This window comes from Artemia franciscana, chromosome 20 (assembly GCF_032884065.1).
Source record: "Artemia franciscana chromosome 20, ASM3288406v1, whole genome shotgun sequence".
Taxonomy (NCBI): Eukaryota; Metazoa; Arthropoda; class Branchiopoda; order Anostraca; family Artemiidae; genus Artemia; species Artemia franciscana.
In genome coordinates this window covers 7045934-7334291 of record NC_088882.1, presented here as the reverse complement: position 1 = coordinate 7334291, position 288358 = coordinate 7045934, and the positions used below count along the sequence as shown (strand labels likewise).

At 35.0% G+C, this 288358-nt stretch overlaps 4 protein-coding genes and 1 non-coding gene across 10 annotated transcripts in view; 2 read left to right on the top strand and 3 right to left on the bottom strand.

Annotated features, from left to right (window-relative positions):
• LOC136040389 (BTB/POZ domain-containing protein 6-like) overlaps nucleotides 1-27761 on the bottom strand; it is a 396184-nt gene extending 368423 nt beyond the window's left edge. Inside the window, exon 1 of one of the 4 annotated variants that reach the window (XM_065724657.1) lies at nucleotides 27640-27761. In XM_065724657.1, the coding sequence (XP_065580729.1) occupies nucleotides 27640-27669 (30 nt within the window). In that variant the 5' untranslated portion in view covers nucleotides 27670-27761. Of the gene's footprint in view, nucleotides 1-5906; nucleotides 5968-7898; nucleotides 8089-10791; nucleotides 10844-27639 lie in introns of those variants that run through there. The other 3 variants (XM_065724660.1, XM_065724658.1, XM_065724659.1) reach the window with 3 other exon arrangements.
• Nucleotides 27762-31347: 3586 nt separating this feature from the next.
• LOC136040336 (craniofacial development protein 2-like) lies at nucleotides 31348-32214 on the top strand. The gene has a single exon (XM_065724577.1). The coding sequence runs from the start codon at nucleotides 31348-31350 to the stop codon at nucleotides 32212-32214; it is 867 nt and encodes a 288-aa protein (XP_065580649.1).
• A 27759-nt stretch (nucleotides 32215-59973) lies between these two features.
• On the bottom strand, nucleotides 59974-92792 carry LOC136040390 (synaptogyrin-like). 2 transcript variants are annotated; one of them, XM_065724662.1, is made up of 5 exons: nucleotides 92679-92792; nucleotides 82807-82910; nucleotides 79255-79492; nucleotides 73811-73953; nucleotides 59974-66225 (listed from the first exon to the last, which is right to left on the bottom strand). In XM_065724662.1, exons 2-5 carry the CDS (start codon nucleotides 82903-82905, stop codon nucleotides 65971-65973), a joined length of 735 nt encoding a protein of 244 aa, XP_065580734.1. In that variant the 5' UTR covers nucleotides 82906-82910; nucleotides 92679-92792; the 3' UTR covers nucleotides 59974-65970. The 2 variants fall into 2 exon arrangements, with proteins under 2 accessions (XP_065580734.1, XP_065580735.1); XM_065724663.1 differs by having other exon boundaries at nucleotides 92635-92693.
• A 6874-nt stretch (nucleotides 92793-99666) lies between these two features.
• On the bottom strand, nucleotides 99667-221168 carry LOC136040220 (uncharacterized). Of its 2 annotated transcripts, XM_065724417.1 has the most exons (5): nucleotides 220894-221168; nucleotides 163762-164021; nucleotides 158691-159052; nucleotides 107632-107729; nucleotides 99667-100968 (listed from the first exon to the last, which is right to left on the bottom strand). In XM_065724417.1, exons 4-5 carry the CDS (start codon nucleotides 107724-107726, stop codon nucleotides 99957-99959), a joined length of 1107 nt encoding a protein of 368 aa, XP_065580489.1. In that variant the 5' UTR covers nucleotides 107727-107729; nucleotides 158691-159052; nucleotides 163762-164021; nucleotides 220894-221168; the 3' UTR covers nucleotides 99667-99956. The 2 variants fall into 2 exon arrangements, with proteins under 2 accessions (XP_065580489.1, XP_065580490.1); XM_065724418.1 differs by lacking the exons at nucleotides 158691-159052; nucleotides 163762-164021.
• On the top strand, nucleotides 144235-144341 carry LOC136040469 (U6 spliceosomal RNA). The gene has a single exon (XR_010620753.1). It is a non-coding gene; the product is annotated as a U6 spliceosomal RNA (small nuclear RNA).
• Nucleotides 221169-288358: the final 67190 nt, after the last annotated feature.

The window sequence follows — 288358 nt, the reverse complement described above, 5'->3', positions numbered from 1 at the left end:
GGCATTTGAAAATAAAAACAAGGAAGCTTGGAAGAAGAGAATGCCCCACTATTGGCTGCCTGCCAATAGATTTTGACCATTAATCAGAAAATAAAAGTTCTAATTTGTGACTGAGGGACCCCTTTCGAGTTCTCAACAAACATTTTTCTACATGATTTGGTCGGAGCAACAAAAAAACTCGAATTTTTCATAGTAATGAATGGTAAGTAAATAACGATCCTGGTCAATGACAAAAGTATAAGAGCTTAACTACTGATAATAATTAAATCAAAGAATCAGGTTTTTTATGGTGATACTACATATGTATTTGTTTATTAGTAATTAGTGCAGCTTTTAGTACACAAGAAACTTCGCATAATTATAGAAAACACAAGGAAAACAACTTAATAAGGGGCAATTTCGGTAAAAATATACCGTCAACTTTTGCTTGCATTGCAAGAGTACCCACTGATATATGAAGCCACATGTTTCCCCTGAAGGGAATGCTGGGAACTTCTGTGCTTTCCCCCTGAAAGGACACGTTTCTTGTGTTTTATTATCATTTTTTTTCCAGATTGCATTTATCTAGTTGTCACTTTGAAAAAGATTTAATTTTTTACAGCTATGAAGTATAAAGGTGTCAAATATATTGGTCTTTGGTATTCAAACTTAATTTAAAAATACTGAATTACAAATTTTTACCTGATTTTCTTAATCTTAGTATTAATATTTATTTGAACAAACTACTTTTGCTATGCTTTACTTTCTAAAAACACTGAATCTAAAGGCATTAAATATTTTTGGTGTTTGATAAACAAGTTCACAACTGTCAATTTTGTTAAATAATATCCGTCCAACGCCTCGGCATTTCTCAACAGAACTGAATGCTGGGAGTTTATATCTTAGATTACGTAATTAGGCTGTTGTTTTTTTGTGTATTTTTTGTAATTACTTACTTTTTCATTTTTATATACTTTTACTTTAATTGCCATACTTTTTCCATTGCCTTTATAAAAATTTGTCTCTAAGTATCATGAAATAAAAAAAAAATTAATTTTTTTTTTTAACTGAAAATAAGGAGCAACAGTAAAACTTAAAAAGACCAGAAAGTATTACGTATTTGGTGGGGGTTTGCCCCCTTCTCAAAACTTTGCTCTTCACGCTACAGTTTTTCGGCACTTTTAAAAAAAAGTTACCGATTCTTCTAATTAAAAGATCCTTGTGTTTCAGGAGTCATTTTAAAAGAATTTTGACAAAATTTGAACTTTAGTCTAGACAGCGAGGTGTTGAGGAGGGTGCAATCACCTCATATACGCAATAATTTATGTTCGTTTTAATTTTAATGTTGCTCCTTACTTTCAGTTGAACAAATTCGTTTTTTGGTTAACTCTATGATCGTTCTTTAAATAACGCCAGGATACCTGGCTCCACCTCCATGAAAAAATCCCTCTCACCATAGAAATATCCTCTGGATAATTCAATTCTGCCGATAATGTACCCCGGAAAATTGCCCTTAACATTTCCACGCGTAAAACTGAATGGGTAAAGAGAAAGCAAGATATGAAATTTCGTATAGGAATTCTAGCAAATTTGCCCAGTGTAAAATTTCCCCTGAAAAATATACCCTCTCGCCCAACAAAATATATGCATACTTCCCAATAAAAAATAAAACAGTGGGGAAATTTTATAACTTAAAATCGTTCTCCCGGGGCTTTAGGGGGTCATCTTTATGCCCAGAAACATTGTACCCCTGGCCATGGAGCCTTTCGAGGGGGAATAAGTGTATTGTGATTCAATTTTGAATTATATTTAGTATTGTCTTGTATTTGATAATAGACTTCTCTCTCTCTCTCTCTCTCTCTCTCTCTCTCTCTCTCTCTCTCTCTCTCTCTCTCTCTTTTTCTCTCTCTCTCTCTCTCTCTCTCTCTCTCTCTCTCTCTCTCTCTCTCTCTCTCTCTCTCTCTCTCTCTCTCTCTCTCTCTCTCTCTCTCTCTCTCTCTCTCTCTCTCTCATAGTTGGGCCTTTCAACAATGCTGAAAAAAAGCTATGTCAAAATGTTGACCGGATGATTTTTGAAAAACAAGTAGCGTGGGAGGGGTTCTAGTTGCCCTCCGATTTCATAGTCACTTAAAAAGGGCACTAGAACTAAGAATGAACAATTTCCTGATGTTCTAGGTCCACTGGATCGATACCATCACCCATGGGAAAAAACCCAGATAAACATGCATTCGTGATCTTTCTTCTGGCAAAAATTACAAAATTCCAAATTTCTACCGATATGAGCTTGAAACCTCTACAGTAGGATTCTTTGATGCGCTGAATCTGACGATGCGTTTTTCACTAAAATTGTATGACTTCTAAGGGGTGTTTCCCCCCTTTTTCAAAAATCAGGCAAATTTTATCAGGATCGCAGCTTTTGATGGGTAAGACTAAACTTAATGAAACTTTTGTATTTGGAATCAGCATAATAAGCCAATTCTTTTGATACATCTATTGGTATCAAAATTTCGTCTTTTAGATCTTCGGTTACTATTGAGCCGGGTCGCTACTTACTTACAGTTTGTTACAAAGAATTGTTTGATTATCCATTGCAATACAAATAGAGGCCATTGAAACATTCAAAGTTTTTCTGTGCTATTCAAAAAACTTTACAGTTTCATGAAATGTAATTAAACAAATAGAAAAGGTTTTTCAACGAAAGTAAGGAACAAGTTCAAAACTTAAAATAAACATAAATTGATCTGTAAGTAAATGGGACTGTCCCTTCCTCAACACTTCGTTCATTAAACAAAAGCTGTTTGGTGTTTAAAAAGTCTTTTTTTCCATTTTTTTTTTAATTTGGAAAAAAAATTCACAGTAAAGAGTAGGAAGCTAAGGAGCAGACAACCCCCTTCATACAAAGAATATTCTGTTCAAATAGTTTCCAAGTCTATTCCTTGCTTTTAGTTGAAAAGCTCTTATTTTTTAAATATTTTTTTTATTGTTTTCCAAATCATACCCAGGCCTAACCAAGATATAATTTGAGGTACCAGTCCCTTAAATCCCCGATTAATTGCTTTTAAAATATATAAATCAATAATTGTACGTTGATTAGTACCATGCTACGTTTAAACTTGCAATTTCAATTTTGGATAAAATTTGAATATACTTAAAAAATTGGCGATGAATAGTAATTTTGGTGAAAAGTCCTGTTAAACTTACTGCTAAAGAATTTCGGTTGGAAGAAGAGGAGTATTATTGTTTGCATGGATGGAAATTTGTTTGTATGGGTGGAGTTTTGATCTTCTGCATAACTAAAGCCATCAAAACCTCCATAATAGGATTTTCTTATCGATACATACATTACGTACATTCGTTTAAATAGGCTGAAGTACTTCATACAAATAGAGAAAGAAAAATATTGCCATTTAAAATTACCGAAAACTAAGTTTCTAGCAGTATTTGCCACCCAAAAAATTTACTGGCGGGGCTGATGATGACCTGCCTTGCCCTTTTCTCCTCTGTGCTTTTAGATATGGGAATGTAAAATTTTAGCCATATAGAGAAACATTTCTATTAATTCCTACTCCCCTTAACTCTTTCAACATTTACCTGAAGCATCAGGAAGAGTAAGCAGTTTGTCCATTAAAATGTACTTTTGTAGGAATCTACCCTGCCCCCACCTAAACAATGACTCAGCCCCCTTCATCATAGCTGATACGGAATTACAGATCACCAAACATAGCCTAATTTCATTATAAACAAAGCGAATCAACTTGGTTGAATCCAGTAGTGCCACCGTGTGGAATTACTTCTTTTGCAACCTGAAAACCTAAAATATAGTTATTGATACTTCTAAATCAATTAGCTTCTCAGAATTTTAAATTGATAGCAAATTCGTCCTCTTCACGGTAAAGCCCTAGTGCCCTAGCCTTTTCGTTCTGCCCTAAACCACCTAAACGGTCACCCAACCACCACTGCTATTTTGGTATCTACCCCCCCCCTGGAAAATTTTCTGCCAGCACCCTTGCGGCACAATGAATATAGCCAAAATAAATCTAAAGCTATCCCCTATTAAAATACAGAGAATATTCCCAGTAAACAGAGGTAGAAAAAAATGTAAATAAAAATGATTAAAAGTAAAGAGATCCATCCAAGCTTCAAGGTCAATCAACACATTTTTGGTTCTATTAATTTTCCACCCCCCTTTGTCTAATATTCTTGCTTGGTCCATTCTTCTAGAACTGCAATCCAAAAACGGGGAAACCCCTTAACCTAAAATCTTTCATCTAAATACTATAGCGCTGTGGTTTCTTATTTCAACATATTTAATGGTTGACAAGACTAAAAATGTTGTTTTGAAATATGAATCCACCTAGGACTATTAAATCAAGAAGGGGTGCCAAACATAGAATTTTGTGTTCTGAGAAATTTATAATTAGGTAAGATGACCGCTTCTGGGATTCTTGGAAAAGATTGTACGCACTTCCTCTTGGAAAGCGATAAAAAAAGGTCTTGTTTAGGTCTAAAATAATGTGCTTGGCTAACCAAATCAGCTGCCAGGTGTAGAACAGCCTACCCTTTCTAGTTAATGCCACTAAAATAACCTACCATGGAAAAAATACACAAAAATACGCATACATAAAGAGAATAAGAGGGATTCTTTGCTAATACAGATTACTTAAAATAATCACCGGGAATATTTAAGAATTTGAAACAAAAAGACACAGTTAATACTTTCACAGCACAAAGGTTGGCCTAATCCTTCGGGAAAATGTTCGGGGAGTATTTATTGTTGCTTTTTTCTAATTTGTATAAAAAAAATTTCAAATAAAAGAGATAATTGCCCCTCCCCCCAATTGGCACTCCTGCTTAGGATATATGACATTTATGACTAAGGTTACATCATCCAGGATTTTTTAGGGGGTGACAAAGTTGTTTATCAGGGGGGGGTATACAAAAAAAAATTTAAAAAACTCATTTAAGATTTGTTTATGCTCCTTTTTGTTACGTTTTTACGAGTTGGACAAACGTATGTATGTTATATATTGTATATTCAAAAAATATTATATATGTATGTTAGATGTTATGTATGTTATTATATATGTTATATATATTATTATGTTATTATGTATGTATATATTGTACAAGATAGTGCAAAACCTTAAATTTATGTTTTCCCTTAAATTTATATTGTGGAAATATTCAGTAGTTTGATAACATATTCAACATTTTGAAAATATTTGGTGAAACAAAAAATGTTATGTTTTAAAGTATAAATTTTACCCTTAATCTATTTATTGTTGGTTTTTTTTTACCTATAAAATTTGCAAAACCACCCTAACATTATCAAATAGTTGCCAAAATATAGCCTGATTTGTCTATAGAAATTTTGAAAGAATTATTTATTAGGTATTTTATTTTTTTAAATGCCCCCTTCACCTCCTAGATTAAAAAAATATATTACTTTGGCACCTTCATAAAAAAGGAAAAATCTTGGTCCCCCTCCTCCATTTTTTTTAAATTGAAACCCTTAGAATAGCACGTCGTTTAGTATGTCCACCTGTTCCCGCGCCTGTGTGGATAAAATTGAACTTTGAAGGAAAAACTCATCAAAATTAGTCCATTCGTCCTCTCAGATTTTTTCCCGAGAAATTGGCAAAACTACCCCAACATTATCCAGTAGCTGTCAAAATATAACCTGAATTGCCTATAGAAGTTTTGAAAGAATTATTTTATTTGGTATTCTTATTTTTTATATGTTGCCTTGCCCCTCCTGGTTTTTAAATTATACATTGTTTGGTACCTTTATGAAAAAGGGGAAAACTTTGATCCCCCTCCTCTAAATTTATGAATTGACACCCCCCCCGGAATAGCATGTGTATTGGTATTTCCATCTGTTCCCATGCCTATTCGGATAAAAATTTAACTTAGAAAATAAAACTCACCAAAATTATTCCATTCATTCTCTCATATTTCTCCCCCAAAAATTGGTAAAATCACCCCAACATTATCACATTGCTTTCCAAAGACAGTCTGATTTCTGAATCTTAGAAACTTGTGTCTATTTAGAAAATGGAATAAAAAATTAGATACGGGCTCCAACCGAGACGGATATCGTAGAGGTCAATATGCTAAGCCTGAAAGGAATCTTCTAAGATAGTAATGAATCCTTGTCTTTGGTAGTTATGTTGTTATAGGTAATAGGTAGAGCGCAGGACTTCTTTCTCGTTGAGAGGGGGAAGGGCAGTAATGAAATACACGTATATGCAAGGGCATATCTGGAATTTTCGTTCGCGAGGGGTTATTTTTTTAGGGGAGGGGGATTTACAAAAAAAATCAGCGAATCAAAATTCGTCTATATGCATTTGCGTTAAGTTTCTACGAGTTGGATAAAAATGTTTTCTGAGAGGAGAGTTCAAACCCGATCAAATCCCCCCCCCCTGGATACGGCCTTGTATACAGCCAAGCCCTTATCTATCTAGATAGATGTAGGTCTGTCTTACTATATCGCCAGTATTACTATAATTATTCCGTTATTTTGTTGTTGTTTTTTTTTTTGGGAGGGGGGGGGGGCATCTCAATGTTATCACATAACCTTTCTAATACATCTGATTCTTTCGAACTAAAGTTAATTTTTAAAAAAGACTCAGGTTCCCATTAATATCTTAATTGAAAAAAAGGACAAAAAAAGAACGCGAAAATTCTCGCCACAGCTGATGTTGCCATACTAAAGCTAAAAAAATCTTTCTAAAGTGTAATACAATAGCGTCGATTGGGGGAAGGGGTAGGGGATGGCTTTGACCCCTAGAATTTTTCTCCCCTAGATTTCGAAAACACCTTTTTGGTATGTTCATCAAAAATCGTAAAAATACTCAAAATACCCCTTCCCCCCAGATATTGAAACATACATTTTGCCCCCTCCCAAACTCTTCGTGGATCTACGTCAATGTAGTAATGTATCCTTGTTTCTTGTGGTTACCTAGTAAGTCCTGTTGAGGTAAGGTCCACGTAGTACAAGTAAGTGCACCTGTACTAAAAACCGAAACTTACCAAAATTATTCAAGTCATCGTCTCAGTTTAAAAACAATAATAAAAAAAACATGGCAAAATCTCCCACCGAATTCATCAGGGGTGTAGCTCCAGCATTTTTATTGGGGGGAGAGGGGTCTACATCTGGAGAGTCAAGGCGCATGGACTTTATAATAATTTTGGCTCTCTTAATTATTGAGACGCGACTAACCCTTTCTTGCCCCCCCCCCCCCAAACGACACTACTCGTTATCACATGGCAATTCAATTCAAATACAGACTGTATCCTAGAAACTTATTTGTATTTAGTAAATAGGGGAAAAAAATAGATACGGGTTCCCGCCGTGACTGATGTTCTGGAGGTCAACATGCTAAAGCTATAAAGAATTTTTGTAGGTAATAATGCATCCTTGTTTCTGGTAGCTACGTAGTTACTACTGGTAACAGGCACGTATATACAATTTTTTCGGAGGGGAGGTTATAATAATAAAACACATTTGAATAAGAAATGCCCAAAAATTCAGTAGAACTTGGGATTCAGTAAAACTTGCGTGTGCGCCTGTCTCGTAAGTAAGGCCATATTCAGGATTTTATTCGGAGGGGGGAATTTTTCGAACTAAGTTCTACATAAAAACTTTCAAAAATGTATTAACAAATGGTTCCCATGCTTTTCTTTGGGGGGGGGGGGGGGGGGGTAGGGGAGGGGTGAAACCTGGTAACCCCCTGAATGCTGCCTTACCGGTAAGGTGATCTTGTTTCCACCAAGAAAGCATTTTTTTTTAATATGGGAGAGCAACAGAATCAATTATGTGTCCCTCAAGGCAAAAGGGTAATCGCCTCCACACCCATCTACTCGTTATTGTTGAAACACTTATCTAAATACTAACAAGCACAGAAACTAAAACTTACCAAAATTATTCCATTCATTATCTCAGTTTTTCCAAAAAAATTGAAAATCACCCCAACATTATTACATAGCAGTCCGAGAAGAGTCTGAATCTTAGAAACTCATGTCAACTCAGAAAACAGAAAAAAAAAGAAGATACAGGCTCCCACTAAGAGTAATGTCGCGGAGGTCAATATGCTAAAGCTAAAAAGAATCTTTCTAGATAGCCCATATTATTAACCATTATGAGGTTTCTAAAAAGATAAATTGTGTAGCAATATCTGATAAGGAATGTAAATTTTATCGGTCTACTGGGATAATGAACCTTTTCATGCGTGATTCTGAAATTATTGAAAAAAAAAAAGTTGATTTTAATTAGTATAAACTAAAATGGTCAATCTTGATATAGATTATTGGAATATTTTTGACTTTGAATTTAGTTCTTTTTTATTATTGTATATTCGCAGAATATTTTTATGTTTGAATTTAGTTTTTTATTCTTATGAATTATTACTGTTTATTCATGGCATATTTTGATATCAAAATAAGAAACACACATTTTCAATTAATACTTTCATTAATCAAAATCGGTACTCAACATTCATTGACAGAAATTGCTGCCTGGCACGTACACAGTTAATTTGCTTGGGGGTGGGGGCTAAATAGTTTTAGAATAATAAGTATAGAATAATAAGTGCAAGAAAATTCAGTGGAGGTTCCACTCTCGAGACCCCTCCCCTGAGTACTTCCTCCATTCCTGCGTATAGGCTTAATGCAGTTTACTCATTTTGTCGAAATCTCTATTATTTAAGAAGGCTAAATTAATTCTAATAATAAGAAACTAAATTAATTAAAAAGCTTAATATAGGCTTAATGCTGTTACTCATACAAATACTATATACATACATACTATACAAATACATACTATACATACTACACAAATACATACTATACAAAAGCGTATAGGCTTAATGCAGTTTACTCATTTTGTCGAAATCTCTATTATTTAAGAAGGCTAAATTAATTCTAATAATAAGAAACTGAATTAATTCAAAATAAGAAACACACATTTTCAATTATTACTTTCATTAATCAAAATCGGTACTCAACATTCATTGACAGAAATTGCTGCCTGGCACGTACACAGTTAATTTGCTTGGGGGTGGGGCTAAATAGTTTTTTGGATAATTTGAATAATAAGTGCAAGAAAATTCAGTGGAGGTTCCACTCTCGAGACCCCTCCCCTGAGTACTTCCTCCATTCCTGCGTATAGGCTTAATGCAGTTTACTCATTTTGTCGAAATCTCTATTATTTAAGAAGGCTAAATTAATTCTTTTTACTTTCCAATATCGATTAGGTTCAAGGGCATTCGCAGGAGAGACGAGAGAGGATTCGGGGCCCATGCTCATCAGGAATCCTAGATTTCTCCAAACCTCTGTGCACCTTTTGTTGATATTATCATTTATTTATTTTTTAGTATTGCTACCTTAAGAAAACTGTGTAAGTGCCTGACCAGTTTCTAATTTTAATTCTATCTTGCTATTTGACAAACTGTAAATAACATAAATATCAAGACGAGTTGAACTAATTGAAAAAATTAAACTTAAAATTTTATTATTTAAATTGTATTATTGTTTATATATGGAGCAAGGCCGTATCCAGGATTTTTTTTTGACGGGAGGGGGGCGGTTACAAAAGAAAAATCAACAGACGCATAAAAATGTATTTATATTCTTATTTGTTACATTTTTACGAGTCAGACATACGGCTTTCATATGCATGATTTTATCATTTAGATTTTATAAAACAATGCATATAGTGCTGTTTAATATTTCATATACTTTAGTCTAAATTACAGAACATATTCGTTAAACATTTTACAACATAAATTCCTGCATATTCAACCTTGATTCGACTCACTAATTTTTATTGTACCTCCATAGTGGTGCAGCTAAGGGAGACAAAGGGGAAGACTGTCCCCAGACGCATCCTCCGAGGGAGCGCCAAAGTGATTTTTTCGTCAATACTATGATCGTCTGGGGAGAAGGCGAAAATCAGCATCGTCCCCCGGTGCTGAAAACCCTGTCTACGACTCTGTACCCGCTGTCTCTAAGAAATCTGACCTAATGCTTTTTCTGGTATATAATATCTCCCAGTTTCGGATGTCTGATTTCAAGTTACTATTGAACCAGCATCCTAGATTGATTGGTCCATGATAATTTGTTTTAATTACTTATAAGTGTGCAGTAAACACAAAGAGTTTGCACCAATGCAAAAAAAATGTGGAGGGGGGCAAGGAATATTTTACATTCTTTTTAGTAAAGATCTAAAAAGTTATTTTCCAAAATAAAGGGGGTATTATTTCAATTTTCTCAATTAAAATTCCATGCCAAAAGTATTTTTCAAAATATAGGGGAGCAACGTAATCTGTTAGGCACCCATGGAGGCAGAGGGGTAATCCTATCCCTACATTTTTTTCCAAAATTAAGGGAGTCAAGACAGGAGGGCAGGAATTTGTTTCTATTTTTTAAATGAACTAACAGAAAAGGTATTTTTCATTATCCAGGTGGGGAGGGAGAGGATTCTTTTCATTTTTTAATGAGAATTCACAAAACGACATTTCTCAAAACTCGGGGAAGTAAAATAGCCCAGCGGGTCCCCTTGGAGGAACACGGATGACCTCCCGCTTAATTCTACTGCCCTCCTAAATTTTCAAAAAAGAAATTGTTGTTTCTTCATTCAAAAACAAAAAAATAACAAAAACCCTTGTCCCACTCAATTTTCGTAAACATGTACTGGTTCGTAACGTAAACTGGTTAACTGGTACCCCAGAACACAGACAAACAAAGAAACTAGAACGCTGAAAACGACACAAACAAAACATTTATGTAATCAGACTAATTAATGCACTTCACCTTCCACCACATTTTCACTAACTGTTAGAAATCATTAGAAATACGAGTTTACATTGAGCTGTTATGTCAAAAAAGCAGAGAGCTATAATAAAAACCGTAAAACTTTCTGATTCGTTGGTTTTATATTTGAAACCTGAGATTCAAAAAAACTAGTTAACGTGAAATCATAAAACTAAATTTTATCAGCAAGCTGGTTAGAATGTTCTTGGTCAAGACGAAATTATTATAGGAATTTAAGTTTACGATGATCTAAGTGACTTCACTTTAAAGGTTACTACAAGGCCCCTGGATTTTCTGGAACTTCGGGTCTTAGACCAATAAAAATAAAAGAGAATTATATAATTTAGGATCTTTTGCAAACATCGAATTAGGAAATCTTAATGTTTGAATTCTTCTTATGCTGTTCAAGCTTTAGTAGTGAGTTGTAAAAAGTAAGACAATTGAGGAATATCTAGAGTGCCAAAGCAACGATAATGAGAAATATTTGTCCCCCAGGCCCATATTAGGTATTATTTATGTGTGAAAACTTCTATTTTCCAAGTTGCTTTGATCGTTCACTACGAAGTTTATTAATGATTTGGAAACAACAAAATTGGGGGAATATCAAGGCAACGATAACAAGACACCCCTCTAATGAGCCAATATTAGGTATTATTTATGTGTGAAAACTATTATTTTTTTAAGATTTTTGCTTTGTTTATTTCACTATGAAGCATGTGTTAGCATGTTGAAAAGTGAAAATAAATTGAAAAAAATAATTAAATTCAACAACGCTTTTCGTCGAAAATTATAAAATTGTGGAGTGAGGCGACCCCTATTATATGCGTAATATTTTATGTTCGTTTTAAGTTTTAATGCTACTCATTACTTCCAGGTGAAAAAATTTTATAAAAGAAAAAGAAATAACTAGAAAATAGGGGAAAACACCGTCTCAAAGTAATAGTATCTTAGTGAAAATCACACCATCAGATTCAGTGTATCAGAGAACCCTACCGTGAAATTTCAAGCTCCTATCTACAAAAAAGTGGAATTTTGCCTTTTTTGCCAGAACACAAATCACTGATGCGTGTTTATTTGTTGGTTTTTGTTTTTGCTTTTATCCCCGAGGGACGATAGCATTAACCCATTGGTCATAGAATGTCGCGAGAGGGCTCATTTTAACGGAAATTAAAAGTTCTAGTGCACTTTTTAAGTGACCAAAAGAATAGGAGGGCAGCTAGGCCCCCTCCGACGCACATTTTTTCACTTAAGTTACAGGATCAGCATTTTGAGATAGCCACTCTGTTCAACTTAGTCGAAAACCTAATAATTATGTCATTGGGAACCACTTAATCCCCCACAGTCCCCAGATCTGAGGCTGCATGTTACAAACTTTAACCTTTGTTGACATATAGTAGTGGTTATTGAAGCGTATAGACTTTTTCAGGGGGACTTTTTCACGTCGGGGTAGAGGTGGGTTGCGTAAGGGGTTTACGTGGGAGGATCTTTTCACGGAGGGATTTATCATGAGGGAAGTGAATTTCCATTAAGGGGGCACAGGATTTTCTAGCATTATTTAAAAAAAACAATAAGGAAATAAATAAAAATGTTTGTTTCACCTGGAGGCAATGATTAAAATTAAAACTTAAAACGAACAAAAAATATTACGTATATAAGGGGGTTCGTCTCCTCCAAGATACCTTGCTCTTTACGCTAGAGAATTTTTAGTAATTTCAGTTACTTATTCTACGGCCTTTGGGATTCAGGGGTCATTCTTAAAGATTTGGTATAAAATTCAAGCTTTAGTATAAAGAGCGAGGTATTGACAAGGGGGCAAACCCCTCCTATACGTTACAAAAATATAAAAATATAGAAGTTCGCTACGTAAGTTAATTCGTAAGGTACATATATTTATTACTAACAAAAACGTTCGTAAAAAAAAAAATCTATTTGCATTTTTAAGTAGCCAAAAATTGGAGGGAACTAGGCCTCCTCCCCCACCCTCTTTTTTATCAAAACCGTCCGATCAAAACTATGAGAAAGCCATTTAGCAAAAAAACAATTGCAAATTGGCTTTAATTATTCATGTACTGTGAGCCAAAATCAAGACGTGAATCAATTCAAAAATTTTCAGAAATTAAATAAAAAAACAATCTTTTTTTAACTGCAGTAAGGAGCGACATTAAAACTTAAAACGACAGGAATTATTCCGTATATGAAAGCGATTGCCCCCTCCGCAACACCTTGTTCTTTACACTAAAGTTTTTTATAGAGTTTTGACAAAGAGTTAAACTTTAGCGTAAAGAGCGGGGCTCTGCGGAGGGGACAATGTCTTTCATATATTTTAATCATATAATCATCTAATTTCGGAATTATTTATGTCCATTTTAAGCTTTAATATACAATAGGACCATGGTACTAATACTATTATGAATGAAACTCGTAGGTCAGTAGTACTGGCAAATTTAGACCAAAAAAAATTAAAAATTAAAACCTTAAAAAAACCAAATTTAAACCAAATTTTAACCTTTTAAAACCAAATTTAAACCTTAAAAAAAAGAAAGTCAAACAAAAGGAATCATATTAATGAAAAAAATGAAATATTGTAAAAATTAACTGACATTTGACATAAAACTCAAAACAAACAAAAGTGCTACGAACCGAGATGAATCAAACAGTTCGTATTAACGAACTGTAGCTACGGATACAGAATCGAAAACGGATACGAACTAAGGATACGAAAATCCTAGATACGGCTCTGCTCCATATATAAACAATAATACAAATTAAATGACCCGACTCATTAGTAAACGAAACTCTAAAAAATAAGATTTTTATGCTAATGGATACATCAAAAGAATCAAATTTTTATGCTGATTTTAAATATATAAGTTTCATCAAATCTAGCCTTACCCATCAAAAGTTACGAGCCTGAGAAAATTTGCCCTATTTGGAAAATAGGGGAAGATGCTCATAGAATCTTAACGAAAATCACACCATCAGATTCAGCGTATCAGAGAACCCATCTGTAGAAGTTTCAAGTTCGTATCTACAAAAATGTGGAATTTCGTATTTTTTCGCCAGAAAACCGATCATGGGTGCGTGTTTATTGTTTTTTTTTTGTTTTTTTTCAGGGGTCCAACATAATCCATTCTGTTCAAATGATTTGAACTAACTGCACGCCTATTAGAACGTAATTACCTGACGACCCTTGGAGTAATTACGCTATTTGCTATGAATCATTGTAAACTTTGAAATTAGGTTAGATTCATAATAAAAGTCTCAATTTCTTTCAAATGCCCCATGCCCACCCCAAGATTTGACCTAAATGGCACATCTGCCCTCCCCCGGGGACTGTGGAGGATTAAGTCACCCCCAAAGACATACTTATAGGTTTCCGACTTAGTTGGACAGAATCGCCATCTAAAAATTTTGATTCGGTGACTTTGTTGAAAAATATGCAAGGGAGGGGGCCTAGGTACCTTCCAACTGTTTTGGACACTTAAAAAGGGCACTAGAAAATCCAATTTCCGTTACGACGAGCCCACTTGCAACATTCTAGAACCACTGGGTCGATACGATCACCCCTGGGAAAAAGCAAAAAAAAAAAAAAAAATAAAAAGCATACACGTAAACACGCATCCGTGATCTGTCTTCTGGCAAAAAGCACAAAAGTCCACGTTTTTGTAGATAGGAGCTTGAAACTTATATAATAGGGTTTTTTGATAAGCTGAATCTGATGGTGAGATTTTTGTTAAGATTCCATGACTTTTAGGGAGTATTTCCCTTATTTTCTAAAATAAAACAAATTTTCTCAAACCCGTAACTTTTGATGGGTGAGACTAAACTAGATGAAAATTATCAAACAGTTCGTGGTAACGAACTGTAGTAAGGAGTGACCCGGCTCAATAGTAACCGAAGCTCTAAAAAATGGAATTTTGGTATCGATAGTTATATCAAAATAATCATATTTTAATGTAGATTTCAAATATATAAGTTTCATCAAGTTTAGTCTCACCCATCAAAAGTTAAGAGCCTGAGAAAATTTGCTTTATTTTAGAAAATAGGGAGAAACACCCTATAAAAGTCTTCCAATCTTAACGAAATCACACCATCAGATTCAGCGTATCAGAGAACCCTAATGTCGAAGTTTCAAGCTCCTATCTACAAAAATGATGAATTTGACATTTTCTGCCAGAAGACAAATAACGGATGCGTGTTTTTTTTCTCAGGGATAATCGCATCAACCCAGTGGTCCTTGAATGTCGCAAGAGGGCTCATTGTAACGGAAACTAAAAGTTCTAGCGTCTGTTTTAAGTGACCAATAAAATTGGAGGGTACCTAGGCCCCTCTCACGCTCATTTCTTCTCCAAAGTCATCAGATCAAAATTCTGAGATAGCCATTTTATTCACCATAGTTGAAAAACCTAATAATTATGTCTTTGGGGACGACTTAGTCCCCCACAGTCCTTTTGGGAAGGGTTGCAAGTTACAAACTTTGACCAGTGATTACATACTGTAGTGGTTATTGGGAAGGGTACAGACGTTTTCAGGTGAATATTTTTGGTTTGGGGGGGAGGGGAGTTGAGGGGGGATGGTTACATGGGAGGATCTTTCTATGGAGGAATTTGACATGGGGGGAAGAGAATTTCAATGAAGGGGGCGCAGGATTTTCCAGCATTATTTCAATAAAACAATGAACAAATAAATATGAGAAGTTTTTTCAACTGAAAGTAAGGAGCAGCATTAAAACTTAAAACAAAACAGAAATTATTACGCGCATGAGGGGTTCACCTCCTCGTAATACCTCGCTCTTTACGCTAAAATGTTTCTAGTAATTTCAACTATTTATTCCACGGCCTTTGTGATTCAGGGGTCATTCTTAAGGAATTGGGACAAAATTTAAGCTTTAGTGTAAACAGCGAGGTATTGACGAGGGGTTGAACCCCCTCATGTATGTAATAAAAACATACGAATACAGAAGTTCATTACGTAAGTTAATTCGTAAGCTACGTATATTTTTTTACTCATGAAAACGTTCGCAAAAAATTAAAAGTTTTAGTTGCCTTTTTAAGTAATCAAAAATTGAGGGCAGCTAGGCCTCCTCCCCCGCTTCTTTTCTTCTCAAAATCTTCGAATTAAAACTAAGAGAAAACCATTTAGCCAAAAAATTAACATGCAAATTTTGTTTTAATTATTTATGTGCGGAGAGCCAAAGTCAAAACATGCATTAATTCAAAAACGTTCAGAAATTAAATAAAAAAAAGTTTTTTTTTACCTGAAAGTAAGGAGTGACATTAAAACTTAAAACGGACAGAAATTACTCCATATACGAAAGGGGCTTTTCCTCCTCAACTCCCCGCTCTTTGCGCTAAAGTTTTTTTTTACTGTTTTATAAATTAGAGCTAAGAGAAAGAGTCAAACTTTGGCGTAAAGAACGGGGCGTTGAGGAGGAAAAGCCCTTTTCATATATGAAGTAATTTCTGTCCATTTTAGGTCTTAATGTCGCTCTTTGCTTTCATTTAAACAAACTTGCTTTGTAATTTAATATATTTAAAATCAGCAATAAAATGTGATTCTTTTGATCTAACTATCGGTATCAATATTCTGTTTCTTAGAGTTCTGCTCATTACTACAGTTCGTTACCACGAGCTGTTTGATACTTTTGGTAACTCAGAAAGTAACGATCAATATTTCAATGATCTCTGTGTGAATTTTAATTGGTAATCAAACTGCTCATGGTAACGAACTGTAAGTTAAGAGCAACCCGAATAACTGAAACTCTTAAAAATGGAATTTTGACACCAATAGATAGCCAAAGGAATTGGCTTATGCTGATTCCAAGTACATAAGTTTCATTAAGTTTAGTCTTACCCATCAAATGCTACGAGCCTGAGAAAATATTCCTGATTCGTGAAAAAAGGAGGGGGGAGAACTATCTAAATGTCAAGGAATCTTAATGGAAATTACACCATCAGATTCAGCATATCAGAGAGATCAGATTCACTGTATCAAAGAACCCTAATGTAGAGGTTTGAAGCTCATATGTGTAAAAATGTTGAATTTTCTTATTTTTGCCAGAAGAAAGGTCAAGGATGCGTGTTTATTTGTTTTTTCTTTTTCCCCGGGGTTATCGTATTGACCCAGTGGGCCAAGAACGTGGGGAGAGGGCTCATTCTAACGGAAATAAAAAGTTGTAATGCGCTTTTTAAGTGTCCATAAAACTGGAGGGTAACTAGGCTCCATCCACGCCACTTTTTTCCCAAAATCGCCCGATCAAAATTTTGAGATGGCTAATTTTGTTCAGCATAGTCGAAAGGCCCAATATTTATATATTTAGAGATAAGAATGACCGCTACATCCCCTGGGGATGTTGAAACAAATACCTCTCGCTGAAAGGTTTTTAAGATATAAAATTTGCCCATTGTTTACGTATAGTATTTGTTATTGGGAAGGGTGCATGCATTTTAGATGTGGGGAGGGGAGGATGAATTTTATGATGGGAGGATTTTGCACGGGTAGACTTTTCCATGGAGAGGGAATTTTCCAGAGGGTGAACTTTTCAGGGAAAATGCTACACTAAGTGAATTTGCCAGTATTCCTAAACAAAATTTCTATTGTGTCTTTTTGTGTCTATATGTCTTGCTTTCTCTTCACCGATTTGATTTTACGCGTGGAGATGTTAAAGGTAATTGTCCAAAATATACTCTTGCCAGGATTGAATTGTCAAGAGGATATTTCTGTGGGGAGGGGAATTTTCCGTTGATGCAGGGCCAGATATACTGGCGGTATTTAAAAGAACAATCAGAAATTAGATAAAAAAAAACAAATTTTTCAACTGAAAGTAAGGAGCAACACTGAAACTTAAAACAAACAGAAACTATACGTATCTAAGGGGTGTTGCCCCCTCCTCAACACCTTGCTCTTTACACTAAAGTTTAAATTTTGTCCCAATCCTTTTAAAGATGACTCTTGAAACAAAAGGTCGTTTAATTCCAACAATAAGTAACTTTTTGAAGTGCCGAAAAGCTGTAGCGTGAAGAGCGAGGTGTTGAGGAAGGAGCAACCCCCTCATATAAGCAATACATTCTGTTCGTTTTAAGTTTTAATACCGCTCCTTACTTTCATTTGAAAAAAAACTTATGTTCTATTTAATGAAGCTTAGAGACAAACATCATTTTAAGGGCAATGGAAAAAGTATGTCAATTAAAGTAAAAGTATATACAGTTTAAAAATGTCAGTAATTACAAAAAAATACACAAACAATAGCCTACTTACAAAAACTAAAATATAAACTCCCAGCATTCAATTCTGTTGATCAATGCCGAAGCGTTGGAGGGATATATTTTAACAATATCGACAGTTTTGAACTTGTTTATCAAACACCAAAATATTTAATGCCTTTAGACTCGGTGTTTGTAAAAAGTAGCACATTATCAAAGTAGTTTGTCCAAACTAAAACATTAAAACTAAGATTAAGAAAATGAAATAAAACTTTTTAATTCAATATTTTTAATTCAATTTGAATACAAAAAAAAAACAATCTATTTTACACCTTTATACTTCATAACCGTAAAAAATAAAATCTTTTTCAAAGTGGCAACTGGATAAATACAATCACTTCTGGAAAAAAATGATAATAAAACACAAAATGTATGATTCCCAGCATTCCATCCAGGGGAAACATTTTGATTATAGTGGCTTCATATTTCAGCTCATGGGTACTTTTGCAATGCAAGCAAAAGTTGATGGCATATTTAAACCGAAATTTCCCCTTATTAAGTTGTTTTCCTTGTGTTTTCGATAATTATACGAACTTTCTTGTGTATTAATAACTGCACTCATTACTAATAAAAAGATACACATTTAGGATCACTATAAAAAGCTGATTCTTTGATTGAATGTTATCAGTAGTTAGGCTCTCATACTTTCGTTATTGACATGGATCATCATTTTCTGACCATTCATTACAATGAAGAATTTGATTTTTCTTTTTGTTATTGTAACCAAATCATAAACAAAAATGTCTGGGGAAAACAGGAAAGGGGTCACTCAGTGACAAATTAGAACTTATATTTTCCTTATTAAGGGTCACAATCTATTGGTAGGCAGCCAAAAACGGCATAACACATTTTTCCATGGTTTTCCCTATACTGCTCTCTTTTCTTTGGTTTCCTTATTATTACTTAATAGTCCAAATTTCCAGGGGGTATGTCCCCTCTGTTGACACCAATGAGTATCCCCCTCTAGCAAAGAGCGAACTTGCGAACATGCCTGGAATGTGCAATATCAACTTAGCTTTGCATTACCAAATGGTATGTTTAATTTGGTATTACCATTTGGTAATTATTGATTATAATTACCAAATTATAATTAATTATACCATTACCATTTGGTATAACCAAATGGTATGTTTTTCCATAATTCTTGTGACAAAAAAAAGCAAAAAAAGGTCCAAAATGGAGTATAAAACTATTTGAATAAAAAAATAGAATAATTACCTAACTAGAAGATCTAAAGCCAAACTGGCCAGCCATGGTAAAAACAAAGAAATGAATATAAAGATGACAGACGGGTAAATGAAAATGGCCAGTAAATGAAAACCAAGAGAACAAAAAAAAATTGAACAAAAACATATGTAAAACTAAAATAATCTAAAGTAAAATATATTACATACAATTACTTACATATACAATTTTCAGCTACAATAGTTTATTCGTGTTAGGAACTGTACGTTATACATTTTATGTAAGTCTATTTTAGTTTTATATATATGTTCCTTAGTTTTAGTTTCCAGTTTGTTAGTTATTTTTGTTTTTATTTCTACGCTGAAGACGCCTGGTCCTATACGGTGAAATATTTGTTTGATTTTTTCTCTCTCCCTTTCTTTTTTAATAACAAGGTAAGAAAAAACTCAAAAAGAAGAAAAGCCGAGGATATTTTCAGTAATTGAAAATGAAAATTCAGTGTAAAGATTTAAAGGAGTCTGCAAATAAAATGAAAAAGAGACCTTGAAAAACCAACTACTTAAATAAATAAAAAACTAAACCGTAAAATTCAGCACTGAAATAAAAGTAAGGCCCTTTCCAGGCAATGGTTATAGGATAAATAAAAAGGGTAAAAAAGGATTCCCCCTTTACCGTTTTTTGGAAATGGTCTTACTTCTATTTTAGTGCTTATTTTTACGGTTTGATTTTTATTTATTTTAGTGGCTGTTTTTTAAGGTCTTTTTTTCATTTTTGTATTTTGAGCTCTCGATCAAAATATTTACATTGTATTTTTCACTTTCACTTACTGTAAATATTTTCGTTTTTTTCTTATTTTGTCATGCTTAGCCAGTGTTGTCTCAGAAATTTCTTAAACTTAGTATAACTGGAAATAGCGCTGAAATGTGGATTATTTGGTATTGGTATGTGCTCTTATGGCATATCACCCTCAGCTTTTGAAAAAAAAACTTCCAAAAGTTCAATAAGTCAATTCTGTTAGATACCCTCTTATGTCATAAGGGTCACATACATAAATACGCCTATTAAATTTGAACGAGTCTTTGTTTACATTACATTTTCTATGTGGGTGGTATAGAGAAATTTTTGGCCAGGATATGCTTTACGCCACCTCTTGGCCGGCCTTCATTTGGTCTCCGATTAGAAAGAATTTCAACTGGAAAGGGTCAAGGTTTAGGAGTCTTTTTTATTTTTGAATCATTTCCAGGTTTTGTGTATTTCCAGGTGAGAAATTCCTAAGGATGTCTGCTATCTTTTACTAGAAAAACTAAAGGAAAGTCTAGAAGAACTGTTGCTCTTGAAAAAAAAGGTGATTGAAAGAAAAGTTATTTAGATATTTAGATTTTCAGCCTCATATATTCTGTTGTTTATAGAAAAAAATCTTGCTTAGTTATTGCAAAGAAAAAAAAATCACAAAAATATAGTGAAAAATATCTCACTAAAAATCGCTTGATCAAAGTTGTTCTATATGTTCCGCAAAAATTTTAAGTTTTTGAATGGCTTGCAGGTTTTTAAAACTTCCAGGAAATACAAGGATACCTCTCACATTTTTAATTCCAAATCTAAAAACACGAATTTATACTTGAAAAATAGTTTAAAATATGAGTAGGGTAAAATAGTAATTTCAAACCCTGAAATTGAAAAACTACTTGTTTCCTCTTAGCCACCCAAACGTGAATAAAATTTCTTAAAAGCGGATAAATTTTTTGAAGCTATAATTACGATTATTTCATTGTTTCCGTACTCTAAGAAGATTATATTTCTGACTTAATTTCACTGCGATTATAGATACCACAAGTGGAACAAATTTACTAGTTTCCTTTTAGTCCCCCAAACAGAATAGAGTTCAAAGAAAACGAGTGAGTTTTTCCAAGATGTCAGGTTTTGTTAAGAAAATAATTAATCAGCAACAATGCCCATGTAGCTAAACATTTTCTAGGATATAATTTTAAATTATTCCGTTGTTCCTCAAAAAGTTCATGGTAACGAACTGTAGTAAGGAGCAGGCTCAATAGTAATCTAAACTTTAAAAAACGAAATTTTGATGCCATTAGTTACATCAAAAGAATCGCATTTTAATGCTGACTTTAAATATTTAAGTTTCATCAAGTTTAGTCTTACCCATCAAAAGTTACGAGCCTGAGAAAATTTGCATTATTTTAGAAAATAAGAGGAAACACCCCTAAAAAGTCATAGAACCTTAATAAAAATTACATCATCAGATTCAGCGTATCAGAGTACCCTACAGAAGAAGTTTCAAGCTCCTATCTATAAAAATATGGAATTTCGTATTTTTTGCCACAAGATAGATAGATCACGGATGCGTGTTTATTTGTTTTTTTTTGCTTTTTTCCTCCAGGGGTGATCGTATTGGCCCAGTGGTCCTAGAATGTCATGAGTGGGCTCATTCTAACGGAAATTAAAAGTTCTAGTGCCCTTTAAAGTGAACAATAAATTGGAGGGCACCTAGGCTCCTCCCACGCTCGTTTTTCCCCAAAGTCATCGGATCAAAATTCTGAGATAGCCATTTTATTCAGCATAGTCAAAAAACCTAAAAACTATGTCTTTGGGGACGACATACTCCCCCACAGTCCCCGTGGGAGGGGCTGCAAGTTACAAACTTTGACCAGTGTTTACACATAGCAATGGTTATTGGGAAGCGTACACACTTTCAGGGTGATTTTTTTGGATGGGAGGGAGGAGTTGAAGGGAGGGGGATATGCGGGGGAACTTTCCATGGAGGAATTTGTCATGGGGAAAGAGAATTTCCATGAAGGGGGTGCAAGATTCTTAGCATTTTTTTTAAAGAGCAATGAAAAAATAAATATGAAAAAATTTCTTTAACGAAAAGGAGCAGCATTAAAACTTAAAACGAACAGAAATTATTACACATATGAGGGGTTCACCTCTTCCTAATACTTCGCTCTTTACGCTAAAGTAATTTCATTAATTTCAACTATTTATTCTACGGCCTTTGTAATTCAGGGGTCATTCTTAAGGAACTGGGTCAAAATTTAAGCTTTACTGTAATGGGCGAGGTATTGACGAGGGGGCGAATCCTTTCATATACGCAATAAAATTATACGAATTTAGAAGTTTGTTGCGTAAGTTAATACGTAAGTTACGTATATTTTTACTAATAAAAACGTTTGTATAATTAAAAGTTCTAGTTGCATTTTTAAGTAACCAAAAAATGGAGGGTAACTATGCCTACTCCCCCGCTCTTTTTTTCCTCAAAATCGTCCGATCAAAACTATGAGAAAGCCATTTAGCCAAAAAAATAAATTAATATGCAAATTTCGTTTTAATTATTCATATGCGGAGAAAGGGGCTGTTCCCTCCTCAACGCCCCGCTCTTTACGCTAAAGCTTTTTATTGTTTTAAAAAGTAGAGTTGAGAGAAAGAGTCAAACTTAGCGTAGAGAGCGGGACGCTGCGGAGGGAACAGCCCCTTTCATATACGGAGTAACCCCTCTTCGTTTTAAGTTTTAATATCGCTCCTTTACTTTCAGCTAAAAAAACTTTTTTTTTTATTTATCAAACACTTCGTGGTAACGAACTGTAGTAAGGAGCGACCCATTTTAATGCATTAAAATCGCATTTTAATGCTGAATTCAAATATATAAGCTCCATCAAGCCTGAGAAAATTTACCTCATTTTCGAAAATAGGGGGAAACATCCCCTAAAGGTCATACAATCTTAACGAAAATCACACCATCAGATTCAGCGCATTAGAAAACCTTAATGTAGAAGTTTCAAGCTCCTATCTATAAAAATGTGGAATTTCGTATTTTTTGCCAGAATACAGATCACGGATGCGTGTTTATTTTTTCCAGGAGTGATCGTATCGACACAGTGGTTCTAGAATCTTACGAGACGACTCATTCTAACGGAAATTAAAAGTTCTAGTGCCCTTTATAAGTGACCAAAAAAATTGGAGGGCACCTAGGCCCCCTCCCACGCCAATTATTTTCCCAAAGTCACCGGATCAAAACTCTGAGATAGCCATTTTATTCAACGTAGTCGAAAAACCTTATAACTATGTCTTTGGGGGCGACTTATTCCCCCACAGTCCCCGTGGGAGGGGCTACAAGTTACAAACTTTGACCAGTGCTTGCATATAGTAATGATTATTTGGAAGTGTAAAGACGTTTTCAGGGGGATTTTTAGGTTGGGGGGGGGGGGGGGTTGAGAAGAGGAGGATATGTTGAGGGAACTGTCCTTGGAGGAATTTGTCGTGGGGGAATAAAATTTTCATGAAGGGAGCGTAGGATTTTCTAGCATTATTAAAGAAAAAACAATGAAAAAATACATATGAAAAAGTTTTTTCAACTGAAAGTAAGGAGAAGCATTAAAACTTAAAACGATAGAAATTATTACGCATATGAGGGGCTCACCTCCTCCTAATACTTCGCTCTTCACGCTAAAGTGTTTTTAGTAATTTCAACTATTTATTCTACGGCTTTTGTGATTCAGGGGTCATTCTTAAGGAATTGGGACAAAATTTAAGCTTTAGTGTAAAGAGCGAGGTACTGGCGAGGGGGTGAACCCCCTCATATACGTAATAAAAACATGAGAATACAAAGTTTCGTTACGTAAGCTAATTTGTAAGTTACGTATGTCTTTTACTAATAAAAACATTCGTAAAAAATTAAAAGTTCTAGTTGCCTTTTTAATTAACCAAGAAATCGGAGGGTAACTAGGCCTCCTCCCCCGCTCTTATACTCAAAATCATTCGATCAAAACTCTGAGAAAGCCATTTAGTCAAAAAAGAATATGCAAATTTCGTTTTAATTATTCATCTGCGGAGAGCCAAAATCAAAACATGCATTGATTCAAAAACGTTCAGAAATTAAATAAAAAAACAAGTTTTTTAACTGAAAGTAAGGAGCGACATTAAAACTTAAAACGAATAGAAATTACTTCGTATATGAAAGGGGCTGCTTCCTCGTCAACACCCCGCTCTTTACGCTAAAGTTTTTTACTGTTTTAAAAAGTAGAGTTGAAAGAGTCAAACTTTGGCGTAAAGACCGGGGCGTTGATGAGGAAGCAGCCCCTTTCATATACGAAGTAATTTATGCTCGTTTTAAGTTTTAATGTCGCTCCTTACTTTAAGTTAAAAAAATTTTTTTTATTTAATATATACTGGGATGTTCATAATTTTGGTTTATTTTCGTTGCAATTATATTAATAAAGTGCGCTGACGTAACCTAGTTCACAAACGTAGCACAAATTAGATAAAAAAAGATGCTAGTTTTATCAAATTTCCCCAAATAGAATAAAGTTTCCCATTGACAAGTGAATTTTCCCAGGAAGTCAAAGTCAAATTTCGCTAATCAGTAAAAGTCATTTATATCGGTCATTGATCTAAAATAAAGAAAACATATCAAGCTAATATAACAATATACATATAGATATGGACTTTATTCCATCTCTAGATTAGAATATTACAAATAATGAATAGTTTGTTGCTAAAACGAAAAAAATGGGTAATTATTGCCAAAACAAAATTACGAGAGGATTATTATCAGTAAAGTGACATTCTTGAAAACTAGATGAATCAAAAAATAACAAAGGAAGAGATTTTCATTCATTTGATAGTACAAAAACCGCAAGCAATATCAAATATTTGGGGATTTTTTTTCACTGCATGGGGGGGGGTAGAGATCGGCCAGTATAAGTTAAGGACTAACGAGAAAAAAAAATCTAAATCTATTCTGAGAATTCCTGTTCATTTCTAAGCATTGAAAGTTTGCATAGCTTTGAAATTTAATTTAGCCCACTAGTCTCCCTATATGATTTATATATATTTTTCTTTTTACTATGATTTTTACATTGAACGTGAGATATTATGTTGTTTCTTGAAACTCTTAGGGAGCGTTTGGTTAAAATAAGGGGTCAGTCTTAATTTCGGAATTTGTTTAACATAGTAATTTCACTAATATCTTCAATTTTTTAATTTATAATACGACAACCAGCACTCAAATCGAAAACGTATTAACCCATAGAAACCCGTATAGAAACAAAATACAACCCATAAAACCAATATAATAAACCAGTTAAATATTTTTTTTTCTTTACCTAATCACATCTCAAGGTTCAATACTTGCATTAACCTTTGTCTAAAAGAATGGATAGATGACTATGATGGGATAGCATTCTCCTAGTAAGTGAACGTTGGGTTTAATAAGAACTTTACCTTATTTAATTTAAGCTTAAATTAAGGCTTACAATAATTAATTGATTAATTATTTTAATTAATTAATTAATCAATTAATTTAAATTAATTAAGTTAAATTAATTAATGTAAATGATTTAAGGCTGGCTGCAAGTATATCAAGAACCAGGATCGAGTCCCGAGAGAAAGTTCTTCCTTCCTCCAGTCTACTACTCATTATTATTATCATTATTATTAATTTTTTAAATCAATTCAAACAAAAGTGGGATGCCATGGCGATGACACAGGATATTGGAATCAGAGCTGTTCTGGATTTCTGATTTTTTTTTTTTTTTAAAGCAAAACTTATAAAGTTCAGAGGCGACAGAGATGAAAATACTGCAGATTTACTGCACTGGGGATGGTTGCACAGCAGACAGAGGTACTGCAAACGGTAACTACAGAGGTACTGCAAACGGTAGTAAAGCAGAAGTAGTATAGATTTTAACAGATACTGTACTACAGATTTTGACAGAGGTATTGCAATGAAGAAGCGCTGGACATAGTACAATCACACTATAGAAGTACTGCTAATGGTAATAGAGGTGCTGCAGATTGCGTTTGCTCGCCAAGAACTGCCCGTAACAGTTTTCTAGCCCACTTCTATGATTATCTTTTTGATTCAGTGCGACCCGTTTTCGATTTTAATTTATCGCTTAAGTCCATGTTTGCTAACTGCACAAATCAAGCATTATGTACCTAATTGTATATTTGAGATTTGTCATATACTTCTTAGACCCCCTAAGAGTGGCTTATCGACTCCTCAAGGGAGAGGTAGATGATAGTTTTTTTTAAAATTCCCTAATTATGAACAGCTGTAACTTCGTCAGGTCTGTTAACAGGGGCTAACTATACGAATAAAAGTTAGTTGTAATATTATAACATTTTCTATTCAGTAGGAAAAAATAGACACAAGAACAGCTATGAAAAGGCTGAATTAAAAAAATATTAAAAAAGATTGAAAACCTGTCTCATCCATTTTTGTATATTTAAAAAAAACTTACGCGGAATCCCTTTCAGAATCAATTCAAACCATCTAGAGCCTCCTTCTCCGACACTCCTCCTCATGTCGGGTATGCTGGTCTGTGCGCTAATTCTCTGGATTCCATGTACTCGTCTTCCTTCCCTACATCTGTGCATTTTTTTTCTTTTCATATTTGAAGACGAAGCATTTAAGTTATTAGTCCTTGTTAGGACTAACAAGGACTCTTTCTTTCTCTAGTCTTCCTTGACTTTCAAGAAACAGCAGGACAGATGTCAGAAAAGTTTTGCTTTACCAAGAAACTAGCTTAAGTACACATATTCCCCTAATGTTCCTGAAACAAGATCCCTGGCTCCTCTTTTGGCCAAGAACATGGAAAATGGGACTGGAAGCGAATATTAGTCCTTTTTCATAAAACGTTTAGAAGTGTACTAACTTTACAATTTCCCGAATATGCTCACATCATGACTTGATCAGGGCTACGAGCGGGAATCGGAGAGTTCGAGGTGGGGGGAGGTATTAAGCTCTTTTTATTTAGTGTACGTTCTTTTCACACTTAAATCCTGTTGTTTTGCATTCACATTTATTCATACACAGAAAATTTCATCAAAAAGGAGAAATGTTCATTCCTTTTTTATAATTAAGTTCTATAGGTTTGTCGAAATTTCTAAAAAAAAAGACAGACCAAATTATAATTGTGACTTTGTTGGATATTTTTCCTCTCAAGAAGGGGGGGGGAGAGTTCAAAATACTTAAAATTAACTACGAAATGTTCTTTTCATACTTTTCTCTTGATATTAGATTACACAGCAAAATTTTATCTAAGAAGTTATCTAAAAGGCAGTTGCGTTGATTAGGGGCAGGGGGAGGGTATATATTATCCCCTAGATATTTAATTTTATTCCTATAGATTTTGAAAAGCCTTTTTTTGGGGATATTCTCATTGAAAAATATATTTTTCATCGTTATCTTATTGAAATTTTTTTTTAAAACGACAAATGCCCCAATCTTAAATTTTGAAACTTACATTTGGACCCCCTAAAGTTTTTTAATCGACACCACTGCCAAAAAGATGTAGCTATATGACCTTGTTTTGATAATTTTTTTCAAGAAGGGACAGGGTTTAAATTATTTAAAATTAATATAAGCAATTCTTTTCTTGCCTACCTCTTGATATTTAGCTGAGTAATTCCCCATAGTATACAGATTTATTCACATCCTAGGAGGAACTGGAAGTAAAGTTTCCCTGGAACCAAGGCTCTTTTCCCCTGCGCAAAGTTCCAAGTTTTTTACTTCTTCAAACATTCGAATTTTCTCCAGGACGAACTGAATGACGGAAATCGATCGTTTTGGAATCTAAATAATCAATCTTAGGCCAGTTAATTTTTTCTGAAGGAATTGTTTCCGATTTCGACATTGTGTTCGTGCTTCTAATCTACCGCAATTGATTGAAATATTGGAAACTAAAAAAAGCAAGAAAATTCCATGTTTTTGGGCTTTGAAAGCTTATCTAATATTGTAGGCCATTATGAAAAACTAGTTATTTGAAACGAAAATTTTTGATAAGTCAAATATAAACAGGGAGTTCAAAGATATCTTTACCCCAGTGGCCTCGATTGGGAGGGGTTAAGAGGTCTTTGTCCCTTAGATTCCTTCTTCCCACGGAAATTTTTATAAACAGCCTTTTTATGGTACTTCAACCAAAAAATATCTTCTTTTTTTGTATTTTAATTGGAGAAATAGAAAAAAGATACTTTGGTCCCCTCGATCCTTCTGAATTCTTTTGATATTAATGATGACTTAACTTTTAAGTCATCGATCCTTCTAAATCTTCGTGAAGTTTTTTTTTTCATACGCGATATCTGCATATATGCAAATATTTTTTTACGGGGCTAGAATTTTGGTGTCTTATAGTGAAACATGCGAAAAAGTGTAAGGAAAATCGTAAGAAAATCTAGTTTATTGTTGTTTCGGGGTGGGGCTCAGAGAACCAGAGGCCCTTACATGTGTTTGCACCTGCTTTTAAGCAGCTTTTTAATATTTTTTTGCCTAGTATATGAGCGTTTTTCTTATGAGAGGAGGTAGAAAAGAGGCCATGTAGCTCCAAATATTCTACATAGTAATATTTTGAGTTATATCAAACTGTTCTCGTCAAAAATACAGCTCCAAATATTTTACATAGTAATATTTTGAGTTATGTCAAACTGTTCTCGTCAAAATGTTCATTTTTCTTCTTTAATGTTTCTCTTCACTTTTAAGTCCTTTTGTTTTGCCTTTTTCTTGATTCTATAATAGTCTCATTTTTACCACCTTGCGAAAGGTCGCAAAGCATTTAACTTTTTTTAATGTAAATCTTTCTCCAACACACAAGCTTAAGGCTGAAATGATATCAAAAGAATAAGTGTTGTGATGCTGGGTATGAAAAAATACCCAAAAGCGCAATTTTGATGTCCGAAATATTCAAATTACCTTAATCTTGTGCTAGGTAATTTATAACACCCATCTGCAGGATCAACTTGGAACATACGACAGCGCACAATTCATGATGTCAAAGAGAAACTGAAACTTGGTTACCCCAAGACCGTTGATAGTCATAGAAAGTACAGTAAACGCATTCAGGGGGGAGGGGGTGAGGCTTGATACCTAGTCCCTAAAATCCTAATTTTCTTGAATTTCTGAGCCATTCTTATTCAATATTTCATTTAAAATATATTTTTATTTATTACTACTCCCTCCCTGTATTTGTTTTATTATTTACCTCCCCTCAAAATCCTGCGTAGGGGTGTGGTAAGTGGCCTATGTAGGTTGTCTTCTGCATTCATTCTGTCCTCTATCTTCCTGGTCTTTACCAATTTTTGAAGTGACAAGTACAGTGAAAAATGAAACCTAATTGAGTGACTAGCCTGAGTAAAAAAGATCTCCCTATTCAGGTATGCAGTTGATAGTAGCGGGCACCAAACTAAAAAAGAAGACATAAGGGTAAAAACCATGAAGAAATAAGCTGAAAACACACGGCACGAAACAGTTTACGAATGTGTGGTTGTCCTCTGAGGGTGTAACTGTTTTTGGGAATCAACACTATGTTTGGAAATTGAAGAACAAAAAGCGTTGTCGAATTTAACTATATAGTTTTTTTTATTCGTATTTCCGCTACAGTGTGTCAACACAGTCGAAAATGTGGTTCTCCCCTAAAAGCTTGATAATTTCGAAGTAAAAAAGAAAACTTAGAAAATCTTAGTCTTCAGGTTTCATAGTTTCATAGACCTAATGTGGATCCCGGGAGCGAAAAAATTCTTTCATTTTGATGATCTTGGTACTTTATTAAAGAATGATGTTAAGCAAATCCGATTAAAAACTCATAAATTTGATTTGTGGTGCAACAGCAAAGTTTATCATGCTACATAGACATTTGTCAGCCTCAGCCTCTTTTCTATTTTTGTAACATCGAAAGTTAATTCACTTGATTTATTAGCTCCAATATATTTTAGTTTCACTTTTGTAGCCCCTCACCTAATTAATACACAGTAACTAGAATAGCAAATAACTTCTGTCCGCGTAGTAAGTCATGGCGTCACTTATCATAGTAAAAAAAAAAAAAATCGTATGATAAAACATCTTAACGGTCCCAGGGTTGTAACCGGCACATCAGCCCCTATGGTGGTCGGTTGAAGCGAGGCTGCCAGGCTGGGCAATTTCCTACCAACTTTATTCAGAAAATGTGCTTGGCTAATGCAATTTATGAAAATCAACCAAATAAGTTGGTGCAAATAAAGCTACAGTAACAAATAGCCAAAATCGTAGCAGATGGGCTTATTATTTTCGCAATTTCGTTTAATTTGGGCTTAGTTACAAGCTGGGCTATGTCCGACCAACTTCATTCAAACAATATGATGGGCTGATTTTAATGAGCCAAAATAGATAGATACGAGCGAAGCTCCAGTAAAAAATGGTAGAAAATAGATAAAGTGGGCTAATTATTTTTACAATTTAGGTTAGCAAAAACCAAGAAAACATGGGCACTCCAGGCGAAAGCCAATCTCAGTAGCCAAAACTGTTAGCCTTTTACTAGGAATTTCCCAAATCAATCTAATTGATTGGCTCTTATTATTCAACTTATCATTATTGAAACTTAATAAAAATTATGACTCAATTAAGCTAATTTACTTTGGAAATCATATGAATAATGAAACCTTAAACGGACTTAAAACGGACTTTTTATACGGACTTTTTATACGGCTTAAAAAAGGACTTTTTATACGTCTTGCAGCTCATTAAAAAATAAACCAAAAGCCGAAATCGGCATTGGTAAGCTGCATTATAAAGAAGTTCAGGAAACACCATACATAGAGAAGGAAAATCACGACCATGAGCAAAGATGGGAGACCTTCAAAACAGTGATGAGAAAGACCATCAAAAAAATACTAAGCAGAATAGGAGTAAAACGACAGCAATAGATTACCACCCCTGTTGGAGAGCGAACGAAAAAATTGAGTGGCCCTAAAGATAGTACGTTGGATAGGTGAATGGAAAGATAGTTGGAGGTGAATGGAGTTCGTCCGGAATGAGGCAGACTCTGTCTGCTGACCACGTGCCTCTGGATATGGGGTTTCTCCCCTAACTAAACACTCCGATCAGGACGGCCGCAACCTCATGTGGCGGGTGGAGCCCACCCCAGGAATTTCAGTACCTAGGTTTAACCTAGCTCTAATCAGATTCCAGGCTTAGGGTCGGTTGGGCTAGCGACCTTCCACCCGAAAATTAATTGCTACGAAAAGTGACAATATAGCCTCGGACCCGGATTCCCTTTTAAGATCTCGACCATCGCGCGTCAATGGACATGCTGACGACGTCAGAAGGACTGACAGACTAAACCTTATGGACCAAAGGGGGCTACGAATAGCCACCTGGAATGTCTTGACTTTGAATGCACCTGCGTCAAAGAACCTACTCTCTGAAGAACTTCGCAAGAACAAAGTGTCAATTGCAGGTCTTGCAGAAACACGTCTTACCGAAAGCGGAAAAGAGCGAATAGGTAACAGTGACTCATTGCTCTGGTCTGGAGGAAGCTCGGGAAGGAATGGTGTTGGCCTTGCACTAAATAGCCTTACAAGAAAGGCCTTACTTTTACATGAAGCTGTATCTGACAGATTAATGAAGGCCCGCTTTGGACCCAAGCATGGCAAGATGACTGTCATCGTATGCTATGCCCCGACCAACGATTCTGATGATGCAACTAAGGAGGATTTCTACTCTGCTTTGTTCAGATGCCTTGCAACAGTACCCCCCCATGATATACCTGTTCTCCTTGGCGACTTTAATGCGACAGTGCACGATGATATGGGTTTATGGTTTGGCACAGTTGGTCCTGTATCCCCCGACCCACTTAACGAAAATGGGCTCCGCTTACTTGAACTGTGCCGATCTCACAACCTTTACATTGCAAACACCTACTTCCAACGCAAAACTATTCATCAGTACACGTGGTATAGTAATGACGGTCGTACAAAGAAGATGATTGACTACGTCATTATTTCCAAACGCTGGAGATCATTGGTGAAGAACTGCAGAACTTACAGATCAGCAGAGCTTGGAAACGCAGACCATAGGCTTGTGTGCGCCGATCTTTGGCTTCGCCTCCATGCACAACGATCGAAAAGTAAACCCGTCGCTGCAGATATTGGGAAACTAAAGGAACCAGATACTCGCCAGAAGTACAGTATCGAGAAGTCGAATCGCTTCTAGGCCCTTGGCTCACTTAATAGCAGCGAAATTCTCCGGAAGCATTTTAAATTGCAGACCAGTGAAGCAGCACAACTAGTGCTTGGCAAGAGGAGTTATCCAAAGAAATCGTGGCTAACTAATGAAACACTGCAAGTCATAGAGCAAAGACGGAAGGCAAGACTTCTTGGGGACATGACCACATATCGGAGGCTCAATGGAGTGCGGAACAGACTCATTCACCGGGATAGAACCCAGTTTGTTTCAAGGAAAGCCGATGAAATTGAGCTAGCTGCAAAAAAGAAAGACATGGGCAGCCTATTCAAGCATCTCCAAGACCTCACTGAAAATAAAACTCCCACCTTGGGTCCCGTCCTGTCCAGGGATGGTGCACTTCTCTCCGACGAAGGTTCTTGTCTTGAGCGTTGGAAGGACCGCTTCTGTTCGCTCCTCAACAATACTGGTCCGTCTGCGCCTCCTAATGATAGTACGAGCCAACCTTGCAGTCGAAGCCCTGGAACAGACGTTCCTCCAGATAAGCCTTTCAGTCCCTCAGAAATTGAACATGCAGTAAAAAGACTCAAGAATAATAAAGCTGCTGGTATCTGTGGCTTAAACTCAGAGCTGCTAAAATATGGAGGTCCTGCAATGCTCCTGTTTTTACACACCCTGTTCTCTACAATCTGGCAAACAGAGATAATTCCCGAGGATTGGCGGAAGGGTGTCATCATCCCCTTATGGAAGAGAAAAGGCTCGAGAAGCGACTGCTCCAACTACCGGGGAATAACCCTACTGTCAGTCCCTGGCAAACTGTTTTCAATGGTTCTGCTGGATCGATGTCGGAGCATCATTCGAAAAATCCGGCGACCGGAGCAAGCTGGTTTTTATGTCGGATCGTTCAACCATCGAGCAGATTTTCACGATTCGACAAATAGTAGAGAAGACCACAGAGTTCCGACAGAAAGCATTTATTGCCTTCGTTGACTTCCGTGCTGCATTTGACTCAGTCGATCGAAAAGCTCTTTGGTGGATTCTAGAGTTGACTGGCCTACCCGAGAAATATTGCAGACTTCTCAAGGCGCTGCACCATGGGACGGAGAGCTGTGTACAATTAAATGGTCGGCGCAGCCCGTTCTTTCAAATCACGACAGGGGTGCGCCAAGGATGTGCAGTGGCCCCAGAGCTCTTCAATGTCATCATAGATTACGTTATGACAAAAACAACTTCACGTCTCAGTTTTGGGCTCCAATTCGGAGATCATACCATCACAGATGTCGATTTTGCCGATGACTTGGCCATTCTGGCGGACTCCATGGAGCAGCTGCTGGAAGTGCTCCGAATTCTGCGAGAAGAGGCTGCCAAAGTAGGACTGCATATAAACTGGAACAAAACTAAAATTATGGCCATAGACCCGTCTTCTCCTGCTGTTAACTCTCCAGTTAGCCTGGACAGCACCACTAGCATCGAGGTTGTTAAAGACTTCACCTACCTGGGCTCCGTAATTTCTTCGAATGGCTCACTTCTCCCCGAGCTGCAGGCAAGATTATCTAAAGCGTCTTCTGTCATGGGTAGACTGAATCGTCACCTCTGGCGAAAACCAAATATTAGTCGCACAACGAAACTGCGGATCTTCAACGCTCTAGTCGGCTCTGTGATGCTTTATGGAGCTGAGACATGGCAAGCATCAGCTGCAACCCTCAAGAAAATAGACGTATTTCATGCAAAGAGCCTGAGGAGGATTGAGGGCCTACGATGGTCCGACTTCGTCAGCAATGAAAAGCTTCTGCAGCTCACAAAGCAGTCTTGGTTTTCGACTCAAGCAGCCGAACGAACCTTACGATGGTTCGGGCATCTGCTTCGAATGCCACCACATCTACCCGCAAAGATGATCTATGACTTCAACCCTATCAAAGTTGGTTGGAAACGACCTCGCGGCCGACCGAAGAAACGTTGGTCCGACAGCCTGTCCGAGTTCTTGGCGATGGCAAACATCAGACAGGGCGAAGAGCAAATACTCGCCATGGACCTAAGTGGGTGGAGGAGGCAGACGTCACTCTCTACGCTGAGCAATACCCGGCAGGAGACTTAAGTCAAGTAAGTCAAGTCTAAAGATATTACAGAAGAGTTGCGCCGACGGGTCAAGCACTCTGATCGTCTAGACGACTGCGATATGTGCAAAGAGACTGCTTTCTTACTAGAGAAAGCAATATGCGCTCATGACCCCGCAAGCTCTACCAGATTCTCAAGGAGTCGACTGGTAAGAAAGCTGCGATATCCGAAGTTGTTTTGGACAGATCAGAAAAGTCATTAGCTGTTTGAAGGGAGTTTGGCCAGATGAAAAGATCACTTTTGAAAACCATCCCATCATTAGATTCTGATGGTTTACCCCTAGTGTTAAAAAAAATTGTATAAATGTCGTGCTGGCCGCCCCAACAAGAACAAAAATTCTCAAAGCGATTAAGGTCCTGAAGAATTACAAAGCCCCCAGCCGAAATTTTCTACACCAGAACTATACAGACCGTGTCCCCAGATCACTGCAAAGCAGCTCCATGGTATCCTTGAAGAAGTAGGAAGGACCAAATCTTCACCAAAGGATTTGAAGGCATCAGTTATTCTCCGGTCTATGAGAAAGCTGGTAAAACTGAGAGCAAAAAATATCTGGGAATTAGTCCAACCGGCAATACGGTAAGCATATTTGGGATTATTCTCCTTAAGCGTTTCAAGGGATCAAGGAAGAAAAGATCCCGTGAAAAAGCAATTCGACTTCGGTCCGGGTAGAGGCTGCGCTGGCGACATTTTTGCACTTCACCTCATTATCCAGCATTTTGAAAAGTATAACTTGCAGTTGATTCTGATATTTCTGGATTTATAGCCACCTTCGACTCAATCACTCGCCAAACCCTTTGGAAAACTGTAGAAAATGATATAGTGTCCTTAAAATTGTCAAACTGCTTAAAACACGGCGTGAGGGGTCAAGGAGCCGAGTTCGAGCTTATGGAAAATAGACTGATGAGTTCCTGGTTGAGTTTGGATTAAAACAGGGCTGTGTCTTGTCTCCTACGCATTTCAACTACTATATTAATTGGGTGTTTGAGAATACCCACTCTCTTTTCCAGGAGTTCAAATTTAATAAAAAATTTCTCTGGAAGACCTTGGCCACGCTGATGATGTCAGAATCCTCCCACGCACAGAGAAAGCCCAAACCATGCTGATGATGTGGGGACATGATCAGATTGCATGGGGCTGAAAGTCATAACTGAGAGGACATAGTCTATGGCAATAAGCCAAGCTGATCCTTTTTCGCTAACTATTAGCAAAATGAAGTTGGATCCGGTCGACACCTTCACATACCTTGGCTCCCAGCTTTATATTGATAGGTCTTCAGACACTGATATACAACAGTGATTGCAGAAAGCACAGACTGTCTTTGATTCCCTCTGAAAATCGTTGTGGAACCGGCACGAAATTATTGTAAGCACTAAAGTCAGAATTTATTTGACATTAATTTGAACCATCCTTCTTTACAGATGCAAAACTTGGTCGGTGCAGAAACTGTATGAAAACACATTTTGGAGCTTACCTGTGTGTGAAGTATACTCAGGATACACCTGTGTGATCACATTTCAAAAGTGGATACACAACGAATGTGCAGCATCAAGAGAAATCAAGGAACGATCAAGGAACGCCAACTGAAATGATTGGGCCATGTCTTATGGAATCCACCAGTGTACCTGCAACACCAAATCCTTCTAGCTGAGCCCCTTGGCTCATGGAAGAGACACCAAGGAGGGCAGAAGAAACCATTGGAACCTAGCTCAATCAGATCTTGAGCCTATCGGGGGGGGGGGGTTCAGAAGGCTTGGACACAGATGGAAAAACCCAATGGTTCTTGCTTGCAGTGGAGCTGGTAGCAGACTGCACCATATAGTCCGAACAAGTCTTGAAGATCCTCGATGCCAGGGAAGGTGGAAACGCCTTATTTCCACTAAAATTACGAGTAAGTAAGATTATTTTAGTTTGGTACTTCCAATGGAAAAAGTTATTTTATTTTCCAACAGGACTGGATTTGCCACTTACCTGACTCAAGTGCAATAAAATTGAAAATTTTACCCTTTTTGACCCTTTAAGTGTTTTACACAGTGGCCAATACTTATCCTCAAATACAGGGCTGCTCTTGACACCAGGCCACTATAAAGTTAAAGGCCACGGAGCCTTTAAATCTGGTACCGTCAAAATTTACTTTAAACATTTATAATATAATGTTATTCTGCTACATCATAACTTATAACCAGAGTGTTTACATAGTGGGTGTGATTTGTGGCATGGCCGTTATAAATCTTATTAGCTTTACAATTTTTTTTGCATAATTGTTTTTTTTTCGTTTGTTAAACTTTCCTCTCCTTTCTAAAAAGCTTTCTGTTTGTGTATTTGCTCTTCAGACTATAATGTCTTATGAAATTAAATAGAACCACGGTTACAGAGAAATGAATAATATTTACACACTAATGACTAGTTAAAAAATTGACTTTTTGAAAAGATTTCTCTCTGAATTTTATTGCACAGGTCCGAATCCCATTTTTTCCGCCATGTGTGGCATTCTTCGTTTCCTGTAGATAACATTCAGCAATGCCACGCCTTTTTGAATTACATGTGGGATATATCGGCCAAGCGTGGGACAAACAACATGGTGTACACAATTTTATAAGACCCCTCAGCCATTTCTCTGTCACAGCTAACCACAACAAAATTTCATTTTTATTTTTATGAGTGGTCGTAAAAAAATTACGAAATCCTTAAATATCTCTGAATGCAAACTCACTCAACTAAAATAGTCACATGTAATCTGAGAAGTTTACCTTTGTAAGCAAAAAGCTGAATGAATATAAACCTAGAAATATTCGCAAATACAGCACATTCTGAGAGTATATTACTATGAGTGAGAAAATTTTGAATTGTTCCCACCATTAAGTGTATACCTATAAAAAAGAAATCTGTACTGGGTTCAAATTATACTTCTGTTTGGTTTTGGGACTAAAGGGCTGCCCACTTTCCAAAGTTGTGTACCCTAGGCAGCGCCAGGTACGTCAAATAGAGAAAGGGGGAAAATTAATCACTCCTATGAATTCCCCCCCCCCAATCTCCTTTAAAAATTTTAAATTTGTGGTATATCCATAGAAAAATACTTTTTTTTTGTATTATTATTAAGAAAATAAAATAAAGCAAGAAAATTGCCCCGATGGATAAAAAAAAAAATACGTTTATATCTTCTAAAGTTTGTGTATTAACAGCCCTAGGTGGAACACGTCACGCATAGTGAAAGTTTGCCGTATACGGAACCAAGTGTGCCATGATTGGCGTAAAGATGCTCGGTAAGGTGAATGCGTACCACCATGTAATGTTCCAATATGTCTCAACAAGCTAAGCTCTGAAAGAAGTTGAATTTTCATTTAGCAGCCAGATTTTATGTCATCTAACAAAAAAAATTTGTTTTTGTAGCTGTTTACTCGGTTTTTTTCTGTTACAGATTAAGATGAAAGATATTCATTGCTTAAGCCGGCAATTTTTTTTTTCCATAGACAAAAGCCTCCTGTTAATATTCATAAAAGTGTAATGCTGGCAGGGCCGTATCCAAGATTTTGTTCGAGGGGGAGGGGGTTAGAGAAGTACTTTTTTTGGAGAGGGGGTTACAAAAACTTTAAAAAACGCATCATAAGTTTGTTTATATTCATTTTTGTTACGTTTTTACGGATCGGATAAATATTTCGGATCAAACCACCAAACACCCTTGGATACGGCCTTGAATGTTGGCATTCATTATACATTGGAATTCACATTCAAAAGATTTTTTGAGGAATCTAGTGAAAGGCAGGTTCTGGCTGGAGTTGAATTTTACTTTAAGCAGTGGATTTCACGTCCGCCTGACGAAATTAAGCGTTTCTGTGACCAGCTACTCGCTTAACTTCTCTTTCAGATTACAGTTTAAAAACTTGTTTCTCCGGCGGGTGAGATACTGTTAAAAACAGACAAAAGCCTCCTGTTTACACTGGCTCCTGTAACGTACCTGCCAGATTTCATATTGCAACACTGTTTTGTCAAAAGTTGTCGTTTTCTATCAAAATTTGCCATAGACAATGAATTCCCAGTTCATTCTTGCAGCAGAGAATGTCTTCTAAATAACGTACAGTTTAATCACAGATGTCCATCTAAAATTCAAAAATATCTCAGTTGATTAACCCGATCTTTAACAGGGGGGTGTCAAATGGGAGGGGATAAGGAGCCTTCATCCCACCTAGATTCTTTTGTCCCCCTAGATTATGAAAGATACTGTTTTGGGTATTCACTTTGAAAAATACCATTTTTTCTGTACTTTTCATGGGCAAGATTGAAACAAGTTACAAAATTGTACACTGAGATTCTGAGTAACAAATTTTGCCTCTCCCCTCTAAATTATTGTGAATTGACGGAACTGATTTTATACAGAATTTTTTTAATGGTGTAAATTAATAGGATATTTAAAATATAAAATAAAATGGTATTAAATAATTGAAATTTGTATTTTTAGTTTACTTGATGTGCGTAAATGAAAGAGTTGAGTGTTAGGTAGTGGTAGCAGGGAACATGATGTTGCAATTATTTTTTTTTAATCCTTCTGAATTAACATACGAATTATTATTCTTTTTTTGGGGAGAGGGGATGTTTCCTTGATTAATCCTCCTCTACATAATACCGTGGCATTTGGAAGGGATGTGGTTATGTTAAGTTTTAACTGACAATAAATGAATACAAAAAAACTGATCTAGCTCATATGAATATGTTTCATTTCATATTGAAACCAAGGATATCTTTCATGCACCAAGGACATCAAATCCAAAAAAATTTCCCCATAAAATCAAAATTTAAATTTAGAAAGAAAATTTAGGTCTAATCATCCCTGAAAATCAAAATTTTCGAGAATTTCTTTTTGGCTGTTTCGAAGTTTCCACTTTCTAAATTCGATACCCAATAGAAGAAAAAACCCACTAACTACAAACGATGGTCCTTTCCAATAAAACTGGATTCTGATTTTTTCTTATTTTTAAAACATAGATAGCTGTCCAAGTTTTTATGCCACGATTCAAAAAATCAGGTCTCATTTTCAATGTCTTTAGTACTTCATGTTATGAGCCAGAAACCAGGCTACTTTTGACTTTTTCTGGGAGGGTATGGAATCAAATGGGAAAGTAAAACTCTCCCAGACTTAGACTATGCTGATGATCATATAGACACAGAAGAACATGTAAGAAAAATGAATGCTTTTTGAAGATTTTTAGAGATCAGGGTGAAAGAATAGGTTGAAAGTTAATTTTAAGATGACTAAGGTGTTTAGAATACAAATGAATGAAGGTAAAGAGGGGATAATGGACAAGAAGATCAAGTGGACAGCTTCACTTTCTTAGAGTTACTAGAGCCAGTCCAGATATTAAAAGTAGAGTCGACCATTTCTTACCATTATTATGTGAATATACCGTTTCTTAGAATTATTATGAATATACCGTTATACAGTGAATATACAGTTTCATAGAGGTGTTAGTGGATATACATGATGCAGTCCAGATATTAAAAGAAGAGTAGTCAGGGTTCAGGGCATTTTTTCACAGTTGGAAAAAGTTTAGAAGAATAAGTCCACAAACCATGTTTGACTGCCGTATTTCAAACTATAAGCCGTACTAATTTTTTTGTTCTATCGACTTTCTATGGCTAAAATAATAGAAAGATTTAGATAGCTAGGGAACTCTTCGCGAATAGAGGGTGACGGATTGTCAAATCCTTTTTTGCCATCCATCTAGGACCAAATGAAAAGCAGTTCCTACCCCAAATCTTTAATTGAAAAAATTCCTTAAGTAAACCCTGAGAGGGATTACATTGCTACAGCTCCCTTGTACACTGTTCTTTATTATTTACTCTTTCTGTCACTCAGAAGATTATTAAAGGCTAAGACCACAATTGACCGACTTTTGCACTACGTATCTAATTTCCAATACTAAGTTGTGGAATCACGTTACATGAAGCACGACCTTTCCTGCTTAAACAATTCCTTTTACGCTAGGCTAGTGGAAAAATTCATTGGCCATCGTATCGATGTCAAAAATTGTCGTAAGCAAACTTGGTCAAAATAAAAAATTTGGAAAGGAAATGGAAATTAAGCTCTGATTAAGTATGAAAGGCATTCTGGGAAAAGTTTCTTATTTATTTCCAAAATTGCTTCGAAAAATTTCATTTTGTTACTGTTATCCAATACTTGGCTTTAATATGGCTCATCATACACTGACATAACATAAAATTTAAGTTGAGCTCAAGCCTACTTTGCACTGCCCAAGTTACGGACAAAATTTGCTCCATAATATTTACATACTGCTACTACTACTAGCAACTCACGGTAGCACCAAATCACCAAGAGACCAACACAGCTATACCTGCTCCAACTCAATCTATTCAAAGACTTTCTCTTTACACCCTTCCAGGTAGTTCCCATTTCCCTTAAATCTTTCCTCACACACATCCTCCCACCCAATTTGGGGACAACCTACTTTGAGTTTGGCCCTAGACGGTTGTCCAACAAGACCAAATATGATTTATCCTACATAACTTAGTCTAAAGTCTTAAAGACATGCTAATGTGAAACGTTCTACGGCGCAGTGTGAAAGCACCATTACCGTGCGCTGTAATTCAGTTGTAATTCAGTTTGCACCCTTCCAGGTAGTTCCCATTTCCCTTAAATCTTTCCTCACAACATCCTCCCACCCAATTTGGGGACAACATACTTTAAGTTTGGCCCTAGACGGTTGTCCAACAAGGCCAAGTGTGATTTATCCTACAGAACTTAGCCTAAAGCCTTAAAGACATGCTAATGTGAAATATTCTACGGCGCAGTGTGAAAGCACCATTACCGTGCGCTGTAATTCAGTATTGATCCAAGTTCCTGATTTTTGTTTATTGTCTCTCTCTAAGGAATTTTTCCGAACAAAAGCTTGTCTTGCCATTGATGTTGAGAAAAAGAAAATTTTATTTTTAAGTTGAATGAACTTCCTCATGAATTAGACTGAGATTTTTCAAGACAAGAAGGATTTATTAAAAAAAAATATTAAAAAAATGATTCCATACCAACTGCACATATAGATGGTAATGACGATAACAGCTGCTAAAATAGAGGACGGACCATCTAGGTGGAGGGACAAAATTTACTCACTAGACCTGAATCTACTAATGGGAGAAGAAAGAGGCAAAGCTACTGCTGATGGTCCAGTATAAAGAGAGATGTGATTCTTCGCGTACATTCCGAAAGGTTCTGCGCAATCTTGACTGCTTCTCGGAGATGATCACCGATCATGGAGGGGCACTGTGTGCGGATGTCCTTCCATCCGAACCGGGTTCTTCTATGGGGGCACTTCCACCCATGTTCAGGGGGGAGGGGTCGGAATTAAAAAGTGTGCTTGCGAGGGCTTCTTCTGGCATGCGAACTAAGTGGCCGAACCGCCTTATGGTTCTTACATCGAGCTGATGAGAGTTGGAAGTATGATCCGTTATTGTCACTAATCAGATTTGTGAGACGAAATCGTACCACTTGATCCATTCGATTTATCTTAACAAGTCTGTTTGGGCCACATCCATAGCATCAAGAAGAGAAGCAGCAGCGGTCCAAGTTTTAACACAATAGAGAAAGACTTGCGTTACGGTCAAGGTGCAGATCCACATTTTGTTTTTTGGCTGATGGGCTTTAACCATACGGAACGGCATAATCGAGCCATAATAAACGCAGTTTTTGCGATGAACGACTGGAGTTTGGCTGCAGTGGTACATATCAGTACCATATCTTATGCAAAATCGTAATCAAATAAGACTGCATCTCCGTATTTCAGTCCGAATTGGAGCCGATTCGTCGTTTGGTCCATGACAGAATCAATCACCATGTTTAAAAGTTCAAGAGCAACAACACAGCCTTGCCTTACACCAATATCTATTTCCATTACTGGGCTTCGGCGACCAGTAACCTGGACAGAGCTTTTTGAACCATTGTAGAGCGGCTTGAACAGGTGGCAGTATTTGCCAGGGAGACCCATTCATTATAGTATCAGCCAAAGTGACTCACGGTTGACAGAGTCAAAATTTGCTTTAAAAGTTAATAAAGGCACTATGCGCTGTGCGCTAGAACTCATGGGCTTTCTCAATAACCTGGCGAATAATTTATATCTCCTCGGTCATGGATCTGTTGGGCGTGAAACCTGCTTTCTGAATTTGGTGGCACTTAAGGATGAATTGGATACTTTTATCAAGCAACGTTATGGTGAATAAATTGCCAGGAATTGACGAGAGGATATTTCTCTGGGATTCGACCAATCGCTTCGTTTACCTTTACGCTTCCATAGAGGAGGGATCATCACTTCCATCCTTTCTTCAGGTATCAATTAGGTCAGCCAAAGTACGACAACCGGTCCTCCAAACTAGCAGTTTGACGTTGATCCCGCAGGTTCCTGGTGCCTTATTGTTCTTTATTTTCCGAGGGCATTTTGCATCTATTCTATTGAAGGAGGATGAGGCTCTGGTGAATTTTCATATGTTGTTTGCTGAGCAGACGCAGTTGGGTCAGGATCAACGCCGATCCTTTTGGCGTTTAGTGGATTTACGAAGTCATTGATAAAGCTGCGTGTTCTTATCTTCTAGTATTTCACCAGAGATGGATTTAAATGTACTTATCTTTGGTGGTTTTCCATCACTAAGATTTTTGACATGCTTGGAGAGACATGATGCCACCTTTTCGTGCTGCGTCTTTTAGCTCTTCAGATTTTTTTTTTATCGACAAACTGTTGTTTATTATGGTAAATAACTTTGTTTCTGATCCCGTGTAGCCGTCTGTAGGAGAGCATATCTCTAGCCAGTCGCACATTACGGCGTTGTTTAACAATTTGCAGTGCTAGTGCAATAGCCAAGTCTTCTTTGAAAAGATCTTGCAACTAAGTGGCAACCTCTAGTACACCGTTTTATATGTATACCAGAACGTGTCAGGGTCAACAAGGGTATTCAGGTATCCAAAATATTTTGAATTTCAACTTAATACTTTTGGTGAAATGTCTCAATTTTTAGTTTCTGGATGTCCAACTTTGGGTGGCGTCCTTCTCAAGGCTGGCCCTTCAGACGCAGAAGAAGTTTTCGGCAGCTAATCTATTCATAATGATCTAAACATCGGGAGGGGAATTCTGAGATAAAGCAAATGTTAGAGCTCAGTAGAAATTGTCTTTTTTGTTCACTGGAGAAACATTCGTAGGTGCTTAGGACACAATCATCGACATATTCCCATGCTTGTGCTTTAAGTGGGCAGTCAGTAGTCTATCCGATATTGGGTTGTGGGATATGAGGCATTTCTTCGTCTCCTTGTTTAGGAGCAGACCTAAACCGCTGCTTCTGCTGCCTGGTCTGATCAGGTTTGGCCTGACTTAAATAATCCTGTGACCTGTACTGGCATTTTCTTCATTGCCTGATCCAGTCAGATGTGTTTCTTTCATTCCAAGTATGTCAATTTCAACATCGCAAGCAAAAGAAGGTCTTTGGATCTCAGGTTCAGCATGGTTAAAACATTCCAGGTGGCTATTCTCGGTTCACCTTGGTCAGCAAGGTTCAAAGGGTGACCAGGGGCGTTCCAAGGTCGTAATGAGTCAAAACCAATAAGATCCATGGCTTGAGTGACATTTTTTCCGCTACAATTATTTTCAGGAGGAGGGTCATAAGCCAAACTGTTCATAAGCCTGTGTTCTGATCATGAAAGAAGGTGATATGTTGCTCAGCATACATTTTTATACGAGTAGGAGAAATACTTAAAGTTGTGCTTCAGGTTGTTTTCTTTACTGTTATTTAGGGTCAGTTGATTATACAAGAGAATTTTTTACAGGAAAGGCTTTTATCTTTTAAATATAACTTGAAAAATAATTCCGAAATCAGAAGTTCTATTTATCAACTATTTTTATGCGAGGAGCTAGGACGTAATACATCTAACAAAAAAGTTCTGAATACCCCGTGAATCAAATCAGATCGCAAAAACAAGTTTGACACACTCATAGAATTGTTGCAGATCTAAGTTCACAAAACCCGTTTTAAGATATAAATATTCAAAATCAATTGTAAAATTGAATTATAAAATTTAATAAAATTGAGCATAAAAAATCATTATGAAATTTATTATTTAAAAATGAGAAATCCAAATTAAATGGAAATACTATATAATCTAATTTGAATTACAATGGCCCGATATTTAATTCGAATTTGATCATTCAAACTGTTTTGGCACTGATGTCTACCTCAGGTTATGAAATATACGCAGATTTTAGTCCATTTTTTGTTCTTTTATGGATTTACCGAGTTGAGCTTCAAGATGTTCAAGACCAAGAACAATTAAATTCAAGCTTCTAAGACGAGATTTGAAAGATTTCGATGAAATAATTTTGAAAGAAAGCTTCTAAGTTTTGAAAGATTTTGAAAAAATAACCCTTATTTTCCCTAAAGGAGAAAATATTTTTTCTTTAACGGCTGATATTTCAAAGCAATACTCTTCTTTCAGGCCGCCCTGGCCGAGTGGGTTGGTGCGCTGGATTCGGGATCCTGTATCTGAGAGGACGTGGGTTCGAATCCCGGTGTACCCAATTCTTCAGTTTGGGACGGGGGTCAGTGGCGTGATCCTGTAAGCTTAGCCAGAGTCGACCCAGCTCTAAATGGGTACCTGGAGAAATCTTGGGAAGGTAAACAGGAAGGATGTGCGAAAGCACAGGTTGGCTGGCCCCCAACCCCCCATTGCACTTCCTGGCTGAAGGGCCAAGAAACGGAGATCAGCACCGCCGGTACGGACTGTAAAGTCTAAATGCCGCATCGTTTACTTTTCTTTTTTTTTACTCTTCTTTCAGTAGCACGAACTACAACACAAAATGAAAGCACTGATCAATTTAATATACCATACAAGAATGGAAACTTCACTTAAGCATCTTTATGAAGTTAATCAAACAAAAATATCTATCAGCGTTTGTAGTCAAACAGTTCGTGGTAACGAACTGTAGTAAGGAGCGATCCGGCTCAATAGTAACCAAAACTCTAAAAAATTGAATTTTGATATCAATAGCTACATCAAAAGAATCGCATTTTAATGCTGATTTTAAATATATAAGTTTCATCAAGTTTAGTCTTAGCCATCAAAAGTTACGAGCCTGAGAAAATTTGCCTTATTTAGGTAAATAGGGGGAAACACCCCCTAAAAGTCGTAGGATCTTAACGAAAATGACACCATCAGATTCAGCGTATCAAAGAACCCTACTGTAGAAGTTTCAAGCTCCTATCTACAAAAATGTGGAATTTTGCATTTTTTGCCAGAAGACAAATCACGGGTGCGTGTTTATTTGTTGTTTTGTTTTTTGTTTTTGTTTTTTCCCAGGGGTCATCGTATCGACCAAGTGGTCCTAGAATGTCGCAAGAGGGCTCATTCTAACGGAAATGAAAAGTTCTAGTGCCCTTTTTGAGTGACCAAAAAAATTGGAGGGCATCTAGGCCCCCTCCCACGCTTATTTTTTCCCAAAGTCAACGAATCGAAATTTTGAGATAGCCATTTTGTTTAGCATAGTCGAAAATCATAATAACTATGTTTTTGGGGATGACTTACTCCCCCACAGTCCCTGGGGGAGGGGTTGCAAGTTACAAACTTCAACCAGTGTTTACATATAATAATGGTTATTGGGAAGTGTACAGACGTTTTCAGGGGGATTTTTTTGGTTTTGGGGGTAGGGTTGAGGGAGGGGGCGATGTGGGAGGATCTTTCCTTGGAGAAATATGCCATGGGGGAAAAAAATTCAATGAAAAGGGCGCAGGACGAATCTGGTCACGTTAGAAAAAAACGTCAAATTAAGAGCTTAATATACAATGCTGGGTGTTCGGAGCCTCTCTATTATGGAGTATAATTTGAAAATAACACAACTATACGAGCGATGAAACATATATACCACAACCATAACTCAACTAACGAAAGAACTGCTAAGAGATAACACAACTATAAAGCGAAAACAGGTGAAAACTAACGGGAAAATAAACGAACTAAGAGGTGGAAGGGGCCCAGAGAAAAAATATAATCCTTTTTCAATTTTGAGCCTAACTTCCGCAAAGGAGTAATAATGTCAGAAGCCCCGAAATACCGAATTATTTTCTTTTCAAACAGTTCGTGGTAAGGAACTGTAGTAAGGGGCGACCCGGCTCAATAGTAAACGAAACTCTAAAAAACGGAATTTTGATGCTAAAAGATACATCAAAAGAATCGAATTTTTACGCTGATTCTACGTATATAAGTTTCAATTAACTGAGTCTTTGTCATCAAAAGTTACGAGCCTGAGAAAATTTGCCCTATTTTAAAAAAAAGGGGGAAACATCCCCTAAAAGTCATAGAATCTTAACGAAAATCACACTATCGCATTCGGTATATCAGAGAACTCTATAGCAAAATTTCAAGCTCCTATCTAAAAAATGTGGAATTTTGTATTTTTTGCCAGAAGACAAATCACGGGTGCGTGTTTATTTGTTTGTTTGTTTTTTTTTGTTTTGTTTTTTCCCAGGGGTCATCTTATCGACCAAGTGGTCCTAGAATGTCGCGAGAGGGCTCATTCTAACGGAAATGAAAAGTTCTAGTGGCCTTTTTAAGTGACCAAAAAATTGGAGGGCAAATAGGCCCCCTCCCATGCTCATATTTTCCAAAAGTCAACAGATTAAAATTTTAAGATAGCCATTTTGTTCAGCATAGTCAAAAACCATAAGAACTATGTCTTTGGGAATGACTTACTCCCCCACAATCCCTGAGGGAGGGGCTGCAAGTTACAAACTTTGACCAGTGTTTACATATAGTAATGGTTATTGGGAAGTGTACAGACGTTTTCATGGGGATTTTTTGGTTTGGGGGGCGGGGTTGATGGGAGAGGGCTTTGTGGGAGGATCTATCCTTTGAGGAATATGTCATGGGGGAAGAAAAATTCAATGAAAAGAGCGCAGGATTTTCTAGCATTACTATAAAAACAAGAGCTAAGAGCTCATATGGCACTTGTGACGAGGTCGGAAGAGCCGAGAGCTCATATGGTACGAGGTCGGAAGAGCCAAGAGCTCATTTGGACGAGGTCGGAAGAGCCAAGAGCCAAGAGCTCATTTGGCACTTGTGAGAAGGTCAGAACCTAAAGTTAAACTTTATAGCACAAGATCCTTCTAAATATCAAATTTCATTAAGATCTGGTCACCCTTTCGTAAGTTACAAATACCTCAATTTTCAAAATTACCTCCCCCCTCCCAATTCCACCAAAGAGAGCAGATCCGGTCCAGTTATGTCAGTCACGTATCTTAGACAGGTTTCTATTCTTCCCATCCAGTTTCATCCTGATCTCACCGCTTTAAGTATTTTCTAAGATTTCCGGTCCCCCCAACTGCCCCCCCCCCAATTACGTTTGATCCGGTTGAGATTTAAAATAAGATATCAGAGTTACGAGGTCCTTCTAAATATGAAGTTTCATGAAGATCCGATCACTCCTTCGTAAGTTAAAAATACGTTATTTTTCTTATTTTTCAGAATTACCCCCCCCCCCCCCCCCGCAATTGAGCGGATCCGTTCCAATTATGTAAATTACGTATGCAAGACTTTTGCTTATTTTTCCAACCAAGTTTCATCCCAATCCTTCCAATCTAAGGGTTTCCCATCATTTTAGGTCTCCCCACCCCAAACTTCCCCCAATGTCACCAGATCCGGTCAGGATTTAAAATAAGAGCTTTGAGCCACGATATCCTTCTAAAAATCAAATTTCATGGAGATCCAATCACCCATTCGTAAGTTAAAAATACCTCATTTTTTCTAATTTTTCAGAATTAACCCCCCCCCCCAACTACCCAAAAGAGAGCGGATCCGTTCCGTTTATGTCAATCATCTATCTAGGACTTGTGTTTATTTTTCCCACCATGTTTCATCCCGATCCCTCCACTCTAGGTGTTTTCCAAGTTTTAGGTTTCCCCCTCCCAACTCCCCGCCCCCATCACCAGATCCGGTCGGGATTTAAAATAAGAGCTCTAAGACACGATATCCTTCTCAACATCAAATTTCATTGAGATCCGATCACCCGTTCGTAAGTTGAAAATACCTCATTTTTCTAATTTTTAAGACTTACTCCCCCCTCCCAACTACCCCAAAGAGAGCAAATAAGTTCCGATTATGTCAATCATGTATCTGGGACTTGCGCTTATTTTTCCCATCAAGTTTCATCCCGATCCCTCTACTCTAAGTGTTTTCCAAGATTTTAGGTTTCCCCCCTCCAACTCCCCCCAATGTCATCAGACCCAGTCGGGATTTAAAATAAGAGCTCTGAGACACAATATCATTCCAAACATCAAATTTCATTAAGATCCAATCACCCGCTCATAAGTTAAAAATACTTCATTTTTTCTATTTTTCCGAATTAACCGGCCCCTTCTCCCCCCCCCCCTCCCAGATGGTCAAATCGGGAAAACGACTATTTCTAATTTAATCTGGTCCGGTCCCTGATACGCTTGCCAAATTTCATCGTCCTAGCTTACCTGGAAGTGCCTAAAGTAGCAAAACCGGGACTTTAGGTTTTCCCCCTCCAACTCCCCTCAATGTCATCAGATCCGGTCGGGATTAAAAATAAGAGCTCTAAGACACAATATCATTCCAAACATCAAATTTCATTAAGATCCAAATACCCGCTGATAAGTTAAAAATACTTCATTTTTTCTATTTTTTGCGAATTAACCGGGCCCCCACTCCCCCCCAGATGGTCAAATCGGGAAAACGACTATTTCTAATTTAATCTGGTCCGGTCCCTGATACGCTTGCCAAATTTCATCGTCCTAGCTTACCTGGAAGTGCCTAAAGTAGCAAAACCGGGACCTACAGACCGACAGACAGACCGACAGACAGACCGACAGACCGACAGACAGACCGACAGAATTGGCGACTGCTATATGTCACTTGGTTAATACCAAGTGCCATAAAAACAATGAAGAAATAAACATGAAAACGTTTTTTCAAATGAAAGTAAGGAATAGCATTGAAATTAAAAACGAACAGAGATTATTACGCATATGAGGGGTTCTAAAAATACTTTAGCATAAAGAGCGAGGTATTTAGGAGGAGATAAATACCTCGCTCTTTATGCTAAAATATTTTTATTGATTTCAACTATTTATTCTACGGCCTTTTTGATTCAGGGGTCATTCTTAAAGAATTGGGACAAAACTTACGATTTAGTGTAAAGAGCGAGGTATTAACGAGGGTACAAACCCCCTCGTACACATAATAAAAATATAAGAATATAAAACTTTGTTACGTAAGTTAATTCTTAAGTTACGTATATTTTTTACTAATAAAAACGTTCGTTGAATATTAAAAGTTCTAGTAGCCTTTTTAAGTAACCGAAAAATTGGAGGGCAGCTAGGCCTCCTTCCCCACCCCTTATTTCTCAAAATCGTCTGATCAAAACTAAGAGAAAGCCATTTAGCCAAAAAAAATTAATATACTAATTTCATTTCAATAATTTATGTGCGGAGAGCCAAAATCAAACATGCATTAATTCAAAAACGTTCAGAAAATAAATAAAAAAAACTAGTTTTTTAACTGAAAGTAAGGAGCGACATTAAAACTTAAAACGAACAGAAATTACTACGTATATGAAATGGGTTGTCCCCTCCGCAGTCCCACGCTCTTTACGCTAAAGTTTTTAATTGTTTTAAAAAGTAGAATTGTGGCAAAGAGTCAAACTTTAGCGTAAAGAGCGAGGGACTGCGGAGGGGACAACCCATTTCATATACGGAGTAATTTCTGTTCGTTTTAAGTTTTAATGTCGCTCCTTACTTTCAGTTAAAAAAACTAGTTTTTTTATTTATTCATTTACAAAAGAGAACATTCTTTCATAAATCATATAACAATAAAAATAAAATAATAAAACAATAAAATCATATAACAATCAGTTTTCCATTCTATCATTATTGTTTTGGCGGGGTAGGTGGAATTTACCATATAAATTGTCATTCTTAGCAGCTTTGCGTTGGTCAAATGAGCGTAATGTCTTACTGTCTCCGTGCGGTTAAGTTACGTACTGCAAAAATGCGGTACATAACGGCGGTAGATCGGCTGTGGGAATATGAAAGGCGTTAAGTGATACATCTGTCAAAAGTGAGTTTTATATCGATTCTACTAAAGTTTTGGGCGTCCGATCGATCGGTTTAATCGGGATACACATGTTCCCTTTTATCCCTGTCATGTTTTCAGTTTTTTAATTCAGTGGTTCCCAACCGGTGGTACGCGTACCCCAGGGGGTACGCGAAACCCTCGCAGGAGGTACGCGAAGGTCCCAAAATTAATTTAGTCTACATCTTTAAAACTTGTTTCTGACTCAGTTCCAACATTTCCCTCAAAATAAGATAACATAACCCATTGTACGTAATTTCAGACTCATTTTCAAAACTTTCGCTTTCAGTAACCCGCTAATTTTTCTCCATAGCCGTAAGGTCTCGATGCTAATTTTTCTCCATAGCCGTAAGGTCTCGATTTAAAGTCAGCGAGTTCAGTATCTTGTCATCTGTTGAAACACGAAGTTCGTGAATTGTGGTTGCAAACAAAGATGGATAGATTCCTGATCAGGAATAACAAGAAGCCGAATGATGGTACCCAAAACTCTGAACCTGCACCTAAGAAGAAGAAATATGACGAATCATCGGTCAAAGTGCGTCGATATTTGTCAGAATACCTAGGGCTCGGATTTAGTGCGACAAAGTCTGATCCAGTGAATGCACAGTGCGTTCTTTGTGGTCAAGTCTTGGCCAACAGTTCCATGAAACCTGCGCATATGACCCGGCATCTCAGTACTGTGCACCCTTCTCATGTCAGTAAGCCCATAGAGTTTTTCAAGCGTAAACAAGAAGCATTCGCTAGTAATTGTTTGGAAATTGCAAAAGTGGCATCAGTTTCTTCAAAGGCTCTCCGGGCTTCGTATGCTGTTTCATATTTAGTTGCGAAACAGAAAAAACCGCACACCATCGCCGAATGTCTGATATTACCAGCACTAGTGAAAGTCAGTGAAATAATGTTTGACACGAAAACTGCTACTGCCCTTCAGTCTATACCTGTGTCGAACAATACCATTTCAAGAAGGATAGAAGACATTGCAAGCGATATTGTCATGCAGGTTATTGAGCAAATAAAGTTGACGAAGATGTTTGCGTTACAGCTTGACGAAAGCACGGATGTGTCAGGTGAAGCCCAGGTGATCGTCTTTGTTCGATATCAAGATTGTTCTGACATAAGAGAAAATATTCTGTTTTGTCAAAACCTACAGTCAAGAACAACAGGAGAAGAACTATTCAAGGTGATTGACAAATTCTTCGCAGAAGGGGGCATCTTGTGGGACTGGTGTCTATCAGTTTGCAGTGATGGAGCTGCCGCCCTAACAGGGAAGAATAATGGGCTCATGGCCTGGATAAGGAAGAAAAATCCAAAGGTGAAGTGGTTGCACTGCATCATTCACAGGCAAGCTCTTGCATCGAAAAGGATGAACGCACATCTGCACGAGACCCTCAACGAGGCTGTAAAAGTGATCAACTTCATCAAAGCCCGACCACTGAACTCAAGAATGTTCAAGTTGCTGTGCCAAGAGATGGGTTCAGAACATCAACATTTACTTCTGCACACAGAAGTTCGCTGGTTGTCTCGTGGGAAGATTTTAAACAGACTTTTCGAGCTTCGACAAGAAGTTCATATGTTTCTTCTGGAGCAAAAATCTGCATTCAGTTCACTTTTTGAAAACCAGGACTGGGTCTGCAGGCTGGCCTATCTTGCGGATATTTTCGACAAACTGAATGACTTGAATCTGTCAATGCAAGGTTTCCGGACGGACGAACTCTCCCTGAATTCGAAGATGTGTGCTTTCATCAAGAAATTGGAGTTCTGGCTTAAAAAGGTTCAAAGAAACAGCGTTAGTGTCTTCCCGACCCTTGACAAGTTTGCGGACGATAGTGAAATTGATAACCTCAACACAATCTGTGATTGTATTCGGGAGCATCTGACAAAGTTGCGAGATGAACTTGTGTCATATTTCCCATCGATTATGAACCAAGATAGAACGCAGGATTGGATCCAAAATCCATTTGTTGAAGACGTGACCTCAAGCTCCGGTCTTAGTGACAAGCTTACAGAGAATCTGATCGAACTTGCCAGTGATCGCGCCTTAGAACTGAAATTCCAAAATGTAACTGTTTCCCAGTTTTGGCTGGAGGTGAAAGGAGAATACAAGGAACTAAGTGAAATCGCCATGTCTGCTTTGTTACCATTCGGATCCACTTACCTTTGTGAAGTGTCATTTTCGGCAATGTCATTGATCAAAACCAAACACAGAAACAGACTGAGTGTACAAAATGACCTTATAATTGCCGTTAGTGACATCGAGCCAAGATTTGATAATATTTTAGCAAAAAAGCAGCCTCAAGTTTCTCATTGATTTTGTACGTACATTTAAGCACCGTCATATTGGACAATAAATCTCGTGTTTTTGAAAATCTGATTTTAGTTAAGAAAAAAGTAAAACAACAATTCTCAAGAAAGGGGTACGCAAACTTTTTGGGCCTTGACTAGGGGTACGCGGACCGAAAAAGGTTGGGAACCACTGTTTTAATTCACTCAAAATACGTTATAACCACATTTCGACAAGTTTGGCAGATTTAAAAGCCTAAGCTTTGGAAAAAGTCATTTAACGCTTTTCATATTTCCAAAGCCGACATGTCACGCTAATACTTTTCAACTAATCTTATTCACTTTATTGTTTTCATTTTCTTTTGTAATAATCGAGTTTTTTGTTGTTTCTGGTTTTTTTTTTCGTCAAAAGGTCAAACATGTTAGAAGAGACACGTCGTTCCCAAGCATGGAGCTTCTGATTAGTGTCTGTCTACATTATGGGTTTGTTCCGTATATGAAAGGGGCTGCCTCAACGCCTCACTCTTTACGCTAAAGTTTTTTTTTATTGTTTTAAAAAGTAGTTGTGACAAAGAGTCAAACTTTAACGAAAGAACGAGGCGTGGAGGGAAAAACCCCTTTCATATATGGAACAATTTCTGTTCGTTTTAAATTATAATGTCGCTTCTTACTTGCAGTTAGAATTTTTTTATTTATTTAATTACCTTATGTGACGGTGCACTTCATGCGCTGTAGAACCATTTCAATTTTTTTTTTTTGAGATGACAATGACGGTTAGCTCAGCTATATTAGTCCCAAAGTTTTAATGTAACAATTTTACCTTCCTTCAAACTAAGCAAGCTCTACCAATCGTAACGATCACTTTTTCAACTATTTTCTTTGGTTCTCAAGAATTTTTGAAATTTAATAATTTTTTTCTCAAATACGTTAAATCCTCATTTCTCACTGAAGGATACAGTTGGGAAGTTCCATCTTTTACGTTGGTACTGTTCATTTTCCACATCTAGGCTGCGTAAAAAAAAAAAAAAAAAAAAAAAGACTTCTCATTCCGATAATTGGCTCTTGGCAGTCTTACTAATTACTGTTTTCCTTTTGGCAAGAACCAGACGAATATAAATTCTACGTGGCACCATTTGACGAAAGTTCAACTGACGAATATGCAATATGATCTGTCCCCGATAGCCTCTTCTGGAATTTTCAACGAATATTTTCGGTTAAGACATTAGTGTCGGTGAAAGCCATCCCAAGGATACCCCAAGTCATTTTCCACCAGGTCTCCATTTCCAAGTTGTAAGGGGGTCGCATATGAAGATATCCTAGGATATGATTTCAGTTAGTCGTCACAGTATTTGTCTAAAAAAATTAAATGGTTTTTATTATGATTACCAAGAGAAAACTAATTGGCTTACAATTAGAACATGCCTCATGCAGCGATGGTAAAGTGATTCAAGGGAACGAGGGTCTTCGGAATTGGTTGCCTCGGCTTCACAGGCGTGATACAGGAAAGATCAGACGGAGGCCTCAGACACGCTCATCTTAGATTTTATTCCGACCTCATGCCTTCTCTAAAGGAACTTCTTTGTGATTATGAATGCATCTCGTGCTTCAAACTTTCTTACTCGTGCTGCAATGTCTGTCTCTTCACAACTATGTGGGGTTAGGATAGAGCCGAGGCAGCGGAAAGAGGTGGCATTCCGAAAGATATTTTTCAGCCTTTCTGTTACTGTATATTTTAAGTTCTGCTACCATAGGTACAAGTAGGAGTGCCGAGTGGGAGGTAGCTCCCTCGGGAAAAGAATAAAACAGGAAAATGATAAACACTATTATCTAAATCCGGCTAAAAAACAAAGGTCCTGGTTGGCCTCGCCCCTGGAAAATCTACTGGGGGCACTCATTCAGGTACCATAGCACGTTTTGTATTATCGAAGCGATGCGAGCTTCCAATCCCATCTGTAATTAGAACAGTATATATTTCAATGTGATAAGGTTTCCGTGCGGTTATAGTAAGAGGTTTGGGGAAAAGTTCCCTGTCAGAAAAATGTTATTTGTATTATTTCAAAATGTCTTAAAAGTCATTTCATTAAATATTCACCTACTTGGAGTGAAAATCTCTTACTTTTTCGGATTGATATAAGATTCTCGTTTACGTGTTTATTTATGGTTTTAGAATTATATTTTCTTACTTCTATCTTTTTATTAAGCTTGTAAAAAAGGTTTATTGTTTTATTATACTGGGTGGCCCAAAAGAAGATTGACGAGTTAAAAATATCAATAACTTCTTTGTTTTTTGCAGGTTATTTATATAATTTCAAGGTATATGATGGCAAACTATAATCTGCAGGAAAGCGTTTCGCCCTTCTTGCAGGTCAACTGAAAAAAATTATTGTTGAGTTGACCCACCAATATTTTATTGGCTGAATAACGATATTTTAATGACCGAAAAGTTATTTAAATGATGGAGTATACGAAAATTCTCTTGACCTCAATTCAACAAAATAATCGTCGTTATTTTAAATGACAAAACACGTAACTTTAAAGACAGAAAACGTTGTTTTAATGACAAAAAGTGTGATTTTAACAACGGATTACAGTAAAATTCTCCTGCAAAAGATAATATATATCTGCAAGAAAATGAAAACCACCTAAGAGAAGTCATATTTCATGCTTATTTGTAAAAAATTTTATTAACTGGTAATTCTTAAAAATAAAAATGTTAAAAAAGAAAAAAACGATACAGTTATTTTAAAACTTCAGTCTTATTTTGGCCACCAAGAACTCAGCGAAACAATTCCACCGGTAATGGATCAGAATTCCACATTTCAGTTCATTGTCCTCCCCTAAGGAACCGTTCCAGAGAAAGGCCTGTCTTGCCCTTGATCTTGAGAAAAGGAAAATAAATTTTGGGGTGAATGTACTTCCTAAATGCTAATGATTTATTGATCAGTTATCTGTGCTAGAATGCTAATGACACTGGAGGTGAAATCACCAGTCAAAGACAAAGTATTTGTATGAGTTAAGTCTAGAAGTTTAATGAGAATAAAAAGGTTGTTCGTAAAAGTGGATGCATGGATGAAGTGACTAAACCACACTTCAACGGATAGAATTACATAACTAAAATTATGACTAGCTATCCCTGTTTAACAAGTCAGAATCCCGATTTAATACGTCAGAAATGATTTCCTTTTATTTTATTTAGTGAAGTATATAAGCATACATCTAGGATGGTAATTAAAGAACAGCCAAGATGGCTAGGCCACTTTTTACGAGTGAAGGATTGCATATTGCCATGATTGTACTTTTTGACCATCCATTTGACAGACGAAAGCAGGTCATCTTCAAATAGGATGGGACTTAGAGATGATAATGCGGGGAGGGGGGGGGAGGGGTTTGTCCCACCATCTATATTTTTCCCCTATATATGGATTTTGATATATATATAAAATTTAATATATAGAATAGAATTTGGTTTTGATACATATAGATTTTGAAAAATAATTTTTTCCACAGCCCCTCGCTACATTTCGGTAAATTGACACAACTGGTGGAAAGAGGTCATGAGGAAGGATTTAAAGGAAATTGAAACTTCATTGGATGTGTTAAACGGTAAAGGTTTGCATAGATTGTGGAGGAGGGACACGCGCAAGTGTGTTGACGTTAAGCAGCTTGGTGTTGCAGAGAGTTGCTAGTAGTAGTAACAGTAGTATATATATATATATATAAATAGGTCATTTTGAAGGTAGGTGAATTTAAGGACTTTTGATAACACAGTAGTTGAATTTTTATTACTCGGGAAGGACTGTGCTAGTCCTAAATTAGGATGACATTTCAATCTCACAAACAAAGGTGAGAGAGGGTTAATACACATAAACGTAACTAATAAAGACAGTGAATCTTAGGGGGACATTGATTCCCCTAGGCAGGGCTGCCAAGTGGTTTATAATTAAAACTGTCATTTCTTCAGAATTTGGTGATTTTTAAGGTTATTTGTAAAACAAGGTGATTTTTGGAATATTTTGCCCAACATTAAGTAATTTTGGTATATTCGAAAAATTGAATAGTTTTTCTTTGGTTATTCATGTGCAAGTAGGTTGAAACTTAAAAGCAGTATAAATATTCCAAAAGCTCATTTCTGTTTGACTTTTAATTGAAAAGTTCAAACTCTTTTTGTGTTAAATTCAATTATTAATTATACTGGTATCATAGTAGTAGGAACAGTAGTAGCAGTAACAGTATATTATTAGTAGTAGTAGTAGTAACAGCAGTAGCAGAAGTATTAATTACAGTAATATCGGGTACGTTTTGCCTTTTGGTCAACTGAACATCCCACTCATGATGTCCCTGAACTTTCCTCTTGATACGATAACCCCTTCCAAAAATATTGCTGACACGCCTGCATCAACCTTCCCCTCAATATTTTCTCAGATGTTTATTTCAATTTCCTCAGCCTTAGTAATACTCGCTACCGAAGCAGTAGTCTTAGTGACAGTAGCAGTAGAGGCAGAGGTAGTTGCGGTAGTAGTAGCATGCAAATATTGCCTTAACGGTCAATTGATCACCCCCCCCCCTTATCATTGCCTGAAAGTTCCAAATTAATATACTCAGTTATTCCTAGGTTACATCCTTTTGACAACCTATATAAGCATAACATGTTTTGATTTCATTCAACACTCCCTGAAAGGCTCACTCTAATTCCCTTTGTATTTTGGAAAAGTTGAAGTCAAACAGTCGTATCTTTTCTCAATAACATTTACTATAAGTAAACAACGAACAAATTGCCTAACTAACCTGAGACCTCGGGGGCGGGGTTTATATTCCTAATCGCATAATTACTGAGCCTTTCAACAATACTGAAAAAATAGATGTCTCAAAACTTGTTTGGATGTTTTTTTTTTTTTTAGAATTGTTGGGCGTGGAGGAGATTTCAAATAACTTTGATTGACTCTTAATAAGGGCACTATAATTTCCGACTTCAAATCAAATGAGTCTCATCTGAAGTTCATATGACCATTCATTCCGTAAACACCTTATATGCTCCCAGGGGTCCTTATTACCCTTTCCCCAGGGCTTTGGGGGGTTGTTTAACCCAGGAGACATTGTTATATGTTCTTTAGACTATTTTGAACAAAATGGCTATCATAATTTTCTTCATATGCGTTTGGTGAAAAGAGGGGAAGTGGGTAGTTTGACTCTTAAAAGGGAACTAGAACTTCCTACTTTCAACCAAATGAGGCACCATAAAAGTTTATACAGCATTATCTTCCATAAAAACCTTAAATTCCATGAGACATAACTTAAAGCACTTGCCCCAGGCTTTGGTGATTTATGTCAACCCCAAAAACCTCGCTAAATGATCTTTGGACTATTTTGAATAAAATGGCTATCTAAAAATTCTATTGGATACATTTCCGAAAAACACGACGTGTGGAAGCGGGTAGATAGCCTCTGATAAACTTTACTTTTTAGAAGGCGCTAGAACTTCTGATTACAAATCAAATGATCCCCCTCCGAAGTTTATACGACGATCCTTTCTATAAGAAAAACCTTATATGCTCCCAGGACATAACTAAGAACCCTTGTCCTGACGGCTATGGAGGGTTTGTCATCTTCAAAGACATAATTTCCGGACCCTTCAATTATCCTGAACAAAATTGCTATCTCAAAATTTTGATTGGATGAACTTGGGGATATGTTGCCATGGTTGCTCTCTATTCACTTTTGACTCTTAATAAGGGTACTATAACTTCCAATTTCAAACGAAATGAGCCGAATCTGAAGTTATACGATCATTCATTCCATGAAAACTTTACATACCCACAAAGCATAGCTTACAAGCCTTACCCCAGGGCTCTGGGGGGTTTGTGAACCCTGAAGGCTTTGTTATACGTTCTTCAGAGTATCTTGAATAAGATGGCTATCTAACAACTTTAATCAAATAAGTTTGGTGAAGAGTGGTAGTCGGAAGTAAGGGGGCCTAGTTGCCCTCCATCATTTTTACTCTTAAAGGGAAACTATAACTTCCAATTTTCAACCAATTGATTCTCCTCTTAAGTTTATACGGCTATCTTTTCCATAAATATGTTGATGTCCCAGGGGCATAACTTAAAACCCTTGCCACCCGGTTCTGGGGGGCTCATTTCAACCCCCAAACCCTTATTATATGCTCTTTAGACTATTTTGAATGAAATGGCTATCTAACAATTTCTATTGGATGTATTTCAAGAAAATACGACGTGTGTGGGGTAGGTAAGTGCACTCCGATAACTTTGACACTTAAAAAGGGCACTAGAACTTCCGATTACCATTCCAATGAGCCCCTTCTGAAGTTGATCCAACCACCCTTCCTATAAAAAACTATATGCCTCCAGGGAGCAACTTACATGCATTGTCCTGAGGGCTATGGGAGGGGGGGTTTGTCATCCTCAAAGGCATAATTTCTAGACCTTTTGACTACTCTGAACAAAATAGCCATCTCAAAATGTGGTTTGGATGTGTTTGGGAAAGTGATGGGCGTGAGGGAAGGGTTATTTGTCCTCCAATCACTATCAACTATTGAAAAGGGCACTAGCCCTTTCAATTCTCAATCGAATGAGGCCATTTTGAAGCTTCTATGACAACTTCTATATGAAGTGCCCTGGTCTTGCAAAAAAAGTGCCTACATCTTAAAGCTCTGCCTAAGAAAGGGCATTTTTATTGCGGTGTCTGTTTTTTTTTTATCCACGCCTTTACCTGTACTTTTTACTTATTACTCCCTTTGTTGCATCGAGGACGGTTGAGTTGAGGTCTTGACCGAAAAATTTGCATACTATTGTTCTTTTTTTCACTGACTCAAATTATCCTCTTTTTTTTTCATGAAAATTTTGTTGTTTATCAATTGACTTTATTGTTCTGCAGCTCATTTCAGATGTTGCTGCTCAAATTGATAAAATATACACAAATCCGCAATTGCTTCATCATAAAATGTAACCCACATAATGGATAACAATTAATATTTGTTTTTGTTTATTTCTGCGCTAAATAGCATGAATCTCTCCGAACTTCTGAGCATTTCTCATTGCAATTATTAATGATTCATTTTATTATCCCCCCCCCACAAAAAATGGCGTACTTGCCTATCTGAGAGGGCCAAAAAATTAGCTTCATCCTTTATGATTTTCCGGATGCATCAATACCTGCTTTAACTAAGCAAACAAGACTTAGTTTGTTATCTATCCTTTACAGCTTTATTACATTTCGTTTCACACCTGCTAATAAACAATACAGAATAAACAAGATAAAAACACCTATTTTTTATTTCACAGTACGAAACAATAAAACTGGCGACAAGCCAAAATGAAATAAATTGGGCAAACGGTAAACCAAGAACAACAAACTATAAGATATGTCTTGTGCAATAGTTTTTGGACGACAGAAAGTCCTTAGTCTTAGAAAAGAGATCTAAATATTACTTGTAGTTGGGGAGGAGGTCTGATGGACCCATAGCATAACTCGTTTATGTCTCATTTGTATACGTTGGCACAATGTATCTCGTGATACATTGGAATCACGACGTCACTTCCTTACCATGAACTTTGGACACAAGTGCCTTAGTTCTGACTATCATCGACGTCTTCTTCCCCCCTTCAAAGAAAACCCCCCAATCCTTCCTAATAAAAGACTTAATGCTCGTAGAGGTCCAAATACTCAACTTGACTTGTGTTCCCAAATGTTGACAATGAGGTACCAAAACTCTTTCGTTCCCTATTTTGTTTCGCATTTTAATAATTGATTTAACTTTGTAACTATGTTTATCCCTTAACATTTATTTGATCATTGTAATTGTTCTGACGTGCTTATGCTAGCTTGTGTGCTATTTTAGCCAATAAATCATATTCTATTCTATTTTTGTACGCTTCTTTTATTCTTCTTCTTCTTTCGTCTACTGGATATGCTCTATATAGGATAGGACCCATGCTCTACATAAGATATGGACCCAGAGCATAACTCGTTCATGTAAGCTTCTTTTATTCTTCTTCTTCTTTTGCCTACTGGATAAGCTCTACATAGGATATGGACCCATAGCATAACTCATTTATGTCTCATTTTTGTACGCTTCTTTTATTCTTCTTCTTCTTTCGCCTACTGGATAAGCTCTACATAGGATATGGACCCATAGCATGACCCATTTTTGCACGCTTCCTTTATTCTTCTTCTTCTTTCGCCTACTGAATATGCTCTACATAGTAATTACACTTAAAAAGATTGACAGCACAATAAGAGCGTTTATACATTTTTTTTTGGAGGGGGGGGGGGGTTTATAAACAAAAATTTCTACACTGTATACCCAAAAAGTTCAATTTTTGCACCATTTTGCGCTCTTCTGGTTTCTTTCATTAAATATAGATATATTTTTATCACTTATATGAGGACTAAAAGACAATACGTTTCATGTGATATCTAATGATTACTAAAAAGTTTGATATTAAATGCTTTAAATTCCGATGAGATTCATATTTATAAATAAGATATAGAACAAGTTTTTGAAAAAAAAAAATGCGAACTTCTAATTATCTTAAAAACCAAACATCACCTAAAAAACACACTGAGCTAGTGGCTTGGACCTGCTTCTTTAATAGGTTGACTAATATTAAATTTTTTATGTCATATAATACAATTCTAATATTTAATATTATATATAATTATAAATTTAATATCATATAATTTTATGTCACACATCGTTTTGAATTAACGCACCCAATCTGCAGGGACGCTAAAGACAGGGCTTCCACTGTCCCTGGATATCCTTGTAAAAAAGCTGGCATCTCCGAAATTTTCAATAAAACTAAAGCTATAGAGAATCGACAATTTTTAGTTGGCCTTAAACTCCATGTACTTACGAATGTTAAGCTTGCGGAGATTCCAGAGAAGTCAACTTTCATTTTGAGAAATCCAGAAATTTGGGAAGCACTTGCTTATTAATTTAAAGAATAAATAAAATCTTCTTGAACACCAAATTATTACAAAATCTCTATGTATTTAAGGGTCAACCAATATTTAAATAGCCAACATTTATCAGAAATTGAGAAAGAGGGACTGCCTCCCACCGACCTGAGTTACAAATTTTGGGGTGCAGGATAATATTTTCGTCCTGTAGGGGCGCAAAGGGATTAGTAATACAAGGGCTTGGTAATACGAGACTATAATTTTATGTCACATATCGTTTTGAATTATTTGGCCTTAAAAGACACCCAATCTGCAGGAACGCTAAAGACAGTGCTTACACTATTCCTGGATATCCTTGTAAAAAAGCTAGGATCTCCGAAATTTCAAATAAAAATAAAGCTATAGAAAACCAACAATTTTCATTTGTCGGTATTTATTCTGGATAAGCCAACTTTCTTTTTGAGGAATCCAGAAATTTGGGAAGCACTTGCTTAAAAGTATATTCTTCTAGCGGTTCAAGAGTTTATAATCGCAAAACATAAGCAAGTTTTATTACATATAATTTTTGGCAAATTTTTAAACTAGCGGCTTGAACCTACTTTTTTAATAGGGTGACTAATATTATAATATAATGTTTTTATGTCATATAATATAATTCTAATGTTTTAATTATAATATTTGATATTATATAGTTATAAATTTTATGTCTTATAATATAATTTTATGTCACAAATCGTTTTGAATTATTTGGCCTTAAAAGACACCCAATCTGCAGGAACACTAAAGGCAGTGCTTCTACCATTCCTGGATATCCTTGTAAAAAAGCTAGGATCTCCAAAATTTCAAATAAAAATAAAGCTATAGAAAACCGACAATTTTCATTTGTCGGTATTTTTTCTGGATAAGCCAACTTTCTTTTTGAGGAATCCAGAAATTTGGAGAGCACTTGCTTAAAAGTATATTTTCCTAGCGGTTCAAGAGTTTATATGCGCAAAACGTAAGCAAGTTTTATCACAAAGAATTTTCTTGGCAAATTTTTAAATTTGTAATATGAATAATCAAAGATAGAAAGTTTTTTGCATAGTAAATTTACTTTGACTCATTTACACCTTAAGAGTTCTGGCATAACAAATAAAGACACCTACCCCCCTAATTATCTGCTAATTCACTAAATTTTTTTCCAACGGTTCCACACATTCTAGTTGGACAATTTCGTTATACTGAAAACATTCTTTCATTGATGACTATTATAAAGGAGGGTCAGGGTAGAGGGAGGAGTTTCTCTTTGTTTTGGCAAGAAACTTAAATTTTTTTTCCAAGTCACCAACGTATGGGGAAAGTATAGCATTTTCATGTCTTGTAAGCCAAAAAATAGAGAAACCACTTAGTACATCTCCAATAGCTACTACATTGTATAACAATTTAAAACCTTTCTATCTCCTTCATGCATTCCTTTCCTTTCCTTCATGCATTTTAGACAGTTATGAGGGAGGTATAAACAAGGAGAAGGAGGCCGTTTTGTAACTTTGTTTTGGCACGAAACATTTGGTATCTTGCCTTTCTTTATACAAAAAGACAGCATTTTTCGAATTATCTAAGCCACAGGAAAAAAGAAGAACAACTGACTACAGTCACAATAATTAATACAAGGTACAATAAGACATAAAAGAGAAATACCCTTACCCCAGTGATTACCAGCTAATTGGTTATGCTTAATTTTAAACAGTTCAATCTATTCAAGTTAGAATATCTCCATATATTCTCCTTTCCTTCATGCATTTTAGACTATTATGAGGGAGGTATGGACGAGGAGAACGAGGCAGTTTTGTAACTTTTTTTGATAAGTAAAGTTTGATATCTTACTTTTTTTTACTTAAACAAGATAGTATTTTCAAATTATCTAAGCCACAGAAAAAAAGATAAACAACTATAGCGACAGTAATTTTCAAATTATCTAAGCCAGAGAAAAAAGGTAAACAACTTATTAGAGCCACAGTAATTAACACAAAGTAGAAGTTAAAGATAATAGGAAACCTACAAGATTTGGATCTTTGATGACTTACCAAGGAAGAAAGGAAATAAAAATCCCATTCAGTGTTGCAACTTCATTAATAGGTAAGGAATTTCAAAGAGAATTTGGTAATTGATATAACAAATCTGCAATTATATAGGATAATAGCTGAATTCAAGTGAATCTGCATTTCTTTTTGCTTTCAAGAATTATTTTAAAATCAAAATTCAGTCTGCTCAAAGTAGGCCTGCAATTATATAGGATAATAGCTGAATTCAAGTGAATCAGCATTTCTTTTAGCTTTCAAGAATTATTTTAAAATCAAAATTCAGTCTGCTCAAAGTAGGCCTGCAATTATAGGCCAGCAAATATACAAATCTGCAATTATATATGATAATAGCTGGATTCAAGAGAATCAGCATTTCTTTTTGCTTTTAAGAATTATTTTAAAATCAAAATTCAGTCTGCCCAAAGTAGGCCTAATTTAGTTTTAGAGGATCTTTGCAAATTATACAGGCTAGATGTCTTTAAGTTTGGTAAGTCTACGGGAGACAATTCTGTCTTCTCTATCTTCCTTTTCAGTTTGGAATACCCAGAAAGACAAGAATAGTCTTGGGTAGGGTAAAAAATGAGTCGCCAAATGCTAGATGGCGTTGGCGACATTTTTTTCGGTACTAGTGCTAGTTTCCCCTCTTACAAGTTTCCCATAGTCTCTGATAGGAACTAGAAACACATACTGTCAAACTGAATACAAAAATTACTTTAAAAATGCCACTTAACGTGAAAAGGCTGCCACTTAGATAATTACACAAATTTTGACTAGAATTTAACATATAACAGTTAAAATATTAATCAGAAAGACAATAAAAAGAATATCAGCAAAACTTAAATTACAGAAAACTGGCTTTCTCCTCTGATTGATTTGGTGGTGCAAATGTTTTTTGACTTTGACTCGGGGCGAAAGGCCCCCCAGTATAAGAACCACACGGCTACCGTAACGATGTCAAGGTCAATGTTACGATGTCAAGGTCGTGAGTGCGATGTTTGGAAAGTGTTGAATAGGGAATCGAATGGCATTGTTCTTTCTTTATTACAATGTTTAGTTCAAATAAAAAATCTTGTACCAATACAACCCTAATTTATCATTTTTAGATTGAGTGATCCCACTTATGCGAACACTAATTTGCAAATACATCCAAAGTTCAAATATGCACTTTTTGTATGAACACTTACATAGGAGTATGTACCAATGACTCAAAAATAAACCTATCTTACATGCAAAGAAATGGAGAAAGCGGGGGGGGGGGGTAATTGAAACCTGTCAACATGACAGGTTTCGCATTGACTGAAAAATAAAATTGCTTCAATTTGTCAACATTATTCATTTATTCTTCATTAAACGTGTTAAAACGCTGTACTATAAGTAGGAATTTGCTTTCTAATTTGCTTTGACTGAGTTTTCCTCATTTTATATAGATGGTAATCTTTGAACTTCCTTCAAAGTGGAATTAAGTAGACATTGATTCCATAATAATATTTTCCACGAAATATAACAATGTGTGAGTATAGTAATCAGGGAAAAACAAATGGGGGTGAGGGACCTGGCCCCCCACCTGTTCGATAATTCAGTGATTTGCGATTGCAGCCGTCCCCTTGAAATAAATAAAATATGTATGATTTTAACGATTTCCTCTAATCTTAGACCTAACAGTCTAAGACAAATTACATTTCGAATCTAAATTTTCTACTTTTTTCAAATTGTAGTTTCTTCAAATTTTAACTGTTCGAGCAGTTGAGCAACTTTGGTCTAAGGCTAAGAAATCTGTGCGTAATATTTGTTAAAAATTGTTGAAAACTTTTTACAAAATAGCGCACAATCAAAACCAAATATCTGGAATGCCACAGATGGTGCTATTGCATAAGGATAGTGTACTTATTCTTTGAATCAACCACCTGTTTAAAACTTTAATTTTAATGCCATTTCCAAACTCGATCAAAAAGGTGCTTTCAATCATCTTCCTCCTCCAAAAAAACAATTGCTAAAAAGAAACTGGGAGTTTCTTTGATGAGGACAGAGCCGGAAGGAGAAAACCGACCAAAATAAGATGCAATAAAGCAGAGGAGAAATAAGTACGGTCAATAGAAAATAAATAATTAAAGTGAAAATAAAGAATCCATAAATAAATAACAAAAATAGAGAAACTCAGATATTACTAATAAATTTTAGTAGTACCATAAAAAAAAATCCAATCTAATAATATCACACACAAAACAGCTACGCGGGACTTGGTATACAATCATAGCATGAGATCAACAAACATTCTTCAGGTTTTTGAATTTAATACGTAGCCTGCTGGTAGCTAACACCCCCTGTTGTACCGCCATTATTTGCAAACGGCGGCTGTTGATAAGACTCAGCATTGTAAGCACCAGTATATGAAGGATAGCCACCAGCATTATATGGGTTGCCATCCTGAGTTGGGGTCTGAGTCCATGGTGCAGCCCCAGGGGCTGTACCCTGGGTTTCAATTGGCGCAAAAGTGTCACCGACACCAAGTTTATAACGTTGGTAGGCAAACCAGGTACAACCAGCCTAAGAACGCAAGAAAAAAAATTTTATGAACAAACATGAAATAGGCTTAAATTATGAAAAAAAAAATTATATGCTCACTTTAATCTGTAACTAAGGATTGCTAAAGAATAGTGTAATTATTAGCATAAGAAACAAAAGCTTTTCCTAAACTAATTGGTATTTATTAGCACTAAAAGCCACTATAATCTATGGTTCATACACCATTTCACTTCAATATATACTTAAATGCACCCTTAATTTCAAAAAAAAAAGAAAAAAAGATCTCTAAATACCATTACCAAAACAACCAACCTTCCCAACTTTTTATCTTATAAAAATTTCACCCACTTAAGAAAATACTCACCCATTCCTAATTTTCAAACCAACCTGCATAAGAAAAAAGTTTTGTTCCCTCCTTAAAAAAATATATTCTCACTCACCACTATTTAGTATTGTCTGAACTTAAACTTGCCGATTCTATGATAAATTCCAAGTATTTTTTACCTAATACCGCAGCATCGCGACGCGTATTTTACACGTAATATTTTTTACGCGTCGTTTACATAATATTTTTTTTGGTAAATGTGATCGGTGTTACTCTTGATCTATTTTTGAACTAAACTCAAATTCCGTGGAAAAGGTTGCGATTCAGTATTAGAAAAAAAAATATTACTCCCTCCCAGGATTATTTACCCCCCCCCAAAAAAAAATAATTTGAAAACACCCCTCAATGACATTTTCATTGAAAAATTGCTTTCTGTAGTGTTTTTACTAAAAAACTGCCAAATTACCCCTCTAGAGGTTTGAGAAATCATGTTTTGTCACCCTCCTTACATTTTCGTGAATTAACACAACCGTTCTTTATATCATTGACAATTTTTGACATTCATTTTTTGACAATCATTGACAATCATTTTTTGAATTTCATTGACAATCATCATTGACAATTTTTGACAATCATTGACATTTTACAAAAATCTAGTTTGTCAGTGGAAAAAGCCTCTTATCTATAGTGTCACACAAAAAAAAAGAAGAGAACGTAAAGAAGGGAACCTAAAGAAGAACCTACAAAAAGAAGAAAACCTAAAGAAGGGAACCTAAAGAAGAACCTACAAAAAGAAGAGAACCTACAGAAAATGGAGCAATCAGATAAACAACAAGAGATGAATACAAAGGTGGTTAAAAAAGGCAGTTTTATTATTAAATGATGACTCAACTGACCTTATTATTAAAATATGACTCAACTGACCTTTGTTCCAAATCTTCAAGAAAAGGAAGGAGCTGAGCATCAGAAACACTAACTAAACTTACTTATCGCAATGAGGGGAAGCAATGCAAATTAATTATCACTTCCATAAGGCATAAACATCAATTGAATTAACTCCCTTCTTAGGTATTTTCCATAAACACAATAATTAATATTCCAACACAAACAAAATAACAAAAAAGGACTCCGATCTCAAATACAGTAATCACTGCACTGAGGTTGCGAAAAAATCTTCCGCTATAGCTTCTGCTTTACTTTCATCACCATTACAAAAAAACACAAAATCCTCATATCTTAACATCCTAACAAAGCTAAAACAGAAATAATAAAAATATCTGATTTTACAATAACCAAAATTCTTAACAAATTATAAAAATTGCTTGAAAGTTTCAGGTGCTTAAAAAAAATACGCACACATTTTTCTGTGCATAGGCAGGGTTTCATTTGTGCTCGTTTTAAGTTTTGATTTGAATTTTTAATTTTCTTGGAAAAACATATTCTTCAATATTTTTTTAATAATTAATAAAAAAGAGCTACTAGTAAGTTTCTTTTTTAAATACTGGTTAACCATGCGATTTTACACTTGAAATAAAAAAAACGAGTTTTTTTAACTGAAAGTAAGGAGCGACATTAAAACTTAAAACGCACAGAAATTACTTCGTATATGAAAGAGGCTGCTTCCTCATCAACGCCCCTTTCTTTACGCTAAAGTTTGACTCTTTCTCTCAATTCTTCTTTTTAAAACAGTAAAAAACTTTAGCGTAAAGAGCGGGGCGTTGATGAGGAAGTAGCCTCTTTCATATACGAAGTAATTTCTGTGCGTTTTAAGTTTTAATGTCGCTCCTTACTTTCAGTTAAAAAAACTCGTTTTTTTTATTTAATTTCTGAACGTTTTTGAATCAATGCATGTTTTGATTTTGGCTCTCCGCAGAGGAATAATCAAAACGAAATTTTCATTTTTTTTTTTTGGCAAAATTTCTTTCTCATAATTTTGATCGAATGATTTAGAGAAAAAAAGAGCGGGGGCGAAGCCTAGTTGCCCTCCGATTTTTTGGTTAATTAAAAAGGCAACTAGAACTTTTAATTTTTTACGAATCTTTTTATTGGTAAAAGATTTACGTAACTTATAAATTAGCTTACGTAAAGAACTTTTGTATTCTCATGTTTTTATTACATATATGAGGGGATTCGCCCCATCGTCAGTACCTCGCTCTTTACACTAAAGCTTAAATTTTATCCCAATTCATTAAGAATGACCCCTGAATCACAAAAGCCGTAGAATAAATAGTTGAAATTACTAAAAATACTTTAGCGTAAAGAGCTAGGTATTATAAGGAGGTGAGCCCCTCATATGGGTAATAATTTCTGTTTGTTTTAAGTTTTATTGCTGTTCCTTACTTCCAGCTGAAAAAGCTTTTTCACATTTATTTTTTAATTTTTTTTTTTTAAATAATGCTAGTAAATCCTGCTCTCCCCTCATCGAAGTTTTCTTCTCCCATGACAAATTCTCGATGGAAAGTTCCCCTAGCATATCCTCCTCTTCTCAACCCCTCCCCCCAAACCAAAAAAATCCTCCTGAAAACGCCTGTATACTTCCCAATAACTATTACTATATGTAAGCACAGGTCAAAGTTTGTAACTTGTTGCCCCTCCCACGGGGACTGTGGGGGAGTAAGTCGTCCCCAAAGACATAGTTATAAGGTTTTTCGACTACGCTGAATAAAATGGCTATCTCAGAATTTTGATCCGTTGACTTTGGGAAAATAATTAGCGTGGGAGGGGGCCTAGGTGCCCTCCAATTTTGTTGGTCACTTAAAAAGGGCACTAGAACTTTTCATTTCCGTTAGAATGAGCTCTCTTGCAACATTCTAGGACAACTGGGTCGATACGATCACCCCTGGAAAAAAAAACAACAAAAAAACAAATAAACACGCATCCGTGATCTGCCTTCTGGCAAAAAATGCAAAATTCCACATTTTTGTAGATAGGAGCTCGAAACTTCTACAATAGGGTTCACTGATACGCTGAATCTGATGGTGTGATTTTCGTTAAGATTCTATGACTTTTAGGGGGTGTTTCCCCCTATTTTCTAAAATAACGCAAATTTTCTCAGGCTCGTAACTTTTGATGGGTAAGACTAAACTTGATGAAACTTATATATTGAAAACCAGCATTAAAATGCGATTCTTTTGATATAGCTATTGGTATCAAAATTCCATTTTTTAGAGTTTTGGTTACTATTGAGCCGGGTCGCTCCTTACTACAGTTCGTTACCACGAACTGTTTGATTTCATATAAAAATTGCTTGAAAGTTTCAAGCAAAAAACTGCTTAATAATAGTGTTAAATTTAATAAAAATTAGATTAAAATTTAAAAAAATAATTTCAAATTTAATGAAAATTGCTTAATAATAGAAGTTTCAGGCACTTAAAAAAAAAAAAAAAAAAAAAAAAAAAAAAAAAAAAAAAAAAAAAAACGTTTACTTGATGGCCTCTTCCGTACTAAACACTAAAATAAAAGTTTCTTGTTCGAGACGGTTGCTTTATACACAATTTACAGGTCTTGGTGTTATTAATTTTCTCACATTTGCATTATAAATCAACTGTTGATGAGAGGTGAGACCAAGGAAAGGTAAAGAAAGCACAATCTTGCCTATACTAGTCCTACCAGTTTAAAATCAACTAGCCTAGTTAAATTACCCATATTTCCCCAAACTGGCCATGATCTACTTTGTGCTGACAGGATTTTCAACAATACAACAAAATAGAAAAATTTTCCTCAATAGTCACATGCAAAGAAATTGAACTCTAATCCTATTGCATTGCTGATATCTAATATTCAATTTTCTTCAAAATCTTCAACCTTTTTTTTTAATGAAGTAGCCAAACCCTAAACTGCAGTGGCACCATTAGTTTTTACTCCCTTCATGCTACTATCATGCTCACTATCTTTTCATGCTACATTGGTGAAGATCCAACTCTTAAAAGTTTCACAGTTTTTAGGGACCAACATTGGCATTTCTAGGCTCTCTAACACCAGGGCAAAATCTTGATTACACTCCCCTCCCTCTGTTTACCTAAAATTTTAGGGCCAAACTAATTTCTATTATTCATTAAAAAAAAATTCCTTTATTTAAATCTGACTTTCCTTACTTTATATGGGAAAAGATATGGGGAAAATGAGAATTTCGGATTCAATTTGCTTATACTTACTGCCAAATGCGCCATCTACTTTATTTAAATAAAATTTATTTGAAATTTTACGCCCTTGCAATTTCTGTGCCTGGGTCCCCCTCTGGAAACGAAACCCAAATGAGCAGCTTGAACTTGAACAGCTGTTGTATTGTTTCCTTACTTTGTGCTGATTATTAAATCGCTAATCATATACTTACAGAAATCTAAAGCCTGTCTGGCACTCTGATAGCATTATCCCAGAAATCCCTAATCCAGGATTTGGCGCAAATCCAGAAATCCTAACAAAAAGTAAAAACAGTTCTGGTTTTATTCGAAAACTAGGCAAACCAAATTTTTAGTAATAAACGAAAGTTTATTACTATATTTATTTATATTATTTTATTATTATTTATTTATTTTTATTTATTATATTATTTTATTTATTTATTATATTATTTTATTTATATTATATTATTACTATATATTTATTTAGTATAATTCGATTAGGGAAGACAGGTGCTGTGATGCTGTAAATCCCGGTAATAACCCTGGATAAGGCATATATGCCATGTGCCTTGGTAAGAACATTTATCATGATTTAAACGATCCTACATCTGGTTTTATTGAGTAGATCTCAATGATTTTTCAAGCGAAATTTAGCATACTTTTCTACTAATAATAATGTTTTTGCAAGCTAACATGAAATAATTATCAAAAGTGTCAGTAATAAATATAATATTATTACTCTATATTATCATCCAACATAGCTTTGGATATTTTTATTACCAAATATGATATTGGTAATTCTATCAACAACGATAATTCGATAACCTTATTACCAAATATAGTATTGACAATTTTATACCAAGCAATGGTTTGAAAATGGTTTAGAAATTTAAACGGTTTGAAAAACTTAGAAATAAAGTCAAAGAAAAAACGAGTCCTATTTATGAGTTCTACTCTATTATTTGTCATTTTTTTCTTCTTCTTCGTTAGTTGTTTGATGTGTGTGAAGGAGCATAGTGGATTATTTGGATACTTTTTTTTTGGTCGTTACCCTGACTTCAGGAGCAACTCAGCAAGCAATTATGTATTTATATATATACATATATATATATATATATACATATATATATATATATATATATATATATATATATATATATATATATATATATATATATATATATATATATATATATATATATATATATATATCATGAAAAGAGAAATCACCAATGCTACAGCACAAACACAAAAAAAAAAAAAAAAAAAAAAAAAAAAAAAAAAAAAAAAAAAAAAAAAAAAAAAAAAAAAAAAAAAAAAAAAAAAAAAAAAAAAAAAAAAATAAAGAGACAGAAGGAGAAAAGGAAGACTGTTTTCCTAAATTAGTGATTAATATAGACCAGCACTTGAATGAGGCCTTAACCCTACTCATCCATACAATCACATAGGTCAAACAGCATAGCCACACACAATCAACCATAAAGAATAATCCATAGAAAATTTAGTTGAATTACTTTGTCTTTCATGCATTATTTATATACATGTATGCATTTTGTTAAGTTTTATTTTTATTAATAAACTTAACTACCTTAAATAATTAGGTATAATTCAGCTAATTTTATTACTAATCATTATTTTATACAGTGTAGGCTTGTGCCAGAATGAATCTTTGATTTAGCTGAAGCAAGAACAATCCAAGGCCCACGAGAACCATCATAACTACATTTTATTATCCCTGTAAAATGTAAAAATAGAGACATACCCTTTCGTTTTGAGAAACCAGCCTACTAAATGCCTACCGTCAATAATATAATTAAGTTAAAAAGATGCCAAGTTTTTGAGTCTTCAGAGTGTTTTTTAACCTACCTGACAGTTGTCATTTTAACAATTTAACCATTTAATCATTTAAATCAATTTAATCATTTTAACCGGATAAATTATTGACTGACCAATCATGTGCCCGTTTACAAGTTTTATGTTCACTATATAACAGTGATGATATGGTTAATGGTTGTTTGAAATAGAATGGGGCATGGTCTCGGCACAAAATTGTATGAACAAGATTCTGTAGAAGACCAAGAAGCGTAAAATTATAATACTAGTAAATGAATTAAATTAATTTATTAAAATATAAACTAGGCTATATAAATTTATGTCTCCTAATACACTGAACAGAGCAATACATTTTATACCAACACATACTTGCTACCAGAAAAATTGAAATGTTTTAAGACAAATATGAAAGCAAGGGACAGTCATTAAAATTTTGTCATTTTTCAAAAAGTCAGAGACAACTTTCAATGTCATGACTACTCTGTACTTGCATTCTTAAGGTTAAAACATCAAATTTGCTTCGGTAGCAGGGAATTCTTTTTTATCTTTTGTTAACTTCGGGGGTTTTTTAGGCAGATTTTGGCAACCCTTGGGTTATGACTGATGAATATACTCTGAAATAAAACTCCTTTGATAGATTGAATTTGCAACCCTGGAATAGGCGGGAAAAAATTTCCAAGTAGAGAATAAAACTTTGTTTTTTTCCATTTCCCTACAATGTATAATCTTTGCTTTATCCAACTGAAAAATAAAAATAAGGAGAATGCAAGAATGAGAACGAGAAAAAGAAGAGCGAAAATAAAATGAAAAGGCTCAAACTCACCGAGATGAAAATAGAAAAGAGGGAGAAAACAAAATGAGAAAACGGAAAAGAAGAGCTATAGTAAAATGAAAAGTTTAAGCCCGCCCAGCTGAAAATTGAAATGAAAGAGAAAACAAAAATCAGAAAACGGAAAGAAGAGCTATAAAAAAGGAAATTTTAAGTTCAGTCAGATGAAAATGGAAAGGAAGGAGAATGCAAAATCAGAAAACCGAAAAAAAGCTATAATAAGATTATAGTTTAAGGTCACTCCGTTGAAAATAGAACAGAAGCAGAAAGCGAAAATGGGAAAACAGAAGAGAAGAGCTATACTAAAATGAAAAAGTTTAAGCTCACCCAGCTGAAAATAGAAAAGAAAGAGAAAATAAAATTAGAAAACAGAAAAGAAGAGATATACTAAAATGAAAAGGTTTAAACTCACTCAGCTGAAAATAGAACAGAAGGAGAGAGCAAAAATGAGAAAAAAGAAAAGAAGAACTATAGTAGAATGAAAAAGCTTGAACTCACCCAGCTGAAAATAGAAAAGAAAGAGAAAGCAATGGCCGCCTGAAGTCCATTAGTAATCACGCTACCCCCTTCAGGTGTCTCAGATTTAGACCACTGACTGGTCAAGTAACAAAATCCAACAAAATAAAGGAATGTCCAAAAAGCTGAAAGAATGAAATAGATATGGTAAACCACGAAGAGACAAAAAATAGTAATACAGATAGATAAATATTGTATCTTAGCCCACCCATAAAAAAAAATGGTGGAGTACAAAGAGAAAAAAAGAAAAGAAAAAAAAGGACAGCACGAAAAACACTATTTCAAGAAACAACATTCATTTGTTTCTTTTTCTATGAAAGACCTTTTCCTTTTCCTATTGTATATTTTTTTCCTGATTGTCTATTTAATTTCTGTTCGTTTTGGTTTTCATTTACTTTTTTTATATTTATTTCTTGTAATTCATTAATTTATAATAGTACTTGTTGTATGTTTTTTGCTATGATTTTTTATATAGATTTTATTTTTCGATATTTTATTTTATTTTTTTTATAGAAAATAAATATGGTAGAAAGTATAAGTCTAAAAATGGTGGAGCACAAAAAGAAAAAAAAAGAAAAAAGGCAGCACGGAAAACACTATTTCAAAAAACAACACTCATTTATTTCTTTTCCTAGGAAAGACCTTTTTCTTTTCCTATTGTATGTATTTTTTCCTATAATTGTCTATTTAATTTCTGTTCGTTTTGGCTTTCATTTAATCTTTTATAGTAATTTCTTGTAATTCATCCATTTACATAATACTTGTATGTTTTTTTTGCTATGATTTTTTTACATAGATTTTATTTTTTGATATTTTATTTTTTATTGAAAATAAATACGGTAGTAAGTATAAGTTTAAAATGGTGGAGTACAAAAAGAAAAAAAAAAGAAAAAAAGGACAGCACGACAAACACTATTTCAAGAAACAACACTCATTTGTTCCTTTTCCTAGGAAAGACCGTATCGATCCTGTACACATAGAATATCGGGAGAAGGTTAATTTTAACAGAAATCACAGTATCTACAGCCTTTTTTAGTAACAAACATATACATAAACATATACATATGTATAAACATAAGCATATACATAACAATAACCGCAGTAAACTGTCATCTTCTGCCATTTTGCCCCATAAAACATCATTTTTGGCACAAAGAGGGTCAAAATGCCATTGAATACACATTCTAAGATAGTCAATCGAATTTTCGTGGTCTAAAACCCTTTACTAAAGATCTAAGTGTATACTACTTTTTTTCTGACAGGGGTAGTGTATGATACCAAAAAATGTACTTTTTGATGCCGTTTCTGGAATAAAAAGGCTGGGAAGTATGACAAGGGTACATCGTAATTTCATTCCAAGGGTACCATCGTAATATATACATTCACAGCTCGTAGATAACGTGCAACGGTAGGAAACCCTAAAGGTCCCAAGTGCACCTTTTCTAGCATTGCTTTCGAGTTCTGCTACAACTTCACAGGGTTCTGGAATTCGATACCTCTCTAAGAGAAATGAACCTCAAAGAGCGGTATAAGAGTTGAAAACTTCTAATATTTACAAAAACAGATCTGACCTTAGTCGCTCGGTTTCTGTAAAGCCTTCCCATAGGGGCGAGGTAAAGAAAATGTGGCAAAGCCCCTGCTCTATGCAGCCTTACTAAAATTAGCCGATTGTAAGAGTACTTTAGCAGGGCAAGTTTTCTGTAACTCACTCGTAGGTTTAACACAGGGTGTCAAGGCAAAGAATTCTTACCTCAAACGTATCGAAGACCTAAATATTTAAGCGAAGAAGATGGTGCAACAGTAGCACTATCTACTGAAACAGTTGGTGGTAACGAATCCCGTTTCGTCGGGTTGAAAACCAGAAATTTGGTTTTCTGGCCATTAACTTGTAGACCAATAGCGCTATAGCCAGATACAAGCTTATCTAAATTATCCTGTAATACACTTAGAGAAAAATGCAATATAAGTAAATCTTCCGCATACTAGAATAGCTTATTCGATTCAAATTACAAAGATCAAGGTTCAACCAATCAGAAATTTGTTTTGTAACCTTAGAAGTCCAAGTATTAAACAATTTTTAAAAAAACCAAGTTTTTCCAAAACAGGTAAAGAGCGAAGTTGAAAATTAAAACGGACAAAATCATTACTTCAGAGCCTATCCAATATATATCAATAAAAATAGTACTACTTATGCTTCCCTAGGTTTCTGGGATTATAGAAAAATAGTACTTTCCCGAAAACACAGAAGCCAAGTATGAAAAAAAAAAAACAGGAATATTGATTTGGGAATCAAAAGTGAGTACATAGCCTGTCAACAGCACACTAATTTGCAAAGCTTTTCATAGTGTTAGACCAGTTTTGACATCAGTAACTCTCAGTATCCATTTAAAATTGTCTTAAAAACAAAGCAAAAGATTAAATATTTTTTTAATAACCACAGTCATTGAACAGCATACAGAAATATTGGATTGACTTATTAGATAGCACTTTGGTATTGCTAGCTATAATACAAATAGTGAGCAATATAGAATGAACTCTTGTTCCTTTTCCATTTCCTCTGAGGAGTTGATGTCCCATGAGGGTTTATTCATGGTATATGGTTGTCTTCTCTGCGCTTTGACTCCCATGCCTCAGGTGTGTTCTCTTTTTCATCTTATATGTTATTTGGCTACTGTTCTTTTTTTAGTTGGTTATACTGTATTTTTTTTTTGTATCCCCCTTGCATCTCTGGCCATGGAGCCTTTCGAGGAGGAATAAGAGCACTGTATTTCCAATTTCATTTATTGGTGGATAAAATTCTGAACCCTAACTCTGAACTCTCAAAATCCGGGTATTTCTCTTTATACAACCGTGAATTTCAAGTGAAGATAATTAGTAGATTTTTAGTTAAAAAGTTTTTTGTTTTAGTTACTATTTTCGCAATAATCTTTTACTTTTAGAGAAGTAGACAATTTATGAAACTTACATAAGCTTACGTGAGTATATGTAAGGGGTTCTTATATACCTCCAGTTAAGGGCTTTAGAACATAATTATTGCAATGGTGCCGTTTTATGCTTTGGAACTTTTTCACTTAAGAAGTGACACCAAACGTTTTGTTTTCAGTGCTATGTCGCACTTACGGATGGTAAAATTGGTAAAAAGCACGTAGATAAGAACAATACCTTTCAAACCAGCCATAAATCACCTTTAAAAGTTATGCTAGCCCACTAGCCCCAGCTTTTGCACTTGAGACATGACACCAAAAGTGCCATTTTAGGGCCATTTGGAACTTGCAGATGGCAAAATTTCTAGGAAGAGCGAAGATACGAGCAAAATATTTTATATAAGCTATTAAAAATTTGTTTACGATGCTCTGGTAGCCTGCTAGCCCAGAGAAATGGCACAAAGAGTGTCATTTTTGGTGCCATATGACACTTGCAGAGAACAGAATTCATAAAAAGCATGTGGATATGAGAAATAGCTTTTGAATGAGCCCTTAAGCATCTCTATGATGTTCTGTCAACCCGTTAGGGCTGAAAGAAAAAAAAGTGGAGACAGGTCGGTGCTACCCATGCGCAAAAAAGTAATTTTCCCTGTTGCTCAAGGAGGGGGACTGTAATTTCCATGTCTTAAGTTGGAGACCATGCTGATTCAAATTTATTCTGACATCACTTCCGAGAGGTTTCAGGTTTTTTTCAAATTCACCATAAATTTCTTTTCCCAATAAACTTTTACTTTCAAGACGAACCGAAAAATAGTTACCATTCCTGAATCAGTGTCAAATGGCAATTTTTTTCACTAGGCCGTTTTTTTCAAAACATGTTTTGAAGTTTTAGTTACTATAGGCTGTGGTTTGCTCTTTACTAGGTTGTAGCTACTACTGCAACATACCGGACTTAAAGCCGAACCTTGTCGAAATTCTCTATTAAGTTCAACTTGTGCACTGAGTTCGAAAGTCCAAGTTTCACTCTTATATTGCTATTGGAATACCAATATGATAACATAGCTACTATATGAGCATTCACACCAGCATCTAGGAGGGTCTGGACGACGGCAGACTGGATGGCAGAATCAAAGAAGCAGAAATATCAACACTATATATATATATATATATATATATATATATATATATATATATATATATATATATATATATATATATATATATATATATATATATATATATATATATATATATATATATATCTATATATACATATATATACAGACAACCCAAGTGGTTCAGCCTTGGCAAGAATATGGTTTAGAAGTCTGTGGGCAAAATCACCGCTGAGATGTTTTCAAAAGCCAAACTGCATGTGGTCTATTACACACTTCAATATAACTTCGCTGAGAACCAACCATTCCAACACTTTGCTAAACGTACTTGAGACGGTAATCGGCCTAAATTCTCCACAATCATTGCGTTTTCCCCTGTTTGGAGGACGTTTAAAACGACCCCAGTACAGAACGAGATAAGGACGGTGGCACAATCTACACACCTCTGAAAATGTTGTTGCAGATACTGATGCAAAAGCAGTGAACCCTTGCGCAGATGATTACCCCCGAAACTATTCAAGACTTGGAGGCTTGCTACCCTTCAACCAGCAAACAGCCCCCAAAACAACATTCTTAAAAACCACAAAATAATTTCGCTTTTTCAAAAGCGAATCAAGGCGTAATGTCATAAAAGATTTTCAACTTGCATTAATATTGAAAAAACAAATTCGTTTCGATCTCAAAATTTGCTTGAGAATAATTTTTGTGTTAATAGTATTATTTTTTCTCAATAAATTGTACCATCAAAAAAAAGTACTACGGACTTTTTAAGCAGTACCTACCGAGGTACAATTTTCGAAGAAAATAGTACACCAATGATAAAATAGGTACAACCCTTTCTCACTGTTACGCCATTGGTATAATCAACTACTCCCTTAATTCCATTACGCAACACATTTAGGTATCATAAAGCTTTGGTTTGAAAGTCTGACTTGTAAATTCCATGGTAAACAAGCAAATCCCTTTGATCTCACCTGTAGTTGTGTCCAGGGGGTTTGAGCGCCCAAAACCCGGTTAGGCAGATGATTTTTTTCTGCATTAATTTCAAGTAACACAAGCCTATAACAGCCCCCATCCTTCCATCCTTGTGCTGTCTATTATGCCTGCACACAAGGAGGCGAACGGGGAAAATTCTTTCTCTTGAATTGGTCTAATGCCAATGAAATCCCCTCCCTTAAAAAGAAATTTAAAATTAGGGCCTAGAATTCTTTTCAGGTTTTGACCTAAAAAAGGAGCAAATTCACCACCTGCTCATTTACTAACCCTTACCTCAAGATACTACCCGTTGCTAACTGTATAAATTCTGAGTAACTAGTTCACCACATTAAAAAATCACAAAAAAAACATTTTGTATCTAGACACGTTAATCTATAGTTAAAAAAGGTACCTGAGAATCCAAAATCAAGCATGATATATCTGCGTCTCATCTTTACTGAAGAAATCTGTTGAAAAAACCATTCACCAGCCAGAAATCCAATGGCAGCCAGAAATGCAAATACCGCAATGGTTGTGCCATAATTACAGGCATTCAAATCTTTATTAAATAAGCAGACCTCGCGATTCTGTACCTTATCAAATGCCCATCCTTTTGAAGAGATACTCCCAAATATGATTATAGCAAATAGCTGGAATAAAAAGAATTTCAGTTATCTATGTTCAGTCGAGTCTGCACAGAGAAATAAGAACAACACCTCCACCAAAATTTCTTTTTAGGATTTGGCCCTTTTGATTAGAGATAGTATCGCCAACATTTCACTAAGGCAAATTACTAAAAAAGCATTTTCACATAAATTAAAAAAAAATATATTCGGAAAAACCTTAGTCGGCTTTAGGTTTCCGACAAGCCAATCGAAAGTAAAAAGATCAAAACCATATTGTGGCAAGGGCCTGGTATATCTTTAGTGGAGTGATTAGCTAGAATCTCTCCACCAAAATATATGACACAATTTAATTTGCATTCTTTTTAGGTTCCAGGTGGAGCCTGATTTTTCTCTTTAGGCTTTCTAAGACGACCACCTCTGTCAAGACTTTTTTGTAGAGTATGTCCCTTTTGATTAGAGATAGCCTAGTGCCAAGGTTTTAGATAAGATAAGATTTATTTTCAAAAGGCTATCAAAAGCTCTGCAAGAGCCAAATTCGCTTCATCTCTGGTAAATGCAATCAAAACACCATATGTCAATAACTAAAATTAACTTAATGTGATAAATGGCAAAAAAGGAAGAGGGAGGGATAAAATGATAATTCATTATGACAAACAACTATCACAGGCGAAAAAAAAATAGACGAATTCGTATTCCAGATTAAACACTGTAAAATAAAAACAATTGAAATCAAAATGTCTACTAAATGTCAAAAATAAATATTTACATTCAAATTAAGGAATGGGCAAACAACTGGATTAAAATGGAAATAGAACTCAAATAAGCACCAAAAAAGAGCAAAACAAAGTGGTGATAAATTAAACAGTGGACACAGGTATCATGACCATACATTCAATGACTAAAGTAAGCAATGGAGGAGTTCATTTTGAATAAGTAATGCAGGAGGACATATATCAGGCATTATTAAGGTGCTCAGGAAAAAAAGAGGATAAAACTTTCGGGAACCTCTCTGCAACAGCATGGATCGAAGAGTAGGTTGGGATTACTATGGATGTTAAGCAGGGGAGTCAGGCTCTAAGGGGTTTGGGGAAAATGTCTTCAGTAAGGGGATTAGATATGGCGGACTAGGCAAGACGCAAACACACTTTTTACATTCTTTCTTTTAATGTAGTAATACCTAAGGCTTTAAGGAGGAAGGAGTGCAGGATTTTGCAGTCCTTGTAAATGATCCTGAGTTCACACTTTAGTCCCAACTCAATTTTGTCACGAAGTTCACTTAAAAGTTGCGTATGCTAGACTGGATATCCAGATTTCAGTAACGGCCTGACAAAAGATAGGTAAACACGGAGGGAATGCATCTTGGGACAATTAAATTTGTTTAACAGTTTGATTACGGATAGGGAAACATTTGCCTGTTCAACAACATTTCAAACATGCATGTCCCATTTTGGATTATTAGGAATTGTGGTACCAAGGAGTTTAACATGATTCACTAGCATTTCTGAAGGGAGGGATAGAGTCAAGAAAAACGGGAGTAGATTTCAAGAAGTTTATTCTCATTAATTTAATGTAATAGAATTTAGTTTCATATTTAGATTATTGGCTGGGCTAGTATTTCGAGGGGTCATTTTTAATATTCCTATGACTACCTCAAGGATCGACAAGTCATCCACACATTTTAATCTTTGCGGGAATTTCTTGCCAATATTGTTAATCATGACAAGAAATAAGAGTTGTCCCAATAAGGTTCCTTGAGTTATTCCACAGTAAACAGGGAGAAGACTAGAGAAAATATTTTTGTATTTTACAACTGGTCATCTATTTGAAAGATACAATATGTACTAAGAGAGGGTAAAGTTAAAAGTTATCCAGTAATAAACGAATTAGGATGTTGTGGTCGGTCAAGTCCTTTTTAGAAGTTGACCAAGACAGGGTTTATCCAAGCATTTTGTGACTCGACCTTAAATAGGATAATATGTACCAAGCGCACAAGGTAATGAGAGGTGGAAGTTTTCCTCAAATTAACAAACTGTTGGACACAAATGCATGGACAAATTTTAACTTTAAGCCACACACAAATAAAAACCTTCATAAAGTTTCGAAAAAACTTGAGTGAGTAGTGGGTTGTATTTTGAAGAAAGTCAGGTTAAGATATTACTTTAGGTCAGGTCTTATGAAACTTTGTTTCTAGCAACTTCAGAATTTACCAAATTTTGTGATTTGGTCGCGAATGTTGAGTGAAGGCTCAGTAATTTTGTCTAAAAAAACAGCAATTAAGTTATTTTGGATTCCAAAGAGGAATCCTGCTTGATTTTCTAAGCTTCAAGCTTGATTTTCTAAGCTAGTTCCTCCAAGATTTTTATCAAGACAAGTAGCTGAGAGGAGTTTTTACAAGAATTACAAAGAACCGTTTCTGAAAGAAAAAAAACATAGTAGGTTTTAACTCTTGGACAATCAAAAATAAAAAGATTAACATGATAGGATTAAACATTATAGATCAAACAATTATAGGGGTAACAGCCTGGCTGATATTTACAATTCATGATGTAATTCGATTAAACTTATAACATTATTTTTTTAGTTCTTGAGGGAGGGACATTTTCATCCTTGTCAAATGTTCATCTTTCTGAAGAAGTACTCACAAATCTAATTGGGACTATACCAAATAACTAAAATAAAAATAGTTTAGCTTTATTTACTAAATCCTGCACATTAAGATGAGGACAACTTCCACACCAATACTTTTTTTAATTATAGATAATTGATTCCCCCAAGATTTTGCCAAAGCGAATAACTAAGAAACGTTTTCATGTGGATTTCAAAGAACTGTTGACAAGACTAAAGAGATTAAAATATATAATACAGGCCATGCCCTTGTTAACATTTTATGGAGTGATAAGCTAGAAGACAATATATAAGGCAATTCAATTTGTAACACCTTTTGAGTTCTATGGGAGGGTACCTTTGATCCCATAGTTTTGAAGCGATACTCCTAAATATTAGCAAAGTGGTTATCATACTAGACTTAAAATTCTTGTCTGTGAGGACAGGGATTCAAGTCCTGGTGTTGCTGATTATTTGGTTTGGAATGGGGTTAGTGGCGTGACTTTTTAATCTTAGTCACAGTTGACCCACCTCTAAATTCTGGAAAAATCTTGGGAAGGTAAACAGGAAGTGTGTGAAAGCACAGGATGACTGGCCCCCAGCCATCATTGCACTTCCTGGCTGATGGGCCACAAAACAGAGATCAATACCATCAATAGGGGCTGTAAAAATCAATGCTGTACACCTTGTCTTTTTGTTACTCCCAAATCATAAAGGACTGAGAAAGAGCTTACCCAACATAAGATCCTAGCAATGACTTGAGGTCTTCTGACAAACTCTAATGGGTCAACACTACTTCCTGCCTTAGCAGCACCAAAGGCTCCACCATCCATATTATCTGGAATAAATAAAAAAATTATACATAAAAACTGATATAAGCAAATAAACAATAAACAAATAATTATTTGACAGCAGTAAAACTAATCATTGCTCTTGTTCACACAAATTATTCCAATTATTTAATAACTATAATTAGAGGAGCCCATTAAAAATTTTTAAAGGCTCAAATATATTATATAATTAATGAAAAAAAAAATCGTAAATCCAATCATAGTAAACAAATAAAACTCTGTTTGCACAAAATTATAGGCCAAGTTACAAACACGCATGCCATATACCAACAAACAGTAACTGCCCTGTAACAAATGTAGGCTATGCAATTTTTCAAAGATATAATCAAGATATGGAAAATCCTATTACAACTGACGTTTGTAACATTCTGTTTTTAGGTTGGCATGATAAATATGGCTATGAGACTATTGGGATGTTGCCCCTCCCCTATATGCTATTTTTGGTATGTAGCCTTGGGATATATGGGACCATTTTATGTTATTTTTAGAGTAGCAGTGCTACCTATTATTTTGTTACTATTTGCTTCTTTTAGAAAACTTTTAACTTTAGGATACAATCGGAATACTTGCTAAATTACCCCTAGTCTATGATTCTGCTTCTTTGCAAATTGTCAGAAAACCAACCATGATGGTTGGAGATAGTATATGATAAGGAATTGGGTAAGACCCCAAACACTTGGACAGTGGTTAATCTTGAACTAATCTCTTGATTAAAATTCATCTTTCCTAAATATAAATAAAAGGCTCCTGATCTCAAACAAGGTTCATATTATCCATGATCAAATGTGTAATTTATTAACAAAAATAAAAATCTTAACACAACCACATCACCTTTGAATACCAGGGCATCATATGGAGGAAAGATAATCAAATAAATCTACAAAGTAAAAAAAACATCATATATATATATATATATATATATATATATATATATATATATATATATATATATATATATATATGTATAAACTTTCACTTCAAAAGGGGTTTAAAAAAACAACACAACTACGAAATGATGTACCATCCAACCACTGACTTAATATTCAATAATTTGCTCTTTCCTTGAAATCCAACAATCAATAGTAAAAAAAAAAGAAGAAAAAAAAGTTGAGCATAATTAGTCACCCTTTTATCAATTGCACATCCTATCAAATTAGTCATTAAAATTACACCTAGAAAACAATTCTCTTTGAAGAACCATATAATTTTACTTCATCACAACTACTTTCATCCCCATTTATAATGTTTTATAATTCAGTCCCCCCTAAATCCAGAGATAAAGATAAACCTGGACACGATCCAATTATTAACATAGGTTTTACTAATCAACCTTGAACTATCCAAATGAACCTCATTAACATGAGTGAACACACCTAGAAGAGAGGCAGACTTAACTAACTTTGAAGACCACACTACCTTTCCATGACGAAAGTACAACAGTTCAAAATACGGATGAAACCTTTGAACCAACAGTGAACAGATATAAAAATTTTAACTGGATATTTCGAACACATATACAGTGTTCATCATCAGCAGTAAAACTAAAAGACATCAATAAAAACAAACAAAATTTATACCCAATAAACTAATTACATATAATTAATAAACAATATGTAATTGTTTTAACAATATGTTAAAACAATTTCAATTTCAATAATTGTTTAACAATATGTAATAGATTATTCAGGCTTTGGATAGGCTACATTTATGCACCTAATCCACCTAAGTTAATCCTAAGTAATCCACCTAATCCACCTAAGTAAAGCACAACAAGATAGCAAAAAGCCCCAAAACTAGAATTTCCCCCAATTAACTTGCAAAAACACCCCTCCTGAGGGTCCCATACAATGTATTTATTCACTACATAAATTTATTCACACATTGTAGCTACTATAATGAACTGGTTATTTTCTTAGCCTGTTAATTATCTATGCGTGTTATTGAATTTGTAATATATCAAAATTGTATTAGAAATAACTTTTAAAAGTATAAAATAATATAAGGAAACATGATAACTTAATTATTAAGCCCGATTACCCTCACACACCTCCTGAGGGTCCCATATAATGTATTTATTCACAAAGTGTAAAATAACGGAAGGAAACATGATAATCTGATTAATAAAACATTCTGTAAATTTGAACAAGGGGGTAAGTGTTGCATTTGCTAGTGAATTGATTATTATGTTTGGGAAGAGGACATAAAAATAATAAAACAAAGTGTTCACCTTATCCCTATGTCAATTATGGAATCTTGTGTATATTGATACCTTTTTTTACATGATAGTATTTACTATCCAGCACTTTTGTTAACACTAGTTAAATCCTAATAAAACCTTTGTTATACAACATAGAAATTGGATTGTTTCACCATTGATTTTTCCTAATTTTTCTCAATAAGAATGTGACTAGCTGAAATATTTTTACCAATAAACAATAATGGATAATTTAAACCAATTATAGTCAACAGTGGACCCTAATATTGGAATTACATTTATAGGTTAAGCCTAATCATACGAAATGTTGTCTAATCTTGGATAAAAGATCTTAAAGTTAGAGCAAAGAATCTAAATCACAGACTATCATCTGTCCTTATATTTATTTTTATATATATTTTGCCTGTCCTAATAAAGACTCTCCTTAGGCTATATTTCATCTTGGACAAGTTTTGTGAAGCAAAAGAATTGTATTTGGTAAAAGCCAAGAATAACAGCTGTTCAGAAGAAGACATCCTAGAACAAAAAGAAACATTTTAGATTGCTAGTTTAATACTTATTTTTATAGTCTTGTTCATATTTTGACAATCCCTAGCTCCTCTTTAATGGTCTCATACAGTACTAGACTAGATACAAAAATACCCCCCCCCCCCAAAAAAAAATGAAATTCTTGCCTTATAATTTACAGCAAGTATCAATGAATCATATTTTGTTGTTTTTTTTTCAATTTTATCTTGTTTTTTAAATCCGTTATTATTTAATTTTTCATGCATAGCCTGAGGCTATATGAGACCATTTGTGCCTCCTAAAATGTTGTAGCAGGTGTTCAGTCACTGATATCCTACAGAATAGTGAACTTGTGGCTGATCCTGAGTTGAAATTCTCATCTATCTTTTCCTCTGATTCTAGTACTGTTTTTCCCTCTTCTCCTGTTTATGATGTATTGCATGAGAAAAAATCAATTCTAGTTAATGATGCTTTGGTTCCGTAGGAGCTTACATCCCTTAAAACTAATAAATCAGCTGGTCCTAAAAGCTTTCATCCTTGTATCCTGCATGAATGTCCAGTCTTGTCTCATCTCCTTGAATCATTTGACTGCATCACTACATTACTTGTTACTGAGGTGCCTGCTGAGTATTCAAGATGAAGAAAAATCCCTGCTTTGGATCCATGATTTTCCTCACCAATGATCTCAGTATGTTCTGCTATATGATGGCTATGATCAGGGCTGGATCTAAAGCTTTGATGCTCCTAGGCCCAAGCATTTTTGCTGCTCCTATTTGCAAAATTTTTCAAGGAAGTCCCCAAAAATTTGGGGATAGTGGAAGCATTGAACAGTATACAACTGATAAACCAAAAGTAATGAAAGAGAGAAGTACTGAACTCTCAACTGCCATTCTTACAAGACATCTGACAGTTTATAAGTGACCATGGCATTCCTGTTAATGGTTTGAAATTGAAGACCCATTCATATTCATAACTCAAAATGAAGAGATTTTTCCAGACCAGCCAGAAACCAATCTAAAGCATCTTAGCATACTACTCTTAATGTGTTGAATGAACAGGCATTTTTAATTGCCAATTACTTTGTGCAAAAGTAGTATTCCAAGATAATATCCAAAGGAGGGGAAAGTACAATTGTTAAATGATAAGATTTAAGGCTTGAGGAACTGAAGCCATAATTAAATTTTTGATAATAAGCCAAAACTTTAAGTGTTTGAAAAACAACTGTTTTATGAACAAAAACAGCTGTTTTCTGTTTTCACCAAAAAACAGAACAGAAATAGAAACAGGTATTCCTGTTTTTTATTGACCTGTTCTTTTTCATTCAAGCCCTGTTTATTTTGTTCTGTTTCTTCAGAAAAACAGATCAGTGCCAATACTCTGTGGTAGCAGCAAAAATTCCCAAGTCAGAATTAGCTCCAAGACTGACAACAACACCAGGTCACTCCACACCAAATCCCCCAAAAGATAGTGAGTCAACCTGGCAATAGAAATTCAGAACATAGCAGAGGCCTTCATCAAAAACAGCAAATACATGGCATTACACCTCTACCCTCAACACAAAAAAACACAAGGAAAAGACACACAATCTTCTAATCACAGGCAGCCTCAGAATCAAGCGAGTTGAAAAATTGCAACACATTTAACAGTTGGCCATCTGATTCAATCCAGTGAGGAAACACAGCAAGTGAAAGCAATTATGACTAGGAAAGCAATCAAAACACTTGTTGGCCCAAGCACCTGGGCTTCTGCAACTTCTGAATTTCAGCTCCTAAAAAGTGCAATAGCCATCCCCATTTCATCCCAAAACGTGAAGACAAAGAGGCAGTTAGAGAAGATTTAGTAAGCCAACAGAAAGTCAGTAAAGCAAACAAAGCAAATGGAAAGAGAAAAGGAAGACAATCTCCTCTCCTTTGCATGCCACAGTGACTGACATCACAAATCTAGAAGAAAATAATGGACCTTAAAACATTGAAAATCCTGCACTGGAATATGACTTTTTCTCAAATTCAACAAAGCTTCCAGATTTAAAGAATTGATTAAGAAGTTTCACCATCCAAATGTCGGCCTCGAGCTTACACAAGACAAAAAAAAAAGAGAATATCCCATGACAAATAATTATGGCTAAATTTTTACAAAAAGGCAACAAATTTCACAGATAATCTGCACATTTATACTAATGGATTTCAAGTAGGGAATAGACTTGCTGCTACAGGAATAATCTCGCACATCATTCTTCATTCGCACATTGTTCATTCAAAAGCATTTCCCCCTGGACTCCTCAGTTTTCATGGCTGAACTGGTTGCAACAGTTGAATCTCTAAAAGTGGTCAAATATATAGCTTCCCAGTTCAGCAAAGTAACAATCTTCTTGGATTCTCAAACTGCTCTTACACTAATGGGAAATTTAACCTTGAATACAAGGGACACTGATTTGCAGGAGATAAGAGAACAGTTTGATTCTTTATCCAAAATTGACATAGCAGTAGCTTTCCAGCATATTCCTAGCCATGTAGGCATCCACTATATCAAAAAAGTGGACAGTCTTGTCACAGAGACAGCAAGGTCTATTAGCCCACAGCTTCCTCAGAAGTACTCAATCACACTTAGAGATGCAATTAGAAACCACCATCCTTATAGAAAGCCTCCTCCTGCTCTGGCTCTAATTTTCAAAGAGCCTGAAATAAACTGAGCCTACTTTAAGGCAGGACAGGTTCTCAAGGAATCCTCCTATACCTCCCATGTTAAACATTTGAGGTTGTCTGACATTCCTGAATTAGTAATTTTGGCAGTTTTCATTTTAACAGATATAAAAATCTGGTAAATATTTCAATCCAATCAAATCTTAAAGCTGACAATTTTTTTTTTTTTACAATTCTGAAATAATTATAAAACCTGTTTTGGGTTTGCACACTAGATTGCTATGCTTGACACTGTTGTTGTGGGGTATCAAAAAATAGAGCAAAAAATATTCTATTCAACAATCAGGAACTTATTTCTATAATATATACTTGCTGGCTGCAGGACCTTCAAATGCTTCAGATATTTGTGTTCCAAAATCAAAAATTCCTCCCAAAAGACTACATGCAGCTGTAATTGGAGTGCATGAGAATGCATAAATTGGACCAAGGGACTAACCACATGGATTCCCACTTGAGCAATTCAGTGAAGTATTAGTTTGTTGTAACCAGTTTAAACAGAGTCTGGAGAATAAGTAGCATGCAGACACCTAAATGCCACTTAATAAATATATATATAAAAAAATTATACTGCATAAATAATTACAATAATTGCTAAGGATAACCAACACCTAATCATAATTTTGAGTGAAAAACCCCTTAAGTTCAACCTTCTCATATTAATTTAGTTGAAGCAACAAAGAAAACTGACAAATTTGTCTTTGACCAAGCTGCCACCCCTGAAAAAGAATTGACTAGGGAGTAAAATGCTTGGACTTCAGCTACATCTTAAAATAAAAAAGTTTAGCAGTAATACTGCAACAAGAAGAATACAGATGGAACCAACATAGTGTCACAAATTGTAGACTCTGCAAATTGACAGGAGAAACTTTGCAACACCTTCTCTTCAAATGCACTGCAAGTACTCCTGGAATATATAAATTGCATACCCTATCTAAAATTTTTTAACTTAAACTAAATTTTAACCTGATTATGGATATTCCTTTACCAGCTTCCATTGATTTATAGAGACAGTTGATCTGTTCACAAATTTAAGTGTGCTTTGAGATTTTTTATAATGATAATTTTTTTTTGTATTGTGTAAACTTGTGCAGAAGAGAGAAGCAGCCAACAGGAAGAGATGTATCACTACCAACTGGCCTGTAGGCCTTACACTACTGGGAACAGGCAGCTTGAGAACATGCACATTCCACAAGTTAATCTTGTATTAAGTATTTAACTATAATTGAAGTTGTATTTTTTAATTGTTTGATGGTTGTGAGAAACAAGTGTTATTGAGTAGTTGGGAGCAAAAAGGAGCCTGTTTAGGACTCCATGTGCTCTTTTTAAAAATAAAGAGATTATTATCAATAATTAGATGAAATTTTGAGGGACAGTTTAATTTTTGAATGGTTGTTTTTTGGGGTATTTTTTTAAAGAAATAATCCTGTCAATAATCCAACAGGGTACAGTATTTCTTTTATGGTCCTAGCAAACCTATTTCCTGACATGGTCACTTTTTTTTACCCTTGATGGATAACTGATGGAAAGCCACCAAAACAAGGAAGCACAAAACTCTTTGTATATAGTAGGCACACCAGAATCAACCATGGAAAGATAACCTTTGCTGATTTCCGAAACAGTTAATGACATCTGTATCTATTGCATCTTACAGTCATGTCCCTACCCAGCTTCCACACCTACTTTATATGCACAAGGAACAAATTAGTCCATGAACCCCACATAAAACAGGGCAAGGTCTGTATTCTGGTTTGTTAGTTGATGTTTATGACCTGCTTTTTGTTTGCTCTTTTAGGCTTCAGGCCAAGTAATTATTCAAGAAACATAGAATACAGACCATGCCCTGCTGCCTGCAGGGCTCATGGACTAATTTACTTCACTCTATAGGTAATAACTTCAAAGACCACACTGCTTTTTCATGACAAAGGTATAACAGTTCAAAACAGGGATGAAACCTATAACAGTTCAAAATAGGGATGTTCACTGTCAATTTAAAGGCGTCATCCCTATTTTGAACTGTTCTACTTTCTATAGGTAATATTCACTTGTGAGAATCACTATTCAATTAAATTTGTTTCACCAAGGCCTTCCCACAGCCAAACAATCTTTTAAAACAAGTTTAATCTTAAACTGAAAAATTGTATAATTTCTATTCCATTGGAAGGCATTTCTTCAAATCAACAGAACATAATTGTAAGATTCAACTAATCCCTCTGATTTACCAGTTCACTGGCTAGTTTCAATTCAAAAGTGAAAGTGGATATTAGCATTAATTGATGTGTAAGTTTTTTTTTTAATTATCTTCCAACTTCTATACAGACTTTTGTTCTATTTTATACTTCAACTGCTATACATAAATTAACAGTGATGACTAGAAATAGTATTTAAAATATAATTTCACTCATATTGTACAACCCCAACATTTCCCTTGGCTCCAAAACCCTGCACACTTTATTCATTTTTAGTTTGTTGAAGGGGGATTTTAGAAAGCTAAAAAATGGAATGCAGTTCTAGAATTAGCATTTCTAAGTGCTATAGTATGGAAAATATTCTGCTTTGCAGCAGTCTCCATTCTAACAAATACTCAAACTAATTATTTCAAATATAAGGGGGGTTGCCCTCTCTTCAACACCTCACTCTTCACATTAATGCTATTTGTTATTTTTAAAGAAACCTTTGCATTGCAGTTGGGCTTTCCTGAAATATTCCACAGCAAAAATTCTCCATAGGATATTTATTTTAGTGGGAGCACTTCTACTAGAGGGTGAGGGGCTTAAAGTAAAAAAGAACAGATTTTGGAATAATTCTAGTTGATTGACCTCTTGCTATCTCAGAAAGGGATTAGGTTAGGAAAATTAAACTTTCAGGGATGGGTCTACAGGCTAAAGTATGTCCTGGGAAGGTGTTTTGAAGTACCTACCTCCACTCCATCTCCCTCTAGAGGGCCCTGACCTTTGATGACCTTCAACAATATGTGTGTTATAAAAGTGAAACCTTGCAAAATAGATCTTCAGCTTGAATGAAGGAGAACAAAATTGTTTTCAGCTTCACAACTTTGCTCAATCTCAATTTATGAGGTTTGAAAGATATGAAAATACATTTCCTAAATTTTGAAAAAAAAATTGATATGGCTCAGAATTCTACTCAAATAAGAGGAATTGCATTATCAGAACTAAAGGCAAAGAAAAGGCAATTGGTAACTGAAAATTAGGGTAACATGTTGTTTTGTCAAAATTTCAATAGGTATAGACCTGTCATGTGAGAAAATTTCAGAGCCCTCTAGAGGGAGATGAAGTGGAGGTGGGTAATTTAAAATACCTGCAAGGATATAATTTAGCCTGTAGATACATCCCTGAAGTTTCATTTTCCTAACCTAAACCCTTTCTGAGATAGCAAGAAGTCACTCAACTAGATTTTTACTCAAATGTTTACTGCCAGATACGTTTAGAAGAGCAGACATTTTTTACTTATTGATATTTTAATTTTAGCCTATTTGTTTCAAATAGGCTACAGGTGCATAAAGGTAATTTTTTTTTATGTATTTACTTTTGTTTTCAATACAGGTATCTGAAGGTTTAAATGTAAGTAAGCTGTTGGATCCCTATTTGAAACCAGTTGTTCTCCAGTTGACTTGTTAGATTATGTGAATAAAAGTGTGGGCTGGAAAACTGTTTTGGCATGTTGTGTGCATGTTCATTTCTGCAAATTGTGGAAAAGTACTTTCATGTAATACTACTTTAAAAGTAGGCCTAGCCTACATCAAAGTGTGTAAAAACCAGCAGGGACAGAACTTGCAGCTGATGTAGGAATCTCATCTAGATCAGTAGTTATGTGGTTTTAGGACTGATTAAAGAACAGAGCATTGTTATGATGGTTAAACTAATGGTTTAGAACCCTAAGAGTAATTTCTGTTCAAATGTTAAAAATAAAGTTTTCTAAAACTGTGCTCAACTAATCTCACTCAGGCCTAGCCATTAGGCTACCCAACTGCTATTTTAGCCTAAGCTTAAATTTAATTGAGCTTAGGCATCATCAAAGTAGCCTACTAAGAGCACTGCCAAGCTACTTTACTAGTTTCTTTTGCAAATAGCCAACCATTTTACCATACTTTTAGGCAATTAGGATAGCAAAAGAAAATGACAAAGGATAGGCTTAGGAAAACGAAACATTCATTTTCAGACACATACATTTTTTTTGCGAATTATATTTTAAAAATGAAGCCGTTTTCATAGGGAGGCTAGGTTTAGCCTAGCATAACAGGACAACCATCAAACCTATCAAGTCATAAATTACCTCCACAAAAAATTTATCCAGTCATAAGTATCTCAATAACTTACAGCTTTTTAATCTTTTATATAACCTATAAAACGATTCCTTCTAGCCCAGACTCTTATTGACAAAAACCTAAATTAGATAATAATCATTTCTTCTCAAAGAAATTTGTACTGTTGCCAAACTAGCATAGAAATATGCCAAATATGTCATCCGAGCAAATTGTTTTGTTTTGTTTTGTGAGGAAGAATTAGCGACAGTACTAAAAGGATTGAAAAAATAATAAAGCTCCAGGTGCTAATAGTGTGGTAAATAAGTTTCTTAAATATGGTGACTCCGGGGTTAAAAATAAGTTACTGAAGATTTTGAATATGATTTTCGAAAAAGGGGAAGTACCTAACGATTTAGGAAAACCTTAATCAAAATAAGAAAGATGATAAGAGTGAGTGTCGTAATTATCGAGGCATTAGTCTGGTCTCTGAAGGTAGCAAATTATGTAGTACTATGATACTTTTCAGACTTAGAGATGCTGTAGACAAAGTTTTAAGAGAAGAACAGCGCGGTTTTAGAAAAGGTAGTGGATGTGTCGACCAAATTTTTACTCTTAGGTTAATAATTGAGAAGCACCTTAGTTGTCGAACGCCTTTGGTCCTCAATTTTATAGATCATGAGCAAGCGTTCAATTCTGTTGATAGAAGAGCTTTAGCAAAGGTCTTGTCCTTATATAGTATACAAGACAAATACATTAAAGTGATTACTGCTATGCATGAGAATAATACTGCTGCAGTAAAATAAGAAATGAGGTTAGCAGCTGATTTTGTATTAAATCAGGATTTAAGCAGGGTTGTGTTCTATCCCCCTTTATATGGATCATTTTGAAGATCTTTGTCTTAAGGAGCACAGGAAAGGCAATGGGAGACCACGGAAACCAATGGAGAGGAAAGACTTTCCTGGACTTAGATTACGCTGATGATTGAAGCATCCTAGATGAAAATGTGAGCAAAATCAATCCTTTAAAGGTTTTGCGATTTCAAGGTGCTAAAATAGGTTTGAAAATTAATGTTAAGGCTAAGTCACTAAGACTAGGAGTAAGTGAAGATAAAAAGGTGACGCTGGGTAACAAAGAGATTGATCAGGTGGTCAGCTTCACATAACTTGGTAGTATTATTAGTTAAAACGGTGGAAACAGTGAAGATGTTAAAAATAGAATAGCCAAGGCTCAGGTTTTTTTTTTTTACAATTAAAGAAAGTTTACAAGGATAGGAAGATAAGTCTGTAAACTAAGATTAGAATATTAGAAGCTACAGCGATGATAGTGGTCAAATATAGCTCTGAAGCATGGGCACTCCGAAAAGCGGATGAAAATATACAAGATGTTTCCCAGAGAAACTGCCTACGGATTGTTCTGGGTACTCGGTTGACTGATCGCATTTCAGCCAGTAGGCTGTCCAAAGAGTGTGGTTCAATCCTGCTTTCTAGGGCTATAATGAAATAAAGGTTGAGATAGTTAGGACACGTTCTGCGGATGAAGGATAACAGATTGCCGAAGATTGTCCTTTTTGACCAACCATCTAGGGCTAAACGGAAAGAAGGTCGTCCTCGACTAGGGTGGGAGGATGTCATGATGAAAGATTCAAAGGAAATGAGAATTTTTTAGGAGGGTTTAAAGAGGGAGGCTTAGAATAGACTGGGATAAAGGAGGAGCATGCGCAGCTGTGTTGGCCTCAGGCGGCTTGGTGCTGTGGTAGTTGATAGTAATAGTAGTAGTAGTGGAGATGCCATGGAGCTATTATTTCAAAAAGTAGTCTTTTTGTGGAAGCCAATAATGAAGTTGAAACTTTAACTGAAAAAAAAATTACTGCTACGTAGTTTATGCTATATATATTTGCAAAACTGGGTCAAATAAGATGACTTGAGATATCTCGGTGTACTTATAGAATTCTAAACAAGTAACAACTTACTGGAAACGCTACGTCACCGTAACATAACAGAATTAAGAGGAGCAAATCCCCCAAGTAGCTTTCTCTGACTAAAAAATAATTTATAAGTCTCTCAAAACTTTTTGCCCGTCATATTTTAGGATACAAATTTCTTCTCTAAGAAAGTGAAGCAAGCTCAGTTTTAGGTCAAGCCCTAGTTTTACAAATGCAGGGAAACGGGACGAGTAATTTTATTGATTAGTTTTGTAGATTCAGGCTGCATGAACAGCAAAGTAATGATTGTTTTTCCACTCATGTTTCCATTTTATACAGTAGTTCCATCTGGGAAACTTTGTTATTTTTTAAGTTAATTTTAACTTTTTTTAGTTTTTAGATTTCCACAGTAAAACTTACAAATAAGCTTTGTCCAATTTGGGCGATGAAACTTAAGAAGTCAAAATAAATTTCCGTTAAAATAAAATTTAAGTTTGACATTGCACTTTTTTAACTTTTCACTTTGGCTTTCCTTTCCCACAAAAAAAAAAAAATACATTTCTGTCACATAAAGCCCAATGCGCATTTTACAAGTGACATGTTTGAGGAGTTGCAGATACAAAATATAAATATTTCCGAAATATCATCCATAGGAACTGAATGCTAAGGGTTGGCAAAGGGGACACTGACCCTTCCCAAATTTCGAAAACCCCTTTTCAGGGTATTTTCATAGAAAAATACCATTTCGGTTTTTTACCGAAATGCAAAATTAACCCCCTAGATTGAGAAGAATATATTCAACCCTGTACCTCTTTGAATGCTGAACGATATTAAACAAACTTTAAGTGTATAATTAATATAATTTACATTTGTTCGCATTATTGCTACTTAAAATTTTGCACATAATTTAAAATTTTGTAAGAGAGTAGTACTTTTATTATTTATTCTTCTTGGACTTCAATGTTTTGGAAAGCCCTAGAGCAAAAAAAATCATTAAAGACAACTTATTGCGATGAATGAAAGGTTAAAATAAAAATATTCTCCAAAAACTGCCATCTTTCGCCTAATCAAGAGTAGTAACTATTAATTCGATTAATGCAAATAAGAAAAGTGTCATTTTGATTTTTTTAAAGGCTGATACAAGAAGAAAGACTGTTATCTTTTTAGTATTAATTGTAATATGTTAATTCAAAAGCCAGTTTTAGGGGATTTCGATAAATAGGATGAAACCCACCAAAGCCCCTTTTAGTATTTATCTTAAGTTATTAGCTTGCAATGGTGCAGAGCCTAATTCTTGCCAATCATACCCCCTTTTCTTGTTACAAACGCTCAAATTATTTTGCTCTTTACTCCTTGACTATGGTTTAAATGGGGAAAAAAACCCTTTATGTAAATCTTCGAAAAAGGTTTAAAGAAGTGAAAAGAAGTATATGTAAAGTCTAGTGCAATATCCCACCAGAAACCTCCATAATTTTATACGTTTTGTGACTTGCTTTTTCCTGGTAGTTTAAAAGCGTAATACTAAGGACACTAAGAGCAAATTGGAATTTGGCCCATTCATTGGAGTTAAGAGCTTTGTTAATTTAAAGGACAATATTTAAAAATATGAAAGTAACAAGGACTTAAGCGAATAAACAGCCTAAAGTAATTTGGGACAATTTAACCGACATTTTGCGCCTATTTGCCCCTGTGCTTCTTCGAGACAAATGTTGGGGGATTAGACTGAAACTTTAAGAAAGCTTTTTGAATAATAAAGATAGAAGATTTCAAAAAATACTGTCTCTAAAAGTGGTATAATATCCAAAACCCAATGGGATAAGAACAAATTTGAAGAAAGATGAGAAACATAGCAAGAAAAACACAAGATATAAAAAAAGTCCTTCTGTTTGAAAGTAGACTTAACGAAACATTAAATGAACAAAAATTGTTCTTTATACAAAAGGGACTGTTGCCCTTTCATATAATCACCCGGAACTCCTGAAAATAGGTGGTTTTGATGAATTTATAAAAATGCGACCTGATGACTACCCACTGGGAAAAAAGGTGGAAGAGTTCTTATTTATACCCGTGAAATTTTAAAAGCAGCTAGACTTGATGTCCCTTTTTTAACTGAGTAGAACGAAATAATGTGGGTCATTCTAAAACCACGACGTCTCCCACGGAAATTCACTGGTATTGCTCTATGCGTGTATTATTACTCACCGGGTCAGACGAGTGAATACTGCCAAGCATACAAAGAAAAGCTGCAACTCAGTTCGGATTTTGTTTTGGGCAAATACCCATAATGCGGAATTTTCATGATAGGCGATGCCAATGAATTAAAGCTCCATCACCTGGACGCCGGAATTAGCCTGAGGCAGCTTGTCAATTTTCTTACAACCAAAGGTGGTACCTCCCTTGACCGAATTTCCGAATTGTACAACATACCTACAACCAGGGCTCCAACTGGAGGAAGTTACCACTTTTCTCTTGAACTTAACCCCACCAATTCCATTAAAATCAATTACAATACAACTGTAACTATCAGTCGACCAATCACAGATGAGGGACTTCTGACTTTTGGTCAATGGTTAAGCTGCGCGAAATGGGAAAAATTTCAAGATGCTAAAAGTATTGATGAAAAAGCTATCATTTTCCAAGAAACTTTGCTTCAAAATTAAAAGGCCTGTTTTCCTGAGAAGTCAACAAAACGTTTCTCGTCAGATCGACCATATATTACACAAGAAGTTGAGAAAATGCTAATGGAAAAGAGATGGCTTTTCCGTCATGGTAATACCCAAAAGACAACAGGTTGAAAAACAAACTAAGAAAAGTCACACAAAAACACACGAAAAAATATATAGAACGTGAAGTTAATCATCTGTTCGAGTCCAAACCAAGTCAGTGGTACAACCGAATCAAAAGGATGACAGCCAAGGTGGAAAAAGGAGTCGATTTTGGCGTTGATGAAGATTACGTCGTAACAGCCAAATCCCTTAATAAATATCTGAGTAACATTGTGCAATTATTCCGGCCTTTACTGAGAAGGGAAGTACCCACCCCTTCTCCTGAGTCTTTTGATTTTCCTTTAATATCAGAGTCCCAGGTGTTTTTTAAATTAAAAGGCTTAAAATAACAAGCATTACCCCTGTAGATATTCCCGTAGATCTCATCAAAACATTTCCAAATTATGTTAGTGGCCCCCTAACACTCCTTTTTAATCTGGTGACAAAAACAGGTGAGTATCAATCAATTTGGAAAAATGGGTTCATCGCACCAATACAAAAGATGCGCCCAATGATTGTTCGGGTGTCCGACCGATCACCATGACACCCATTTTTAGCAAAGTGTATGAGAGTTTTGTCGGAGCATGGCTGAAAGACCGTATTCAGGAGAAAATTGATCCGAGGCAGTTTGGAAATATGCCGAACACGTCCTCTCATTACTTAATTTACCACAATATTCTTGTAAAAAACACTTCTTGGACTAGGTGTACATTTATTCCTTGTGCGTTTAATTGCTAGTTTTCTTTCTGATAGATGTCAACGGACAAAACATAAGTAATTATGTATTCCTTCTCCCTGTTGAGGCTATAGCAATAGAACAGATTATGTATTCCTTGTCACTGTTGACACAGCTGGAACTTGAGTACTGTTGTTCTGTAAGACATTTCGGACTGACAAGGGAACAGTTGGACCGGGTTGAGAGGGTGCAATACCGCGCCCTCCTAGTAATCTCAAAAGCCCCAGAAGTACCGTACAAATCTCTCCTTAATCAGTTTCAGCTTCAAACCCTTCAATCCCATCATCTAAAACTCGCCCTATCCTTTGGTAATATAATCCTGTCCAGCCCTATACACCGAACTATCCTCCCGCCCTAACATCAACCGGCACGGGTAGGGCCAATCAGGGCCGTTGCAGAGCCTTTACCGAAACTCCAACCTCTGACTGTGTCACATACTCGTTATGAGCTTAGTTTTGTGCCCTCGTTTGTTGAGTTGTTTAATGCTGGGTCAACTTTTCAATCCGCATTATTGTTGTTAACCGTATATATTATAATTTTGTGCACGTTAATTTTGACTTGTCGACAATTCTTGTTGTTAATTTTATACATTATAATTTTGTGAATGTCAATTTTGACTTGTCAACGGATTTTCGTGTGTGCATGACAATAAAAACTAATAATCGGCTCTGTTCGTTGCATGTTTATTAAATAAAGTGATTTTGAATTGAATATAACTAAAACATGTAATCTTTACGTTAGGACTTAAATGTTGGCCTAATTAGTCTACCTAATATAAAAATATGTGATCCAAGTGGTCAACAACCTCCTCTCCTCCGATGTAAAACATAAAACCTTCATTTTGAGGTTAATATTAATTTTTAGTGGTTGTATAATTTTTTTCTGACTCGAACCGGATTTAATTTTTGTCGTTTTCACTGTACCTAGACAGATTATTCCCCATGATGGGGCACATGTCCCACCATTAGAGCGTGACATTACTTTGAAGCGTCACAGGCATCTGACTATATTTAGAACCTTAATTTTGAGAAAAATCAAATTGAATGACATCTCATTTAAACGGATTTAAAGAGCAAAAAAGATACATGATAAAACTGAAATGACGTTACACATTGCACAAATTTTGCACAAAGGTATTCAGGCAATATTTTTCATCTGCATAAAATATAGCTCGAGAACGACCCAAAACAAACGCAAAGCTAATGACCTTTTAAGCTCCCTTCAAGTGAACACACGTAACATTTGAATAACAAAAATTACGAGGGGAATTCGATATTACGAGGGGGGCATCGGGATTTTTGAAATGCCTAGGTAGGGCATGGCCCAAAATTGGTTGAAAACCACAGACTTAGATAGAAAAGGACACCGGACTGGAAATTACTCGTCGTGAAACATGCACTACCATTTAGTGAACAAAAGAGAAAATAAACCCAGAACATCCTGAAGGGCCAATTCCCAAAGAAGCAGTTTAAACCGTTTGGGAGAGCAAAATGCAAGCGTATGTAAAAATGAGCCAACAAGTCAATATACTACTTATAATCAATACATAATAAGGAATTTAACTTAACTAGAGATTGAAAATTCAAACACATGAGCATCTAAAAAATAGAAATAATTTATTCTTTCAACAGTTGGAGAATATAAATGAAATCTCAAGCAAAATCAGACCTGAGGGCAGATTTGGGTTAAGAAGAAGGAACCACTCCCTGTCCAAAGGGATAACCTTAAGAGCCTCATCATTTTCTGTGAACACGATGTGTTTGAGTTAATTACGTGTACAACATCTGTACACTTAAGTGTACATGCAACAATATGATCAAACACGAGTTCAAACAAGAGACATACAAACAACTTATTGGGACATTGTTCTTACTGAACACTGGTAAAAATATCAAACAAGACTTGTAAGGTGGTCTAGCACACATAAACTTAAGTTAATATCTTCATTATCCTATTCCTCTTTTCCGTTCCACTTTGAGTGAGAACAGAGTAATGACTGATGTAACTATCTGTCATGGTAGGCCAATCAGTTATGGTGTCAGTAAGCGCTACCTGAGATAAGTCCTGGTACTGAAACAAATCTCCATTTTGTATACACATATTGTGCAATACACAGGCAGTTGTCACAATACGAGCATAATTTTTGATGGTTTGTTCTTTTACAGCCTGGCGACGATGGATTACGTAAGATTGGCAACGCTGGAACCTGTTAACCAGATCCCTAAAAGACTGCTCAACAGTGAACTTTGCCTTTAAGAATTTTTTATTGTACAGTATCTTCTGTTTCATCTGCTGATGTATATGCTGCCTGCTGACTATTATCTGCTGACTATTAATTTTACAATCATCAGGATTCTTAAATGGAACTTGCAAATTTTCATATAAAGGGAACATATGGTCACCAATCAAATGGTATTCTTCGGTACCTCTAGGGAAATATATCTCGCGATTTACCAGATAGTTTTGATGCCAAATTGAGTTTTTGAAAACATATGAGCCGTTGCCACTTCCAGGAAATCCAATGTACGTGAAGCAAAAACTTTTATCTGGCAATACCATGGCTAAAAGGTCTACATTACCCTTTTCGTAATCTATCCAAGAATTTCGCCCGAGGTTTGTTTTCTTGACTTTAACAACACTAATTTGGCAGCAACCAATACATGCAATCACACCTGGAAACCCAGACTTGGCATGAAATTGAGCTGAAATTAGGGGATAAGAAGTGGGATCTGGCCATTTTATGTTTTCATGCTGAATCTTCTCCAAAATTCTGCAAACTTCGTTGATGGCGAACGTGATTCCTGACTCAGAACGTCCAAAACGTTGAGCAACTGTTCGTATGGATGATGAACTAGCCATGTAGAACAAGGTTACATACAGGACTTCATTCAATGGGATTGATAAAACAAGGTCTCCTGAATAGATAGTCTCCAGGTAGGGCCTAAAAAGAAATTTTTGTATTAGAATATATTCAGAACAGAGAAATAGCTATAAAGAGGGTGATTGATTTAAATCAACTTATTTACAAAGATTTATTACACTTAAAGTTTTCCTTTAATTAGATTATTACGTCATCAGCTTTCACCACTGATTAAAGAATTCGTTATTTTCGTTTTACTGATTTGCTACAGTGTCAAAAACTAATATTGAAAATGAAATAGTTTATTGACCAGAATTGAACTGGGACAGATCATGATGTATTTAAGAGTCACGGCAGGAAGTGTTTGGTACTAACATTGTGATAAATACAGATGAATTATCATGGCAGTTGTTCACTAGAAGTAAATCTTGATAATTTGTTTGATATTGCACATGCTGATACCTTGGAAAGAATGAAAACAGAGACAGATAAATTATTTTTAATGAAACAGAGAGAGCCAGGTCGACCGGGATTCTTGGGTGGTGTCGATAAAAGATTGGCGAAAAAAAAGAAGGAAAGATCTAGACAACGACGATTGAAAGAACATGAACGGATTGTAAGACAAAGAGAATCACTAGCTGTTGCATCTACTTCCACCACAAATAACATAGAAAGTTTAGAAGATTCAGACAATGAACAGATCTTAAATTCTGAGCTCATCTTACTCACCGCTCCTTGCCACAAACAAAGTTCAAAAAGAGGTAGAAAGAACCTCATTACGCCTAAACTAGTTGCAGCTTTAGATCATTGCCAGTTAAGCATAAGAGACTCCGTTTACATTCTTAATGCAGTGGTAGAAGCGCTTGGTCTGAACGGCAATGATTTCCAATTTAATAAATCATCGATTCAGCCAGTTCGTACTGAAACTAGAAAATCAAGGGCAGAAGCAATCAAATCTAACTTACAAAACAATGTACCCGACGCAGTCACAGTCCATTGAGATGGGAAACAATTACCCGGGTTGGATGTACGAAGCAGGGCTTCTACTTCTCATGTTTTCCCATGAGATCTCATGTGTTCGGAAGATTTCTCATGGGAAAAAAATTTGTCTCATGTTCTCATGTTTTTCTCACGTTTTTAGAGGTTTTCTCTCATTTTTGAGATATTCAGGGTTTTTTTCTCATGTTTACCTTCATTCGATATAATCTCCCGATTTCTGTTGATTTGAGCTCTGTCCAACTTGAAGTTTATGATCTTTCGCAATTTTGTGGCAAACTGCAAAATGTGTCTTTATTGCCCATAAAAGGGGAATTTCAATCCCACGAACCTTAATTAATGACTTAGTCGGCAGCTTGTCCCGTCACTCATCACTGTTGTGTTCGAAAAAAGTTTGATTTGATTCTTAGTTCATAACTTCATCTGATCTAACCAGATCAGGTTCACTGGATAATTTGTGTAGAATAAGGATGTAGTTTACCTTACGCGAAAGTTTTTTTTTTATTTTTAGGGTAAATACCAAGTTTATTGGAACTAGACAATTATACATGCTTGCACGTGTGCAACCCAAGAAGTAGGCTACTGACCTCTTCTAAGGAGTTAGGCGGCCTTTATACTTCTATTATCTGTTTCTTTACCAAAATAACATGTTTTAACTTGAAACCAGTTCTTAACCTGTTGCAAGTTCAAGAATTCTATAGTACAAATTCGAATACATTATTCTTACGGATCTTATAGACATTCGGTATTTGTCAGACTAATAGCCTAGTCTATATCAAAATAACGATTTCGAGGGCCAGTAAAATCGGCTTCACAATATAGGAGGATGGCTTTTAAGATGTAGGCCAAAGCAGGCCATACCGAATCTGTTTACAAAGGGACAAATCTGTTTTCAAAGTGCCAATATATTTAAATTTTAAGTCACTGTGTTCAAAGTGTATTATTTTACTTTTCAAAGTGTTTTAATTTGGTCTGTTTTGGGGAGACCAGAAATCTCCAAAAACGGTTAGAATGGAGGGATCGGTGCGTCAAAGACCCGATCAAACTGACTTGTAAATAAAACTTTACTCGGTCCGATAGTCGTGGGGGGAGTGGAAGAAGGGGGAATCCGGAATATTGAGCCATGCATAAATTTGGAACGGTTGACCGGGGGGTACAGCCCCCCTCATCTTTTCCGGAATTTCCCAAATTTCCGGAAACCTTGAAGTTCAAAAGCCCCTTTTTTCCGCATTATTTTGATATACTTTCGGACCGGTTCATATTCCAGATACAAGAAGAAGAATACAATGAGACCTTCCAGCCGTAAAACCCTCTTATATTCAAACTCAAAAATGGAAACGGAAGGGTTGCTTCGTACTTTCGCTTCTTCTTTCATATTATCCGATCATATCAAAGGATTTGATATAATGTGTTTGGATGTAAGCACTGAAATTGGATACTGGCCAATTACGGATATCTATATTGGCTTTAAGGCAGCTACAATTCTTCGAGAGTATGTCGAAGAAAGAAACCTCACATACGAGGACGCTAATGTCCAAATTGTTCTCAGAACAGCAAGGGAGTTCTACCAGGAGTTTATAAATCAAGTGCAGATTAGGTTTGATTTTTCAGCCCCTATATTTAAGCACTTGGTCATGCTTGAACCATGTAAGGCTGCAAACATGGAACCCCCTACGCTGCTACCGTTCTTCCACTTTTACAGCAGTCCAGACTGGGACAAGAAGAGAATAGAGAGTGGATTGAGGAACATCAGTACACTAGAAGTTTCGTTTAAGCTACTAGAAAGTCCTCTGCTTTTCGAGCGGAAAATTGTGTCAATGAAAACGCCTTGTGGATCACTGAGATTTAAGAGCCTTCAGAAGGTATCTTCTTTCACTTCCTTTTTCAAATTTTGTGGTGGAAAGGTTGTTCAGCACTCTATAAAACATCAAGACAGACAATAGAAACTCTCTGTCATCTGAATCTTTAGGCGCATGTCTGCAATCTCAGAGTGGCTTCAAGAGGGTTGGACCATCAGCGGTAGAACTTCTGAAGAATATGGGGGAATGCCTATTATGAAGCCTTAGTCCGATGATTTATTTTTGTTATCTTTGTTGGAAGTTGATATTAGCTGTGTTCCTTAGTAACGAGCGAACTAACTGATGATACTCTGTTTTTTCCTATATATGCTTTTTTTACTCGCTGGTGACTTCTTTCACCCATTTTCGGGCTCATTAGTGGCTAGTTTTTCCTCCTCGTTGTAGACTCCCCAAAACTTGTTCGGGAGTAAGGTTCTAGTAAGAAGTAAATGGGATATGGTAATTAGGTGAATCTACCTTGTAGGTACATCACCAAACCAGTTCCAAACCCCAGTGAGTAAAAACCAGACACTATTAGGAGCGCAGAATACATGCCTATTAGTTGAAAGCTGAGTTTAAATAGAAATGATTGATATAATGATCTGCTGCCAAATTTGGATTTCGTTTGAACACTGAATTCAAAATATAAACGAAAGCAAATTCTCATGCGAAATCTCATGTTTTTCAAGTTTCAATGTTCTCGTTTTTTCTCATGTTTTTTGGCTATGATAATATGTTTTTGAGAATTTTGAAATGGAAGTCCTCGTACGAAGTTCAAAAGAAGAACGCATGTCAGGTATTGTTTCGTTTCACGGTAGAAAACAGCTTCTTTTAGTGCCAAAACTAGAAAGTTTTTCTGGAAAACATCAAGCAAAAGCTATCTCAACATCTTTCTTTAACTGGAATCTCTTCGATAACGTACAAATAATGTGCTGTGACGCAACAGCTTCCAATACTGGCCGTTTCAATGGAGCTTATGCTATTTTGGAGCAAACTTTAGGAAGTGAATTGCTGCTTTTCCTTTGTCATCATCATGTTTATGAATTAGTCCTAAAAGCTGTCTTTGAAACCAAGATTAAGCAAATTGCTAGTAGCTCCGATATTCCAATGTTCAAAAAGCTAAGAGAAAATCAGAAAAACATCGATTCTAGTAACATCGAACCATCTCTTAATTTCGTAACAGGACTTGTTGCCGAGACAGATATTCAAGCTTTGTTAATATTTTGTAAGGCAGGATTAGACAAAGATTGTGTGAGAGATGACTACTGCAAATTAATCGATCTGTCCGTAACATTTTTGGGAGGAGACACATAGAAAAAACTGAAACTAAGGCCTCCTGGTGCTATGCATAAGGCACGCTGGATGGCTAGAGCAATTTATTCTTTAAAAATATGTTTCCTTCACTCACAATGCAGAATATCTGTGAAGGACAAAAAGGCTGTACAAGAAGTTTACTTGTTTATCGTGATATTGTATGTTAAACCTTGGCTCAAATCCACAGTGGCGACCAAAGCACCCAACCAAGATTTGGGATTGAAGATGTACGACTTGGGCTTGACTTGGGCTTGATTTGGGCTTGATTGGGCAAGATTTGGGTTTCAAGATGTACTGAAATATGGAAGATCTACGAAAAAGTTGACGGAATAATTTTGAAGGCTCTATAAGCAAGTTTAGCCATCATTTGCTGTATTTATGTGAATATAGTCGTTCTGTCACTGTTTGATGATGAACTTGACAGTCAAACTAAGAAGAAAATGATTGCCAACTTCAACAGGGACAGAATCTCAGATTTTAGCAACCGCAATGACCCATCAGAGGAAGAACTGACTCAAAAGTTGTTTGGTAAGTTAAATTGACCTTTGTGATATTTTTTATTTGTTATTGATTTTTTCGTTATTAATTTTTTTTTCAGATAAAACAGAGGATGACTTTGAATCGGAAAAGAGCAAACAATTTTTATCACAACTGTAGATCGACGACTGTTTTCTAAAGGATGATATATCATCATGGAACAATAGTGCTGCTTTTCTGGAAGCTAAAAGTAGAATAAGTTGTTTGAGTTGTGAATGGTACTGCTGAAAGGATGTTAAATTAATGCAAGATTTCAATGCACTTATCACGGCTAAAGAAGAACAAAACCAGTATTTTCTGCGCTGTGTGCAGGAACATAGAAGATTGTATCTCTAAAAAATACTCTAAAAAGAAGTTATCCTGACTGATTGTTATTAATTTATGCTTTCATTTAAAAATTAATGTTCATCTAATTGAATATTTGCTTTTATTCACTTATCTTATAGCATTTATGGTGGTTTTATACCAGACTGAAATACCAGGACAAAATAACGTTATTTTTTTTTTTTTACCAAACTTTGAAACTCAGTCAGCACTGGTTGCAATAATCCTAGAAAGATAAAATTTTTATTTGAGTATCTTATAGCATTAGTAAAGAATAAAGAAGGTATGTATTTTGAATTTGTAAAAAAAAAATCATCATATATTCGTCATATTAACACCCTATATATATATATATATATATATATATATATATATATATATATATATATATATATATATATATATATATATATATATATATATATATATATATAAACAAACACATGAGGCACCCTACCTAACACAGAAATAGAGCCTTTTAAAAATAAAATTTCAAAATAAACAGAGGAATACCGTAATACGGGACCCAGAGATCGAGTCATGCTGCAGGGATGCACTGCAGGGCCGACGCAGGAACCTTAGTAGTCAAGAAGCGTCGTTAATCTGATACAGAGGAAATACCTTAATTAGCACATAGATGAAGCTTTTAGATATAAGGTTATGGTGATTCTTATGTTAGACTGAAGATGCAGCCAGGTGTTTTTGGAAATATCTCCGCTAAGTCAGTCGCCAAGGTGGAGTTTTATCCCCATATTTATTCGGAATGTGCATTGATCATCTGTTGACTAATGTCAAATCTACTTGTTTTCTAGACTACACCCATATCTCCTACGCTGCTTACGCAGATGCTATATTGTTGATTAGCAGAAATAGATCAGACCTGGTCCACTCAGTTGATCTTGTTTCTCGTCTTTATTCTAATATCAGATCAACTCTGAATGTTGATGAATGTAAGTAACTGGCGTTCAATGTAAAATCACCAGCTGCAGTTTTGACACTGCAATGTGGATCTTCTAAAAATTTGGTTTGCGAATGTTATTAAGTGGCTTGGTATCCATATTTGCAGTACGCTCTCTGGACTCCGTGTAAAAGGTCATGTCAGCATTAAACAAAAGCTTCAGATAGGCTACGGAATAAAAGTCGCTAATCGTGGTCGTTACTCAGGTCGAGCAGTCGCCCGTCTTTATACTACATTTTGTGACCACTCCGTTTTATTTATGTCTGGTATTTATCCTCTGCTCAGAAGAAGCAACTAAAATCAAGTGATGTACTTTCGGTACCTAAAGTACCTCTTTTATTCGCCTCGTTCTTACCATAAGCATGCCATTGTTAGTATTGTTGCCATTGTTTTGAGTCATTCAAAAGACTAAATACGGTTTTAGCTGATGATACTCTTTTTCTGTAGGTTGTTTCCTTCCGTTAATTAGATTGTTTTGCCGTTAGTGATTGTGCATTATATTTATGTATATAGAAGTTTCTTAATGTTTCTTTTTTCCTAGTACTTTGCGTATGTTGTTTTGTAGCAGGTTAAAAATAAATTATTATTATTGCCTAAGCCAAAGGTAGGGCTTTTAAGATCTACATTTTAAAAACATATTAAATTTTAAAAAGAAATACAGAAGACACCTTACCTAATATAGACAAATCTTGTCTATATTATATTTAACTTTTTAGAAATATATTTTATAACTCTTTCAAAATATAATTAAAAAAACAAACTCAGAAGACACCTTACCTAACACAGAAGTAGAGCTTTGAAAAAGTTGAACGAGTCATCCTGAAGTTTTGATAAAAATCATCGTCATTGTAATTCTGGATAATAAGGGACATGTCCTGCGGTAAAGAAAAATTAAACAATAAAAGGAACATGTGATAAATGCTTATTCTAGTTCTTAAGTCTAAAAGTAGAGTTTGAGGAATGAAACATATGACTTAGGACGATGCAGAATACAAATCTTTTAATTAGGAAGATAGTTGTTAATGCTCCAGCTGGACAACCCATTTTGGAATTTAAGGTTAAGAAAATACAGTTAAATTTCAATAAAAAATAAGAATATGAATTAGGTTTTTTTTTGGTCATGGTCTGAGGAAATAGGCGGCAGAGCTTTTGCGTTGAAAAAAAATTAGTCAAACCAGCAGAAAGTGAAGAGGACATGGGAGAATGGTTTGGAGCCATTATCAACAATAAAAAAATAGGGCTAAAGTAGATTAACAGAGCCACAAGAAACTCATATTGGTCACTGGATTGAACAATCTTCTATTTGTGTTTCAATCTCTGAAAAAAATTAAGGCTTGAATAAAAAAATTCGTGGATGAAACCAACTTTTCAAGAAAACTTGCCTGAGACATTAGACTAACTTTTTAGCCAAAGGATTAATAATCTCTTTCACAAAACAGACAAAAATTCAAAAGACACCTCATTCACAAACAGACTGCGTAAACAATCACCAAGCTTGACACTAGGCCGGAGTCCTTATTAACCATGACCAGATTTTTGATGCCAAATAGTTCTAATGTGTAGACACTAGAAACCAGGAAAAGAGTTTCAATTTCTTGAAATAGTTAACCAGAATATCGAGGGTGTAGTGACAAAACATCGTGGTTTTCTAAGGACTAGGATCCAAAAGTAATCATGGTTGGTGTTCAGCCCTTCAGAAAAACGTGAATTCTATAAAGACGTGCATTGCTTGCTATTTGTCGAACCTGAGACGAGTAAAGGCTCACATGAGACTCACAAATTTTGAAGCCATATACTGACCTTAAAGATGCTCTCGCTGACTTCAAGCGTCGTGATGAAAGACAATATTATTTTACTGCAGTACAAAAATCTATGATATTTATTAAAACACAGGAAGGAAAAAAATTCCAATTGATGAGCAATTAAATTTGGAAGATTACGAGGAAACGATTAAAAACCGAGAAATGTTAAGACCAATTGTCCAGGCTATTCTATTTTATGGTTTTCATGAACTAGCCCTGCAGGGTCTTTATGAAAAAAGTGTTCTCTATAAAAAAAAGTGTTGAAAATGAAAGAGTATTCACAGGGTTGTTGCGATCGATAATGGATTGCGGAAATACGAAATTGTGGGTTTTTTTCGAATCATCCACTTAAAGCGCGAAATACACATCTCTTCTAAAGCGGAATGATATCGTCGGTAGTGTAGGTAATCCCATTTGGAACGCAACTTTGGAAAGAGCTAAAATTGCGAATTGTTTTTCGATACTGGCTTATGAGATGAGTGATGATTTTTCAAAGAACAGCTTGTTCTTGTAATCTATTTCTAAGACGATCATCAAACAGAAGAAAGTTTTTTTCCTTTTCGACAATGCGAATGACTTGAATAGCATAGGTCTTGCAAAATAGATTATTACACTCTGCTTAGAGTTCGGATTAAAAATGAACAAGTTAGTTAGAATTGGCTTTGATGGAGGTAGTAGCATGTCGAGTATTTAAAGCAGCAGTCCAGACACCAGAAAGTGTTAAAACACCCATCACAATACCAAGACGGCAACGTCAGTGATTCCACTCTTCAGACTCTTCTCTTTTTCACGACGACTTTGTCTTTGTCCTTTGTCTCCAGCAGCTATATGAATAGCTCGATACAAGATTCTTAACCACCGAGCTACAGCATTTCGGACGCAACAAATCTATCCAAGGTTGTGAGAGAACTACGAAAATACAAGCAATTCTGTTTCTATGAAACTAGCATCCTTGCTGAGTTAACTGCTTGGCAAGCCAAATAGAGGTCTATAGGCGAGTCTTGTCACCCTAGTAATGTTTCTGAAACTGTCAGTGCGCGCGAGAAACGATGTTTTCCAACCGTACATTCATTCTGAATTGTATTCTCCCTGTTTCCATGACATTTGCAGAGCATTCACTTATCACGCTAAAGGAAGTCAAAACATACTACCGAAACCAGATATCAAAAGGTAGGTTGAAAGGTCTTGCACACATGTCCGACAAACGTAATGTCAGAGTGGATGTTGACTACGTTTGAAAACTGGAAGAGTCTAGAAGATCCAATGTTGTGACAGAAATACAAAAATACGAGCAGTTCTGTTTCTCTGAAACTAGCATCCTTGCTGAGTTAACTGCTTGGCAAGCCAAATAGAGGTCTATAGGCGCGTCTCATCATCCTAGTAATGTTTCTGAAACTCTTGGTATGTGCGACAAACAACTTTTTCCAACCATATGTTCACTCTAAATTGTATTCTTCCTGTTACCATGACATTTGCAGAGCATTCACTTATCACGCTAAAGGAACTCAAAAGATACCACCGAAATCAGGTATCAAAAGGTAGGTCGAAAGGTCTTGCACACATGTCCGACAAATGTAATGTCAGAGCGGATGTTGACTACGTTTGAAAACCGGAAGAGTCTAGAAGATCCATGGTTGTGACAGAACTGCAAAAATACGAGCAGTTCTGTTTCTCTGAACCTAGCATCCTTGCTCAGTTAACTGCTTGGCAAGCCAAATAGAGGTCTATAGGCGAGTCTCGTCACCCTAGTAATGTTTCTGAAACTGTCAGTGCTTGCGACAAACGATGTTTTCTAACCATACATTCATTCTGAATTGTATTCTCCCTGTTACCATGCCATTTGCAGAGCATTCACTTATCACGCTAAAGGAAGTCAAAGCATATCACCGAAACCAGATATCAAAAGGTAGGTTGAAAGGTCTTGCACACATGTCCGACAAATGTAATGTCAGAGCGGATGTTGACTACGTTTGAAAACCGGAAGAGTCTAGAAGATCCAAGGTTGTGACAGAACTACAAAAATACGAGCAGTTCTGTTTCTCTGAAACTAGCATCCTTGCTGAGTTAACTGCTTGGCAAGCCAAATAGAGGTCTATAGGCGCGTCTCTCCATCCTAGTAATGTTTCTGAAACTCTTGGTATGTTCGACAAACAATTTTTTCCAAGCATACATTCACTCTGAATTGTATTCTTCCTGTTAACATGACATTTGCAGAGCATTCACTTATCACGCTAAAGGAACTCAAAAGATACCACCGAAATCAGATATTAAAAGGTAGGTTGAAAGGTGTTGAATACGTTTGAAGCGACTTCCAGAGGAAATCAAGAAGGATGAAAATATAAGTATTATTTTCAGTGCTTATGTTGTTTGGTATCTTATTCAAGGATAAACAAAGAATAGAATTCTTCAATTTGGTTAATTGAACACATTATTTTACCGTATTTTCGACATAACACCTTAAATTAGGCATCATTTTCTTAGAACACACTGCCGTTCTTTGACGAACACATAAACGGATCAAATACATAAAGATCGATTTATTTAGACAGTGAAAAAAAGGTACACAAGTCCAGATATTTCAATCACATATACAGCGACCCTCATCAGTAGAAATACTAAAATTTAGTTATTTACTGATGAGGGTCGCTGTATGTGTGACCAAAACATATGGACTTTTGTAACTGTTTTTTTTCACTGTCTAGACAAATGGATATATCCCCATTTTAACGTTTATGTGTTATTTTACCGTTTTTAGTAGCACAGTAATAAACAAGCTATAATAGTAGACTATGACAGTAATATACTTAGTTGCTGGTAAGATTCTAGTCTTCTGTCAGCTTTCAACTCATCCCCCCTCCCTGGAAAGAAATTCCAAACACGCCGCTGCTGAAACAATAAACATAAGTCTTTTTTCAATTAGCCAGGCGACATCTATTTGAATCCAGTTTATCTTTAAGCTAATGTAACTCAATCATTCAAAGTTTTATTGCAAGATATTTGACTGAGAAGGCTAAGAAAGGGTCAAAATTAAAAAGCGTAGTAGGAGATTCAAATGAGGTCCATTTCTTTGTATGTCCTATTTGGCGGTTTATATCAGAGCTTTAGCTAATGTTCACAAAATTTTGGCCCCACCCGCTAAGATCTTCTGTTTTAGCCTGCAATTTCCCCTTCTTTGTTTTTATTTCAGCAGTCAGAATCAGATCTTGCCAAGAAAGCGTCAAAAATTGAAAGAGTCTAGCAAAAGGTCCAAATGAGGCCCAATTTTTGTTTCTATGTCCTATTTAGTAGTTTGTATCAGAGCTTTAGATAAAGATCGCCGAATACTTTGTCTTTCCCGCCAAAATCTTCTGTTTTAGCCTGCAATTTTACCGTTTTATGATCAATTTGGCAGTCTGAATTACATCTTGCCAACAAAGTGTCCAAAACTGGAAGAGTCTAGAAGTAGATCCAAACAAGGCCCAATTTTTTTTTAATGTCCTATTTGGCAGTTTGTATCAGAGCTTTAGCTAATGATCGCCTAATACTTCGTCTTTCCAGCAAAAATATTCTGTTTTGTCTACAATTTTCACTTCTTTATGATCATTTTGACAGTCTGAATTACATCTTGCCAAAAAAGCGTCAAAAACTGGAAGAGTCTAGTAGTAGATCCAAAGAAGGCCCAATTTTTACTCGAATGTCCTATTTGGCAGTTTATATCAGAGCTTTAGCTAATGATCGCCAAACAATATGTCTTTTCCGCCAAATTCTTCTGTTTTAGCATGCAATTTTGCCTTTTTTATGATCATTTTGGCAGTCTGAATTAGATCTTGCCAACAAAGAGTCCAAACTGGAAGAGTCTAGTTGTAGATCCAATCGAAGCCCTATTTTTTTGAATGTCCTATATAATAATTATATATAACTAGCTGTTGGGGTGGCGCTTCGCGCCACCCCAACACCTAGTTGGTGGGGGCGCTTCGCGCCCCCCCCAAGCCCCCCCGCGCGCGTAAGTCGTTACGCGCCATAATAGTTACGCGCCATTGTAGTTGTGTCCCTATGTCCCACCTGTGAATATAGATAGATATATATATATATGGTTTTAACTACGTAAAACTTGCGAATATACAACATTCTTTGCTGTCCCATTGTCTTTGCATATAAATAGATTGTCAGGTTTACCGACTCTTGAACATGTAACATATAATGGTCCATGGGAAAACAATCTGTATTCAGATCTATACCTCATGATTCTAATGATTGCCCTTGAGCTTTGTTGATGGTGATTGCTAATCGACCATTCCCTGTCCCGGTCGTCATTTACATCCCCCTGTTTCCTCCGGTGTCCCCGTTGTAGTTGTGTCCCTGTGTCCCGGTCGTCATTTATATTCCCTGTGTCCCGGTCGTCATTTGTATCCCGGTGTCCCGGTCTGTATATACATTCGTTTTTTAGTTTTGTTTTTCTCCTTTATTTTTTTCCTTTTTTTTCTTTTTTAGCTTATTTAGATTTTTAGATTTTTTAGTTTTTTTATTAGTTTTTAGTTTTTTTTTCTTTTTAGTTTTTTTGTCCCGTTCGTCATTTATATCCCCCTGTTTCCCCCGGTGTCCCCGTTGTAGTTGTGTCCCTGTGTCCCGGTCGTCATTTATATTCCCTGTGTCCCGGTCGTCATTTGTATCCCGGTGTACCGGTCTGTATATACATTCGTTTTTTAGTTTTGTTTTTCTCCTTTATTTTTTTCCTTTTTTTTTCTTTTTTAGTTTATTTAGATTTTTAGATTTTTTAGTTTTTTTATTAGTTTTTAGTTTTTTTTTTCTTTTTAGTTTTTTTTGTAGTTTTTACCTTCTTTTTAGTTTTGTTAATTTTTTTTTTACTTATGTCCTGGTCGTCATTTATACTCCCTATGTCCCGGTGCTTTGTTGATTGCTAATCGAACATTCCTTTTGTCCTGGTCGCTTTCTCTTTGAGTGTCGTCATTTATTTTTTTCTTTTTTAGTTCTTTTAGTTTTTACCTTTTTTAGTTTTTTTTAGTTTTTTAGATGAAAATTTTTTTTAGTTTTTTCCTTTTTTTCTTTTTAGTTTTTATTGGTTTTTACCTTTATGTTAGCTTATTTTTCAGTTTTTTCCTTTTTTTTTAGTTTTTTTTTATTTTTTATTTTTTTTTAGTTTTTTACCTTTTTTTAGTTTTTTTAGTTTTTTTAGTTTTTTAGCTTTTTTACTTTTTTTATTAGTTTTTAGTTTTTTTGTAGTTTTTGCCTTTTTTTAGTTTTTTCAGTTTTTTTTTAGTTTTTTATTGGTTTTTACCTTTATTTTAGCTTATTTTTCAGTTTTTTCCTTTTTTTTAGTTTTTTTTAGTTTTTAGTTTTTTTAGTTTTTTACCTTTTTTTAGTTTTTTTAGTTTTTTAGCTTTTTTATTTTTTTTATTAGTTTTTAGTTTTTTTTGTAGTTTTTGCCTTTTTTTAGTTTTTTTAGTTTTTTAGCTTTTTTATTAGTTTTTAGTTTTTTTTGTAGTTTTTGCCTTTTTTTAGTTTGACAACTTATTTTTTATTAGTTTTTAGTTTTTTTTGTAGTTTTTGCCTTTTTTTAGTTTGACAACTTATTTTTATATATATAGATAGTTTTTTTTTTTACTTATGTCCTGGTCGTCATTTATACTCCCTGTGTCCCGGTGCTTTGTTGATTGCTAATCGAACATTCCTTTTGTCCTGGTCGCTTTCTCTTTGAGTGTCGTCATTTATTAGTTTTTTCCTTTTTTTCTTTTTAGTTTTTTATTGGTTTTTACCTTTATTTTAACTTATTTTTCAGTTTTTTCCTTTTTTTTAGTTTTTTTTTTATTTTTTATTTTTTTTAGTTTTTTACCTTTTTTTAGTTTTTTTTTAGTTTTTTTAGTTTTTTAGCTTTTTTACTTTTTTTAATTAGTTTTTAGTTTTTTTTTGTAGTTTTTGCCTTTTTTTAGTTTTTTCAGTTTTTTTTTAGTTTTTTATTGGTTTTTACCTTTATAGTTTTTTTAGTTTTTTAGCTTTTTTATTTTTTTTATTAGTTTTTAGTTTTTTTGTAGTTTTTGCCTTTTTTTAGTTTTTTCAGTTTTGACGTCACCTGATCCAGTTTTTTCAGGTGACGTCACCTGACACATCCATCCACACATCCACAGACAGACAGACAACTTATTTTTATATATATAGATTAATATATAAAATTATATGTAAAATTATATAGTATATATATATATATATATATATATATATATATATATATATATATATATATATATATATATATATATATATATATATATATATATATATATATATATATATATATATATATATATATATATATATATATATATTATATAATTGTATAATAATTATATAATTATAATTATAATTATATAATTATATTCCTTATTTAATTATTGGATATATATATTCCTATATTTTGAGTTTTTATATGATTTAGGCACCTTAAATGTATATAGTAAATCAAGGAGTTTGCCGTGAAGATATACAAAACAAAGAAAATATATATGTAGCGTATGAGGCTCGTCTGTGAATATTTTTTAAACATGTTGGTCTTTTGTGAAGATGAATGAATTTTTATGAATAAATAGATGCTGCATTGTATATCTTAAGGTGCATTAAGACTAAAGGCCTGCACATTAAACTCAGCAAACATCATTATCAGCAATGTTAATATTGTCACTGACTTGCCGAAAGGCCATATCTGACATTTCAGCGTTTCTGAGACAATATAGAAAATACATGTAGCGTACGAAGCTCGTTCCTGAACGTTTTTGAAATATGTAGTTCATTTCTGAGGATGAATGTATGTTTCTGAATAAATATATGGTACATTATATTTTTTAAGGTGTATTAAGCTTAAGTGTATGCAAATTAAACTCAGTAAACATCATTATCAGCAATTTTAATATTGTCACTGTCGTGCTGAAAGGCCATATCTGACATTTCAGCGTTTATGACACAACAATGAAAATATATGTAGCGTACGAGGCTTGTTTGTAAATGTTTTTGAAATATATAATTCATTTCTGAGGATGAATGTATGTTTCTGAATAAGCAGGTGGCACATTATATCTCTAAAAAGTGCAAATTAAACTCAGTAAATATAATTATCTGCAATACTAATATTCTCACTGTCATGCTGAAAGGCCATATCTGACACAACTGTAAGAAAAAACAGTTTGCTTAGCTGTTCTCAGGTTTAAGTTCAAAAGATCGATGTAGGCTAAGAAGATCAGCGTAGGTGGAAATATTTTGTCCTTCTGATACTCCCTTAAAGAAAAGTTTAGCAAACAGTTTTTGGGAAATACATCATATAAGACTTGTAGGAATATGAACGATTTATATTAGGCAGTGCATAACCCATTCGATTGAGTAAATAGAATACCTTGGTTAAATTAAGATTTTTATTAGTAGTGGCCGTAACTTAATAAACAATAAGAAAGCAAATAGTTCTTAAATCCCAATAGCTTAGTAGTAACTTAATAGTTGCTTGAACATTTATTAATACCAGAAATTGAGCCGAAATGTGATCTTACGTCTATTCAGTTTGGTTTTCGGAAATGTTTCAGTTACTCCAATGCATATCATGTTTTAAGCCGGCTAATGAAAGATGCCGTAAAAACGAAAATGTCTTTATACTGTCTTACTGTTGACATTTCTGGTGCTTTCAATAATATTGTGCAATCTCAGACTCTATTTTCCCTTGCGTCTTCAGGTGTGGCATCTCAGGTGTCTATTTGCCCTTGCGTCTTAATCCTAATGTACTATGTTTATTGTCTTTTTGGTATTCAAAGTCTGAAATTCAAGTTACCTGGAATGGCCAAATATCTGACCAGGTAAACATTAATAAGGGAGTTCGGCAAGAGGCCGTGTTGTCTCCTGGTATATTTAAACATGCGCTTGCATCGTGAATACATCCCCTTAAAAGTTCTATTTTTTACGGTAATAATGGTTTGTCATATGTTGCATATGCAGGCGATGTTCTACTTGTTGCCCGGCCTCGCCGTGGACTGCTTTCCAATTTTACGATATTAAGAAATTTTACTATCTAAGATTGGACTGTCAGTTAATGCGTCTAAATGCTAGTCTATTTGTTTTAACAGCCCTTATGCGGTCGCTCCACTCGTTGCTGGGACTGCCGTTCTACCATGTTCTTCTTTAGTCAGTTGGCTTGGTCTGTGTTTTGTCACAGCACATTCCAATAACTGTTCATCCCTAGTGAATCAAGTTGGGAAAAACCTACGCGTCGCTTACGGGAAAATATCCCCAAACAAAAGCCCTTGCAACCGTAACGGTTTGTGCATGATTTGTAACGCTTATTGCACCCCTGTGCTTTTGCTTTTATCAGGCATGGCTCATCTGTTTCGTAAGAAAGATCACTAGATATTGAAATTGAAGATATTGAAGATATTGAAAGATAATTGAAAAGATAATTGAAGATATTGAAAGATAACAAAGATATTTTTCTTTGTTATATTAGATTTGTTGTGCTTGCTATTGATGAGCTGCGTGTGCCTTTGTTTTGCTTTGCTTATCATTTTTTTTTCTCTCTACTCCACTGTTTATACTTTGAATGTTTGTGGATAGTATATATTATTATTATTATTATTATTATTATTATTGTTATTATTGTTCTTATTATTATAAATGCTTCCAATTAAATTCAAGACAGCTATTTTGTTCAGCACAGCTGAACAGTTTAGTAACTATATATCTAGAATTATTGAGTAGATCAACTCCTTCTCTCAGTTATGCAATTTGCTCATTATGGTTAAAAAATAAATATTGTTTTAAAATCTTTAATATAAATACACTGTGCTTATGCTGGTTACCAATAAAAAATCACTCTATTATCGCTGCTCTATCATAGCTAGTAATATTGATATTTTAAACGAGCTGATTTGATTGGAAATTAAAAGTTCTAGTGCCCTTTTTAAGAGTCAAAAGGGATTGGAGGACAATGAGGCCTCTTCTTTAGCCCTTAATTCCATCTTCCAGTTAAAAAATTTTCCCGTTGTGCTTAAAACCCCTTTTTCAAAATTCCTGTTCATAATCTTTAGTAGCTTATTCCTAACCATATTTAAGAAACTCATTTATTACACTATCAGCGCCTGGTTTTCCTCACAAAAAAAGTCTTCCTTCACATCCAAGGTATCACAAACTTTTTCATTTCATCTATGTCTTTTCCTGCAAATGTATATAGGTTAGGCACATTCTTAAAATGTTCCACCCATCTTTCTTTAACTTTTTCCTTATCACTAATTGTGACCCCATTCCTATCTTTAACTGGGACTAGTCCGGATTGACTACTCCTTTTCAATTTATCAACATGCCAGTATAATATTTCACTATTATGCCGTCTAGCTGCATCTTCCAGATCCTAACAAATTTTATCCATGGCCTCCACTTCACATCTCCTTAGTTCATATTTTAATGCTTTGTCCACTTTCTCTACATTCCTTTTGTTTTCATACGACCTATCACTCAGATAATTCTTGTACAAACCCCTTCTACTCTCTATTAAACCTAAAGCTTTTTCACTAATATTCCTATTTGCAATCTTAGCAGTCTTACATAAGACACCATCAGCAACCTCACAAAATGTTTTTCTAAAATCATTCCATCCATCTTCCACATTGTCAAATTTTAAACTCTCAAGTACAGAAATCAACTGTTCCTGGAAGTTTTTTCTCAAATTTTCATCCTTGAGTCTACCAACATGATAACTTTCCGGGAGGTAGTTAACCTTCCGAAATTTCAGCTTTAAATTAACCTTAGACACTAGTAGATGGTGATCTTTACTTTTAACGTCAATAGCAGCACTCCTATACACCCTAGTATCTTGTATTGATGCTGCTAGTCCTCGGTTTACAATAACATAATCAATAAAAATAGCGACGAAGACCACACTGCCTTTCCATAACAAACAAATACAACGTAGAAACAATAGGGAAAGTTTTTTCAAGACAATGGAAATTATTTATGTAGATATTTCGGCCCATGTCCAAGGGCCGTCTTCAGCACAATACAATACTATATATATATATAAAAGAAACTTACATCAAATTGTGAGAATTAAAACTGAATATAAAAACACTTATTAAAACAATTTTTTTTTAAAATATAGCCCTAGCATCCTTACTTCAGCGAAGTTCAACCAGGACTGGCGAAAAGAATGAAATGAAGAAATATAAACTCATTCAAACTAAAGAGAATAAAATGATTAGATGCAATTTCTTAAAGCTAATCTTGCTTGTTTAGCAGCCTGTCTCAAAGGCCTTTTCGTAGTTGGTTCAGTACTATTATAAATTGGTTTAGTAAAATATTTTGTTAGATCATTTTTAATTAAATTTGAGTATAAAGAATTTAGTGAGTATTCCCCTAAGTCCCTGTTCAAAGAAATATTTTTATTTATTTTGAGATTAATTTCAATTGATTCTCGAACCACCTGTTTTATTCCCAAATCATTACTAATAAGTGAAGAGTTTTCAAAAAGTATCATGTGGGACGGATTATTAAATATATGCCAACCTAGAGCAGAATCAAAGGAATTGTTGGAACCATTTGAAATTAAGGCCTTGTCTATGTCATTTTTATGCCATCAGAATCTAGACAAAAGGTTACAACAGCATAAAAATGACATAGACAAGGCCTTAATTTCAAATGGTTCCAACAATTCCTTTGATTCTGCTCTAGGTTGGCATATATTTAATAATCCGTCCCACATGATACTTTTTGAAAACTCTTCACTTATTAGTAATGATTTGGGAATAAAACAGGTGGTTCGAGAATCAATTGAAATTAATCTCAAAATAAATAAAAATATTTCTTTGAACAGGGACTTAGGGGAATACTCACTAAATTCTTTATACTCAAATTTAATTAAAAATGATCTAACAAAATATTTTACTAAACCAATTTATAATAGTACTGAACCAACTACGAAAAGGCCTTTGAGACAGGCTGCTAAACAAGCAAGATTAGCTTTAAGAAATTGCATCTAATCATTTTATTCTCTTTAGTTTGAATGAGTTTATATTTCTTCATTTCATTCTTTTCGCCAGTCCTGGTTGAACTTCGCTGAAGTAAGGATGCTAGAGCTATATTTAAAAAAAAAATTGTTTTAATAAGTGTTTTTATATTCAGTTTTAATTCTCACAATTTGATGTAAGTTTCTTTTATATATATATATAGTATTGTATTGTGCTGAAGACGGCCCTTGGACATAGGGCCGAAATATCTACATAAATAATTTCCATTGTCTTGAAAAAACTTTCCCTATTGTTTCTACGCTGTATTTGTTCATAATCAATAAGGTTTGCTGTCTTACCATCACGTGAATACCATGTTAACTTATGGGCCATTTTGTGACCAAACACCGTGTTGGTTATAACTAGGTTGTTATACCTACAAAACTGCAAAAGTCTATAGCCATTACTGTTTTCTTTTCCTACACCAAATTTACCTAGGCTAGGATACCATCTATCCCTATTTCCACCAACCTGGGCATTAAAATCTCCTAGCAAAAACACCATATTTCTACCTGGTACCCTTTCTATTTGCTCCTGTAACTGTAAGTAAAATTCATCTGAGTCACTAGTATCTCCACCAGTTGGTTCAACAGGGGTATATACTACTATAACTGATATTCTGAACTTTTTAGTCATAAAATGAGCAATTAGTATTCTATTTTTAATACCTTCCCAGCATAAACAAGACTTGGCAGCTTCCTTATTCATCATGAGCCCTACTCCCTGTCTATGTACCCCATCCTTCCTGCCTGAGTAAACAAATTCTATGTCACCTAATTTCATGCTTCCTAACCCTGGGATATGAGTTTCTGAAACTCCTAATAAATCTAGTTCAAACCGTTTGAATTCGTCAGTCAAAATGAAGATACGACGTTCATTTTTTAACGTCGTAGCATTCCAAGTTCCAATTTTCGTGTTCTTTAAATCTTTGAAATTATTTTGGCCGCAGGAAAAGCAATGATCCCGGATACCAGTGCAGGACGGGGACCAACATATCTTCTCAAGTCCACACCGAAGCGCTTAAGCCGGCTTAGAACCGGACAGCAAGAAGTCCTTGGGACCTCCAGTAAGTTGGAGGCTTTGTGCAATCCAGGGCCCATCTTGGTCACAACCTGGTTTTCAGCACTTGGCGATGCTCTTCAATCAACATGAGTCGAAATCCTACACAGACAGATCCAAGCCTATTACCTCTGACTCATTATATATTCATATCTGCAAATATTATGCTACTACGGGGAGGCAGCCCATTGTAGATAAATTAGCTAGGAAGAGGTTTTTCAGCCCGAAAACGCCCATCAAAACAAACCAAACCCAGAAAAATACCCAATAATCAGAGTCCCGTTTGAGTGCTGTGTTGTTTACTAGGCTATCATTTCCCCAAGGTTCGCCCCTCCTAAAGTGGGAAAAGTTGACCGCAAGTTTCCCAGTCTTGCAGGTACCCCAAAAGGGTCGAGACAGCCCTTTACAGAGGCCGTTGTCCATAAATCTGGATCTTACGCCCTGTCGCAGTTGTCCTCCTATAGAGGATCCTCCCACAATTGTGTTCTGCATTAACATGCAATTTAACCAATTACTGGGAGAATGTTTGTAGCTCATGTGACGTGTGGACACGCCAGTGGACCCTGTCGAATGTACATTTGAGGGGCCTTCTTCCTCCTCCACCTGTATTTATGTCCCCAGGGGAGGGTGCCCCAGTTTCTAATATGGACCCCCAGAGACAAGGTCCTTCTTGGTCCGTGTCTCCTATGGAGGTACTCTCCATATCTGTAGGGTATTCCCCTATGTGTTGTCCTCTACCACAATCTAGCATGATTATCTAATAATTATCGAACTAATGCAACTGATAAATAGTTGCAGTAAATTGCAACTTTACTTTAAATTTAGATTATAAAGTAAATGATAAAGATAACACATACAAGCTCTGTTGTCCTCTGCTAAAACCTAACATGCAAACTAATCATTAACTAACTAATGCAACTAATTAACAGTTGTAATAAATTGCAACTTTCCTTTTGATTTATACCCTAAAATAAAGAAAAAAGAAAATGCAGAAAAAACTCTATTGTCCTCTACCAAAACCTAGCATGTTAACTAATAATTAACTAATAAATAGCCAATTTGGCCAGATTGAAACATCTCACAAGCCACATCTTATAAAAAACACCTTAGAGAATTCAAATTAAGAAGAATACTTATTAGAAACAATGCTAGTAATACAGAAGTAGACCTAAATAGCCAGTTTGGCCTGTTTAAAACATCTCACAAGCCACACCTTGTAGAAAACACCTTAGAGAATTTAAATTAAGAAGAACACTTATTAAAAATAATGCTAATAGTACTGTTTGTGTCAGGATAAAAAATTCTTGAAAAAGTTTCTCCAACATGCAAATAGCAACCCAAACTATGGATTCTTATAGGAAAGAACTAAAAAATTATAAAATATTATTAATTATTTCCATGAAAAAGACTATGTCAATAAAAAACTAGCAGATATTAATTAAAACACGTCCCTCCCCTTAGGTCCTGGGGAAGTCTCTTTTTGTCATTAATTAAAATAAAACTTTTTCTATAAAATAAGTTTTTTGAAGAAAAGTAAAGAACACCATTAAAAACAAGAGCTAAGAGCTCATATGGCACTTGTGACGAGGTCGGAAGAGCCGAGAGCTCATATGGTACGAGGTCGGAAGAGCCAAGAGCTCATTTGGACGAGGTCGGAAGAGCCAAGAGCTCATTTGGCACTTGTGAGAAGGTCAGAACCTAAAGTTAAACTTTATAGCACAAGATCCTTCTAAATATCAAATTTCATTAAGATCTGGTCACCCTTTCGTAAGTTACAAATACCTCAATTTTCAAAATTACCTCCCCCCTCCCAATTCCACCAAAGAGAGCAGATCCGGTCCAGTTATGTCAGTCACGTATCTTAGACAGGTTTCTATTCTTCCCATCCAGTTTCATCCTGATCTCACCGCTTTAAGTATTTTCTAAGATTTCCGGTCCCCCCAACTGCCCCCCCCCCCCAATTACGTTTGATCCGGTTGAGATTTAAAATAAGATATCAGAGTTACGAGGTCCTTCTAAATATGAAGTTTCATGAAGATCCGATCACTCCTTCGTAAGTTAAAAATACGTTATTTTTCTTATTTTTCAGAATTACCCCCCCCCCCCCGCAATTGAGCGGATCCGTTCCAATTATGTAAATTACGTATGCAAGACTTTTGCTTATTTTTCCAACCAAGTTTCATCCCAATCCTTCCAATCTAAGGGTTTCCCATCATTTTAGGTCTCCCCACCCCAAACTTCCCCCAATGTCACCAGATCCGGTCAGGATTTAAAATAAGAGCTTTGAGCCACGATATCCTTCTAAAAATCAAATTTCATGGAGATCCAATCACCCATTCGTAAGTTAAAAATACCTCATTTTTTCTAATTTTTCAGAATTAACCCCCCCCCCAACTACCCAAAAGAGAGCGGATCCGTTCCGTTTATGTCAATCATCTATCTAGGACTTGTGTTTATTTTTCCCACCATGTTTCATCCCGATCCCTCCACTCTAAGTGTTTTCCAAGTTTTAGGTTTCCCCCTCCCAACTCCCCGCCCCCATCACCAGATCCGGTCGGGATTTAAAATAAGAGCTCTAAGACACGATATCCTTCTAAACATCAAATTTCATTGAGATCCGATCACCCGTTCGTAAGTTGAAAATACCTCATTTTTCTAATTTTTAAGACTTACTCCCCCCCTCCCAACTACCCCAAAGAGAGCAAATAAGTTCCGATTATGTCAATCATGTATCTGGGACTTGCGCTTATTTTTCCCATCAAGTTTCATCCCGATCCCTCTACTCTAAGTGTTTTCCAAGATTTTAGGTTTCCCCCCTCCAACTCCCCCCAATCTCATCAGACCCAGTCGGGATTTAAAATAAGAGCTCTGAGACACAATATCATTCCAAACATCAAATTTCATTAAGATCCAATCACCCGCTCATAAGTTAAAAATACTTCATTTTTTCTATTTTTCCGAATTAACCGGCCCCTTCTCCCCCCCCCCCCAGATGGTCAAATCGGGAAAAAGACTATTTCTAATTTAATCTGGTCCGGTCCCTGATACGCTTGCCAAATTTCATCGTCCTAGCTTACCTGGAAGTGCCTAAAGTAGCAAAACCGGGACTTTAGGTTTTCCCCCTCCAACTCCCCCCAATGTCATCAGATCCGGTCGGGATTAAAAATAAGAGCTCTAAGACACAATATCATTCCAAACATTAAATTTCATTAAGATCCAAATACCCGCTGATAAGTTAAAAATACTTCATTTTTTCTATTTTTTGCGAATTAACCGGGCCCCCACTCCCCCCCAGATGGTCAAATCGGGAAAACGACTATTTCTAATTTAATCTGGTCCGGTCCCTGATACGCTTGCCAAATTTCATCGTCCTAGCTTACCTGGAAGTGCCTAAAGTAGCAAAACCGGGACAGACCGACAGACAGACAGACCGACAGAATTGGCGACTGCTATATGTCACTTGGTTAATACCAAGTGCCTTAAAAATAACTAAAAATAGAAACAAATAATCTACCAAGCGTAAAGATCCCAAAAATCATCATCAATCAACACAAAACAAGCAGAAATTAAAATAAATAATCAAGTCCAATTCAAATGGGGTATAAATTAACATGAGTAGTGCTCAAAAGCCCTATGCCTTCTGAAAGCCAGAACATAATTTGCCCTTTACTGAAAAAAATTAAATATTTTCACTTTTATAAGTTTGATAAATCAAACTTATTAATATTTTATGGAATAGATATAAGCATATATGCCCATTCATTTCTATTTTTTTTCAGACGTTTGCAAATTATGTTCTGTCCTTGAAAATGTGTAGGGGTTGTAAACTCTACTCATTTCTTTTTCAGCTCGTTTTGAGTTTGACTCGGTTGTAAATTGTCATTTATTTTCGTTTAGTGATCCAGTTATTTATTGATGCTGATTTGTGGTAGTTATACGCTTGGTAGATTATTTGTTTTTATTTTTACTAATTTTTGTTTTAATGGAGTTTTTTTTACTTTTCTTTGAAAAACTTATTTTATAGAATTTTTTCTTTATTGATGACAAGAAGAGATTTCCCCAGGACCTAAGGGGAGGGAAGTTACCACCACTTTTTTTCCTTTTGGGGAGGGGATCAACTACAAAAATTATGTTTTTGGTCATCAACTTATCAAACAGTTTTCTATGTTAAACAATTTTTGCATCCAAGGAGGGAGAATATTTGGGTTATCTTTTTTAGCAGCAACAGAAACTATCAATTCTAATGCCATTTCAGATCCAAGTGGCGTGGGAGTGGGGTAATACTCCCCTTTAGTCATGTTTGTAGTTTTAATTTGTGCAAGTTTTTCCGTTATTTGTTTAAAATGTCATTATTAAGGGGCTGAACTTCTCTTCTTTGTACAGTTTAATAATCCAGAGTTTTGCTAACACTTAAACAGTTCGGTTAAACCCAGGAAACGGTTGAACCAAAAAATCGTAAAATCATAGTTACAAACTCCTTCCTTGACTAGCCCCTTCTCTACATTTTGGTCTACTGATCTGCCACTGAACTGGGCAAATATCGGATAGTACAGAGTAAAACTAAAAAGGATTTAGTTCTTTTGCTTGTATATTTTTCTTCTCGTGAGCCAACCCAAGTATTAAGTCAAAATAGCTTTTTGCACTGTTCAATTTAGTTTGTTGGCGTATCACATGTCACTCTGGAAAATTCTTCCTCATTTTTGACTCTTTCGCCTATTAATAGCTTTGAATCCCAACAACAGTTGTTAATAGAACCTTTTAAAGCTCAGATAACTCTCGAATGCAAAGTAGGGTAATAACCAATTCGTATTTTTCAGTTATATCCGTATAATTATTTCTTAAAGGCTAAATCTGCTCATTTAAGAATTTATATTTGAATAAACAAATTTAAAAAATTAATACCTATATTTATATTTTATATTTATAACAGTGCACCATCACCCAGCAAAACTATAAAAATTCAAGATAGGTTTAAATTTAGGATAATTACAGTTTTCATTTCTTTAAATTTATTTAATTTAATCTTATTTAAATTTTATCTTAATCTTAAATTTAATCTTAATTTTATTTATTTTTATTTAATTTAAAGGTTGAAGCTTCGCTAAATTCAGGGACATTTTGAAAGCGATTTTTTTTTTTTTTTTTTTTTTTACTAGTGTTGGAAAATATACGATTTCTTTGTGCTCTTTTTCCATAAGTGGTCGTTTTATTTTAGCCCAAGCAAAGGCAAAAAAACAAATACAATAAAAAACCATCATGATTTAAAATGATTTTTATAATTACCTCAAACATTTACTAAATAACGTAAGATAGTGTTGTTCTGTTTTTTAGAGAAGATTCTCTAATCTTCTTTTACTACATAAATTTTCTTTTACTACAACATGGAATTAGTAAGATATTCAATGCGGTGGTTATCGTAACTGAAGCACATCATGAAATTGTAGCGCATTATCCATCATTTGATTCTAAATATTGCTGTAGAAAAATCTTTATTTTCCCTCTAACCCTGCGGCTTCTTCTGTACCGTGTGATAACATATAATTCAGATCCTGCTTTCCTCAGGGCTTACGAGCAGCTCAGTTTTTTGACTTTGTAGCTCAATTTCAATATTGTTAGGTGCCTAAAGATAACCTGGAGTCGTCCTACCCAGATCTTTTTGGTGGCTACATTCTTCATCCCCACGTCATCTTGATTATCCATGGGATGGAATTCAAGAAACGTCACGGCTTTGCTAGCCAAGTATATTTTTATCTAAAGATCTGAAAATTTTTCTTAATATATGCATCATTTAATTAAGTTTTTTAAAATATCTTTCCAAGGATATAGGAAACCCTTATCTTTTCCTCCAACGCTACAATATAATCTGTAACCTAACATTGGATGCGACCACCATGTCAAATTTGGATGCTGCTTACTTCGGGGCTACCCAGAAGCTCGGTTTATCATCTAGGTAGCTTGATTTGAACAGTATTAGGGGTGCAAGGATTCCCTGGAGTCACCTCACTCAGATTTGTTGGATTGCTAGATTCCCCCTCCCCCATGATCTTAATAATTTATGGGATGGAATTCAAGAAACACCACGGGTCTGTTGGCCAAGTAAATGTTTTATCCAAGGATCTAAAATTTGCTTTTGCTATATGGCTAACAAAAATGAATGTGATGGCTATTAAAACTTCTTTGACATTGTTTATGAGAAAACGCCTTAACTACTTCCGTTATTTTAACTCAGGTGGCAACCATGGGTGCAAAAAACATATTAGCTGTCGTGTTAAGCTATGAAATGATGCGACAGTTTTCTAAGCAACTAAACTGGAATTCTAGAGGCTGCCTATACCATAACCAGTCTGACAGACAGTTAATACTGTAGCGAGAAAGAGTGCAATGTACGGATCTTTAACGTTATAATCACGAGCTGATTTTGATGAGACGCAGAGAGAAAAAAAGTCAATTAATTTAATACATTTTCATTACCAAATTTGGGCTGTAAGAATTATTTATATGATCAGGTTTTAAGAAGCTAATTTTAGCATTTTATGGAACGAAAGTGATTTGGATTGAACTAAATAACTTCGAAGACCACACTGCCTTTCCACGAAGAAAGTAAAACAGCTCAAAATAAGGATGGAAGCTTTTAATTGACAGTGAACAGATATAAAATTATTTAACTGGATATTTCGAACACATATACAGTGTTCATCATCAGCAGTAAAACTCTGATGATGGAGTTTTACTGCTTATGATGGACACTGTATATGTGTTCGAAATATCCAGTTAAATATCTTTATATCTGTTCACTGTCAATTAAAAGGTTTCATCCCTATTCTGAACTGTTTTACTTTGGGATTGAACTATGAAAGGAATGAAAAAGTATATAAGTTTAGACAATAAAAATGTATATCTTAAGTAAGTACGGCTATCACTTAGCAGGACTAGATACTTGTACGAATTAGTTTGAGTACTGATACTAAGAAAAAAATCAATTCACAGGTTGTTAAGACACTTATGATTTTATTTCTAGTTTTAAGACATACGGGTCCGTGAGAAAAGATTCCCATCGAGGCTTGTATTTTAGCATAATTCAAAAATATAACTGTTAAAAAGCTATGGGATTGCATAGAATGTCCATAGACATTCTATGGAGAATTGACATTTCTATTGAGAATTCTATGGACTATTGACACGACATGAGAATTCTATGACATTTCTATGGAGAATTGACATTCTATGGAGAAGACATTCTACGGAGACCTTGGAAAAACCTAAGGGTCATAGTTTTCATTGGTCTCAGATAGAGGGCTTTATTTGAAGCAGGTATTTTATCATGTTCAAAATAAAATTAACTTTATGAGAAATTCAGTACTGAGCTTAAATACTCATGATTTGATTGCTAGTTTTAGTGGTTCACGATCCCATGGCCTTGAGGAGAAGATTTTTTTCTCAAGCTGTTATTTTACTATGTTATTAAAACAATTGTTAAAAAACATAGATATAAATCCTAGGAATGCTTATGCTTTCATCTCGGGGAGATTCAAGGTTTATAGGGCTCACGAGTTCTTACAAAGAAAGGTTTCTTCGAAGGAAGTGTTTTATCATGTTAAAAAAAATATTGTCTTTCAAGATAAAACCATCGGTAGATGACGAGATCTTGGAAGCAGATTAAATAGTCTGATTAATTTATAAACGTAAATAACACGAACTTAATACAATTTTACAAAAATTAATTATACTAATTTAATCATGTAATATTAATATAAGAATACCTTTTTGAGTTGTTTTTATTTTTTTATTCCTAAATTCCCGGCACCAGGTAGAATTCAAATATTTGGTTTGCTGGTGTTTTTATATGACGTTATTTTCACTTTTGAAGTTTGAAGTTTATTTAGAGGTTATTTTCACCAACATATAATTCTAAGGATGCATTAGAATTTAGATTTATAATCAAATTTTTCTATAGTAAATATCTGATAATAAATAAAATATATTTTCATATATTATATAATATTATATTATAATAAATTATATATTATAATAAAATATATTTTCAAGCCTAGTGCTGGTGGTGTGAAGGAAGTAGCTTAGTAGGCTCTGTTAAATAAAAACACAATTATTTCCTAGAAACAATCTTGGGGAAACTGATCTTTTTACTCCAACTGGTCCTTCACTTCCCAGTTTACTTTGCTTTTAATTTTCCTGGCTTCTTTAGTTCTTATGTTTTCATTGTTTCTCAATCCTTTATTTCTTGCGCTTAATCCAGTAAATCGTTCATTTCTGCAAAATCCCTGGGGGAGGAAAAGCCCTATTGAATAATATCAAAATGCTATTGAGAAATTATACTTTTATATATTTTTATAAGATTCCGATCGTTTAAATTCATTTTAAAAAATATAAGAAGCGGCTACTAATGTCTTTTTACTTTGAACCGCTGTGTTGGTCCATTTAACATTTAACTAAAAACGTTTTAATTAAAAATTTTAAAACATTTAGGTTTAAACATACTATCCACTTTACAGTGGATTTAAAAAACTATGAAATACAATCTGCTTTCGTTTTACGCCGCTTTCTTCTCTCCTACCAAAACAAATTTGTTGTCCAAAATGGTTTAAAAAAAAGTGCATGCTAGTCAACAATTTCGTATTATTTCTATGCAGGAAATGCATACTTTACAGGCTTTGATTGAATTGCCTATATTTTGTCTTGGGGAGGGTTAAACCTCAGACCCTTAGTATTTTGTTTTTATGGCAAGGCAACGCCAATGGTCTTAAAAGAGTTTCGTATTTTTTTTTCTGCTTTTCTAGCTGTCATAGTTTAAGTACCAAGGACATCATATCCAAGCACGTTTTACCCCTTGGACCAAACTTAGATCTATTCATAGACCTAGTTCAATCAAAGATATAATTTTTTTTCAAAAATTCTGAAATATTTTAGAGTAGTGGCATATTTTCGTCAATAAAGCCAAATAAAGCAAAAAAAATAAATAAGCCAAACTATTTAGTTACATTTTAAAAGTTAAATTTTAGATTAAATATTTTCAGTTCGCAAAAATTTAAACGTTAAAATGATTTCCAAAGGCAACAGAGGAAAGTTTATGCCTCCTTAGGTCCCCTGTGGTCCCATGTGTTTTTAGCTTATTTTTTTTGGCAGATTTTCTCTTCGCGTTTCCCATTTTTCAATTTGCGCTCGCTATTACGAAAAACCACATAATTGAATATAGATGTCTTTTCATTAAAAAATGAACTCCTGATTCTTTCTACTTATTTAGATTTCTACGCCCGCGTAAGATTCCAATTACCCAGTTAAATTAATCCAATTTCATTATCACTGAACTTGATACTCTGAATCGTTTATCGTTTAATTGTTGTTATTATAATTTTTGTTATAGCTGTTATGATTATAATCTTGTAATAATTGCTATTGCTTAAATTGTCTATTAAAATCTCAGAAAGACATGCACAAGTAGAAAGTTTATTTTATATGGTTAAAATCAAATGATTTGTTATAAAACTACAATAAAGATTTAGAATTAATGTCTTTTTATTCCGGACAGCTCCTTTGATTTTCATTGTTTCAACATAATGTCTACGTATGTATTGTTTATTTCGACTTGGGTTATGGTTATGAATTATAATTTTTCGTTGCTCAATATTAAATTAAAAGTTTATTTATATATTTACAATTTCATATCTAAAGGTTGTAAGTCAAAAATATGAACTTTATTGAAGCTCATTTCTGTCACTGCAGCAATGCGACTAATTTAAGTTTACAGCCTGGTTTGGTCTTGCAAATGTTTGGAGTGGTCGTACAAGTGAACAGATAGACATACTAACGGGGTGTTCTGAGGCCCAGAACTGGTGTGCTTTCTCACTTGAATTTTTACAGTGTCAACTTCTGATTATAAAGGTTGTAAGTCAAAATTTGAACTTCATTGGAGCTCATTGCTGTCGTTGTGGCAATGCAACTAATTTAACAAGTGAATTGAAAGACATACTAACGGAGTGTTTTGAGGCCCAGAACTGGGACATTAGGACAAAAGTTTTGTGTGCTTTCTCCCTTGAATTTTTACAATGTCAACTTCAGATCTAAAGTATGTAAGTCAAAAAGTGAACTTCATTGAAGTTCATTACCGTCGTTGTGACAATGCAACTAATTTAAATTTATAGCCTGGGTTGGTTTAAAGAAACAGAAGATTCAATCTTTTGATTCCGCTTTAAGTAACCATGTTTTCGAAAATCCCAGCCACAAAATACTTTTTGAAGAATCCGCCATTATTAGCAATGATCTAGGCATAAAGCAAGTAGTTCAAGAAGCAATTGAAATCAGACTTAAGATTAATAATAATATTTCCTTAAATAGAGATTTAGGAGAATATTCACTGAATACTTTATACACAAATTTAATTAAAAATGACCTTACAAAATATTTAAAAATCAGCAGCGAAAAAAGCTAGGCTGGCATTAAAAACCTGTTTTTAAATCATTTTCTTTCATTTCATTGAATTGCCTCGTTTCATAACAATTTATTTTTCAGCCCTGGTTGAACTTCGCTGAGGTAAGGATGCTGGGACTGTTTTGAAAAATTATTTATTTTAGTTTTATAGATTTTATCCCATCGTAAGTTGTTTTTTCTTATTTGTCTTACTGAGGACGGCCCTTGGACATAGGGCCGAAATATTCATTCTAATTTGTTTCCCACTACCTTGAAAAATTCCCTGTTGTTCTTCTTGTTTTTGGTGTTTTAAGACAGTGAACCAACAAAACCTATTTGAATATTTCGGCCCTATATCTAGGGCCGTCTTCAGCAAAGAAAATAATAAACAATAAAACACTTACAATAAAAGTTTTCGGTTAAAAATCCATTTTTATTTTTTTATAAGATAGCCTACAGATCATTACTTCTTAACGAAAAGTTCAGCCAAGACTGTATGATAAAAGCTAACATTTTACAAGCTAAAAAGGTTCATTCATTGAACTAACTGTATTTATTAAAAATTGGAATAATTTCTTATTGTGATATTTGCCTTCTCTGCAGCTAATCTTGTAGTTATTTTAGGATTGGGCTTGTTTTTATTCGTTCCTGTTTTTGTTTTATTTTGAATTAGATTATCTTCTGTAATTAATTTTGTGTACATGGGTTGATTGTGTATTCACCCAAGTCTCTATTTAGGGATGTATTATTATTTATATTTCGTTTGATTTCGATTGCCTCGTGGACAGTTTGTTTGGTTCCTAGGTCATTGCTAATTAGAATTATTTCGTCAAATAGAACATAATGGTTTGGATTTTAAAAAATATGATTACTTAAAGCTGAATCGAAAGATGTGGAGTTATTTCTAGATTTTAATGCTTTTTCAATACTTTCTTTGTGTTGCTGTAATCTTGTTCCTAAATTTTGGTGGGCTCGACCAATGTAATAATTTCCACAACTACATGTTATTTGATACACCCCTATTAGACGAGTGACTGGGGTTTTATCCTTACCAGAGTTGAGAAGATTCACTATACTTAAATTACTCATGAATACAACACGTAAATTGTTTTTAAACAATTTTTTTTTAGTTTTGAAGTAATTTACGGAATATAAGGTAGGTAAATCGTGCTTGTGGGATTATTTGAAACGTTTTCTGGTGTGGAATTTCAGGCTTTAGAAGAATGCTTCTTTAATCTTTGAGCAATAACAGTGTTTATGAGAGAAATTGGGTACCCGTTGCCGAAAAGTATGTCTGTAATAAAATCTAATTCTTTTTTAATATATGTTTCTGAACAGATATTAAGTGCTCTATCCAAAAGAGATATTACCACACCTCTTTTAATCTATGGAGGATGGTTAGATTTGAAGTGAAGGTATCTATTATTATGCTTAGGTTTTCTGTAAACCGTAAAATCAAGTTTATTCACACTGCGAAAAACCACACTATCAGAATTCAGCGTATCAGAAAACCCTATTATAGAAGTTTCAAGCTCCTATCTAAAAAAAATGTGGAATTTTGTATTTTTAGCCAGAAGGCAGATCACGGATGCGTGTTTATTTGTTTGTTTGTTTATTTTTTCCCCCAGAGGTGATCGTATCGACCCAGTAGTTCTAGAATGTTGCGAGAGGGCTCATTCTAACGGAAAAGTTCTAGTGCCCTTTTCAAGTGACCAAAAGAACTGGAGGGCACCTAGGCCCCCTCCCACGCTAATTATTTTCCCAAAGTCAGCAGATAAAAATTCTGAGATAAACATTTTATTCAACGTAGTTTAAAAACCTTATTAATATGTATTCGGGGACGACTTACTCCCCCACAGTCCCCATGGGAGGGGCTACAAGTTACAAACTTTGACCATTGCTTACATATAGTAATGGGTATTGGGAAGTATACAGACGTTTTCACGGGGATTTTTTTAGGTTGGGGGAGGGGTTGAGAAGAGGGGGATATGTTGGTGGAACCATTCCATCGAGGAAGTTGTGATGGGGGAAAAAAATTTCCATGAAGGGAGTGAAGGATTTTCTAGCATTATTAAAAAAAAAACAATGAAAAAATAAATATGAAAAAGTTTTTTCAACTAGAAGTAAGGAGCAGCGTTAAAACTTAAAACGAAAAGAAATTATTACGCTTTGGAAGGGCTCACCTCCTCCTAATACCTCGCTCTTTACGCTATAGTATTTTTAGTAATTTCAACTATTTATTCTACGGCTTTTGTGATTCAGGGGTCAATCTGAATGAATTGGGACAAAATTTAAGCTTTAGTGTAAAGAGAAAGGTACTGACGAGGGGGTGAACCCCCTCATATATGTAATAAAAACATGAGAATACAAAAGTCCGGTAGGTAAGCTAATTTATAAGTTACGTATATCTTTTACTAATAAAAACATTCGTAAAAAATTAAAAGTTCTAGTTGCCTTTTTAAGTAACAAAAAAATCGGAGGGCAACTAGGCTTCCTCCCCGCTCCTTTTGTTCTCAAAATCATTCGGTCAAAACTATGAGAAAGCCATTTAGCCAAAAAAAAATAAATATGCAGATTTCGTTTTAATTATTCCTCTGCGGAGAGCCAAAATCAAAACATGCATTGATTCAAAAACGTTCAGAAATTAAATAAAAAAAAAGTTTTTTTTAAAATGAAAGCAAGGAGCAACATTAATACTTAAAACGAACAGAAATTACTCCGTATATAAAAGGGGCTTTTCCTCCTCAACACCCCGCTCTTTACGCTAAAGTTTTTTACTGTTTTAAAATGTAGAGCTAAGAGAAAGAGTCAAACTTTAGCGTAAAAAGCGGGGCGTTGAGGAGGAAAAGCCCCTTTTATATACGGAGTAATTTCTGGTCGTTTTAAGTTTTAATGTTGCTCCTTACTTTCATTTAAAAAACTTGTTTTTTATATTTAACTGCTCAAAGATTAAAGAAGCATTATTCTAAAGCCTTAAATCCCACACCAGAAAACGATTCGAATAATCCTATAAGCACGATTTACCTACCTTATATTCCGAAAATTACTTCAAAACTGAAAAAAGTTTGTTTAAAAAACAATTTACGTGTTGTATTCGCAATTTAATTTTGTAATTTAAGTATAATGAATATTCTCAATTCTGGTAAGGATAAAACCCCAGTTACTCGTCTAAGAGGGGTGTATCAAATACAATGTAGTTGTGGAAATTATTACATTGGTCGAACCCACCAAAATTTAGGAACAAGATTACAGCAACACAAAGAAAGTATTGAAAAAGCATTAAAATCTAGAAATAACTCCATATCTTTCGATTCAGCTTTAAGTAATCGTATTTTTTAAAATCCAAACCATTATGTTCTATTTGACGAAACAATTCTAATTAGCAATGACCTAGGAATCAAACAAACTGTCCGCGAGGCAATCGAAATCAAGCGAAACTTAAATAATAATAAATCCCTAAATAGAGACTTGGGTGAATACACACTCAACCCTATGTACACAAAATTAATTACAGAAAATAATCTAATTCAAAATAAAACAAAAATAGGAACGAAAAAAAACAAGCCCAATCCAAAAAGAACTGCAAGATTAGCTGCAGAGAAGGCAAATATCGCAATAATAAATTATTCCCATTTTTAATAAATACAGTTAGTTCAGTGAATGAACCTTTTTAGCTTGTAAAATGTTAGCTTTTATCACACAGTCTTGGCTTAACTTTTCGTTAAGAAGTAATGATGCCAAGGCTATCTTACAAAAAAAATAATGGATTTTTAGCCGAAAATTTTTATTGTAACTGTTTTATTGTTTATTGTTTTCTTTGCTGAAGACGGCCCTTAGATATAGGGCCGAAATAATCAAATAGGTTTTGTTGGTTCACTGTTTTGGGAAAAAAGTCCTCATTATTCTCTCTTCTGTAGTTGTCAAACAGTTCGTGGTAACGAACTGTACATAAGGAGCGACCCGGCTCAATAGTAACCAAAACTCTAAAAAATTGAATTTTGATATCAATAGCTACATCAAAAGAATCGCAGTTTAATTTTGATTTTAAATATATAAGTTTCATCAAGTTTAGTCTTACCCATCAAAAGTTACGAGCCTGAGAAAATTTGAAAATAGGAAGAAACACCCCCTAAAAGTCGTAGGATCTTAACGAAAATGACACCATCAGATTCAGCGTATCAGAGAACCCTACTGTAGAAGTTTCAAGCTCCTATCTACAAAAATGGTGAATTTTGTATTTTTGCCAGAAGACAAATCACGGGTGCGTGTTTGTTTGTTTGATTGTTTTTTGTTTTTTTTTTCAAAGGGGTCATCGTATCGACCAAGTGGTCCTAGAATGTCGCAATAGGGATCATTCTAACGGAAATGAAAAGTTCTAGTGCCCTTTTTAAGTGACCAAAAAAATTGGAGGGCATCTAGACCCCCTCCCACGCTCATATTTTTCCCAAAGTCAACGGATCAAAATTTTGAGATAGCCATTTTGTTCAGCATAGTCGAAAACCATAATAACTATGTCTTTGGGGATGACTTATTCCCCCACAATCCCTGGGGGAGGGGCTGCAAGTTACAAACTTTGACCAGTGTTTACATATAGTAATAGTTAATAGGAAGTGTACAGACGTTTTCAGGGGGATTTTATTTTTTTGGGGGTGGGGCTGAGGAGAGGGGGCTATGTCGGAGGATCTTTCCTTGGAGGAATCTATCATGGGGGAAGAAAAATTCAATGAAAAGGGCACAGGATTCTCTAGCATTACTATAAGAAAACAATGAAAAATAAACATGAAAACGTTTTTTCAAATGAAAGGAAGAAGTAGCATTGAAACTTAAAACGAACAGAGATTATTACGCATATGAGGGGTCCTAAAAATACTTTAGCATAAAGAGCGAGGTATTTAGGAGGAGATAAATCCCTTGCTCTTTATGCTAAAGTATTTTTAGTAATTTCAACTATTTATTCTACGGCCTTTCTGATTCAGGGGTCAATCTTAAAGAATTGGGACAAAACTTACGATTTAGTGTAAAGAGCGAGGTATTAACGAGGGTACAAACCCCCTCGTATACATAATAAAAATATAAGGTTATGAAAGTTTGTTACGTAAGTTAATTCTTAAGTTACGTATATTTTTTACTAATAAAAACATTCGTTAAAAATTAAAAGTTCTAGTTACCTTTTTAAGTAACCGAAAAATTGGAGGGCAACTAGGCCTCCTTCTCCACCTCTTATTTCTCAAAATCGTCTGATCGAAACTAAGAGAAAGCCATTTAGCCAAAAAAAAAGAATTAACATACAAATTTCATTTTAATAATTTATGAGCGGAGAGCCAAAACAAAACATGCATTAATTCAAAAACGTTCAGAAATTAAATAAAAAAAACTAATTTTTTTAGCTGAAAGTATGGAGCGACATTAAAACTTAAAACGAACAGAAATTACTCCATATATGAAATGGGTTGTCCCCTCCGCAATCCCTCGCTCTTTACGCTAAAGTTTGACTCTTTGCCACAATTCTACTTTTTAAATCAATTAAAAGCTTTAGCGTAAAGAGCGAGGGATTGCGGAGGGGACAACCCATTTCATATACGGAGTAATTTCTGTTCGTTTCAAGCTTTAATGTCGCACCTTACTTTCAGCTAAAAAAATTAGTTTTTTTTATTTAATTATGGAAAGGGTGTGTGGTCTTCGTCATTATTTATTTTGATATAACTATTTGTTTCAAAATTCCGTTTTGTTAGAGTTTCAGTTACTATTGAGCCGGGTCGCTCCTTACTACAGTTCGTGTTACCACGAACTGTTTGATACATTAGCCTTGTTGGAAAGGAATTATGCAATTTTAAAAGTTTATACATGGCGGAACCACTTAGCATAGAAAAATTACGTACGCAGTGTGAAAGCCCCTTTGGAGTCTTTGATTATGTGGTTGAGTTTTCCTCATACTCTGTGTGAAATGAATATTGATTGGAATTTGGAAGTGTCTGAGGGTGTGGAGAAGAATGGAGTTTTTTTAATGTGCTTTGTTTTAGCTCTACAAGCTAGGAATACAAAAAGGATTTATACAGTGTCCTTGAGTTTTAGTATCCCCCCCACCAAACAAATGTCCCTCTTGTAAAAACATAACAAAAATACACATAAACAAATATTTGATCTGTATTTTTCAAGTCTTTTTGTCAATCCCCCCCCCCTCAAAAAAATATACCCTCTCTCCGAAAGAAATTTTTGGGCACAGCATTGTACCTGAGCAAGAAATGTTCTTGACAAAGCAAAAGGGAGTACTTACATTTACAAATGTAATGCATTTGACCTGTGAGCATCGATAAAATTTTGAAGCAGGATTAAAGTTTGGAATAAATTACATTTGAAATACAGTGACTGTCAGTGATTATTGAAGTTTCGCAATAAGTGAAATAAATACGCAATAAAGAAGGCTTGGATTGTTGGATGTCGGAGTACGGTGGGAAATAAGCCAGGCAGGTCCCACGTCCCATCGGGCCACTGACCACAAAGTGATTGCCACTGCTTGCGTGGGCCTGCCCCTATTTGAGATAAGTAAATTTCAATTAATTTTAAATAACGAAAATGTCTGTTCAACAGGAAACAAATCTGGATATTTTAGAGCGTCTGAAAAATATAGAAAACCAGCTTGGGGGCCTTTCTAAGCTCGCGTCGATAGCGGAAGAACTGCAAACCATATCCTCCCAAATAAAGAATAATGAGGCATCGCAATCGAAAACCACGGAGGATATCCAGAAAATAAAATAAAAGATAGACGAATCGCAGAGGCGCGGAGAGTGGTTAGAAAAAGAAGCAAAACAGTCAAACCTGATTTTTTATAATTTTAAACCCCTAAGCCCACCTAGGGGATCACTTGCGGAGGAAATCAGTGAGGTCATTTCCGGCTGTTTGCCACAGATGGAGATCAGGAGATGGGACATAAATGACGCATTCCGCTTGAACACTAAAAAACAAGGAGAAATCCGTCCAGTTTTAGTGAAATTCACAACCAAATATTTGCGAGATTTGATTTTGCGAAACTCAGTTCGCTTCCAGAGTTGCGGTATCTCCCCAGCTCCGGATAATACACGGGCCGAGAGAATTGCTCGCAACGCTCTGAAACCACTTTTGCAGAAAGCAATCAAAGAGGACCGTGAGGTGAAATTCAGGGGCCTTCGTTTATTTGTAGACGGTGAATTGTTCACGTATGAACATGAATCAGGAAATATTAGAAATAATGGAAGAAATAAAGCAAAAGAACTAGCGCAATCTCAAATGCAAGAGTACACTGGATCAAACGCGGAAATGGAAAGCGAAGGTGGGGATCAAATGTCAGAGGTAAACTCGGATATTCGTAGCGGTAGTCTCACACACAACCAGGCTATTAGCCAGGCAGACGGTAAAAAACCCGGAATGAGCGGAGCCACGAGTAAACGAGGTTTAGAAGAGATAATCAGCCCCGAAGATCGTCACAGGCAGGATCGTCGGAACGTAACTCGTGACCCACCAAATCGAGGCCTTGGTCGAGAACCCCCACGCCGCTCACTCAGAAATAGACGAAGGAGCCCTTTCAGTTTCGAGGAATAGGAAGTAGGCCGTGTACAACAAATTCAGTTTATGACATGGAACGTCCAAGGCCTAATGAGTAAAAAACAACAGTGTCTAAATGAGTCTTTTCTGAAGTGTGATGTAACCTGTTTAATTGAGACATGGACCCCGCCCTCGGAGGATCTGTCGGTTAAAGATTGCACAGTTTTCCGTGCTGACCGGCAAATTTCCCGTAATGCACGTTTTTACGGCGGAGTCGTGGTTTTTGTGAAAAAGCAGAGTTTCGAAGTTTGTCATAGAATAAAAAGTAAATCTGAGAACATTGTTTGGTTAAACCTTAAGTGTCATGATAGATCAAAGATTGTCCTGGGTTGCATATATGTTGCTCCACAGAATAGTAGTTATATGAAAGAAGATGCGTGGACTTTGATTGAAAATGAGTTGGAATATTTACAGAGAAAATATAGTGAAGAGTTTTTTGTTTTGATGGGTGATTTTAATGCTTATACGTCAGAAGAACCAGAAATTCCCCTTGTTTCTCTTTCAGGAAATGATTTGACGGCACTGAGGATTCCAGAGAGCTACAAAATTCCAAGGAGGAGCCAAGATGTGAAAAGAAAAGTTAACCAATGGGGAAGGAGGTTGTTGGGCATTTGCAGAGAATTTGGTCTAGTCATTGGAAATGGAAGGTTTGGAAATGATGCGGGACGCGGTGAGTTTACTTGCATTTCCGGGACGAATTTTAGTGTCATTGATTATGTTTTGGTGGACAGTAGGCTCGCACCTATTTCCCTAAGCCTTGAGGTAGTGCATTTTGCTGGTTCTGACCATTTTCCATTAATTTTTTATTTTCAGTCGACAAATATTAGTAAAAATCAGCGGAATAGAGAAAAATTTAAGTATCAGACCTTTGGGACAGAAATGAGTAGCACTGGGTTGGTAAAATCAAGAATACAATGTGAGTGGGTGGAGAAAGATGTAACCCGAATAAAAGATTATTTTTGCTCGGAGCCGATGGTTCAACAGTTGAATGCCCTAGCATGTGAGATTGAGGAAAATACGGGAAATGTAAATGAAGTTTCTTCAAAATTCGCGGAGCTGATACGGAGTCCTTTACTTGAAAAAATGGAAAAAAAGGGGAAACAAAAAAGCACGTTCTTCGACAATGAATGTGAACGGAAAAAAGAAGAATTAAATCACATGCTAGAATATGTTAAAAAATCCAAAAAGGAAACTGAAAAATTGGAATTGCTCCGACAGTATAGAAGTAAAAGAAAAGAATATAAACTAATGATAAAAACGAAGAAACTAGAGCTTCGATGGCGGGAACAAAATGAACTTGCACATTTTTATAACACAAATGATCTCCGGGAATTCTGGAAAAGAGTTTCATCAAAAAAAATGACTGCTCCCAAATGTATTCCACAGGAAGACGAGTGGCCCCCCTTCTTTGAGAAACTAGAAGCAGGTACAGCATCTGGCACACAACAGCCCCCACCCGATTTCGAAAAACTGACAGAAGAAGTCGGAACCCCCTCTTGTGACCACACTGAATACCCCCTACTGGAAGAAGATTATCACCTTTGCCGCCAAATCCAGCGGGAAGAAGTAGAAGATGCCATAAAACAAACTAGAGGTGGGTCTGCGCCAGGACCAGATGGAATTCCAGCAAAGGCTTTGAATGTACTACAAGCAGTTTTATTACCTCTGCTTGTGGGGTTGTATAACTTGGTTATGAAAGAAAAAAAGTGGCCTGATCCTTGGAAGATATCTGTAGTTATCCCCCTATTTAAGAAAGGTGATGCAAGTTTGTGCGAGAATTACCGACCAATCAGCTTAGGAAACTGTCTTGGAAAAATTTTGGACAAAATCTTAAACAAAAGGTTGGAATTATGGCTGGATGAGAGGCAAATTCTGAAAGAAGAGCAAGCCGGTTTTCGTAAAGGATACTCACCATCTGATCGAATGTTTGTTCTAAATGCATTGATTAGTAAGTATTGCAAGGGAAACGGAAAGTTGTACGTGGCTTTTCTTGATTTAAGTAGAGCATTTGACAATGTTGACCGCATAATTCTGTTTAGAACGCTTTTAGGAACAGGAATTCCGTCACCCTTTTTAAGGGTTCTTCTCTCGATGTATTGTTTGACCAGAAATGTGGTAAAGATAGCAGGAAGCGGTATATCTAGAGTTTTTTTTAATGTAAAAGGTGTAAAACAGGGTAGTACCCTATCACCGAAACTTTTTGCTATTTTTATAAATGATCTTGCCGAATACCTTGAAAAAAGGTGGGCGCCAGTTGTACACCTTGGAAATAAAGTATTATCATTACTATTATTTGCCGATGATATTGCCTTGGTCGCCGGATCCAATTCAGAACTACAAACTCTGTTAGATTTAACAGCTGAATATTTAGAGGAAAAGAAACTGGAAATTAACACAAAAAAGACAGAGGTGATGATTTTTTGCCGTAGACAATCAACAGGAAATAAAGATGAGGAAAGTTTTAATTTGAATGGTGAAGCTGTGAAGGTTGTGTCTCAGGCAATATATTTAGGATTCCATCTAACATCGAACGGAAGATGGAGCAATCACATTTCGAAGATGGCAAATCGAGGAAAAGCAGCAATGGCAACGCTGTTAAGGAACAGTAATCTGACGGGAATAGGTGACTTAAAGATGCACAAAAACGTGTTCAACTCAAAAATAAGGCCAATCCTCCACTATGGAGGGGAAGTATGGGGCCTAGAAGGGGCAAACTCATTAGAAACTCTACAGCTACAATATTATAAACGAATGCTAGGTCTGCACGCCACAACTCACACACTTTTCATCAAGGGAGATTTGGGACTTTTCTCCATGAGAAAACATAGACAGATCCAATTAATTAAGTTTTGGCTGAAAATATTGCAATGTCCCTCCTCAAGACTCATCAGAGCAGCATATGATGAATTACTTACCCTGGGACAAAAATCGTCATGGCCCTTCCATGTCAAAAAACTACTGGACAGCACAGGTCTATCGTATGCATGGAATGAAGGAGAGGGTCCAATCTCAGATCAAAAAGCCTTTCTGTCAGAGATCCAGACAAGGCTGGAAGACCAAGAAATTCAGAAATGGTGGAGTGACCTTAGCCAGTCGGAAAGCTTAAGTTCTTACTATAAGGTGAAAGAAAATTATGGTGAAGGGCTATATTTTAAATTAGGGATTCCAAAAGAATCTCTGAGGTCTTGGATGCAGGTGCGAGCAAACTGTCTCCCTCTTCACAGTATTTGGAAAAATAGGTGCCACCCGGAAATGCGGTATACTTGCCCAATTTGCGGAAATCTTTATGGGCTAGACCATTTTCTTTTCAGGTGTCAGGGGCTAAAAGAGCTAAGAGGGAGCTTTCTTGGGGTGGGTGGGCGTGAGCCCCTTCTTGGAACTTTGAAGTCGACTTCAAAAATTAATATAGTAGCAGTGGCGAATTTTGTCCGGAAGGGTCTTGTTATTCGAAAGTTGATTGTTACATAATTTTGTTTGTTTGTTGTTTTATATGTATGTATACGGCCTGAAAAATGGCTTTAAATACAGTCATTCATTCATTCATTCATATACTTTGTTTTGGAACACTCTTTACGTTCCTTTGTGACACCTTACACGTCACCAGCACCAAGTTGAGAATGCATTTACATTTCTTATAGAAAAGAGAGTAAATGGTTATGCATAAGAAAATAAAGCCAATCCTTACCTCCCCCCCCCCAGTATCCCTCAAAATATGAATGAATTTGTGATAGGACCCTACTAAACTGTAATGGTCAAAAAGTTCTCTCCTTTATTACTCGTTCCAGTCTCGCTGTCTTGCCTATTTAATGGAACTGATAGGAAAATAGCCAATTTTATAGACAAATAGTCCTGCGCATCAAACCTCCTTCCTAGTGTTTTTGCTTAAGCCTGTTTCAGTCTTACCTCATTTCCTGTTCTTAGGTATACTTACCCTCAGTTTATTATTCATTATGGCGCTGACAATATTTATGGTTCATCTTAATATTTATCTATATTTAGAAACAGCATTAATCTTCACAGCGGAAAACTCAAAAATAATTTATGAAGGTACTAAAACTACCGGGAGGGCTATCTTTCTTCAATACCCAAAAACGGAGCCGTTCAGTTAAGTAATAAATAAACTTAATTTCTTTTTTCAAATGCTATTGCTTTTTTTAACAAAATGCAAAATCACTTTTTCGAACAGAACTACAATGAGGCAAACTAATTTTTGGTGAGGGTGGCCAAGCATGTTAGCAGGAATTAGTTAATGGGGTATCACGTTTAGGAGGGTTTGGGTACAAAGAGAAAACGTTAAAAATGGAATAGTTACAAATTGTCAGAAGTAAAAATTTCCACACTGCACAGCGCGAAGATCTTCTTCCCATAGGTACGCTATGCAGCAGCTATGCAGCAGCTTAGGCAGCTGCTGCAGCGAAGGCAGCGAAGGGAAAATCTAAAAAGTCACTATTATATAAAATAGTTGATGTTCTAGCATAATCTTTAAATTTATGCCGGAAAGGAAGAATCCTCTGCACATATACGAGTGAAGAAACATTTTTGGGCAAGACCCTCCTTTGACTCCTAGGAGGGTCAGGGGGGGGGATCAAACCTAGTTTGACCATACCACTTCCTGTAGAACTTGTAACCAAGCTTTAAATGGTCTTTGCGCCATGTTGTGCCTTTTTGAGGATTTAATTTGTGGTGCTTAGATAATAATGGTTACTAGAAGGTTACCTACACCAGCCCCTCCTCCCCTCCAAAAAATGGCAATACCTACAAAAGGGGAAAACGGTACTGTTTAATGTGCTTGACCTAGACAAAATAAAGTTGTAATTATATTATTTACGAGCAAAATATCACGTTAACTTGGAATCTCAAACTCTTGCGTCAAAAAAAGTATTTAGTATTCTATAGAAGAATACTTTTCCCAATATGTGCCACGCGCTTTGGCACCTAGTAGGAAAAAAATTACACATATATCCATACATGTACATTGTTTACTTTATGGGTGTCAGCTAGTCAAAGTTTTCAAATGTTGTTTTTAGCTTTATATAGCAGGACTATCAAATTCAGCGCCTGCTTTATTTTAAGACTATTTTTTTGGCGTAAATAGTAGGGAATCGATTGACTTCAAAATTTCAAATCGGGTGTTTCAAAAATCACTAAATTTTGTATTCATTACAAAATATCAAAAATATATTATAGTATTGTTAGTACTACTACTGCTGACAACTCACTGATGCACAAAGCCGCCTAAGGCAAACACAGTTACGTACGCTCCTCCTTCAATTTATTTAAAGCCTTCCTCTTTGCACCCTCCCAAGAAGTTTCCATTTCTCTAAATTTTTTCCTTGCAACATCCTCAGCCCATTCAGGGGTAACTTGCTTTACCTTTAGCCCTAGGCGGTTGCCCGACAAGGACGATTTTGGGCAATCTGTCATCCCTCCTCCGTAGAACGTGTCCTTGCCGTATCAATCTTTCTCCTTTTATAGCCCTAGAAAGAAGACTATGCGTCTTCCTTCGAGACGATATATACTAAAATTGGAAAGGAAACAAATTAGATTAGCATAGTCCACGTGCAAGGATGACCCGCAAAATTTTGAAGGGTTCCAAATTTACCCTGAAGAGACAAGGTTGGTTGGAGATGCTCCGGAGCTGTGATATGAATTGGAAGTTCCGTCACAAGTTCTTTTCTCTGTCTCTATCCCTGACAGGTAAATCCTGCTTGTGTGGCCTCACGTTGGCATCAGACGAGTCCTTTCATGAGTTTTCCTAACCAAAACTGATACGGCTAACAGCACTACGGGGCGACCTTGAGGTTTGGCGATCCTCATGGAATTTATAGCTTAGTAAGCGATACAGAATCCGCACTGGCTTCTGATTAATAAGTAATTATCTTATTACTTGTGTAATTTCTAATATTTTGTAGAAACATTCACAAATATTTTGCATTTTCGAATGTAACTTAAAATTAAATTTAACTGTTAATACTGTTTAATTTAATTTTTCTTTTTTTTTATCCTTACCCAGCAGAACCAGAAACATTCAAAACCTGCTTAACTTTAATGAATCTAAACCCGGATTTCAAGTGAAGGCCAAAGTTTGTCATTTTAAAAGAATCTTTGCCTTTTATTTCTTTATTTGAATTTTGATATGTCACTTTTGTACCTAGAACAAAAAAACATCAAAATATTCCCAAATACGCAAATTGATTCCTTCATGGGACGCCTGCTACTCTAATTCTTGAAATTTGTGTAACTTGAATTTTTTTCTTTCAAAACTGTTACAACTAGCACATAATTGAGGAATTGGTGCTTGGGGAATCTGTAGCTGGGGGTGGCTATAGCCTTGTTTTATACCCATCTTGATGCTTAATCACTATGCCACACAAATCTAAATGCTTTATAAGTAAATACAATTAGTTAAATTATGTAATATTTGACATTTGTCTGAAAGAATTAAAAAGAATTTCACTGATTTGAATTTGGAATTTCCTCTTAACAGCTTGTCCATTTCAACATTTTAAGCAGCTCCCGGTAAAGAACTGTAAGTAAAGAACGACTTTAAGGCGACTAAGTTTACGACTCTAAGTTCGTAGGCGACTCTTCCTGAATTTGATACAATAAATACACCAAAATAATTTCCTTTTTATGGTGATTCGAAACGTATAAGATTCATTAATTTTAAAATTATCCTAAGAGCCATAGAAAATTTGCTTAAATCAAGAACCAGGGCAGAAACACCCCCTTAAAAAGGGTACGATCTTGATTATAGTTGCAGCATTGAATTCAGCATTTCCAGAAACTATTGTGAAGATTTCAAGCTCTTTTTTGCAAAAACACTAATTTTTATCCCATGGATGATCAAGTCGAAATAGCGATCGTAGAGTATAGGGAGCGAACTCGTATAAACAGAAATTTATAATTCTAGTGCTTTATTGAAGAAACGAGAGAGATCAGAGTGATAAATTTAAAAAATCAAAATTTCACCCCTTACACAGCCAAATGCTATAGAGCAGGGCTTCTTAGATTTTTGTAATTCCCGACCCAATTTATGATTTCGAGTTTCTTAACGACCCAAACAAATATAAAAGAAAAATAAATTAATATTTTTTGATGATATATTTATTAGGTAACAATATACATATGCATATTAAAATATATAAATTTAGAATTCGTTTTGAAACGTATAAAAATTTAAATTGAAATTTGCACAAAATGTTATAGAAATGTTTTTATTATAGTTTCAAAAACAAAAGTGGTTTCTGACCGTCTTAAATCTCTCGAATATATCCAAGTAGTTGCGTGGCAAATATTAAATTAAAGTTTACGTTAAAAATTTAATGAGATGGATGTGCCTGTTTTTTATTGCATAACAAATCAAATCTTGGTGTAATGTTTGAAACTGCTGAACATAAGACCTCTTCAACATGTTTTATCGCTGCACGATATTGGGATTTAATGTGTGTTAAAGCTGAGAAAGTAACTTCACTTAAATATGCGGTGTTGAATGGCAGAAGTACATTTAACGCCATATCGGTGATTGTAGGAAATTAAGTTCTAGTTCCGATCCAGAATTCAGTCAAGGGCTTTTTTTGGAATTGTAGTTTTAAGTTTGAGTCACACGAAAGCTCAGCAAATTCCTCTTGAGCTTTAAGTGGCAGATGATCAATCTCACTTAAGCCAATCCAAAATGGCTTTCGAATCCAAAATATTTTTTGTAAATCAATATTTAATATAAAATATGTTCAGAACTGTATTTCTAGCGCTTTTAAGTGATCTACAGTAGTTTTTACGATGAATTTTCTCAATTACAAAATTGTCGACACTGGAAAACATTTCGAACGAATTTTTTTCCGACCCTACTTTTCCAAATGCTGATCTTTTTAATAAAACTTTCAATTTTATCGTTTGAAGTAAATATATCGCAATTTTTTCCTTGAAGAGACAAGTTAAGATCGTTTAACTTCGCAAAAATATCTGACAAATAACACAGCTTGGATAGCCAGAAGTCATTTTGAAAAAAAGCAGCAAATTCACATTTTCATTCAGTTAAAAATATATTGATCTCGTCCTTTAATAACAATAATCTTTCTAAACTTTGACCTCTTGACAACCATCTTACTTCTGCATCTAATAACAAAGTGGTGTAGTTGGAATCCGTATCCTTACATATATTTGAAAATAAGCAACTGTTAAGGGCATGGTTCTTTATAAAATTTATGACCTTAACAGCATCCTGAAGCACATCGTTCAATTCTGGTGCCATCAATAAATTAAAAAGCGCCCAAAGGATTTTTACATGCCGGGACTGTAAGGTCCCGTCGGTCGCGAAAGGGTTAAACTGACTAATTCGGAATAAAATGCACTTCGTTCACAATCATACAATGGCTGAATGAAAATAACACGAAATGTTTATATAGTTTCTTCGAAATAACACTTAGAAATTTTGTTGATAATGTTTATCAGGATTATTTCGGTTTTGAGAGATTGACAAAATTAAATATACATTTCTTACAAATTTCTATAACATCTTCTGATTCATAGTAAATTTATACAAGATATTATAATGATCGGAATAGAAATGCTGGTATAAACAGTCTTTCCGAACCAGAAGATTTTATGATATATTTATCTACGATAAAACAATATTATCTACGATATAACAATCATTTTACAACTTAAAAACATTTTTGTTAAATTGTATTTTTATCATTCGTGACCCCATAATTTTGCTACGTGACCCCAAATGAGGTCGCGCCCCATAGTTTAAGAAGCCCTGCTATAGAGTGCAAACTTGTAGATTGTCAATCCGTCTAGAATTGCTGATAAGGTATAAAGTCTACAAGTTTCAAATATAACCCGAGTACAGTGCAGGGGCGGATCGAGGATTCTCTTTAGGAGGGTGGGGGGCACATTATATGGTTGTTCGCCAAACTTGCGAACAAAGAAATACCCGCAATTTAAAGGGAGTCTCAAAAATTATGTGTCGGAGGTAGGTAATGGAAATGGTCATCAATTTAATCTAAAATATGATGAAGGTTTAAGTTCTAATAAATCTGTTGAAATTAAAATGGCATAAGAATATTGATAAAATTAAAATATAAATTATAAAAGCCCCCCCCCACCATAAAAAATATAAAAAGCTGTTCACCATCTATAAAAAAATATGATATTTAGCATTTTCTACATAATTTTTTACCTTTGCACTTCTGACCACTGTAGCGAGTGAGTTCAACTTTCTATTGTTAAAAAAAATGGTATTGTTATTGTTAAAAAATTTCTATTGTTAAAAAAAAAACTTTTTTTTAACTTCTTTTGGGGTCATGCACTCTTTGAGACAATTTGTATAGATCAAACCCTTTAAAAATGTCACCTAACTTTGTGGCATCATTTAATAACTTTGATAGTAATGAAAAGTAGGAAATGAGGATAAAGATACAACTTGTTTATTCGTAAAAAATATACCAAATATTAAATACTAGTTCTTTTAGGGGTGTAACAAGAAAACAAAACGAAGAGATAGAAATGCATAAAAGACATTTAAAACGAGAATTTCAAGTATAAGGAGTAAAGCATTAACTAATCACCGTTTCTTTTTAAAAACAGTGTTTTAATAAACAGTGTCAACTTTGACAAAGTCTCAAAAATTTACTAATCAAAATTTTACATTTCATAACAGGGTAACATATCTTTCCATTTTTTAAATTTCGATATATTTTGCTTAAATTACAGAATTCCAATTTTACAAAAAAAGTCTATTTCTCTATTTCCACTCCCGTCACATCTATTTATTATATGGTCGACGTCTACCTCGATATTTCGGTGAATGTTTATAATGGCTAGTCCTCTCAGTCTGGAGTCCTGTCAGTTTAGAGCTCTTTGTTAGTATTTCCTCTTCTGTTCCATCCTAAAATATTCCAATAAAGACCAAAATCGTCAGAAAAATATGAACTCTAATAAAGATGCAAGTAGATATGTGCTTCAAACTAAGTATATGAGTCGAAATACTCATTAAAAAAATTATGTTTTTTTATTTTTTTATTTGATAGGTATAGATAAGCGATTTAAATTCTGAGGGTTTCAAGCTGTGGAGATTTCTTATTATTTGGTTTTTTAATCTTGAGATTTTCAAATATTCAATTCAAATGTTTAAATCTCGATATATCTTTTGAGCGTAAAATTGAAATTTGACTCAGATTTAGCAATAGCTAAGAGAATTGTTCTGTAAAAAATTATATTTATATACAACTAATCGTGGAAGTATGATTGGATGGCATTTATCAAAATAAGTATAAAAATTCTCAGCGGTATATATAGCAGTTTAGACAATTTTATGGACAAATATATGCAACCCCTATACAAAAACATAACTATATTTTGTGACTGGTTGGTATCGAGAAGGTGAGAAATTCTGAAGTAATATTGTAGTTGCATTTCCGTGGTTAACTCAAGTCTTATGAATTTCCACTTTTTATTAACATTTTATTAGTAAATGTTGGAAAAAAATCGATGCCATTCCACTGATTCAAACTGAAAAGTCAGAGACCCATCTATACCAGCTAGATAAAAAAAAAGAAGAAATAAACATATAATTATTTGCCTTCTTTTATAAACAGTATATTAAAAATCTATTCTTCTTTAATCATTACTCTGACCTTTGAAGGAGTATTTCGACTCATATACTTTGTTTTAAGTATAAACTTATACGAGCCTTTATTAAAGTTCTAAGGAGTTTGGCCTTTATTTAATGTTTTAGGGTGAACAGAGGAGGTGATACGTCATATAATGCAGATCTTTAATTAGGTGAAAATAGACAGTAAAATGGCCACCATCGGCTCACTGAAATCCAAAACTTAAATTAATAATTTTTGCACTTCTCATACATTTATTTTCTATTGTACAAATCTCATAAAAAACAACAATGTTGTAAAAACCTCCCCGCTTCACAAAAAAAGCAAACCCAAAAAACCAAAACAGACAGCCGAAACAAGTATTGATCTCAATTTCTTCGCCTCAGAGCCATAGCAAGACTCGAAAACAAAATTCTGAGAGTAAAAAGAAACAAATGTTTGGCTTTTCAGCCCCGTTGTGACAGCACCATCCTGAAATATCATTTCGACAGCTTAAAGAAATTAGGGTTTTAAATTCCCCTCCTTGTTATTATGAAGATTTTCGCCTCCCAGTTCACTTTCGTGGTAATACGGACAGATTCCCTTAATATACTAAAATTTTATGAAATACTTTTTGGCGGTATGCATCATTAGTAAAATCTAACAGAGACCGCAAAAAGTAACTAAAACATTGCTTGAGACTTGTTTGCAAAAAGAAAAGTCTTAATAATTAAAACTTATTAAAACCTCAGCTATTAAAAATCAATTAAAAAAAAAAAACTTTTGTTCAAACCCAAACCAGATCAAGCGGTCCCAATCACAAATCTACTACGTCAAATACTACACAAAACTACTACGTCAGGGGGGCGCACGCCCCCGCCTCTCTGATTGGTGTACAGTGCTATAAGGCAGAAATTTCACGATAATCAATTGACCTAAAACTATTGAAAAGCTGCACGAATTTTCTCCCGGGTTCAAAGCCAGGTTTTCACATGATGCCGCATTCATCAATGTGTACAATAAATATGTATTTACAATAGTCTATGTACGCACAGTCTATGTACAATAAATAGGTATTATGGAGATCCTCTCCTTTGGAAAGAGAATTTTATATTGACACTAAGGGCAGAATATGTCCGCTCTTATTGCAGAAATGTTTTTTGTGCGAATAAAAGTTATGTTTATGTAATAGTGAGCTGTAGAACATGTTAGTCCAAGAAATTCTCCTCATCGTGTCACACTACGGATGGCACACGAGACCCTCTGGTGTCCTTAATCATTCCAAAGGCGTTTTACAGATATTTTCATAATAAAAATATGCTTTACATCCAATTATTCGTGTTTTTGCAAGCCACCAAACACTATAAACCTACCCATAAAAACACTATAAAAGCATTAAAATGTAGAGTAAAAACAGTGAAATACACACAAAATGCAAAACATACAAAAAACAAAAAAATGACGACTACACAAAAAAATCTTACATTAATTAAACACAAAAAAATGAATTATAGAGAAATAAGAAAAACAAAATTAAATGCAAACATGAAATGAAATTCACAAGGAAAAGAAAAGAAAAAAAGTCAACCAACGAAATTTAACTATAGAAAAAAATTACAAGATGATTAAGTGAAGGAAGCCCATCAAAAGCAGTACTTGAGAGCTTCCTGTGTTGCTTTTCCAACTTCAATGTCATATGAGGTGCACCATAATTACTAATTAGAACCCGGTTATGTGTCCAAGGAGGAATGAAAAGGAGAAACTTACAGTACCTGAAATAACTACTCCGAATTCTTTTTAAATAAATTTTTCTCAGGATGGGGTAAATTCCTGCCGCATAAACGTCTGATTTATTGCAGTACGTAGAGTAGAGTTTTGCCAGTACCTGTCTATTATAGTACCCTCAATTGGGAACAATTTTACTATATCCAAATTGTATTCTTTTAGAAATGTCGTAACCAAGCGCTGACGAAAATCGTAAGTGTGACAGCGGCTATTAAGTTCAAACTTTCAGGGCTTGTTCAAATGGATGTTGGAAAGTGATGGGAGGGCAACAGCTACCTTTGCCTTTGTTAGATGTCCTCTCTCAGCACTAATAAAAGTTTTGGAAAAAAATTTTTATTCGAAATTGTCAAAAAATATTATGGCTATGCCTCTGGGAAGGCCTTAACCCAATAGCCCTTGCAGCAAGAATTGTAAGTCATGCAATTTGCCCATTGCTGATATTCAGGATTTGTTATTGGGAAAGGGGGGAGGGAGAGCATTTCTAAATAGGATAAGGATATAAAGGTGAAACTTCTGAAAATATTGAGAGGTATGTTGAAATAAATGAAAAGAAATTGTGTGCGTCCAGGCCATCCAAATGCCGCAAATCCAAGCCTGTGAACGGATAAGGGAGTTAACTTGAAAATTTCAGAGCTACTGCCACTGCTACCGTGGCTTCAGCTACGGTACTTGTGACTGTGATCGTGACTACTTTCGTCTGTAAATACGAGTACGATTAATTTTGACTGTAACTTTTTTTTGGAAATATCACCTTCTCTCTCCCTTGTATATAAATTCTTGTTGCGTGTACAGCACACCTCTGCTCAAAATATTTTTTCCTAAGAATGTATCCCTTTTCTTCTATACTTGAGGAATGTATCTGTTTTGTGTATCTATTTTTGTGTACAAAGGAATGTATCCTTTGTATCTATTTTCCTTTTTTTAAGCATTTGAAGGATACGGCGTGCAAGAGGGGCAATTTTTGTTTTAAATAGAGTCACTCTCATTTCGAGCTCTGTGTATAAGAACACATAAATTTAATCTGACATTAAAATATTTTCTCAACTAGAAGGGGTACAACCCCTTTTTGTCAATTTCAAAAATTCAAATTAAATTACTGCAAATACATGAAGGTTTTTGGGATAGACCCAACCAATTACGACCTTTGATTCAAAGGAATTTTCACAAAAATAAGAAAATATTAATCTGCGCAGTACCTTTTTTGCTCAAATTACTTTGCATACCTATGACTTAAGAGCCTTATCAAATCCTGTAAATAACGTATAAATAAAAAAGCAAACAAAAAAAGGCTTTCAATCAAGGCCATTTTTGAAGGCCACAAAAAAAAAGGCTATTTTGAAGTAGAAATGCTTTGACTTCAAGTCAGGTTCAGCCAATTTGATAAAATAATAGCAGATTTTTTTTCTACTAATCATTTCCCCATCATCGTATATCTAGGAGGTCATAAGATTCGTATTTCATGTATCAAAGCATTTCTTTTAACTAAATTGGTGACATGAAAAGATTGAACGTGATTTAGTGGTACTTGATAAGCGTCTATAGCAAAAAACACTAAAAAACAAAAAATAAACTGAAAAGCAAAGCTTTGGGTGCAGCAGAAAAATTTCTACTATAAAACAAAGATAAGATTGTTAAAGTGCCAAGGACAGTAAATATAAAATCCAATTGCTTGAATTAGTTAAGTGGAAACTTACACAACCATATACATCTTTTATCTATAAAGAAAAAGACCCCCACATTCAGTTACACAGATTTTAGCGGTAGCGGGTTGTGATAGCTACCCATTTTAAGGGGTAGTGTTAGGTATTGACAGTGGCAGATGGTAGCTTTTTAGGCTTTCAGAAAGGAAATGTGGGCAAACAAAAAATAAAAAATATAACACCAAAAAGCTTAAAAAAGTTTGTTTTTCTCTGAAGGTGTAGTCGTCTATGGTCACCAACATTTTATTAATTTTTGAAGTTTTTATGGACAAATGCGTTGTCAAATTTCACGAATTAGTAAATATTATTTAACCTTGCAGTTCAACCTGGCACCACCGAAGAAAATATAGAACTCCCTTGAAAACTCCATGAACTTGAAAAATCGGTACTTTCCAACTACGAGTAGACGTATGGTGGGTCAGGGGTACAAAAAGGTTTTTTACTTTTATGCCAGGTTGTTCACTTCAAAGGATACTTTCTAATGAAACTTTTTTAAGAAAACTGAAAAAAAAACAGATCAAAATGACTTTCAGAATTGATCAGTGTCAAGGAAAAGCATCTAAAAAAGGCAGGGGGCTGACTCCCCTCTCGTCACTCTCCAGCATCTCTACCAACGTGCTATAGAACTTAGGACTTAATATTCTCAGCTGTTCCTTTGATATTGCTGACGTGCATTTTAACAATTAGCATGAAATACTGTGTTTTGGTTATGTTCGACATATACTAAGAATCTCCTGAAAGTTTCATCCTAATTTTCTGAGCCTTTTTGGGTTAGCTAGTATAGACGTAGGGTTAGCTTCGTAGGGGTACTACAGCTTTCAATTTTTAATCTAAAGAGTCTCTTCCATAGTTTCTAAGATATGCCCTTCCCTTTGAAATAGCTCTATGAATAAATAACACATTGGATCCCAGTAGATCTATACTGAGGTCAAGACAAGAGCATTGCATCTGATATACTTGATAATTCTCTTGTTGGGGCTTGAGAAGACCCTTTCTGATACCATCCACAGCAGAGACTTAGTTTTGTTGTTCTAATAATGAGCTAAGGTCATTTATATAAGTAAGAAATAGATATGGACCAAGGATTTAGCCTTGAGGTACTACATAAGTGATCTGAATTTAGTTGTCAATAACATCAGCAACGATAGATCGGCCAGCGACCTATTCCCAGCTGTTCCCAAGCAACTCTGAAGTGATTTGAGCAGAAATAAGAGAGAAATTTTTGAATCCCTTTTTAAATAGATTAAGTCCAGGTGTAAAGATTTAGTGGTGGGTTTGGTTTACAGATCTCCTTAAAGGATCTGTTCCTTCGTTTATGAAAATTCTGAATATGTTTTGGAATCAGTCCAAAAGCATCCCTATAAACTAATTCTTATGGGGGATTTCAACTTCAACCTGCTAAATGAAAATTTTGCTTCAGCTCTAGATTATTTGTCGATAATGCTTTTTTTGGGAGCTCTACCTTCAGTTTAAATACCAACCCAAGTTATACAGACACATGCGTCTCTTAATTCTAATACTTTTTCGTCACCAGATGTCTTGGATAATTTTGTGGTGGTTAGTAATATTTCTGATCACTTTCCTATCCTTTCCCGATATAAAAGTGCTGATCAGGCACAGCATACAGCATCACCATCTAATCTCCCATTTTTTCGTTTTGGTGATACTTAGCTGAGTCTACTTCTTCTCGTCTGACTGATCAGCCGAGATCAGGGATGACTGATCAGTCCAGATTAGGGATATCTTTGTTTCTGAATCAGATTTTAACCGCTCTTTTGACATTTTTTATGATTTAGTGAAAGGAGGTATCCTAGAAGTTTGCCGTCAGAGTCCAGTGCCTCATATTTCGAAAAAGGTAGCAACGCCGATTCCATGGATAACTTTAGGTCTCTATAAAAGTTGGAAAATGAAAAATTATTTGTGAAAGCTTTAAAAGACTTCATCATCTGCAGCCCATCATCAACGGTTCAAGTCCTATATGACTGTATTTAATTCTCTATGTCGGAAGGCTAAGTCACAGTTATCATAGGAAATTTTTTGATTTTAGAAAGTTGTAGGAAGATATGGTATATAATTAATTAGTTTCTTATACCTAGTCCCCCTCTATCTTCATTTCCAACAGTACTAATTTTCGATGGTAAGACTGTCTAATGAGAAGAATATGTTCAGCTACAGCTTACCTCTTATATTGCTAATATAGGGAAGACGACTGCTTCCTGTACAAGCTCTACAACTTCCCGTTGCAATTTCAGAGCCTATCTTGGACCCTTATGTTGAAATTCAATGGTCTTAAACTCTATTTCTCAGTTTGAGGTTGTTCGTAAAATTTGAGGTCAGTTTGAGGTTCATCGTCTTCAAGGCCTGACAGAACTGCTACAAGCGTTATCCTCTCCATTCTGCCAGCTGTTCTGTCACCATTGATCAAGCTTGACAATCTGTGTATTGAGATAGGAACTTCTCCTGAGTCTTCCAAGCAAGCAAAGGTTATAGAACTTTATAAAGGTGGTTGTAGGAGTGAACCTCCTAATTATAGACCAATTTTTCTCCTCTTTCTTTTCAGTAAAATGTTTGTGAAGGTTATGCTATCCAGGCTTCTAGTTTTCTCGATACAAAAGAATTTTTGTATGATTTCTTGGTTTTGATTTCGAGCAACTCACTCTACAGTGCATTCTTGCACAACTCTTTTGATTTCAGTTCATTTGGCAGTAGAATCTGGTCTTATTCCAGCAGCTTCATTTTTGGATGTTTGTAAAGCTTTCGATCCTTTGACCCATCGGATTCTCCTTTGGAAACTAAGGCACATTGGTATAAGGTCAAATGCTTTCTCTTGGTTTTAATCATATCTTTCTTGTAGGTTTATTTCAATTGATCCACTTGTTCGGAGGTCTTATCAAGTAGATTATGGGTTCCCTCAGGGATCTGTTCTTGGCCCCGTTAAATTTCTGATTCATATTAATAATCCGATTTCGGCGGTCAAAAAGGCCAGGCCTCTTGCATGCTGTAAGCTGTGTCATGCTGATGTTCGTTCGTGTTCCGATACAACTTCTAACAAAAATGGCACCACTCTTGGGACCCTTGGGAAAACAGAATATGATATCAGGTTTAACCTTGTGGCAATATCCGAGAGATTAATTTCACAGTTTGATGCGAATTAGTTGGTCTTGAATGATGGTAAGTCACATTTTCCTAATTTTTGAATTGTGGCAAAGCTTTCCCTCAGATTACACAATTTCAGGTGTACCGTGGTAGATCAAAGAATCAGATGGTCCGGTTTCTCGGTATGCTGCTTGATGATAATCAAACAGTTCGTGGGAACAAACTGTACAAAGGATCGACCTGGCTCAATAGTAACCAAAACTCTAAAAACAGAACTTTGATACCAATATATACATCAAAAGATTTGCATTTTTACGCTGATTTTAAATATATAATCCATTGAGCTAATTCTTACTCGTCAAAAGTTAAGAGCCTGAGAAAATGTGCCTTATTTTCGAAACAAGAGGGAAACATTCCCTAAATTTCGTAGAATCTTAATAAAAATTTCACCATCACATTCAGTGTATCAGAGAACCCTATTGTAGAGGTTTCAAGCTCCCATCTGCAAAAATTTGGACTTTCGATTTTTTGCCAGAAGACAGATCACGGATGCGTGTTTATTTGTTTTTCTGTTTTTGTTTTTTTTTTCTCCGGGGTGATCGTATCGACCCAGTGGTCCTAGAATGTTGCAAGAGGGCTCATTCTAATGGAAATTAAAAGTTCTAGAGCCCTTTTTAAGTGACCAAAAATTGGAGGGCAACTAGGCCCCTTCCCACGCTCATTTTTTCCCAAGTCACATGGTAAAAATTTTGAGATAGTCATTTTGTTGAGAATAGTCAAAAACTTAATAAATATGTCTTTGAGGACGACTTAATCAACAACAGTCTCCAGGGGAAGGGCTACAAGTTATGAACATTGCCTATTGTTTACATATAGTGTTGGTTATTGACGAATTATAATGAAGTTTTCAGGTGGAATTTTTTCTGGAGGGGGGGGGTCATGGGTGACGTGAGAGGTTCTTTCCTTGGAGAAATGTATTATGGGAGAAGATGGTTTCCATGTTGGGTGTGCTGAATTTTCCAGAATTATTTAAAACAACGATGAAAAAAAAATAAAGAAACAAGTTTTTTCAACTGAAAGTAAGGAGAAGCATTATAACTTGAAACAAACAGAAATTATTATATGTATGAGGGGGTTCGTCCCCTCTTTAACGCCTCACTCTTTACGCTAAAGTATGTTTTAGCGAGGGGATGAACCCCTCTGATATACGTAATATAAATAAACCCTCGAACCCTCCTCAGTACCTCGCTCTTTACGTTGAAGTATTTTTAGCAAGTTCAAAGGAGATATTTATTCTAAGTAGACCATTTAGTTAAGAACCAAATGGAAAAGTATTTTGTTTTCGTTTTTTTTTCTTTTTCTCTGAGGAGCTGGTGTACCCTGAGTGTATTTTTTCCATGGTGTATTGCTGTCTTATTTGTGCTTTGATTCCCAGGCCTCAGATATGGTCCTTTTTAAATTTTATACGTTGTTTGGCTATTATTTTCTTCTTTTTTTGTTTGGTGCCTATATTGTATTTTTTTTATCCCCATTGTATCCCTGGCCTTGGAGTCTTTCGAGGGGGAACATGAATATTGTTTTTCCAACCTGTATTTATTAGTGAATAAAACTCTGAATTCTGAACTCTGAACTCCAGAAACGACAATCGTTGTTTTCATCCATTTTTCCGCATTACATCAACAATTTAGGCCCAAATGGGGATAAATGCAACGCTCCAAATTCTACTGAGAACATTCAGTGTATACTAACAAGAAGCTACTAGTAGTAAATTTTTCCCTCAGCCTATTTAATAAAGATGCCATTTGTTCATGATGTTGATAATATTAGTGATGCTGTTTCCGTGGCTATAGAATAGCTTTTTTGGTACCACGGCAGATAATTAATGATGGTGTCCTAAAAATGGAATCAGGTCATTTGTATAGGTAAGGAATAACATAGTACCAAGGATTTAGCCTTGGGACATTCCATAAATAATTTCAATTAAGGTATCCACAGCTTCAGCAGCGATAGAAGGGTCAGTGAGGTATCCCCAGCTGTTCCCAGAAAAGGTGAGAAAAGACAAATGTCACTTTCATCCATTGCAATTAATCAGTAATATTGAACTAAATAGGGTTAAATTACTAACAAAATCCTCAAAGGCGTTTAAATCATTTTAGACTATTCAGTCTACAAGAAGGAGTGGTAAAAGTGCAACCTTTAGCAGACTATCCCATTCAATTGAAAATATATTTTCAAACGTAGACGAGAGCCTCACTCCCCCTTGATATTTAGAATAACTTGGACTATGAAATGAAAAACGAGCATAACTAAAAGAAATATATATGCAACGAGTAATGAGCACTTTTAGAAAATTAAAAGAAAAAAATTATTGTCTGCAAAGATTAACTTTTGCGCAAAAAAGACAAACAAGCTGAATTAGGCTTTGTTTTACGCAGTAATTCAGGTGGAACCTAAAATATACGAATACCGTACAAAAGAAAACTCTGATAACTATACACAAAACGTCTTCTGCTGATTTCAAATATTTAAAATCCATAAAATTCAAAGCAACCCATAAAAGTTTACTGGCATAAAAATTTTTACAAAATATTACTGAAATCTAAAAATTGCCCTAGAAAAATAATGGATCTTACAGCATTATATTCAGATTGTATGAAAACCATTGAGCAAAATGACCAGTGACTACTCTCCACTGAAACAGTAGTTCTAAATGGAAAAGCTCTGTATTAAAACTAAATATTAGATTTAAAAAATGATTACATCAAAAATACATACTTTTTATTGGAGACAGGCAACAGAGCTTTCCACCGAATCGATTGTGTTGTGACCAAATCTTTAGCCTTCAGTATTTGCTTCAAGAATCAGATGAATTAATGACACAATTTACCGAAAGCCTTTGATCAAGAATTTATGAAAGCCTTTCATTCAGTACATCGTAGAGCAACATCGGAAATTCTTTGGCTTCGGAGAATCCCAGGGAAAATTTTAAAGATTACAGTGTCATGTTTAATGGGCAGTTATGTGCACAGACGGAACGTGGACAGATAAAGTGATTTGCTGTTGGGTTTAATCTGACGCAATGGAGGCCTCATATAGTCAATTTTATTTGCCGTATTTACTATCTTCGTCTCGAGATCCTGCAAAATTCTGTTATTACGCTCAATTAAACTCACAAATATATTCCTTTGATTTTACCAACAAAATAACTCTTGAACTTATTTCACAGAAAATATATAAAAGCAAAATGGTGATATGGCTTTATAAGCGTCCCAAAGAGGGCTGAAAGTCAATGCGACCGACAGGAAGTCGATATCAAATGACAATTCATTGTTTTTGCAGCAAATCAGCAATTTTAGGAAAGTAAAATTGGGATATTAGTAAATCCAGGTACCTAAGTAGCTCACTAGCTCAAGACGGTAGTTTTGAAAGACAGATTATGTGTCAGATGGTATATGCACATATAGCATTCTCTCAATTAAATAACGTTTTTTTGCAGATTTAGCAAAGTATCCCTCTGAATCTGGTGACGTACCTGTTTTTCAGCAATGTTGACATATATTGGCATATATTGACAATATCGACCATGTTGACATATTGATACTTAACCTAAAGTCTGTCTAAGGATGTAGAGACAAAATTTCTTTAATTGAATAGCAATTACTTTCGAAGAATATTTAAGATTAGCGGGACTGAAGGTGTGCCAAATATCTAGATCAGTTCTCTCACTTAGCAATCATAAATAACCGATGAAGAGAATCAAAGAAGGTGACGGTACTGGGAACGTGTGACTCAAATGAGACAGGGAAGACTTGTATATAACGTTAGGTGCTGAAGCCCTCTAGGCCTCTGAAGAGTTTTAGATAACAAAGTACGACTGGGCATTTTTTGGAAGTTCTGCAATGACAAGTGTGTCTTAAAAAAAAACGAAATACATTATGTACATCGGATTTCTCAAAGTGCATTGTCTGGAGTACCTCGGGGATAGCATGGAAGATCAAGATGAAATTTTACTATACTTTATATTTTGCAGCTATACTTTATATTATGACTCATGGAGAGGCAAAAGAAAATTGAATACACTGTGTATAAGGTTATCGAAATAGCACATCTTCAATATCTCAGGAACAGCTAAGGGATGGAGTTGAAAAGTAGTATGGGTGTAAAATAGGGCAATATAATTTTTTGTTTGGGAGGAGGACTAAAAAAAAATTTAGTCCTTCTCTTACCAAAAGTTGTAAAAATTAGGTTTGATTGGATTTTTCGATCCCCCAAAACTTTTTTTATTACATTGCTTTATGGGGCGTAGAAGTTATCTTTAGTGTATTTGCGAAGCGAAACCAAGGAGGCTAGGTGTTGTGAGCTTTTAAAATTAGCGTAAAAGAACATCAAACTTGTTAGAGATTAGGGGATACAAAACCATGTTTTCAGTCTAAATAAACTTTTTTTCTGATCAATTATTGGAGTTTTACCTCAAATTCAAAACATCAAAATTCTTAAATTCAAAATAAAACTTCAACAAAGTAAACAACCGCCTTAAAATTTACCCAAATTCGATTTATAAATTTTGCTTAGGCGTCTAAAGGTTTTAAATGAAATAAATAAAAAAAAAAAGTTATGAAATTTTCACTTTAAAACAGCAAAACATAACTTTTTGACTTATACAAAACTATTTCTATTTTTGCAATATATTTCAATTTTTCACAATGTCATCAAGAGCACAATAAAATCAATATGCTAATCAAGGCTTAAAATAAGTACCTCAAGTGAGAGTTGAATATTGCAGCAATTACATTTATTTCCTTTAATTTTGTTTGGTAGTGAGTTTTTTCTTGTATGTCTAGGCTAAAATTCTTGTTGTGGCAAGACCAACTCTTTCTGAAGGAGCACCTGGAAACTACGCATTCATAGCATTTGCTGGAATATGTTTCTAAGAACGAAATAATATTATTGACTTGTAGGTTCAGTTGACTAACTCATTGTTCTTAAAATTCTTGGAAACGAAGAGTGGCTGGAATGATGCCAAGAGATTCTCAAAAGCATTTATCTCAAGGTATAGCAATTACATATTAGCTTGGCACGATATATTGAAGCCACCAGGTGGCTTGCGCTTGGAATCAATGCATTGATAGCATTTTCTTTGAATGTATTTTTAAGAATATAATAATAACAATGACTTGCTTCTTTAGTTGGCTAATATTTCGTTTTTTTTACTGTAGGAAATTTAGAGTTTCACATTTGATTGCTGCATTAGACAATAATATCACGTGATCAACGAAAAAAACTGCTTAGAGGCTAAAAAAGGGTCTCTGTGAAAGAAAAACGTACCACAATCTATAACTATAGTTAACAATAACGCTACCTATGAATTTAGTTAGGTAGATGGAAGATGGAAATATTCGGGAGTCACCATTAAACCTTCTTCATAATATTTAACAACTGAGGACGAAAAAAGTAACGGTAGAGGGGTGACAGACGTATTACCTAGATGCATGGGGCTGCTCACTCTTTGTGTAAAGGGGAAAAGAACAAAAGAAGTATTACCTAGATCCTCTTAGGATAGTCCCTCTCTGTGAAAGGGGTACAGGGGACGTCTTATCCAGTGAATGTAGTGTGAAACCAGGTGGCAATTGAGGAGCTACTAACTCTCTGTGGCAGGGGTATATCAGCCACCTTATCCAGACAATACACTTTACTATAAGCATTTTAGCATTATTCTCAAGAACTTTAACTCGCCTAAAATTTTAACTAAAATCCCCAAATTCAGGCACCCATAATCTATATAAGGTGCTACTTAGGATTAATGTAACATATAGTAATTTGGCAACGTAAAAGTATCAAAAACGTTTCAAAACTTTAACGCCTTTTCCCGACTTGCAAGCTATGGTGTTGCACTAGGTTCTGAAACTTTGGTCCAGAAATAATCCCAAATACAGGTCTTGTACAGCTTCTGATGGGTCATTATACAGCACTGGGAGGAATGGGGGCAGGACCAGTCCTATTAAATATCATAAATTTTTGGTTTCGATGCATTGATACTTAATAGGCTATAACAAAATTGGTAACCTAATAATAAGGTTAGTAACCTAACCCAATGCGTCCAAGCACTGTGCTTGGGTGCCTACAGCCAATAGACTAAGTTAATTCAGTACCTACAGCCATTTGGAGTTACTAGCCCCTTTTGTATGAAAAATACATCTGAGTACTACGTCAAAGTACCTACAGCCACTATTCTAACATAATATAACCACACCTACAGCCAACCTACAACCGTGCCTGGGTACACACAGCCACTAACCTAACCTAACACGGGTATCTTCAGTCAATGGGAGTTACTAGCCCTTCTTGTAGGCATAATGCGTCCATATACTCTTCCTGGATTCCTGCAGTCTATTAGAATTACTAACCTTTTTTGTAAGCATGATACGTCCGACCACTGCGCCCAGGTAGCTGCATCCAATTAGAGCTACTAACCCCTCTTATAGGCATAATACATTTTATGACAGCCCAACCCCTCTATTGTAACAACCCTATCGGTTTTGCACCTGCATATCCATCTGGGCCGATAATGAGAGTTCTGTAATAGAGGTTCATGCGAAGATAGCAGTTGTTACGCATCAAGATCAATGCATTGTTTCCAAAAATTCTTTCCACGCATTGCTCAGGACTATTCCGAAACAGATTTTTCAATGATTTAAAATAGTTGCTAAGTAGTTTCCGATGGTATAAAAAATATTTGATAGGTATAGAGTTTCAACCGGTGGTTCCTAAGCATATAGGAACGATGCGCTAGTCAATTGAATTAACAAGCCATTAATGAAACGATGTTCTTAGAAATACTTTTTAAGCAATAGGTTTCATGTTAATGAACGATGCCTTCCCTAATGAGATGGGTAGTATGGAAATTTGCAAGGGTCCCAAGTCCCCAAACTTTTTTAGCTTAAAATTCGGTCCAACTAACTTTATGTATTAAAATTGCTACTTATAACAAAAAAATTCACTTTTATATTTTTTGAAATACGAAAAAATAAGCAACATATACTACATGCTACAGAACATATGCTAGTCGTGACTTTTCTTTTAGAAAAATAATATATGTACTGAATCGTCCTTGGCAAATTTTTGATGGGATTTCAAAATTTTTCGCCTTTATTTTCATGTCTTTAAACGAAATTATATATACTTATAGAAAAAAATTAACTTGCGGTATTTTTGAAACATAAAATAAAAATAATATACATATGATAGTCGTGGTTTTTCATTTGAGAAAATCAATATTTGTAATGACATTTTGAATGTCTGAACTAGTGTTTTGGAATTTATAATTTTTTCAATTCTTTAACTTAGAAAATTTTTCATTTTTTTCATATCTTAAAATAGATTGGATTAGACTAACTGCTTTACGCAATTAGTTTAATGTAACCTATGCTGCCTATGGCATGCTACTGGTTAAAAATTGCCTGTACTGCCATCGTAACTATAGCACAATAGATGACAGCACTTAGAGTTTCGGTCAGATAAAACTGCCTATGTTGGCAGCTGTAACTATAACAAAATAGATGGTGGCACTGTTTGAATGTTTCCATGATTCTATTTGTGTGTTTTTTCAACTTACTGAAAAAATTTCTGGTTTGCGTGTTTCAGAGTGGAAAAAGTCCAATAAAAGAAATCTCATCAGGTCTTACATTCGTGGCAACATAAAAAATAATAATTAGCATGGTTATATTGGATAATATTCATTTATCTCATATTTAGAAATATCCCTTACACCTGTCTCTGAATCTTGAAAAAAGACAATTTTGTTTGTTCGATTTTCAAATTTTTTAAAAAGAAGTTTTGTCTGATTCACCTGTTTCTGACTCTGGAAAAATCTCCTTCACAAGTCTCAGGCTCCAGTGAAACTTCGTGAAAATTGATATTCAAGTGTCTCTGCTTCTTCACAAACCCCATTTGCATCTCGCTGGCTTTTAGAAAAGCCCCAAATGGATTGATTCATCCAAATTTTTATCAGCTTGTTACAAAATATTGCCAAATTATGTTTGAAAAACAACCGACGTGTATCGATAACAATGTTGAAACGTAAATATCTTCTTACTGTGGTTGTGGAATCTGCAAAGATTGTTTTCCACTATTGAGTGCGAAATAAACCCTCTAGAGTAGAGATTTACCTATGAACTAGCACTATTTTAAAAATAAAGACGGGTTAAGATTGAAGATGTTTGTTATTTAAATACATTCAGAAGGAAATTTCTTTTCGAAAAACAGAAACATTTATATAAAAATAATTCTTAAAGATTACTATCACTCATCCATAAACGGTGATCTCATGATATAGCATGCAATTTACAGTGTTATATGCCCTTTATCACAATCATGTGTATCCCTTGGCAGCCACTGCGTGTAGAGCCTAACCTCATCTTATGGATGTCGCCCTAACCTATGGATAAGTCCCTTTCAAATTCGGACATCAAAACTATTCTACATTGAGTAGTGGGATTTCGGGGTCATCGTCTGGCTGTAAAGATATTACCCTTTGCATGCAACACTATCTCCGAAAAACTGTATAGTTGTCTGACTTTTTCCTGAACAGTACTCAGTTCTTAGCCACTTTTATTTTATGATGTAATCACTTGGTCTTGAAATCTTAGTTGGTTCATGTAATGTAATATAGTACTTCAAAAGCTTCTATCTCAGTTAAACATATTGTGCTTACTTTCCAGTTACGGGTCAATTTTTATGTTCCACTGTCAATAACGAAAATCAGATTCAAGTATAACACCAAAAGATGTTTTTTTTCAAACCAATAGCTTCAGTGTCATATAGTCCCATTATTCTAGAATCTATTGGTGTAGCATTTAAGCTGAAAAACACTTCATCAAACTTTCATATCTTTGCTCAAGGTAAAAAAGACTTGTTTCGTAATAGCGAAAGTAGTATTTAATTTTTTCAAATGAAACTTGAATCAGTTTGAACTAATCAAATGTCCCTATGGAACTGCAATAACTCTCCATCAAACTTTTATATCCTCACTCAAAGACAGAGAAATCAGTTGCATAAGAGTTCATTGCTCCTCCAAGTGCCTTATGGAGTAGCCATTAAACTTTATTCAGGATATTAAACAAATAAGAAGAAAAGTGTATTGGTTCTAGGTGTCGTGTAATTTATTATGTGCTAGAGAATCATCGTTAAATATTCTTCTTGATAACAAACCTGTAGGGAAGAAAAGAGTAGTGGCTATAGATATCGTGTAATACATTGCGTGATTGGGAATTCCCTTTATAAATCATTTGTGATATTAAACCAGTATGGAAGAAAGGAGTAGTTGCAAGAGATGTTCTGTAATTTATTATTTGCTAGGCTTGATTTTGTTTCCGTATTGTTTTCAACTTTTTAAAAGAAAATTTTCGGTTTGCATGTTTCTGACAATGAAAATATCCCGCCAAAAAATCTCACCAAGTCTTCAATTCGTAATAAAATGAAATTAGTTATTTAAATTTTATGTCATGCTCATTTTCTGTTTTTGAGAAAATTCAGAAAAGAAGTTGAACTTTTTTCTCTTCTTTGGGAAAATTCAGAACTGAAGTGTTACTTTTTCTCTGTATTGAGAAATTTCAGAATGGAAGCGGAACTTGGAAGGAGCATTGAACACAGAAATAGAAGGAGCCTTTAGTTCATATTACAAACCTGTCAAATATTTCTGATATCCTCGGAGACTGCTTAGCAGCCATCTCATTTCATTGTACAATCTGTTTTGAAACAGTGCCAAGAAAGGCATTGACTTCACTCAAGGCCAGAGAAATCAGTTGCACAATAAACATGTCTGAAATCTTTGGAAACTGCTTTGTAAGTATCTTCATATATTACGCAATCCCGTTGTGCCAAGAAAGGCAACCCGTAAACAATGAATAAATCTCGATACAGAACAACTGTTTTTTTTCATATAAGCATCTGGTATATAATTCTCAATATATGTCCAGATGGCTACCCATGTGCAAAGAGGAGAGGGCCTCTTTTGAACGTATAGTACTATTTCATTGGAAACTGCTTAGCAACTGGTATTTTTCATACAGCCATCTGTAAAAACGCTCATTATCTGTCCAGATCCAGGTACAGTATCCAGGTACAAGATCCAGGTACAGTACACAGACTGATTTTGCCAACAAGAAGGGCTAGTGACTTCAGTTTACTGAAGGCATCCGGGTTTGGTTAGTGGTTGCAGGTGCCCGGGCGCAGTGCTCAGACATATTATGACCATACTACTTACGAATAATTTCTGTTGACTATCATATGCTTTATTAACCTTTAATAAGAGCCTTTATAGTAATGGTGGTTCTGGCCTCTCTTGTACCCGGGACAGAATTTTTATTAGTGCTTCCTCACCCCCTCCTGCCCAAAAATTGTCAGGTGAAATTTTAACACCTTTTACATTTAATAACAATATTTTAACTTTATTTAAATCTGACTACTCTTACTTAAATCACTGCAAATTTATTAACTATCTCGTCCATTTAGTTGCTCCTGGCCCATATTTGATTCGAGGTGCGTTATTATTGATTCAACATACTAACGACAGTTCGTTACTTATGCTTGCGAAGACCCCTTCATCTCCAGATTGCACAGGTAATTCTATCACATCAACAAGTTTCTTTGAGGAAGTTTTTCAGTGCTCAGTTATTTTTTCATTTCTTGGAGTTCATGGAACAATTGAATGAAATCTAAATTATCATAATATTTTTACCAAATTTGAAGCAATTTGCTTTGACTTAAAAAATTATGGATTCGATTTTCTTATACATACTGACAACGGCGCCCTCTGCTCTACTAAAAAAAAATGTTAAAAATTACAAAATGACTATAACAGTTAGATTGTTTATTTGAAATTTCGCGCCTCTAGTGTTTCTGCTCCTGGGGCAACTGTCCCCTCTCCCCCTTCCTAAATTCACCTCTGTCTTACAGTGACTCTAATGCAATCCCAAAATAGAATTCAATAAAAAATAACAAGTTTTTTTAACGGAAAGTAAGGAGCGACATTAAAACTTAAAACGAACAAAAATTACTTCGTATATTAAAGGGGCTACTTCCTCATCAACACCCCGCTCTTTACGCTAAAGTTTGACTCTTTCTCTTAACTCTATTTTTTAAAACAGTAAAAAACTTTAGCGTAAAGAGCGGGGTGTGGATGAGGAAGCAACCCCTTTCATATACGAAGTAATTTTTGTTCGTTTTAAATTTTAATGTCGCTCCTTACTTCCGTTAAAAAACTTGTTTTTTTTTATTTAATTTTTGAACGTTTTTGAATCAATGCATTTTTTTGATTTTGGCTCTCCGCATATGAATAACTAAAACGAAATTTGCATTTTTTTTGGCTAATTGGCTTTCTCATAGTTTTGATCGAATGATATTGAGAAAAAAGGAGCGGGGGAGGAGGCCTAGTTGCCCTCCTATTTTTTGGTTACTTAAAAAGGCTACTAGAACTTTTAATTTTTACGAATCTTTGTATTAGTAAAAGAGATACGTAACTTATAAATTAGCTTACGTAACGAACTTCTGTATTCTCATTTTTTTTATTACGTATTTGAAGGGGTTCATCCCCTCGTCAGTACCTCGCTCTTTACACTAAAGCTTAAATTTTGTCCCAATTTCTTAAGAATGACCCCTGAATCACAAAAGCCGTAGAATAAATAGTTGAAATTACTAAAAATGCTTTAGCGTAAAGAGGGAGGTATTAGGAGGAGGTGAGCCCATCATATGCGTAATAATTTCTCTTTGGTTTAAGTTTTAATGCTTCTCTTTACTTTCAGTTGAAAATTTTTTTTCATATTTATTTTTCGTTTTTTTTTAATAATGCTAGAGAATCCTGCGCTCCTTTCATGATAATTTTCTTCCCCCATGACAAATTCCTCCAAGGAAAGTTCCCCCAATATACCCCATCTTCTCACTCCCTCCCCCAACATAAAAATCCCCCAGAAAACGTCTGTACTCTTCCAAATAACCATTACTATATGTAAGCGCTGGTCAAAGTTTGTAACTTGTGGCCCCTCCCACGGGGACTGCTGGGGAGTAAGTCGTCCCCAAAGACATAGTTACAAGGTTTTTTGACTACGCTGGATAAAATGGCTATCTCAGAATTTTGATCCGGTGACGTTGGGAAAATAATTAGCTTTGGAGGGGGCCTAGATACCCTCCAATTTTTTTTGTCACTTAAAAAGGACACTAGAACTTTTCATTTCCGTTAGAATAAGGCCTCTCGCAAGATTCTAGGACCACTAGGTCGATACGATCACCCCTGGGAAAAAAAACAACAAACAAATAAACAGATCTGCCTTCTGGCAAAAAATACAAAATTCCACATTTTTCTTGATAGGAGCTTGAAACTTCTACAATAGGGTTCTCTGATACGCTGAATATGATAGTGTATTTTCATTAATATTCTATGACTTTTAGGGGTTGTTTCCCCCTGTTTTCTAAAATAAGGCAAATTTTCTCAGGCTCGTAACTTTTGATGGGTAAGATTAAACTTGATAAAACTTATATATTTAAAATCAGCATTAAAATGCGATTCTTTTAATGTAGCTATTGGTATCAAAGTGCCATTATTTAGAGTTTTGGCTACTATTGAGTCGGGTCGCTCCTTACTACAGTTCGTTAACACGAACTGTTTGAAAACAAATCGAAAGTAGTAAAGGAAGAAAAAGTATTAGCAAAGAAATGATACGAGTTAATATATTTTGAAAATAATTTCAACTTTTGCTAAAAAGCCTTTCACGCTTTATCATAGATTCAACTTACTTCCGCGTTTCTAATATTTGATAATATCATTATGATGATTGTGACAATCTTGGACAGGGGTTACAACGTTGGCCTAATATGAAAAAAAAAAAACCTTGTTCGTGCCTGAAATGTTACACTTACGTTACTTAGCATAGAGAATTGCATACACAGTGTGAAAGCCGCTTAAGATTATATAATGTATCGTATATAATTATTAAAATTCAAGAGTTTAGAAAAAGTTCCGGTTAGATTTGTGTCCTTAGGTTAATCTCAAATTTTGAGAAATAAACATATTTTCCCTAGATCAATTTTAAAAATCTCTTTTCACAGCTTGATCCAATCTCACGTTTCTTACTGTCCTATAGTATGGATGTCAACCTTTCCTTCATTTTTAAAACCGCTTTCTAAGGTTTACAATAAAGCTAAAAATGTCATTAAGGAAACTAGTCGCTCAAGAGTTATCCCATTACTTGATCTCGAATCATATTATATTGTTTCGTTTGCATGTTTTACTTGGTCTCAGCGTCATGGTGACCTCCCCCGTCCCCTAATTGTTCCGCCATCTTTCACCTCTGATCAAAATAATAATAAACTTCGCAATGTCAAAAATTATATTCAAGTTCCTTGTACTCCTTGTGTAAAGTCAGATTTTAATCCTTTAATTGCGAGTCACATTGTATGGAATAAGTTGCCCGACTCAGCTCGAGGGTGCCACTCATTCGGTTTGTTAAAAAAAAAAAAATTCTTTGGCTTCTTAGAAGTTATTTTATCTATTTTTATACGTAAATATGTGTTTTAGTCAAAATGAAGACTTGCGGGAGTTTCGGTATTTTAAGGAAACCAATAATTGATCTCGAGTCACTGTATATTCTTTCGTGTGCATGTTTTATTTTCGCTGCTTGATGGTGACCTCCCCCATCCCCTAATTATTCCGCCATCTTTCACCTCTGATCAGAATAATAATAAATTTCGCAATGCCAAAAATTGTATTCAAGTTCCTTGTACTCCTTGTGTAAGGTCAGATTTTAATCCTTTAATTGCGAGTCATATTGTATGGAATAAGTTGTCCGACTCAACTCGAAGGTGCCACTCAATCGGTTTGTTAAAAAAAAAATTTTAAAACTCTTTTGCTTCTTAGAAGTTATTATATCTATTTTTTTCATCTATTTATATTATTATTATTTCATTGGAGTCTACTTAATCTACTGATCTACTTATTTAATTTAGTCAATTCCATATATTAGTCTATTTAGTTTTTTTTCTATAGTTTGTATTTTATTTATATTTTTTTCTTCTTCTTTTCGCTCTTCTCTCTGTGAGTAAGTGATTAGCTTGCTGTTGTTTTTTCTCTCTGAGTAAGTGATTTGTTTATCTTCCCCCTTCTTTACAGGCAAAAAAGCATTTAGGGCAATAGTAAAATGTAATATTGTATGTGTATTTCATGACGAATAAATCTTACTTCAGAGTTTATTTTAATAAACAGAAATTTTTACCGAACTGAACCGAAAATTACTTTTTGCGCCAAAGCTACTTTCTTTTTTTTCAAGGTCTAACATAAAATGTAGCTATAGAAATTAATAGAATTCTTGGGCTCAGAAAAAGTACCAGTTAGCTTTGTGCCATTAGGTTAATTCTAAATTTTGAGACACGAAAATGAAGAAACTATTTCAGAGCTGATTATTATGAACGCAAATTTTGACCAAACTGAACCGAAAATTACTTTTTTGCCTTAACTACTTTCTAGTTGTTTTTTTTCCAATGATACTATAAAATTATTAGAGTTCTTTGGTTTAGAAAAAGGCCCGGTTAGATTTGCGTCATTAGGTAAATGCTGAATTTCGAGAAATGGAAATGAAGAAATTATTTCAGAGTTGATTGTAATGAACAGAAATTTTGACAAACTGAACCGAAAATTACATTTTGTGCCTTAAATACTTTCTAGTTTTTTTCCAAGGTTTAGCACATAATTAAGCTATAAAATTATCAGAATTCTTCGGTTTAATAAAATTCCCAGTTATACTTGCGTCATTAGGTTAAACTTAAATTTTGGGAAACGGAAATGAAGAAAGTCTCAGCTTTGAAATAGTAAACAGCTTTCCCACACTTTCTCCTCCTACACTTTTTATTATATATAGGTTATTTTTGTATTAATCAGAATTAGCCTCATCCTTCAATCTGATAAATTTAACGAGGTCCTTGCGCCATTGTTAAGGAAAAATTGATAACGTAAGTTCCGGTCCCAGTGACTTAAGCCTCGGGATTTTCTCGGGTCATTTTTGTTTTTTATCACTTTTACAACACAAAAGCGTAATTTATTGCTACCAATATCTACGTGCTTGGAAAACACTTAAAGTGTAATCTGATCAGTTGACGTAGGTCAGAATGACTTTTTGCCAGGCCACACCCATCATTAAAGAGATGTATCAGGTCTGGTTCAAATACTATGATTGAATTCTCGGTGTTGACTTGCTAAAATTTTTGCTTGAAAAGTAGCACATTAAAAACAATTTCAACTTGATGGTTTTTCGACAATTTTTTTAACAGTGTTCACTTTCTTTCTTTCTAACTTATTTTTTTCTTTTATTATCGTAACATATGTCCGGCTCGCACAAAAAAAAACTTTTTTTTTATTAAAGTGTCAGAATTTTGTTTTTGGAAAAGACATGGAGTGCAGAAGGCTTTGAAATAAAAGTAAAACATTTTAAAGCGTAATTCAAATTTTTGGGGGAGCCTTAATAGTAGGCTTAGTAAAGCTTCCCAGAGTATATCGATAATGAACATGCTCTAAGGCCAAAATGGCTACAAATGACAAAAAAAAGAATATTTAAGTAATTTCAAATCCTAATTATCATATACTCTATATAATCCTATGTTATCTTGAACAGAGCTCACACAAGTTTTTATAAGCCCTACTTTTGATATTTTAAACAGACAGGCAAAAAAACACAAAAAAAATCCTTTTTCTGCTAGAAACTAGTAAAAACAAAAACAAAAATCAGCTCACATTCCTCTTTATTTTAAGCAAGAGCAATTAGCCGTCTTCACACGAATATGATCAGCAGAAAAGGTATGATCAAACAGTTCGTGGTAACGAACTGTAGTAAGGAAAGACCCGGCTCAATAGTAACCAAAACTCTAAAAAATGGAATTTTGATACCAATACCTACATCAAAAGAATCGCATTTTAATGCTGATTTTCAATATATAAGTTTCATCAAGTTTAGTCTTACCCATCAAAAGTTACGAGCCTGAGAAAATTTGCGTTATTTTAGAAAATAGGGGGAAACGCCCCCTAGAAGTCATAGAATCTTAACGAAAATCACACCATCAGATTCAGTGTATCAGAGAACCCTACTGTAGAAGTTTCAAGCTCCTATCTACAAAAATGTGGAATTTTGTATTTTTTGCCAGAAGGCAGATCACGGATGCGTGTTTATTTGTTTTTTTTTTTGTTTTTTTTTTCCCAGGGGTGATCGTATCGACCCAGTTGTCCTAGAATGTTGCAAGAGGGCTCATTCTAACGGAAATGAAAAGTTCTAGTGCCCTTTTTAAGTGACCAAAAAAATTGGAGGGAACCTAGGCCCCCTCCCACGCTAATTATTTTACCAAAGTCAACGGATCAAAATTCTGAGATAGCCATTTTATTCAGCGTAGTCGAAAAACCTTATAACTATGTCTTTGGGGACGACTTACTCCCCCACAGTCCCCATGGGAGGGGCAACAAGTTACAAACTTTGACCAATGCTTACATATAGTAATGGTTACTGGGAAGTATACAGGCGTTTTCAGGAGGATTTTTTTGGTTGGGGAGGGTTGAGAAGAGGGGGATATGCTGGGGGAACTTTCCATCGATAATTTGTCATGGGGGAAGAAAATCTCCATGAAGGGAGCGCAGGATTTACTAGCATCCTTTAAAAACACAATGAAAAAATAAATATGAAAAAATCTTTCAGCTGGAAGTAAGGAACAGCATTAAAACTTGAAACAAACAGAAATTATTACCCATTTGAGGGGCTCAACTCCTCCTAATACCTCGCTCTTTACGTTAAAGTATTTTTAGTAATTTCAACTATTTATTCTACGGCTTTTGTGATTCTGGGGTCATTCTTAATGAATTGGGACAAAATTTAAGCTTTAGTGTAAAGAGCGAGGATCTGACAAGGGGGCGAACGCCCTCATATATGTAATAAAAATATGAGAATACAAAAGTTCTTTACGTAAGCTAATTTATAAGTTACGTAAATCTTTTACTAATAAAAATATTCGTAAAAAATTAAAAGTTCTAGTTGCCTTTTTAATTAACCAAAAAATCGGAGGGCAACTAGACTTCCTCCCCCGCTCTTTTTTTCTCAAAATCATTCGATCAAAATTATGAGAAAGCCATTTAGCCAAAAAAAAACAATGCAAATTTCGTTTTAATTATTCCTCTGCGGAGAGCCAAAATCAAAACATGCATTGATTCAAAAACGTTCAGAAATTAAATAAAAAAAACAAGTTTTTTTAACTGAAAGTAAGGAGCGACATTAAAACTTAAAACGAACAGAAATTACTTCGTATATGAAAGAGGCTGCTTCCTCATCAACGCCCCGCTCTTTACGCTAAAGTTTTTTACTGTTTTAAAAAGAAGAATTGAGAGACAGAGTCAAACTTTAGCGTAAAGAGCGGGGCGTTGATGAGGAAGCAGCCTCTTTCATATACGAAGTAATTTCTGTTCGTTTTAAGTTTTAATGTCGCTCCTTACTTTCAGTTAAAAAAACTTGTTTTTTTTATTTAATAACCACAAGGGAAAGATTTGTCGAAAAAATAATTATTGAATGGTTATTAATTTGCTTCTTTTTTTGTCACTTTTCTGGTTCGGTTCAGTTTACCTCAAAAGGTTTCTCTCTTTATATGCACCTTTTCTTTTTCTTTTTAAAGCGCTCAGGACAGCCTAGCCAAGGTCTTGGTCGAAATATCTACTTTTTTTTTTTTTTTGCTTTTTTCTTTATCATTGGCAGAAAATCATCCTAGTTTGTTTTTTTAGTAGTTTTTTTTCATAATTCTTTTGTGAAACCTTTTCGGTTGACAAAACAAGAGCAAATTATGAAGGATAAAACTTTTCTTCCCATTAGAAATTTGCCAGGTATTGAAGGTTTAAAATATATGTTTAAGAAAACAATTTTAACAGATTCAAAAGAGAATATGAATTATTAAATAAACAGCATTATAAAATCCATATCCTAAAAATAGCTGTCTTGTAAAACGAATCTTTGGACAGGCTAAGATTATCAAGGCAAAATCTTCAGAAAATATGGAGAGCATGATGGACTAAAAGACACTCACTATGCGTATCTCGATTGTCAAAAGTGCGTATCTGCAATGTTTCAGGAACGGATTAGAGTATTAAGTTGAAAATTCTAGGGCATGTTGTTGGAGATCTTGTACCAACTCAAGGGCATCAGGAACAGCCGTCTAAACTGAAAGTCTTATTAACAACTAAGAGTATTAAGTTTAAACTCTTAGGAATTTGAAGGAGGATGTCAAACAAGCAGAAGATACTATGTGCATCCAGGTTCAAAAAAGTGTATCTGCATCGTCTCAGAAACGGTTCAGGTTATTGAGTCAAAACTTTGAGAGAATTTTGAAGGGATACTAAACAAAATCAGAAGACCCTATGTGTATACAGGCTGTTAAGAGGACATATGTGCAATGTCTTGGGAATAACTAAGGGTCGTTTTAGATACAAATCAAAAGAAAACATTGGCTAAATTCAAAAAACTATAAGCATTCAGGTTTCCGAAATAGTGTATCTGCAATGTCTCAGGATTGGTTAGGATGTCTTGTTGTAACTGCCAGGAAGTGGTAAAGGAAATGTTGAACTAATTCAAAAGGTAATATGTGTATCTAGTTTAGCATAAGGGTCTCAAAGTCTCAGGATTGGTTAGGATATCTGGTTATAACTTCCAGGAAATAGTGAAGGAAATATTGAACTAAATCAAAAGGTAATATGTGTATCTAATTTAGCATAAGGGTATTTTCACAATATCTCGAGCCCGGTTAAAGGTATTAATTAATGGCTTAAGGAACCTAACAAAGAACTTTGGGTGAGAATTGTACAGTGACCAAGTTGACTTTAAATTTTGACTTGGGGAATTCGGATTTGGCTTAAAGATTTGGAACGACAATTTAATTCTAGGGATGTAGAAAACTATATTTGATAGTACAAACTGTGTGAATAGTGCAAGCTCTAACCATGACTTATAAGCGTTAGTTACGGCATCATCGCTTCGGCATGATGGATGTATTAACAGCGTCTTCTTCCCATTCAATTTAATTTGGAGTCTCTAGTTGTGACTACAACTTCCACCTTGCTACATCTGCGAAAGTACTTTTCTTTCGTCATTTCTTTCAATCTGTTTTTCAAGAGATTTTTTTTTGTCAAATCAGCAGGAATCACATTCTAATCATATCGTCATTTCTTTCGTCATTTCTTTCGTTCGTCATTTCAATTTAATTTGGAGTCTCTAGTTGTGACTACAACTTCCACCTTGCTACATCTGCGAAAGTACTTTTCTTTCGTCATTTCTTTCAATCTGTTTTTCAAGAGATCTTTTTTGTCAAATCAGCAGGAATCACATTCTAATCATATCGTCATTTCTTTCGTTCGTCATTTCAATTTAATTTGGAGTCTCTAGTTGTGACTACAACTTCCACCTTGCTACATCTGCGAAAGTACTTTTCTTTCGTCATTTCTTTCAATCTGTTTTTCAAGAGATTTTTTTTTTCAAATCAGCAGCAATCACACTCTAATCATATCGTTATTTCTTTCGTCATTTCTTTCGTTCGTCATTTCCTTAAATTCATTCGCCATTTCTTTCGTCATTTCTTTCAATCTGTTTTTTAATTGATTTTTTTTGTCAAATCAGCAAAAATGACATTCTATTCGTATCGTCATTTCTTTCGTTCGTCATTTCTTTCGATTCATTCGTCATTTCTTTCGATTCTTTCGTCATTTCTTTTAATCTGTTTTTCAATTGATTTTTTTTTGTCAAATCAGCAGGGATCACATTCTAATCATATTTAGTGCGTGAAAAAATAAATAAATAAGCAATAGTTTTTGGTTTAAAAAAAAACGAGAGTCATAATTTGAGAGTGAAAAAATGATAATATGTAACAGTATAGATTCAATATCTCTTTTAGGAAACGACTCAAATAAGAGTGATTTTAGTGTATTATGCCTGGAGTATCTTTGTACTCCAAGAGTATGCTCAGTGCCAGCCTAATTGACAAAATTAACTATGTATATACTCCCTGACATACTTCCAACCCCAAGAGAAAAACCAGCTATGTTGGCACGAACACATCTAACGCTGACGACTTTAAATTATTATTGCTACTTAGCTTATAACTCTTGACAGCGCAATACCATTGAAAGCCTTCACTGCTCTATATACTGCTCCTCTGCTTAAATGAGCTCACAGCTTCATGTTGGCACGTATGGCGTATGGCACGAACACATCTAACGCTGACGACTTTAAATTATTATTGCTACTCAGCTTATAACTCTTGACAGCGCAATACCATTGAAAGCCTTCACTGCTCTATATACTGCTCCTCTGCTTAAATGAGCTCAGAGCTTCATGTATGGCACGTATGGCGTATGGCACGAACACATCTAACGCTGACGACTTTAAGTTATTATTGCTATTCAGCTTATAACTCTTGACAGCGCAATACCATTGAAAGCCTTCTATCTATATATATAAAAATAAGTTGTCTGTGTGTGTGTGTGTGTGTGTGTATGAGTGTGTGTCGAGTGATGTCATGTTTGTGTGTCGACTGACGTCATGTTTGTCGACTGACGTCATTATAAGGATTGAGCTGCATGCGTCATGAAGTTGTTTGTCGACTGACGTCAGGTTTGTCAACTGATGAAATTACATACCGGGACACCGGGAAACAAATGACAACCGAGACACAGGGAATATAAATGACGACCGGGAACCTCAAACAGAAATTACAGACTGGGACACCCGGACACAAATTACGACCGGGACACAGGGAATATAAATGAGGACCGGGACATAGGGACACAACTACAACGGGGACGCCGGGGCACAGGCGGGATATATAAATGACGACCGGGACACAGGAATTGTTCGAATAGAAATTACAGACCGGGACACAAATGACGACCGGGACACCGGAACACAGAGAATATAAATGACGACCGGGACACTCAAAGAGAATTTTCAAACTGGGAAACCGGGACACAAATGACGACCGGGACACAGGGAGTATAAATGACGACCGGGACACAGGGACACATCATTAGAACAATGAGGTATAGATCTGAACACGGATTGTTTTTCCCATGGACAATTATCTGTCGCATGTTCAAGAGTGAGTAAACCTGACAATCTATTAATATGCACAGACAATTGGACAGCGAAGAATGTTATATATTCGCATGTTTTACGTAGTTAAAAGCATATATATATATCTATCTCTATTCACAGGTGGGACACAGGGATACAACTACAATGGCGCGTAACTAATATGGCACGTAACGACTTACGCGCGCGGGGGGGGGACTTGGGGTGGCGCGAAGCGCCACCCCAACAGCTGGTTCTCTATATACTGTTCCTCTGCTTAAATGAGCTCAAAGCTTCATGTATGGCACGTATGGCGTATGGCACGAACACATCTAACGCTGACGACTTTAAATTATTATTGCTACTCAGCTTATAACTCTTGACAGCGCAATACCATTGAAAGCCTTCACTGCTCTATATACTGCTCCTCTGCTTAAATGAGCTCAGAGCTTCATGTATGGCACGTATGGCGTATGGCACGAACACATCTAACGCTGACGACTTTAAGTTATTATTGCTATTCAGCTTATAACTCTTGACAGCGCAATATCATTGAAAGCCTTCACTGCTCTACATGCTTCTCCTCTGCTTAAATAAGCTTTCTAATAGGATAAGAATTCTCTTATCGTCTAAATTTGTTTAGTCCCATTTTAGATGTCCTTTTCTTTAGTGGATCTCAGATGGTTGAGCGAACAGCACTATTCTTGGTAGCCTATCATCCTTGATCTGTAATATATAACCCTACCATTTTATTTGGCAAGAATGAAAGGTAAATATGACATCTTACATCCGTTACTATCTTGGTTATGATAGTAGACAACTCTCTGTGTATTGCCAATTATGTTCCAAAAAAAAAACATCTAAAAGCTATTGTATCTTAATGTTCCTTATCTTTAGGTACCTTATTGCATGATGTATGGTTGTCAAAATTCTCCGTAAACAATTACTCCGGATTACATCTCCAGCTATCCTTGTGCCTTTTTTTCGCTGTTGCAGGTTGAGGATAGTCATACCAAACTTTCACTAAACAGCCTTACCAAAGAATAGTGACATGGTGTTTATATGTTTTTAATAATATAAAACAGACTTAGACATGCTTCAAGTCTCCCAAATTGCCTGACTCCTTGATCCAAAGGCTTGAGTGCGGACCTGAAGCAGTGTTGCCTGAATATCTTTAATTGCCTTTATGTTTTTTCTGTAGTTGATATTAAATTTGAACTATTTGACATATACCGAGTGATTACAATCGATTATAAACAAATTGAGGTTACAAAAACAGAGATCAATCGGTCACTAGCGGTATATCAATCCCATCCAGGAAAAATTATATTTTGCTTTTTGATGACACAAAATAAACCTGAGAAGGCTGTCATTTGTATTTGACTCAAATAAAATGAAATGTCAAATACATGTCAAATGTATTTGACAATGTCAAATACATGTCAAATGTATTTGACAAAATAAACCTGAGAAGGCTGTCATTTGTATTTGACTCCCAACTTCGCTCCTAAAATTGCTTGATTCTTTGAACTAAAGGCTAAGATATGAGCCTGAAGCAATATATACTGAAAATCTTCAGTTGTCCTTGTGTGTTTTTTTTCTAGCTTATGTAGAGATTTGAACCACGTGATGCGTACTTAACAATCGAGAAATAGAGATATCAGTCAGTCAATAGCAGAATATTGTACCTTCCCCACGAAAAAAAGTATTTTAGTTTTTTAATGACGCAGAACCGACAAAAGCTTAATCCCTGAGTTCAAAGGGATTTAGTACATGCATTAAGCAGCTCCATCTTCACATTTGTCTGCATTTGTCTTGACATTTCCCTGTCAACTTAAAGGAACTTAAGTCTCTAGTGGCAGGGAATAGACCAATTTTTTTTTATTATTTATACTTTACACCTCCCCCCTCCCACTTGAAAAAGTTATACCTTTTGAAGTAGCATTACCAGAAAATCTTCAGCTAATTTCATATTTTTTCTTTAGTTGATATAGCTTAAAATTATGAAATATTTCAAATAATTAATTAACATACGGATTAATAATTTTTTTTGGCAACCCTGTCAGCCGATAGCAGGATTATATTATGCATCCGTCTTAGCTTGTTTTTAGATCAATTACTTTTTTCTAAATAGCTGCTGTAGGTTTGATGCCGTGACGTGTATTGAACCAATCACAAAAAAGAGAGATTAGTGAATGGATAATTGGTCTCATAAATAACAAATACTGAATATGGTCCGCACTATTGAATCAATCAGTCTTAAGGTGTAATTAACATAGCAGCATAATAAAGCCTTGTGAGGAAGTTCCGTGATCTCTTTCCGTACTTATTGGATTAAGTAATCTGATTAGTAAAAGACTAATGCTACTTTCACACTACGTTGTAGGACCTTTAAGCTAACATAACTAAATACTTTAAAAGCTATGATAAGGGCCTGATATAAATCTTTGATGCCCCTATACCCAAGTGTTTTGGCACCCCTGGCCCAAGCAATTTGGTCGAGGAGACACAGAGATTTACAAAGAAATCCCCGAAAATTCTGGGATAGTGGAAGCCATGAATAGAAGGCAACTGATGAGTGATGAGCCAAGAGTAATGCAAGAGAGAGGTGATACCGAGCTCTCAGCTGCAATTTCTTGGAGACGTATGACTGTTTATAAGCGGCTAGGGCATTTCTGTGGTGTTCTAAAACCATTTTTCTATGAATAGGCAGCGCAGAAGTAAAGTGCACTTGGCACTTTGACAATAAATCACATCAATCCAGTTTATGTAAAAAAAAAGAAAGCGTCACTGTTTTTTTATCCCCCCAGAATTTTACACCCTAGGCCTGGCCCTAGTGAGCCTATACGTCCTGTCTTTCTTTTGTGTTTATATGGTTATTTTTTTATGGTGTATGTATATTTCTGTGTTTGTGCTGTTGCATTTGTGATTTCTTTTTCCGTTATACATATATATATATATATATATATATATATATATATATATATATATATATATATATATATATATATATATATATATATATATATATATATATATATATATATCCGAAGTTGTCCCCCAAAAAAATATATTCACAGCTGGGAGGGGTTTGGGGTGCAATTATGGTTTCTTGGGAGTGAAATTAAGTACTTCTGGTAATGATTAAGAAAAATTCTGTTTAATTACCCAATGCAATTACATATAGAGCATTATTTAAGCAATGGTCTTTTAACTTATTATTAAGGAGGTGCAAGATAGGGTTTTAACGTTCATAGATGTATTGGTTTGGAAACGGATTTCCCTTACTTTTTCTTTACATTCAAGGCTATTTTTTATTATTTTCACTATTTTATAAAACAAGTAAGAATTTCTGAAGGCCTCCAAATTACATATTTTAATGGTCTATATAAACTTCCGGCTGATGGAAAAACTGAGTGTTGAAAACACGGTAAAGAAATATATACGCAGAAGATCATCCTTCGATTATGCCCAAAGTTGGAGTATCTATATGAATAGCAATATATCAATTTGTAATATGTCATGAAGCGCTGATAGATGATGGCAAGCAAATGTATGAAAATGAATAAGGGCTTGTCCTGGGAGGTGCTCCAAATCATTACCCAGTGGAAAACAAGTAGAAATTAAATCTTCTGCTGATAATTTAGCCCTTCCGTTGTTTGTTTCTATACTACAGCGTTAAAAAAAAAAAGAAAATGAAAGACTTGAATTAAAGGGTCTATCCAGGGGTGTTAAGAGGTTTTAACCACCCTGCTGGAAATCTTTCTCCGGTCTGTAAATTGGTCAAAAAATGGAGTTAGAAAGATTATTTTACCCTAAAAATCTAAAAAATATTTCTCTGACTCATAAATTGGTCTTAAGAATGCAGTTGAAAGACATTTAACCCAAACCCATCCCTCCCGAACAACATTCTTTTGGGAGAGCCCCCAGGCTGAAATTCTTTTAGCAATCCCATCAACCTTGGACACCTCCCTGATAGAAATACAGATTAACTTGAAAGAAAATTTTCGATTATGCTATATTTAATAACAATTTTAGTTGGAATATAAAAGACTTCCACGAGTCTTTCACAGTCCTTAAAATATAGGGAAATATCAAAAGTAAGTTAATTTTAGCTTGTTTATTTTATTTACTTAATTATTTATTTCATTTGTTTTATTTATCATTTTATTTATTTAATTATAGCTAAGTTCATTTTATTTTATTTTTATGAATTTTCTGTTCAATAAACAAATTTGTGGAGCAACAAGTTTCAACTTCGTTGTTCACTTCTATCAGAAAAAACTTCTTTATCAAAATTTATTTTAGCTTGTTTTCTGTTTTCTTAAAACATACACAATAGAACTTAGAATTTTTTTTCTAACTGCAGATAAAATTTCTAGTTATTTCAGAAAGATTGTCCTTAAGTAACATTATCATTTTATGTAACATGTAAGCTTCACTTGCTTAGTACGTAGTATCAGAAGGGGGTATGGTTTTGTTTCCAACACCCGATTGGCACTAACAGATCAGACCTCCAACTCTCGTCAGGTCACCGCATGAACTCTACCGGGGTTTGTCCACATGCCAGCAGAAACATCCGCCAGCTAGGTATTCAGTTTTGACCCCTTTGCGCATGGATGGAAGTGCTCTCATGGAAGACCCCATTTCAGATAGAGGGAGTGCCTTACCCAGGACCTCTCCCAATAATTGACATTCATCTGCAAGAAGCAGTCACGCTTGCAAAAGATAGTTTCGATTGGAGACGAAGAGTTACGTGTCTCTCTACGATGGATCACCAGCAAGAGGATAAAGTCAAGTCAAAACTTAATACTGCATTATTTTCCAAAAAAAAAGTGTTTATACTTCCCAATAACGAATGCTATACGTAAACTATGTGCAAATTTCACAACTTACAGCTTTTCCCCCAAGGCCTGTGGGGGAGGGCATGTTATCCCCAAATGCATAGTTATTGGACGGATATAATCGATGGACAGAATGGACAAAGATTAAAAATTCCATTTTTGGTTTTGGTGAATATTGGTCCAAGTCACTTTTTACTTCCAGTTTTTTTATCACAAACAATTTGATAAGAGCATCTTGTGATGAAAATTTTTCTGAACCTGCTCATTTTATTTAGTTGAGTGGGAGAATAAAAAGAAAGAGGATCAATTTGACAGCTGGGTAGTTAATTTGAATTTTGTTTTTCTTTTGCTATTTAATTTTTTTATGTCTGAATATATAAGGAATCAAAGTTCGAGGGGGAGATTTATGCTGTTATCAAAGAGGTACATTTTGCATGGCGTTTATAAACATCAAAATGTGGTATTTATGCAGGCAGGGTGACTTTTGAGTATCTCTACTCCTTCTGTAAACTATTCTAAGGCGTAAGAAACTGCATAAAGACAAGTCTACATCTGTTATGATCTACGAAAGTAATAAATCTTTCTGTAATTTTGGCTTGAGTTTGATTTATTTTTTAGATTAAATGTATAATAATTAAATAGATTATTGATTAAATAAATCGATCTGTTTGGCGGAAATCTTTATTCTTTAAGATTTACAGTATTTTGTTTCATTTTGCATGCAGTTTAATTGCTCGTTTTATCTCAGTGTTTTTCCTAAAAGTATTTAAAAATAAACCTATTCCTACGAAAAAACTTCCTAAAATATATTCCTGTCACCCAACCACCACTAATATTTTGACGTTTCCCCCCTCCAAAAAATATTCTACCGGTACCCTTGATATTGAAACCAATTAATTATGATTAATTAATTATGATTACCCTTGATAAGTCAAATAATTATGAGCAGAGTTTGTCACCAATTTAAAGTGAAAAACAAAACCAATATGTTCCTTTTGATTATTTGTCCATCCGTTCTCTATTAATTTTTAATGATCATTTACTTTTAACTTAAAAAATTTACTTAAAAAAAATTAATTGAACAATAGAGTCTTTAAGGCCATGGGATTAGTTCTTTATCAGAAACAACAAATGAGACGGGATTGGGACTTCATCAAAGAGGTAAAAAACAGGGAAAGTTTACCAAACTGCAAAGACGAAAAAAACATTTGAACAATAGCTTTTCAGACAAACTTTCTTATCTATTTTAAAGAAAGATGCAGAGCCAGGTGAATAAAAAATTTCTGGAGTCTGTTCAAATATTAGTCTCTGTAAACCCCTGAAAGTTTCATTTACTTGGCTCAAATGCTTTTTTTAAGCTATAAAAAAATGCATGTCGGGAAATTTGTGTGTTTACCCTAGGCACCTACAAAGGGATTTATTTTGAATAGATTCTAATTATTTCCTCAGATTTTTTTTTCAGACTTATCTATCCATATTTAGAACTTAATTGGTTATTATATTAACAAAGCGCATTGAACAGCAAACCAAACCGACCGTTTATTTCTTGGCTGTACCCGTATGAACCTTTGCCATCTTAAACTGACAGTCTGGCCAACAAAATAGATGAATGATAAAATAGATGGAACCCGTGAAAATAAAAGATATAGGGAAGCTTGTTAAAGTCTGTTGAAATTCACTTAAGCTCAGTATTCTTTTGATGGTGACTTGTAAAGGTATAGATTTCAAAAACTTAGGGAAAGGAAGAAAAACATTACCTTGAGTGGGCATAGGATTAAAAATAATACAAAAAACCATAAGAGAAACTTGATTCCAAGTGGTGGGATTAAAGGGAGGGGGATCATATATTCAGCCCTTAAATGGTTTTCAAGTGGTTGGCATTATTGAAATTTTCATTCACTGGTATTGTCACTATATTTGGCAAAAATTGTTTTCTTACGACAGAAAAAGGCACCTAGTTGTGGCTGGACCAATTTTGTAATATAAATAAGGCATTAGAGATATCAATTTCTGGCCAAATGAGTCCTCGTGTGATTATCTATGCCCTTTGATTTTGTACGATCACATCTGGGGAAAGGAAAAGAAAAAGGGTAAGGGAAAAGAAAAGAAAAAATAAGAGGCATTAGATAAGCTTTACTAGCCGTGCTAAAATGTGATTCTCCTTGATTTTCAAAAAGGTGAAATTTGAATCACCAAGTATGGGTTTTGAATTCTTGATCAAAAGTCGAAGTTTGTGGCCCAAACCGGCACATGTCCAGTTTTTTGGTTTTCAACAATGATGATTTCAATGGTGTATTTCAATTTCGATTTTAGATATTTTAGATATAATGAATTCCAAAGTAACATCTGGAATTCAGATGAGAGGCGAGGCAAAATATCCTTGGCTCTGCAACAAGCACAAGTACAAGTAAGTATACAGAGCCATCTCAGTTTTTTTTTTTTTGGGGGGGGGGTGGTTAATATTTCCCTCTACACTAATTAAAAGCTAGCTGATGAATTTAACATTGCAACAATACTGCACATTCATCTTCAAATAATCTTGGACACCCTTAATATCTTGAGTGTGTAATTAATGTCCCGACTTTTAGCCCCTTAGGTCCTTTTAGACTACCCCAAAGATGTTAATTTTATATAAAGTCTAAGATTATTTTAAACTGTCACTATTGGGTGTGTTTACACTCCCAATAAAAACAGAGGTTTACATAGTCCCTTAGTGTCTCAAACTGTTCCATCATAAGCTGAATTTTAATCTTAGAGGGGCTTCTCATAATTAAAACTGAAATGTGAAATTGCCCTTGATTTTCCTCATCGAGCTTGCCATGTCCTTAATTCCTGGTATAGACTATTTTTCATAGATCTCCCAATTGAGTTATAGTACTGTTCACAGTTGGCATCTATCCTGTTCTGCAAGCGAAGAGTGATTATCGCAGAAAAAGGATTTACCACATAAATATGTTCAGTGTCTAATTTCTTGAATATTTCCGTAGCTTGTTGTTATTTGCAGTCCAACTGCACAAAATGGTTGTTCTACTCAACACCTATGTCATAAAGCTGAAGTTAAGCTGAATCTAGTTTTAAGATGACCTCTGTGCTTCATACCTAGTTCCAGTTCTACCGTCAGATCAGGTTTTCAACTCATTACTTTGACAAAATTAGCTGGAGTTACGCTGAATATGGTCCCAAGCTGAATCCTGCAGTATGTAACTGTCCTGCAGCAGAAACAGATTTTCCAATTAAATACCCAGGAACAACACCCAGTAGCTAGAGCATAAACTGGCTTCAGCTGAATCCTGCGCTTCTTTAGTTGGTTTCATTCCTACAACAAGAGCAGGTTTTTAATTTTAACATCGCGCAAAGATAACTGGAGTGAAGCTGCATATGGTCTACAGCTGAATACTGTAATTTGCAATTATTTGGCTATAGGAGCAGGTTTTTCAGTTCAACACCCCGGTACAAGTGAATTGGGCTGAATCTGTTTTCATACCCTACTTCGCTAGTTGTTTTCATTCCTAATATAAAGACAGTCGTCCCAATTCTTTGGCACGAATAGCTGGAGTTAAGCTGAATTCCATTTTAAACTACAAGAAAATGCTTATATAGAAACACAACTTTAGAAAAGTGGTTTTTCAATATTGATAGTTATCAAAGAATTGAACATAATATTTTCTCTCTTGTGATCCCCTTATTTTTGTCGATTTTTAATTAAGTATATCTTTAGCTCCATTCCATTCTCCTCGGGCACTACCAAAGTGTGTTTGTTTTCTTTCGCACTCTTATTCGTATGATACTTAATTTTTGTTTCTTTTGACTTTTATACTTTATTTTGTGCTCTCGTCTGCATATAAATCAGTCTTTAGTCCGAAAAACTTACTTCGACTATTTTTATGCTTTTGCTAGAGTATGTCTTTCGCATGATTATTTTTTTTTCCTATGCCACTTACATAAATTGGAAAACGCCTGCTGGGAATACTTGCGGGAAGAAGTATGTAAATATGTTATTTTTGAATTAAATGAAATTTTTCTTTTGAACTTCAAGACAGAACAGATAAGAGCCTGCCATTAAAGTTTAACATCAATGGATCTGTTTACCGTTCATCTTAAAAGAGGACGAGCTGATGAAAATGCAGAAGCACTGAATTTGATCTAAAGGCAGAAGTAGAACCCCCCTGTCTTGGTAGCAGAAATTCAAATTACTTTATAAGGTTTTATATTTTTTTTCAGTATAGCTACAGCTCCTTACCCCTGTAATGCTTAGATATACAGGGTATATCCACATGTTTAATTATTTCTTCTTTTTCATCATGTGATTTTATTGACTTTTTTTTATTTTACTCTACACTATCTAACAAATCTAATCGTTTTTGATAAAATTGATGTAGCTTAACTAGATTAACCCTATGTATGCTATAAACTTTGACAGAAAATGCAGGATAGCTAATTTTTCTCACTTACCAATTTTTCTGTTATTTATCTTCTAGGACAGGCAAACCTACTTGGCTATACTTAGGGCCGTATCCAGGATTTTCATTCGGAGGGTATTTTTTTGGAAGGTTAGAAAAAAATCTCAAAAATGTGATTTTATGCATTTTATTAAGTTTGTACGTGTTGGAAAGACAATTTGGGGGGAGGAGGGGTTCAACCACCCCAAACCCTTCTCTGAACACGGTCTTAGCTATACTTAAATTTTTTCAGAACATGTATTTTTGGCATTTCCCGTTCAATTAGTACGTTTCAGAGAAAATTGCTGGCTAACAAGTTTAGTTAGCTAAAACTGCTGTTTTCACATGTAAGTCAAAGGGTCACGGTAGAACATCTGTTTTCATGGGTAGATGACATTATTAGTTGACCAATAGACCTTAGAAGAAAGCCTGTAATGCTTCCTCCATTGTGCGGTTCAGATGTAAGTGCTTCAGACTGTAATCTTCTGTATAGATATCAAAACAAAATTCGTGCTATTCACTCCTACTCTTAAAAAGCCTTCTTCTAATATTCTATTTACCTCTGTTTGATTCGAGCAGCTCTCGTACTCAAAGTTCCAGGAGAGTAAAGGGGAGCGAAAGAGCTGGAAGACTGCTCCTACTCTCGTCGTTAGATATAAAATATTATAATGTACTCACCTTACTACTCCAGCTCTTTCGCTGGATTAGCACCAGGTCCTAATATAATCCTTCTTATAATCTATTCATTTGCAAAAAAAAGGTATGATCTATAGAATCGTAAAATATACTTTCTACTAAAATCTAGTTGAAATTACTTAATAGAAATTTGTTTTCAGAAATATAAATACTCTTAATCAAAATAAACTTGAGATACCTATTTTAACAATGTATATATACCCCAACTATATTAATAATATTTTTATGAATCCTTGCATTTAAAATGGGAATTTTTCACAAATTTTAGATCCCTAACCTGGGGTTTGGACGGTTTATCGATGGGGACATAGTTTTACTATCTTTTGGCTTTTTTAATTAAATGGCCATTTCGAAGTTTCGTTGTCACACCATTCTGACATTCTGACAACAAATAAACACGCATCCGTGACCTTCTGTCACTAAAATTAGAATATATGGGGGCGCTTCGCACCCCCCCCCCCAAGCCAAGCGAGCTGAATCTTAACTTTGTGAGACAACAAGTTAATATTTAAAATAAATAAAAGCTGTGTATATTTTCTTATATCTGTTTAATTAAGAAAACTAGCGCACTACTAAAAACACAAAGACGACTCTAAAAAACAAGAAACTTAAAAGAAGAAATTTCGCTTTTACTTTTTACTTTTTGTTATTTTTCATCCATGTTTTTTGCTTTTAATTTTTATCACTAAATAATCCTAATAATCACTAATACTAATATCCTAATAAACCTAATATCACTAATACTAAAAACTGTCTAATTGCGCATGGAAACCTTCTTCCTGAAAATCGAAGCATGGCAGAAGGGTGGGATTTTCCATGACTTTTTTTTCTTTATTTTATTAGTATTTGTTTACAGTGTTATTTTTTGTTTACATTAGCAGCAGAAATATAGGAGTAGCCTTCAGGCCTATGAAGTAGCCTTCAGGCTTTCTGAAGGCCTATAGCCTTCAGAAAACAAATGGTTCTATACTGGCCAAAATACCGATAACCTTTAGTAAACAATTATCATTCTCTTGAAAGCTCAAATAATTTAGTTTTTCAGTAAATACAGGGGGATATAGTGGGAACAAGTTAAATTCAATCTGCATAATTTTACAGCGAATGCAAATCAAGAAAATGCACCAAAATAACATGGCTAGCTCCATTTTTACTCCCTCCCTTTCCACTATGACAAGAGGCCATTCAATGAAGCTGCAACAGTAGCCCTCCAGACGTAGAGAGAGGACGAACTTTTTCCCAGTACGTGCTGTCCCAACTTGGAACAGTCTTTCCAATGAGACTGTCGCTTGTGAATCGATTAATTCTTTCAAAAATGCAGTCGATTTGGAGTGGAGTAACGCTGAATGGAAGTACCAGTGGGGCGCCACACCCTATCACACCCACTAATTGTATCACCTAATCAATTCAACAGCGAGATGTTCTACAGGAGGATGCACTCCATTTTGTCTCGCTGTAAATGCGATTTAAGGTGAGGTAATTTAAGATATAAACTATCCAAGTTCTGCCTGGGTACAAAAACAATCTAAATACCCATTTGTTTTAAAAATAAGCCATGTCCTGAATCGAAGAAAAGTGATTCAAATTTAAAAATCTAACCATCTAGATTACAAATCAATAAAATAAAACAAAATATTAGTATTTAGTTTTTACCCCATTAAAGGCGTAAGAGGGGGTTTATTATCCCTAAAGTGTATTTTGGCACTGTGTGTGCCTTCTATGCTTAAATTGATTGCTCAAATAAGCTAAGTCATATTTCCGGCCATCTGCTGTTCGTCGCTTGATTTATAAACACGAAAATTGTATTGGACTGGTACCACATGCTATAGGACTAGATGAACGCAATAAAATACTTTGAGCCAAAAGCACACCTAAATCTATTTTTGTATCTTTTTAATCACGCCCGAATTTTTGTCTGCCCCATGCTACTTTGAAACGACAGCGATTTCAATATTTACAACCCCGCTTACAATTCCCAAAGCCACCGACTTGCCATTCAGAGAAAAAGTTGAATGAAACGAAAAAACTAGTACTGTGTTTGTTATCTACCGATTTAATTGAGATTTACAAGTTATGCTCAGTATGATACTCACGAGGGATTAGTAAACCTGTATTTGAGTTGAATTGCTTGAACTGTAAGCAATTTTTTTTTCATCCAGTGTCCTGGGCACGGTTGCCATCTGAAAAAATTAGATTCTAGTGATTTTCTGGTTGATTTCGTGACAATTTTCAGTATTTTAGTGATTTATATGTTATAAAAATAGTAATATAAAAAATGACTAGAAATAGTGATAAGTTACTAGGGGTGGTGACCTTGGTAATGATTCCCTCATCTAAGATTCATTTGAAGATGTTGATTGTGTACTGAAGATGTTGAGCTTTACAATCGATTTCATTGGGATGTCCCTGCGACACATCTGCCAAATGGCATCAATTAACCTACTTGTGAGAGATTGGGCAAAGTGCATTTTTCAATGTCTTGGGAAGGGAGCAGATTTATCGTTTTCCCATTTTTTCCAAAACAAAATCCGAAAAAGGGCATCTTTACTGATAATACCCAAAACAGGTATTTTTTCAAAATCGGTTGGGCACAGGCAATTTCGTCAAAATCTTGAGGGGGGGGGGACAGATTTTGAGCTATGTTTCCTAAATTGGGTGAAACTGACATTGAAATTAGAAAAATAAGTCATTTAGTACCGTAAAGGTAAAAATATACTAAAGAAAACTGGCCTATTTCTGTGGATACTTCAATTATGCATGCTTATCTTATTTTTGACAATGCTTTTGCGAAAAACTTGATTTCATCTGGGAGAGGGGTGAATTAGAGTCTCGGGGGAAATTGAGGTCTGGGAGGGGCAGTTGCCCCCTGCTCGATGGCAAATTACATGCTAATTATCTCTCTCACCCCATTTGACGCCACTGGTTATACCAACGAATATGATTGAGTATTCACAAGAATACCCCATAAGCAAAATTCAAAAAGAAAACCCCAAAAGCAAAATTCGTTATAGCAGCTTTGATTCATTATTTATATGTTACAAAAATTAACTCTAAGGAATAGAATTTCCGTGACCATTTAAGAATCAAAATAACTTTTTTTAATGCTGACCTGGGCAGGGGGCAGCTGCCCCCAACTTTTCCAACATCTGATATCAAATTTCTTTTGTTTTAAATATTTACACTGCTTTGGTGTACCTTGCCTCTCCCCAGGTTTTGAGGCCTAAAACCGCTACTCATGCTGATTCCAAATATTTAAACTACATTAACTGTAAATTTACGTATAAGAAAGTCTGCACAATTTTGTAATAAAGGAGAATCACCCCAAAAAGGAATATGAGCTTGATTTAAATGTCAAATTCGAAATGCCTCAGAATCATTGAGTGAAAGTTCCAATTGAGTGGATTTACAAAAATACTAAATTGAGTATTTCCCTTAAGAAACATGACAAACGAAGGGGTTTTCGGACATTTATTATTTTTTTTTTTAGATTAATAGTTTAGAGCCAGTAGTCACAGAATATCCAGCAGGATTTTATTTTGATGTAAAATTTAATTTTTAGTGCCGTTCTTGTGCAACAAAAAGGTTTAATTTTTAACACTCTGTGCCACATATTATTGTGCCACATTTTGCACATATTAGATAAAACAAAAGCCTTTCTATATTAGATACCTCTTAGAATTATTTGAAAACCTCTTGAAACACCTGGCTATTGCGCCTCTGGTTGCGCTTCAATGGAGCTTTTTTCTAAATGCCCACAGTTTGGACAATTTGTAGAACAGAAATATTCAAAGGAGATGTACAACAAGAGACGTCAGAAGATTGCAAGTTTTGTATCAATTTTTTATTTGATCATTCAATGCATAGGAATAGACACAATTATGAATAACCTCCGGCTCGCTCTTGAAATTAGCAAGATATATTTTATAGAGGATGATCTCATGGTTCGACCCTGTTGATTGAACATATAATAATGTTTGGCAAGTTGGCAACCCCCAGGTGTGTCAAAATAGATTGAGCAGTCCGTCATTCTGACGCACAAAACAGCATTTGAGCTGTTATAAAAACGGTTCAATATATAATTTCTTGTTGATAGATTTCTTGAGATAAATAGTAATTTGGAAAGACGAACTAAACAAGAAGTCTTGATGAAATGATGAATTTGATGAAATTGATGAAATGATCCTGAGGGAGTGCTTCGAATGTGTCTTAGTTAAGCCAATCAGCCTTAAAGCTATAAATACCTTAAGCCATTGGGTATTTATTAGATTCAACAAACGATCTTAAAATAAAACTATTTTTTCGACAGTTTTTTTCTTAATTTTCACGTGAGGATAAAAAATGATAGGCTGGTTGAAAAGAGCCCCCGTCCTATACCTTTTTTTCCACCCGGATATCCATGTAACCCCATATGGTAACAAATCAAAATTTTTAGATGTCCATCATGTTCAAAATTTTAAGGATTGAATAAGTACACTACCGGGGTTGCCAAAACCTCAAGAACTTCAGGTGCAAGGGGCTTAACTTTTGATAATTTCACGTTGGTCACAGATACATTTTAGTAGAAAGGGAGGTCATGTTTGATCTTAGTTACCCGATCAGCTTGGAACTCTTATGGATTGATCAAAAGCCCGAAACTCCCCTGGATTCACCAGGGGGATTGTCTAGAAACAGCAGGCATACCTGAGAGAATGAAAAGGCGCACGGGTTTTCGAATACTTAAATTGTAATGTCATTGGAAGGGTTTGGGAGAATCGAACTAAAACTTTCAGAGAGTGTCAAGGGGGGTAATTGGGCTTCTGGTATTACTTTGAAAAAGCGACAGAGTTGATGCAAAAGGTACTATGTGCATCAAAGTTATCTAAATATAATATATGCAATATCATGGGAACGGCTTGACCGATGGAATTCAAGCTGTTATGTTGTGTTATTGAAGAAATAAAGAAGGGGAGTTCAATTTTCTTTTAGAATGATTTTTTTAAACATAAAAACTCATGATTATCCACCTAGCCTATCTTATTAATAAAAAACAACAACATATACACATGAACACAATACAACGAAATTGTCCTATTAAATATTATTTACCGGTTTCAGCCCTGCGAAAAAAACATCAAAACCTCCCGCCTATCAAAATCAATTAGTTGAATAAAATGTTTTCAAATTATTTTTAAACCCATATAAATGACAGACTCCCTGGTGCCAGCCGGCAGATTATTCCAAACAGAAGGCCCCAGAATATGAACCACGTATGATGATCTAACTGTTTTTCTTTTTTCATGGCTTAAAAGTTGTGAATTTCTTGTATCATAATTATGTTGCTTATAATGCTGGTGCTATGGTGCTTGTAATTATGGAAAATATTACAATATAAATATTAAGATTGAATGTAAACAGGGGGGCTGAAAGAGAGAGTTATAACCTCCCTCAGGTTTAGTTTGGTCTTGGATAAAATATTTTGCAACAATATCAAACGGTTCGTGGTAACGAACTGTAGTAAGGAGCGATCCGGCTCAATAGTAACCAATACTCTAAAAATGGAATTTTGATACCAATAGCTACATCAGAAGAATTGCATTTTAATGCTGATTTTAAATATATAAGTTTCATCAAGTTTAGTCTTGCCCATCAAAAGTTACGAGCCTGAGAAAATTTGTCTTATTTTAGAAAATAGGGGAAAACACCCCCTAAAAGTCATAGAATCTTAACGAAAATTACACCATCAGATTCAGCGTATCAGAGAACCTCATCATAGAAGTTTCAAGCTCCTATCTACAAAAATGTGGAATTTTGTATTTTTTGCCAGAAGGCGGATCACGGATGCCTGTTTATTTATTTGTTTGTTTTTTGTTTTTTTCCCTGGGGTGATCGTATCGACCCAGTGGTCCTAGAATCTTGCGAGAGGGCAAATTCTAATGGAAATGAAAAGTTCTAGTGCCCTTTTTAAGTGACCAAAAAATTGGAGGGCACCTAGGCCCTCTCCCACGCAATTGTTTTCCCAAAGTCAACGGATCAAAATTCTGAGATGGTCATTTTATTCAGCGTAGACGAAAAACCTTATAACTATGTCTCTGGGGACGACTTACTCCCCCACTGTCCCCGTGAAAAAACTTTGACTAGTCCTTACATACAGTAGTGCTTATTGGGAAGTGTACAGACGTTTTCAGGGGAATTTTTGGTTGGAGGGAGGGGTTGAAAAGAGGGGGATATATTGGGGGAACTTTCCATCGAGGAATTTGTCATGGGGGAAGAAAATTTCCATGAAAGGAGCGCAGGATTTTCTAGCATTATTAAAAAAAAAACAATGAAAAAATAAATATGAAAAGTTTTTTTCAACTGGAAGTAAGGAGCCGCATTAAAACTTAAAACGAACAGAAATTATTACGCATATGAGGGGCTCACCTCCTCCTAATACCTCTCTCTTTACGCTAAAGTATTTTTAGTGATTTCAACTATTTATTCTACGGCTTTTATTATTCAGGGGTCATTCTTAATGAATTGGGACAAAATTTAATCTTTAGTGTAAAGAGCGAGGTACTGACGAGGGGGTAAACCCCTCATATATGTAATAAAAGCATGAGATTACAAAAGTTCGTTGCGTAAGCTAATTTATAAGTTACGTTTATCTTTTACTAATAAAAACCTTCGTAAAAAAACTAAAAGTTCTAGTTGCCTTTTTAAGTAACCAAAAAGTCGCAGGGCAACTAGGCTTCCTCCACCGTTCCTTTTTTTCTTAAAATCATTCGATCAAAACTATGAGAAAGCCATTTAGCCAAAAAAAAAAAAAAAAACTTTCAAATTTCGTGTTAATTATTCCTCTGCGAAGAGCCAAAATCAAAACATGCATTGATTCAAAAACGTTCAGAAATCAAATAAAAAAAACAAGTTTTTTTTATCTGAAAGTAAGGAGCGACATTAAAACTTAAAACAAACAGAAATTACTTCGTATATGAAAGGGGCTGCTTCCTCATCAACGCCCCGTTCTTTACGCTAAAGTTTTTTACTGTTTTAAAAAGCAGAGTTGAGAGAAAGAGTCAAACTTTAGCGTAAAGAGCGGGGCGTTGATGAGGAAGCAGCCCCTTTCGTATACGAAGTAATTTCTGTTCGTTTTAGTTTTAATGTCGCTCCTTACTTTCAGCTAAAAAAACTTGTTTTTTTTATTTAATCGTACGTCAAAGGCTGTCCTTGTAAATAGAAACCGATTCTGTATAGAAAAAAATTTTGATTAGAATATATGCAGCGAAATAATTTTTTATTTCTGCTGATTATAAATGCGTTAAATTTATCAATTTTGACGTTACCAATCAAGAGCAACTGGCACGTGAAAATTTTAGAAAATGAATGTAATTTTGACGAAAATTACACAATTAAACTCAAAATATATGAGAGCCCTAAAGCCAGTACCTACAAGATATAAAATTTCTATTTCTCTAGAGTAGGTGGATTGGCCGTGCAAGTTGTTTTTCCTGGTGCGATTGTCTAGACCCAGCAGTCACAGGCTAATGTAAATTATTTATTTACAATATAAAATGCAACAAAGAGATCACACCATAAGAAAATTAACCCTTAAGCCAGCAGTATTGGGTCGAACAGGGCCAATATTTTATTCATCAAGAATATAGCTCCCATAGTCTCTGTAATCATGTCTCTCAGGGACCATAAGGGACCCAAGTCTCTGGGACCATAGTGGTGCGCAGTATATCATTCGTCCTTAAACATGGGATGGCACTTACGGCCTCAGAAAAGTGTCTTTGGCCTACATTTTTTTTAACTTTTTAAATGAATTTTATAAGGCCAATGAACATTCAGATGGTTTAGGATTTAACTCTTTGGAATATTCTCTTTATTAGAAAGATTGAATCCTTCCCTATCTGGATGAATATAGGAAGGAAAATGCATAACGGGTAGTGAGAGGTAGAAAGATTCTCTGTTTGTGCGGCGACGTTACTATGCTTTATTTTAAACTGCAAATAAGTTAAATAATATTGCTCGAAACATCATTCTGCAGGAATTCAACAATTGTTGTAAAGAGCAGGGCTTGATGAAGCAGCCGACTTTGTCATATTTCAGGTAGCCTTAGGCATGGGATTAAAAACCAGCAGAAATTAAATAAAAAACAGGTCTTTTTAAGTAAAGGAAAAGAGCAACAATTAAGTAAAGAACGAATAGGAGTCAACCCTTACATGAGAAGATGTGCTCAGTCCTCAATCAGCTATTCTTTACGCTAAAGTTTGAACATTGTCCCCAATGCTTTAAGATTGACTGCTCAAGCAAAATAGCAATTGAAGTGCGCTAAAATAAAAAGAATTTAAGCACTTACTGATTTGTATCTGTTTCAATAACTAAAATTTTCAATTCAAATGTTTCGAAAGGGAATCAGTGAATAAAGTACTTGCAATTACCCATTAAATACATTTATTGCACTCATAAGTGTTTTCAGTAGTACACTATAAAACTTCAGCGTAAAGAGAGGGGACGAAAAGAGGGCAAATCCCTCACGTATGGAACATTTTCCGTTCCTTATGAATTTTTAATGCCATTCAATTCTAGAATGTATTTTTCTTTAGTTTCTTAAAACCTTGGGGTTGAATTTTTTTCTTTCAAAAACTAAATTTTTAAATTCCTATCCTTACCTAAAGCCTTATGTCAATTTTTTTCTTGTCTTTGTTAAAATTTTCTCTAACATGCTACCGCTTTGTTTGATGAGATCATAGCTAGTTTAATTATAAATTAGTTTTGAAACGGTTAAAGTCCAACTAGCTATAATTATGTATCTAGTTAAACTGTATTTCCGTAATTTATAAGTATTTACTACGTTGTAAAAACAAAATAATTGTAAATTTATGGAGGAATTATAGATAATCAAGAGTACATGTTAAACTAACACATTCTGATTATTGTCTCCTTTTCTTATATCATAGTTTGAAGTTTAATACCCCCCGCTATTTAGAAACTAAAATTGAGCAACTATTTTAATGGAGGTTACTGAACCTTGCAACTTTAAACTTTGCCACAAAATGCAAACTTAGTCACATAATTGTTTATTTTTCCACTTATTGCCATTTTGTTTATAGTACCTTTGGCTTTTTTAAAAAATGATCTGTGTGCTTAAAAAATGGAAGGCAGTATTTTTTAAAAGGGATGACTTAAGACTCATTTCCATCAAGGCGGTTACTCTCCGGGAATTTTCTTAATATCTTTGGATTAAAGTTGTCAGTATAGAATCTTGGGATATATATATATATATATTTAATATTTATATTATTTTAATATTTATATTATATTATTTTAATATTTATATTTATATTATTTTAATATTTATATTTATATATATTTAATAAACACACACACATATACATGTATATATATATATATATATATATATATATATATATATATATATATATATATATATATATATAAATAAGTTGTCTGTGTGTGTGTGTGTCTTTCGAGTGACGTCATGTTTGTGTGTCGACTGACGTCATGTTTTCGACTAACGAAATTACAGACCGGGACACCGGCACATAGGGAATATAAATGACGACCGGGACACTCAAAAAGAAAGCGACCGGGACACAAGGAATGTTCGATTAGCAATCACCATCAACAAAGCACCGGGACACAAATGACGACCGGGACACAGGGAGTATAAATGACGACCAGGACATAAGTAAAAAAAACTAAAAAAACTAAAAAAAAAGGTAAAAACTACAAAAAAACTAAAAAGAAAAAAAAACTAAAAACTAATAAAAAAAACTAAAAAAGCTAAAAAACTAAAAAAACAAAAAAAGAAAAAAAGAGAAAAAAAGGAAAAAAATGAAAAATAAAGGAGAAAAACAAAACTAAAAAAAATAAAAATAAAAAAAATAAAAGAAAAAAGAAAAAAACTAAAAAAACTAAAAAAAACTAAAAACCAAAAAAAAAAATAAAAAGAAAAAGGGGAAAAATACAAAAATTTATTTCACCATATAACATTTCAAAAATAAATGTATATACAGACCGGGACACCGGGATACAAATGACGACCGGGACATAGGGAATATAAATGACGACCGGGACACAGGGACACAACTACAACGGGGACGCCGGGGGCACAGGGGGATATTTAAATGACGACGGGGACACAGGGAATGTTCGATTAGCAATCACCATCAACAAAGCTCAAGGGCAATCATTAGAATCATGAGGTATAACTAAAAAAAACTAAAAAAAAGTTAAAAAACTAAAAACTAAAAAAAAAAAGACCAATTCAAAAACGAATGTATATACAGACCGGGAAATCGGGACACAAATGATGACCGGGACACCGGGACACAAGGAATATAAATGACGCCCGGGACACAAAAAGAGAAATCACAGACTGGGACACCGGGACACAAATGACGACCGGGACACAGGGAATATAAATGACGACCGGGACACAGGGACACAACTACAACGGGGACGCCGGGGGGCACAGGGGGATATATAAATGACGACGGCGACACAGGGAATGGTTGATTAGCAATCACCATCAACAAAGCTCAAGGGCAATCATTAGAATCATGAGGTATAGATCTGAATACGGATTGTTTTCCCATGGACCATTACATTTTGCATGTTCAAGAGTCGGTAAACCTGACAATCTATTTATATGCACAAACAATGGGACAGCAAAGAATGTTGTATATTCGCGAGTTTTACGTAGTTAAAAACATATATATATATATATATATATATATATATATATATATATATATATATATATATATATATATATATATATATATATATATATAAATTAGTTAATTGGCTGAGTCACTCGATCTCGAATCACTATACATTCTTTCGAGGGCATATTCTACTTTTTCTCAGTTTTATGATTATCCTTCCTCTCCACTGTCTTCTTCCCCTGAAAAAAATTATTTTTATCTACGTAAGACAAATCATAATCAATTTTATTGATTAGCCAGGTAAAATATATCGTCTCCTTCAGTTTTTAGTACAAAACTATATAACTTCAGCGTAAAGAGGGGGATGGGGAGGTGGCAAACCCCTCATATACGAAATAATCTCTGTTCTTTTTTAGTCTTAATGTCACTCTTTACTTGAACTAAATAAAAACAACGAGTATTTTTAACTGAAAGTAAGGATCGACATTAAAACTTAAAACGAACAGAAATTACTTCCTATATGAAAGGGGCTGCTCCCTCCTCAACGCCCGCTCCTTATGCTAAAGTTTGACACTTTCTCTAAACTCTACTTTTTAAAACAGTAAGAAACTTTAGCGTAAAGAGCGGGGCCTTGAGGAGGGAGCAGCCCCTTTCATATACGAAGTAATTTCTGTTCGTTTCAAGTTTTAATGTCGCTCCTTACTTTCAGTTAAAAAATCTTGTTTTTTTTTTATTTAATTTCTGAACGTTTTTGAATTAATACATGTTTTAATTTTGGCTCTCCGCAGATGAATAATTAAAACGAAATTTGCATATTTTTTTTTTGGCTAAATGGCTTTCTCATAACTTTGATCGAATGATTTTGGGAAAAAAGGAGCGTGAGAGGAAGCCTAGGTGCCCCCCCCCTCCCCCCTAGTTTTTCGGTTACTTGAAAAGGCAACTAGAACTTTTAACTTTTTACAAACGTTTTTATTAGTAAAAGATATACTTAACTTACGAATTAGCTTACGTAACGAACTTTTGTATTCGTATGTCTTTATTACGTATATGAGGGTATTTACCCCCTCAGTAATATCTCGCTCTTTACAATAAAGCTTAAGTTTTGTCCCAATTCCTAAAGAATGACCCCTGAATCTCAAAGGCCGTAGAATAAATAGTTGAGATTACTAAAATACTTTAGCGTAAAGAGCTAGGTATCAGGAGGAGGTAAACCCCTTCATGGAAATTTTCTTCTCCCATTACAAATTACTCCCTGGAAAGTTCCCCCAACATATCCCCCCTTCTCAAAAACTCCCCCCAACCAAAAAAATCCTTCTGAAAGCGTTTGTACACTTCCCAATAACCATTACTATATGCAAGCACAGGTCAAAGTATGTAACTTGTAACCCCCCCCCCCCCCAAGTTGACTGTGGGGGAGTGAGTCGTCCTCAAAGATATAGTTATAAGGTTTTTCGACTATCTAGAATAAAATGGCTATCTCAGAATTTTGATCCGGTGACTTTGGGAAAATGATTAGCGTGGAAGGGGGCCTGGGTGCCCTCCAATTTTTTCGGTCACTTAAAAAGGACACTATAACTTTTCATTTACGTTAGAATGAGCCCTCTCGCAACATTCTAGGACCACTGGGTCGATACGATCACCCCTGAAAAAAACAACAAAAAAACAAACAAACAAGTATCCGTGATCTGCCTTCTGGCAAAAAAATAAAAAATTCCACATTTTTGTAGATAGGAGCTTGAAACTTCAACAGTATGGTTCTCTGATACGCTGAATCTTTTGGTGTGATTTTCGTTAAGATTTTATGACTTTTAGGGGTTGTTACCCCCTATTTTCTAAAATAAGGCAAATTTTATCAGGCTCGTAACTTTTTATGGGTAAGACTAAACTTGATTAAATTTATTTATTTAAAATCAGCATTAAAATGCAATCCTTTTGATGTAGCTATTGCTATCAAAATTCTGTTTTTTAGAGTTTAGGTTACTATTGATCCGGGTTGCTCCTTACTACAGTTCGTTACCGCGAACTGTTTGATAAGAATCTGTTTTATTTGATAAAACCTTTCAGTTTAATTATTTATTTTCAAAATAGTTCCACTAGTCTCAGGGGATATTGAGGTGGGAATGATTTTTGCATTTTTGCACATTTTAGCAGCCTGACATCCTACCTAGACCACAGACGAATTTACAAAATAATTTCTTTTCTACCAGGCGCCAAGGATAAATCCAATGCACTTCAAAACGGACATCTTCTAAGACGGATATCCCTAAGACGGACATCTTCTGGAACCGAGGCGCCAAAACTTTCTCGTCTTTTTTTGTTGGCTGCAACCGCCTGCTGGAAAGCGCTTTCATTTTCTTCTTCTACTGTGGCATAGACACGAGTTCTCTCACGAACCTCCTCCAAAACTCAAGCAGTGGTAATTTTTCTTCGGGGTGCAGGAGTATGTGCAAAAGTTGGGCATTACAGAGTGTCAAATCAACAAAACCCCCAAAATGCCGATGCCACCATTTCAATGACTTTCTATCTCTTCCATAAGTCCTTTTCTGGTCAGAAAGGTCTACGCCCCCCATATGGTCATTATAATATTTTGCTACCTGAGGGGATGTGATAACAGAGGCAGACCCATCATAATTGTTCCTCCTTACAGAGGCTGCCTCTGTACCATGGTAGTTGGAGGCAAACAGAAGAGCCTTAGAATCCATCTGCTTCTAGACACCAATAAATCCAAAATGTTTTTGGTTGAATATCTCTCTATCTAAAGTTTTGTTGGGTGCAAGGATAGGACACCATTTCGTATTTGAGCGAACAGTGCAAGACGCCAAAATACTATCTTCCCAAAGTTGTTCAAGATGGGAGACAGACGAAAAAAAGTTACTAAACATGACAATATGCTCTTTTCACTTAGACCTTCTGTCATTTGTCGAACGATTCTACCACCAAGACCAAATCCCAAATCATCTTTAAAAGCTTGAACTTTTCCTTGATAAACATCAGAATTGTAGAGATAACTGCTCATGCAGGCCAAGTACCAAAGCTTGTAACATCTTTTAATCAGCTGGTAATATTGTCGTGGGTAATATTGCTTCATTGTGGAACTTCTTTTAAAGAGAATGATGGACTCTTTAACACTCAGATAAGTTCCAGGATTCACTAACACTTCCGGCTAACATCTTTTAATCAGCTTCGTGGGTTATATTGCTTCATTGTAGAACTTCCTTTAAAGAGAATGATGGACTCTTTAACACTCAGATAAGTTCCAGGCTTCACTAACTGCTCGAAGCGGAAGTTATGCAGGCCAATCATTGGTTGCAGCTTAAAAAGTCTTTCTTTCTCACCAGCTGTGATAGTCAGGTTGTCTCTGACATGTAATTTTCTCAGAATATTTTTGAATCTGTTTCTTGACATCCTTGATGATACAAAAGAGACACCCGAGTCAGGATCAGTAGTCCAGTAATCTCCAATGCTTGGATGTTAGTGGTACCTCATTAACAGATTTGTCCCAAGGAATACCTTAAGTTCATTGTCTGTTACGGTAATATTCCTGCCCTTCTGACGCGAATAAAGATTTGACTGAAAAACCAGAAGCTGAAGAAGCTTATTAGGCAAGCAGGTGAGAAAAAATTTCATGGGAGATGGTTCAATCCCTATTTCCTCTAAATTAGTCCAAAGATTCATCAAGTTCAACTTGTCGGTGGCTTTAGATTTTTCTTTGGCTGATAAGCTGCACGAGGCGCAGTTGGTGCTGATAAAGTTAAAGGCGAAACAAGATAAGGACCTCTACCAGTTGAGATTGGAGAAATGGCTGACGAGTCTTCCCCATTGTTTGGTAATTCTGGACTGGTGAGAACATTAGCTGATACCATGTCAGTTAGTTCTGGCTCCAAGGCATTGTCCCCTGTGTAGGTTTTTCCTGTATATCCAGCTCTATTCCTTCAGACTGCTGAAACCAATCATCATTTTCATCTAAATCACATAGATCACTTCCTAATTCTTCTAATGCGTTCAGTATAGTACTTTGGACATTCGCATTTATATCGCCTGGGAAAAGAACCGGCTATAAAATAAAATCGTACCAAAAATACAAAGGGGGGGAGAAAGAGAGAGAGAATGAAGCAAGTAAATATTCTTTCTTTGTATAATCATGCCATGAAAAAGAGAGGGAAAGGCGTTATTAACAGGCGAAAAAGAAATAAGAGAGAGAGGGGGGTGAGAGTTGGCGTGTGTGATTGATGAGCAAGGTCAGATGAATCAAAAGCCATAAGCCATAGGACAATGAAATAAACTAGTAGAAAGCAATTCCAAGATTATTGCTGCTTTGGAAATTGCTGATTGTCCAGCATTTTGATAATTGCCATTTTGTTCATTTCGACCAATGGGACTTTACAGTCGCTGCCATGCAAGAGTTTTGACCACCGGTACTTTAGGGTCCCAAAACTAGAATCCATCACTGGGAACGCCCAAATGGCTTTATAAAACTTTTTTATTCCAGAATATTTCATTAAACATCAGCAATATCTTTTTCATTAGTTGCTCTGATCTTATTGCGCTATAACTTTCTACCACAAATAAAAAAAAAGACTTCTTAACTTATTTGAAAAAAAAACAGCCTAACTTCAGTGTCAGTCAAGTAGCTCCAACTGAACCCTACTTTGACTTATTATTCATCAATCGAATGGCTTAAAAAGACGAAACACGATGGAACAGGTTTTATTACTTTACTCAATTTAGTCTACTCAATTACTCAACTTACTCTACTCAATTACTCTACTCAATTACTCTACTCAATTTAGAAGCACTAAAACAGGTCTTTATATATTGGGATTCTGAGATCCCATCGATTGTGAAAGGGTTAAGTTTACCTGATTCAGCTTTTCCCGGTTTAAAAAAGTGGGGAAAAACTTTTTGACGGGATGAAAAAGATGAGTTTGAACTCATCGCGAGGATTAAAATGAAAATGAATTAAACAAATTGGGCCATCATTTGGGTACAAAGGGTGAACTTTTCTTTTTAATTTATTATCGTTCTAGCTCATTTTTTCGTTAGATACATCAGACTCACATCAAATAATAAATTGTTTACTCCGCTTTTACTAGTCTGTTTTTCTTCTGCTTCAGCATATGTTTACCAAATTCTTTGTGCCAGTTACGGATTCAAAACGATATTGAACAAAAAAATACCACATAAAAAAATAAATAATTGAACAAATTCAATATCTAACGCTAAAAAAACTAAACGAATTAATAAAAGAAATTTAAGAAAAAACTCACAGGAGTGGAACTTACACTGTAGCCGAACCTCTCTTTCAATTCAAAGTCCAAAGTTCATTGACCACGTCAACACTCTTAACAGCCACTTGTAAAGTTTTAACTTGGTACCCCAATCTGTTGCTGAGATAATGCAGAAATGGCATTTCAGAACCTTAAATCATTTTATTTGTGCCGCTAGTGAAGCATTCAGGGCCCAAGATGTGAACATTTGAAGCCCGAAAATGTATTTTTCCGCCAAGGATCTGCTGAACGGCATTTGGTGCATATGTCAGATCCATGATTGCCTGCAAACCAGAAGCCTGCATCAAACATCCAATGGAAGCTTAAAAGCTCATTCTAGCGTGAAACAGTCCCGGGAGCAAAACTGTGTGTTTTAAATTATGTTCTACGATTTAGCCTCAATGATCTTCAATACTTCCCAGTAAATTTGTTGATCGAATTTCTGAACCAGTACGGCTTTATATTTCTAACACTAGGCATGCACGAAAGGAACAGCGGTAATACAGGCTGGATCATTCATACTAAGATTGATCATCGGTACAAATGTTCCTGAAACCTTTTCAGGGTAAATCAACAATTTGTGGAAGGCAAAAATTGTTTGTAATGTTCCTTGTAAACTTTTGAGGGGGACGCAAGACAATCACGACACCTTCCGTAAAAGATTCAAATTGCGCGAAAGGTCTCGTGCGCAAAGTATTTGTAGATCCTGACATAGAATGGAAGGCTTACTGCTTGAATTCTTTAGTAAAAAATAGGAATTTCTCCCACCTTCAGTGTCTCTTTTGCGCTCACCGTTTTTGTCGTTTTAGCACCTGCAACGACTTAAGACACAGCAGTAGTTGCAACTAATAGTCTCATAGTGCGGATCGTTTTTTTTCCACCGATCGTTCTTGCGTGGTAATCTACATTGTCAGCAACGTGATGCATACAAAACTTGCCTTTCAACTCCGGTGTTTCGATGTTTCCAGGAAATGAAGGATTTCACTCAGATAAACTGGTCTCGCAGTAAGATGGACAGATTCCTATAGTGCTGGGAGAGTCAACTAGGCTGCTAAATTTTCTGAAGATAAATATTCACAGAGAGTCCTACATGAAGAAGAGGATTATTGGCCGAGAGGCTTGAATGATGCTTGGCCAATGGTAGCTATTTTCCGTTTAGTAATTTCACCAGCGAACAAATTCTCCAGGAAAGACTTCACAGTCTATAGCATGTAGTTAAAATACTCCTCGAAAACATGACGATTGTCTATCTTAACATACACATTCATATCTTGATCAATGTAGTTTATTTTTATGTTTGATTAAAAGTTTTTGTTTTTTATCTAATTTTTTTTCCTGTAGATCTCAGGGAAATAGGTGGAGAAAATATGTATTTGGGTATAGCGAAAGATTTCATTCAAAATTTGAACAAAATAAGCAATATGGAAAGACGTACCAACGTGAGAGAGAAATAAAATTGTCTAATTTGTGTTTTGAAAAGTAACTCAAACTGAGTGTTAGTATTTTCTTAACCGGGTATGGAATTTTGCCTAGTGAAGAAGACAAAGATAAGAATGATCCGAAATATGGCTTTCATAAGCCCAAATAGCCCGAAATCACACTTTAGAGTCAAATTTAAAAACAAATATACTATAAAACACAACAATCATTAATATTTTCTTTGGTGCTATTTGAACCCTTAGAATGACACCTTCTTCTTGTCCTGGACATTTTCGTCTGCCCAGATGGGAGTGCTGAGGATCTACCAACTGTCAGTTCTATAGGAGTGCCAATGAGAGCCCAATCATACTTCGCTTAATATTCATTGCAACACTGTAATTGATATCCAACAGTAGGGCTTTGCTCCAATCCAAAAATTGTAGTGATGTATATCAATCAGAGAGTTGTAATGAAGATTAAGGGCAGTATGATTGGGTTTTTATGCTCATGCCACCAAAAAGTAAGGAATACTACCAAAAAGTACCAAAAAGGAATGCTACCAAAAAGTATGGATTGCTAATGCTTGACAATTTACTTCTGGGCCAGACCGACTCCCTCCTGATGGCATTCCTTGCATCAAACTGTGCAAAAGATACTTGAATCAGGGTAAAACCTAAAAGTTGATTGGCAAAAACTGGATGACCAGGACCCAGCTCGTACCCAGACACAATTCACGCTGAAGAATGCATACCAAAAATTTCTTTCTAAATTCCAAATATGCTTTGAGCATATTTGATGACTTGAAAACTTTGTGGCATACGGATGCGCCACGATGCTGCTTGTTGAAAAAGAAGTGCAGAAAGACGTGAAGAATGTATATTACAGAGCCATGCAAGAGGATCGAGGAGGTCGCTCAGAATTATTACGTTGAAGCTGTGTCCCGACTAGCTGACTGATTTGACATTTTTAACTCTGTGGATATTGGAGATCCAAAAGTCACATCGGACAGTGACGTGCTAAAATAATGGCCATTTCCCAAGGGTTTAACCTCCCCTTACTGTAATTAATACATTAAAAAGACATTAGAGGAAATTAAAGGTTAAATAAGAGTGGCGGTTATTGACGTTTTTATGCCTGGAAGATAGTTTGATCAGTGGCTGAAAATCAATTTGTTATTGGAACGGGGTGAAGGTCCACAAAGACATCAAGTGGAGTGACAGAGTTCGATAAAATTGTTCAGATCCTATTGACATGTGACATTCCATTTGACATTTTTAACTCTGTGGATATTGAAGATCCAAAAGTCACATCAGACAGTGAAGTGCTAAAATCATGGCTATTTCCCAAGGGTTTAACCTCCCCTTACTGTAATTAAGACATTAAAATGACGTTAGAGGACATTAAAGGTTAAATAAGAATGGCGGTTATTGACATTTTTATGCCTGGACGATAGTTTGATCAGTGGCTGAAAATCAATTTGTTATTGGAACGGGGGGAAGGTCCACAAAGACATCAAGTGGAGTGGCAGAGTTCGGTAAAACTGTTCAAAGTGTTTTGTTTTTCTTTGACTTGCCGTCTATGCCCGTTCGTCTTCCGTGTTCTAACTTCTCCGTCCGTTCTGTCTCTGAATTGCGATGGTTAGGTTGTCATATTTGTTCAAATCTATTAACTTTTAGGACCAACATTGTACGGGATGTTAAAGAAAAACTCAAAATGGGTCATGGTAAAATAGTGGCTAATCATTATTAGCCATTAGCTAGGTCATTATTAGCTAGGTATTAATCTAAAAAACGATTGTATTGCTATATAGTAGCTTTTGTGACCACTCATTACTTTTCCTGTCTGGTATTTCGCCTATCCTAAAAAAAAGGATCTGGCTGAAATGTGCATATTATATTTCCGCTATTGTAAGTTTCTGCTTTATTTGCCCCGGTTTTATAAGAATAAGAAAATAATACAGTGTTTCGGGGCTTCTAGCATTAGTACTCCTTTGCGGAAGTTAGGCCAAAAATTGGAAAAGGATTATGTTTTTTTCTCTGGACTGCTCCACCCTTTACTTCATTTATTTATTCGTTAGTTTTCACTTGTTTTTGGTTTAGAGTTGTTTTATCTTTTAGAAGTTTTTCATTAGTTGAGTTATGGTTGTGTTGTATATGTTTTATCTTTCGTATAGTTGTGTTATTTTTCTTGCATTATCTTTTATTTTATCCACTTGTCTTGTATTTTAGTGGGTTAAAAACAAATTATTGTTAGTATTGTAATAAGTAATTGTTTTGATTCTTTACCATGTTCTATACAGGTGCACCTTCAGGAAGTGGGTAAAATTGCCCCCTTAAATGTGGAAAAATACCTTTATATTGACTTTTTGTTGTTTTTTTCAAGTGAAAATTACTCTTGGGATTTTCAAAAATACCTCTAGGCATCGTTGATAATAAAACAAATTATTATTAGTATTGTAATAAGTAATTGTTTTGATTCTTTACCATGTTCTATACAGGCGCACCTTCAGGAAGTGGGTAAAATTGCCCCCTTAGATGTGGAAAAATACCTTTAGATTGACTTTTTGTTTTTTCTCAGGTGAAAATTACTCTTGGGATTTTCAAAAATGCCTCTAGGCATCGTTAGCAGAGAATATAACAAAATCCTTGCTTCCTCCCTGTATTTTCTGGAATTGGTACCATTGGCTTATACCCCGATCACTGTAAATTGGTTATCGGTTATCTAATCGAAATATTTACTTTTTCTTTTTACTCTAGTTGAGCTGGTATAATTACTGTGACACCAGCGACAATTTTGAAAATGGCCTGTTTATATTTTCATGGAAAAATTTTATCCCACCCTTCACAAATTTTGATAAGCATCGCTCTTAAAAAAAATATTGAAAATTTTCAGTAAAAAAAAGAGGTACTTTTTAATTATACGGAACACACCCAAGAACCAAAGTTATGTTAATCCTAATGAAATATGCCAAAATATGATGAAAATATAATACTTTAGGTTAATAATAAAATTTCATTATAATTATATAATAATTTAATAATATAATTTTGGCTATATATTTGTACGCCAGGGGGTTAGAGGGTAAAGCAACCTAACTTGACCTAACCTTACTGCTGCCCCCTAATGTTCAAATATATAGCCCAAGTTATTCAAGTCCAATACATTCTATCATCTGTTATAATAATAATAGTCTTTATTTGTTTCCTTTATCCCACTGCAATAGTATGGGTATCGTCAAAAAAAGCACAAAAACAGAAAAGCACAAAAAACAACAACACCAAAAAACACAACAGATAAGCCATCACCTCGACTTCAGGACGTTGTTGTTGTAACACCTGACGTAGTAGGGCATGAAGGAGTTTAAAAATCTTTTTGAGCCTGTAGGCAGGCATCCTAGTAGTTCTTTCTTTCAAAGTTGCTTTCAAAGTAAACGGAGCCAGGATATCTCAGTGTGTTTCATGTCTCCTTTCATCCAGGATTGGGAGCTTGAGTTCACTCAAGCTTTGTTCATGGTTTTTGTAATTTGGTCCAAGAATTATTCTGAATTGTATCTAGTTGGTTTCTGTGTTTCTCAGTATACGAGGGGTGCCAGACACGACAGCCGTACATTATTACGGGCATGATATAAGCTTTATAGGACGAATGAAAGAGTTGCTCTGCCATCTGAAATCTTCTGATATTTGCGAAGGATTTTAGAAAACCAGCTGCTTTTGCTGTAATCTGGCTGACATGATACTCGAACGAGAAATCGTAGCTTATTGTGATGCCAAGTATTTTTACTGATTTCTTTATTTGGACAGGTACAGGTTCGTCTATGCTCTTCTTCTGCAGGAAGTTGACACGCATTACACAGCTTTCTGGAGGCCTAACTGTAGGTTCACTTGATCAGCTTGATGTTAAAACTCTGAAACCAGGGGTATGAGTTGACTGGGTGTTTATGACAGGAAGTGCAGCAGGCTTAGTGAAAGATCATCTGCAAATTTGTACTTCTGTTTGTGCTGCCTCATCAGCTAATTGATGACTATCACAAATAAGATGGGACCTAACTTACTTCCTTGGGCCACTCATCACGTGATGTCTTGGAAGTTGGGTGATTCCCCGTTTTCAAGTTGTACACACTCTTGACGACCAGAAAGGAAACTTCCGATGGTACACAAGAGAAATTGCAAGACTTCAAGGGCTTCATAGGTTAAATTCTCATGATCAAGTCGAACGTAATCTTTCATGAAATCATAAATTATTATTTCAGTAAGGGCCTTGGGATTTTCTAGGTGTTTTAGTAGATAAGGAAGTAATCTGAACAGATAATGTGTTGTGCTGTGTCCTCAACGAAAACCGAACTGCATTGTTTGCTCTTCTTCTGCTATTAGCCACTGTAAAATAAAATTTCCGAAGACTTTCGAAATGATGTGCGTCTTTAAAATTTGCCTGAGATCGAATGGTGAGGTTGGTGACTTTTTTTTGGAATTGGTGTGATAAATGTCTTTTTGAACTTATATGAGAAAATGTTTTCCAGTAGGCACTGGCTATACAAAACAGCTAATGGTGTAGCCAGTAAGGGGGAGCATGAATGAATCAGCCTTATAGGAATTTTATCAGAGTACGAAGCTTTCATAATGTCCAGGTTTTAAAGTTTTTTTGGACCTGCGGACAGTGATAATACGGATTGTCTGATTGGACCATTTTGTAGCGGTGAAGTCTTGAGGGGAGGCTGTTGGCGGCAAGCATTTGAAAAGTATGCATGAATTGTTTCTGCGGCTATATTCTCTCTTTGCTGGTCCCTCAGAGTGGATTTAGACTTCTACTGTCCCATTAGTTTCTCTACAGTTGTGTGGAACTTCTTGGTTCACTGGCTGAAAACTTAGCGAAAATTTGGCTTCCATACAGACGCCTAGCTTGCTTTAGTAGTCTGATAACTATGCTTCTCTTTCATTTAAATTTGTCAGAGTGTGGCTTTGTCTCATAAAGCAAGTCTCGCTCTGTCATTCCTGCTTTAATTGTGTAGGCAACCCATGGTTGTTCTGCACCCTAATAGGAACTCGCTTTTTAGGGCAAAATCGTTCTCTCGAATCATTTGTTCATAGAGGAGTTCGGTCATGCTTTATGCGTCTTTGTTTTCGAAAAGGTAAGTGAACTGGGTTGGTTTACTAGGTTTCATTGTTGACTTTGGACGCTCTGTAACCGTTGCATGGTTACTGGTTGAGAGTGGCTCTTCCGCCAAAGAATCTAAATTGAAATCACTAAGTGTAGTGAAGATCAAGTCAATGGTTATCCCCGTGTTTCCACTTTAACTATTTGATGTAGGGCTGTAGTTCTTTTGATCCAGTTTGACTTCAGGTCTTTGAAGTCTCCACAAAGAAACATTGCAGTATATAGATATTTAATTCTGATTGAGTCGCAACTTTGTTGGAGGTATTCCACTAGTTGTCGCCAATATGGTCCTCTTGGTGGGAAATATACCGCGGCGGATATCAATGACGACACTTGACGAGGTAGGCTTTTTGGTCGTGCCCACAGCCGCAAAACCTCGATGTCATGGTCCTTTGTCAATGTGAAATCCAGAATCCTATGAGGTACGTTTTGTTTGCAGTAGAAACCGACAAGGCCACCGTGCGTCATGAGCTCTCCCAATGCACTCCATTGTGGGGAAATATAACAGGAAAACCCGTCAATCCTAGCCAAGGTAAGAGACAGGGACTCATGTTTCGGTCATGCACATGATGTCAATGTCATGTTTCTTTAGGAAAACTTCCAAAAACTCTACCTTGTTGTTCAGACATCGAACATTTGAAAATGTTATTGTTATAAAACTGTAAGATTGGGTTGGACTTGTGTCAAAATCCGTTTTCTCTTTTCCTCTTTCCAGGTTGCGTTAACAAGGATTATTTGTCTTTGTGGCTATGAAACTGGTTTTCATAGATTGTACATTATCCTTAGTGAATTATCCTTAGCATACTTTCGTCCCCAGACCTACTTTCAGGGCCTGTATGGTTCATGTTAATTTTAAAGGTATAGTTTCGGAACCTTTAGACTATGCTAAACAAAATAACTATTCAAACTTTTGATCGAACAATTTTTGAGGAAAAAGGGAGTTGGGAGAGGGGTTAGTTGTCGTCCGATCAATTGGTTCAAATACAAGAGACACCAGAAATTTTAATTTCCGCTTCGATTTTCTTGGATATTTGGTTCGATACAATCGCCCCTGGGGGAAAAAAATTAACACACACCCGTGATTTTTCATCTAGCAAAAAATACAAAATTCAACGCTTTTAAAGATAGGGGCTTAAAACCTCTACAGTAGTGTTTTCTGATATGCCGAAACTAATGGTTCAATTTTCATTAAAATTCTTTGACTTTTAGTGGCTGTTTCCTCCCTCAGTTTTCCAATTCCAAAATCAGTTTTCAAAATCAGAAATTGTTTCCAATTTCAGGCAAATTTTTGCGGTTTCTTAGCCTTTTATTGGTCAAATTCAGTTTAATAAATCTTATATATTTGAAATCAGTTTAATAACCCGATGGTATATTGATTGATGTCAAAATTTTGTTTGTAGAGTTTCGGTTACTATTGTCCCTCTATTCTTACCGTTCTTTTCCTCAAAGTGTTTGATACGTTAGCACATAAATCCAAAAACTTAAAGAATAGGACGTTAAGAATAGGCTTATTAGGTGTCTCAATTACAAATAAGAGAATTTGGAGAATTATTGAAGTTTCAATTAGATATTAGAATTAATGATTAGGTAATAGATGCTTTCCCTTAATCCCAACCGGTTTCAATCCTCAAACTACATTTGAATTAATTTATCTAGCTATATTATGAATCCTATTGTAAAAAGAACTTAAGTCTTATTTTCTTTCAATGATTTCTTTTTTCATTTAGCAAATTATATTTAATCTACCCCTACCTTCTTATTTTTTAATGATTCCATTTCCGCTCTATTTATAGATGTAGAGGGTGTATTTATATCCACCATTCTCTCCACTTACAATGGTTTGTAACCAGAAGAAAATCTAATTTAGAACTGATAGATTATAGAAATAAAAACCCATAAATATGAAGACAAAAGTTCGACCTGGGCTAATATTGTGAAATAGGAAGTATAGAACATTTTTGTAATTTTGCAATTAACTAGGTTTGCCCATTATCTTGAGGAGTTTCAAAGGTGGTATATTTGCATAAGTGCTCATCTGGAACATAACAGGAACTGTAGTGAATCACTATTTTGCGTTTTTCTTTTATTAATTACCTTCTTGTATGATTTATTCGATTGAATCATGATGTGCTGTATTTTGAAAAATCACTAGATTTAGGAAAAAATCACTAGTTTTAAAACAGATATTGCCATAAATGACTAGCTAGAAAGCATTAGGCAACATGAAAAGCCCCTAGTAGTAGTGATATATCACTTGGGGAGGAGGGGCAACCTGTGTGTTAAAGTATTGTCATCAGATGTACATATGCTGATAAAATTCGGAAACAATTCAAAGTAGTAAATTTAATAAATTTGGAAGTAACAAATCTGACAAATTTATGCGACAAAATTATGAAATAATTAATGATGAGTAAAAATCCTTAAAAAATTATAAAATATATTAAAAAAATATAAAACATTTATTATGAAATTAAAAATCCTTAAAATAATCAGTAAATATAAGTCAGTGATTAAAAAAGTTTATTAAAATGTGTCTATTTTAGGTAAGTAAAATTAACGACAAATTCCAGTCACAGCATATTTTACAAATAAACTCTGTTTAGCCATAGTTTAGACCACCCAGATTGAAAATTCCTTTCAGAAAAAGTCAACAATGGCCAGTCATATGTGCAACAATTACTGTTGAGAGGCTTACTAAATCGAGGAAAAGACAATAAACAACAGAACTGTGGCTAAATGTAAATTGTACAAATATTAAGGAAGAGATTCCACTTCCATTTACTCGACTATAGTGGTTAAAATTCACTCAAAATTTAGGAGGGAGAGAAAGTACATTTATCAAAGTTGGGGGGGGGGCAAATTAATCTTTTTTCACTGAAATACCAACAAAGGTATGTTTTAATGAAAATAACCCCTAAAAGTTTTTTTTTTCAAAATTCAGGAGGAGGAAATCTAGTGGACATTACCCTAGGGGGAAACCTAGGGGAAATCTAGGGGGGAGCCCCTAGCTCCCCCCATTTGACATTACTACTTTTGAAAACTTCACGGGTAAAGGAGCTGATTTTCACAAACCCTAATCTTAGATGTGCATTTGTTCTCTTTACCATGCGACACCAAAAAAATTATCTTTTTCTATCAATTACCTATTCCCATTTTTCCACAATTTTATTATCTATTTTTACTTTATTCTTATAGAGACGAAGAAAAACGGCTTTCATTCCAAATTCATTTTTTTTTTTTTTTTGAGAAGACCTTCATTTCAAAAAACCCTATTGTACACCTAAACTAACAATAACCCTGAAATGTGCTACGAGACATACCATTTATTTCAGGAAACATTCCAAAAAATATATTCTTATGTACCATTATCAGCGTTTTATATATGAGGGGGGCGTTGATGAAAGGGGTTTTATCTATTTGAGCGTTTTTTTTTATTTTTCTTAAGATGGGATTAAAAATAAAATAAATAAAAGTTTTTCTCAGTATGTCTGAAGAACGTTGACATAGAACATACAGTGACCAGAAGGGCGCTCCGGAAATGTAACAGCAATCCTGGAAGTTTCATATAAATTGAAGTAACTTCTATTGTTGAAAAATATGGGTTTGTGGCAAAATAAACCTTCCCTTGAAAAAAATTCTGATTTTTTTTTTCTTTTTTTTTGATAGTTCTTTTATGTCTTTTGTTTGAAACAGCTTATCTTCTTTATATTCTAAATTTTTTGAGGCGGTAATTGTGTATCTTTCAGCAAATGAGACATCAATGTTGTAAATAATTATTTTTTAATATTTTATCGAGACAATCGAAATTTTCCTTGCTTTTTGTGGTAAAATAGGAATGTTTGTGACAATAGCTCCGTACGCTAAAAGTAATTTTTAAACGTTTTTTTACGCAAATATGACTAGGTAAAAATTTGGAATTCAGTTTTTTAGACTTTATATTTAATTATAGTCGTCACTTTCGAAAAGGGAAAAATGTCAGTTTGTTTTTATTAATATTTATTATTAAAATAATTTCTTTTATAACGCCGTCTTCCCATGGGTAAATACAATTGGCTCTAAAATATAACCGTTGGCTAGTAAGAGTTGGCTCTTAAAAACTAACCGTCGTTAATAATATTGACGAAAAATTTAAAGATAGCCAATCGATTTAAAAGTAGCAGAAAGTCCTATGTCGAGATTCCAAGTTTCAAAGCCCACTAATACCACACTGTGGCAAATATATAAAGATACACGTAATCCGTAAGCAGTAAAGGTCAATAGAGACATTTATTTTAAAAAGTCACTGAACTAAGAGTTGTCAGTCGGAAATAGGTGAATACCCTAACTTTTTTTCACCCCTTCGATCTTGAAAAACATACTTTACTATTTTCATTGAAAATAAAAGTTTTTAGTAACTTCCATTTAAAAAATTAAACAATTACCTCTCCCGCAGATTTTGATGATTCCTCAGCATCGTCGCGAATTAGCACCACTAAGGGGTGCCTGAAGCCTTTGAGGCACCACTGAGGGGTGCCTGAAGCCAAATTAGCACCACTGAGGGGTGCCTGAAGCCTTTGAGGCACCACTGAGGGGTGCCTGAAGCCAAATTAGCACCACTGAGGGGTGCCTGAAGCCTAAAGAAAGGGGTGCCTGAAGAAAAACTTTTAATGCCAAGGGTTTTTTCCATTACAAGAGCCACTATATATATACTGGAAGGATTTGTAGAAGGTAGTGTTATAAATTTATATCTAGTCTCCCTTCATTTAAGAAAATATTTTGGGACTAAACCTGTGATACGAGAGCTGCGTGGTGATTAGCTTCCCTCTTATTGCAAAAATATTGTTTTTGTGTAAAACAAAATATTTCAATCTTATATTTACAAGAGAAAAACAAAAGAGGATTCCGCCTCCCTCTACATGGAAAATCTATCCCGCCCCCCACACACAAAACTCATCAATTTAAAGTTCCTTGTGTGTAAAATCCCCCACTGGAAAATTCCCTTTGGACAGTTCCATCCTTGATGCAAACTCCCCCAGTAAATTTCTTTTGGAAGATTCCGCTTGAAAATTCTCCTCAACCAACTTTTATTCGAAAAAAAAAACTTATTTTTTTATTTTATTTCTGATAGTTTTTTAGGTTTTGCCAGAAATCCACTCTATGTTGATTTTTTCCTGAAAAAAACCCCGTCCCACAATGGAAATTTTTTCCGCAGAAAATTTCTGCATTGATAACTTCTCCTGGCAATGATCCCTCCCTGTGAAGGATTTCTTCCGAGTAATACTCCCCACCTAACAGAAAATCCATAAAGGAATTCTAATCCCAATGAAAATTTCCTCCGGACAATTCCCGCTGGGCATCTCCACATGCAAAATGAAGTCACAAAAGACAAATTAAGACAAATAAAGAGCATTTCATATCTAAATTATGGAAAATCTCCTCCCTCCCCTGAAAAATATCCCATCGATAGCTCACTCTCGGAAGCTTTCTGCCGTATTTATCCGTAGAAAATTTCTCCCGCAGAAAATACCCTCCCCTTCCAAAGAAAAATGTCCTTATACTTCCCTATAACAAATCCTGCATGTAAGAAATCGGTGAATTTCGTAACTCGCAGCCCCTTCCCCGGGCGATTGTGTGGGAACAGGTCTCCCAAAAAAAATATAATTTTTGGAATTTTCAATTATGCTGAAAAAAGTGGTTTTCTCAACATTTTAATCAGAGGACCTTTGGGAAAAAGGTCATGGAAGGAGGGTTAGCCACCAATCTTTCAGGGCATGTTAAAAAGATTACTTCGACCGTTTAATTTTCATACGAATGAGCCCTCTTCCGATCTTTTAGGACTATTGGTTCAATCTCCCGGTGAAAAATTATATATGCCACATTTTGTAGATATGTGCTTGAAATCTCTTTAGCACGGTTTTCTAATTCGTTAAATCTGATGATGAGATTTTCAGTAAGATTCCTTGACTTCTATGGGATGTTTCTTCCGTTTTTGTAAAATCAGGCAAATTTTCTCTGGCTCTTTGCTTTTGAGGGATAACACTAAACTTACCTAATCTTATGTACTTAGAATAAGCATAAAATGTCAATTCCGTTGATGTATCTTTTTTTTTTATCAAAACTGTGTTTTTTAGAGTTTTGGTTACTGATGGGCTGAGTAGCTCCTTAAATACAGTAACAAACTATTTGATTTATACAAAATGAATAGTTACCAACAAATATATCCTCGCAGCAAACTCCAAAATTGAAAAATGGTTTGTTTCGAAACACAGACAATTAATTTTTGGTATATTATTTTGTATAGTTTTATTTAGCAAATAAAAAAAAAAAAAAGTTTCTTCAACTGAAAATAATGAACAACATTAAGAGAAAGCAAACATAAATTATTGCGTATATGGGGGGGATCTCCACTCGTCAATACCTCTCTCTTTACGTAAAGTTCAAATTTGTTCCTAGTTCTTTAAGAATGACTCCTGAATAAAAGGCCCGTTTAATTGAAATAGTACTAATAGAAAACATTAGCGTAAAGAGTGAGGTAGTGACGAGAGGCCGACTCCCTTCATATACGTAATAATTTCTTTTCGTTTAAAGTTTCAATATTGCTCCTTACTTTCAGTTGAAAAAACCTGTTTTTGTATTTAGTTTCTGATCGTTTTTAAATAATTCTGGGGAATTCGGCTCCCCCTCCATGGAAAATACCCTTCCCACATTAAAAATTACTACATGGAAAGATCCTCCCACGTATGCATATGAGCTTGAAACCTCTACAGCGGGGTTCTCTGGTATGCTGAATCTGATGGAGTGATTTCTATTAGAATAACTTTATGTTTTGGGCGTGTTTCCTCCCTTTTGCAAAATTGGGCAAATTTTCTCAGGCTCATAGCTTTTGATGGGTACCATTAAATTTGATGAATTTTGCATATTTTGAATACGCATCAAAAATCGATTGTTTTGATGTGTCTATTGTTATCGAGAATGTTTTTTAGACTTTTGGTTACTTTTGAGCTGCATCACTCCTTATTATAGTTTGTTACCACAACTGTTTGATCGGGTATGAACTGTCGGCAACCAGTAGTTAATGAATGGGTTAATACCCTTAATGAGAGAATAGCCTAAAATTGCCGGGTCTTTGTTTACAACATTGCCTAGTGGCAGACTTGAAAATCGTACGATGTGGTGTGAGTAGGATTTCGCAGTTTACCCTTCCCATTGGCAATGATTTATAATAACACACTTTACTACCCTAGATTAAAACAAGCACCATTATGGTCCAGACTATATGCAGAGAAATCAATTTCTGTGTTGCTATAAATTTAAATCTTGTCTACATATCTTAAACCTGTATATCAGACTTACCACCTACCTTGTAAAAGAATCAGCAATTGTAACGTCTACAATATCTTTCCGTCGCCCCCTGTGCAATCAATTACCTTATAAGGTTTTTACCTTTATTATACATTAATAACCTTTTTCACTTTTGTTTTTCTATATTCATAGTCATATGTGTCATTGAAGAAATTAAGAGGAAATTTAAGAGACTACAACTTTGCGGGTATGGTAGATAAGACCGTATACAAATTGTGGGGCTTAGGGGGTTGACAAAATTCTGGATGTGCCTTTGATGGTAGCTAAAGTAAAATTAACAGACACGGAGCTAAGGCATGAAGACTTTCCTTTCGGAGAGGGAAAATAAAAATAATTTTTATTTGACAGTTTTAATAATAAGTGATCGAAAGTACTGAAAGATTTTGGATGTTGGGGATTCAGACTTTAAGCCCTACTTCCTTTCCGTGTCCCTGTTAGACATTCACTGGTATTTTATCTTTATTGTCAATATTTTATCTGAAACTTTTCCTTCGTTCTGGAACCATTTACTTTTTTATTATTTTTTTCGTTGACAATATGAAAAATGTCCGAGGACAGATGATAGTCTTATTGTTGACAAATATGTGTTTATTTGTGGCACAGGCATGGAAATTTTATTTCCCAACTAGTTCTGTGAATAAAAAAAAAAAGGATTTTTAATCTTTGATCCGATTTGTGATCAGAAAAGAGTGATTTTTGAGTGGTTTGCATTTTCTAAAACTGGAAACTTGAAAATATTTTGACAACCAAACAAGATGAGTGAAAACAGGTCTCACTGACTGATCTGTACGTAATCTGTACGTGATTTGTATTCATTAAGTCCTGAAACTTTGAGATATTTTGGATGTCAAAAGAAGAGAAAACGGATTTAAAAGCCAATCACAATGAGATTTTAGTAACATCGAAAATTAGCCAGTGCCATTTTTAGCTAATCATTTTTTTTTTTTTACAGAATTCTCTAATTGGCTAAAAAGCTATATTAAAATTTTTAATTAGCTCAAATAAGAGCTAGCTAACTTTTGGTATTAGTAAAATCTCATTGGGAATGGGCCTTTAATCTATCAATAAAACTAACTTGGATTAAGGAGGAACAAATTGAACTATTACGTATAAATAGCATTTCAATATGGAAAATCCATTTATTTGAAAGCGAAAAACAAAAAAAAATTCTGGATATTTCGGTAGCAAATAAAAGTTTTTGTATTTCACTGTCAGATAAAAGAATTCACCTTACTAAATTGTTTTTCATGCGTCACGGGAAGGCTATTTGGTCATCTAACAATACCAAAATTCAAGTGCTTTAAATAAGCGGTATATAGTCTTTGGAAACTTTGTAGCAGTGATAACATCTTCTATAACCAAAAGTTGTACCCTATCTAAAACACTTAAAGTACCAAGGACGTAAAATTCAAAACATTTTATCTTTTGACTCAATTTAAGTCTATTCTTGTCTGAATTGACCTTGCCTCGTTTCAAAATTACAATGTTTTCAGGGCAGTACCGCATTTCCGTCAAGATTACCATGTTAGATCGTGAATAAAAAGAGATCCCTACAAAGCCTTATATTCTCAAAAATTAAAATATTAGCAGTCTGCACCCTTTTAAGTTGTTTGGTGCCGCATGTTTTAGCCCGAAATTTGCTACCCGTGATAACATGTTCTGTAACCGAACGTTGTATTTTATCTAAAACACTTATAGTACCAAAAACATAACATTAAAAACATTTTTTCTTTCGGACCCACTTTAGGTCTATTCATGTCTGAATAGATCTAACCCCGTTTTAAAATTATAAAGTTTTCAGGACAGTACCGCATTTCCGTAAAGATTGCTATGTTGGATAGTGAAAAAAAAAATCGGATAGTGAAAGAAGTAAAAATGACAAAGGCAGACATTATGACAAGAACCTCCGCCGAGCCGTATTCAATGCTAAAAAAAAATTAATAAAAACTGTCAACTGTCTGAGATTACCCTCGTTTTCTCGGCTATTTAATTATATATACACCCCAACACCTAGTTGGTGGGGGCACTTTGCCCCCCCCCCGCGCGCGCGTAAGTCGTTACGCACCATATTAGTTACGCGCCATTGTAGTTGTGTCCCTGTGTCCCACCTGTGATATATATATATATATATATATATATATATATATATATATATATATATATATATATATATATATATATATATATATATTTATATATATATATATATATATATATATATATATATATATATATATATATATATATATATATATATATATATATATATATATATATATATATATGTGTGTGTGTTTTTTACTACCTAAAACTTGCGTATATACAACATTCTTTGCTGTTCCATTGTCTGTGCATATAAATAGATTGTCAGGTTTACCGACTCTTGAACATGCAACGTATAATTGTCCATGGGAAAAACAATCCGTATTCAGATCTACGTCATTATTCTAATGATTGCTCTTGAGCTTTGTGATGGTGATTGCTAATCGAACATTCCCTGTGTGCCCGTCGTCATTTATATATCCCCCTTTACCCTCCAGCGTCCCCGTTGTAGTTGTGTCCCTTTGTCCCGGTCGTCTTTTATATTCCCTGCGTCCCGGTCGTCACTTGTGTCCCGGTGTCCCAGTCTGGATTTCTCTTTGAGTGCCCCGGTCGTCATTTATATTCCCTGTGTCCCGGTCGTCATTTGTGTCCCGTTGTCCCGGTCTGTAATTTCTCTTCTAAAATTCCCTGTGTCCCGGTCGTCATTTATATATCCCCCGTGTGCCCCCCGGCGTCCTCGTTGTAGTTGTGTCCCTGTGTCCCGGTCGTCATTTATATTCCCTGTGTCCCGTTCGTCATTTGTGTCCCGGTGTCCCGGTCTGTAATTTCATCAGTTAACAAACATGACGTCAGTCGACAAACAACTTCATGACGACATACAGCTTAATCCTTATAATGACGTCAGTTGACAAAATGACGTCAGTCGACACACAAACATGACGTCAGTCGACAGACACACAAACAAACAACTTATTTTTATATATATAGATATATATATTCCCATATACCACGTATATGGTATATATACGTGGATTTACCCAACTTTTATCCAGTGGATTTGTACTTGGATTTACACTACTTATACCCAGATTTACCCAACTATACTTTACTTGACCTTAAACTTTAGTTTCTCCGGAACCATTTTTGGTGCGTAGGGCCTTGACGAAGCCACTCCAATTATGCCGAAGCGGTGCTTTAGCGATAACGTTTTGCCATTCAGGTGGTATTGAGGTATCAGTAGTCCTCGACTGATACCTCGATCTGATATCTCGATATCTCGATGCTGATATCTCGATCAAATGTTTGCCGCATGGTGTTCTTTGGACGACTTCGTCTTCTTCTACAGTCTGGTTTCCAATTGTAGACTGTCCGAGGAAGGTGGCCTTCCTTCATTCTGAGAACATGCTCTAAATGTGTCCGTTTCTTTTTACTTAAAATAAAAGTAATTAGAGGATGGCTATAGATTTAGATTTATAGTAGATTTTGTAGATTTTAGTATTTTTATAGATTTAGTAATTAGAGGATGGCCAGTAGAAGAGGATCCGCTACAGATTTCAGAGTTAGTGACTCTCTGTTGCTTTATACTGTTTTATACTTAGAAGCTTTAATTAAAAAAAAAAGACTTCATGTGAACGATATCACATTCAAATGTGTTTAAAACGCCCAGATTACCCAAAACGATACTAAGTTAATGACGTTTTAAGCTTCCTTCAAATGCATACACATAAAATTTTGAACAACAAAATTTAGATATCACAGGGGGAGCATCAGGGTTTTAGAAATACCTATGTGGGGCATGGTCCAAAATTGATAGGGAACCAATATGTTAGAAACTAATGACTACCATATTTAATCAATACACCCGTATTTTACGGCAGATATCGAACATTGATTTCCTTCTAGGGTGGCGAGCATTTTAAGGAGTTTTATTGCTGACTTTTAAGTTTGAGAGATATTCTTAGGATATTGCAGAATTTTCATTATAAAATTTTTGGATTAACTTCATACCTTTCTGAATTGGCTATTTCACGGCTTTCCTAAGGAAATTGTCTTCGTTGAATGTCCATGCTTTATAAATTTAAAGTGATTTGCCAAGATACACCACCCTGTCTGTGAAAAAGACAGTTTATCACTCGCACGTGCTAAAACTCTGAAAAAAAAACCTCAACATCTGTCTAGTCCATTAGGTTTCATTTTAATCACTGCCTTCAGAAAATTCCTCATTCTCCGTAACTTTTGGTTTGCTGTACATAAATATTGGCTAATCAAAGTAATTCAATACAACCGACAATTTAAAACAACGTTTTAGTTAAATAAATTATGCTCACACTATTCATTATGATATAAATGGATTGGCTAGAAATTTTGCCAATTCATTTACTTTAAAAGCTGTTTAAAAGTAATTAATTAAGTGCGCAGTATTGTGTAGCGTTCTTGCCAAGAAGTGTCATCCTAATATTATAAATTTAATTGCTTTCAAAAGATATTTTTCTTAAAGAATGCACAACAAAATATATTCCAGAAATTATTCGAGCTTGGCATGCAAAAAAATAACAAAACAAAGAACTGGGATTGTCCCAGAACTGAGAGGAGAAAATAGAAAATGAAAAGTTCCGTGTTGTGTTACTTTGTTTAAAGTTGACAATGAATATCCTTTAAACTTTCTTGGACTTTAAGATAAGATAATGTAAGATTTAATCATAATCAAATACGTAGGCATATTCGAAGACTGCAATGCCTTTCCATGACAATAAATAACAGTTCAAATAGGGATAAATCCTTTTATTAGACAGTAAAAAAATATATAAAAACTAGATATTTTGGTCACATATAAAGTGACCGGTATAGTTACAGCAGAGCATATTTTCTGATTACCGTCACGGTATGTGTGATCGAGATATCCAGCATTTTCTACTGTTTTTTCGTTATCTAATAAAATCATTTATCTCTATTTGAACCATTATTTTTTATTAAATATGCATACAATAGTAAGTACATTATATTATACCCCCAAAGGTTCTTTGGCCTGTAACGAAGGGGGAAGACCCGCCAATCACTAGCTCAGAGAAAAATCGCTTACTCACAGAGAGAAGAAAAAAAGGCAGAAAATTTATAGAGCCCACAAATTAAATAGACTCCAATGAATCCTGCACAAAGAAAATAAAAAAATAAACAAATTAAAAATTTAAATGAGTTCTGAGAAGCCCAACGAAGTTAACAGCTTTCTGAAACATTCTAAAAAAGTGGCGCCTTCGTGCTGAATCAGGTATCATACACAGCACAATATGACACGCCATTAAAGGATTAAAATCTTATAGAAGGAGTAAAAGAAATGTTAATATGATTTGTATTACGAACATGATAATTAATTTGATCAGAATTAAAAGAAGGCTGAACACTTAGGGGTTGAGCAAGTTTACCATGAAGAAGTAATTTTTATTACAGAATTTTGCACAATTGTACAAAATAAATGAGAGAAGAAAATAGAAAATGAAAAACTCCGAGTTCTTTTGCTTGGTTTTAAAGTTGCACTGAATATCCTTTAAAATTGCTTGGATATTCAGATAAGATAATTGAAAGAATCATTCATGATCACATGCACATACAATAATACATTCCCCTAAAGGCTCTTTGGCCTGTAAAGAAGGGAGAAAACCCACAAGTCACTAGCTCAGAGCAAGAAAATCACGTACTCACAGAGAGAAGAGAAAAAAGGGAAGAAAATTTATAGAACCCACAAATCAAATAAATGAAATGGACTCCAACAAATGTTACGAATAGAAAAGAATAAAAAATAATAATAAAATAAAAACGAACTAAAAACTTCTAAGAAGCTAAAAAATTTTAACATTGTTTTTTGACCGCCTGAAAGAGTGGCACCTCCGAGCTGATACAGGCAACTGTTTCCACACAATATGACAGTAGTGACACCATAAGGCCTTCCATCGTACAGTATCCCCTTCGAATCCCGATCCCTAAGCTTTTTTTAAGCTTATTCAAGATACTGATGCATGTTACGTCATAGGGAATGTTTTTAAGCGATGCAAGTGTTAATTACATAATAGTTTCTTTTTTAAAACCTTCAGCGCTTCTTTACTTCAGGATTACCGTGGTTGTTACATCATAGAGAGTGTCAGAGTTTGTTAGTTAAGCGGGGAAGTCCCAATTGTAAAAAAAATTGATCATGGTCCAATATTTTCTGGCAAGAGGTAAGACAATCTTGCCTGACTTTGCTTTAGTGTTGAAAAAGAGTTCAGTGTGTCAACATCAAGGATATTATTCTTTAGTAATGGATGCTTTTACTCTATTGGATATTGCAGGCGCTAACAATGGCGAAATGAGACCTAAAATGCCTAATGTTGCAGTGGAAAGTACATAGAGCTGCTGGCTAACCCTAGAAGGAAGCGAGATTTTAGCCCGTTATGTTATATCATTAAGCGAATTCAAGTCGGAAGAATAATCATGCTTTGCAGCTAAAGTGAATATAATGCATATACAAAGATTGCAAGACGGATTAAATGCATTAGTGGAATACATTGAAGAAAAAGATCTGAATAAATCAATAAAAAAAGAATGAGTTTGTTACAAGCGAGATCTATTCTTAGTCTATAATCGATAGTGAGAGTGTTAGGATTAAAAATGGTTGAATTTGAGAGGCAAAATATCATACAAAATTTAGTGACTTTGGAAAAATGTTTGATTCTAGATGATGATTTTCTAGACTTATCTCTTCAAATGAAAATATTTTCTCGAGGAATACTTAAGGATATAATGAAAATGAGTCTCCGTCTTTGGACTATTACATGAAAATACAATTTCCTAATTCCTATTTTTTTTATATTTCCAAAGCAACTGAACTCATAACTTGTTGTTTCAGTACATGAAGTATTCCCGAGGTGAGAGAACCTATCACATCGATTGCAGTGCCAACTATTTTTCTGAAAATAAAATTGGATGGAGCAAGTTGAAGCTTCATATCATTGAGCTATATACCATTGAGGTATATTAAATATCTCATGATTTATTTTCCCAGCCAAGTGTAATTCTTTAGTTGTCGCATCTCCAAGTATATTGGTAGTGTCAGTGTCCGTTTTATATTCAAATCTAATAGCCATACCTCTCAAAAGCTTACAAAATTGGAGTGATCAATATAAATTGTATATAACTGGCATAATTTGAAAGACTGTTGCTTGTGGTCATCAACGTTCCATCTATCTAGACACTGATTCGTCTAAACAGATTGGGTAGTAAACAATTTTTAGAGGATAACCCTTCAGCTGCACTTGGTTTTTCATTGTTAGATTGTTAGACAATGACATCTAAATCTATAAATGTGGAAGCCAAATCTATGAAATAATCTTCACTAGAAAAAATTTAAATGTACGTTTTCAGAAAGCGGTTGTTGCGGATAAAATTATTCATAACAACCATGTTTTACACTCACAGCAACATTTTCTGCATTGATAAGATTTAGACATCAGTTTACTGAAGGAGGAGATTCTTTATGTGGTATATATACCCTTTCTAAAAAGAAAAATCCCTTTTCGGAATTTTTACTTTTGCTTTCTTCTTTGACAAGAGCGATGTTTTATGCTTCCGGTCTGAGTTGAGGAGGGATGCATTGTTTCTGGCCCTTTTTAAACCTTTTCCACTTTTTGGCGGTTTCAATCGCTCGCCGAGGACTCGTGTGCTGGACCTGAGATTCTCTGAAACATTTTCTATAAAATTCTTCCAAGAGCCCCAATCATGCAGTCTAGAGGGCGCGAAATCTGTGGCAACCGGTGCAAAACATTTTTTTAGCCAGTGGTGGTGCAGAGCCAAACAACTTAGAAAAACAATTGCCGGAAACGTAGATGGTTATTGACAAACGAATCCTGTAATAGTTCATTCCACGACCCAATTGCCGTGGTCCAAGAATACAGAGTAGCAATCAATATGAGGAGAAAAAAAAGGATTTTTCTATTAGCCATCTCCCTAAATAGGTCGAAAATAATATTTAATCACAACCGAACCTTTCGTTATTGTTAAAGGATTGACCAATTCACTTCTTAGTGTTCACTGACAGAGCTCCAAATTCAAATTGTTGACAGGAATATATTAAAGGTGCTTTATATTATGTTGGTGATGTCTTTGTGACTGGTTTTTCCTTCAAGAATACGTAGAAGGAGAACATTGGTATTACCGACTCTCGATGTTTCGACAAAGGTTGCATAAAGAAATATACAATTACCTGATTAAAAGCCGAGTGCACAGTCTACGTAGATAGCATAGTCCCTACCACTGAAATTTTTGCTTTAAGAATATGATTTTTAGAACCGAGAACCTCACGTAAATCCTCTTTGAGGAAAATGTTTTTATTCTCAAATAAATTGATAATATAAATTCTCCTATTTTCAGTTGAATATTTCAATTTGAAGCACTCTTCTTCCACTCCCAATTTTTTGTTGATAGCTTAACACAGCCAATGCATATTATTGCATTCCTCTTAGTTTATAGTAGCAAAGGGGTAATCACCAGAGTCAATTTGCCACAAAACCCCCGTCAGAGAAGTCAATGGGCCTTATTTTAATCTCATATGTACAAACCTTTTTCAACCTCATACCTCCCCTCAAATTTGATGACTGGGGAGAGTTTTTTTCAAATTTACTTATTTTATTCAAATCGTCATAAACTGGGTTAGACACATTGGACTTGAATGTCAAATAGAAATCATTAGATATTGTGAACGTCATTGTGAGTAGCAATTCAAGAATCAAAATCACAGTTGTACCCAAACCAACGAAAAAGCAACTGTTGCTTAACCATGTGAGTTCGACTCTTTAATATATTTTCAATTTGAAATATTCCATTGAATTAACTTTTTGTAATTCATAATCATAAAAACTACCAGGAATCTCTTCATTTTTCATATCACGTAGGCGATACGTTACAGGGATAGTGTCAAAGACTGTTGAAACCTTAAAAAAATAAGTGGACCACAAGTAATTCCCCTTTTCAAAAGTATTATTTGTTCGATTGATTCGAACCGTATCATTTATATTAAATTTTCTCTTCATAGCCTTTTCATTGGAATTTTGTTTGAGAAAAACGTCAAGTGTATTGTAACTGTCATGGACTCCAAGAGGCCTATGATTGGATAAGAATCGATTAGGACGTTGATTATAAATCAACATTATTTTATCTCAATCTTGAATAAAAGCAGCATTATTTTTCATAATCTCAAAATTCACAATATCTCGAAAGTACGATGGAGTATTGTATTATATTTCAATAAGTACTTTTACATGTGGATTAAAAAATTCACTACCCCAATACGTTTGATTTCTTTTATAAGAGTTTGGTTGAAATATGGATTGAAGGGCTTTATCAACTTCATCCCCACTCTTTGAATCCAATGGAACGGCATATGCTTAGCCACTAAAAACATTGATTGCAAATAAAATATATTTTTACGGGTTATTGTGAAGTCTTTCTCTTCTCGAGTCAAAATATCTGCTTGAAATATATACAAAAGGAAAAAGGCTTTTGTTTTCAATAATGGTTACCGCGACCTCTATGATTTCGATGAAGAGTGTAGCTGGATTCTTTCTGTAAAAATTCTGTAGCCAACTTCTTTTCAACTCCAGCAGCTCGGGCAATTGCGGTGGGAGAACTTCAACTTCCCGCTTTTCCAATATTTTCACAATCTCTTTTTCAAACATGAGCCATTTTGAACGGAAACGTGGTGTGTCGAGTCTGCAACCCTTGCGCATACTAAATATGGTGAAAAGACACTTTCGCTTACTACCTCTTAAATCATCACCCCAACTTGGCGTGTCTTCCAAAAACAATATATCCTTTTATATTTCTTCGAATTCCCTTAAACAATTTAAAATATATTTATTTCCAATAAGACTTTTTGGGAATTTTATGGCTTTAAAAATTTATACAAATGACTATCAAATGATTCAAGTCTTTTACGATTTGCAATCAAATCTCATACCGAATCAATTAAATTTTAGGGCATTTCGTGGATTAGAAATTCATTCTTTTTGTCATCAATTTGTAAATGTTCATTTTCAGCGAAACAAGTTAAGAATCTTTTACTTCGCTCTAGCTACGCTTGAGGCATTAGGTCTATGATACTTGACGAAACTTTAGATAAATTTTTTTGTTATTTTGGTGTTTTCAAAGTTTCAGAAGTTGGAGCTTGATCAAAGCCATTTACCTTTAGCGGTCTTTCATAGTAGGGTTTATTCTTATCAACATGTCGAAGGGCATTTTGAAGAAAAATTAATTATTCATCATTTGGAATTTTCTCATTGTTAATACATTTATCAAGATATTCTTTAAAGTGCTGTTCTTTTGAACGAGCGAGTTCTATTGGTGTTAATTTTTTTAAGTCTTAGCCATTTCTAGAGAATAGTATTTACAAGTTCTGTGAATATCGGCAGTAACAATGAAAAGAAACTACCGCCCGCTTGAACAAGCCATTTTCTTTTATTTTTTTTTATTTCGCTTTGCAGGCTAAGGCAGGTACAAGTGAATGATGTTGCTTTATCTGTTTCCTAACACATTCTGGCAGTTGAAGTCATGCGATTCGCCCTCTATTTACACAAAAGTGTCTGTCATTGGGAAAGGGGGGTATGCTTGATCGTTAGTGTAAAAGAAGCCCAAGGGCATACAAATGAAGCTTTGAGGGAACATTGAGGAGAATATTGAACTTAAATAAAAAACGAACTACGTGCATGCAGGTTGTCAAAACAGCCTATCTCAGGAATGGCTTAGGGTATCAAGTTGGAATTTTCAGGAAATAATGAATTGACCAAAAGGCAATATGTACACACTACTACTACCATAAGTGCTACTTCTGCTGCAAATACTAATGAGCCTATTGGTATTGAGGTAAAAATTAAAATGCCTCCAGCTAAATTTAAACAAAGCTCAGATAGGAGATAAATGAATTCATCTTCAATACCATGTTTGAGTATAGCTTTCCTATGCCACGGTTTGCATTACCTAGGATGGAACATAAGTGTTTGTTTTTATGTAGCTTCTTCAATGTCATGATGGCGACTAATCACCTTTTTTACTATTCACGGGTAGATATATGGTAATTTCATTGTCAAAGATATCCGTGACTATGCGTAACTCCTCAGGCTTGGTTTGGTTGACATCCAATACAATGTAACCATAAGGTTTGTTGGTAGCTTGGTTATATGCCTAGAGTAAAAAATTTCGGTTCCTCAGGAAATATCTGCTTGTTTAAAATTATGAGAGAACTTGAATCGTGAACAAACCTATAGATGATATAGTAAGTACAATTCAAAGCAAGTGCTTTCAATCATTTCCTCTGATAAAAGAGATTATGGAGAACAACAGTTGCGAAAATTTTTCATGATGAACTGGGCTGTGAATAACTGTAACATCCCTTGAGACCAATTTTCAATGGATTCAGCTAAGTCACCAGTAACCAACCATGAGTTTGGTGCAATAAAATTAAATACATCGAGTCCACATATGAATCTTATGTATGGTGTAATTGTCTTTGTATTATCATAGAACCCGTGCCACGCACTGTAGTAATAATAGTTATTCTTAGGATTTCCTAAAAGCTTTTTATCACGATTCTGAATTATTTTTGTTGAAACCAGACACTGATGGTCAGCAAAGAAATAATCTGACTAGAGTCTAATATTGATAAGTACACCTCAAATGTCAAAATACAACTGGCTCAATCCGTTGAATAAATATTCAAAAAGATACGTATTTTTTAATATAAATAAATGCACATAATATACACAAAATACACACAATACACACATAGTATACACAAAATATATTTACATAGACATATTTACATAGGCACTGGCTATTAAAAAACAACAACAAAAAGGTACTTTGACATGTAAAGCCTGCCAGCGCGGGACTCGCTTCCAGTGGCTGGAAGACGTGGTGGCTAAAGGGTTGGGGGCCGCGGTCGGTTATGGTAAAATAATAATATTAAGCACTTTTTAAACCAACAATTTTGCTTTGCACTAAAAAACAGCACATGTAAAAACGCTACCAATAAAACACAAGAAAACGACAAGAAAACACATATTGCTGAGCCGGAGACTGGTTGGACCTTCCTTCCATCAACTATTGAGCTTTCTCCATACCAAAACGCCGTCTGTATTCTAAACATATGTCTCGATTTGAAGTAAGGTAATGCTCTCAGACGGTACGCGCTGGGATTGACTTTATCCGATTTTGCCAAAACGGAATTTTTTCCGACTCGACCTGTATAGTTTCTAAATTTTAAAGAGCAAATAGTTATGACCTTCCCTCTTGAAACTCTTATTTTCTACTCAGTTCCTATAAACACTCATATTGTTATTTTTATTTACATTGTGTAAAGGCACCCCCTAGCAGACATGTTTTATATCCTAATTGCATGTTTGCACACAGTACACCTTTCAACCAGCAAGCACACCTTTGGATGTCAAGTCACTCCCCGTCTCGGATTGTAAAAATAAAAACTTATTTCGGGCCTGACGCTTCACTAGCTCCAGGCAAATGGACTCATCTCAGTTAAAATAGTCAATTCGAGAGTTAATGTGCTTACATTTTTTAAATCGTCTATTAAATTTTTAGCTTGAGCTTTTAACAACAATAATCAATATTGCCATATTAAACTTGAACATGGACCTCCCCCAGCCATATGAGCTTACACACATTGTAATAAAATTCCAACATGAGTTTCTTTGAAAGTTCTAATATGGCACTGCCAGCGGCAATGTTTTTATTTAATACTACGTTTCTTTTTTTCTCTATAGAAGAACCATATTGGAGTCTATGATTGTGAACGTTGTGAGAATCGGATTGGCAAATATTCGGGCACATTCTTTTGTTACAACGTCTTAACAACTCTTTTTGAACACACTCTCACGCATTTTACCAAAGACCGAATTGAAACGAGTTTAATGATTCCTTTTTCGACTTTTGTTATTGCCTCAGTACCTTTACTGACAAAGGTGTCAATAAACGTCTTCATATATGGTTTTAGATCGAATTTAATAAAACAATATTCTTTTTCGGATAAAGGTCGGCAATGAGCTTTTTTTGAAGTTTTCATCGGTTGCCCAATTGATAAATTATAGTAACTAAATGAATTCCTAGGCCCCGGTCTATTCATGCATGGGAAAACAAAGTCCTTTACCGAATAATGAACCTCTACTGGCATTTCACCATCAATTTTGAAAAATATCCTTGTGGTCTATTCTCTTCAGCAGTGTATATGTCAGGGAAATTAAAACAGACGTCCAGCCATTTGTTCACTTTTGGTCCAGTCATTTGTAATTTCCACACAGCAAACAGAAGTGAGGCATTGCCGGCGGATAAAGAGAGCTTATACTCAGGAAACCGCATTCGACTTTTGACTGGTGCGCTGTCTGGTTTGATTAGTTTCCAGGATACGATCCCCGTGAAAAACATACCCTCGCTGCATGTATCTCTACAAGCAAGTGCTAATAACCACTGGTTATCAGACCTATGTTTTCATGGCTGATCATAAGAATTAAACCCATCACCAGATGAGGAGTTGAAAATAAACCCCAAACCTAACCCAAATTCCTTGTATATTTTATTCGTTTTTTTTACAGACAACATCCAAAAACGTCAATATATCACATGTCAGGTACATTTTACAATAATCCTCCCCATTTTTACAAACTCCCTTAGCCCACTCTCCTTAGAAAGTTCATAATTGGCAGAGGTGCAGTGACGATTGTAAAGTGAATCATAAAACTCTTTAATGGGCGGTAATTTTGCCTCACGTAGCCTCGAGATGGAGTTGTAATACTCAAATAGGTATATGCCCTTACACGTTAATAAATCATGCATTTCATCATGTTGGAAGGACTGTTTGAGGAGGGGGAACTATTAAAATCGTCACTTTTTAATACTAGAATGAGTTGATTAAGGGATTTGAGGTAAAAACTATAGGAATCTAAAATATAGATTTTATTTAAGCACATATTATCATTTTCATGTGTTTTCTCTTTGAATTCTAAGAGCAGCAACTTCTCAGATGAATTGGGTATGATTTTATAATAAAAAGACCCATCTACCCATAAACCATCTACAGCTTAACATTTCTGCAAACGTGCCAGCGCAGGTAATATAAATTTTGAATCATAGTCGGAATATCGCATGTAAACCGATAGAAAGTATTGCTGTCTAACTTTTACATTACAAGTTATGTGCCTTACCCCGAAAGTTACTCCCTTCCGATAAAATTAAATCACTGAAACGATAATAATTGCAGACTACCATATCACCTATACCCTCAACGCTGCTCACCTATATGTGCCAACGCTGGTAATATAAAATTTGAATCATAGTTGGAATATCGCATGTAAACCGATAGAAAGTATGGCTGTCTAACTTTTACATTACAAGTTATGTGCCTTCCCCCGAAAGTTACTCCCTTCCGATAAAATTAAATCACTGAAACGATAATAATCGCAGACTACCATATCACCTATACCCTCAACAAATTTTTCTTGCAAACCCAACAGATATCTTTAGTTTTACTGGCAAACTCGTCTTCTGGTGATAGAGTCATTGGATAATTTGTATTGCATAACCATGAAATTTACTTATTTTCTGTTTGAACAAGTGGAATCATAGCTGCACGTACACAGTCTTTCCCACGAAATTTCTTAAATATATTCCAATCGTATGGCATTACTCTAGTCTCTTTGCCCGTGGGCAAAGGAGACCGCAATGGCTGCATGTTCTTTAACATGATTCGAGTTTGATGGATGGCATATATCCATGAGTTTAGTTTCAATGTCTAATTCCACTTTGAAGCTCTTAAGGAGCTAATTCTGGAAATGTCTAAGCCGCAAGATAGCATTGTCACCCAAAATCGTATCCGTGGACTGGTACCCAGGACGCTTGTAATGCCTCAAGTGACGTTTTCTTAATTTTAATTCACTGAGCAATCTTGAGAGACATATTGGACAATAATAGCATTCACCCCATTTGTTCCCTTTACTCCCACTTAGAACACGACTAATATTGGTAATAGGAGAGAAATCATTCAAAGTGTCAAATCATCCAAATATGTCTTACTAGCGTCATTGTTCGCTGTTATATGTTAGTGTTAAGTCCGAGTGAAACGTCCATATTTTTGTTTTTAGGTAATGCGAGTAAACATCGCCCGTCTTCTAATTAAAAAAAAAATGCCAAAAATACAATGGATGCCTTAACGCTGTCCCTACCTCTCGCCTCCCAAACGTGTTTTTGGAGAAGTGCCCGAATCTTGCTCACATTGGAGAGTACTTTGTCCACCGGATTTCTTTCAATACTACCAATTGTAAGAGTATTAAAGGGGTCTCCAAACTCAGCTCTTAAAACATGAGTATTGCGCAAAGTGGCATGGGCAAGGTAAAAATCAGGCAGTACAGGGGATGAGCCAGCACCACTTTGTTCTGGTTCCCCCATATCATTGAGCGGGGTGGGAGGTTGTTCATCTAGCATACTCTCGGCCTGGCTAGGTGACATCTGGTTTGACATATTGTCCAAATATTCTGAATCGTGGTCGAGCGCAACTACGAAACTATCTACATCAAAATTGGGTAGAGGACATAATATTAGGGCTCACTCTCAAGCTATAATCCCCCTCAAGTTAACTTTCCACTTGGTCAATACATATATTTTCGACTGATTCCGCTTGTAATTTCAATATGTGAACCTAGAAAATAATAATAGCTTATTAGTTCATTGAAACACTCTTGATATTATCTGGAGAAAAATTTATATTAGGCTGAAAAAAATAGAAAAGTTAAGTATGCCCCTTAAGATGTATTGAGACCACAATACCAGTTAAGAATTTAATGACTATACAATGGCTTCCGAAGTGACCTTTAAAGTTCACTGTCCCCTAAACAACTAGTTAAGAATTCAATGACCAGAAATTACCATATAAATCTGAGGTAAGTTGACCCTTTACGTTTCAGGTATTATAATGTTCTAAATAGTCTTAGAAACCATACTGAGGGGATATTGACATGCATTGTTACTACTCCAAGGAGCTCCCCAAACAAATCCTCAATTATGCGATCGAAATCCTTTTCAGGTGTGACCTGGAAAAAGAATATAAAAAATTTACTCTCTTGATGCTGTCATCACTTAAAGATGTGAAAAGGAATATTAATCTAAAGCTCATAAGCCCCCTTCACAACTAACGGGTCAGAGCCCGTTATTATGCTGAAAATGAATTTTGATTTAAGGACCAACAAACCTCTCTTCTTAGAACGCAAAGTGTTCAACAATACAATGCGTTATTTTTAGACCCATTAAGAAATGGTTATTTTCTCTTTTATTAGCCTTAAAGGAATGTCTCATTTTTATTTATATCTCTCCTAGGAGCGAGGGGGCCTTCGACCACCCAAAAACTATCGAAATGGCCCCCATTATTAACTCAAACGGAATTCCTTTTTTTCTATTTCTCTTGGGGTCTCCCCTCAAAACCATAGGGATGACCCCTGATATTTTCTCCGTTATTAAGTTGAAAAAAAGTAAAGCCATTATTAGCGTTGGGATTAGGATCTTCAAATACCGTTCTTAGGACGCTTTTCAAAAATAGGATGCAGGATTTTAAAAACACCTTATTTTCAACACAGTACTAATAGCTAAAAGCATGGTGAGAAGTCCATTTTCTTCAGGACCAAGGGATCTTCAAAACGATTGAACTGGAGGAGCGTTTATTTCCCTAAGAGGAATGTGTTACTTTATCGCTTTCTTATAGAACCAACGGGATCCTACTCATTTCCCCCTTAATGAAGAAATTAACCTTTATGAGAAATATCAATAAATTTACACTTACATTAAGATAAACAGCTTACATGTGGAGGGCCAAAGGGGGCACATCATGGTCTTGCATGTTGGGTATAGAAAACTGCACAGATTGACTGTCATGGGGCAAGGGGCAAAAGAGGCAGCATCATGGCCTTGCATTGAAGCCTCAAAAAGTTAGGATACTCCATCTCGCATGAGAGTCGCTGGCCCTGAAGGGTTCACAGTAGAGATTACAGCCTCGTTTGTCCTCATATATAGTTAAAATATATGTTACTTTTTCTTAGCATTCATAAAATAACCTCACTGCCCCCCAAACCACCTCAAAGGGCCCCAAAAAATGTTATAATGGAGGACCATGGATGGCCAATGATCCCTAAAACTTATGCTCTAACAGGAATTTAAACTTTTATGGGGTTTAAAGGGACTTCTTAGGGGGACTGTAGGCGAAAAATAGGGTATTTAACCGAAAAATTGGAATTGGCTGGTATCACAAACGTAAAATTGCGTTTTTATTCTAGCAATAATATAGTTACAAATGCTTTATACAGTGTCGTTTAAACTTGACCTCTTCTATATCATTGTCAAATCTACATCTGCTCTCCAGCTTAAATTGCAAGTATTTAAGTTTTAGAAGTAGTTTTTCAAAGAAAATCTCCAAAAATTTGCCATTATTCATCCATCTCCAAATTTTAATGCTTCAATTCCAAACCAAGAATTCGAAATTGAGGCCACAATTGAGAAGATAGGATTTCACGTTTATTGATTTAAAGGGTGATAGAATAGGTTTGGTACGTGCCTCAAAACACTTTTTCAGGGTATGCGTTACCCAGTAGATATGTTTTATTTTCCTAATCCCCTTTTTCAAGATATCAAAAAGTAGCTAAGCTAGAATTTTATGAGAAATATGTATAATAGAGAAAAAGCTAAAGAATCGATAAACTTCCGGATTACAACTATGGGGCGGAGGGGGTTCTCAACTTGCCTTTTTTAGTATAATGAAAGAAATTCATTCACTTCTTTCATTTAGTGCCTAAATAAAATAAATTTATATAAGCGTTTGCAGTAGATTTTAATTTATTAATTTATTGTTCCAGACAAGAGCAACTGGTATAAATGCGAGTCCTTTCATCTGATTATGTTTGGTAGTTTTCCTAAGGTATATGTTTACAATCTGTCTGGTCAGCATATGCGTTGATTTAGCAGAAAACGGGTTCCCCCATCCTATTTGATAGCAGCTCTTCGGTAGAAAATAAGTATTTTACATCATTATGGGTTTAGCACAGCCTTTTTATGCCTTTTTTACCAACTTGCTTGAAAGCGGTTTAATGGCGTTTAAATGAATTTTCCCAAGAGAGGTTTCTTAAGATATAATATAAAGATTTATATCAGCTTAAATTTGATGGGGGTAGGGTACAGAAAGAGAGCTTACCTGTTGATATTTTTGAGACTTAAAAGTTGAGATGTGTCTAATTCAGCATAGACTAATGAAATTTATGTTCTGACAGCCGTTTTATACCCCCCAGGGACAATGGCATTACTCGGTTCCCTGTTAGAATAGTAGTGGATGACGTTTCTGTTTCCGGGAAATAACGAGAAATCAACAAGCCTCTGTTCCATAAGATCAATAGTCTCTATAACGGTTATTCTCATAGAAAATGGAGGAGAATTCGCTAACATGAAAGGGCTGATAAGTTTGAAAATATCGGGATGATATAGAGACCAAACCCTTATTTGATGGGCTCTTGTAGGTTTTTAAAAGAACATTCAAGGAAATCCCAAAGAAAAGAAAAAGCCCCCTGGAGATTTTTTAACAACTCTCTATTGCGTAATACTTTTAGAATTCATAGAGTAAAGTCCTGAAGGTTTAAAAAAAGAAACTACTTGGTAAGTAGTAACTATATCTTTTAGAAAACATTTCCTATGACGTAAATGACATCTGCATCTTGAAGAAGCTTAAAAAAGTGTGGAGATCGAGATTCGAAGGAGGTATTGTATAGTTGAAAGCCAAAATTATATTGCCAAACTACTTATGACACCCCATTAAAAGATTAAAATCCGACCTTACCAAAAGAGCAAAAAAATTTGAATATGAGTTATTTGTTTTCCGAAGATTATAATCATTTTGATCAGAAGTTAAAGACGGTGGAATGGCGGAGGTCAACATGAAGCTAAGAAAAACTAAAAACAGGCACAAAAGAGTATATACAATGCTTGGAGATTGGGTAAAGGGATAACTCTTGAACAAATAGTTTCCTGAACCAGGCTTCTAGCTTTATTGTAAAGCCTAGAAAGGGGTTTCAAATCAGAAAGAAAATGTAACATCGATACTGTTGGACAGCAATAAACAAAAGATTCGATTAGGCAGTGGAAAAGTACTTACGAAATCGATCCAGGAAAAGTATGACTGAACAGGAAAAGGGATACAAACTCCGTTTAATACTAATTTTCTTATGAGTGAACAGAATAATCAAAGAATTTTCGGGTGTGCACAGAAAAATTAATAAAAAAATTAATAAAAAAAACTATGGAATAATTTTGGAAAATTAATAGTTACTAATATAAATAGTTGAACAAGACTGCAGCAAATATACCATAAGAAATAAATTCTTATACATTATGCTAAAATATTGTGACCGAGGAACACATAAAACTAAAGCAAATTAGAACAAAAGCAACGTATTTAGAAATCATACCATTAGAAATCAGATCCAATGGACTCTTTGAAGACCAAACCGTACAACGGAATCATAACAAGCTGACAAAGTAATTAAGTAAGTATAAAATAAGTAAGTAAGACGGCACTAGACGCTTAAGGTCAAACCATCAGTGCTGATCTTCGTTTCATAGCCCTTCAGCCAGGAAGTGCAATGGGAGGGGGAGCTTTTGTAAAACAATCCTGCGCTTCCACACACCCTTCCTGCTTACCTTCCCCAGTTTTCTCCAGGTACACATTTAGAGTTGGGTCGACCCTGGCTTAACTTACAGAGTCACGCCACTGGCCCCCGTCCCAAACCAAATAACTGGTTACATCTAGGATTGAGCCCGTGCCCCTTCGACTAAGAATTATCACACCAGCGTGCCCAACCACTTAGCCAGGATAGCAAGGATACATGTAACTAGTAGTTCCTGATTTTGGATAGACGTATCTCGAAGAAAAGGCAAAGACTGCATGCTGAAAATTATGAACAAGTAATATATAAAACGAAGTGAAATTAGAACCTAGGCAAAATTGTAATCATCTATATTTAAGGGGTACAAAACTAAAATTTGTTCTATGAATAAAGGGGCCATGTTTCTAATCGCTGCGGTCGCGTTTGCAAATGCAGTGACTATTATATATGGAGAAGCCATCAGACGAGGAAATGAATGGTATGTTTCTTTCTTTTTACCATTTGGCTTTGTTACACTTTTGTTTTACTTTTATATGAGTGACTATTGATTTTTTACGATAATTGCCCACCCACCCCCCCCTCACATTTTTGTGAAATGACACCACTGTTTACTAAAACTAATGCTATTTCTAAACTTGTCTTATATACATCTGATGCATTAATCTAAATATTATATGACTTACACGACAATTGTTGATTGGGTTAGATCAGTTGCAAAACACAAATATATAACTATTTTAATTAACTGAATAAGTAAGAAACTAAAAAATAACTAAGTATATAGCTTAAGCAATAGCAGTACACGGCGGAGAGGTATCTTCTTTTAATTTCTAACTATTTAATCATTTTGAATGTTTCCTGCATTTTAGAAAGAAAGTGTTTGAACGATTATTTAATATATTACGCAATTTGAAAATAAAAGGAGCTATTTCTCCCCCTTGTACTGTAACTAATATTACTTCTAAACTTGTTGAAGTTAATGGTGTTAATTTAAATATTTTATGACTTATACAACGAGTATTGATTGCGTTAGAAAAGTTGCAAAACACAACCATGTAACTGTTTCTCTTCCGGTGCGCAGAATTTGTGGTATCATTAAGGCCACTCTCGCATGGCAAAAGTTGATTAAACTTCAAGTGAAATGTTTTATTTTTAATTAAGCAAAACGTTTCAAAATTTTTGGGGCGAAAATTACATCATTTTCATCTCATTACGTAAAAGCTCTACTTTCACGTTAAAAATTAAGATTTTAATTGAAACTTTAGTTTTAACATGTTTCTTCAGTAGTTTTTGCTATAGATAGATGGATAAATAGTTATATAAGTGTATTTTAAAGCCAAATATACAGCCATGAACACAGAACAATAACATAAACGAAAGACACAAATGACATAAACTTTGATCAGCGATCATCATAAAGCACTTAATTGAAATACTACATTAACATAATATTAGTACTTAATACTTGAGAAAAAAAATTCTTGAAAAGAACACTTAACAGTCGGAAAGAGACATAAATAAAACCTTATATGCTATAAATAAAAACTTTATGCTAAGATTTTTTTTTATTTAACAAAATTTCCAGCTACCTTGCTACTCTAGAAATAAACTGAGGCGACGTTTATAAACTGAGGTGATAGATATATAAGTGTATAAAAAAGCCAAATATACAGCCATGAACATAGCACAATAACATAAACGAAAGACACAAATGACATAAACTTTGATCAGCAATCATCATAAAACACTTAATTGAAACACTACATTAACATAATATTAGTACTTAATGCTTGAAAAAAAAGGTTCTTGAAGAAAAGTCTCTTTCCGAACAGTCGGAAAGAGACATAAATAAAACGTTATACTTCATGCTAAGATTTTTTTTTATTTAACAAAATTTCCAAATACCTTGCTACTCTAGAAATAAACTAAGGCGACGTACTATATATTATTATATATTACTATTTTCATGCGCTAATTGTATTTAAATCAGTTTTATAATAAATTCCAGAATTCATTTCTACTACGGGCTACGTCTGTGGACAGGGTTTGAAACTCAGTCGAGATTAGGCCTTAGGGTCCTATAGCGAATTAAAACTAAATTTTTCCACAAAAATTTTCTTTCCCATAAAATTCCAAAATTTGACGCCTTTTGAGAGTATGTTCAGAGGAATGAACGTTCTTACCACCTCCTTAAAACTTTCAAGCAAGATCCCCATCCCCAACAAAAGAAAAATTCCTGTATCCAGCCTTAGAAATTTTGTTAATTTCAAAAAGGTTCAAGAAGGCTTTATTTCTGAGAATAAGTTTCATCTTATCCGTTAGATTGTATCCTTAATTTCAACTACTTTCGAATAGTGGCAAACTGGATTTATTAAAACAGCTCAAAATAGCTTTTTTCTTTAACTTTTTCGACTTATTATATTTTTTAACTCGTATTTTTTATTGTATTATTCACTCACTTACAAAATGGACTTTTTAAAATAGTTTTTGATATGTTTTCGTTTTAGTTTTTCCAACTTCAGCTATTATAATATTTCTAACTTAATTATTACTTTTAAGTTTTTTCCATGTGTTGAAGAGAGATCCCATAGTAACTGAAAATCAAAAAACGCGGTTTTGAAAAAAGACTGATGAAAAAAATTATATTTCATTAAACAGTTCGTGGTAATGAACTGTAGCAAGGAGCGACCCGGCTCAATAGTAACCGAAACTCAAAAAAATGGAATTTGGATACCAATAGTTACATCAAAAGAGTCGCATTTTAATGCTGATTTTATATATATAAGTTTCATCAAGGTCGGTTACACCCATCAAAAGTTACTAGCCTGAGAAAATTTGCCTCATTTTAGAAATAGGGGGAAATATCCCCTAAAAGTCATGTAATCTTAACGAAAACCACATCATTAGATTCAGCGTATCAGAAAACCTTGTTGTAGAATTTTCAAGCTCCTATCTACAAAAATGTGGAATTTCGCATTTTTTGCCAGAAGACAGATCACAGATGCGTGTTTATTTGTTTTTATGGCACTTGGTATTAACCAAGTGACATATAGCAATCGCAAATTCTGTCGGTCTGTCGGTCCTGGTTTTGCTACTTTAGGCACTTCCAGGTAAGCTAGGACAATAAAACTTGGCAGGCGTATCAGGGACCAGACCAAATTAAATTAGAAATAGTCGTTCTCTCGATTTGACCATCTGGGGGGGAGTGGGGGGCCCGTTAATTCGGAAAAAAAGAAAAATTTTAAGTATTTTTAACTTACGAACGGTTGATCAGATCTTAATGAAATTTGATGTTTGGAAGGATACCATGTCTCAAAGCTGTTATTTTAAATTCCGACCGGATCTAGTGAAATTGGGGGGAGCTGGGAGGGGGAAACCTAAAATCTTGGAAAACACTTAGAGTGGAGGAATCGGGATGAAACTTGGTGGAAAAATAAGCACAAGTTCTATATACATGATTGACATAACCGGAACAGGTCCGCTCTCTTTGGGGTAGTTGGGGCGGGGGGTTAATTCTGAAAAATTAGAAAAAATGAGGTATTTTTAACTTACGAACAGGTGATCGGATCTCAATGAAACTTGATATTTAGAAGGATAAGTTGTCTCAGAGCTCCTATTTTAAATCCAGACCGGACCTGGTGACATTGGGGGCGGGAGTTGGGATGGGGAAACCTAAAACTTGGAAAACACTTAGAGTGGAGGGATCAGGATGAAACTTGGTGGAAAAAATAAGCACAAGTCCTAGATACATGATTGACATAACTGGAACGGATCCGCTCTCTTTGGAGTGGTTGGGGGGGGGGGTCATTTCTGAAAAATTAAAAAAAAGAGGTATTTTTAACTTACGAACGGGTAATCGGATCTCAATGAAATTTGATATTTAGAAGGATATCGTGTCTCAAAGCTCTTATTTTAAATCCCGACCGGATCTGGTGACATTGGGGGGAGTTTGGGGTGGGGGAACCTATAATCATGGAAAATCACTTAGATTGGAGGGATCGGGATGAAACTTGGTGGGGAAAATGAGCAGAAGTCTTAGATACGTGATTTTCAAAATTGGAACGGATCCGTTCTATTGGGGGGGGGTTAATTCTGAAAATTAAAAAAAATTACCTATTTTTAACTTACGAAGGATTGATCGGATCTTCATGAAACTTCATATTTAGAAGGACCCCGTAACTCAGATCTCTTATTTTAAATCTCAACCGGATCAAGCCTAATTGGGGGGGGGGGCAGTTGGGGGGACCGGAAATCTTAGAAAATAGTTAAAGCGGTGAGATCAGGATGAAACTGGATGGAAAGAATAGAAACCTGTCTAAGATACGTAACTGACATAACCGGACTGAATCTGCTCTCTTTGGTGGAGTTGGGGGGGGGGTAATTTTGAAAATTGAGGTATTTGTAACTTACGAAACGGTGACCAGATCTTAATGAAATTTGATATTAAGAAGGATCTTGTGCTTTAAAGCTCTAATTTTAAATTCCGACCAGATACTGTGACTTTGGGGGTAGTTGGAGGGGGAAACCAGAATTCTTGGAAAACGTGAAAATTGGGGTATTTTTATCTTACGAATAGGTGATCGGATCTTAATGAAATATTTTAAATCCTGACCGAAATTAAGCCTCTTATCTTCTTTTTTAAATCAATCTATTGATTCATATAATTTTGTTAGAGCTCATACCATATGATCTCTTGGCTCTTAGCTCTTCTTGCCTCGTCACAAGTGCCATATCAGCTCTTAGCTCCTGTTTTTGTTTGTTTTTTGTTTGTTTTTTTGTTTTTTTCCAGGGGCGATCATATCGACTGAGTTGTCCTAGATTGTTGCGAGAGGGCTCATTCTAAGGGAAATTAAAAGCTCTAGTGCCCTTTTTAAGTGACCAAAAAATTGGAGGGCTCCTAGGCCCCCTCCCATGCGCATTTTTTCCCAAAAGTCACCGGATCAAATTCTGAGATAGCCATTTTATTCACCATAGTCAAAAAACCTGATAACTATATCTTTAGGGATGACTTACTCCCCCACAGTCCGCGTGGGAGGGGCTACAAGTTACAAACTTTGACCTGTGTTTACATATAGTAATGGTTACTGGGAAGTGTGCAGACGTTTTCAGGGGTATTTTTTTGTTTAGGGGAAGATTTGAGGGGGGTTTACGTGGGAGGATATTTCCATGGAGAAACTTGTCATGAGGGAAGAGAATTTCAATGAAGGGGGCGCAGGATTTTCTAGCATTATTTGAAAAAACAATGAAAAAATAAGTATGAAGTATTTTCTACTGAAAGTAAGGAGTAGCATTAAAACTTAAAACGAACAAAAATTATTACGCATATTAGGGGCTTACCTCCTCGTTATACCTCACGGACAAAATTTAAGCTTTAGGGTAAAGAGCGAGGTATCGACGAGGGTTGAACCCCTTCATACACGCAATAAAAACATACGAATATAGAAGCTCGTTACGTAAATTAATTCGTAAGTTACGTATATTTTTTACCAATGAAAACGTTTGTAAAAAATTAAAAGTTGTAGTTGCTTTTTTAAGTAGTCAAAAAATTGGAGGGCAACTAGGCCTCCTCCCTCACTCCTTTTTTCTCAAAATCTCCCGATTAATTGCAATTAATTAATATGCAAATTTCGATTTAGTTATTTATGTGCGGAGAGCCAAGATCAAAACATGCATTAATTCAAAAACGTCCAGAAATTAAATAAAAAAAAGTTTTTTTGATGGAGAGTAAGGAGCAACATTAAAACTTAAAACGAACAGAAATTACCCCGTATATGAAAGGGGCTTTTCCTCCTCAACTCCCCGATCTTTAGGCTAAAGTTTCTTACAATTTAAAAAATAGAGTTAAGAGAAAGAGTCAAACTTTAGCATAAAGAGCGAGGCGTTGAGGAGGAAAAGCCCCTTTCATATACGGAGTAATTTCTGTTCGTTTTAATTTTTAATGTTGCTCCTTACTTTCATTCAAAAAAACTTGTTTTTTTTTTTTATTTAATCGTGATTCGGGAATGGCAACTATTGTTTCTGTGAGTCATAATAATTGAAGTTTATTGCGAAAACAATTTATAGGGATTCTGAAAAGGAGCTTGAAACTCCTTAGAACCTCCCTTTAACAAGGGGATTCCCCCTCCCCTTGAACAACGAAGAGAAACACTTGATGGCAAGGTTAACACGGATGTGTTTTTTTTCCAAGAGTGATTGTATCAAACCAGTGGTAGTAAATCATTCTGGGAAAGCTCATTTGAACAAAAATTGCAGCATCAAATTCTCTTTTAAAGTAACAAAAGAAATAATGCCACGGCGTTTCTTACCGTTCGAACACCCTCAATGTTTGTCCAAAGAGGGTCAAAATGCTAGGGAATGGAAATTCTAAGATATCCCACCGATGTTTAAGGTCTAACACCCTTAACGAGAGATTTTTGGCCCCTTTCTTAAAAAATAGATCTATATTATGTCACCTTTTGAATGTTTTCTCTTCTCGTGAGGAGGTGGGCAACTTCCAGGGCGTCCCCTTTCCTCTCCCCCCTTTTCCAGTCAAAAATGGTTTTGTTAACCAATTTTTAATGAGAAAATTTGTCAAAACCATTAACTTCCTGCGAAGGTGCCATCAGGCACGTACTCAGAAATAGAGTGTTTTGTCATTAAGTCACCAAATAAGTGCATAATTTATAATTCAGTTTATTGCTCTATCCAAATAATGCCCTTGATTCAAATCAGTAGTTACTTGCCGTTTGAATCACTGTGGCCAATATGTTGAAATGACACCCTAAATTAATCAACCCAATTTAAAGACAAACGTTCCGCCTGATCAATAATACATATCTAAAAAAAAACTAAATAAAAGCCGTTAATCAAAATTGATAAATCAATCTATTAACGCTAAATTGTTAAAACTAAATTACAGGTTTACTAAGTTTGTAAAATAATATAAAAATAAAGTTAGTGAAAACTAATATACCAATTAAATAACAATAATTCGTCCACTATTGCCATTTTGTGTATTATCGTATTTTATCATGGGCACAATTTTAACTCAATCAGATCATGAAATTGGGTGGAGTATTACATGATTTGGATTTTAGTCTAAAAGATAAAGTCAAATACTTTTTTTTTCCTTTCAGGGGATCCTGTTAACACCGATCAGCGAAGTTCTGCTCATTGTATTCTAATAAATGTGTGATGCGTAAGATGATAGAAAGAATCAACATGCATTGTCTTACTAAAAACAAAAGAATCTTATTTTGCATTTATTTTCGACATTTACTTAGGAAGGGATACAGATTCCTCTTGTAAATTATTCATCCACTGCCTGAATTTTCCCTAAGTGGATGATTTTGCTGGAGATGTGGTAGACAGGCCACTGGAGGACTAAAAATATTTCAGTTCCTCAATCTTAAATACTACCTAGCATGTTATGTATGCTAAACGCCAGACAGCAGCACAGAGGAAGGGAAAGATCCCTTGAAAAGAAAATGTTGCAATCCAGAATTTTTTTATCTTTAAACTGGTTTACAATTTTATGTGGAAAATCCAATCAGGTTTTTGGAAGGTGGTGCTAGTTAAGTTTTTCCGCTATTGAAATAAATAGATTAAACTCGCCTTTTTGACATACGTATCACAAATAAATTGGTTGGCATATAAAAATAAGTCATACAAATCAACCAATGATATTGAACCATTCTATTGTGTTATTGGGAACGAATCCCTCTGGTCCTATGTGTAGACATTGTCGTTTTTATAGATTTTTCTCATTTAAAATCTTGGAGGAAAACACCGCGAAATACCATACATTTATTATTGAATGAACGAATGATTCTTTTTTAATGGTTAAACCCGTTTCCAGAATAAACAGACTATTTCCCTATTTATCCTACACAACAGAGGATAAAAATATCAGAGGCTGGAGAGAAAAAATCGAACAAATAGCAAAAGGGAAAAAAACAAGAAACACACAAACTCCACTAAACGGAAATAGAAAACAGGAATAGAATAGAAGAATGAAAATGAGTTGAACGAAACAAAAACTACACAATATGTTGTCGTTTTGTTATCTTCTAATGTGTAGAAGGGGGAAAGAGCAAGAAACAATCAAAATCCACTAAAATGAAATGGATAAAAAGGAAAAGAAAAGAAGAAGAAAAATGAGCTAAAAAAATTATAGAATATACAGTTATTTTGTTTTGCTCAAATGTACTAAAACTGCATGCCGAGCCTCTTTGAACAACAAGATGATATTAATATTAAACAAGTTTGTGTAAATCAACCACACCACTCCTTTTTTCTTGAGCGACAAATAATCCTGCTTATTAAAATCAGACAAATATTAAAACTTTTATCAAGTCCAGCTTGGTACAATCAAGTTTTACAAAAGGAACTTGCATTAAGTGAACTTATTTCGCACAATCATTGTATAATATTCAAAATCTGATTGGCTTTTCGGCAGTAAAAGTACCTTTTATTGTTTTTGAAATGATTATAAGCGAATTTATGTTATTGATCGCAACCGAGGGCATTACCTTAGAAGCTAAAATAAACAAATTAGAATAAACAAATTTTTTTAATTTTTTAAATATAGTTTTAAATTTAAATTTAAAATTATTTTAAAGTAATTAAAATAAACAAAAACAAACAGAATACATTAGAAACCAAAAGCGCAGTCAAATGGGATGGGAATTGTACTTGTCCAATGTTAGTTCTTTTTACCCCATATCCTTGATTTTGAAAATATTTTTTTTTTGTATTTTCATTGAAAGATGCTATTTCTGGTATTTTCGTTCGAAAAAAAAAATGAAAATTGCCCCCTAGATTTACAAAAGTACACTTAGCCCCCCTCCAAACATTTTTTATGAATTACCACTACTGCTTAGAACTCAAAATTAAATGATTACACGCAAGTCAAAGGTGGACTGTTGAGATTTGTCAGACGTCATCGATTGATTTGTATTCTATGACACGGAAAACAAATGAATGCAGAACCATCTACTGAATTATTAATATAATAGAATCATAGATAAATGAATGTTTTTGACGGTTGTAATCTTTTAACTCAGCTCTCATAGTCAAGTGATCCATATAATCATTGCTTCTTTTCATAGTCACGTGGAAGCGGGCACCTGACCATCCGTAGAAACGTTGATAGACATTGGTCATACAAAACTCAAATAATTGTTTATTTGGAAATTTATCTACCATCTATATCAGGTGTGCTTACAGAAAATTAATTTTGAATAAGGGGGATGGAGGGTAACAATGGGGTCCCACGACATACGTCCTTTAAATAGATATGCTTCCAAATAAAAACAAATGCAAAAGAAAAACCATTGCCTTCATAAGGAGCGAACTAAGGGGGTTTGTGGGGGAGGGGGGGGGGTTGATTTCCCCGTACATTTTGAAAAATAAGACAATCTTTCGATTTACTGAGATAGATAAGAAAAGACATGCTTTTAGAATCAGAATCTCATCCTGAATCCAAATATAGCATTTATTTCTATCGCAATTTTTTTTTTTATTCCAACCCCTAATGGTCAAATATAGAACCTGAATAGCATATATGCAATGAATTTTTCATTGTTTTGTTAAACTATTTAACTAATATGACGACAAAAATAGATTATGAAAAATTCAGTGCATATACACAATTCAGGGTATATATTTGACCTTTCTATTCTGAGTGTATTGAATAGTCCATAATTTCAAATTTCAAGTTCTTTAATCTAAAACTTTATCCTTTATATTTGACGAAAAAAGCAGATAAATTTATACCAATAGTTTTTCTGTTTGATTGCTATTGAAATAAAAAACAAGAGCTAAGAGCTCATATGGCACTTGTGACGAGGTCGGAAGAGCCGAGAGCTCATATGGTACGAGGTCGGAAGAGCCAAGAGCTCATTTGGACGAGGTCGGAAGAGCCGAGAGCTCATATGTTACGAGATCGGAAGAGCCAAGAGCTCATTTGGCACTTGTGAGAAGGTCAGAACCTAAAGTTAAACTTTATAGCACAAGATCCTTCTAAATATCAAATTTCATTAAGATCTGGTCACCCTTTCGTAAGTTACAAATACCTCAATTTTCAAAATTACCTCCCCCTTCCCAATTCCACCAAAGAGAGCAGATCCGGTCCAGTTATGTCAGTCACGTATCTTAGACAGGTTTCTATTCTTCCCATCCAGTTTCATCCTGATCTCACCGCTTTAAGTATTTTCTAAGATTTCCGGTCCCCCCAACTGCCCCCCCCCCCCCAATTACGTTTTATCCGGTTGAGATTTAAAACAAGATATCAGAGTTACGAGGTCCTTCTAAATATGAAGTTTCATGAAGATCCGATCACTCCTTCGTAAGTTAAAAATACGTTATTTTTCTTATTTTTCAGAATTACCCCCCCCCCCCCGCAATTGAGCGGATCCGTTCCAATTATGTAAATTACGTATGCAAGACTTTTCCTTATTTTTCCAACCAAGTTTCATCCCAATCCCTCCAATCTAAGCGTTTCCCATCATTTTAGGTCTCCCCACCCCAAACTTCCCCCAATGTCACCAGATCCGGTCAGGATTTAAAATAAGAGCTTTGAGCCACGATATCCTTCTAAAAATCAAATTTCATGGAGATCCAATCACCCGTTCGTAAGTTAAAAATACCTCATTTTTTCTAATTTTTCAGAATTAACCCCCCCCCCCCAACTACCCAAAAGAGAGCGGATCCGTTCCGTTTATGTCAATCATCTATCTAGGACTTGTGTTTATTTTTCCCACCATGTTTCATCCCGATCCCTCCACTCTAAGTGTTTTCCAAGTTTTAGGTTCCCCCTCCCAACTCCCCGCCCCCATCACAAGATCTGGTCGGGATTTAAAATAAGAGCTCTAAGACACGATATCCTTCTAAACATCAAATTTCATTGAGATCCGATCACCCGTTCGCAAGTTGAAAATACCTCATTTTTCTAATTTTTAAGACTTACTCCCCCCCCCCAACTACCCCAAAGAGAACAAATAAGTTCCGATTATGTCAATCATGTATCTAGGACTTGCGCTTATTTTTCCCATCAAGTTTCATCCCGATCCCTCTACTCTAAGTGTTTTCCAAGATTTTAGGTTTCCCCCCTCCAACTCCCCCCAATGTCATCAGACTCAGTCGGGATTTAAAATAAGAGCTCTGAGACACAATATCATTCCAAACATCAAATTTCATTAAGATCCAATCACCCGCTCATAAGTTAAAAATACTTCATTTTTTCTATTTTTCCGAATTAACCGGCCCCTACTCCCCCCCCCCCCAGATGGTCAAATCGGGAAAACGACTATTTCTAATTTAATCTGGTCCGGTCCCTGATACGCTTGCCAAATTTCATCGTCCTAGCTTACCTGGAAGTGCCTAAAGTAGCAAAACCGGGACTTTAGGTTTTCCCCCTCCGACTCCCCCCAATGTCATCAGATCCGGTCGGGATTTAAAATAAGAGCTCTAAGACACAATATCATTCCAAACATGAAATTTCATTAAGATCCAAATACCCGCTGATAAGTTAAAAATACTTCATTTTTTCTATTTTTTGCGAATTAACCGGGCCCCCACTCCCCCCCAGATGGTCAAATCGGGAAAACGACTATTTCTAATTTAATCTGGTGCGGTCCCTGATACGCTTGCCAAATTTCATCGTCCTAGCTTACCTGGAAGTGCCTAAAGTAGCAAAACCGGGACAGACCGACAGACCGACAGACAGACAGACAGACAGACAGACCGACAGAATTGGCGACTGCTATATGTCACTTGGTTAATACCAAGTGCCATAAAAAATTATCTCAAGGGAGAACTGAGTATTTTTTTTTCTTTTGGGAAAGGGAGTTGTAGGCGAAACAAACTTTGGAACCCCAAATTTTAATGTATTTATCTGATTTTCTTCCCCTAAGCCCGTCTGTTTAGTCTGTTGGATTATTTCGAAAAATAAAATCCGCCAGTTCAATACAGCGTATGAAAAATAACTTGTTTGTAAAATGACCTTACATGTTTGGGGGAGGAGTTAATGGTGTATTAGTTTACTTGTTTTATTTGCTTGTTTGTTTATGTGTTTCAGATAAAGCTCTTGATTCTTGAATTATTACTTAGAAGGATGGGGTTTTGAATCGCCTGCGTCGTTGCCACCTGCTTTGAGGAACTCAGCTGTGTTTTCTTCAAGCGACTTGAGAATAAAAAGAGGTGTTCATATTAAATATATAAAAAAAAGTTTTTTCAACTGAAAGTAAGCAGCAACATCAAAATTTAAAACGAAGAGACATTATTCCTAATATGAGGGATGTTGATCCATCCTTAATCCTTGGCTCTTTACACTTAAGTCTTAAGATTCTTCAAATCGCTTCTTATTCAAATTCAACTACTTTGGTGTGCCAGGAATCTTTATTAAGGAATTGAGACGAAAAGTCAAACTTTAGCGTAAAGAGCAAAGGATTGAGCAAGGGACTACCCCTTTATGTACGGAATAATTTCTGCCGGTTTTAATGTTGCTCCTAACTTCCAGTAAAAAAAAAACTTGTCTTTTTATCCCGATTCTGACCGTTTATCAACGAAATCAGTTTTTACTAGCTCTCACTGCAATGCAACGACGGGCCAGCATCTTTTGACAGATGTTTAAGAAATAGCTGATGGAAATACCTTGGTCATCCACTACGCATGGAGAATATCCAGCTACCCAATGCAGCGCTCCACCGGCAGCCAATGAGTACACGCCGCATTGGCAGACCCAGACCTGTGACAAACGTACCAGACAGATAAACGGACCCAATGGGAGGACATACTGGCGACACCAAACAAAAAGGAAGATCGGCGGCTCTTCTTGGTGCACTGAGTGTCTCTGGATGAAGAAGAAGAAGAAGTTTATTATTATTCAATACAATACAATACAAAATACAATTCAAAATGGAATTACAATACACTTATTCCCCCTCGAAAGGCTCCATGGCCAGGGATACAAGGGGGGTAGACTTATCCAAAGTATCTGGATAAGGACAAGCTTTCTTATTTTCTTATTGAAGCTCCAATAACAGTGAAAATTAACTCTGATTCTTTGAATTGGTTGCTTCGAAATTTTATCATTATTATATTTTTTTCAAATGAAGAATTCAACTATTAATGACAACGACATTTTTATGCATGAAGAGTTCCTAATTATTTTTAAATAAAAAATGAACTGTTTCAAATGAAAGTAAGGAGCAATATTAAAACTTAAAACGAACGGAAATTATTTCGTATATGAGGAGGTTACCCCCACCAGAAAATCCACCCGCCCCGGGAAATGTTAGCATACATTCCAATAACCAATGCTATATTTAAATAATGGGCAAAGTTTTGTAGCTTGTAACCCTTCGCCATGAGACTGAAGGTCCTCCAAGTCATCCTTAAATAAATATTTCTTAGATGTTTTGAGCGTGTTGAACAAAATAGTTATCTCAATATTCTTATCATGTGATTTTGGGGGAAAAGGGAGGTGGGAGGGGGGAAGGTGCCCTCCAATATTTTTGGTCACCTAAAACGAACGCAAGGACTTTTGATTTCCAATCAAATGAGCCATCTCCTGATCAACTAGGACTATTAGTTTAATACTTTCACCAATGGGGAAAACAAACAAAAAAAAGAAAAAAGAAATAAACACACATCCGCGATTTTTCTTCTGGCTAATATGCAAAATTCCACATTTTTGTACGTAGGAGCTTGAAACCTCTACAGTAGGGCTCTCTTATATACTGAATCTGATGGTTTGATTTCCATCGAAATCTCCTGGTGTTTTGGGGGTGTTTCCTTCTTTTTCCAAATTTGGGTATATTTTCTAAGGCTCGTAACTTTTGATGAGTAACATTAAGATTGAAAAATTTTGTATATTTTGAGTAAGTATCAAAATTCGATTCTTTTGATGTATTCATTCTATTGTTATGAAAACTTTGTTCCATAGAGTTTCACTTACAGTTCGTTACCACGAACTGTTTTAAACAACCAATAGAAAGATCATAGAAAATCACATGAATAGACACTGATTCCAGGGTACAAAAAGTATTTTAATTTTGATGTCCTACAAAAAAAAACCTTAGAAAGACCTTAGAACGCCCTTTCTACATAAAAGCACTGTATTACATTTGCCTCTTTTCTAATGGTATACCGTCTTATTTGTTTTACCAAGCTGTTCTTTATTTTATAAAGATCAATAAACTCTTCTGATTCTCACTATTTCTTTTTCTGGGTTCATCTGTCATTATTTTAAAGTCGGAAATGACTATATTACCCAAACAACAATGCTGATAAGGTTCTAGATTTTGTCATATACGGTACGAAACGTCTATCCGCTCCATTTAGGGACTTATAAATGATTGAAGTACCCTATGTATTTTGATGGATTCTGACCCTGCGTTCAATATATTCTATTACTATTGAGTGCAATTGGTTTTTGTCGCTGACAGCCAATGAAAATGAATCTAATTTGACACTCAATCAGAATAAAGTCTCTTCACTTGTAGGCAGATATTTGAAAGACTTCTCTCCACAACAAATAATGTCTGATAATTTATGTACGTTTGTAATCACCTCTAAGCCTTTTTTTTATCTCAAAATATTATCATAGAGAAACAGAAAAATTGCCTTATAGGAAATATTGGGACTAGAAGCTTTTTGTTCTATTTACTAGCTTTAAATTCCATGCAAAAGAGCCAATCAGCTTCGGATACATATTTTTAATATTTATTTTTAATTTAAATATTTATTTTTAATTTTATAATAATTAATTTAATAAATTTAATTAATTTTATAAATTTTTATTTTTATTCTATTTTTAATTTTAAATATAATATTTTTAATTTAATATTTATTTTACATATTTTTAATTTATTTTTAATTAATACATATTTTGGTACAAAATTTTACTTTAATTTCAGATTATTTTTCAAATGATACCTGAACCCCCCCCCCTCATGGAATTTTTTTCTTTTAAACTCTCCACTCTTCCCAGCAGAAAGTCGTTCCCGCAGGAAGTTCATTAATGAAAAATTTTCCCCGTGGAAAATTTCTTCCGTGGAAAATCCCCTTTTCACAGAGAAATACTCTAAAAAATTGAAACCGTTGAAAATTTTCCCCGGACCATTTTCTTTATTATCTCCACATGAAAAATTGAGTAGGCAAAGAGAAATTAAGACAAATACAAAGGATTTCTTACAGGAATTCTGGCAAATTCCGCCGGTGCAAATTTCCCCTGGTAAGTTAACCCTTGAAACTTCCCTCCCCACGTAAAATTTTCACTGTTTAAAATCTCCCACAGCAGAAAATCACAACACCACCACCCCCCCTAATAAAAAATCTATATATTACCCAATAAAAAAATAGGCTTATTATAAGTAAACAATGGAGAAACTTCATAACTTAAAAGTGTCTCCCAGGGGCCATGGTGGAAAAGGTCATGTTATCCCCAGAGGTACAATTACTGAACCTTTCAACTATGCTGAACAAAATGGCTATCTCAAAATATTGTACGGGTGACTGCGAGAAAAAAGGAATATGGGGTGGGCGATCTGTCCTCCAGTTTTTGATCACATAAAATGGACACTCGTGCTTATAATTTCCGTTCAATTAACACTATTCCATCTTTTAGGACTATAGATTCTATGCGATTACCCAGAGAAGAACAAAAAACAAACAAATTAACACTTTACAGTGATCTTCTTTTGGCAAAAAATACAAAATTCTACATTTTTCCTAACGAGAGCTTGAAACCCCTACAGTTGGTTTCTCTGATATGCTTAATCTGATTATGCGATTTTTAAAAGGGTTTCTTGATATTTTGTGGGGTTTCCCGTTTTTGAAAATCTGGCTAATTTTCTCAGTTTCGGAGTTATTGGTGGGTAACACTAGACACACGGAGTCTTATAGATTGGGCATCAGCATAATAAGCCGATTGTTTTGATGTATCTATTGACATCAAGATTCCGTTTTTTAGAGTCTGGGTTACTATTAAGCCGAGTCACTCCTTACGCTTCGTCTGCACGAACCGCTAGAAAAGTCGAAGCTGGGGGATGAAAAACTATTTTTACAAATCTTTGCTAATTTGTTTTCCCTCGCAAATTTTTCTGGTCGCACACTTCCTCAACGGAATACTTTACATTCCAGAGTAAAAGATAATTTAAATATTCTAGTAACAATGAAACTTGAAAATGCAGTAATTAAAGAACAACATAGCAGTCAGTAATGCAGTAACCAATAGACAATAGCTTATATATAAATTACCAAAGGGGTTGAACGGTGAGAGGCAGGGCCGTGTCCAGAATTTTTTAGTGGGAGAATAACTTTAGGAATCCGATAAAATTGTGTTTATATGCTTTTTTTGTGCTTTTACGAGTCAATCAAAAATTTCGGGAGAGGAGAAATCGATTTTTACTAGAAATTCCATTAGAATAAATTCACTAGAAATATAATTTTTACTTTAAGTATTTCAATCACAAGGGGAATGAAATTGTTCACAGCTTCATTAAATTAGTTTGAATAGTGGGTTCAAACCTCTTACAGCTGTATACTTATAAGAATCAGATTAAACAATATTGATTCATTACCATGGGCTATTAGGAAACATCTGACTGTGAGATTAAATGGGCATTTATTCAAATTCTATAGGCTTTTTAGCCTTAATAGGGTCATTGTATGTTAATGACTTAGCAGGAAAAAAAGAACATTAGGAGCATTGTTTGCCATTTTGACTTGTTTACTGTTTTCAAGGGGTTGCCCAGTTTTAAAATCATGTAGACAATGTGGCTCTTGCCCCTTCAGAGCGGAAAGGGGTTTGACATAACAAAAGTGATACAAGCTTGGCGGGAAGAGACACAGCATAGAAGAGTTATGCCACGATTTTTTGTAAATTGTGTTTACATTTGGAACATTGTCATTTTCTTTTTGAATTGTTTGTGGTTTACGAGGGGTTACCCACTTTCAAAATCATGTAGACAATGTGGTTCATGCCCCCTGAGAGCGGAAAGGGGTTTGGCATAATAGAAGTGATACAAGCTTGGCAGGAAGAGATCCAGCGTAGAAGAGATCTGCCACTATTAGGGCCTCGTGGATCAAGCCCTAAAATCTAGTTTTTCTGGATTTTTGACATTCTTATTGATATTATTTATATATAATTTGTTGTTTTTTTTTCTCATGGGACTACCAGACAAAAAATTCCATTTTTACGTGCCTGACTCAAAACCATGCTTGCCTCTTGATGAACGCTGATTGATAACAAAATGGGATCATTTTATCATAATCGATTATATCCATATAAAGGTGCTTTTTAGTTGGGGACGTGGTTCAATACTTCCGTTTCTTGATCATATCCTTGCCACATTTGACTGTTATTTGTTTATTGTGTTTGGTTGGTTTTTGTCTTTCGCCGTCGTTTTTCAACTGGGCAATCAAGTAAATGGATGACCCAATTCAAATGGATGCTTGATGTGGTATCAGTAAAGCAGTGATGACATAGATATATGGTGCCAAGGGGGGGGACTTTCCTTGGGCGCAGTCTTTTAGGCTCATTTGAGTTTTTTTCTCGGGCACTGAAAACCCTAGTTAGGCCTCTGTAAAGCAATAATTTTTTCAGTTTTTGCTAAATGTACTTCCCAAGGTTTCAAGATTTAATTTTGGCTGCTAAACGATGAAAAGATTTTTTGAGACTATTTCCTTGATTTTCTTTTGGAAAATGAGTTATAATAACAATTAAATAGAAAACCTTTTAATTCATATACAGAAACGTTGCAACAGAGGCGCCATTTGGGCCAAATCTTGGGGTGGGCATGAACCCCATTTTGCCCCCCCCCAACTTTCACGTAAGAAAAAATGCGAGTTTTGGCAGCACATCGATCGAATATTCTAAGAAAAAACTCATTTTCAGCACCCGTGTGTTGCATGGAAATGCGCTGTAACCCAACGTGGAACTCAGCCACACTGACGTCTAAGATTAATTATAACATCAAAGATCATAATCAACGAGGTTAAGTGATTAAACTGTAAGTGGAAAATTCAACCAGGCTAAAGGCTGGCTCTCCTCAGCGAGAAACTTTCTTATTTCAGTAAACAATACGTCGGTGAAAGTAATAGGCGTGCGGTAATTTCAAATCAAATGGACAGAATGGATTATGTTGCACATAATGGATTATTATGTCCAGCAAAGGGCCCTTTGTGGTGGAAGCATGGGCCCCCCTGAAAAATCTGGGGTGGGCATTTGCCCACGCCTGACCCCCCCCCCCCCCAATGGCGCCTCTGCGTTACAATACAACTTTCAAAATTCCGCAGTCATTAGTCTTAAGAATCTCATAATTCAATTAGTCAAAGGCATCATCGTTCAAGAATTCCAAAACATTTAAATTCTACGATTTGACAACTCAGACCCTTGGCAATTCAAGAACCTCAACTTTTTTCAGAGCTTTAGAATTCGATGATATTTAAATTTCACAATTCAACAAGTCCACATCTTCAAGGATCTCAACCTTTTTCACAATTCCAGAGTTCTGTTTCTAATTTTCACAGTTTTCATTTACGTTTGGGAAATAAATAGTTTTAATATAGCTATTAAAAAGTTGCAAGTCATATTCGAAAACGTTACAGTAACACGCAATATCAATGTTAAACGACCAATAATGAAAAGAGAAAAATTAAAAAGTATGCAAATGAATATAGCAACATTTGCTAAACTCAGGGATTATCATAAACTAGGATAAGGGGCACTCATTTGGCAGAGGAGGAATTATTCAAATATTGAATTTTGAATTGTTTTTTTCTTTAATGAGAAAGACCTTGCTCCTCTACATTTTCGTGAATTGGCGTCTTTGAATCAAGACACTTTTTTAACTTTAATAATAATTAAATATGTTAGTGGATATAAGACATAATGAGCCTAAACCTTCAACAGAGCTCGTTTAGAGGGCCCGCTAATTGGCATGTGAATTAATATATATATATATATATATATATATATATATATATATATATATATATATATATATATATATATTATATATATATATATATATATATATATATATATATATATATATATATATATATATATATATATATATATATATATATATATATATATATATATATATATATATATATATATATATATATATATATATATATATATATATATATATATATATATATATATATATATATATATATATATAATATATATATATATATATATATATATATATATATATATATATATATATATATATATATATATATATATATATATATATCAGCTACCGTAGCTGAATTCCTACTGAGTAGTTCAGTTTCTAACATTTTAATTTTAAAAGACAAAAACAATGTCAGTCTCACCAACCCATGAGCTATTCGACGAGATTGTTGACCAATTTTTGCAAATAGATAACTTGTCAAATTCCTCTGGAAAGATGAATTTTAGAATCATGCTAAAAGGTATATCGTATATTGAGGTCGTAAACCTTGTTATTAACATGTTGAAGATAATGAAGTTTAGGACAAATGCAATTTTAATTACGTAACAATTCTATTGTTAGTCAACAGTGAAAGTTTGAAATTTGTATAAGATCAATACTTGCCAAGCAATACAAGCTTCATAGTCTTTCTGTTTTACTAAAGTAAACTACAAAAATAAAATTTAAAAAACACTGACAAAGATATAATTTAAAAAGATAAAATAGGATGGTACAAACAGATAATAATATCTTTCTGTTTGATTGAACAAAAACTGATCCATTAATAATCTCCAAAAATTACTAATATAGGGGCACAACGTTAGGTCCTGGACAATGGGGAAGGGTTGTAAAAGCAATTTTTTACGCTAATTTTCTTATTTTATAGGTTAGTTTAGAATTGTCATAACCTTCAGTAGCATTATAGTTTTAGTCAATAGTTAAAGTTTATGAAAATTTGCAAAAATATCGAGGCTTTATGAGTAATAGAATAGCTTCACATTTTCTCTATTTAAAAAAAAAGTATTTAAAAATGCCAAAATTACACTAAAAGGAAAATAATATCATACAGCTTAATTGAAAAAAAGGCTTCCAAAAAATGTTTGACTTTTAGCATTGTTAAAAATTTATTTATGATATTTAAAATCCGTTTAACATTAAGTTCCCACATCCTCTTTACGTACATTTTATTTAGTTACAATAATCAGCTTTGCCTTAAGCACAAAATTAATTTAAAAAATTTTTACACAAAATGAGTTTTTCAAAGAAAAGGAAAGGGTTTCGTAAAGGCAAAAATGAGCAGAAATAGAGTCAAGTAATCTTCCAGGTGTAAAACTACCACAAATCACTATCAATAAATAAATGAAACTCAAAACGAACAAAAATTACTATAAACAGCAAAATCAAACTCAAAACGTATAAATATTAATATTAGTTGGGCTGATAACCTCCATGCCTTCCCAAGACCAGAACATAATTTGCGCTTCACTGAAAAAAAAAATGACCGCGGATTTTACATTTACTGATATTCATTGTTTAAGGTTTTGGTAATTTTTTATTTATTAAAGCAAAAAAGGGAAATTATTTAAAATGTATTTCGTTTTCAATAAAGCACAAATTATGTTCTGGTCTTGAGAAGGCATGAGGGTTATAAGCCCTACTCATATTAATTTTTGCTCGTCTTGAGTTTGACTCCGGTATTTATTGTAATTTATGTTCATTTTGAGTTTCATTTATTTATTGACAATGATTTGGGATAGTTTCATGCTTAGAAGATTATTTGCCTTTATTTCTGCTTGTTTTTGGCTTAATGGAGCTCTTTACTTTTCTTTAAGAAACTTGTTTAGTGGGAAAAGTTTTTTTTTAATTAATTTCAGTTCGTTTCTTATTATCATTGTACTTTTCATGGAAAAAAGAATTATATTTTTCATCACTTTGTCTTTTTTTTTTATAAGAATCCAGAAAACTTTTACAATATTTTTAAATCCTGAAACAAACAGTATTATTCTAATCTGACTTTGTACCTCCTAATGTTGACCTGAAAATAAAACAATATCATTCCCGAAAGATTTCATTTATGGTCTTTGACAACCTGGATGCACTTACAATCTTCTGATTTGTTTACATTGTAAGAGCAGAAGAAGTAAAATATTAACCCCCAAAATTTTCAACTTAACACCTCCCAGTCGTTCTCATCATATTGCTGAGGTGTCTTATTGGCAATTATAAACACAAGGTTGTCAATCTCTTGACAACCTTGTGTGAGCATAGTGCGTTTCAATTTAGTTCAGAGCTCTTTTAATACCATCCAAAATTTTTGCCTTAACACCCTTCACTTTAGTAGCAGTAGTGGTACAGTTAATAATAGTAGTTATAACAAAAGTAGCAGTCGTAGTGTTAGCAATAGTAAAAATAGTAGCAGAAGTAGTAGTACTTGTAGTTGTAGCAGCAGTAGTAGTAGTAGTAGTAGTAGTAGTAGTAGTAGTAGTAGTAGTAGTAGTAGTAGTAGTAGTAGTAGTAGTAGTAGTAGTAGTAGTAGTAGTAGTAGTAGTAGTAGTAGTAGTAGTAGTAGTAGTAGTAGTAGTAGTAGTAGTAGTAGTAGTAGTAGTAGTAGTAGTAGTAGTAGTAGTAGTAGTAGTAGTAGTAGTAGTAGTAGTAGTAGTAGTAGTAGTAGTAGTAGTAGTAGTAGTAGTAGTAGTAGTAGTAGTAGTAGTAGTAGTAGTAGTAGTAGTAGTAGTAGTAGTAGTAGTAGTAGTAGTAGTAGTAGTAGTAGTAGTAGTAGTAGTAGTAGTAGTAGTAGTAGTAGTAGTAGTAGTAGTAGTAGTAGTAGTAGTAGTAGTAGTAGTAGTAGTAGTAGTAGTAGTAGTAGTAGTAGTAGTAGTAGTAGTAGTAGTAGTAGTAGTAGTAGTAGTAGTAGTAGTAGTAGTAGTAGTAGTAGTAGTAGTAGTAGTAGTAGTAGTAGTAGTAGTAGTAGTAGTAGTAGTAGTAGTAGTAGTAGTAGTAGTAGTAGTAGTAGTAGTAGTAGTAGTAGTAGTAGTAGTAGTAGTAGTAGTAGTAGTAGTAGTAGTAGTAGTAGTAGTAGTAGTAGTAGTAGTAGTAGTAGTAGTAGTAGTAGTAGTAGTAGTAGTAGTAGTAGTAGTAGTAGTAGTAGTAGTAGTAGTAGTAGTAGTAGTAGTAGTAGTAGTAGTAGTAGTAGTAGTAGTAGTAGTAGTAGTAGTAGTAGTAGTAGTAGTAGTAGTAGTAGTAGTAGTAGTAGTAGTAGTAGTAGTAGTAGTAGTAGTAGTAGTAGTAGTAGTAGTAGTAGTAGTAGTAGTAGTAGTAGTAGTAGTAGTAGTAGTAGTAGTAGTAGTAGTAGTAGTAGTAGTAGTAGTAGTAGTAGTAGTAGTAGTAGTAGTAGTAGTAGTAGTAGTAGTAGTAGTAGTAGTAGTAGTAGTAGTAGTAGTAGTAGTAGTAGTAGTAGTAGTAGTAGTAGTAGTAGTAGTAGTAGTAGTAGTAGTAGTAGTAGTAGTAGTAGTAGTAGTAGTAGTAGTAGTAGTAGTAGTAGTAGTAGTAGTAGTAGTAGTAGTAGTAGTAGTAGTAGTAGTAGTAGTAGTAGTAGTAGTAGTAGTAGTAGTAGTAGTAGTAGTAGTAGTAGTAGTAGTAGTAGTAGTAGTAGTAGTAGTAGTAGTAGTAGTAGTAGTAGTAGTAGTAGTAGTAGTAGTAGTAGTAGTAGTAGTAGTAGTAGTAGTAGTAGTAGTAGTAGTAGTAGTAGTAGTAGTAGTAGTAGTAGTAGTAGTAGTAGTAGTAGTAGTAGTAGTAGTAGTAGTAGTAGTAGTAGTAGTAGTAGTAGTAGTAGTAGTAGTAGTAGTAGTAGTAGTAGTAGTAGTAGTAGTAGTAGTAGTAGTAGTAGTAGTAGTAGTAGTAGTAGTAGTAGTAGTGTAGTAGTAGTAGTAGTAGTAGTAGTAGTAGTAGTAGTAGTAGTAGTAGTAGTAGTAGTAGTAGTAGTAGTAGTAGTAGTAGTAGTAGTAGTAGTAGTAGTAGTAGTAGTAGAGTAGTAGTAGTAGAGTAGTAGTAGTAGTGTAGTAGTAGTAGTAGTAGTAGTAGTAGTAGTAGTAGTAGTAGTAGTAGTAGTAGTAGTAGTAGTAGTAGTAGTAGTAGTAGTAGTAGTAGTAGTAGGTAGTAGAGTAGTAGTAGTGTAGTAGTAGTTAGTGTAGTAGTAGTAGTAGTAGTAGGTGTAGTAGTAGTAGGTGTAGTAGTAGTAGTAGTAGTAGTAGTAGTAGTAGTAGTAGTAGTAGTAGTAGTAGTAGTAGTAGTAGTAGTAGTAGTAGTAGTAGTAGTAGTAGTAGTAGTAGTAGTAGTAGTAGTAGTAGTAGTAGTAGTAGTAGTAGTAGTAGTAGTAGTAGTAGTAGTAGTAGTAGTAGTAGTAGAGTAGTAGTAGTAGTGTAGTGTAGTAGTAGTAGTAGTAGTAGTAGTAGTAGTAGTAGTAGTAGTAGTAGTAGTAGTAGTAGTAGTAGTAGTAGTAGTAGTAGTAGTAGTAGTAGTAGTAGTAGTAGTAGTAGTAGTAGTAGTAGTAGTAGTAGTAGTAGTAGTAGTAGTGTAGTAGTAGTAGTAGTAGTAGTAGTAGTAGTAGTGTAGTAGTAGTAGTAGTGTAGTAGTAGTAGTAGTAGTAGTAGTAGTAGTAGTAGTAGTAGTAGTAGTAGTAGTAAGTAGTAGTAGTAGTAGTAGTAGTAGTAGTAGTAGTAGTAGTAGTAGTAGTAGTAGTAGTAGTAGTGTAGTAGTAGTAGTAGTAGTAGTAGGTAGTGTGTAGTGTAGTAGTAGTAGTAGTAGTAGTAGTAGTAGTAGTAGTAGTAGTAGTAGTAGTAGTAGTAGTAGTAGTAGTAGTAGTAGTAGTAGTAGTAGTAGTAGTAGTAGTAGTAGTAGTAGTAGTAGTAGTAGTAGTAGTAGTAGTAGTAGTAGTAGGAGTACAGTTAATAATAGTAGCTATAGCAAAAGTAGCAGTAGTAGTATTAGCAATAGTAAAAATAGTAAAAATAGTAGTAGTAGTAGTAGTAGTAGTAGCAATAGTAGTAGCAGGAGAAGTAGTAGTAGTAGTTGCAGTACTAGTAGTTGGTGTAGAAGTATTATCATCATGATGCAAATATTGCATTTTGTTTAGTTCGACATCCTCCACAACAAGCCCTGTAAGTTTCAACTCCACAGGCAAAACTGTTCCTAAGATATTGCTGATGTGCCCTTTTGACAACTTGCATAGAGACGGCGAGTTGTGGTTCATTTCACCTTCCCCTCTAGGAATTCCCTGAAAATTTCCCCTTCATACCTTTGGCATAGCTGTAATGGTAGTCACGACAGTAGTAGGCCTATTAGCGCTAAAAGTACTACTAGAAGTGTTAACATATTAGCATATTATCTTTTGGTCAGTTGAACTTTCCCTTCATCAAGTCCTGGAAGTTTCAACTTAATACAACTAGCCGTTGCTTTGATATTGCTGGTTTAATCCTTTTGATAGCCTGTACATTCATATGTTTTTTGATATTTTCATCTTCATGCTCTTAGACTAACAATTAGTTACAATAGAGGTAGTAGTTGAAGTAGCAGTAGTAGTAGTGGTAAATGTAGCGGCGGTAGCAGTATTAGTAGTAGCATACGAATATTACCTCTTTCTCCATTGATCCTTTCCGTTAAGCATTCACTGAAAGTTCCAACTTAATACTCAAATCCATTCTTCAGATACACTCTTTTGACAGTTACATGTACATAGTGTCTTTTGATTTAGTCCAAATTTCCCTTCAATATTATAAATGTAGTACTACGGTTATACTTGTATCAGTGGTAGTAGGTTATAACCGTGGTAGTTGTACTAGTGGTAGTAGCGGGCAAATATCGCGTATTTGTTCAATTGATCATCTTCCTTATCATTTTCTTAAAGTTCCAAATTGATGTACTCAGTCATTCCCGAGTTCTCTGAAATGCTCATCTTAATGATTTTGTCTTTTTGAAGAGTAAAGGTCAAACATGCATACTTTTCTCACTAACATTTAAACAGTTAACTAATTGCCTAGCTTACAGAAGTTACCCTGGTGGATGCGAGGGGATTGACATCTCCATAGGCATAATTACTGTATCTCTTAACACTGCTGAAGAAACACTGCTGAAGGGGGGGGGGAGCTGGTTGCCCTCAATTCACTTTTATGACTCTCAAAAAGAGCACGATAGCTTCCAATTTCCACTTGGATGAACCCTATCCGAAGTTCATACCACCGCCCATTCCGTAAAAACCTTGTATACAAACAAGTCATGACTTACAGCCTTGACAGGTCTGAAGTTTGGACTATTTTTAACAAAACGAGTATCTGACAATTTTGATCAGATAATTTTGGGGAAGAGAGGGTGTCAGGGGAGAACTATTTGCCCTATATCACTTTTGACTCTTAAAAGAGAATTAAAACATTCAATTTCCAATTAAATGAGCCATCTCTAAAGTTTAAACGAGCACAACTTCGATAAGAACCTTACATGCATTCGGGACAAAACTTGCAACCTTTCCCCCATGTTCTGAGGGGTTTATTTAACCCCGAATGCATTATTATATGATGTTTAGACTATGTTGAACAAAATAGTTTCTATTTTGCATCAGATGCGTTCTCAAAATTTCTATCTAAAATTTCTATCGAGTGCATTTTGGGGGAAGAAGACGTGGGGGGAGGTTAGTTGCCCTCCTATCACTTTTGACTTCTAAAAAGGACACTGGACTTCAGATTTTCAATTGATTGAGCCGCATCCTAATTTACACACATATATTTTAATCTAAAAATTTTGGTCGGAAGCATTTAGGAAAAAAGAAGGGGGAGGGGAGAGGGGCTGGTTGTCATATGAACACTCTTGACTTTCCGATACTACATTCGATGAGCTTTCTCCGAAGTCTAAAAATTTGATTAATGCTAATGATATAAAACAAACTTATGGATGAAAATATAATAGTTTAGAAACAAATTTGGGCTATATATTTGCACATTAGGCGGGGGAAAAGCATAGCACATATTAAATATGTACCCTAAACAAACCTATTCTAACCTAATCCAAGCTAACCAGAATACTAACAAAATACTTAAACAAAATATAGGAACAAGGTATTTTCCAACATTCCAATCTAGCCAAAGCTATTTTTCTGGTATAAAAAAAAAATGATTAACCTGCTTCTTGTCTCTTGTTTGGGTCATTTGCAATCTAAGTTCTGGAGTGTTTCTCGGATAATACCTAAGTGCCACAACTCCTTCTATACGAAGTGCCCTGGTCTAAAACCAACAAACCCAAATAAATAATATGTTGTTCTCACATCGCTCTTTACTTAGGCAACGCTATTGCGCTGCCTATGACAGAACAAGTTATTATTGTTATTATCTTTACAGCTACTAATTGACTGACATATTTCTTTTAAAAATTTTATATAACATAAATATCATTTACTACAACCACCAAGGGAAGGCAACAAAGCACCTGATAAATGATGTTTGCCAATGTTGTTAAACATAAACATATTGATTGAAATACTGCACCCCATCTGAGGGATTAAAAATCATTAAAAGGGTTGAATTACAAAATGTAGTTTCAATGCTTAAAAAAGAAAGAACAATATGTTTTTATTTCATTTTTTTATCTCGTAGTTTATTTCATTTTCATCTATAGTTTTCATTTTTTTTTTTTAGATAAACTCTACTTTATTATTTGAAACTTGTAATACAGTCTTTAATCAATACGATTTTTTAAATGGTACGGATGTGCCTTTAAAAGGCACAGACAGGTTTTTGGATGTGTTGGAGCAGGTCAGGAGAGCTAGGGGGAAAAAGTTGACTGAAGACTCAACACTCACACTTTTTAAGAGTTTTTCAGATCAACATGGACAATGGAGGTAAACGTCAGATGAATATTTAATACGGTTTGAAATATTTATTTTGGCTATTTTCTTTACCATCTCTGTCAGACACAAACTAAATGAGTCGGTCTCGGGACCCCCCCCCCCAAATACAGTGTTTTAGGATTTCAATGATTTACACCGCAATGTCCTATCTTTGTTAAATAATTTGCCTTTTTTTTCGTTATTTTGACGAATGTGGTCATCAAAAAATGTGCCCACCCAAAAAAATTCCGACTTTTATCCTTTTATCAACCACCATATAGTAAATTAGTTCCCAACCGTTTTTATTGTTGTTTTCGTTAGTTTTTTGTTGTTTTACTAACACAAAAAAGTTACTGAAGTTTTGAACTTTGTTTCTAGTTTTTTGTTTCTGTTTTATTTTTGATCTTTAAGTAATCAATCAATATTGCGGCAACAATTTGACAGGAAGAGGAAGGACAGGCAAACATTTGTGTTGACAAAATGGTCGAGTTTCAATTAGCCATACTGAAATATATTTGGCAGAACGTGTGTAGTTTTTGGATTCGTAGTGTTTTTCTAACTGAAACACTGGCCAAAATTTAATTTTCTGCGGTGCTTAATGTCACTTCCCTGCAGCTCAAAGATTTAATCACACTTCCACCTTTCTTTCTGAAATGTATCTGGGGAAACATTTGTAAATTTTGCCTATTTTCGGCTTCATTCCTAATCAGTAAAGATTGAGGATCTGGTATTCTAGTAGTTTTTACTAGGAGTTTTCCTTTGACGGAGGGGAATTTTTGACTCGTAAGAGAAAAGTTGTCTCTAGTGTGGCAACCAAGCTGACTGTTTAAGATCCTCTTCTTGAATAGCAAACTTTCAAATAAATGGGGGGAGGGGTAAACCCCCTCTCCCCATTGTAAAAAATCAAATAAAAAAACTTTCAAATAAAAAAATTAGAGTCAGGGAGAGGGAAAACTGAGAATTTAAAAAATACTCAGCCTGTGCCAAGTCATAATTCACTTACCACAAATTCCAAAACTCAAAAAAATTACCCATTTGTTACACGAGCCTTTATTGATCCACATATGTTTAAAACGGGGATGGGGGTGTCCAAGCTTAGCTCCATAAATCTAGCCATTTTTAATCAGTTTCCAAAACAAAGTGTTTATATCACATTATGATGTAACATAACTCTTACCTTGGGTTGAGCGATTCTCTCGGTCCATTTCGCTCCGTGCGGGAGAGGGGGAGGGGGAAACATCCCTCTCCCCATTGGAAAAAATCCCGAAAAATTAATGAGGTTTTCACTATACTACGAGAACATTATTGAGAAGTCGCTTTTCAGTTGAATTCCGTAGAAGCTTAGCCTTCCAGTTAATTAATTCAATTCAATCCTGTCGACTGAAAAGTAGTTTTTTTTCAGGTGAAATTAAAGAGAAACAATTAAACTTAAAAGAAACTGAAATCATTATATAATAGGGTGACTGCTACTTCCTCAGTCCTTCACTCCAAAGGAACCGATTGGGGTGGGGCAAGAGCCCCTTTTTAAGTTTGTCTACCCCTCTAGAAATTCAAAACTGTTTGGTATTTTCATTTACGAAAAATGAAAAAACCTGATATCCTCAATTTAAAATTTTGAAAAATAAAGTTTTGCCCCCCCCCCCACAACCAATTTTCCTGGCAGCACTGTTGCCCTCTTTAAGCTAAACTTTGACTAGTTCCTTACAAAATAATCAATAGTTCAATATAAAAAAAGAGCTGGTGCTCTATTTGCCGATTACCTGTCAAGACATTTCAACTGGAAATTTAATTATTTAAAGCAAATAACAAAAAATAAGCTCTTTAACTCTAGAGGCTAGATGATGCTTGACCTTCAATTACCATTATTTAGTTTTTTAATTTATTTTTAGTTTATTAATTAAAATGTTTTAACTGATTTCATGTATTAACTGCGACCTCTACTTTATCCTAAGATTTCACTAAAAATTAAATCTCAAAAAGTTTATAACCGTTATAGCATTAATCTAAAATTTTTCGCCCCTATATCTCCACCCGGCACAAGTACCCCTCTATCCTCCCCTAAAACCACCTCTGGCGGACTATTTTCTGTCAGGTCTATCATAAAAATAGGCAAATTAATGTTCCAAGCTCCTACCATTTCTAATTAAAATAACAACGCATCAAAATATGCACGCGGTACATTAGGCATAATTATTTCTGACAAGATCTTACTCTGATCTTCTGCAACCACCTGCTGCAACCACCTGCTGCAACTGATACTGCAACTGATACAACCACCTGCTGCAACTGATACTGCTGCAACCACCTTCGTGGTTGCAGCAGTAGCTGCTACCTTGCAAAGATCGAACCGCATCATAATAATCGAAAGTTCAAACAAAGCGTTTTGAAAAAAAAACTGTCTAGTGAGAAACTCTCCATTTAAAGGAGATCCAAAAAAACACAACTATTCTGAACTATTAGCTTCTGATCAATTCCGTATCGAGGGGAAGAGTTAGGGGTTTGACCCCTCCCCCCAAAAAATGGCTGACTCGTAAATTTTAACAAAAATGTATATAAATGAATTCTTATTGTGTTTTCTAAAGTTTTTTTTTGTAAAATCTCCGAAAAAATAACCCTACCCGAAAAAAAGACCTGGTTACGGCCTTGCTTCTTACTAGTTTTTCTTCTGGGTAACATTGAATTTTCGTTTGTCCCCTTTTTTTCATGTTTTTGCCGCTAGAATGCTACCACAAGATCCTAGGGAGATATATAATAGATCATTTTAAAGCTTTTTATCACACCTTCATAATTTTTGCAAGTTCGTCTTGATAATGTATAATTCGTCTTAATAATATCATCTTAAAATTCATATGGTACCAAAAGATGTACTTTTTGGTATCATTTCTAATGTTGAAAGGCGGAGAAATATAACCAAGAACCATTATATTTTACATGGCCGAAAAGCTTTGTGTGGAGGTTTATAATCCCTACAATGAATTGCTCTTCTTCCACCCGCTTAGTACAGAAGAAATTTACACAAAAGAGTTTTGGAAAAATGTGGCTACCGAAAAAACAAAACATTTAATTTTGATCCACGAATAACAAATTGTTAGTCATATCTACATTAATTTTTTTTAAAATAGTCCTCACGATGGAAATACATTTTCCAATTACCATTTGGAAATCGTACGGATTTCGAAATTCATTCTCTTTGGCCGAGAGGGCAATGCATGGTTGGGGACCAATCATTCGAAGCCCTTGGTTTCTCCAAGTGCCCATTTAGAGCTGGGTCGACTCTAGCTGAGCTTAAAGAGTCACACCATTGACCCCTGTTCCAAACCAAATAACCAGTAACACCAAGACTCGAACCCCAGACCTCCATCTTAACTGTCAAAGTTAATTACCAAAACGAAACTGCAGAAATTTCTACAATGAGCATTTATATGTTTCTTCTTTTTTTCTTTTTCCCTCATTAGCGGGGCGCCAAAACGTAACAGAGAACTCCATAGGACCTCATTTGCAATCCAAATGATTATATTTGTGTGCTCAGTATAGATTTGTCTTAACAACAGAATCGTACAGTGACATCAACGACAATGTCACTTTGTGTGTCATTTTTGGAACGAATGAACTCCATAAGACCTCATTTACAATCCAAATGATTATATTTGTGTGCTCAGTATAGATTTGTCTTAACAACAGAATCGTACAGTGACACCAACGACAATGTCACTTTTTGTGTCATTTTTGGAACGAATGAACTCCATAGGACCTCATTTGCAATCCAAATGATTATATTTGTGTGCTCAGTATAGATTTGTCTTAACAACAGAATCGTCATGTCAACATGACGACAATGTCACTTTTTGTGTCATTTTTGGAACGAAGAAGCTTGTAAAAATTAACAGTGTGCCATTTAAATTTCCGTGATCGTATATCCATAATCGTGTAATTAAAACCTCACTCTTTAATACTCTCTCTCCCAATCCCCTTAGTAGGTGAGAACTGAAAAACAAATTTTGACAAAAATCGTCAAGTGTTTTCATTCAAATTAAACAGATGTTTTCATTCAAATTTAATACTAATTCCGGAAGGACCATATCTTTATTTAGGTTGATATTAACGGCAAAAGCTAATTAAGAAGACACATTTTGGGACTTCTGAAAAAAAGAGCTGTAAACCCTGATTTAGTCTATTTCTGTATAGTTTTTGTCCAGCGCAATTGGGGTATTGGAGCAATGAAGGCAGACTTGAGTTCTTCATAATAATACAATTTTAAAGATCATTTCTAATAAAACATTGAAGTCCAAGCAGCAAAAATAAAGAAAGTATACTTTCTTACGAAAAGTGCCAAATGCTTCGCAGCGTTGTGCCGGAAAAGTTGAAATAATAACAAAACAAATTTCTCTGATTATATCGACCATACATACAAAATTCCTTTAGTATCCTTTTGTTTTTAATACATACAAACACACACACACACACACACACACACACACACACACACACACACACACACACACACACACACACACACACACACACACACACACACACACACACACACACACACACACACACACACACACACACGCACACATACACACACACACACACACACACACATATATATATATATATATATATATATATATATATATATATATATATATATATATATATATATATATATATATATATATATAAACCTAAAACGAAGAAAAGTTAATTAAGAAAAATATGTGCAACATATGTATATCTCCAAAGATAGCCTACTACAAATAAACTTATGTTAGTAATGACGCCATAAGGATTTCTACAACAACCCCATCCCTCCATTCTACAACAGCCCTATCCCAAGTTCTAACGAGGGCCCTGTCTCGTTATTATAAGGATAGCCAAGAAGTACATATGTAATAGAGAATGTTAAAGTCTATTATTCAAGCGGGGAAGTGCGGGTTGTAAAAAATTCATCATGGTCCAATATTTACAGGCGAAGGTGACGCAATCTTGCACGAATTGCTTGGATTGCTTCAGATTTGAAAAGAGTTCAGTCTGTTAACATCGAGGGTATTATTCTCTGGTAATGGATTCTTACTCTATTGGAAATTAAAGGCACTAGCAATGGCGAATTGAAACCTAGTATACCTAATGCTGCAGTAGATATTACAAAGGGTTGCATGCAAACCCTGGAATGGGACGAGATATTTGCACAATATGTAACATAACTAAGCCAATTCACGTCGGAATAACAGTTATGCTTTGCAGAAAAAGTGAATATAATGCAAATACAAAGATCACAAGACGGATTAAATGTATTAGTGAAATATATTGAAGAAAAACCTTTTAATCAATCGATAGAAAAGAAATAAGTTTGATACTAGCGAGATCAATTGTGTCTCTTTGATTGGTTGTGAAAGTGTAAGGATTGAAAATGACTGGATTTGAGAAAGCAAAAATCATACGGAATCTAGTGGCCTCGGAAAATGTTTTAATTCTAGCTGATGATTTTCTAGAGTTATCTCTTCCAAGGAAAATATTTTTTCAGCGAATGCTTAACGACATAATGAGAAATGATCTTCCGTATTTGGAATATTGTATGAAACTTTTACGTCTTTGCTAAGATGCATTTACTCAATTAATTGATATATTAATCGGAAAAAACGAAATAATATTATAGTCTCGCTTTTAATTACTGCCTAGACGTTTACTCTGCAAGGCAAGCAGAAACAAGTCGAATAAGTTTGATGAAGTCACTCTTCCTCCTAGACGGCATTCATTTTATTAATTGTGAGTCAGTTTCTTTTCGGCGATGAGAGAGTCGACATTAAAAAATGTCCTATATATACCCATTATGTTTGCACACATTGAGTAGCTGGTAATCCTGTGAGAATTGAACTATTATTGATGAGCAATGAAAAGTGTAAATTATGCAATCCATGTAAATTGCATAGAGGATACGCAGTACAAATTAAAGATTGTAAATTCTGTTTTGACGAGATTTGAGACTCTCAAAACAGAGGTTCCTTATGATCCCATTGTCACTATGATAAATGTGATCGATGGGAAAATACTTACTCTGACTTAATTGCAAATAACCATAATTGTGATTTCAGTTCATTTCTAAGAGCCTAGTACTGTCGTGGATTTAAATTGCTGTGGGAAAAAGAATCTGGTCTACGCTTCAATTGCCAGAATAATAAAATAGTCTGGTTTTTACGAAATCACTTGAAGATACCAGGTGTTATGATTATAAACCTACTGACTTCTATGTGGCTGTTAAAAAAAGTAAATCTTTACGTGAGAATTTTGTATGCGACATTGCTTCAAATCAGCAAATTGAAACATGTGAATTTTATTATATGAAACAGAATAGTATTATTGACTTTAAGAAGAGATGTAAAAAATGAAGTTACATTATATTGTAGAAAATCTGACCCTGACTTTGCAAGGCAAGATGAACAAAAGTTGAATCGTGACAAGCTCCTGCCACTTATTATCAACGATGGTTACCCATACGGAGAAAAAGAAACCTAAAAGACAGATATTTGTGTAATTAAATGTTTTATTGATAAACAAATTCACAAAAATATTTACAGTATTTCACTCTTAGGGCAATGAAATTAATGTTTTACAGGTAGAAAAGGGTATTTTCAACTAGAAATTCGTTCAATCGAGGATTATCACAATAAACACGAAGAAACTCACTGTCAGTATATCCGCGACATCGAAAAATAAAATATGATGGTGCTCGAAAACCAAAACTTTTGGTTAATAAATATTTTACTCCCCTCAAATTTTGAATAATAGATTTTTCATTTTGCCAGTGAGAGTTTTCCATCTGAGGTATCTAGATTGTATGCGATAGGCAAAGAGGATGACAAAATTCATTATTTTCCGTCCTTACAGCTAATGGACTACTTTTAACAATGATAAGGGTATTGTTAACGCTTTGAATGTGGTCGAGGAAAGCTGAGGGTATGCACTTGGATTTGTACTTGGACATGTAGAGATCCAATTTGAATACCTTGATTATTTGATTTGTGTTCAAGGTGACAAGTGCAATTGAACACTGCCATCAGGGATAATTTTCCAATAGGTTTCAAATTGATTTTGTGAGATTATTGCAATACTCTCCTCCAATGTTTCGGTGAAAATGCACTGTAAGCCTACTTTCCCAGTTCAGAAAATAGTTATATCTTGAGTACCTAATATATTCAATGCAATGATACCATGAGTTTTTGAAAACATTTCTCCGGTTATACTATTTTCAAATAATTTGAATGTTGATCTATCGATATTATTGTCAATTCATACAGGCTCCTGTAGTATTTATCAAAGATAAACTGTAGAGTGGAATTCCACTTACTTTACATACAAGAGATGAAAGTTCAAATATTTCAAAATTATGTGGAGAATTCGTCGATGATCCAATTGCACTAGCACTTTTTACAAAAGCCAAAACAAGTTTTGAAGGAATTTCACCATTAATAAATGACAAATCGATGTAGGTAAGTGTACCCGTAGCAATATATCGTTGATTCATGAGTGTATGAGGAACGAGCAGTTTAACCTTTATTTCCACTAGCTATTAATTTCTCAGTTGCCAAAGCAACATAACTCATAGCCTGGTATTTTCGTACATGAAGTATTGCCTAGGTGTGACAGACGGTTACAACAGGTGTAGTACCAACTACTTTTCACAAAATAAAATTGGACGTTGAAAGTTGTAGCTTAATATCAATCTTATCATTGGGAGGCACCCATTAAGGTATATTAAATATTTCATGATTTATTTTCCCAACCAAATTTTATCTTTAGTTGCTACATCTCTAAATATATTGTTAGGTTTACTGTCCCTTTTATGCTCAAATCCCACAGCCTTACCTCTCAAATTCTTATACGACATTGAACTCATCAACATGAATTGTATTTAACTTGCATAGTTTGAAAGACTATTGCTAGTACTCACCAACATTCCACTATGTAGACACCGATTTGTCCAAGCAAATTGTGTAGTAGACAATTTTCATAGGATATTCCTTCGGCTGCAATTGGTTTTTCATCATTAGAACTTTGACAATGAAATAAAAATCTATAAATGTGGAAGCCAAAACTATGAAATAATCCTCACTAGAATAAATTTGAAAATGTGCGTTTTCAGAAAGCGGTTGTTGCGTATAAAGCTGTTCAAAATAACCATATTTAACACTCGCATTAACATTTTCCACGTTTAAAATATTTGGAGATGAGTTTGCTGAAGGGCAAGATTCCTTATGTGGTAAATATGCTATTTCTAGGAAAAGTAATCCTTTTTCGATCAAACAATTTTCACCTTTAGTTTTTTTCTTCTTTGACAAGAGCGATGTTTTACGCTTCCGAGCCGAGTTGAGAGTAATTAGTGATGAGGTGTTTCTCGCCCTTTTTAAACTTTTCCCCCTTTGGGGTGATTTCAATCACTCGCAGAGGGATTGCGCGCCGGACCTGAGATTTTGTGAAAAAAGTTCTTTAAAATCTTTACCTGAGCTCCAGTCTCTTAATGTAGATGACGCAAAATCCACGGAAACAGGTGCAAAATATTTTTAGAAAGGGGAAAAGCAGAGCGGAATAACTTAGCAAACCAATTGTCGAGACCGTAAGCAGACATTAAAGAACAACGATCCCTGTAATATTTCATTCCATGACCCGATTGTCGCAGTCTAAGAGTAGCAGCATAGCAATCCATATCGGGACTAACAAAAGTATTTTTCCTATTAGCCATCTCACTGAATGGGTCGAAAAGGATATGTCATCACAGGAAAACTTATTGTTATTACTAGAAGATTGCAAAACTCATTTCTTATTGTTAACTGACAGAGCTCCAAATACGAAGTTTTCACTGGAATATATTAGAGGTGCTTTATATAATAGTGGTGAATGTCCTCATGAGTGGCTTTTCATTCAAGAATACGTAAGAGAGGGACGTTGGTATTACCAACTTTTTCATTTTTCTACGAATGAAGCGTCAAGAAATGCACAATCGTCTGAGGAAAAGCCGGGTGGATAGTAGGCAAAACTAACACGATCCATACAAGCGGTACTTCCAGAGCTTCGATCATTATTTATATTTTGTTTAAAATCTAAGAACATCTCTCTGATTTTCGTTGAGAATCACATTCTCATTCTCAATGGTAAAAATAATGTAGAACTTGTCCTGTTCCGTTGAATAGTTAAAGTGGAATGCCTCATTCTTACGAATGGGAATTTTTCTATTGATAGCACAACACAAATAAGTCATGCTACCATACTCTTAGTAGAGTAATATGATGAATTGAAATTCACCCTAGTTCATTGATGCTATCCATTACTCGGTAACGAGTAGCCAAATATGAGTTCTTATTTTTATGTCATAAATGCGATCCTTTCTGAAGATATCATGTGTATTTTTAGATATACAATAGACAAAAGTAACTTCATATCTTCCCTCAAATTTGATGGCAATGGGAGAGTTTTGTCCAAAAATCGCTCTTCAGCAGCAATCCAAGAATCAAAATCAGAGTTGTATCCTAGCCAAGGAACAAAAAACTGTCTCTTACCCTTGTTAGTTCGAATCCTTAGATTCTTTTCAATTTGATACATTCCACTATTTTTACCTTTTTGTGATTCATACTCGTAAAAACTCCACAAGAATCTTTTCATATTTGGTGTCTCGTTGACGATATGATATGGGTTTAATGTCTAAGACCTTTGACACTTTAAAAAGTTCAGCGGATCACAATTATTCCTCCTTTTTAAAATATACGTAGTTCAATTGATCAGAACTGCACCATCAACATTAAGTTTTTTCTTCAAAACCTTTTCATTTGAATATTGTTTAAGAAAAATGTCAATTGTATTGTTGTTGTGATAAACTTCAAGAGGACCATGGCTTGACAATGATCGATGAAGATGTTAATTATAAATCAACATGATTTTATCTAAATCTTGAGTAAAACCAGCAGTATTTTTCAATGTATAACATCTCAAGATTAAAACTAGAATTGTTCAAACGTTCAGCCAATGCTGCCCTTATAGGGTTATGAGTATGACACAGTTTTGCATTATATTTCAATAAAACCTTTTTTACATGTGACGAACCAATTTACTTCCCCGATCTGTTGGGATTTTTCTGTACGAATCATGTTCAACGATATATTTAAGGGCTCTAGCAACTCCATTGCTAGACTTTAAACGTAATGGAACGTCATATCCATAGTGACTAAAACACTGATTTCCAGTAAAATATACTTGTGTGGGTGTGACGTCTTTGTAACGTCACAATTAAACTTGTGACGTCTATGAGGCTTGTCTACAATCAAAAGATCTACAGGTAATATGGGCAAAGGGAAAAGGGCTTTTTTCGATAATGTTTACCACAAACTCTATAATTTTGATGAAGAGTTAATTTTGATGAAGAGTTATAATTTTGATGAGCCTGAATTCATCCTATAAATACTCTGTCACTACCTTCATTTCAATTCCAGCGTATTGAGCAAGTGTGGTGAAAGAACTTAAACTTCTTGCTTCATCAATACTCTCACAAACTTGCTTCAAAACTTGAGCCAATTTGAAGGTAAATGCAATGCAAAGTGGCTGCTACCCTTTTACATACTAAATGTGGCGGAAAGACGCTTTCTTTTAATACCTTTTAGGTTATCACTCCCTCTTGTCCTGCTAACCGAAAACGAAATAACTTTTGAGGTTTCTCCATAACCCCTTAGCCAATTATAAATATGTTTCTTCCAAATAAGACTTTTTGGAAAATTTTATTACTTTATAAATTAATACAAATGACTATCCTTTGATATTCATTTGTTTACGATTTGCAATCAAATCTTATACCAAATCAACTAGCTTGTAAATCTTGCCGTGGATAAAATTTTCACTCTTACTACCATCAATTTGTTCATGTTCATTTTCAGTGATATAGGTTAAGTGTCTGTTACTTTGGTCACAAAAGGAATGAGGCATCAGGTCTACAACAGCTAATGAAACTTTAGATAAATATTTTTCTTTTTTGGTACTTTTAATGTTTCAGAACTTTCTGAACTTAGAGGTTGATCAATAACATTTACTTTGAGTGGTCTTTTAAGGTAGGTTTTGTGCAGGTCAACACGTAGAAGTGCATTTCAAAGTAAAATTAATTTTTCATAATCGGAAATTTTTCATTATTAATCAATTTGTCAAGATTACCTTCAAAGTACTCTTTTTGGCGAAAGGATGAGTTGAATTGGTGTCAATATGTAAAGTCTAGCCATTTTTCTAGAGAATGGAGTTTACAATTCTCAAGATTGTGGCGGGTAACAGTGAAAAGAAACTGCTAACCGCTTGAATAGATCACTTTCTTTTAAAATCTTTTCCTTTCTTTTTACAAGCTAGGGAACTTAATAGTGAGCGATGCTGCATTGTCGGTTGCCTAACACCTTCTGGCAGTTTAATATGGCCTACAAGTTAAATTTAAAAAATATAAGATAGAAGATTAGTGAGTACATTCTCAATGCCGTATTTGAGCATAGCCATCCTAAGCCACGGTTTTGAATTACCTAGGACGGAAAATAAATGTTTATATTCCTGTGGTTTCTTTAGTTTCATGATAATGACTAATGACCTGTTTTACTATTCACGGGTATATATACGGTAATTTCAATATAAAAAATATCCATGACTACACGTAACTCTTTGGGTGTCTTTGATTAAGACCCAATAGAACACATCCATAGGGTTTATTATTAGCTTGATTGTAGGCTGAGAGTCAAGTTTTCAGTTCACCGGGACTAATTGCTCGTTTAAAATTATAAGCGAACTTGAATTAAGAACAACCCTAGAGATGATAATAGTAACTACAATTTAAAGCCAGTGTTCTCATGTATTTACTCTGGTGAAAGAGATTGTGGAGGCACACAGTTATGAAATTTTTTGTGACCAGACCGTGAATAATTGTAACATATCAGATTCAGCTAAATTGCCAATAATCAGCCTCGAGTTAGGTTCAAAAATATTAAGCACGTCAAGTCCCCGTGCAAATTTTTAGTGTCGTGCAATAGTCTTTATTTTATCATAGGGCTCATGTCACACAATCTAGCAATATTAGATACTTCTTGAATTTTCTAAGAAGGTTTATTGCCATTTTGCATTATTTTCATTAAAAGTCCTGTTTTGACAGACATTGGAGGTCCGCAAAGAAATGATCTGAATGTATTTCCAAATTGATACATACTCCTCTCGCTGTCAAAATACAATTAACTGAACCTAACCTCAATCAGTAGAATAAATATTAGAAAAATAGAATACATGTTTTTTTTTAACATATAAATAAGTGCATTACGAATAAAAAAAACAATATTTCCATAATCACTTTGAAAAAGCAACAAAAATAGTGACGAAAACCCTTCTGCCTTTCCATAACAAACAAATACATAGTATAAACAATAGGGAAAATCTTTTCAAGGCAGTGAAAATCCATTCTGTGAATATTTTTGCCCTATGTCCAAGGGCTGTCTTCAGCACAATACGAGAAAGAGAGAAAAAAATGTATTTATAAATAAAATTAAATTAAAACTTTTTACATTAAACTTTTTAAAAACAGCCCTAGCATCCTTACTTCAACGAAGCTCAATCAGGACTGACAAAAAGAATGAAGTGAGATGATAAATTCATTAAAAAAAAAACAGAACAAAGTGATTAAATGCAATTTCTCAGAGCCAACCTTGCAATTTTGGTAGCCTATCTCAAAGGCTTTTTCTTAATTGGTTCAATACTATTATAAATCGGTTTAGTAAAATATTTTGTTAGATCATTTTTAATTAAAGTTGAGCATAAGGAATTCAGTGAGTACTCCCATAAGTCCCTGTTCAAAGAAATATAATTATTTATTTTGAGACTAATTTCGATTGATTCCCGAACCACCTGTCATATCCCCAAACCACTACTGATGAGTGAAGATTTTTCAAAAAGTATCATGTGGGAGGGATTATTAAATATATGCCAACATGAAGCAGAATCAAAGGAGTTGTTGGAACAATTTGAAATTAATGCATTGGCTATGTCGTTTTTATGATGTTGTAGACGTTGTTCTAAATTCTGATGGGTCCTGCCAACATACTAATTTCCAAAGTCACAAGATATTTGATAGACCCCTCTTTGGCGAGTAACTAGGGTCTTATCTTTACCGGAATTTAAGAAATTAATATACAGATTATTGTACAGATTATTTTTTGTGCAAATATTTTTTAATTTTGTTGCGATTTTTGGGATATACGGTGATAGACAATATTTTAGGGCTTATCAGTAGCTTCATATTGTGAAATATCTTCTTCGATTTTACATAAATATCTTTTTAGTCTACGGTTAATTATCTTATTGACAAAAGGAATAGGGTATCCATTACCAAAAAGAAAATATCTGATAAAGTTTATTTCTGCATTTATATACGAATCAGAGTAAATCTTCAGGGTACGATCAATGAGGGAAGTTACAGCTGCTCTTTTAACTTGTGGGGGGTGATTTGAATTAAATTGAAGATATTTATTGTTTTGTGTTGGCTTTCGATAGGTAGTAAAATCCAGTTTATGAGCCTTAGGAATAATTAACACATCTAAATACGGTAGTTTATTTTCAATTTCAACTTCTAGGGTGAACTGCAAATTTCGGTCATAAGTATTAATATGATTTAAGAAGCCCCGAAATTCAGCTTCCCTTTTTACTGTCTTGAAAATATTTCCTCTATTGTTTCTACTTTGTATTTGTTTGAAAAAACAACATAAAATAAGCACTTAAATATATTTAAATAAACTGTAGAAACCATTTTAAAAAGTACTTCGAAATGGCTCCCTCCCAGACCGCTGGACGCGACCAGATCCCTCCAGCGGACGTGGCAGCCAGAACGGCCGCAAGAAAATTCAATACACGCTGCGGCAGTCAATGGTACGAAACATAAAATAGTATAATATTAAGCACTTTTTTAAGACATCAATTCCGCCTTTCGCAAAAAAATAAATAAGTAAAAAAATGTAAAAAATATTACATATAAAAAAACACTGCTGAGCTGGAGACTGAGTGTAAGGAAAGACAAAAAGCGGCCCTCTACCCATCAACAATCAAGCTTTCTTCAGACCAAGATGCCGTCTGTACTCTACACATACGTTCTGATCTGAATTAATATAATGTGGTAGTACCTTCACACTGCCTGCACCAACATTGTATTTATCCGATATGGCTGATATGGCATTTTTCTTGACTTGACCTGTAGAGTTCTTATATTTAAAAAAGCGAACCGGAATGACACTCGCTCTTGTAAGTAAATAATTCTCTACACAGTTCCTATAAATTTTCATATCAAAATTTTCCTTTACATAGTGTGTAGGAACTCTCTTGCAGACTTTTTGGATATCCTTATTGTGTGCTTACACACAGTACACCTTCAGACCTGCAAGCACACCCTTAAATATAAAATCACTCCCCGTCTCAAATTTTAGAAACAACAACTTATTTGGGGCCTAGCGCTTCACTAGTTCTGGGTAAATGGACTTGTCCCATTTGGAGTAGTCCGTTCGAGAGTTAATGTGCGTATTATTTTCCCAATCGTCCAACAGATTATCCGTTTTACTTTTAACAGGAGTGGATAAGTGTCTACATAAAACACTTGAAAATTTCCCTCCCCAGGAGGGAAGCTTACATACATTGTGATAAAATTCCATAATGAGTTTTTTTTTAATTTCTAATTTGATAGTGCCAGCGGCAATGTTTTATATAATTTTACATCTCTTTTACCAATGTAAAACAACCATATTGGAGTCTGTGATCGTTAACGTTTTGAAATTCGGATCTGCAATGATTCGGGCACATTCTTTTGGGTATGAGAGACTCAGTGCCATTAGAAATGATAGAATAACTGGTAGAGGAATAGGGCTGAAAATTGGCATTAGGAATTTTTACATGGTAAGAGGGTTTAATTGAATTGTTTTGAATAGTGTGGGTGGAATGAAGATTATTCTGGTAGTTACAGACATGTATTTTAGTAATAGTAAATCATTTATCATAGTTACTATGTATAATCTACCAGGTTCTAATGAAATGGGAGAGGTCCTAAAATTGATTCATAATAGTATACCAAATTATAGAGATTATCATTTAGTAAATGATTTAAATGCGCACCATTCACTTTGGTGTGACTACCCACTGAAGAACAGTTCAGGCATCTCTCAGCAACTCTATTTGCTGATCAATCCATAAAATCAATCCATACCATCAGGAATCTGGGAGCGGAGAACGGGGATCTGCATGAGTCTTGACAGTTTACAGTTTAATAAATTTCCATGCAACATCAAAATTTCACATTTTAGGTGAGGAGGAAAACACATGGTCCTGCCGTAATTACAAGTGCAAGTAAATATACAAACGGAGATAAGACAACCCTTCTTAACTCCTGATTCCAGAGTCAAGAGGGGAAAAACTGGTACTGGAGTGACCTTTAAAGCCAAAAGTATAAAAAAGACGTACCTTAATTTAGATGAAGTTATGCAGAAAGTTTTTTCGACTTGTACTGTCCCCAAGCATTAGAGCTAGGTGCCGAAGCAATAAACTCTGATTTTTACTTCCATTTTCTCGTCAAAGGTCTAAATTAAAAAAAAAACTATTATTAATATCATTATTCTTGTTTGTATTATTATGGAAATGTTATTCGCATAAACTCATTACTGGAATCATATCCTGGACTCGGTGTTGGGTTGTTGCAGCTGAGACCAAATCTTGGGTCTCGTATTACCAAGCAGAGATAAATTCAACTTCGCTACCACAGAATATTATTAATACTCAAACAAAATTGAGTATTTATTCTGTCATAGTACAGCATAGTCTAATTTGCGAGGATAAAAAACCTAATACAAGGGATTAAAAGTTTTAAATCCAAAATATTTAATATAAAACCAGATTAATTTTAAAATTGTAATCAAACAGTTATCATTTTTATCCCAAATCAGGTTAATTTTATCATGAAAAAAAAATACTTGAAAAGGGCAAGAATCTACATATTCTCATAGTCAAATTTAAACGTTGAGAGTAGGTTCAAGCAGGTAAACCGTTGGAGTGAGTCCTTCATCCCCAAAAGACTAAAAGATTTTAAATTCATCTCAGTTATATCATAATCCATATTCTGTCTTTTATCTCTATGTATTTTTCACATAGTTCGTGTATTTTTCGGCTTTTTCTATCCTCTTCACGGATCAGATTAATTTTTTGGCGTCTGCATGGCTGATTCATTTCGTAGCGCAATTCAAATTTCAGATTTTTACCTAAAGGTTGTCTCAAATGATTTATTCTTATGGCAAATTTTTATGTCCTTTATTTTGCAATATATTCTGCAAGAGAATGTGGTCTCTTGCAGACCACATTCTTTTGGGGTGGTCGCTTACTCTTGCACATCTTATCGAAGCCTTAATTTAATAAAGCTTAAAGATTTCTTTTTCAACCTTCATTTTTGCCTCAGATCGTTTACTGGCTAATGTATCAATACACGTCTTCCTGCATGGCTTTTGATCGAATTGTGGAACTCTTTGTACCTTGAAACTGTCGGCCAGCATGTGTGTCGGCCGCAAAAGAATGTGGCGCACAACAATATTCTGTTTCAGGTGAAGGTCGGCAATAAGCTTTTGTTTTAAAGGTATCCAGTGCATGCCCCCATCTTTTACCATAGATAAATTATAGGGATTCAATGAATACCGGTTTACTTATGCACGGAAAAACAAAGTCCATTACCGAGGCATGAAGGTTCATTGTGTGTTTCAAAATCAATTTCGAAAAACCATCGTTCTGGTCCATTCGCATGAACAGTGTAAATGGCGAGAAAAATTTAGAGCAGAGCGATTGTCTAGCCATTCGTAATTCCAACAGGACAAAGAGAAGTGAGACACTGCTGACGGATAAAGGAAGTTCATATCAAGTAAAACCGCATTCGAATTTTACCGGTGCGTTGTCCAGTCGGGTCGGTTCCCAGGATATGATTACCGTCAGAAAAGACCCTCCCCGCATGAATACCTCGAAAAATATATGCTGACCCACGTCGATGGTCAGACCAATTTTTTATCGCTAATTTTAAGAGTTAAATCCATCACCAGATGAGGAGTTGATAAATAATGCCCAAAACTTAACCAAATTCCTCGTGTGTTTTATCCGTATTTTTAGACATTATCCAAAAACGTCATTACATCACTTGCCAGGTAAATTTTACAATAATTCTCCATATTATTACACCTTCCCTTGCCAAAAAACTTTTTAGCAAATTCATAGTCAGCAGCGGTGTATTGATGATCGTGAAGTGAATCATAAAACACTTCGATGGGTGGTAATTTTTTCTCACGTAGCATCAAGATAGAGTTGTAGTACTCTTACGGCTAATTGCCCTTAAAATTAATAAATCTTACATTTCATCATCTGGAAAACGCTGCTTGAGGAGGCGGAAACTATGAAAATCGTCTCTCTTCTGTACTTGAATGAGTTAACTGAAGGATTTTTGGAAAAAACTATAGGAATCTAAAAATGTATTTTATTCGAGTATGTATTATTATTTTCATATGTTTTCCATTTAAAATCTAAGAGCAGCAACTTCTCAGGTGATTTGGGTTTGATTTTATATCAAACAGACCGATCTTCTCATGCACCCATCTAAAACTTCATCTTTCTGCGAACGTGCCAACGCTGCTTATTTGAGTTACAAATCACGATTGGAATTGTGCATGTAAACCGATAGAAAGTATTGCTGTCTATCATTTACATTACACGATGTATGTGCCATCCCGAAAAGTTACTCCTACCCTATAAAATAGAATTTCTAAAGTGATTATGGTAGCAGACTGCCTTATCCCCACTACACTCAACATATTTTTCTTCACAACCAACATATATCTTTATTTTCGCGCGCCTATTGGTCTTCTTTTGATAGAGTTTTCGGATAGTTTACGTTGCGTAGCCGTGAAATTGAGTTATTGGCTGTTTTAATAAGTGTAACTATAACTGCACCTACACAATCTTCTCCATGTCTCAAACACCTCTAACAATTGCATGGTATTAATCGAGTCTCTTTGCGCATGGATATAAGAGACTAAAATGGGTTCATATTCTTTAACACGATTCGAGTTAGGTAGATCAAACACATCCATGAGTTTGGCATCGATGCCTATTTCAACCTTGTCGCTCTGCAAGAGCAAATTTTGGAAATGTTTAGACCCCAAGATGGCATTTTCAAACCCAAAAGATCTCCAGGGACTGGTGCCCATGACGCTTGTAGTGCCTAAAGTGATGCTTCAACTTTAATTTGGAACAGAATCTTGAAAGACACATTGGGTAAGAATAGAAAGTATCTCTCCCACTGTTATTACCCTCACTTAAAACTCAGCTAATGTTTGGAATGGAAAAGGAATGTTCAATTGATTCAGAGTCTTTGGTAGGGTCGTAAAGAAGCAATACTCAGTGTTTCGCCAATTCAGTGGACAGAGCCCTTACTGAATACATAACCCCGTTTTTTTTTGCTTTCACCCTCTTCATTCTCTGTATCGTAAAAGAACACTGTTACCCTAGTGTTTAAGTGCTCGTCAACCCTACCAACAATTTCTATTTCCTTAAGTGTTGCAGGATATTGCCCCTGTAAACAGTTAAAATCTACTTTAGGAAACTCTACCCCTTCCTCGCGTAACTTATAAATTATCCAAATTGGTCTCATAAGCATTATTAGAATAAGATTTATGCCCTGTGGCAAGGACTGAATACTTGAACCCCTCTAAGTCCGTATTGAAACGAAAATATGGTGCATCTCCACAAGCCCTGAAATCAACATTATTTCTTGCGTCCCCTTTCCCAACCCCACCTCTTAAAACGAATTCTTTTTTAAACTTTGCTACATGTACGTTTAAATTCTCTAAAGCGAAACAACTTACCCATTCCCATTCTCATTATTATTTTCTACCTTATTAAAAATACTTTCCACCCACTCTGAAAAAACACCCTCAAAATTACGTTAGTGTGAGTGAAGTGTCTGCATTTCCGTTTGTAGGTAATACAAGTACACACCATTTGACTATTCTTTCAAAAATTTAAAAATAGACGGGATAACCATCTCGATGCACGCCCCGGTGTAGGTGCTAATGCTGTTATAAGAACCTAGAAAATAAGAGCTTATTAGCTCACTGAAACACTCTTGATTTCATCCCGTGAAATAATTAATATTAGGCCGAAAAGAGAATAGAATACTTAATAGTAACCCTTTGGTTGTACTGAGACCAAACTATCAGTTCAGAATTTAATGACTAGAAATCATTCCATAAGTTGACCGTTCACACCCATAGTCCTCATAGTACCAGTTAAAAATTTAAGATCAGAAATTATTGCATAAGATAACCCTTCGAATCCATAGCCCCTGCACTAGGAGTTATAAGTTTATTGACCACAAATTACCACGTAAATGTCGGTAGAGTGCACCCTCTTTACGTTTCAGTTACTATAATGTTCTAAAGAGTCTTAAAAACTTGGGTATTGGCGTCCATTGCTAGGGCTCCAAAGTGATCCATCAAATGATTCTTGATCCATTCCGGTTATTCATCAATAGATGACTGCAAAAGAATGAATTTTTTTGTTTTCTTGATGAATTTATGATTACAAGCTTTGAATCTCAATATATTGTCAATCTAATGATTCAAGGGATCTCTAATCCTTCTAATCAATTTAAGGATTCTCAAACCCTTAAAAAATAACAATCCAGGGCCCATTATTAACCTGAAAAGGAATGTTAATCTATGGACACTCAAATCTCCCTTCTTAGAGGGAGCAGTAAAACGCTTTCCATCACTAGAATACATTATTTTTAGAAGCACGAAGATCTTAGTCATTTCCTTTTTTATTTACCTGAAAAGAATTTTCCATTTTTAGCTACTTTTCTCTTAGGAGTGCCAAGAATAACATCGACAAAGGCCTTATATTAAACTAAAAAGAATATATTATTAACCTTGGGAACAGAAGCCCCTAAGACTCTTCAGAACTAGCTGGCCAGGGGCCTGTTATTATGCTGAAAAGGAATATCAATCTAAGATCCCCAAATTTTCCTCTTTTCAACATTCTTAGTTTTCAAAATTAGAATGCATTATTCTAGAATTAATAACGTCCTAGTTATTCCCTCTTTGATTAATCCAAAAGTTGAGTCTTATTTTTAGCTATTTCCCTGGGATCTTCCATCGAAACTATCAAAAAGGTTCCTATAGTAACTAAAGGAATATGTTACATGATAAAGATGGGGGTATAGCATCAGTGTTCTTAATAGTTTCCCAAAAAACTATAATAGTTCCCAAAGTGAATTATGTTTATGATAGGGCAATACTATTTAACCCCTCCCTCAGATGCACCAAACAAGGGCTCTCTCATTGTCATACTATTTCAGGTTCTTGCCTTGCCCTATATCCCATTATTAAAGTATTAGTCGGAACAAGAATATATAGTTAATAGTTAATAGTTAACAAGAATAATAGTTAGAAAAAGCAGAAAATGTTTTAGCCCTAATAAATATCAAAGAATTTACACTTGCGAAAGGGCTGGCAATATCGATGTCGGCTTGCATAGAAAATCTGGAACAAAGAAGGTCATGGGGATCAGGTGTTTGACGGACCTGCAACTTTGCTGGAATGAGGCTGGAGGGGCGCAGAAGGGCTCAAATCTTCACAATACTTGATCGGCCCAGGTCTTGAAGTGGCCGCGTATTCGGTCGTAGGTGTGCTGTGCTGGGAGGTTCTTGCTCAGATTTTTCCTTAAATAGAAAATAATTTTTTCATGAAATAAGAGGGTTAAAAACATCTTATTTTGATCATTTAAAAAAGATAGGAATTAGTTTTTAAAAAGCCCGTATATGGTTAAAATACATCTTATTTTCAACAAGAGTATTTTTTCTTGAATTTAACTTGTTACTATTGCTCCCCCTCCCATCTTGACGGCAGGGGAGGGGGCAAAAATACAGTAATTTTATGGGACTATGGATGGCAAATGATGTATAACCCTTGGTTCCAAGTTGAACTTAAACTTTCTAAACCTTGGTAAGGCTGAAAAGTTTGAATTAGCGAATACCATATATCCCAAACCGTTTTTTTATTCTCCCTAAAATATGTTAAAGGAAAACCTTCTTCACACATATTTCATTCTTGAGCTTCTAGCGGTTCATGCATAGGTGCTCATGTCCTCAAGTTAATCATCAATATTCTTGTAATAAAAATAATGTTTGATTTTTCCAAATAACTTGAATCTAATTTAAATATGTTTTCACTTAAATTTCACTCATTGCCCCCCCCCCTCCACTCCGTCTAATTCAATGTTAGAAATCATAGTTTTTGCGTCCCGCAATTATAAAAGAAACCTTTTCAACGAAAAGTAATGAATTCAACTAACCAAAAATGGAATCAAATAATCCATCTAAGGGAAGGTAAGTTATGCAGCGAATACAGGGGAAAATTTGGTATTTAACAGAAAACTTCGAAGTAATTAGTATCCCTGATCGTAAACATTTTTATTCTGTGATTAAATCTTTGATTTTATTCTCTCTATAATATAGTAAAGGAAAATATTCAACCCTTTTTTCACGATAATTAGAAATAATAGGTTATGTTGACGGCTTAAAATGGAAGTAGTTAGAAACTTAGATCGCCCTCCTCAAAAATCGAGGATAATTTTTAACCATAGCTCGTCAATTTGATCTGGAAAACATGTCTAAATTACGAAACGCTCATATTAAGAGATCATTCAAATTTATTGGCTTGTAAGAACCCTTTCATGCAATTACCAGCACAGCAGCTGTCTGGTAGAAACAAAGCCTTTGCCTGAAGAAAAGGTGTCATTAAGGGTTTAACCAAGCATACTTATTTATATCTTTTTTAAGAAGCTGCCAGAATTTGTTTTGATTAGCGGAAAAGTATATCGAAATTGCAGACGGGTGGGGGGAAGTTTAAATTATATACTTTCCGAGAAAATTAGGTTATTCTGTCATTTTGAAAATCGTGTAATAGCCAGAGGGAGGTGGTTTTTAGGTGTTTATCTAATATAGTGAATTATAGTAGGTTCAATTTTGGTATGCATACATTATTTCTGGTGGGAAGAGGGTATAGAAAGAGAGGCCTACCTGTCGACATCTTCGAGGCATATCCGTTTTTTAAAAGTTGAGATGTGACATGTTCATGATCTTGTGTAAGACTAATGAAATTTCTATTCTAATACACGTTTTTAAAGCCCCCCAGAAATCATAGAAAATTACTCGGTTCCCATTAGAATAATAGCGGCTTACGCTTCTGTTTTTCTGGAAATAGCGGGATAACAAGTCTTTGTTCATAGAAAGTCAATAATCTCTCTAACAGATCTCCATATAGAAACTGGTGGTAAAATCACTTGTTTGCTGACACGAAATGGCAGAAAATCATAAATATATTGAGATGATTTAAGGACCACGCCTTTCGTTGAGGGAGGGCTCTTGCAGGTTTTAAAAATAAATCTTGATTTAGCAGCGTCTCATAGGTTTTTGAAAGAAAAATTATTACGTAACAACTCAAGCCTATGACATAACAATCAAAGAAACCTAGATTTGGTGGGGTCTCGTGGGTTTTTTAATGAATGAAAGAAATATATAACAAGCACGGTAATCTTGATTTGGCGGGGTCTCATATATTTACTATTTAAGAATTAATACCTGCATCTCTTAGAAAATGTTCTCTATGATGTAACACGCACCTGCTTGCTTGCTGTCAGAATGACGGGATAGGGATGCGTTTAAAACTAGGTATACAGGTGTTGTGAGTGGTGAGATATGGGTGTTGTGGAATTTATGGAGTGGATACTACTGATATTTGCTTCTATTTGTTGAATTCTGAAAAACTAAGGCTTAACTGAAAACTGAGCTTGCTTGAGTTTTTTTTAGAGCATTATTATTGTATGTTAGAAATTATTGACATAATGGCAGGTGAAAGACTATCGACAGACTTATAATCGTTTTATATGTTCTTCAGGCGGCTTTCGGACTTTCCTGCTACTCAGACAGCATCCCATTTTTTGTATCGGTTTTATGTTTTCAGTTAGTTAATACTCTCATCTAAGTCCCTGGACCATTTATCTTATGGCATCCCTGGACCCTGGATCTTATGGCCAGCTAGAAACAGAGATGAGATAATGTGCGAGTAGAAAAAAATAAGAAAAGAAATTTTCTATCTGAGGAAACAACCGAAAATCCAAAATGCATTATTTTGAACGGAAGTTACCTAGTTTTTCTGGGAATTCTTTTGTTATTTAGGGTTACGATCATTAAATTCCATTATAACATTAAAAGAGTCAAGTCAACCAGCAATGTATGCTTATCTCATGTTCCAACAAGGTAAAGATCCTTCGGCCCCACGCCCATTGGAAAAATTACCTAAAAACTTTTTAGCGGTGTAGTCGTGTATCTTAGTTTTTTCTTTGTTTAGGGTAATCTTAGTGTAAATCAGGTAAATCCTGTTGACTGGAAAACATAAATGGTAAAATTGGTAAAATTAAATTAAAATTAATTAATTAATTAAAATTTATTGGTAAAATTAATCGAAAAAGGTAAAATTGTCAACTTTTGGGTCAGTGATCTTTTCACATCTGGAATTGGGTGATCGAATGATTATAGAGATTGTTGATTTGCGTGTCATTAAGCTTGATTAAATAAATTGAAGCTAATTTTATTCTCGGCAAGAGAAAAGTTTGTTTAGATTCTTGTCAAGGAATGAGTCAGGTCCTTTGTGGTTTATTTGTGCAGTGATATTGATACTTAAGAATATACAAACACAGTGCTACCTCGAACTGCGATCGTAATCTATCACTCCCCGTCAGTGCGTCGGAATGCGATGACTCGAAACAAATTTTCTCATAAGGAAGTGCCATATTAGATAAACTTTCTGTCCACCGATAATAATACTTTTTTTTACTGGTAGTTAACCTTTCCCCTTCGTATATTTTTGTTGAGATTTGTTCAGATTATTTTTTTTTCACTTTCTTTTGTTTCTTTCCCTTTCATACGAAAACCAAATAACGAAAACAAGAAAAAAGGAACTACAAAAATGATAATTTTCAGCTTGAGCAGAAAATCAGAAATTTCTTGCTGTTGGTTTCTGGATTTCTTATTTGTATCACCAGTTATCGTTTAGTGTATACAGTGTATAACAAGTGTGGTTTTAGAATCTATTTTTAAAAAGGTTAATTTTTTGTCTTGTTTTTTTTTTTTAATATGAAAATTTTCTTCTCCTTTTTAATTTTTACTGATTATATGTAAGAAAACCGTTGCAATATTTTATATATTAAGAACAAATGTTTTTTTTTTTTTTGCTTAATCCCTGAAGAACATCTTTTTGCCTTTCCATCCAATGGGTTGCATGCAATAACAATTTACATGGATTCGCAAGATCCGGGATTAATGTCTAACCTTAAATATTTTCATCTCCCCCACCTTCTCTACTTTTTGGCCAAATCGAAAATTCGAGGTAACGAACTGTAAGGAGTGATGCGGATTAATAGTAACCGCAACTAAGAAACAGAGGCTTAAAAATTGTAGATTTATGAAAAGAGTCTAATTTTGATGCTTATTAAAAATATAAAAAATTCATCAAGTTTTATGTTACCCATTAAAAGTTACGAGCCTGGGAATATTTGCCCAATTTTTGGAAAAGGGGGAAACAACCCCAAGACATCACTTGATCTTAACAAAAATCGCGCAATCAGTTTAGCATATAAAAGAAACCTATTGTAGAGATTTCAAGCTCCTATGTACAACAAGAGCTAAGAGCTCATATGGCACTTGTGACGAGCCGGAAGAGCAAAGAGCTCATATGGTATGAGCTCTAGCAAAATTCTAAGAATCAATAGATTGATTTAAAAGGAAACTCAGAAGCTTAATGCCGGCTAGG

Coding starts and splice junctions, on each gene's coding strand:
- LOC136040336 (XM_065724577.1), top strand. CDS start 31,348: ATGGACCAAAGGGGGCTACGAATAGCCACCTGGAATGTCTTGACTTTG.
- LOC136040390 (XM_065724662.1), bottom strand. CDS start 82,905: ATGGATGGTGGAGCCTTTGGTGCTGCTAAGGCAGGAAGTAGTGTTGAC. Junction 79,493..82,806: donor TTGCTAGGATCTTATGTTGG/GTAAGCTCTTTC, acceptor TTTTTATTCCAG/CTATTTGCTATAATCATATT. Junction 73,954..79,254: donor GCTTGATTTTGGATTCTCAG/GTACCTTTTTTA, acceptor TCATTCTTTCAG/CTTTTTGGACATTCCTTTAT.
- LOC136040220 (XM_065724417.1), bottom strand. CDS start 107,726: ATGTCCCTTATTATCCAGAATTACAATGACGATGATTTTTATCAAAAC. Junction 100,969..107,631: donor AAGCTCTACTTCTGTGTTAG/GTAAGGTGTCTT, acceptor ATTTCTTTTTAG/GCCCTACCTGGAGACTATCT.